The sequence below is a fragment of the Rhinatrema bivittatum genome, chromosome 13 (genome assembly GCF_901001135.1).
Source record: "Rhinatrema bivittatum chromosome 13, aRhiBiv1.1, whole genome shotgun sequence".
Classification (NCBI taxonomy): domain Eukaryota; kingdom Metazoa; phylum Chordata; class Amphibia; order Gymnophiona; family Rhinatrematidae; genus Rhinatrema; species Rhinatrema bivittatum.
In genome coordinates this window covers 22,908,859-23,146,654 of record NC_042627.1, presented here as the reverse complement: position 1 = coordinate 23,146,654, position 237,796 = coordinate 22,908,859, and the positions used below count along the sequence as shown (strand labels likewise).

The following is a 237,796-nucleotide window of genomic DNA, read 5'->3' as shown; positions in this document are numbered from 1 at the left end:
TTTCTCTCTCCATCTTTATTACTTTTCCTCCATCACTGTCTATCTAGCTCTTGTCCAATTAGTGCTTTCCTTGAAGGGACACTGACCTATAAATTACCTCAACGTTTACATTCTAAACTCATGAATTAGGTGATAAATGTATCCGTCCCACCCTATTGATTTTTAGCACTTTTCAAAACAACTGTAAAGTGCTTATACAATGGTTGAATCTGTCCATTCATCCAGAGGCACTTTAACTTTCATTAAAGTGGACAGATCAAGTTCAACTTCTGCAAGGCCAACCATGGTCCTGGAACTTACGCTTTTGAGGTTCACCAGAATTTGATTGGTGAAAAGTTGAAAAGTGATGAATTTCAGCAAGTTTAATGAGTAAATATGGCTGATACTGTTGAATGTGCATAAAGAGGGTAACTTTATTCCCATGGGGAGTGGGGGGGGGGGGGGGGGAGGGGTGTCTCTCTTGGACTAATATGTGGGCTAAAAGTAGAGATTATAATAGTCCTAGCTGCAGAAAGTGAAAGTTTAATTTTCAGCACTGTTCATCTCACAGTACAAAAAAGCTTATGTGGCGATTCAGTCTGTTGGACTTTCTTCCATGTGGACTGATCAGGGTCAAATTTATAGAGAAGGCCAATCATAGGCCTGGAATTCACTCTATTGAACATGACCGCAGCCTGATAAGGGTGAGCATTTTCAATAGGGCCACATTAAAAAGTGATTTTTGCTTCCTTTACATTAGAAAATACCAAAAAATGATCATGAGTGGGAACCATAGAATAGTGAATTCTCTCTCTTCAGCATGATAAATACTGAACAGAAGCAAAATCTGGACATGATATAGACTTGTTCTAAGTTATCCCATTACTGCTAGTCCTGAAATTCTCCAAAATTGGTCTCTAACTCAGAGCACTAGAGTGATAGTCATCTGTGGGTCCATTCCTTGGTCTTCTGGCACATCATTTATATATACAGGAGCACACCATGTAGTAAGTAGCTGGTCAAGCATTTCCTAGTACTTTGCCTAACAAGCCTTGTGAAAGCAAATCCCTCTCCCTTGTCTCTTTTTCTAGAATAGCAAAAGGTAAAGATTTTAGTGTTTACGTAAATCTATTTAAATGTTCATTAGAACCACTACAGTTCTAAATTAGAACTCATAACCTAAGGTTCTAGAATGTTCACAAAGTCCCTGTGACACCACGTTATGACATTAAGAAAATGAAACTAGATGGGCATGTCTTAGCCATGCTGACAATTCTGATATACTGCTGGCATCCAGTACATGATAGGAGTTAGAGTAATAACAATATGATCTATATTGTAGTAGGATTGTATGTTCCACGAGCAACATGTTTTATATGATTATGTGTGCAAATAGATATGTGAATAAAATTGATAATTTTTTTGATGCTGTGCAATGTCTTTGTTTTTGAGTTCTGCGAAAGGAGCTACTGCTAGAATAACCCAACAAGAAAACCTCATCTGAGAGTCACTGTAGATTATAAAAGAATCACATTTTCAGTCCCAGTTGAAGCCTAACGAAACCAATTGAAATTCCAATTGGTTAAGGTGTAATTATTTCATAACACATATGGGAAGTTGTTGGGGGTTTGTTTTTTTTTGTTGCAATTTCCACGGCTATCAAATAATTTTCGTACCCGTAACACTTATCCACATTCTATACTGACTAAGACTACATCAGAAATTACAGAAAGTCAAGCTGTAGGGCATTGGTATTCAATATCTGGCTAGAGACTCTGAGGAAGCCTTAGGGAGCGTAATTTTGTAACAGCACGCATAGCGGTGAAGCATTTTCAAACTTATGTGTGTGAGTTTACTTTGAAAATCTTCAGGCAAATGGCTGCGTACACTTACAAATTACCTCACATAAAGCTACCGCTTGAGGCAAGTTAGGTGCATACTTTTAAAAAAATCAAATTGCATGCATGAAAGCTGCAACTATGCCTCAACTCCGCCCCTCTGGAATGCCTTTCCAAGTTACATATCTACTTTTCCACACACTATCTCTTGATTGAATTTCAAAGCACCACTTCCATGCATAAGACAAGGCTTTATGAGTGTAAGTGCCTTTGAAAATCAAGCTTTACAGGACTGAAATCTCTTTTCCCAATAGAAACACTTCAGCATAACTTGTGAGGTATCAGATGAAACCGAGCCAGTATATCCAAGTAAGAACAAAAGAACATGCCATACTGGGTCAGACCAAGGGTCCATCAAGCCCAGCATCCTGTTTCCAACAGTGGCCAATCCAGGCCATAAGAACCTGGCAAGTACCCAAAAACTAAGTCTATTCCATGTTACCATTGCTAATAGCAGTGGCTATTCTCTAAGTGAACTTAATAGCAGGTAATGGACTTCTCCTCCAAGAACTTATCCAATCCTTTTTTAAACCCAGCTATACTAACTGCACTAACCACATCCTCCGGCAACAAATTCCAGAGTCTAATTGTGCGTTGAGTAAAAAAGAACTTTCTCCGATTAGTTTTAAATGTGCCCCGTGCTAACGTGTCATGGCTACCATCAAACTTCAACAAGATTTATTTTCAATTTCAACTGGTCATGACAAGGATACTTTTCAAAAGCCATTTACCTGGGTAAGTCCCAGTTTATCAAAGTGAAAGGGCTGTCTGGAAATTTGTCTTAATGAGCTATAAGTACACGCGTGGTTCCACAATGTGTGTACTTTAACTGCATTAGGAGGAGGCATTCCCAAGGGCGTGTTTAGGCTGGGGGAGGGAAACAAAATCCATGGATTGCATTTTCAAATCTGAGTGCTGTGGTAGACTTACTAGGATCTTGCACAGAAGTAGGACACCCTGGATTACAAGACAGGAGTATTGTAGAGAACCTGGTGGACAGAAACTAAGATGGCTGCCAGTGGGACTACATTTCCCAGAGTCTCTGAACAGAAAGGAATAGCCAAATCAGGAGGCAATTTTACAGCTATAGGCTGCTAAGCTTTATATATGAGGCAGCATGGGAGGAAAGAGGAACAGGACAGAAGGGGAACAGGTCAGTCAAGGTATGACAAAGAAGAGCCAGAGTCTGACTTATGAACATTGCCAGCAGCTAAGCTCTTTTCTTTGAAAGCCACTAACAGACTCTTTATTCTATTACTGAAGCAGAACTCTTTTACACTGAGTATGGGACATTGAAATAAACTCAGTATAGACCCTGTGTGCAAGTATGGCGAGAAACAAAGGAAAGTTAGGTTTAAACTGGGCTGATAAAAACAATTTATGTTCTTCATACCTGGGACCTTTTGATTTCCAAATTTTCCAGTCACCCTGAGATTGTCATGGATTAATGGGAATGAGGTGCACAAACTCTCATGAATCTTTTATATAGTATATACATACAAACACACATGCTCCCTCTCGTACCATGCTCTCTCACACACACACATACACCCATATAAGCTCATACCCACAATCACATGCTCATACTCAAGCTCTCTCACACGCTCATACTCAGGCTCTCTCTCTCTCTCACAAACATACACACACACACACGCTCTCTCTCTCACCCAGATTCTCACACACATCTTCCCTCTCTTACTCATTCCCAGACTTCAACTCTTCTTTGGTTGTGGTCCACCATCAGCCCAGGCCATCTTCTTCACTTTGGTTGGCTGTGAGTTGAGATCCTCCAACAGCTCCAAGCCCTCTTCTTCACTTTGGTTTCACAGCGGGTTAGGAACAGCCAGGTAGTACCATGGCTTTCTCGACATCCTGGCTGCCACTGAGATCGGGTCTGCTTGGTGGTCTGCGGCCTCTTCATCATTCTCTCCATCAGTGGGACATGGCCCATGGCCTCCTTGCATCCTGGCCACTGGTGGGATGGGGTCTACCAGATGGCCCTGCGACCTCCTCTGAAGTTTGGCTTCCGAGCTGACACCTTCTCTAAGGCATGGCTTGCACAGTTGGTTGCACCAGCTCTGTACATGCATTATTTTCTTTCTCTGACCTAAACATGTCCCTGGAAAACCTCCTCCTAATGCAACTAGAATTGCATACATTATGGAACCCCAGGTATACTTTTGGCTGAGTTAAGTAAGGGTGGGCAATTTTCAGATGCCTTTTTACCTGAGTATATTGGTATTTACCAGGCAAATGGCATTGAAAAATTGCTCTCAAAATTGACAAGTTTGAGAAGAGGGGATATATAATGCAGAATTAATTTCTGATATTGTAGGGCCCAATATTCAGTGCCACTTAGCATAAATTGGGACTTATCCGGCTAAGAAGCGATTCAATCTCTGTCCGCCACTTAACCAGTTAACTATTTATCCAGCTAAACAGTTATCGTCTAAGTAGTGGGTGAGAATTATCCGGCCAACTTAGCTGGATAAGTTAGACCTGCTATTGATAGGTCTAAAATTAGCTGGATAAATTTATCTGGCTAACTCAAACATATCTAGGTATATATTGAACAGTGTGGATGCACTGCTGAATATCCTGGCTAACTTAATCGACTGTGTTTATCTGGCTATCTTTCCTAGCCAGATAAGTTCTAAATATAGACCTCTTAATTGTGATCATCTGCACATTATAAATATAATCAAAATAATAAGCACGGGAACCACAAGACTTTTTTATACAATGATAAACCGCACTTTGATCGCTGGTTGGAATTCAGCTCAGACAAAGAAAGTTATTGGCTGATGGCTGCACCGGGTGGTCTTTGTGAAATGAGTGGGTGGTCTCAGACCAGTTCCCAGGGCACATGTATGTGTGCCGATCAAAACTGTAGCAATTCATACCCTAGCTGGCAGTTTCAGGAACAAGAACAGATAACTTGCGACATTGCAAAGGACATGGAAGGAAATACAGGCAAGGCAGGGATATGTCTACAAACAACTGGCCCGCGATTAAAACCAGCCAGCGAAAATCTTCCAAACAGTGATAAAGCTTTCCAGGTCTGAAATGCCTTCCCATTCTATTCTTTGAGGGACCATCCGCAATTGATTCACAACCGTTTTGAATTAAAAAATAGAAAGCCATCCATGTAAGCTTCTCATCCATATGTCCTTCCCTATCCACTAACTCAGCACCAAAAGAGTTGCGGATGGAGTTAAATTTCCTGCTCCTCCAGAAAAGGGTGAAATCTTGGCTTTTCCCCATTTTAGATTTGAATGTAATAGGTTTTATTGTTTTAACAATTTTGATTATTTTTGTATTTGAAAATTATGTAATTTTTTTTTTAAAGATTTGTTTTACTGTCAGGCTTTTGATATGTTGTACACCATGAGCGGTCTATAATGAATAAATAAATTAATGAATAAACACCCCAAATGTGCCTTCATCTGCCATGGTTTTGACACATCAGCCAACACCTGAAGGTAGCCAAGTTCAGGATGGTCTCCCTATGGGAGATGAAAAAGTCCACCAACAAATTAAATTGTCTCTATGTCCACTGCAACCAGTTCCCTTAAACACATTGGAGAGTTGTGTTAGTGGTTGGGCCCCCTGGATCATCTCCATTATCGATGTGATATTGACCCCAATTTGCTTACCCGCATCCTTCAAAGAAGTGGTAATTAAACCATCCTCAAAAAACCTGGTTCAAAATCCAAAAATAATTGACCATTCTTCAGTTTCCCCCTTCCTGTCCAAATTAGTATAAAAGGTTGTTTACTTCCAAATTCTAGATTTCTTGGAGCCGACTTCTATGTCCTCCCAGCCACGTGGCAGGAGTTTCCCTTCCTTCCATGTAGGCAAGAGTTTCCCTCCTTTCAGGATGTTGTATTCTCTTATGGTAGATAATCAGCACATCCCCAGCTCCAAGCATTGCATTGCTCGTCTGCTGGGTGTGTATTCTCCCCAGGCTATGTAATCACAGTTTCTCTACTTTGAATGTGCTATGGCCTGCAACTGTCTAGATTGCATTGTTCAGTTTTCCATTTTTGTAAGGGGGGGGGGGGTGTCACAAAACTATCTCTTAAAGCCTCAGAGTCTCAACATACTCAGATTGTGAGGTCAAAGTAGAATAGGAGTGGTAAGGAGTTTGGCAGTTCCCTGTGGAAGGTGTCAATAGTTTAACAAAACTCCCGTGTGCTCATGGTTCTTCTAAGGAAAAGGTTGCTCTTCATGCTGACTTTTTCTAAGAACGAGCTCCTTGGGGTAATCTTCCTAAGAGGAGAGGACTGCTTCCTGTCCTGGGAAAGTGGCTGGGGAGCAAGGTCAGGGTGCCCAAGCCTTCAGGATTAGAGAGACTGTGTCTTGGAGGTTCAAACGGGACCTTTGAAATGATTGAAGAGGCAGCTAGTTCCCTAGTTCTTAGCGGTCTAGGGAGACTGGCTCAATTTAAAGTGTGGCGTTTCCTAGCTGGAGTCATAAGGAGGATTGCCAAGCTTGGGCAAAAGAGACTGTAGCGTTGCTGTCTGAGGAGGAACCTGCAGAGGGCTCACCTGGTGTCAGTCTAAAGAGGAGAACCCAGTTCTGCTTCACTGGATTCCAGGATCTGCATCCAGATTTGCAGGTACTACCAAAGGAAGTGCCCAGAATACCTGCTGCCAGGCTGGGCAGGTGCATTCTTTATTTAAAACATCTGTACTCTGTCGCCTTCAACACAAAAGTATAAGCTGATGTTTTATTTTATTTTCCTGTTTCACTTATTTTACTTATACTCGTTAAAAGAAAATAAATACGTTGTTAATATTCGTCTTATATCTTGACATATGTTCCTTAGCTTGTTCATGCACGTTATCATTGTAAGATTATGCACGTTACGCATTGTAAACCGCTTAGAACTCTTATTTGTATTAGGCGGTATACAAATGTTTTTAAATAAATTAAAAAATATCATTTCTGTATTGCTTGAGCACTAAACACAACATGTCCCTGCAATCAAATTCTACCAGTAAAGGATTTTAGTTTGAACAACTCGTAACAGTGCTGGTGTCTGCTTTTCCTACTGGACTGCTGCAACAGACCTCCTGAAAAATCCTTAACTTCTTTGAAAGAGGCAAGGGTTAACATATTTTCTGTGTTTCGTGTCCTCCCCCCTAACTACGTACCCAGGTCACATCGCTCTTTGAATTCCACCATGTGCTTTTTCTAGGAAAAGATAGAATATCAAATGGAAATGAATAAATGCCGGTTCGAAACTAGAGCCTGAATTCCCCATCTCACTCCTAAGGTTGGTCTGTCCCTCCAAAGCGGTGTCCCTTAGCATTGCTGAAACACAGAGAGAGCCCCTTTGTTCCTGTCACTTAACATGAGCTCAAAGGGGAATATCAAGCAAGTTGCATTTCTAACAGCCAGACTGGGCAACTGCTAGATGACGTCGTCTAGGGAGACTGTGAAATCTCGGTCTAGGGTGACCTAAGTTCAGTGGCCCTTTCCTGGGAGTAGGGGGAAGGATTAGATGAGCTTTTGAAGTCCTTTCTGGTCCTGGGCTTTTTTTTTTTTCTATATTTCATTTCTATTTACAGCTCACTTTATCCTTTTCCACTGGACCTTTTTCTCTCCTAAGGACAAACTTTGCTTGGTGGTTTGACACACTCCATCAGCGTGTGGCCTGGATCTCTGGTGTGTTTGATTTGTTTGTTTCTTGACTTTTTTTTTTCTTTTTTTCAACAGGGTCTTGGTTTGCTTTATTGAGTGCCTGTGGACATGCTCCATTTGCTTCATGTTAAATGGCTTCTATGGTTTCAAAGCCAAAAAACCTTTGAACATGATCCCTGAATAGGCAGTTACAAGATAATGTGTTTCAGATTCTGAAATAACTCATTTCCACATGCACCCTAAAAAATCTTAGAAAAATATTCGAGCCAAAGCATTAAAGCAACATTGCAGTACAATTAATTTTATTCTAAAAAGCATCGCGATTCTCTCTGGTTCTCTTTCTTCCAATACATCTTATTCTGGGGCAACCTCCCTTTTGTCTCAAATTACACTATTTTCACATTTACACAGGTTAAGAATTAAAGGTATGTACTGTTATTATGGGCACACTCTTTTTTGCTTATTTCAGTCTCTGCTGAGGTCACTCTTCAGCTGTTCTTGTAGCTATCATACTTTGATATACCAGGCACAGATTTCTGATTATTATGGGGGTAATGTTCAGACATTGGCTGGATTGCAAAGTTATCTGGCCAACTTTGGAGGGAAATACAATGTGCAGCTGCACTGTTGAATATAGCCGGCTATCTTTAACTCTATGGCACGACCAGAGTTAACCAGATAACACATTCCGTCTTTGTGTACCTTCCTCACTCCAAATCTCATCAAATCTTCACTGATGTGTACTGTGCTGTTTGTTCATCTGACTGTGCATGTGAAACTGCCCCCACAAATCCTAAACCACCATCAAAACCTCACCTCGAGTTTCTTCAACCCTCCTACAGTGGTATAAATATGTTACGCCCATCGTCACAGATGGCTGCGACCACTAATGTCCACCTCTTTTTCTGCTGCATCATCAACCCTTGGTTGAATGGCAGCCTCTGCCAACCACCGCCAACCTGCCTAGCGTTCCTGGGACGGCGTGGGCGCTGCCGACAGCCATCTTGGATCAGGAATCACTTAGTGCGCGCGCACATGGGCCACTCTGTACACATCATGGCGGGAACCTCGGGGGTGTCCCCACTGAATGACATCAACCACCTCCGGTAAAGCTAGCTCCCTTCACTGCTACGCGTTAGCAAGGACTTCCATCCTGCTGAAGTCCGCTCCTTGGACTTCCGGTTCCAGTTCTACATTAGCGTGAGACTCTCTGGGTACTCACTCCTCGGGGGCCCTATCCGACTCTGGTTATCCGCTCCTCAGAGGACCCTCTGCCTTGGTCTACTGTCGTTTCTGCTTCCTGGAGCCCCTTCTGGAACTGCCTCCTGTGAGTAACTATTTCTACGGACTTCTACTGTCTAAGCCTCGTTTTGGGATTCACTGTAGTGTACCCTGTGCCTTGGGCCACTACCGCTTCTTCCCTGAAGGAACTTCTCCGATATACCCTGCCTCAGGTTATTGCTGCACCTCGGACAAGCCTTCTCGTTCCATCTCTGAGACTCATCCCTAGCGTACCCCGCTTGTGGGCCACTACCGGATCTGCACGTCCGAGTGTTCTCCACTTCTGCAAGACTTCCTGGCATATCCCGCTCCGCAGGCCGCTACCGGATCGTCATCTGAGACATCATCATCATTGGGAATACCCCCTGCTCTGAACCTTACTTTCTGCTATCAATAAAGACTCTATTCCACAGCTGTGTCTGAAGTTGCTGAGGCCACGCCTACCGGCGGTGAGGCTCACAGGGCTCCTCCCTGTGGGAGGAGACACTTCTCACCTCAGCCCAGGGGTTCACACTAGTACCAAACATAACAAAATATTGACTAATATGTGAGCCTTAAAAAGAGTCTCTCTCTCTCTCTCATTAATTACGCATCCCTTTTCCCTACCTGTCAGAACTTTTTTTTTTAATTCTCCTATTTCATTCCTCTGACTTAATATCACAATGATATTAAGTCAAGGGAACAGAAAAAAGAACAGAAAAGCAGAATTTTCTGCTTTTCTATAATTTTTTGGGCTCCTCAAGAATTAACGCCTGCTCCAGGCAGGTTTTAATTTTTGCGAGTTAAAATGTGCGCATCAGATGCACTTTTTTTTTTTTTTTTGCATTGGGGAAAATAGGTAATAGCCTCATCAACATGAATTTACATGTGATGAGCTCTATTACCTACGCGCTCCATTGGACGCGCTTCTTGGACTCGCTAAACCCGTTTTGCATCGGGGGTTATGGACACTCATCCAAAACACGTGTTCAATTGTGTGCTGAGCCTCGCGCTGTGGTCAGCGCGTGGTATTGCATCGGCCTGCAAATGCGTTCAGCACACATTTCAGCTCAGATCTGTGTGCTTTTTAAGCTCCCAGTTCACAAACTTACAGCGTCAGGAGTTAAAAAAAATGTTTAACCTGTGCTTTAAGTGACTGTGTGCCAAGTTTCAGCAGCCAGGCCTAACCCACACGTTATTGCATCGGCCCCTTAGCTAGGGGAGGTGTTTCTTTCGCTAAGTGCTAGACTCTCTGAAGCGGAGCCAAAGAATTGCATGCTTAGAAATTGCCCGATTGCAACCTAAGTGGTGGCAGTCCAGAGTGCCACAGCGAGTGCCAAATCTTTGCGGATGGAGTGTGTGAAACAGAGCCCGCGCGATGGCAGCAACTATTACAGGACAAATAAACAACAGCCTCCAAGCATTCCCAGATCGATGGCATAGCCGCACAGATTCCTCCCAAGCGTCTTGGTCCTTGCTGCACTAGCAAGAGAAGTGGAAGGCAGCATTAAAAAGTAAATATTAAAGAACTGGAAGGGGTGGTGCCATAAGGTCCCTGTTCACCTGCTTCAATCACTTTAGTTATGTTGTCTAAGGTTCCCCAGGACTTTGCCACAAATGAATGGTTCATTGTTACCCCTGCTGTAATCTTGTAACTTTAGGCCTGGGGACAGCTTAGAAATCCTGCACAATTTTCTGCATTGCTGAAGAGATAAAGGTCAACAAAAATGTTATAGCTGCTGGTTTTATTTTTTTTTATTGGACTAACTTAATACAAAAAAAAAAAAGGCAGCAGTGCCTGAGGGATAAAGCAATGGTTCTCAACTGGTCCTCAGACACTATCTGGTCAGTCGAGGTTTCAGGAGAACAACGATGAATATGCAGGGAGAGATTAGGTTTTCTTCTGCCCCTAGGCACTGTTGGTGCTGCTGCACCCTCGGGAAAGTTGGATACTAGGGAGTAGAAGATCTGAGGCACAGCCTTACAGTTTCCTGTGGCAGGACTTAGAAAATTCTGACGCACATTGGCAAAAACTTCCATCTTTTACATTTATATTATTAAATATTTTTCCAACCTCGCTTATTTTTTTTATTTAAATCTTTTTCTATACGTCGTTAAGGTGGGTACCGTCACAACGGTTTACAGTAAGGCACAAAAAAGTAATGCTATTAAACTATCAGTTTATACAGGTGCCATAAGGTTCGGTAACATAGTTTTTAATCAATGTTAGTTGTTAAATGAATGTGAACACTATCATGTCCAGGTCAATTGTATAGCAGTTTTGAGTCTAGGACTCATTCTATAATTGTAACTTATCCTTTAGTGATGAATTCTATTAAAAACTACACCCTTAGTGATTACTGTTTGTGTGGGTGTTTATTGTTTGTACCTTGCACTTCCCTGGTTTGAATCTTGCATTTCCCTGGTTTCTATTCTCCCTTCTCTTTTTTAAAACTTGTTTAAATAGCCAAGTTTTTAGATTTTTTCTAAATGTTTTGTTTTCTCTTTGTAGCCTTAATTCCAAGGGCATGGAGTTCCATAGTATGGGTCCTGCCAAGGATAGTGCCATTTCTCTTGCCTGGGTTAGTCTCGCTGTTTTGACTGATGGAATAGTTAGAAGTGCTTTGCATCTGTAGAATTTATTTTGTTTTTATTGTGCGAGGAAAAGAAATCTCAAGTATTAGCTCAGGGAAGAGATTTCGGAGATGGGAAGGTGAGAGAACAGCCTGATGAAGACGAGGGACTGGTGAGAGGAGAGAGAAAAAGAGAGAAGAGGGGATGGGAGAATTGGAATCTGGAATATGGAAGAGAGAAAGAGGTAAGAGGTGGAGAGAGGATCTGGGATTAGGGTTTTGGCAGGGGTAGGGGGATTCCAGAATCTGGGAGAAGGGAGAGGTGGGTAGGAAGGATCTGGGGGATAGAAGCTGAGATCATGGAAGGGAGGGATCTAAATTCCAGGGAGGGACTGGAGGAAGAGAGGTGTCCTTTCTGTGCATCCCCTCTCTAACCTCCCCCCAGTTTGGTGCATGTACACATACATCTGGCACCAATCCCTTCTTTCTCACATACACTCTTCCCCCTTCCCTCTCTCACACACACATAAGAACATAAGAAAATGCCATACTGGGTCAGACCAGGGGTCCATCAAGCCCAGCATCCTGTTTCCAACAGTGGCCAATCCAGGCCATAAGAACCTGGCAAGTACCCAAAAACTAAGTCTATTCCATGTAACCATTGCTAATGGCAGTGGCTATTCTCTAAGTGAACTTAATAGCAGGTAATGGACTTCTCCTCCAAGAACTTTCCAATCCTTTTTTAAACCCAGCTACACTAACTGCACTAACCACATCCTCTGCTGAAAAAGACCCATGCAGCCCAGCCCATCTTCCCTCATCTCTGTCCCTCTCCTCACTCCCCAATAATCTCCCACTAAGCCCCTCCTACCTCCCCAGAATGATCCCCTGTAGCCTGTACCTGTCTGCTCCAAGTTCACCCCATCCCCTCCTATTCCCTGCGGCTGGATGAGGAAGCAGAGCTTTGTTCTCTGCTGAGTAAAATGCAGCACAGCAGGAAAGCTACCCCCCCAGATTTTGCCACCCTGGGCACAGTCTTATAAGTGAATTTTAAAAGCCTGACGTGCGCCAAACTGGGAGATGTGTGAATCTAACGGGCCAGCGTGGGCTGAGCAGATTTTAAAAGCCTCCTAAGTACGTACGATCTCCCAGTGTGTGCACGAATGAAAAAAAGTCCAAAAAAGGGGCACGAATGGCTATGGTCTGAAGGGGCGTAGGCATTCCTGGATTGATTAATGAAACCAGTGGGGTAGATTTTAAAAGGTTGCGTGCGGGCGTACATGTGCACGCGCACATGTACGCCCGATTTTATATCATGCATGCGCAGGTGCACGCATGTTATAAAATCAGGGGTCGGTGCACATAAGGGGGGTGCACAATTGTGCGCCTTGTGTGCGCCGAGCCATGCTGCCTTCCCCTGTTCCCTCTCAGGCCGCTCCGCAGAGCGGCCTCGGAAGAAACTTCCCTACCCCCCCTACCCCCCACCCCACCTTCCCATCTCCCCCGCTCTTTCCCCCCCTACCTTTTCCTTGTTTTTGTTTTTATCTCGAACTGCCCGCGTGCAATCCCTGGCACAGCGGTAAAATATGGCTGCTGTGCTGGGAGCCTGACCCCCGCCCTTTCCCCGCCCCTTTTTGCAAGTCCTGGGACTTACACACGTCCCAGGGCCTTTCTAAAATAGGCCCGGCGACGCGCGTAACCTTTTTAAAATCCGGCCCAGTGTGTTAACAACTTATGCGCACAAGCACCACGTAACTTTGCTTCTGCTATGGATGGGCAGAAGTCCTAAAACAAAAAACATAGGCCTGTCAGCAGGGTTTTAAGGGTCAGGGTTAAGAGGGAAAAGAAAGGATATTTAAATCCCTTACCTGGGTGAACTGGGAACGAAGTGGTTTAACTGGTAATTGCAACAGCACGCGTTTCTATTAAAGTCCCCCCCACTCACACGGTAGAAGCCACATTTTCACGCACATGAACGCGCTTACAGCCTATTTTATACCAAATGCGCATATACGCGTATGTTATAAAATGCTGCGTCCTTTGCCGCGAGCCAGCATAAGCGCATACACGTGCACCCGCGCACCGGTGTCTAAGTTACCGTCCCTGTGTATCTATTGACAAATCCAGGCCTGGGCTGGAGAAAGTGAATTTGGAACGGCAGGTGAATGTGCACGAGACATATCGCATACAATATTTTAGGTGCTCTCGTTACCTGCAAGGACGGTAATTTTCAAACTGGCACGCGGGCAGACATTGGTGCACGTAAGTCGGCCTGCGCCCAGGGACGTGGCCATTTTATAGCATAAGCATGCATATGTGTGCATGTTATAAAATATCCTGGCCGCACACACATTTGTGCCAAATCTTAAGTGGGCGCACCTGTATGCACAAATGCTACTTGCACCGCGTAAATCGGGGGATTTTAAAAGGGATGTGCACTGACACTATTCCCAGTTTTACCAGTTCATCCAGTTAAGAGGTAGATCCTCCAAACCCCCCTAGTTTAATAGCCTTCACTCCCCAGTTATCTCCGAACCTTAAAACCTGCAGATCTGTGTATATTTTTTTTAACTTACACATCATCCATAGCAGAAGTAAAGTTACGCGGTAGGGAGCTTTGGCGCGCACCAAACTGGATAAGTATTTATGCGCACGTCTCAAGTTCACGCCCCGACACACCCATGCCTCACCCAGACCACACCCTCGCCCTGCCCCTTTTTGAACATTTTCGAGACGTGCGCACTGCGGGGGACACACATGTATTCGGGCGGCTTTTTAAAATACGTTCAGCCGTACACGAGCCCTACTTATTCGCACATCCCCTAATTAACGTGTGTGCTGGGCTTTTAAAATTCACCTTTAAAAATACAAAAGTAATCTCTAAGCCAGGTAGCATGTAAAACAATCAAACTGAACAATAAAATTTAAAAACAAACTAAAAATCAGACAAATAAAAACCATGGACGCAGCACATGTAAATACATCTTATGCATAGTCAAGTTGGTACCTGAGGACCAGGTTGAGAACCACTTAGCTACAACACTTCTGGATTCCTCTCCCTTAACTGCCAGCAGAATTATGCCTTGTTCAGGTTCATCCCTATAGCTTTTCTCATTGAAATGTCAATGAATGGATGATGCTTGCTACCTATCTCTTTTAATAAAATGTGCCTCCTTTGTTTATCAAAGTATTAAAGTATCTTAAGCTTAATGCAGTTAACATGCATTAAACCTCCTCTAATCTTCATTGACTAATACATTAGTTCACAGTAATGTTAATGCAGAATTAATGTGGATTAACATGATGAAAATATTAATGAGCTATGTCGCATGGAAATATTTGCAAAGCAGTTCACTAATATTAAAATGGGATTAAGTCAAAGATAAATTGCAGGAAAGTAACAACCCAGGAAGTATTTTTTCAAAATCAGCCTACGAGTTATCCCTGCAATATATGCTTCATTCCCTAAAGCAGGCCAAGCTGACTCTTGTGAGGCACATCATGTGACAGAATTAAGCCAAACAACTTGCAACATAAATTTCACATTTTTCCTAATTAAGCACACCCTAGACCCGGGGTGAGCAAACAAACCTATGGTTCCCCATCCATCCATGCAATTGGTCTGTGGTCCCCCCCAACACAAGTTTAATGGCATCTCTCAGATATATATATAAACACACACACATACAATAAATAGTATGCATGTATATTTTACATGCGAAATTAAGTAGGACTTGCTTGCGTTCAACCCAATTTATGCACAGAAGTTGGTATATTTTAAAACACCCAGTTCACCCAGACCTTCCACCCAGCCAATAGTACACAATAAACAAGTCTGATATCAATTATGCAAGATAATTAGCAGGAGTTAAATTATGCAAGTAAGCTGCCAATTGTACAAACATGTCTTATAATAACAACTTAAGCATGTAACTGTTGACTCCACCTTGGAACAGCCCTAGACTGCACCTTTTTTCCATGAGTATATGTGTGCATGAAACTGAAAGTACGTGTACTTTCGATGTTTATAAAATAGCAATTATGAGAATACAAGCTACTTACATGCACATATGCTAATTTTATGTATGTAAGGGCTTTGAAAATTCACACCATAGTAAAGAAGCTCAATGTTTGTTAAACTGAAATCTGCCATTGTGACTACAAAGGTTCAGATATTTCTAATGCTATTACTACACACAAAAGAAAAAGAAATAGATATTAAAATATATCAATAAATAAATATTTAAAAATGTGTGATAAGATATTACAAAAAAATGCTCAAAACATAAGAAATAAAAAATAAACCACTAGGACTAAAATTGAAATGAATACATATTTAAAAATAATGCAAATATAAAAATGGCAATACAAAATAAATCAAGAAACCCCCAGCACCACTCCCAACTCCACAATATCCAGTATAGATGTTATTGAAATTATTTTCTTGTAAATTCTTATTTATTGCAATAAGCTTTTACGCTACAATGTCTTAAACTAATTTTTGAAAAGAAAGATTTTTTTTCAGCACAAAATTTTTAAAGGAGAAAGTGGAACCTTTCATAAATGTTCTGGTGACATTACTTCCTTGTAATGTATCAAGTGTTTTAATCATGAACAATCCACCTCCATCCTTAATATTTTTTAAATTTTATATGAAATGTGCGCTGTGATTATTAAAAAAAAAACCTCCTGTTTTTTAAGGAATTTTTTAAAGTGTTTCAATTGTTCTCAGAGCGTAAGACAGGCAGTTTACATCCATATAACAGCCGAAACCAACTTATCTTGAAGGTGTCATTGTCCACCCGTTATTATCCACCCGACTAGGCCTGTGTTTCTGACCTGAACGGGGTCTTTCCTCAGGGGATGTATATGTTTTACTATATAGTCAGAAATTACATATCTTTCAAGCTGTTTCTTCCAATTGCACCATATGGACTGCTTTACGCCGATCCATCAAGCAGATTCCTCTTTCATTCACCCTCGCTTGAATTCCAGCGTTCTTTTAACCTGCTGCCAGCGTCTTTCAAATGTGGTGTCTCCGCCGTATGTTCTTACCCAACACTCTTTGTAAAGAACATCTTTTCTAAATTTGTTTGAGCAATAATGCTTCTGCTATTCCTCCGTCTCAAAAGAGCAAGAACTTATGCTCACCAAACACTCGCTGATTTCTCTGACACACCTGTGGGAATTAAATGCCTCTCCCCACATTCAAAACAAACTAATCATTCGTTACCTAGGTATCTCTACCGACGTGCATTAGATCAATGAATTCCAGTCCAACTCTTCGTTTAGACCTAGTGGTGCCTGTGTCTTCAATGTAAAAATCCAAAAGGATTCCCGACAATTTAATATATTCAGACGATTGCCTCCCCGTGGTGCCTCCTTCACATGATCTATAATTTTCCACTGTAAATCACTGAATGCATGATGTACCTGTAAACAATGAGATACTATGGGAGCCTTAATGGACTGTGTATATCCGAGATTTATGCTCATTTAACCTCGTTTTCCTACTCTGGGTTGTTCTGCCTATAGACCAGTGAACACGGGCAGATAATGGCATATACCACATATTGTGAATCACAGTTTGTTTTAAACTTTCGGAACTTTGTAATTTGTCACAGGATTCACCCAGTTGTCACCCTCAAAATAAATTTATTTTATTTGCTTTTATTTATTTGCTTTTATATACCGACATTCATTGGAGTACATCACATCGGTTCACATTACACATATCAACAAATAATTTAAAACAAAAATAAAATTATAAAATTTACGAGAATATATAAGAAGTGAGATATATATTCTTATATATTTTGTTTTAAATTATTTGTTGATATGTGTCACTTTTTATGTATTGCCTTTTTATATTTGTATTATTTTAAAATTTGTATTCATTTCAATTTTTGTCCCTGTGGTTTATTTTTTATTTTTGAAGATTTTGTCGAAACATGGCCATGTCGGATGTATTGGATCCATCACTGTTCTAATTTTACATTTCATTTTTATTGTAATTATACTTTTATTTCTATTAAATGTGTAATATTTTATCACATTTTAAATATTTCTTTATTATCTATTTATTTCTTTTCTTGTGTGCCACTCTTATTTTCCTATTATTTGTGTGGTTCATCTACCTCTCTATTTGTCTTTATTACTACAGCCAAAACCAGCTAAAAGAGAAACCTCATTGTTTAAAGGACAAAAGATATTTTAAATAATAATAACAATAATTGTATTTTTTCACTTATCAACAGTAAATGAGTTTAAACCATATTACCATTTCATAAAATGAAAATATTACAGATAAGCACAATTTAAAATAACAAAAACAAAAAACAAAGCCATACCCAAAACTTTTATTACTGGATTAATATATTTTAGAAAATGTCACTGTATCATTACATATTGTTGAAATAACTTCAAGTATTAAAGTTAAAAATTACAGTAAAAATGAAATAAAAAAAAAAAAAAAAGAAGACTTCATTCTTTTTGGTTGTTTTTAAAATTATTTTTTTAGGTAATAAATTAAATCCTTCAACATACCAGTTCAGCACATTCAGAGCCTGTGTCAGGGGCTCATGTGGTTGTACCACCAGGCCCTGATGAATCGCAGCAGTATGTCACTGATAAAAGTGCCAAAATTATTGAGAAAATCAGACATTCAGGAGATTGTGTCACTGCTTCTCGTGCAGTTTGCAATATCCTTTTTCCATGCACACTACAAGAAAGTACAGTACATTTTCAAAGCCCAGCAGTGCTATGCCTAAGCGAGGTTCAGGGGACAAAGTTTCTGCCCACAGAAACTGGCACTAGTTTTCAACGAGTATTAAAGTTCTCCAGCTCCATCCAGTTGGATGGCTAAACAGCGCACTAGCTGGAGGATTTTTCATTTCACTATAGTGAAATGATTCACCAGGGGGAAAAAAAGGGGCGGAGCGATAGTGAGCAGGTGGCTGCATCGCAGCATGCATTTTCGTCCACCGCGGTTTTAGGCACGCTGCACACTATTGCCCCCATAGCGCCAATGAAATAACTATAGCTATTTCCCCCGCGATAATGTAGGCGATAATGTGCGATACATTATCGCCCGCAGTGCTACGGGCCCCTAAATTTCCTTAGCCCCTGCCCAAACCCCTCCCCTTTCCCTAATTTGCATTTTCAACTCACGATGCGGTGGTTATCGCTTGCGTTAGGCACCAAATACTTGATGCAGAAATGTATGGAAGAATTAGATATTAGAGACGCTGCACAGCTAACAAATATCAAAAATGACCATCATACTAGGCTTCCTCGTAAGGGCTTTCGCCTATTCAACTCGGCCTTATAAATAATCATAGGTCATATTGTTGGGCCTTATAAATAATCATAGGTCATATTGTTGGGTCATCAGCACTGCGATTATCGTTATGGCTTAAGACTGACAATTTTCATTCACATATCGAAGTGTTTAAGATAAGTTGAAATTTCACATGATGGATTTGCACAAAGCATAATATGATTTTGGGCTGAACACAGCCTATGACTTTGCGAGTTTTAATTGCATAAAAAAATATTTAAAAAATTAGTTTCAACAATATGACCTATGATTATTTATAAGGCCGAGTTGAATAGGCAAAAGCCCTTACGAGGAAGCCTAGTATGATGGTCATTTTTGATATTTGTTAGCTGTGCAGCGTCTATAATATCTGTTTAAGGTGAAGAGCACTGGGTTATTTTTACTACCGGTTTATTCCCAATACTTTTCGTCCATAATTTTAAGTCCTACTCTATTGAATCTGTGGAAGAATTAGATGCCAGACGCAGAAAAAGTATTGATAGTTTTTACAGCTATGTATGCCACCATGCAGCCCCCAATCCTCCATCAATATCTTTCAGCAAAATGATCCTTGTTGAAAGCTGTGGAGGTTTTGGGGCTGTGTGGTAGTGCCCATAGCAAAAAGAACTATCAACTTCTACCCACTTTTTTTTTTTTAGAGTTTTAGTTAACGTTAAGGTGTGGGTTAACACTCCAATTCTTCAGAATCAATAAAATCTGATGTCTAACATATTAACAATTAGCTAAGAGTGCCCAATGGCAAGGTCATGCCCCTAAACAGCCCACTTTTTTGCACACTTACATTTAGTAAACTAACTCAGAGATGTTTCATTTTATCTTTGAAAAAGTATTAGACATCACTGTCTTCCCTTTGCAATTTTAGGCCTAGATTTATCAAAATGCACTAAAATCACATGTGATAGGAAAAGGGGTGTGTTTTATGGTAATAGGATGTTTATTGCAAAGTGCGCTATCTTAGCACTTTGCAAAGGTATTACTGCATACTGTGATAACATTTTTGCACTAAGTACCACAATTGTTGTAATTCCTGAGAGAGAGAGAGAGAGAGAGAGAGAGACTGAGACTAGCTATAAAGCCCTCATACTAGGTAGGTATTTATACCTCTATAGGAGGCCCACCTAGCTACTCGAGGTGAGGTTTATGTATTAGTGTAGGGGTTTGGGGCCACTTTGACATGCAGAATGCGACATACGAACAGAACAGTGCTCTCTTGTGAAGCTTTCATGACCTTCAGAGTGAGGAAACTCACCCAACGATGAGATTTGTGCAATGTTCTCTCAACCTAGCTTGACGAGGAGGTGGGCCTCCTATAGAGGTATAAACACCTATCTAGTATGAGGGCCTTATAGCTAGTCTCTCTCTGTCTCTCTCTCTTCACCCTAGCAGCTTAAAATTCTGAAAACTTTATTTGCGAAAAGATCACAAGTGTGTTAAAGCCATATCGCACAGCTTAACACAAATGAAAAAGGTATAGTTAAAATCCACATTAAAGCTGTGCGATATGGCTTCACAAAGCCAGCCCACTTGGCCAGAAATCCTGCCCCAAACTCCCCCTTTTCCTAATTTGCATCGCATTATGGTGTTTTTGCATGCATTAAAGGTGTTTTCGCATGCATTAAAGATGCTTTTCGCATGCAAAAACGCCATATAGCACTTTGATAAATGACCCACTTAGGCACCTTACTGCTACACAAACTTTGAAAATTTAAACTGACCATTCCCTGCAAAAGAAAGAGGAATTTGCATTTCTGTAAGACATTTCATTCAAACAAGTTCTCAACGTGCTTACAAAATCATTGAACTTCAAGGGCGCCATCTTCAGAGCAGATCTGTATGCACAATGGCTTTCACAGTGCATGGTGGCCTCCAAGAGGGAGCAGCAGAAATTCTATTAAATTTGTCCACAGCTGTGTGAGGATATATTATTTGCAGGGTTAGGAACAGCACCCAAAAAGTCCCAGAAGCTCTGCTGATTGCCGGAACGATTGCACCACCCCTTTGCCATTTGGAGGATGCAATTGGAAGAAACCTGTATGACTCAAAAAACAATGCAAACAGACTTCATGATTTCTGGTGCATGTTTCTAATGCATTATGTAACAGACTGATGATGTACATGGATGATGTACATGGAATAACGAATGCTTCACCATGTAAACAGTATAACTTGCCACAGGGAGCTCAGTCGACTAACTGACACTGACTTCCACTGTGCCTTTCCCACAGTTTTGTATTCAGTTCCATAATATGCTAGATTCCAATAGAGATTTTGTTTGCCAGTAAATGCATTCAAGTCCAGTATACTGTATTATTGGAAAGTCATAATACTATATTACTGTGGCTAAAAAAAAATATCTTTCTACATTCATGTAAAAATAACTGAAAAGACAGTAAACCTTAGAAAACCATGGCAGTGATTATCAACATTCTTACTCACTGATTTATGGTCATATTTCACTAGAAGATTCACCTATTTGGTATAATATTGCAAGAAAATAAGTTTATCCTACTTCTGAATATATTTTAGAGCTCTATGCTCACTTTCTACATACTGCTAGCAATTAAGAATAAATGCTGGGTGTTGCCTATTGCAGTGTTCCTGTGCTTGGGTTTGCAGATGATGAAAGGAAGCTGTTTATGACGGTTCGTACTGTAAAGCACTACACTTGCCAGAGAAATAGGAATGGTGGGATAACTGTAACGCTCGTCATGTCATGCACAGGACCCTTCTTCTGAAAATGAAAACCTTCCCATTGATTTTATTCCAATTTTAAATAACATACTACTGGAAAGCTGATGTCTAATAAAACCATCCATGTGCACATAGTATATGACGCTGGGAACTCACTGCTGCAGAACCAGAACGTTAAAACCTTAAAGATCCACCAAAGCCTCTCCACAGTTAGTACCTACACGAGCAAAGTCCTGCAAGTCTTGACCATTCATGGACTCTTTATTAGTTTCACGTCCATTGAGTAATAGGGCACTGAGCCTTTAAGTAGGCCCAAACGTTGCATTCTGTTCCTGCAGGTGAGCTTGTAAACAAGAAAAACTCGTATCTTCTGCTGTGGCACCAAGGCGTCCATAAACTGCGGTCAACTAAGAGGTGGGGGGTGAGCGACACGGCAGTGGGAAAAGCGTGGCCTAGGCATGCTTGGGGAAAAGTAGCAAGGAGTTCTGGTGATTTCAACCAATGCTTTGGTGCACATATTCCTCATTTGTCAATGCCAGGTATTAAGTAGCATTGATGTGAGTAGCATTACAGGCCAAACCTGGACTTCGCCTGTAGGTAATGCCCATTGATGTTCAGCCAGTGCAATACTGTAATTGTATCATTTGCCTGTTGGTCTTGCTATAGCCTGTAATGACTCCCTAGTGGTACAACTAATTGCAGCAGAGAAAAGGAGGTCTCCTTCTGACTGATCAGTAGAGCTTCTCCGCTGCTGTTTCTAGTCCTGGCTAGAATATTTTTCTCCACAAGGCCAGGCATGGTTTGTATTCTTATTGTTAAGAGTCACATCAATGAACACAAGAAATTTAGCAAGTGGAGGCAGCCTGCCCATGTTCAGGCCACTCTGAAGACAGTTAGGACCCAACATACACCAGAGAAACACTGTGCAAAGAGCTAAGACTTGTAAAAATGATAACTTTTCACTGGGAAATAAAATCCAGAAGTTCTTCTGACACAGGTGAATCCTGTGCTAGTTTTATGTTGCACTGTGTTAGTAGGGCACCATCCAAGGGTCCTACTGAGAAAAATCAGGACATTCTGCGTAAAGCCATGCAGGGAGAATCAACATCCTCTGAGCTGCTGTTATCTGTTTTATAATTCTCACAGCTGTCGTACTCATCGTTCTCAGTCAAGTTAACAACCATTTCATTGTCTTTGGTTTGATGCGATACATTAAAATCAGGAACACTCCGATCAAGACGCAAAGCAAGCCTGCAAAGATAAATAAGCATTTTAAATGACTGCAAACTGATGAAATCATTACCTTATACAGGCTGAGATGTGAAAGTCAATTAAGAACTCTTTTAAAAAAGAAAAAAAAAACAGCACCTGCCACCATGCGCCTTACGCTTTTGAAAATTCATAAAGGCACACAGTAATATCCATCCCCGTATCTATTAAAAAGCCTATTCTTATTTCTTTTATTTTTCAGTTTTATACAGCAGATTTACATAGAGTGGATACTAGGAAAGCTTAAGCATGTAAAAAGGTAAGTTTGAATTGATGAGAATAAGTGAAAAAGTATCTTGAACACTAGGAGGTCAATATTCAAAGGCTCTGTCCAGCTAACATTTGGAGTTAGTCGGACAAACGTCCAAGCTTTGAATATCTTCCCCCACCGAGTAGATAAGGCAGTATGGAGGACGTGCCAGGTGCGGGGCTAAACTTTAACCAGTGAGCCTACATATTGAGTGCTAACTAAAGTTAGACACGGAAGTCTGGCCAGAAAAATACTGTAGTTGTCCTGAAGTTTTCCAGATGAAGTTATGCATGTAACTTTAGCCAAATCTATTCAGTAACAGACTTAATCTGCTGAATATCCAGATTAAGTTGCTTGCATAATTTTATACAGATAATTTACCCATCGTGCCAGCTCTCTGAATATTGAACTCCAGGAAGAAAATTATTGCTGCTGTTACTGACATTCTTTAAGGAGCTTTCCTGCCATTTTGTTGAAAACATAGATCAGATCCATTTGGAAAGTGTCAAACAATATCAGACACAACAGTGTACGGCTGACTCCCTCTTTGTGAGATCATTTAGGACAACAGAGCACATATGGACCCTTAGTGATTCTAGGAGTGTGAAGGTAGGAGGCTCTGTTAGTCTTGCTATTTAAAATTGTCACCACAGAGAGGTTTGATTATGATGAGTGATATTCATGGATGCCCTATCTCAATAGAATAGCAGAAAAGGTACACAGAAAGGCAACAAAACAGGCTAAGGGGATGGAAGAGCTCCGTTATGAAGAAAGGTTAAACAGCTTGGAGAAAAGCCAATTGAGATAGAGGTTTATAAAATCATAGATGGGTTGATACAGGTACATAGGAAACAGTTAGTTACCCTTTCAAATACTAGGACTAGGGGGCATTCTTTGAAACTAACAGTGGTTGATGTAAAACTAATTGGAGAAAGTATTTCACTCAACACCCAATCAAACTGTGGAATCTGTTGCCGGAGGATGTGGTCAATGCAATAAGCATAGCTGGGTTTAAAAAGGATTTGGACAAGTTCCTGGAAGAAAAGTCCATAAACTGTTTCTAAGCAGTTATGGACTGAGAACCCACCACTTGTCACTAGGAGTGGGCAACAAAGAAATTGAATCTACTTTTTGGGATTAGCCACTGTTGGAGACTGGATGTTGGGCATGATGGAGCTTCTTATGTTTTTGATAACTGGCAGTCTAGCAGCAAAACCCTTTATCGTTATACGTCTCTTGAATATTATATTTGTATATGTGCTATATAATGAATGTACATATGTGTTGGGTTGAAAGGGTACCAGAAATACAGACTGGAGGTGTAATTCGGCTGGACTACAAGGTCTTCTTCAGGGTTCCTTTAACATTGGACAGACCCGGGGCCTAACTCCTCTTCCACTAGGAACTCTCGGGGGAATTCCAGCCATGCTCATCATGGGTTGCCATTTGTTATTCTATATTTTATTTATTTAGGGTCTTGAAGCCTGCCTTTCCAAGAACTCAAGGTGGTGGACATTAAAAAAATAAAATGATGCCATCGGATTGAGGAGTTTCAGTTCAGGATCTACAATTCTGGCTTGCAGTCTAATCTTAACACAGAACTTGCTTTAGCGACGACAACATTGCTGTAAAAGCCATTTTCAATGTATTTTATTTTAGGCAGGAAGGTTATATTTATATTTTATGCACCCTGGAGTATGTCTAGAAGATCTCTACAATAAAGAATATTAGCTGTAGGATCATTTCGTTTCTCAGTCACAGCTTGTTTAATGCCACAGGAACATTTTTGTTTATTCGCAGGTTATGCATCCAAGAAGAATGCGTGGGTGTGCTAGGTCGGGGGAAAAAAAATCTTACTGCTCACTCAGCGGCAGAGCACTAGGGCTAGGGATGCTGCACGACCGCATTCACAGCCCCTGGGGGGGGGGAGGTAATCTCGGCCTCTTTTCAAGAGGGGCAGCTGTGGTCAGATTTAGGGACGCACACGACAGCGAGCTGCAGTCTGAAGCCTCTCGTCACTGCAAACGGTTGGGCTCGATGAGCAGAGGGGCATAAATATGAGGGGAAACCCTGGGTGTTTGCAATGAAGGCTCAGGGCTCAATGCTTCCTTTAGAAGCCTGAAAAGGAGCAGGAGGAAACTGCTGGACCAAGACAAAAAAAGATTAATGATAAAAAAAAGAAACCTCTGATCCAAGGATTTACATATTTTTATATCTCCCTTCATCCAGGGATGTTGCGCAAGAGATTAATACCAGCAGGATACACCCAATCAGCAAAAGCCAGTTTTCTCTTCATTTCATGACTGGTGTATGGAGCTTGGAAGATTGATTGACATGGAGCTCTTATTTGCCAAAGCTTGGAGCAATCTGAAATCAGCGCATAGATCATGGACCCCCATATTAAGATTTTTGGAAACTTATAAGACAGTGTAGTTTAAATACATTTGCAAGCACTCTCTGGGTAATGGATCTTGTTAATTTTACTCATGGAGGGGATGGGCAGGGAGGATATCCTTCTTTTGATATGGTACCAGAGACTTGTTTATTGTACACTGTGGGGTACATGGTATACTTGATACTCTATAAAGCATGTGACAGTCCTAACCCTAATAGTACTTGATCGGTAATTATGATTATTTATATTATTGATAATAATTGGTATTGCAGAGTTATGTTTATGGATAATGCTGGAAATTAATGCTTCATGCTTTGTGTTGAAAAATCAATAAAACAAAAATAGCCAATATTGAAAATAGTTGTTTAGCCAGATAATTCCTATGTATCTAGCAAAGTGGTGCCACGGAATATCTGGCTAGGGTCAGCGGAGCCACTTAGCCGGATGTCACTTATTCACCTAAGTATTTAGCCAGTATGTCATGGGGCAGGGAATGGGCATAACGGGGAGGAGCTGAGTTAGCCTGATAAGGTATCCATCTAACTCCAATAATTCAGAGTTACCTAGATAACTTGCCTGGCTAACTCTGGTTGGGCCACTCTGCTGAATCTACCCAGCTATCTTAAAGCTACCAGATACGTTTATCCAGCTAACTTGCCGAGCCGCATAGCGGCTGAATATGAACCTGTTAGTTTCACAAAAAATAAAGAAACCTACTTGTGCAAATCTCCCTTCAGAATTTAACTTTCAAATCTAAACATTTCTGGACTCCAGGATAAGGGCAGCCACTGCTGCAAGGAGATTCAAAGCCGCAGAAGCCACCCGCCCTGTACTACTTGTTCCTAGGCTCAGCCAGAATGATCCTCCAAAAACAGTGCGCAGGGTGAGCGATCCAAACTTGAAATGCTGCACATCGTAGCGTGTCTCACGGTGCCAAAGGATAGGAGTGAGAAGGCCATGAATGCAGCAGTAATCAGGATCATGTAGGCACCGTACTCCACAGTCTTGCATGCAGAAGAGGACGTTTGGAGATTAGCCAGGGTGCAGAACGCGAGCCTGAAAGGCAAAGAAAGTCCAAAGTGAGTCTGAGGGAAGAAGGGAAAGGAAGCATCAAATAAATGATTCCAGACTGGTGCAGGCCAAAGGCTTAGCTTCTATTGGGCCCTAGCATCAAACCTTTAACAATATATTTCATTTTGTAAACATGAAATCTTTGGGTTGTAGATGTGTGCTGTCCTATGGTAACCAGTCCTCCCTTCTCACTTCCTTCATGTCAGTTAAACTGAATAAGAAACTGTTTTGCCAGCTGATGAACATCATCAGTGGGAATAATCCATTTTTTTTCCCTAAGACTTCAAGAGTAAAACAGAGACAGGACCCTTGCTCTGACCCAGCATGGCACATGTTATGCTCTTAATGTTCTTAATTTACAAATATGTGCAAGTGTGTTGGGGGTCAATCATTTCTTCCTCTCAGGTGTTTTAAAGGAGGTTTAAGTAGACATTTGGGACCATGGCAATCGCTATGGTTTATTACTACTAATTAACTGGGGTTTTTTCTTGTATCTTTTTGGTTTACCTTTCCAAGCTTTCACAGCAAAGAGAAAGAGAAACCAAACCAGTGCCCATCTGAATATTCAAGTGTATAATTAATTGTCAGAGGACTGGGCTAGCGCTTCCATTAGGCAAACTAGGTGGTTGCCAAAATCTGGGGAGGGGGGGGGGGCCAGGAATATCCCGCCAGCATGAGACCTAGAGAGGCTTTGTTCTAGAGCCAACACCGCTGCAGAAGAGAGCGCTGTGCGGGAGCCATTGGTCAGCCCCTGTCACATGGCCATCGGCACCATCTTGTGCTCCTACCATGTGACAGGGGCTGACCAATGGCACCGGTAGCCCCTGTGACATAGTAAGGGCAAAGGCTATCAGCGCCATTTTGATCGAGGCAGGCCAGACAGCCCGATGGCACAGAGGGAGAAATCACTTGTCGGTACCCCGCTGGACCACCAGGGATGTCAGTAAGTCTTGGGGAGGGATCGGGATGGTGGGGGGGGGGTGTTGTATTTAATGTATTAAAGTGAATTTTAAATGCTTGGGGTGGGGTTTTTTTTAGCTTCGTTTCCCGCGTCGTTTTTTGGGCCGATTTCTTTTTTCCCTATTTAGTTTTTGTTCGTTTTTCCAAAAAACTAACTGAGGAAAAACAAACTTTACCCTGAAGCGTACGACTCAAAAAATGACCCGGTAGAAAAAAAATGAAGCTCATCTTTACTTACGTGCAATAAGACTCAGTTTATGCATGTGATGCTCTTCAAAAACAGCCAAACATACACATAAAAAGTATGCGTGGAACACAATTTTGTTTATTCTAAAGCAGGCATTCTGAGGGGGCGGGGGAACGTAATTTGGGTTTGGGTTCTGGATTTATGCACACTCTTTTCAATTTCAAAAAGTATGCATATAAATTCAAAACATGTATGCTGTGCTGGGTTCAACACACACCCATGAATTGTCGAATTGATTTATTTGCATAAATCCGTTTTGAAAATTCAAGCTAAGGTCTGCGGTAAAAATGACCTGCAGACTTTAGCCTGTTTGAAAATCCCCTTATATATACTATGTGTCAGGGTCTGCCATCAGCGGACACTAATGCAAAGAGTAATGCTTACGATGCCCAGCGCTTGGTTGGATCATGATCATTTTAGTTTTGCAGGCATCTACATTTCAGTTTTATATTTAAATCTGATCTGTAAATTTCATTTAGCTTTATAATTGACCAAAATGGCTGCAGTTGAATGGTTCATTATTTATTTTCATATTACATCATCATCTCAGCTCAAGATAAACACAGTGAGTGATGTCTCTTACCACATCAGGGCTGACGTATAATATGCACAGACTCGGTACTGACTTTGTAAAGTGCAAGGACTCTTGCCAGTGAATTTTTCTGCCACATACAAAATTGGATTTGGAAGACCATTCTCCAGACTTTCATAATAATCATGATCTACGAGTTTTGTTAATTCCCAATGAAATTGCTCATTGTAATCGATTGTCTCGTTCTTCTGAACCACAGGGTTTCCTAAAAGGAAAACATGTTTTTCATTAAAAAGGACATTGCTAACCCTGATAGATCTACAGATCACGTTAGACCTTTCAACACGCCGTGGCATTCAAATGGAAAGCCCTCATTCTAAGCCTTGTCAATACTTTCTCCCAGTATTTGCCCTCTTAGATTCAAGCTGCAACACTCTCATACAGAAAACAAATCAGAAAACAAGTTGCAGGTAATACAGAACCTTTTTGGCGATGGCTTATCTGTTCACAAAGTAACATTATCACATAACAAATGAATGTTAATGAGATACTCCAGGTCAAAAAGTATTTTGCTTTTTTTCTACTTTGAGGTTGGAATGTGCCATTAATTGAAGTGGCGATTGCTTGGTTAGATCATCTCCCCTCAGATTTCCAGCACTGAAGAGAGAACGTAAAGATGCAGTCAGCAGAATAGTTGTGTCTGTTAGTGACAGCACCAAGGGTGCATGTGCCGGCTCGATGCTACACACTTATTTGGCTTGTTTGAAATGAAGGAATTGTGGACTTGGGGGCCAGATGTACTAAAGGATTCCCCCTCCCCCCCCATTTTGAGTCTGGAGAAGAAAGCTTTACACTTAGTGTAGCAACTGATGCAAGTGGCTGAGAAAAAGTATATAACGCCGCCATTTTAGCCAATAACCCCTTTTGCAGCCCATCCTTTCCCCGTCATCATTCTTGAAGCTGACAGCCGTAGGACCCGTAATTATGGGCAGGATTTAAACCTTTTCCGTAGATCTTTCTACAGAGCACACGCATACTTTTGTCTTCCTACTCAGCAGCAAATATCCAACAGTTTGCAGACACAGGAGGTGAAGAATCCCAATGGTGTAGCTCTTAAAGAGCTGGGTGCCCAAACCGTATGGGATACATACAGTATTCTACCTTTACAAATGCCAGTTTTGAAGGCTTTACCTTTCAATGTGATATTGATCCCTTTTAGCCCAACCCACAATCCAATGTCCACATTCACGATGGCATTGCTGAAGGCTTTGTAAGTGGTGTTGGCTGAGATATAGCCGACCTCCCAATCGCTGGTGAAGTTTACAGCTGACAATATTAAAAGAAAAGAAATATATTACAAACAGGAAGGTGAAGCCCTAACAAAGTGCCATTAACCCTAAAGCAGGAAAAGTAGATCAACTAATGCATCTATAGTCAAAGGAAAATGTTTTTTTTAATTTCTGATATATTCACTGCCTTCAATGCATATATGTTTGCTCAGTAGGTCAATTTATAGTTACCTATATGAAAAGCAGGAATATAACTACTAAAATGCAACAGCTATCTCATGGATATATGAATATAAAACTTAAAAGGACAAAATTAATGGGATTTATTGTCAACATTTTGCAAGACAGATTGTAATACTATTACAGGATCACTAAAACAAGCAATTGCAGTGCACCCAAAAGGCCAGATGTAGTAAAGGTGCCCGCCCATTGTGTCTATGGGGAAAAGGCCCTTGTATGTTATGTAATCTTTCTTCTTGCCAGACTGGAATCTTAACGTCTTGTGAACATCTTCTCTTCTGGAAGGTAGAGGATACTATGGGATAGCAGATCAACACCAGTTTTAGGAACTTTAGCAAAGAGAGCACTCTGACAAGAAAAGGGATCCTTCTAAATTAGGAAACAAGAAATAAACGTGGTCTAAAATAATCTTAAAAAAATATATGATAAACTGAAACTAAGAAAGCATTTTCTAGTTTTACTTTCTTTCTTTCTTGTTTCTGGCAGATGGCATAACAGCGAGGAATTGGAAGGAGACATTGCTCTTTGGGGAAAGAGATGGTGGTGGTGATTTTAAGATAAAGAACAATCTGAATAGCTGACCATTGTTTATCAACTTATATTGAATGCAATTCCACAGTTGCATAAATAAATATTCTGACCCTTCTAAACCTCTCAGGTTGTGAATGTTGTTCTGTCTACTTCAACAACCAACGGCTCCTCTAAGCATCTGTCTGAGCATTTGCAAATGAAGATATTGTAATTCATGCTTACAAAGCAGGGGAAGGCTATAAATGTTCCAGTTAGCAATTTAAACTGTCAGAAACACTTACAAAACAGAAACATATAATTTAACCAGGGTGCCTAAACGTTTGCATACAACTGTATGTAGAAATACAGCCTGCTTCTGTATATGACAATACATGATACAGTGTGATGGTGGATAACTGAGGGACAGCAAACAGAAATCGGCAGATAGGTGAAGTGAAATGACTTTACATTAATTATCCAGACTGGATTACTCAAATGTCCTGCATTTGTCAGGGCAATGCCACATATTCGGATAAATAAATTGCAACTTTTTGCTCTGTCCTGCATCAAAAGCTGATCCCGGTCCAATGGATTTCAGTGAGAATTTCCACGTCCCTCACTCTCAATACACACTTGCCAAAAGTTTGAGATATGGCTGCCACAAATGTCCACATGGCCCCTGAAAAATGGTAGCTATTGGGAAGCTTTATTCTCTATACAAATTATGACAGGGCCAAAATACAATGGGCATTTCAGGAAAACCAGTTAAGATGATCGAACTTAGGAAATGATACACACTCACCAAGATCACTGCACCAATGAAGAGGCTTGTGAAAACCCTCAAAAGCCAAAATGGCCTCTGTAGGAAGAAAATGATACCATGTCAATTCATTGTTCAGTTTTTTTTTAGTTGTTCTTTTTTTATACAACAAAGTTGAACATAACAGAAAGGCACACTGGAGTATTCCTAAACCTGTTCATGGAAGAGAGTCAGTCCTAATAGGATTTAGAGTCAGAATAGGGACTAGGACAGTTCACATAAAATAAAAATCAGCATACACTCCATTTTAGCTGGCTTTTTCACAGATACAAGTACACATGCTGTCATACACAGCACATACTTTTAGCCACACCGTTTGAAAAGAAGTTTTTATTTGGATGAACACACATCTATCCAGGTGAAAACTTTTGGAAATTGTCTCTGAATGATGATTTACAGACAGTCAAAGAAATATGAGGAAGTTTAGCCAGAGGGAGACAAGCATGAGGACCAATATCTGGGAGCAACCTGGACCCTTAAACAAATACTGTGGGATTCTCCTTCCACTTCTAACTCACCCCACTTCTTTTTCTCCCATTTCCTTCCCATCTCCTGCTCGCTCTGTCTCGCTCCTCACTTCTTTTCCTTTATGAATGGTTTATTATGTGCTATGCTGTATTTTACTTTTAATACTCTGATTGTTGAATGTTTGGTGAGCTTTCAATAAAAGAGCATTAAGCAAAAACACAAATTTCTGAAACCCTGAAGTTTAAAAAAAAAAAAAAAATGCCAAGAGTTCTCACTTTGATTGATTCAAAATAGCAACCTAGTAAATGACAGCAGATAAAGACCAAACTGGCCCATCCAGTCTACCCAGCAAGGTGTTTAGGGTCACAACTGCCGCTCTGTGCAGGTTACCCCAGTGCTTCATTTCCACCCTCTTGCCACTCTCTGTGTTTTAACCCATGTCCCTTTGAATTTTGTCACCATTTTTGTCTTCACTGCCTCCTTTGGGAGAGCATTCCAGACATCCACCATCCTTTCAATGAAAAATTATTTCCCATTATTGCTCCTGAGTCTAAGATCTCACAGCTAAATTTGAGCCAGACATGAGGAAAAAAAAAAACCTGAGAAAATATCTGAGGTGGAAACTTTTGTGGGTGTTTTCTATCCTTGTCTCAAAAGCTCTTGAACTGATTTTTTTTTTTCAGAAATTTAAGGGATGATTGCAAAATGTTCTTTGATACAATGTGCAAAAAAATATACATGTTAGGGAAATGTGTGAGACTCATGAAAGTTCTGTTATGATCAAACAGCTCCATATCCAGGAGGATCAGCTGCGACGGTCTGGGTTCTGACCCATTCCATGCAGGAAGATGTAGTTCGGGGTTTGAGCGCTTGCAACAGGGTAAAACTTGGATTGGACCAGCTGGTCCTCCCTGGACATTGAGCCATACAGTCATCCTCATTAATATCAATAGTCTAATTACAGTATCGCTGCCATACTACATTAATGATAAGGATTTCCACTGGGCTTCATGGGACAAAAAAACCAAACAAACCGGAAACCTTTTCACTTCATTTCGTTTCGGCATTTCATCACAGGCTAGGTTATTTTAGCCCGTGCAATAACAAGTTTAGCAAGTGCCAAAACTCAGCAACAACAACAACAACAACAACAACAACTGATTCAGATGGGAAACGGCACAAAATGAGACAAATGCTGTTGAAAAGCACATCCTTTCCCGGCCATGCCATACAGGAAAGAAGCACACCCACCGCCTTGCCTCGAATCCCAGGCAGGATGATGATGAAGGTGCAGGCAAGAGCCAGAAATATGATGATGACTTCAATGCTTTGCGTGTCAAAAATGAAGGGTGTCCTTTTCTGAGGGAAAAAGGGGAAAACGCCATCTTGCACAGTCATTTTGCAATGTGGAAGTGAGAAGTAACCTAAAAAAAAAAACAAAACATAACAAAACAAAAAAAATAAAAATCACACACACACTTCAGAAACAGAAACCATGACATCAACCTTCTTACATCGTTAAGATGTTGTCCTTTTCAAGGGTGTAACAGTATCCCTTACGCTTCAGAAAAGAACTCACTGTCTAATTTAGATCGCATGAAATTTGGAGGGCATATTGACAGTATAATTTGTTAATTACTCCCTTACGGCATAGTTAGTATGAGGCAAGGACTACATGGCCAAAAGTTACTGCTGGTTAATATGCCTACAAATGTATACTGGAACAAGATTCAAGTGGGCACTGATTTGATTTGATTTTTTACTGAGGTACCTATGTGCTAGCCCAAATCTTTCAAAAGAGAGGCCCTTTCTGTCATTATAGAGGGAGAAAAGGAGATTTATTCTTATTGGGGGTCGATTCATCACTGCTATTTTCAGCCCGCACTTGGCAAACAGCACCAGGTATTCTGGTTTTCTTGATCAGCAAGTGTTGCAAAAGGATTCAATTAGAGGATGTTAGGGGCTGGAGCAGTGACAAAGTTAGTTTTTTTGCCACCCCTAGACATTGTTGGTGCTGCCCCCTCCCCCCCACCCCCCCCCCCCCCCCCGAAGGTCAGGAAATAGGGAGTCAAAGCTCTAAGGTACAACCCCACAGTTTCCTGTGGCAGAAGAATCAGAACGTTCTGAAGCATAATGCAAATACTTCCATTTTTTGTGTTACAGTATAAAAATATCTTTTTAACCTTGCTTGCATCCTGGAATTTATTTTGTTTTTATTGCATGAGGAAAAGGGATCTCAAGTAGCACAAGAAAGACATCTCGGAACTGGAAAACATAGAAACATGGAAATGATGGCAGAAAAGAACCAAATGGTCCATCCAGCCTGCCCAACAAGCTTATGGTAGCACCAGTGGCGCCGTACAAGTCTCCCCCATAATGGTAGCATCTGCCGCCCCGTACAAGTCACCTCCATATTTAGTTTCCCACACTGTCAAAGTCAGGGCCCCTGTTGGTTGCTGTGTGAGTCCAATTCCCCATTACCTTTTGCCATTGAAGCAGAGAGCAATGCTGGAGATGCATCACAAGTCTAAGGCTTATTGGTTAAGGGTAGTAACAGCCACATCAGCAAGTTAACCCCATGCTTATTTGTTTTCCCAGACCATAAAATTCCTTGTTGGTTGTTGTCCGAAACAAAATTCTCCTTTTCCTCTTTTCCCCCTGCTTTTAAAGCAGAGAGCAATGTTGGAGTTGCATGAACAGTGTGAAGGATTATTGATTAAGGGTAGTAACCGCCCCACCAGCAAGTTACCCCCATGCACTCTTTTTCTCATTTGCATCCTCTAGCCTTTAGGGATCCACAGTGTTTATCCCATACCCCTTTGAATTCTTTGACTGTTTTTGTCTTCACCACCTCCTCCAGAAGGGCATCCATCCCCATCTCCTTCTCATTGAAGAAATATTTCCTGACGTTGGTTCTGAGTCAGAGGGTGAGAGGACAAGGGATGAGGAAAGGAGAGAGAGAGAGGCCTAGCGATTGGAGAGAGGAGAGTGAGAAGAAGAGAGGATGGGGGATGGGGAGAACTAGGAATCTGGGATACAGGGAGAAAGAGGATCAGAGGATGGAGGATCTGGGATTAAGGGATTCCAGAATCTGGGAGCAAAGAGAGGGGTATCTGGGAAGGAAGGGAGGTTCAAGGAGGGAGAGAGGACTTTAATTCCAGGGAGGGAGCAGAAGGAGGGAGGTGTCCCTGCTGTACTCCAGTTCTGTCTCCCCTTGCATCCCCTAACTTCTCATCCAATCAGGTACATACACACATATACCCAGAACTAATCCCTTCTTTCACACACACACACACACACACACCTCCCCTTCCCCTATTCCCCTCTCTCTCTCTCTCACACACACACACACACACACCTCCCCTTCCCCCCATTCCCCTCTCTCTCTCACACACACACACACCTCCCATTCCCCTCTCTCTCTCTCACACACACCTCCCATTCCCCATTCCCCTCTCTCTCTCTCTCACACACACACACACACACACACACAACTCCCCTTCCCCCATTCCCCTCTCTCTCTCTCTCACACACACACACAACTCCCCTTCCCCCATTCCCCTCTCTCTCTCTCTCACACACACAACTCCCCTTCCCCCTTCCCCTCTCTCTCTCACACACACACAACTCCCCTTCCCCATTCCCCTCTCTCTCTCTCTCACACACACACCTCCCCTTCCCCCATTCCCTCGCTCTCTCTCTCACACACACACACCTCCCCTTCCCCCATTCCCCTCTCTCTCTCACACACACACACACACACACACAACTCCCCTTCCCCCTTCTTTCTCTCTCTCACACACACACACACACACACCCCCTAGCCAATCCCCTCTCATCTCCCAGACCTTCTTCTCACTGCCCAGTAAACTCCCACTCAGCCTCTCCTAACCTCCCCAGATTAATCCCCCCTTTGCTATCTGCTCCCGGCCCCTCCTGACCCCTGCAGCTGGATAAGGAAGTAGAGAGCTGTTCTTTGCTGAGTGAGACTCAACACAGTAGGAAGGCAGCAATTCTTCAGCCAACCTGCTGCCCCCAGATTATTTTTTATCCTAGGCACACACCTAGTTTGCCTATTGAGAAATCCAGGCCTGGGCTGGGTAATTTGGAACACCAGGTGAAAAGAAAAGCGGGGCACTCAGGAGGCAACAGTGACACAATAGATGCTCCACTAATGCCCTCCACTCTCCGGCCCACCAGGGAGAGGTAAGTTATTCACACACTAACTTGGCATTTATTCACCTCTCAGAGGTCTCCACCCCAAATATATTTGTTCCAGCTCAGAGCAGGAGGAGCCTTTTGGGCCTCCCTTTTTTTGCCTCTTTTCCCATGCCAAATCTGTCTCATGCATATTTATGTGGCTATTCTGAAAACCCAATTGATTAGGTGTGCCTCCTGGACTGCATTATGAAATATATAGGAGCAGCAAAGTCATTCTTTATGGGTTTTTTAAAATCTAAATTCATACATAATTCAGTAATTTAATTCTGAAAAATTGAGGTCTACCCTTTTCTAGAGAACCTTTTCTGAAAAGAAGATGAATTTCACACTAAAATATGTTGATTGCTCTGCAATTAGCCTTCTATGCTCCACAGCCTCTTTCTGTTGGCCGGACACCCCCATTTGCAGTTATGAATAAATTCATGGGGTGCCTTGACAATTTTGGGTTAGCAGATGACTTTATGTAAAGTTGATATACCTTTGCCTTGTGCATCCGAAAATTATAAATATGCACTAGTTCAATAAATCAACCACAATTTTAATTCCAGAAATGGACTTAAACCCATCAAGCAATCTTATGATTTAATTCTAGACAAAGGCAATTTATAATCCCCTATGCACTACATGTACTTAGTTTTAGCTCTTAATTCCACCTTGAACAAAGAATTGTGGTAGCCATGTTAGTCCACTTGGAGATCTAGAGCTAAATGTTAAACAAGTTGCAGGCAATACCTTTTTATTAGAACAACTTAATATATCTGTGATGAACTTTTGAGAATTATCTTCTCTTCATCAGATTAGTAAAGAAGCAGCTCAGTCACAGTGGGTTTAAATAGTACAGAGTCTTCTAGGTTTTAGGCTGCCTGAATATCCTAGTATAGCTCAAATAAAGGGAAAGGAAGAGGCAGAGAGAGAAGGGTTGACAGAAGAGGTGAGACAGTAACATTTTACAGGCAAAAGGGCCTATATCCTTCCAAGAGAGGGCTATCACCCAAACATTATCTCCAAGAAAATTGCATGCTCCCTAAAAACATCCAGGGAAAAGCTACTGCAATACAGGAACCGTGGAACAGGTACTACTTGTAGTGGGGATGTGCATTTATTTGGGAAATGACATGAAAATAATGCAAGACCTGTTTCACCGTGTGTCATTTCAAAATTAAACCCCAACAAATTTGTCAGATTTTTCTTTTTGAAATGCAGCCTCTACTCAGTCTCCCACACACCAACAGCCCTCCACCTTCCAGCTGCTGCTGAAATAAAAAAAAGATTAAAATTGCCATCTCAGGGCCTTCCCCTATCCCTCGATTCATCCATGGCTCCACCTGTGAGTCACAAGAGGTCAAAATGGAACCCAGTTGCTCCTACCCCGTTGGGTCACATTTTCAAAATGGCACCAATCAGCCCCAATACCAGTGCTATTCTGTTGTACAGCCATATGTTATACAACAAAATGGGGTTAAGCTCAGGTCCCTGTGGATGAATTACTGAAAAAAAAAAATTCTCTGCTCCCCCAGTTGTAGTCTTCTGTCAACCACCTAACCTAAACCAAAGGTTTATAAGGAATAAGCACCAATAGAAGAAGATAGTACAAAATCCTGCAACCAGAATTGAAAAAATCCTTGATCCAGAGAGAAAGCTGCAACATAAGGAATAATCCGCTCTTGAAATAGCTATGTAAACCTCAAAGCCACTTGCTGAAATTACAGAAAAATGAACCAACCTCACTCAATCAATAATGACTCATGGTTATAATCATAGACCCTACTATATCTGTCTCATAATTCAGATCTATTCTGTTTTTTACATTTTTTTTTATTTGAGGATGTGAGGGGACCCCTGAACTGGGGCCACGTCTGGAGGTTTGGTACTTGGAGAGGATTTGGGTAGGGGAGCTCTGTGATGTCTCTGTGGGAAGATCAAGAAGAGGGAAATGGTATTGAGCTGCAGGAGCAATGAACTGCCACTAGATGGCACAAGAAACAGTGTTGATCTATGTTCTAGGTCATTAATTGGAATGTTTCCAGATACAATTGTTAAGGGGTTCTAGTGTGGGTTTCCCTTTAAGAGAGCTAGAAAAATCATCCTCTAGAAGAGTGGTTTAGGAGAGTATATAATCCGTGTCAAGGCTGGCAGGAGTGATAAGTCGGTTGGAGACAAAGGAACCTCTAGCATGGCATAGAATGCTAAAGGGAGCCAGCCTTCGGGCCAGTGGGCCCAGGAATCCTTCCATAGTGGAACAGACCATGCAGAAGTTCTTTCTCTTAAGGGAAGAAGCCCAAGGCTTGAAGTGGATGGTGTTTCTCCATTAGAGAAAATGGCCAGCGAAGGGAGAGTGGAGAAGAAGGGAGTTTTCCAAAAGGAGGAATGCGCCCAAAGAGGACCAGAGGAGACTGGGGACATCCTAAGCACTGCAGGTGAGATGAAGGCTGTACCGAATCGAGCGTAAAATTCCAAAATTGTTCACAGTGATTGAGGTGAGTTCAGGTATTAACACCACGCCAACGGGGTGTAACCCTTTCAGTCATAGGAGGAATGCGCCCAAAGAGGACCAGAGGAGACTGGGGACATCCTAAGCACTGCAGGTGAGATGAAGGCTGTACCGAATCAAGCGTAAAATTCCAAAATTGTTCACAGTGATTGAGGTGAGTTCAGGTATTAACACCACGCCAACGGGGTGTAACCCTTTCAGTCATAGGAGGAATGCGCCCAAAGAGGACCAGAGGAGACTGGGGACATCCTAAGCACTGCTGGTGAGATGAAGGTTGTACCGAATCGAGCGTAAAATTCCAAAATTGTTCACAGTGATTGAGGTGAGTTCCGGTATTAACACCACGCCAAGAAGGTGTGACCCTTTCAGTCATAGGAGGAATGCGCCCAAAGAGGACGAGACTGGGGACATCCTAAGCACTGCTGGTGAGATGAAGGTTGTACCGAATCGAGCATAAAATTCCAAAATTGTTCACAGTGATTGAGGTGATTTACAGTATTAACACCACGCCAAGAAGGTGTGACCCTTTCGATCATAGTTTATCACTTGTTTCTGTAGCCCAACTCGGGACACATAAAGTGATGAGAGTTGGAATACTAAGTGTCAGGCTCTCAGGACTTCAGGGTTCAGTAACATGAGTCATGCAGAGATGGTTGAAGTGGCCCTGGGCTAGAAGCAGTGGGGTAGGTTTCTCGGTCTTGCCTTAACAAAATATTGATCATACACCCGGCTACAGGGCAACCTCCTTGGCCTGCCTTTGCTATGTCTGTGTTTTCCTTTGTCTCTCCATTCATCCGTAGGGAGGCAAGTGTATGTAATTCATGCTTATAAATGAATAGACAGATGGACAGACAAGCACAGTGACTGTAAGAGACACAGTGGATGATAAATCTGCCTTCAGACGGGGGACAATGGATGGCAGGCAGCTATAGTGCATGCTAGAGAAAAGGCGCCATGAAACAGCACAAGTCTGCAGCCCTCTGTATTAAAGAACCTGCAAAGTGGTTTCAAATTGCTTCAAAATATTCACTGGTAGAGTTTGGATTTGATTTGAAACTATGGAGATATCAGTTTAAAATGAATTGTGCAATAAAGCATTAGCAGAATGCTTTTTTTTTAAATGAGGTCACCACATAACAATATGAAACATTTAGAATAATTTATATATGTAACTCACAGTATCCATTCATCTTGCCTTCTTTTGGGCAGTTCTAGATGGCATGAACTACTGAAATTCGGCACATAGGGAATAGAAAAAATCTAAAATGTAGGAAAAGTGGCCTGGCTTGGGTCCAGCAGTTACCTCCCCCCCCCCGTGATCCCTGCTCTAAAGTGACATCTTTCGAATTGGCTGCAAACTGTTTTTCATGGAGAGAAAAAAGGTGCTATAAAAAGTTTGCTGAATTATTTTCATAGCAAAATGATGGCGCGACACAGGATAAGAAGCAGGCAGACTCTCTCGCATGCTCTCCTTCTTGAAGGAAAACACCACTATTAGAAGTCAAGGTAATAGATTGCCCTAGAAGGCAAATGAGTTTTAGCCTCACTCAGAATTCAGATTTGCTTATCTTTATTTATTATTACAGCTTTTTGGCTGTATTTTTCCAGAAAGCTCAAAACGACTTACTTTTTATTGTAACAGGATAACAAAAAAAAAACCAAAATACATAAAACTATGTATAAACTGACCACTAAACTCCAAACATAAAATGATAAATAGTACAAACCAATGTAACTCAAATAGAAACAGTAAAAACACTGTCAGTGTTTAACCTAATAATAAATAAGCTATTAGCATTTCAGCGGTACACATATACGACCCAAATTAACGGACTCGACTATGAATATACTCTTTCAGGGAATGATTACCTAATTGCCAGTTCTTCAAATTGTCTAAAACATTGAAACTCTTTCAGACATATCTGCACAGCAGTAAATGCCTGAGGAAGACTCTGCTGCTGCTGCTGGAAGGAGAGCAGTACTGTCACAGAAAGACACCCCCACACACACACACACACACCTCGTTGTGTCAGATATGGGATTTTGTGACATCGTGATGATGAAAAATCGGCCTGGCTAAACACAGCATTGTGAGTGCTCGTCCCACACAGAAACCTTCGATCAGCAAATAAAGCTCTCCTAACCATTCCCTCAGTAAAAACTGCGAGACTAACTCAAGTGAGAGAAAGGGCCTTATCTTTAGCAGGCCCCACCCTCTGGAACACAATGCCCCTAGAGATCAGGTTGCAAAGAGATCTCCAAACCTTTAAGAAAAGTTTAAAGACATGGCTTTTTAAACAAGCATTTTACAAAGAGACTGGAGAATGAGAATGAAAATATACAGGAATAGGCAGAAGGCAACACCAGCACACAGCACTATTCTAAGAATGCGCATCTCAATAATCTATGAACTCTACCTCACAAACGTAATTGTAAACACTATATTTATGATTTTTTACCCGTGAACAATACCTTACAGGTATACCTGGCCATGACTTACTTCACTAAACAAGTGATTGTCTAACAATTTATTGTAACTGAACCTTTTGTGGCACCTGTTAGAATGTACTATAGTATGCACCCACTTACATTAATTTATGTGCCTACATGTAAACCGTTGCGATGGTATATTACTTAGCGACAGTATAGAAAAGATTTTAAATAAATAAATAAACAAACAATCATTGAGGCTGCTGGCCCACATTGGACGTTTCCAGAAGCTTAGAATGCCCTAGGAACCAAAGCCTATATAGAACTGGAGGCAAGTTATTTTCAAATGGAAAGGTGCAACACATTTTGAGCATAGAGTATCTTGTTACCTGATACTTGCCTGCATGTTGACTACTGCGGGAAGGATTTGATTGATACAAAACCAGATTTATGGTTTTGAAGTATATTCTGCATGTGTTGTGCCCTAACTAGTAATGGCTGTATTTGGTAGGCTGAAATGCTGTACCATATCAAACAACATCAGTCAAATCAACTACGAAAACAGAACTTGAGAGCATAATTTTATGTACATTTATTCTTGTACTTTACCAATTTCCACACTGTGGAGAACAGACTGTCTCTGTTAACTGCATACTCTGCTTTTATGACGCAATAAAATTTGAATTGAAAACAAAAAAAAAACAGTGCCGTCAAGAACTACACTATATATTCTGTTTTTATAAAGGGCATAACCTATGGGCTGGGCCTGATTCATCAAAGCTTTTTCCCATTCTGTGCCTAGGGGGAAAATTCCTCATGAAACCAGTCAATCTAAGAAGGCAAGATGGAGCATGCTGAGTGTAACGCTCTCACTACGCGCCATCTGTGCTTTGACTCACTTTTCCCAGCCACCCCCCCTCCCTCTGATCACAAGCAGAGAAGGAAAGCATTGGCAAAATGCAAGAGTCATGTGTACCTCTCTGAAGATCCAGCTCTGACAGCAACAATGGGTCCAATGCAGCACTTCCTAGTGCGCACGTCAGAGACGCTCCAAGGAGCTCTTTGCCATCGGAGGAGACCCTCAAGCTAATTTAATTGTCACCAGCAAAAGCAGGAAAAGAGGTGACGGCTCCTGCTGGTGATCTTTCAGAACCAATTTTACTGGGTGGGAGATCCACCGAGGGGCTGGAGCGCATAGCTGCCGGTGAAAAAACAATTGTCTCCTGGCTTCTCCTGGGGACAAGAATCATTTTATTTCTTCGCTAGATACTGCTACACCAGCTTCTGTTGAGTCTTCTCCAAAAATTTACTGCAAAAACTTGTTTGGCAAGCCGTAATGGAGATAAAAATAAAACATCATCATCCCATTCTAATTGTCATGCAAAATACTATCATTGGATCTGGAAAACAAAGTTACATCACAGGATTCTTCTTTTACTAATTTTGAAAAGCAAGTGGAGAAATTATCTCCATCCTGTGCCCTTGGAGAGCTAGTGCGAACCTTGCACGACTTGAAAGGGTGCTGTGGCTAAGGGCTGTAAGATTTCATTTGAAATTCTCTTGCGGAGTTGCCGAGCTCGTATGCCATACATTATACTTTTTTTTCTGGTTTAAATTCGGATGGTGTTTCAGTGGCCTGCAGAAAAATTATCTTCTCCCCCTGCCCCCCGTTTTTGTTCTATTTATTTGTCATGGCTGGACAGAATCTGTCACTGGGGATTTAAACCTTAAAAGGTGAATTTTAAAAGACCGAGGCGCGCATTCATTAGGGGATGCGCGAATATATCAGGCTCACACGCATCGAGCAGATTTTAAGAGTCGTTCGGAGACGCGCACATCTCCCGAGGCGCACTCATCTCGGACGTTTTCAAATAGAGGTGAAATGTCGGCATGGTGGGGGCAGGGCGTAGGCATTTTGGGGTGTGAAGCTGAGATGTGCTCATAAAAACTTGCGCGCACCGAGGCTTCCCTGTCATGGAAGTTATAAAATAAAGAAACATAGGCAGATCCGCAGCAGCATAGTTGTCGGACCCACCTCCATGCCTACAGTACAAGTAGATATAATTGGCTACCCCTTACCCCCATAGGAATGTCCACAATTGCACCATGAAGATGTAAGACAGTGCCAATGGTAATACCAAACTTTTAGCTATGTTGAGATCTGTCACTTAACCGCCCACTTAACCAATCCCTAGCCACCCGAACTACACATATAGCATTTTAAATCCTTAAGTAAGGCAATTGTAGTCCCCCATTTCTGATACTATACTGTAACCTTGAAAATTTCATATGGGGTTTCTTCCCATTCTAAATAAAACGGAATATTAATTGAATCCAGGTAGGACATCTTTCTTCAGAAGCCATAAAGACATTGTCTGTAGAAGATATAGCCATTTAGGTAGTATAACCATTTTCACCAGTTGAATCTGGCCCATTTTGTTTTAAATATCTACCCCCAAGGCAACCTCCAGTCACTAAAACAAAGGCCCCTTACTCAAAAATTACCTAAAATTATTCTGAGACCCTGTTCCGCAAGGGAGCACAATCCTAGAGGCTTTTATCCAAGACTTGGACAGCTTCTTTCCTCTCTCCTGGAAACTTCCTATCAAAACAAAATGACAAAAGAGAGAAACAGCTCACTAGCCACTGGGTGTGAGCTAGAGGTAAATCTCTCACCCAACACCTAGGCTCCCTGCCAAAGCTTTGGGCCTGTAAATCAAAAGACACAGGAGGAGGAGGAGGCAAAAGATCCTACTATCTCAAAATCCAACTCAAAAATCCACAGAACCCCACTGGCTATTTGGCAAAGCTTATCAAGACCATGATTGATATAAGATCCAGCAAATCATTTATTTTATTGTTGTTCTTTTTTTTATTTCCTATTTGTAATAGAATTTTTTATTTGATATCAATTTGATTTTTACTTTAATTGTATATTTATTATTTAATCCTTTGTTTAATTTTGTACTGTCTGATTGAACCCTATTTCATATTTTTATTATTGTCATCTTATTGTATTTCTATTAATTATGTAAACCATTGTGATGCTACCCCAAATGACAGTATATAAAAATTTATAAATAAATAAATAGTGGCCATTCTCTGATATAGAAACAGAACTGGAACATTACAGCAACCTTCCATTGGGGGGGGGGGGGGGGGGGCTGGGGGCAGATGGTACATTTCTCTGTCCTATATTGAATTGCATAACCCTGCTACAGGGTCATAGTTTTTAGCAAAGTTCCCACTGGGGTCTTACAAAGATAATACAGCAGCACTGAGATGGAACAAGAAGAATATGGAAGATGCCTTGAAATAAATAAATAGTGGTCATTCTCTGATATAGAAATAGAACTGTAACATTACAGCAACCTTCCATGGGGGGGGGGGGGGGGGGCGCTGTAATGTTCCGATAATTGAAAGACTAGGGAGCACTCCTTGAAGTTAGCATGTGGCACATTTAAAAATAATTGGAGAAAGTTCTTTTTCACTCAACGCACAATTAAACTCTGGAATTTGTTGCCAGAGGATGTGGTTAATGCAGTTGGTGTAGCTGGGTTTAAAAAAGGTTTGGATAAGTTCTTGGAGGAGAAGTCCATTAACTGCTATTAAGTTCACTTAGAGAATAGCCACTGCCATTAGCAATGGTTACATGGAATAGACTTAGTTTTTGGGTACTTGCCAGGTTCTCATGGCCTGGATTGACCACTGTTGGAAACAGGATGCTGGGCTTGATGGACTCTTGGTCTGACCCAGTATGGCATGTTCTTATGAAAGAATTTAGGGGGTCATTTTCTAAAGGGATCGCACGCGAAAAGTCGCTTTTCGCGTGCAATAGCTAAATCAGGGCTGAGTCGGGGCAGAGTCGCTAACGGCAAAAAGGTAGGACACCTTATCGCTGCCAGTAGCACGCCCAATAGCGCCACCTTTCATGGTGGTGTTATTGGGTGCGAAAGCCGGCAGCGATGGCACCGCGGAGGTGCGATCGCTGCCGGCTTTCGCAGGTCCGGCCCCCCCTACCCCGCCCCCCTGAATTCACAGAGCCGCGATAGTTTAGAAAATCCGGCCCTTAAAGAGCTAATTTCCCAGTTGCTAAGAACATTTCACACTTTGAATTATTTAAATAATGTTTAATGGAATGCTTGCAGATATACAAAGGAAATCCTCCACTTATTTTAAAGATTTATTTTTTTAAGTCTAATATGTCTACACAAAAGAGGGAAAGAACAAAGCTGCAGATGTATCGTAAACCTAACTTTGGAACTTGAAATCATCTGTTGATTTGTCTTTGCCATGTTATCAATTCATTTGTGGTGGAGTTGGATATAGATTGAAGCATGGAAATGTTTTTTTCTGAAGTTAAATTAATATTTTTTGGACTTTAAAGGTCTGACTCTGATGTTTCTCAGCTGCAACAGAAAAAATATCTAGCTGTGAAATAAGATGCATTGAATGGGGGTGACAAGATTTTTTTCCTAAATTATCCATGCATTTGTAAATACTGTTATGGATTCTAGTTACAAATTTTAGGAACCTGAGCAGTTATCCAGTTTTAGGCCTGGATTTTCTAAGTTCGCAGAACTTAGAAAATCCGGTGGTAATGGGGGGCGGGCCTGCGAAAGCCGGCAGCGATTGAACCACCACTGTGCTACCACTGCCGGCTTTCGCAAACCAATAGCACCACTGTGAAAGGTGGTGCTATTGGCCGCGTTACTGACAGCGATAAGGCTCCTTACCTTTTCGCCGTCAGCGGTGTCTTCACAGCGTCCGCCCCGACTCCTCCCCTTCCGGTGCGGGTGCCTCCCAGAACCTGCCCCGATCTAGGTATCGCACGCGAAAAGGGACTTTTTACGTGCGAAAAGTCCCTTTTCGCGTGCGATACCTTTGGAAAATGATCCCCTTATTGTCCTAAAGTTTTATTATGTTTTATGATTGTCTTTTTATTTTATGATTTTATATAATTTTATTATGTTGTTAATCACTCTGGCCAGTATTTCTGATTGTGCGGTATATGAAAATAAACAGCAAATACCTTATTTGAGATTTAATATAATAAAGACATTTGTTACTGAATTAAGATTAGCATCTTCATTTTTAGCTGTTTGTGGTCTTTGTGACATATTCCTATTGACCTTGCCTTGAAGCAATGTGAATTAGGGGCCTGATTTACTAAGTTTCCCCCTCCATAGATACAGAGTTGGGGAAAAAATAAAATCAGGCACTATATCTGTTATTATATTGTTAATTTGTTTATATTGCCTCAATATCCAGGAATACATTGCTGTGAAAAACATTAGTTTATAATTAAAAAATTTTTTTTAAAAATTCACTCCGAGTAGAGCAAAGTATTTTTGCAGACAAGGCCCTTTATTTACACACAACTACCAGTGACCCAAAACCAAAGATTTGTACATTAATATTCATTTCTTCATTACCTCCCAGCTGACTCATATAAACGTGTCTGCATTTCCGAGCAGCTGTTCACTACCACTGTTACTGGTTCCAGCAGTTCATCTGACCCATTCTTCCTCAGTAATCACACCTTGAGTCCAGTGGAGTGTGCTGAAAGGACCCTCCTTTCACTCTCTATAATAGCTAAGGCCAAGGGTAGGAGCACCAAGGGAACTGAACCATCCTACACTAGGCAGAAACACTCAGTCTTCGCGGCAAAAAAAACCCAAACAAACAGAAAAAACACTAGGCAGGAAATGCCTACTTTACTAAAATTACTTTTGAAGCTCATTCCTACAATACTCTACCCACCAACAGATTTCTAATTCATATTAGGTCATTTCTTATTTTATGATACAAAAAAATATAAATACTAATTAATCAATGGACCCACAATTTCAGTCCTAATACCCTTTCTTCACAGCAAAAAAAGCCACGTGGACATCTGAGTTATGTGGCTTGAGGCAGCAAGATATCAACACCATTCTACTCTTTTTTTTCTGTTTTTTTTTCTTATTAAAGGTTTCTACCAAACTTATGCAGGATCTCACACATACAAGATTCCCAAGACAGAAGAAAATGTACTGACATCCTAACAAACATTTCCCATCTATAATGATCTGTCCTAGAGGACACATGTAGTAAAATATGTTACATTTATTGCAATAAATTATGCTTATAAGTTTATTGCTCTGGCCATCAGAGTTAAAGCAGTAGTGCCAAGCACTGTACTTGCTGGAAATATATTTTTGCTGTGAACAGGTAAGTAAGGGGAAGCATGTGCAATAAAAATGTTTCTGTTCAAATAAACTTGAATAAAGCTTACATTTTCTGGACAATGCCAGCCAGTTTGGTATACCCTTCCTCATGCTTTTGCCACCAAGTGAATGAGATAGTGCTATGAAACACATCGGAGGTGGTATGATGCATCCTTCACGATGGCATGACACATGCATGGGAGCGCTGCATTGATTTTATTGACAGAAGTGGTTATATTGGGTCTAGTGGCAAGAAGGGGATACTGGATTGGACACCTGATTCCTTCTTGTAATGAAGCATACCGAACAGGGTGTGTTGTCATGACATACACCCAGTCAGAGCCTAAAATTGGGGATTGAGGGAGCAAGTCAATAGCTGAATGATTGTAAATGTGGTTAGTTATTTAAACTCGTTATCAATTGCAATAATTTGAAAATGTGTCACTTTGCATAAACTTCACTGCACCAAAATGTGCAGTGCAATGATCAACAAATGTGCTTTCCATAGTGGCTGCCTCAGACTTAGGGAAATTCCGCTGCAGCCGATGCACAATTTAGGAATGCTGAAAAACAGTGAATTAAAACCGTTCTTTGGAACATTTCTGTCTGGAACATTCCTGGACCTGTCTGTTTCCTGCAAGCACAGACTTTGACCCCCTCAACAAAAATAATACTGCCATAAACTTTTCCCAACATCTTCTGCTATATGGAATTTTGTTTCTTATCTAGTTGGAACTAGTGAAAACAGTGTCATAACTAATTGCAGGATTTAGGGATGCAACTCAAAGGCTGGGTGTGTTGCAGGCTCATTTGTATGTTAACACCCCAGATATTTTTAAGCTCGTCTTCCTACACTGAAGCTCAGCTATTCAAAATTTTGGGAACAAATAGAAATCTGCATCTGCCAAGTAGATGTACCTATTTTTAATATGATTCTGATACATTATAGTAGCTGTGATCTATGGGTTGGGCTTTCACTAGCTACATAAGTATAGGTCGCTGTAGTACTCTGGGATACTCATGAATAACAGAAGTGTTTCACACCCAAGTTAATGATACCAGTTAAGTTTTGTTTTTCACTGTAATATAACAATTGTATTAAGAAGTCATGAAATCAGGAGAATATATATATATTTTTTTCTTTTCCACCCAGTTTTCTCCCCTCAGCAGTCTCTGCTGCCCCCTTCCCTACCGATGACATGCCTGGGTATCTCAGAAGACTTTCCTCCCGGGTGCACCTTCAGTACCATTAGTTAGCCAGCAGGGGACGTTGTCTTCCCTCCCTCCCCAGGCCTAGGTGTGCCGTACCTGTGGTACACCCAGGCCTGATGGGCCACAGTGAATGGGTGGTGCAAACCCAGATATCCCGCGATGCCACACAGAACACCATGGCCAGAGCTGACAAGTCAGCCTGGGCATTCTCACTAAGAACACACGAAAAGTTAAAATTCTATTTCCCAAAGAAATTTGTGAGTGTGCACAAAATTCGCAAATCTTTTGAGTATAGATTTTTAATGGGATGATGAACACTGTGCAAACTGCAAAACAATGCTGAAATCCATCAGATCCATAGCGCTCCTCAAGCACCGCACACTATTTTACAAACATGCCACAGGGACTTTTACCCTTTTCATCAAAAATGTGTTCATTAAGGGGGCAATCGTCAATAACCCACATTGTTTCCCTTGAAAATGAGCAGGTGCGATGTACGCATGTTAAAATTGTTCATGCACTTTGAGCCTATTTATTTATATATTTCTATCCCACCGAAACAACAGTCATGCGTTTGGTAGATTACACAGTTAAAAACATAAAATACATTAAACTGAAAGATAAACATGAAGAAATGACATTGTTTAATTTGTTTCAGGAAACAGCATATGCTATTTAAAAATAATGCATGCTATTTCCCCAAAATGAGACTCCTCCCCCCCAACCCTTACATGCTAATAAAAATCTCTGGGCGTCTAGTGGGACCCCTCTCCCAAACTCCCGCCCACATTGCAACCTGCTAAAATATAAAACCTTCTGCAACTATTTTGTAATCCTCCCAAAACATATAAACAGGTTTTCTTCCGCAGTCTCCGACTGGGACAATTACTGATCTACTGTTCTGATCACCCAGGACATTTGCAGGCCACAAATCTAACTATAAGTTCGGAGTCTATTCTCTCTGAACCAAAGACTGAAGAAGAGCAAGGATTTGGGATTTTCTGCTACGCTTTAAGACCAAAAAATGCAGACATTTTCAAATTTGCTTTAACTTTAATTTTATAAGTTTCAAGCACATTAATTCAAGAAAAATTGAATTAGAGCCAGACAGAAACAACTCAGCCCATAATACGCAATATAAGAAACCAAAATATACACAAAAATTAAGGCTAACTGCCCTATGTATAGACCACTATAGGGGACAGAAAAAAAAGGAAAAGGATGCATTTTAATAATCAAAAATCTTTTTTGCAATGTTGCCAGATTGTGTATCTTTGCTCTTGATGGAAGCAAAGAGTTTGGACAGTGATTGGGCACTAATTATCTTTAAGCATATCCGAGACATGCAGACATCTCTATTCAATACTTCACTTCTGCAAAAAAAAAAAAAAAAGAAGTTTTCTAATCAAAGGGTGCCAGAACCTCATCCTTGTGCCCTGAGTATGCCAATTTGAATACTAAGTAAGCCAAGCAGACAAAGCTGCTGAGACCCAACATCACCAAGAAGCCAGTCATCCTGAGGTCCAGTACTGATCCAGAGACTGCATTTCTGTCCTATAGCCTGAGAGCAGCCTACAGATGCTGAAATCCATGCATCTGAACCATGAAATTCCTGTTTCCCATCTTCAACAACAGAGAAAAAAGCTGCACAGTGCTCCTGCAGTCACTGTTTGTTTACCAGAGAGGTGAGACAAACAGAGCAAAACTCCTAATTATGTTGAGAAGGTCAGAAACAACTAGGAAGATTTGTGAATTGACACATTTGTGCAGACTTTTAATTGATTGATCTGTTGTGTTAATTTAGATGCCATGAAATAACAAATAACTGTTGAAATATTATTCACTTGATAAAAATGTAAAATGGATCAATTGCGTTTAACTGATAAAACCCCTTAAAAAAATTACTGAATCCAGGCAAAAATAAAAAAGGATCTTTATTCAGAGCACAATCCAGTAAATAATTTACAATCTAATAAAAACTCTTAGAGGTTTAAGAACACACATACATAAGAATGCCATACTGGGTCAGACCAAGAGTCCATCAAGCCCAGCATCCTGTGTCCAACAGTGGCCAATCCAAGTCACAAGTACCCAAACATTAAACAGATCTCAAGCTTGTATTCCTTATTGATTAATAGCAGTTTGTGGACTTCTCCTCCAGGAACTTATCCAAACCTTTTTTTAAAGCTAGTTACACTAACTGCTGTAAGCACATCCCTACTATACCAAATTAAAACTGTGTTCAGGGTGACTGGATAATATCAAATAAAAGTAATCAGAATTACAACTGCTTAATACATCCCAAACTGAATTTCTTGTCTTCCCTAACAGCATTGCTCTCTGCTTCTAAAGCAGGGGGGAATGTGGAAAAGAGGATTTACATTCAGACAACAACCAACAAGGACTGAACTTCACAATCTGGGTAAACAAATAAATGCGGAGGTAGCTTGCTTATTATTTATTTATTAAAGGCTTTTATATACCGATTTTCTTGATACAGATCAAATCAACTCAGTTTACATCGAACTAGGCAGTAACTATAACCAACCAATCAACAAGAGACAATTTGAAGGAGTATAAAGTTACATTATAACAAGGATGCCTTAACTGGGAGTAGGAAACAAGAAAGGGGGAATGAAGATAAAGTACAATATACAAGAGAGTATGAGAGGGAGGTTTTTATTATGGTGAGGGAGGTTTTTATTATGGTGGTTACTACCCTAAACCAATTAAGCCTGAAACATCAATTTGAATGCATATCCGGCATTGCTCTCTGCTTCAACGGCAGGGGGAAATGTGGAAAAAAGGATTTACATTCAGACAACATCCAACAAGTCATTGATCTGTGCAGTCTGGGTAAACATGCATCAGGGTAACTTGCTTGATGCGGTGATTACTACCCTTAACCATTAAGCCTTATGCTTACCTTTGATGCAACTCCAACATTACTCTCTGCATCAACCGCAGGTGGTGGCAGGAAATTTGAATCAAACAGTTACAAACAAGGGCCCTGAACTTGGTGGCTGATGAAACAGATAAGTATGGGAAAACAAGTGTGGGAGCTTGCTGGGCAGACTAGATGGGCAGATTGGTCTTTTTCTGCCGTCATTTCTATGCTTCTATGTTATCCAATCTGCCAAGCAAGCTTCTTATGGTAGTAAATGTTGCTCCGTGCAGTTACCTCCATGTTTCTATTAAAGGTAGCAATTGGCGCTCCATGCTTGTTACCCCAAGCTTATGATAAGGGCAGTAATATTTACAATCAAAACCAAGCAACTGTCAAACCTATATTAAAATTACTGCTAGCAACAATTTTCCTGGGTGAGCAGCCTTCCTGATAATTCAGACAATGCTGCTGCTTGATGTGCTTTGCTTTTGGATTTGGCTGTAGAAGCAGTACTGTGCTTTTTCCCTAATGTCTGTGTAATCACTACACCCGGACCGTAAAAGTCAGGGCCCAGCGTTGACTGAATCCAATTCCCCTTTTTTCCTTTTAATGTACACATAACTTGATCCCCTAGCCCTGTTTTGTGCTGATCTCCCATCACCCTGCCGTTTGCTTGCTTCATTCACTGTCACGTATCTCCTCACCATCCTGCTCCCAAACCAAACTACATCCTGTTTCTGAGCCTCTTCCACACTTGCACCTTCACTGTAGAATATGCCAGTCCTTCAGTTTTTACTCTTTAAGCTCGCTTTTCAGTAACAAATTCCTCGTGTCCTTGGTCCATATCCCTGTAAGTAGGTGCCCTTTAATATGCTGCATCCTTGTTGATTTCTTTCTCCTTTTTTTTTTTTTTTTTGGAAGGCGCCTGTGATGATCAGTAGATGTTTGCTTAGTCCCTGTGCAGAAAGATGAAATGCAAAGCAGGACCTGGTTTAGAAGCAGTCACGCTTGAATGAAGATGGCTGCTCATTGAAGAACTACATTTCCCAGCTTCCCCAGCAATAGCTCTTAGAACAAAAGAGAGTTAGGTCAGAATGACTCAGCACAATCACAGCTATAGGTTGCCAGGTGTTATGAAAAGGCAGCAATGGCACAGTAGAGGGGAGGAAGAGGAGAAAGTTAGACCAGTCTACCATAGAAGATGATGCAGAGCCTGAAGAACTTCCCAATTATATGCTAAGCCAAGTTTATGTTCTTAGCTGCTGAGAAGGGAAACTTTGCCTGTACTTAAGTGAGACTGTGTGGAGATTTTGAGCAAAGCTGTGAGAGGATGTGAACTTATGAAGGAAGTGTTTGATTATGGATTAGGGAAAAGTTTAGAGCCCAACCACTGTTGAAAGTAGGTTCTGTGATAGCAAGTCTGTGAAAAAAAAAAAGCCCCAAAAACTAAACCTTTGTACAGAGAGGGTGGTTTAATTTGCATAAGTGGCTCAGGTTATCTAGAAGGAATTGCAGACATTGCTAGAAGATGTTATAGGAATGAGCGGGAAGATCTCAGCACTGCTAAGTTACTGGTTTATGTTGAAACAATTATCAATTAAGTTTAAGGATTGGGGAGAATGGAAACAGTTTAACCAAGGAAATTTTATGTTTAACCCAGAATGAAATACCAGTTAAACGTTATATAAACTTGCTGGATGAAGTAATGCAGTTGTGAAAACAGCATCTTTAAACCCAGTGCCTGATTACTGATTAAGGTGCTTGACTGTTTTACTGGGAGAAACCCTGCATTACTGGGTTTTGAAAAAGATGAAAACTAACTACATGCCTAATTTTTTTAAAACAAGAGCTCTGCAGCCCAGTAATTAAGATATTGTGGGGAAGCTGAATGCTCCTAAATGGTTTAAATAAGCAGTGCTTTTCAAAATACTGAAAGCTGTATGTTTTGAAGGCATAAACTTGCAGTTTTAACAGTTTGGTTTAGGGGGTACCTCTCAAGTTGTGGACCTGGATGTTTGAAGACATACTGTATACTTGCAGGGACACTCATTGGGTTTAAACAGTGGTGGGGTATTTCTACACTTAAGGGCCTAGATTGCTGGCTCTTGTGATTCAGCTTATATCTGAGGAATTATAAGTGTTATAACTGCTGGAATTTATATAAAGAATTATGTAGTAAGATATCTGGGGATTTTTTTTTTTTTTGGCTATGTTGCGTTATACTTTCAGAAACTACAATACCGCCATTGCTAGAGATGGACTTTGGACATAGGGTATAGATGTTTAATGGTGTATGGCTGAAGTTTATTATTAAAGGCCAGTCGCAGCAGGCAAACACATTCCCAGAGGCCACACAGGAGGGGGATTGCCTCAGGCACTCCATTAGCTCGTACATTCCCTCACATCAAAGTGGTCGAATTTATGGGGGATGGCTAGAGGATAAGTTGGCTAGAAAGGCTCTGATCTGAGAGAGGGCTCCCATCCCTTCGACGTTGCAGGACCCCTCAGAGTCCAATCTGCAGCCCGGACACCAAGGACTTGCTCTTCAGGCCTGCGCCAAACACACATTCAGGCCAGGCATCATGAAGTGCCCTGAGCTGGATGCCAACTAAACAACAAAATTATCATAAGAATACTTGCTGTTGGCTAAAGAAAAATGTATTGACAAATTATGAACATGGGATCAGGAGCAATAGGTCTTCTCATATCTACTTCATCAGTTTGTCTAACCATGTGAGCAGTTCTTTATATGTAGGAGAAAAAGTGGATAGGCCACAAGAATGGGACTGCAGATTACAGACTGCATGAACCAATATTTTCTGCTATCCCACAGGAAATAGTAAACAACAAGACAATCATGACTACTCAATGTCAGCCACTTTTAAAGCTAGGTGAATGCTGACATGTAATAAATATGAAGAAAGGTCTCTTGGGCTTTTGCATTGAGGGCATGGGCTACAGTTCAGCATGGATTAATGGTGAGGTGAAAGAGGTAGTTAGAGCTGAAAGGACATCATTAAAAAAAAAAAAAAGAAAAACAGACCCAAATTAAATAGGCAAGAACATAGGCACTGGCAAGTTAGATGCAAGACAAGCCAAGAAACAATTTGAGAAGAGGATTGCCAGAGACAAAAATGAATAGCAAAAATCCTGTGAGAGTCAAGCTGCTAGCTGACCAATTAGATAAAATGGGTGCTCAGGGAGGCCAAAGAAATAGCAGAAAATCTGAATTATTTGCCCCAGTCTCTAATAAGAAGGATGTTGGGAACCTACCTACACTAGAAACAATCTCTAATAGTGATGATTTTGAGCAACTAAAATAAATTTCTGTGATAAACAGAGGAGGTAATAGATCAAAATGAGAAACTAAAGAGTAACAAATCACCAGGATGAATGGCATCTACCCCAGAGTCCTAAAATAACTCAAACATGAAACTGCAAACCTGTTGCTAGTAATCTGTAACCTATCATTTAAAATAGTCACAATTCCTGAGGACAGGAGTGTGGCCAATGCATTTCCGACTTTTTTTTATAAAGGGCTCCAAGGGTGATTTGGGAAACTATAGACTGAGTTTGTTAGTGCCAGGCAAAACAGTAGAAACTATTCTTAAAAACAAGGGCACTCACTGGCCATGTAGCTAGACATAGCTTAAGGGGGACGAGTCAACATGGTTTTAGCAAAGGTAAGTCTTCAATAACCAATCTTTTAGATTTTTCTGAAGGCGTAAATAAACATGAGGACAAAGGTGAGCCAGTAGATGTAGTGTATTAGGATTTTCAGAAGGCATTTGACAAAGTCCCCCATGCGAGACTTCTCAGGAAATTACAAAGTCATGAGATAGGAGGCAGTGGACTGGTAACTGGTCAAAAGACAGGAAACAGGGGGTAGGACTACATGGTCAGTTTTTCAAATGGAGAAAGGTCATTTCTATGCTGTTTAACATATTATTAATAAATAATCTGAAAAAGGGAATAAGTAAGGGAGGTGATAAAATTTGCATGACAAAATTATTCAAGAATGTTAAAACAGTAGCGGACCTCAAGGAACTGAAGATAGACTGGGTGACTGAATGGCAGATGAAATTAATGTGAAAGAATGCAAAGTGATGCAAACAGGGAAAAATAATCTCAACTAGATATACAGGTCACAATACTGTATTGGGAGTCACCACCCAGGAAGGATTCTGGAGTCCTTCTGGACAGTACATCGAAATCCTTGCGCTCCGTGCACAGCGGCAGTCAAAAAAGCCAATAGAATGTTAGGAATGATCTAAAAAGGAATGGAGGATAAATTGGAAAATATCCTATTGCCTTTGTTTGGATCTGTGGTCAGTGAAGGATTTAGGTTTTTCTGCCCTAGGTGCTGTTGGTGATGTCACTCGCCTCTATGCCTCCCAGCCAAACAATAGGAGGTAGAAGATCTGAGAATCAGTCTTACAGTTTCCTGCGGCAGAAATTAGAAAATTCTGACGCACGTTGCCAAATACTTCCACCTTTTTATACTATAACATAAAAATGTTTCCAACATTGCAGGAATCTATAGAATTTTGTTCTTATGTGAAAAAAAAAGGGATGTAGGGTATTAGCGCAGGTAGGAAGTCTTGGAGATGAGAAGAGGGTGAAAGGACAATGATCCGGATTGGAGAGAGGAGTGAGAAGGACTGGGGTTGCGGAGAACTGGAAATCTGGGATGGAGGGAGAAAGAGAATGGAGGATCTGGGATTAGGGCTTGGGAGGCGGGGGGAAGGTTATCCAGAATCTGGGAGACGGGAGAGGTAGGTTGGAAGAGAAGTTCCAAAATCATGGGAGGGAAGACTTGAATTCTGGGGAGGGAGTGGAGGAAGGGGGGTGTCCCTACTTTGCTCCAGTCCTGTTCCCCCTTGCATCCACTCTCATACCCAATCTGGTACATGTACACATTCACCCAATCCCTTTTCTCTCCCACCCAAACCAATGTTGTGCAGCCTCTCTCCTCACTCCCCAGTAAGCTCCCACTCGACCCCTCCTATCCTCCCCAAAATGATACCCCTTGTCTGCTCCAGGCTTACCCCATCCCCTCCTGTTCACTACAGCTGGATAAGGAAGCAGAGATTTGTTCCCTACTGAGTGAAATTCAGCACAGCTAGAAAGCAGCAATTTTTCATCTAATCTGCTGCCCCTAGAATTTTTCCGCCCTTGGCAAATCTCTAGAGTGCCTGTTGACAAATCCAGGTCTGTCCATGGTGCAACTGCACCTTGAGTATTGTGTGCGATCCTTGTCGCCTTGTCTCAAGAAAAGACTTAGCAGACCTAGAAAAGGTGCAGAGGAGGGCAACAAAAAAAATGATAAAGGGGATGGAATGGTTCCCCTTTGAGAGGCTCCACAGCTTGGAAAAGAGAAGGCCTAAAGGGGACATAAGAGAAGTTTAGAAAATCATGAATGGGGTGGAACAGTTAATAAATAAAATGGGTGGATATTTACACTTTCAAATAATACTAAAACACGGGAACACTCTATAAAATTAATAATCAGATTTTAAACAAATTGTAGAAGGTTTTGTGTTTGGGTTGTTTTTTTTTCAGTGGGTGAACAATCAAGTTGTAGAAACTGTTGCTAGAGGAAATGGTCATGATAACTAGCATAGCAGGATTTAAAAGAGGTTTTGAATAAGTTCCTTGAGGAAAAGTCCATAAACACAATCACTTTGTCTATGCTATCTCATTTTAAATGACCCACTTTATTTCACAAATCATACATGATTACCGTCAAATCAACACCATTGAAATGGTGCCCCGATATAATTGACTTCCACTTTCGAATGTCTAGATCGGTGTTTCCCAAACCTCTCCTGGAAGCACACCTAACCAGTCAGGTTTTCAGGATATCTATAATGAATATGCATGAAATAGATCTCCATACACTGGCGTCCCAGGTATGCAAAACTGTCTCAAACGTATCCATTGTATGCTTCCAGGAGAGGGTTGGGAAACACTGGTCTAGTCGCGTGTTTATTAATATTTTCAAATTAATTTTTCTTCTGACAAAACTTGTCTGGATAGTCGCAGATGTGATTCAAGCTATTCAAATGCTAACGCCCAAAGCAGATCAAAGGCCTTTCATCAAGAGTTATCCACTATAACGTCTTCATTATTACACAACAGAAACTCAAAGTTCATGTAAACATTTGGATGCATGAAGTCAGCCATTTGGGTGCAGGTGATAGAGCATCGTAGTTGTATGAGAACTAGAAAGATCAATGCACCTATAGTTCAATATTATTTGGATCATCAACATAGTTATACACAGTTAAAATGGACTATTGTTGAACAAGTACTAAGTCTAGCGAGAGGAGGTGATATAGAAACATGATTGAACTATAGAGAATAGTACTGAACATTTACAGTACGATTTCTTACCTTTTTGGGGCTAAATGAAGAATTTGAATTGGTATATACTACATAGTAACATAGTAATGATGGCAGAAAAGGACCAGATGGCACATCCAGTCTGCCCTGCAAGCTTCTTATGGTAGTATTTGCCGTTCCACGCAGGAAACCCCCCAAGCCTTATGATAAGGGATATATTTACCCATAAATTGCTGCTAGCAACATTTTTACTGGATGAGGAGCCTTCTTGATAATTCAGACAATGCTGCTTGATGTTCTTTCCTTTGAGGCATGGCCCTAGAAGCCTTCCTGTGCTTTTTCTCTTATGTCTGCATGTCAGGATCTCTGACTGTAAAATTCAACTGCAACCGCTTTCATTGGGGGCAGGGGGAGGGGAGGAATGGATACAGACAACAACCAAAATGGACCCTGACTTTTATGTTCTGCTGTACCAATAAATTAGTTTTATCTTCTCCACTGAGAGTGTACAATATAAATGATGAGCATATTACATGCTAAATACTGGTCTGGAATGAATGTTTTGTAGGTCACATCATTGATTTAAATGAGCTTTGAGTTTCCGGTGCTGTTCTGTAATAATGAAGACCTATTATGGCAGATAATCCCTGATGAAGTGCCTTTCGAAATGTGGTCTGCGTTAGGTATTGGCATTTGAATAGCTTGCATCACATCTGCGACTATCCAGATAAGTTTTATTTGCATTAGAAAAATTAACATTTTTAAGGTGGAGCCCAATGATTATATTGGGGCACTGTTTGAATGACAATTTGACAATATCCATGTAGGAAGATGTCTTCCTACATTATTACAACTATGGGGTGAATTAATTTTCAAAGACTTGCACACATAAAATTAGTATATCTGTGCATAAGTAGCATCTACTCATGTACGTATTTAATAAACCTAACGTGTGTATTTTTGCTTTTGCGCGCGAACATATGTGCGTAAGAAGGGGATGGTCTAGGAGCATTCCAGGGCAGGGCCAACATTTATGCAGGTAAGTTGCTATTTTAAGACACTTATGCACACAGATTTGCCATCTTACTGGCAGAAATTTGCAACTGCTAATTATCTTGTTTCTTGCTGGGTGTATTGGGGGGGGCGGGTGTTCAGGCTGAAGAACGAGAAGGGTTTTGATGACCTGGAGAAGGACTGGGCGAACTGGTGGAGTAACAAAAAAAACTGGTAATTTCACTTATACCTGCATGTTTTCAAATATATTTTTGGGTGGAAAATAGACATGAATACATTTTAAAAATAAGTAGGAAAAGTATACTTGTTCAATGCACATAAGCATACATAGAAGCATATGTTTCAGGGTAAAGATACGCTTATTTTATCATATGCATGTATGGCTTTGCTTTCCCCATTTAGGTTATTTTTGTGCTTCCTTCCCAGATGGTTTTATGCTTGTGTTTTGCGATTCACATATAAACTGAACAGTAAATAAGGCATGGGCTGCTTATTTTTACAGTATAACTTAGAACGGTTAACATTTTACAGTAAGATTTGGAACATTTAACAATTTACAGAGTAATTTAGAACATATATAACATTTAACAGGGGACTAAATATTACACGTGTGCAAAGGAAAATTGTTGGCTTGCAACATCCTCTGAGATTGGTGGATCAGCAGGCTACAACTGATGTGAATAAATAAATATGATATCACATTATAAAATACTATAGTACATAAGAACATAAGAACATAAGAAAATGCCATACTGGGTCAGACCAAGGGTCCATCAAGCCCAGCATCCTGTTTCCAACAGTGGCCAATCCAGGCCATAAGAACCTGGCAAGTACCCAAAAACTAAGTCCATTCCATGTAACCATTGCTAATGGCAGTGGCTATTCTCTAAGTGAACTTAATAGCAGGTAATGGACTTCTCCTCCAAGAACTTATCCAATCCTTTTTTAAACACAGCTATACTAACTGCACTAACCACATTCGCTGGCAACAAATTCCAGAGTTTAATTGTGCGTTGAGTAAAAAAGAACTTTCTCCGATTAGTTTTAAATGTGCCCCATGCTAACTTCATGGAGTGCCCCCTAGTCTTTCTACTATCCGAAAGAGTAAATAACCGATTCACATCTACCCGTTCTAGACCTCTCATGATTTTAAACACCTCTATCATATCCCCCCTCAGTCGTCTCTTCTCCAAGCTGAAAAGTCCTAACCTCTTTAGTCTTTCCTCATAGGGGAGTTGTTCCATTCCCCTTATCATTTTTGTAGCCCTTCTCTGTACCTTCTCCATCGCAATTATATCTTTTTTGAGATGCGGCGACCAGAATTGTACACAGTATTCAAGGTGCGGTCTCACCATGGAGCGATACAGAGGCATTATGACATTTTCCGTTTTATTCATCATTCCTTTTCTAATAATTCCCAACATTCTGTTTGCTTTTTTGACTGCCGCAGCACACTGCACCGACGATTTCAGTGTGTTATCCACTATGACACCTAGATCTCTTTCTTGGGTTGTAGCACCTAATATGGAACCCAACATTGTGTAATTATAGCACGGGTTATTTTTCCCTATATGCATCACCTTGCACTTATCCACATTAAATTTCATCTGCCATTTGGATGCCCAATTTTCCAGTCTCACAAGGTCTTCCTGCAATTTATCACAATCTGCTTGTGATTTAACTACTCTGAACAATTTTGTGTCATCTGCAAATTTGATTATCTCACTCGTCGTATTTCTTTCCAAATCATTTATAAATATATTGAACAGTAAGGGTCCCAATACAGATCCCTGAGGCACTCCACTGTCCACTCCCTTCCACTGAGAAAATTGTCCATTTAATCCTACTCTCTGTTTCCTGTCTTTTAGCCAGTTTGCAATCCACGAAAGGACATCGCCACCTATCCCATGACTTTTTACTTTTCCTAGAAGCCTCTCATGAGGCTTCTAGGAAACAATTTGCGACCATATACACACGTAGATGCCGCTGCGTGCAGTTGTTTGAAAGTTATTCTCATGGCTTGTGAGCTGGTGGATCATTTCAGATAACAGACAAACTGCTTGTTTGAATTTAATATGAGAAATTCACCTTGCAAAGGAAAAGTCCATAAAACATTATTAGCCAGATAGACTAAGAAAGCTATTGCTATCCCTGGCCATAACAAGAAATCTACTATTTGAGATCTGCCTGGTACTTGTGACCCAAACTGGCATGGGCTCCATGGAACTTGGTGTGAACCCAGCTTTGCACCTCTTATTCCACACTTTGGAAGGATGTTTAGGGATAAGAAAAGGTGCAGGGGACAGCTAATTGAATTAAAGGGATAGTCGTCATGATCAGACTTAGACTCCTTCACAAACAAGATGAGGGAACATGGCTACTCTGCTCAAACAACTTACAGGAAATATTTAGCATTTCCAGCATAACAGAAGAGGCCACTCTATTTAATTAAAGAAATTACATTTTCAAATCTACAGAGGCAGACAATTTTATCCTAGCAGTGATAATACTTGGAATGTGCCTCCAGAGAAGTTGACATGGCTAACGTGAAGCTACAGGCATGTTTGAGAGCAGATTTGATCAGCTCCTAGGATGGGGTATGAGGATCTACTTAGATTTTTGGTGCCTGTCTATTCAGATGCCATTTTAAGATCATGAAGGCTTCCACAGCAAAACAAAATTAGCTGTGACTGGTTATTGTTTTGTTTTTTTTTTTTGCCTTCTTCTGGATAACCATTTAGTGAGCTGTCAAATACATTTAAGCCTTGGTAAATCGGATCCTTTTCCTTTTCTTCTATTTTGTGTCTGTTAAATCAGGCCCTAAATCTTCAGGATTTCCCTTCAATCCACAACCTGCTGTTACTTGGATACTTCTAAAATACTTCTCAGTTTAGTTTTTCCTCAGTTGCTAATTTGTTTGAAAAATTTCCTTTCACAAAAACCAGTTAAAACAAAACATAATGAAACAAAAATATTTTCTATGTTGTCAGTATCTAATTTCATCTGATGTAGTACTGTGTAATACTGAACCATAGTTATTTGGTTATTCTAATTGATCTTGACTGAAGACTGCATTAATCACATGCAGCTGCCCTTAAAGCATATAGACAACTGGCTACCCTCCCCTCCCCCAGAGTCACTGCTGATGCAGGGGCAGTCCCATTCCAATGACACGTGCAAGGTTCTCCAATGACACCACAGCAGCTGGAGCTTAACGTCCACTGATAACGGCAGCACAGATCTGGCACCCACCCCCCCCCCTCCCATGGCCCGCCCCTGTTAATGACCCTGCACCTGGGTAGAATGGCCACTCCATAGGCAATTGCCTATTGATATCATTGAGGTGCTTATAGGCCCTATCATAGGCATAACTTGTAATGAAGAGCAGTGAAGAGACAATGAAACACTTTTTTTTTTTTTTTGACATGTCACAAGAAGTCAGAACTTCTTGATCATAAGAACTTTGATTACTAATAAGTATGAGATAGCGTTCTAATTTTAATATTCTATACCTCTATTTTGATCATTTTATTATCTTTTAGTTCTTTTATACTATTTTACAGTAACTGATCAAAATCACAGAACATATAGAAAGACATGGTTTAATGGAACAAAGTCAGCATGGCTTTACCCAAGGCAAGTCTTGCCTCACAAATCTGCTTCACTTTTTTGAAGGAGTTAATAAACATGTGGATAAAGGTGAACCGGTAGATATAGTATACTTGGATTTTCAGAAGGCGTTTGACAAAGTTCCTCATGAGAGGCTTCTAGGAAGAGTAAAAAGTCATGGGATAGGCGGTGATGTCCTTTCGTGGATTGCAAACTAGCTAAAAGACAGGAAACATAGAGTAGGATTAAATGGACAATTTTCTCAGTGGAAGGGAGTGGACAGTGGAGTGCCTCAGGGATCTGTATTGGGCCCCTTACTTTTCAATATATTTATAAATGATCTGGAAAGAAATACAACGAGTGAGATAATCAAATTTGCAGATGACACAAAATTGTTCAGAGTAGTTAAATCACAAGCAGATTGTGAAATTGCAGGAAGACCTTGTGAGACTGGAAAATTGGGAATCCAAACGGCAGATGAAATTTAATGTGGATAAGTGCAAGGTGATGCATATAGGAAAAAATAACCCATGCTATAATTACACAATGTTGGGTTCCATTTTAGGTGCTACAACCCAAGAAAGAGATCTAGGTGTCATAGTGGATAATACATTGAAATCATCGGTTCAGTGTGCTGCGGCAGTCAAAAAAGCAAACAGAATGTTGGGAATTATTAGAAAGGGAATGGTGAATAAAACGGAAAATGTCATAATGCCTCTGTATCGCTCCATGGTGAGACCGCACCTTGAATACTGTGTACAATTCTGGTCGCCACATCTCAAAAAAGATATAATTGCGATGGAGAAAGTACAGAGAAGGGCGACCAAAATAAGGGGAATGGAACAGCTCCCCTATGAGGAAAGACTAAAGAGGTTAGGACTTTTCAGCTTGGAGAAGAGACGGCTGAGGGGGGATATGATAGAGATGTTTAAAATTATGAGAGGTCTAGAACGGGTAGATGTGAATCGGATAGTAGAAAGACTAGGGGGCACTCCTTGAAGTTAGCATGGGGCACATTTAAAACTAATCGGAGAAAGTTCTTTTTTACTCAAAGCACAATTAAACTCTGGAATTTGTTGCCAGAGGATCTGCTTAGTACAGTTAGTATAGCGGTGTTTAAAAAAAGGATTGGATAAGTTCTTGGAGGAGAAGTCCATTACCTGCTATTAAGTTCACTCAGAGAATAGCCACTGCCATTAGCAATGGTAACCTGGGATAGACTTAGTTTTTGGGTACTTGCCAGGTTCTTATGGCCTGGATTGGCCACTGATTTCTGAATGTTGCATTTTCTAATGTCAGATTTATGTCCATTTATTCTTTTCCTTGGGGACTGACCTGAGTTGTCCTATGCAGACAGAAGAGGGCAGGTGATGGCATATATTACACTTCATGTATCCCACAAAGTGGACTATGTCCGCAAAAGCTCATTCCTCAATAAACTGGTTAGCCTATAAGGTACCACCTGCCTCTTCTGAGTTTTGCTACATCAGACTAACACGGCTATCTCTCTGAAGGTTTTTCTGTGTGTTAATAAATCCTCCTCTGATCACATGTACATCGATAGCTTGACATCAGAAAATGACCCATAATTAGTCAACAGAAAGGACTGGTAAATAAGCTCTGCTCTTTAATCTTGCTTTACCCCTCTCATACATTCCTAGAAAACAGACTTAAAAGAAACAGGAAACCCTAGCAGGTACAGTCAAGTAGCTACATACTGAACGATGCAAACATATCTACTTCAGTCAACTTTAACCATAGGCAGTCAATTTTAGCATAAATTTCTTTTTACAACTTTTCTCTGCTCACGGCTATGGGATCATCCATTTGACAAGCCTGAATTTGTTTAGGGGGAGGCCTATAACATTGCCAGAGCTCATCATGTTCTGTACTGCACACAGTTGCAAAGGATTAGTTCAGCTGCCGCATACTACACAAAAAAAAAATCCTTATTTTAAGATTTGTGCTTTGCAAAACCAAAAACAAAAATGCCATTTCCAAAGGGCAATTTTTAGAGTTCTTTTCTTGGATCTCTAATGTTAGGGCTCGCAGGTGCTTTACAACTCTTGAATTGAAAAATGATTATTGTCCTGCGGAATAACCATATTCCAGAAGAGTTATATGTTATAGAGAGTCCCCAAACGTGGGGCGTCTTCTTTCTTTGATCGGGCACTCCTTGGGCTTCCTTCCAGCCCATTCAGACTCTGCCCAAGCCTGCTGATATTTAGGCTGGGTGAATTGGGAAGGGCCTTCCTTCACATCTACCCAGGGTTTTCATCCACATTTTAATCCCCATACCTGGGAACTTCTTGAGTTGTGATTGTTCATGCTGCTATTGATTAGCAGGGGCTCACTCCCCCTTGGGGCCTGTGAACACTACTTCCAAGGCATTCCCAGTCTCTGCTGTAACAATGAAGCAGCAACTGGATCTGGGCCTCAAACCCGTCTCCCTGGACCAGTCCAAATGTGTGTCTTTTCAGTCCAGTAGCCTGGTGAACTCTGTTACTTGAGCTAACTATTGTAGGCCTTAGTTTCAGAAAAAAAAAAAAAGTTTAGTCATAACCACAGAATGAATAAAAATTGTCACAGAACACTTGTTTCTGTGGTAATTGTGTTTTGCAAGGGATAAGGTTTCAGGTCCAGTTCTACAAACTGAAGACAAGACTTATGCTAACTTTTGTGAACTAAAATTGAACAGTACAAAATATTGATGCAAACAAAAACAAAAAAGCCAAGCTCAACATATTTATTGAAATTGCTGAGAAATGTAGAGCAGGCATACAGCATAATGGTGCTGGCCACAGGTTGACCCATGGCCATTTTGCAAAACTGGAGATGGATACTGCCCCAGAACTTAGGACCTGTGGACCCATGATGGGGTAAGGGCTGCAGTATGGGGGGAAGTGGGTATTTTCATATCCTTGGATTTTTCAGAGGGTGGGGTCAGCGTGCTGGGGGCAGCCTGGGGAGGAATTTGAGTGTGTTGTGTCCGAGCTGGGGAGGGGTAATTAGAAACCAATGAACGGATCAGGGCTTAACTTCTCATTAAAATGCACTGGCTTGAAGGAATATTTCCGAATCATGAAGCATAAAATATTTTACTAGAGAGGAGTGCCTTTTTTTTTTTGGGCAGCTAGATGCGCAACGAAGCTTCTCGGTCGAATACAAGTAGCCACCAGCAGGTGGCAGCAGCGCTACAGCTGAGCGGAAGGAGAGAGCACCGTGACGCCTCACAGCTAAAAGTGGCACTTGTTGAACCTAATTTTCTGGATTTGTGTCACTGACGTTTGAAGATCACGCTGGATTCTTTATTTTGTTAGCTTTCTTTCTTTCCCTTTTTTAACTTGCCGCATGCAGTGCCTCAGTACCCAACTCTACTGCGCACAGTGCGACTCGTTTCCTTGATCAGTCCTCGCCTCCTGCAGAAACCCGAGTTTCTCGCAAACCTCGACCTGCCTGCAGCTCCTCTTCGGCGCAGACGTAGCCGCTCTTTACCGTTCTCTAGTTTATAACAGATAGCAAGAGGGTGGGACTTACACTTTTTTTTTTTTTTTACTGAAAACCTAAAACACTCTAGAAAAACATTTTTTTTTTAAATTCACTAGCTCGCCTAATGCAAATTATAAGATTGTGTGATAGATTTCATTTTTATTTGCTTTAATAATCTCCCAGTTCCCATTGTCTCCCCTTTCTTTGGCTGCTCTTACAGCTGATTAGTAAAAAAAAATCACTCTCAGTTTTGTTGCTAAATCCATATTTTTCACAGCTAGCCAGAAAGTTATTTGCAAATAGCATGACTTCCTATTGATTCCGAATTAAAAAGAAAACGAAAGAGAGATGGTATGGGGGAGGGGTATGGCATTACTCATCCATGCACCAAACTCAAATGTATGTTCATTGGGATTTTGGTGTAATAAAACCAAACACCTTGTGTGGTTTTCATTTCCAGAAGAAGCGAGGAGGTCAGCACAGGGAGCTATTTGCTTCACTGCTTCTGAATGTTTGCCTGATCCACGGATGCTGGTCGAGGAGAAACACAAGTAAGTACCACTGGCACTGAACTCCCTTAACACCTTCAGTCTACTGAGCTGAAATAAAGGTTTCACACACTTTATAAGTCAATCATATTAAGGGCACAATATTGTGCTAATTTGGGAGCACATTCCAGCTTTTTAATGCCACCTCTGGCTACCCCTTCCCCATGCGCTCAGGTCTGCCTATTCAAGTGAAAAAAAATCTCTAATGCAGTCCTGAGTCTAACTCCTAGCCCCATTCCTCCAAGCTGTCCAGCCCTGTGTTTATTTCAAAATGAATTGCATAATTATAGAAAAACCTTTAGTTTAAGTGAGGTTTGATTTACAGCACAATGTAATCTGTCAGCCTACTTGTATTGTTTGCTGCAAGGCAGGGGCACAGCTGCTCAGTTTTTTGGCCTTCCTGCCTGTCTGCTCCACAATTCACCCATCAGACAATAACAAGAAACATGTCCGCATACAGCGGAGAGGAGAGCCAGGTGTCTGTCTACACCAAGAAGGCAAATTGGAACATGTTAAGTGAAAGGATTGGCATTCTGTATAAGTAAAAGGCAAGGTATGATTCTGGCCAGAGTACAATAAAAAAAAAAAAAGGCCCTCCCTAGCAACCACTGAAACTAACAGGACGAAAATTACATCACTGTGTTCTCTTTTATCTGCCGATCGGGAATGGAACTCGGTTTAAGATTTTAGCACTGATCCTGATACCCAAAGTACTCCCAGCCTGGCAAGGTTGGTAGAGAGGTTATGTTCCTCCGGGGGCAACGTGCTCTTCTGGACAGATGTAACCTGCCTTACTTTCGGGTGCATGAATATGGGCGAGGGCCTCTTCCTTTGCAGGCCTGAAGTTATGAAATGAGCTTCCTATTCAGTTGCATGAAGAATATGACTGGTGTAAGGACAGAAAGGAACCAGAGATCGATCTATTGATGCCACGAATAAACGAATTTGGTTCTGGAAGTTGCAAAATATAAAAACGTATGTATAAATAAAGATTTAAATGAATCTGATGTGCTTTTTCTTTTCAAGGGCAAAACCAGAAACTCAAGACTTGAAACAGCAGCAAATCACATGTAGGTAGAGCCCAAGCCTGCTCTCCTTTCCTACTGCTTCAAGAACCTAACAACTTTTATTTTCCTCCGGATGTTGCCAGGATATAAACTAGTCCAAGACACTTTAACTGCAGCTCCAGCCCCTTGTTCCAGGGGATGTAGTTGTAAATCTCAAATCACTAGTGATCTTGTGAGCAGAGGAAGGGAGTGCACTACAACCCACACCAGCACCCAAGGTTATCCAAGTAACAGACGGCAGCTCCAGATTGCTGCTGGGGTTCCAGTCCTTCCCCCGCAAAGGCAGTGCTCTCTCAGGGTTTGACCGAAATGGCACGACAGTGGTTGCCATTAATTGTGGCGTGACGCCTTGTATCTACAAGAGAGAGTGATGACCCTACCTGGTATCTTCTCAGCTCCCAGGTAGGGCATCGGCTTCTCTCTCCCCCCCCCCCCCCCCCATGTTATACAGCCACTCAGACTACAAGGTCTCATTGTAAAGAAGAAATCTATGTTAATGGATTCCTTAGTAACTGTAAACTGGTGTGATAACACTAGTTGAACATCGGTATAGAAAAATGATACATAAATAAATAAAATGTTTCTGGCTATCACCTGGGTGCTTCTGCTATGGCTCCATGCTTTCTTCTGCATGGGGGCTGTTTCAGAAATGCACAGTCCCCGGTTTCTCATCATTAAATTTTAGCAACTCGTTGTAAATACAAGGTGTCATGACCCTTTTAATGGGAGCTGAGGTTTATATAAAAATGCAATTTTTCAATCTTAGCAAGAAGGGAGAGCTCACCACTGCAACAGCTGATCTGGGTCGTCCTATTCTTCTTTCCTCCCAACCACTGCAAATGTAATTTTTTTTTTTTAAGCAAAACAGGAGTATCTGCTTCTTTAACATTTGTGGCTGAAATTGAAAAGAAAAGTAGGGTCCGAGTTCCTGACAGGTAGAAATAAAAGGCCAGCAAACAAGATATTCCCAAACTTTCCAAGAGAAGGGCCACCGAGGGTGGAGTGGGGCTGATTTGATTTCAAATGCTGGGAAAGGGAGGGGGAAGCCTCCTGAGGATGGGGGCAGATGCATTGCCAGTAAGAATATTTCTAGATTTCTTGGAAGTTAGCAACCCTGCCTTCTCCTTCATCTTCCTCCAAGGTAGGCGTGTGTGAGGTGCACTCCCTCCTCCCCAATCACTTCCATCCCCTCCCTCCCTCCCACTGGCAGGGTCTGGGCTCACCACCAATGGTACTCGTCACTAGCACGGGTGCAAATCAGCTCTCCCCCCCCCCCCCCCCCCCTTGCTGGCAAGGTCAGGGAAACCTCGCCAGCCTTTCAGCCATTCCCCCCCCCCCCTAAAAAAAAATCCTCAAATCCAACTGCACAAAGGAACATAAGACATTCCAGACTGGGTCAGACCAAGGGTCCATCAAGCCCAGCTTCCTGTGTCCAATCCAGTTACAAGTGCCTGGCAAGAACCCAAACATTAAATATATCCCACGCTACTATTCCTTATTGATTGATAGCAGTTTATGGACTTCTCTAGGAATGTATCCAACCTTACACTAACTGCAGTAACCACATTCTCTGGCAATGAATCCAGAGCTTAATTGTGCATTGAGGGAAAAAGAATTTTCTCTGATTTGTTTTAAATAAAGCTGCTTGCTAACTTCATGGAGTGCCCCCTTTGTCTTTCTATTGTCTGAGAGAGTAAATAACTAATTTACATTAACCTGTTCAAGTCCTTTTGTGATTTTGTAGACCTCTATCATATCTCCCTCAGCCATTTCTTCTCCAAGCTAAACCGCCCTAACCTCTTTAGCTTTTCATCATAGGGGAGCCGTTTCATGCCCTTTATCATATTGGTCGCCCACCTCTGTACTTTCTGTAGTGCAACTCTATCTTTTTTGAGATGTGGCAACTGGAATTGCAGAGTATTCAATGTGCGGTTTCACCGTGGAAGCATTATGATATCCACCATTTTATTCATCATTCCCTTCCTAATAATTCCTTATGTTCTTACATTCTGTTTACTTTTTTGACTGCTGCAGCACACTGAGCTGACAATTTCAATATATTATCCACTATGACGCCTAGATCTCTTTTCTGGGTGGTAGCTCCTAATATGGAACCTACATCATGTAACTATAGTAAGGGTTATTTTTTCCTATATGCATCACCTTGCACTTGTCCACATTAAATTTCATCTGCCATTTGGATGCCCAATCTTCCAGTCTCACAAGGTCCGCTTGAGATTTAACTGTGCTGCATAATTTTGTGTCATCTGCCAATTTGATCACCTCACTCATCATATCCCTTTCCAGATCATTCATAAATGTAGTAAAAAGCACAGGTCCGAGTACAGATCGCTGAGACACTCCACTATTTACCTTTTTTCACTGAGAAAACTGACCATGTAATCCTACTCTCTGTTTCCTGTCTTTTAACCAGTTCGCAGTCCACAAAAGGACATCACCTCCTATCCCCTGAATTTTTAGTTTTCTTAGAAGCCTCTCATGAGGGACTTTGGATTTACAGAAGTTTTACACCACATCTATTGGCTCACCTTTCTCCACATGTTTATTCTCCCGTTCAAAACAAACAAAAAAAAAAGTATAAGATTTGTGAGGCAAGACTTCCCTTGGGTAAATCCATGCTAGCTGTGTCCTATTAAGAGCATGGCAGACTAGAAAAACAAGTTCTGTGGGCCAGGTCAGGTCCACAGACAGTGGTTTGGGGACACCTGCACTAGAAGAAGGAGCTGGGGATGTTGTCAAATTCCTTAGACTTATATACTGGCAACATCTGATGAGAAACTGTAAGTTATCTAGGATGTAAGATGCACCTAGTATGCTAGTAATATTAAATTACGCTCTGGAAGCAGCAAAAAAAACCAGCAGTGCAGAGATCTGATGAAGGGGCATAGATGTGTAACTTCCTTTTTCAAGAAAGCACCTCACAAGTGTATTAATTTTTGTCCAGTAAAACTGCATCATCTACAAATTGATTGTTGACATTTTTTATTTGTAGGTGCCCATGTCAATTAACAGGGCAGCCAGACTCTATTCTCTTGTAACTTCATGCTGGGAGGCCAGTGCTCCTACTAGTTACATCTTACAATAAAGTATTTTATCAATGCTTAGAAATGTACAAGGGTTAATCTTATAGCTTCTATGCAGTCTTTTGAAAGATTACATTTATTTGCAGAAGATTGCTTAATCTACTGAGAGTGTATCCTTTACTACCATAGCCTCAGCTTATAATGTGTGTGTGTGTGTGTGGGTATTAATTCTTAATTCATAGGATCTCTAATAAATATATTACATGAGATATCCTTTAGTTTTTGAAAGTATTTAGTCTATTAGAAAATAAAAACAGTAACTGTGGCACTTCTATTCAACAAATAGAGAGATAATTAATTACTATATTTTCTGAGCCTTTAATATGGTGGGGTGGCAAATCCTAGCTATTCTATTAATACATCATTTGGGAGATGCGGAGGGACCTTTGTGGTCTCAAAAATTCCTGCACAACATCCCCTATTACAAATCTATGGAGAGATGAACCCTTCATTTCTAAAGTTATGTTTTATCTAGGTCTCTGTCCTTCCTCCTTATTAATAGAGATTATCATGCTCATAAACTTTAAAAACAAATGTTTGTAGCGGTAGCTATGGATCCAGGCCTGAGGCCAAATGTAGTTGGTACAATTCCGGATCTTCCTTTAATTCCGGAAGGAGTGTTTAATGTTTTAGGCTTTCTGCTCATTCCTCCTACTTACCACTCCCGTTCTGCATCATCTAGACCTGCTGCTATCATGATCATGGCCTTGTGGTGTTTATTCATTCATTCAGATTTCTTAATCGCCACTCCCCGAGGGCCCAAGGCAGAAATTATAGAACATCCAACACCGAATAAAATCACATTCATTAGTGCCATTCTGCTGCTGTACATTTACATCACCGTTAGAAACCCTTGTCGGTTTAGATGGTTTTTGCCAATTGTACTTAGTCCATCGTGGACTAAGTACAATTGGCAAAAACCATCTAAACAGACCATATAAACCCCAAAAATACTTTTAAGAAATGAAATAAAATGGGCCAATAGATAGGTCTGCCCTCATGATAAAAATGTCTTCCTTCTCTGTTCCTTCCAAACACCCCCGAGGAGCAGAAGAAACAGTGACTCTTTCAAAGAAGCAGGAGCACAAATGTTCCCTCCCCCCCCCCAACAAATTGGTATTGATGATATGTAAGTGGACCTGCCTTTTTTTACTTAGAAGGAATTTTTTTTTTAATTCTTTAAAGTGAGATCTGAATAAGATGTTGATACATAGGAAAAGAGAGTCCACCCCCCCCGATTCGTCTGAAGAAGGTTTATGGCCATTGAAGCTCCCCTAGAAAAGAGAGTGAGGGGAGAGGAGGAGGAGGAGAGTGAGTGCTTTCTCCATTACAAGAAGGCACCAGATGGAGACCCCCACAACGAAAGAAATGCATTACACAGGGCAAAACCCGGGCCCCCGATGGGCTGAACCGCGCGGGGTGCCGGCCGCTTTGAGACTTGTTTGGCGCTGTCCTTTCCATCAGGTCGATACAGTAAAGTGCGCTCCGTCGGAGCGCACTGTCAGCCTGCTCTGGACGCGTGTTTTCAGGAAACAAGTACAAGGCTTGACGAGTAAATCCTAATCCTTTCCGTGACAGCCGGACAGTAACGCACTGGGGCAGATGAACAAAACTCGACCCTTTTCACCCCTCCCCCCGGCACCGTCCATCTGCCCGGATGAAATCGTATCACGTTTGGCAAGTAGAGAGGCTAAAAAAGGGGGTTAAGGTACAGCAGGGTGTGCACCCACCGATCCGGGGACTTTCCTTCCCCCGGACACCAGAGCAGAAGCAACGAAGGCTACAAAGAGAAAAAGGAGAAGGCGAGATCGGTCGGCTTACCTCTTAACGACAGCAATAAAATAATAAGAAAAAAAAAAGAAGTCCGAGGCGAAGCGAGCGCGGAAAGTTTCTCGTCAGGCTGGGGCGAGCTCTTCTGGAGCCCTGCTCGCCATCCCTGCGCTCTGGCTCTGCCGACGCTGGTCCATGCCCAGGCGCCTCCCGCTGGCTCTTTGCTTCCCCCCCCCCCCCACCACGTGGCCGCGGGCTTGGCTGCTGCTGCTGCCTGCTGCGATCTGCCCGCTGTCATTACGCATGCAAATGAGGCCCCCCCCCGGTCCCGCCCAGCCTCCCCCAGCCCCACCCCTACCTGTTCCCGGCGCCGCCTCCCCCGGGAGATCAGGAATGCGGAGCGCGCGCGCGGCTCCCAGAGCGAAAGGGCTGCAGGTCCAGGTCTGTCGGCTTCGCTTTTTTCCCCCTCCACTCAAAAGCTTTTACTGGGGGTGTCCGGAGGATTCCTGTTACGTAGGCTCCATTCTGCTCTGAAAGAGACTTGCTTGCTGCACCGTAAGTTTGAGTTATGCCTCTGATCGTGGTTCTTTATAGTGTGCAGTCTTTTTTTTTATTAATCAACTAGATCCGGAGGAAAATGCTGAGGGTATTTTTTTTGGTTATAAATTCCAGTCATTTGAAGTGAATGCTCAGGTGGAGGTTGGAATAATTTCATTTTTAAAAAAATAAGCTTATTATATTTCTATGGATTGAGGCCAGGGTCGACGATTTGTGAGAGGCTGAACATAATGCTACTTGCAGCGTTAGGCACAGGATTTTTTTTATTCACAACCACATTTTGTTAAAAAGGCTCAACTACAAGGAGTAAGTAACACGGTAATTGATGTCACACTATTTCGTCCCACCACCGAAATCTGTTTATTGAACAGGATTTGTTATACTTTACCATTTAAGTACATTTTTTGTTCTGGGAGTTGACTGCTGCTCTGATGAGTTTGGGAGCTACATGTAAAGAAGTCCAATAGTTTAACAGACTATTGAAAAACACACAGCCAAACAGTGGTCAGACATTAGGGCTATTCACCCCTGGTACAGAACAAGGGTCCTCAAGAGCTACAAACGGACCAGGTTTTCAGGATATCCACAATGAATGTGCATGAGATAGATTTATGCAAATCTCTCATGCATATTCATTGTGAATATTCAGAAAACCAGACTTGTCTGTGGCTTTTCTTGAGGCCTGGAATGGGCCACCCCTGGTGTGGAACCAGCAGGGATTCTAGCTGAAGATCAGGTGTACACTGGCTCAGTGTGCCAGCACAAGGCTACCTGATTAACCAGGTATGGGATCCACAGGCAGAAAATGACTCATTATACAGAGACTTTGTAGTACTAGCCATGGAGAAAACAAGCCTTTTCGCTTTCCTGGGGAAAAAAAAAATCACCCAAAATGTCATTCTTTCTTTTATGTTTTTCTTTTGGTGAGGGTTTGTTGAAGAAAAGGGTTTTTTTGTTTGTTTTTTTTAATTAAAAACTGCTATATTTATTCTTTTTTTGCTACGGGAAAAGGTAAAAGTGCTGTCTACTGCCACCAGTGTTTCTCTTCCAGGATGGAAAGTTCCATACAGGGAGAGAGAGGGGCAGAGTAGGAGAGTACAAGGAGGGAGGGGTCAGAGCTCAATTTGCATACCAGTGATGCAGGTGTGGGGCAACCTTCCTTTATTATAGTTAGACGTTGAATGAATAGTTATATATAAAAATGTTGCGAGAGATATGGAATAATGTTCTTTTAATACATCTTTCCATAGGGCAGAGGGCCTTTATCTTAGAGATTCCTGCTACAAAGGCATACATTTGTGGGCTGCCATTATTGAACCATCAGTTGCTCTGTCTTTTGTGTCTATGCCCTTGGTTAATGTCTGTGGTCATCAGATGATTCCATTTCTTGTCTAGTTTCCTAAAGGAAAAAACATTTCTACTGTTTAATTATTATGTTGTGAACCATTACAAGCTCTCTTTTGAAGAATGGTGATGTTTACATTTAAGGGAGATAAGCCACTTTGCTTCAGCCTTTCCTGCATAGGTTGCTGGAGAAGGTACTTAACCTGGAATAGTTCTGTATAGTAGGAGATTCAAAGGAACTGGAGCAAATCAGTGTGAATCTGGAACAACTGCTATAGCAAATTGGCAAACAAAATAATGGCAAATCACTGGGACCTGATGGTATTCACCCCAGGGTTCTAAAGGAACTCAAATTAAAAAAAAAACTGCACATGTCCTCTGTACCTGAGATCTGGAGGGTAGGCAATGTAATGCCAATTTTCAAAAAGTCCTTCAGGGCTGATCTAAGTAGCTACAGACCAGTGAACCTTACATTGGTGCTAGGTAAAATGGTGAAAGCTATTGTCAAGAGCAAAAATTATTGGTCACATGGATAGAAATAGCTTAATGGGGAACAGCCAGCATGAACATAACATAATATATGCCATATTGGGTGAGACCAAGGGTCCATCAAGCCCAGCATCCTGTTTTCAACAGCGGGCAGTCCAAGTCACAAGTACCTGGCAAGTGCCTAAATATTAATAAAGAAAATGTGTGCTTTACTAATTTGTTAGAATTCTTTGATGGTTTGAATAACCATGTGGATAAAGATGAGTCAGCAGATGTGAGTTTGAACTTTCAAAATTATATTAAAAAATCCCTCATAGACTCCTCAGAAAATTAAAAAGTCATGGGATAGGATGCAGTATCTTACTGTGGATTGGTAACCCATTTAAAAGATAGGAAACACACAGTAGGACTAAATGGTCATTTGGCCCAATAGAAAGAGGTAAACAGTGGAGTGCCTCAGGGATCTGTGCTTATTCGTTGACAATCTGGAAAAGGGAACAATGAGTGAAGTGATCAGATTTTCAGATGAGATAAAAAATATTCAAAATATTTTAAACACAAAACCCATGTAGATTGTGAAGAACTGCAAAAGGATCTTGCCAGACTTGGGAATTAGGCATCTATATGGCAAATGAAATTTAATGTGGACAAATGCAAAGGGATGCATATAGAGGAAAATAATCTTAACTATAGATACATAATGCTTGGTTTCATATTAGGCATTATCCCTCAGGAAAAGGATCTTGGAGTCATTGTGGACAATGTATTGAAATCCTCAGCTCAGCGTGTGGCAGCAGTAAAAAAAAATCAAACAGAATGTTAGGAATTATTTGGCATGAAATGGAGAATAAAACTGTGAATATCATAATGCCTCTGTATGGATCTATGGTGCGAACCCACCTTGAGTAATGTTGTACTGCTCTTGTCGAACCTTCTCAAGAAAGATATAATTAAAAAAGATAAGAGAAGGGCAACGAAAATGATAGAGGATGGCTAAACAGATTAGGGCTCTTCAGCTTGGAGAAGAGATGACAGAGGGGATGTGATTGAGGTTTATAAAATTGTGTGTGGCATGGAAAGGGTTGACAGAGCTTTCAAGTTCTCGCTAAAAACACAGGTAAAGAGTCCTGGACTTGTAATTAACCATGCTCCCAAAAATATATGCAATAGCAAAGAGATCAGCCTCTGAAAAACCTCACCCTCTCCTTGACAAGCAGAATCCAATCTAAACTTATGCAGTGGAAACCACAGCGCTGGTTTATTGTAATGCTTATAACCAGGGTCTCACAGATAGGGCCTCGCACAAGCTTCCAATTGTTCAAAACTCTGCTGCATGGCTGACGGAAAGATGCAAACTGTGCAACCATATCACACTGGTTCCGTACCAACTACATTGGTTTCCAGTCCTCTGCAGATCCAAATCCAAACTGCTGACACTGATCTTCAGATGGACCAAAATAATGGAGAGAGAGAGAGAGATAGAAACTATCTCTCTACATGCCCTTAAGACCATGAAGATGCTGTCAATAAGCCCTGATCACAATGCCGATGACAAAAGAAATTAAAAATGTAGAGACACACGTCCAGTCCTTTTCGGAAGTGACACCTGCCCTAGACAACTCCCTCTTGGAAAAACTCCACCAAATAAATGACTACTCCCATTTCAGAAAACATGCGAAAACTTGGCTTTTCTACCTGGCATTTAAATCCAAACCCTCCTCCTGTGAAAGCATGCATTAAAAAGCTGAGCTAAACTTCCAGGGCACTACGTGGATGCCATGAACATGCTGCTAAAACGATATTTGGTTGAAATGCATTCGGATTTAGTGCAATGTTAAGCTTAGGGTATTAATATGTATTTATCTAAAGTAGGCAATATTAGTGATTTAAAGTTTAGTAAAAATGTTAGACATCTTTTCAGTGTCAAGATGCATATCCCTGAATTATATGTAGCTATTTCACTGTCATACACCGTCTTTCTTATCCAAAAAGACAGGTAATAAATCCAACTAACAAAACATAACAATAGTTCATTTATTTACCTTTTTCAAAGAGTACTAGAACAAGGGGATGGTCCTTGAAACTAAGTGGTAGCAGATTTGAAGTGTGGTTTTGTTTTGTTTTTTTCAGCCAAAGTACAATTAAGCTGTGAAATTTGCTGCCAGTGTATATCATCAAGGTTAATCGCATAGCTAGGTTTAAAAAAGATTTGGACAAGTTTAGTTAGGAAGGGGGATTGCCATCTCTTACATCTGGGAATGAGCAACAGAAAAAGGGATCGTTCTGGTGCTTCCAGGTGACCCAGACTGGTTACAGTTGGAGACAAGATGCTGGGCATCTTATGGTTTTAAGTTGCATTGTATTTTACGTAACATTGCATTGTATTGTCAGAACCAGGTGCAAATTTCTGTATCAGTGAAGAAAACTAAGCATCAGGAAATGTTCTTCCTGGTTGTATTTTTTTTGTTATTGTTGTTGTTTGCTAATATTTTGAAGACTTCACTGGGTGACGTTTTCACCCTGTTTTAGTATTAATAGAGTTCTGCAGGATGAGACATTCCTACTAACTTTATTCTGAAGATCTTTGTTGTTGCATCACATAGGACTGAAAACAGCCTGCAAGATATAAAAGCATTCAATTTCAAATCTACATGGTCAAACACATTAAATTAAATTACCTTTGTGTGCAAGCTAAGGGCTAAAAAAATGTGACAAAACAAATCAGACATTTTCTCTATATCTGAATCTCCTCTGTTTTCGTTTTCCTCCATGCTGCAGTAGCAAACCCGGTCCCACCCCTCTCTGTCCCACCCACGTGTAGCTCATCCATTGCTTTATAGGCAGGAGACACTTTCACATTAAAAATCAATCGGCCTTTTATCTAAAACAGGATTGCCCCTGGCCTTATCAAGAGTTTAATTATCCCATTGTAAATCACTACCAGATTAATAGTGAATATACCAATAAAATTAAAGGACTCTTATTTACACATTCCCACTCCCTTAGCAGCCTAAACTTAACTAAGATCTCAACAAAATTAAGATGAAGGCAGTAATACAGCAGCAAGAAGGAGGCCTTCAGTCTTCTGCATCGAATGTCACATGCATAATTTATTTTACCCACTGGTGAGAGGTTGAATGTGTATACCCAGTACAAAGAACTCCTGGCTCTTAGAGAACAAGACCAATCTCTGGAGGCTAGAGTGGCAGACCTGGAGGAGCTGAGGCAGACAGATAGGTTTATAGATGACACCTTCAAGTCCCAACTCCAGTCTGGCAGCCCTGGTGCTGCCTTGGAGGAGGAAGGTCTACTGTTCGGAGAGCAGCACCTTGATGTATCAAGAAGTGATCCTATAGCAAGCACCTGCTCTCCAGGTGATATATTGTCCTCTCGCACTGAGGATGTGTCTCCCAGGGCTATGCCACAGGAGGGAAGGGGTAGGTTGACTGTCATAGGTGGTGATTTGATTATTAGGAATGTAGCTAGCAGGGTGGCTGGTGAGTGCGAAGATTGCATGGGAACATGCCCGCCTACTGTTAAGGTGGTGGATCTCATACATTACCTAGATAAGATAGTGCTGGGGAGAAGCCAGCATGTGGTACATGTGGGCACCAATGATATAGAAAAATGTGGAAGGGAGGTTCTGGAAACCAAATTTAGGCTCTTAGGTAGAAAGCTGAAATCCAGAACCTCCAGGGTAACATTCTCTAAAATGCTCCCTGTTCCAAGTGCAGGTCCCCAGAGGCAGGCAGAGCTCTGGAATCTCAATGCGTGGATGAGACGATGGTACAAGAAAGAGAGATTTAATTTTGTAAATTGGGGAACCTTTTGGGGAAGGGGGAATCTTTTCCAAGGGGATGGGCTCAACCTTAACCAGGTGGAACCAGGCTGCTGTTATTAACCTTTAAAAAGGAGAGCAGTTTTTAAACTAGAACAAAGGGGAAAGCCGACAGTTGCTCAGCAGTGCATGGTTTGGAGGAATGTATCTTCGAAGGATACTAATGAAGCAGGAGCATTAGGGCATCCCGACAGAGAGGTTCCAATAAAAGCAAAAGTAGTCTGTGTGCCTATAAGTAAAATATTTCCTGAGCTAAAAGATTCCAAACTATCCCTGTCAATTGAAAAGCAAGTTGTTAATACAAACAAAAAACACACTTTGAAATATCTGTATGCCAATGCTAGAAGTCTAAGAATTAAGATGGGAGAGTGTATAGCAGTGTACAGCAGTGATTGATGACATATGACTTAAATGACATCTCGGAGCCATGGTAGAAGGACGATAACTAATGAGATTGTGCCATACCAAGGTACATATTATATTGCAATTTTTTTGGGAGGGCAGTGCTTTGTCCAGGATGGCAATGAGTTCAATAGGATAAGGATCCTGCAAGAGACTAAATGCACAATATAATCTTTATGGTAGAAATCTATTGTGTGTTGGGGAAGAGTATAGTGATAAAGTGTATACTACCATCTACCTGGTCAAAATGATGATGAAATGCTAAGAGAAATTAGGGACGCTAACCAAATTGGTAGTGCAGTAATAATGGGCGATTTCAATTACCCCATGACTGGGTAAATGTAACATCAGGATATGCTAGAGAAATAAAGTTCCTGGATGGAATAATTGATAGCTTTATGGAGCAACTGGTTCAGGAACAGGCCTGGATTTGTCAATAGCACACTAATAAATATACTGTAAAGCTAATTTATTTTTAGAATGTAATATAAAAGATGGAAATGTTTGCCAGTTTGCTGCAGAATTTGTAAATGTTTGCCACAGAATCTATCCCTGAGCTGCCACAGGAAACTAGGGGACTGTGCCTTAGAACTTCTGCTAGCTGTTGTCCAACCTCAAGGGGCCAGGCGGTAACAGGGGCCAACAGCACTGATAGTGCCTAGGGGGCACCAAAATCCTACATACATAAGATATGCCAGACTGGGTCAGACCAAGGGTCCATCAAGCCCAGCATCCTGCTTCCAACAGTGGCCAATCCAGGCCATAAGAACCTGGCAAGTATCTCAAACACTAAATAGATCTCAAGCTACTATTGCTTATTAATTAATAGCAGTTTATGGATATTTCCTCTAGGAACTTATCCAAACCTTTTTTTAAACCCAGTTACACTAACTGCCATAACCACATCCTTAGCAATGAATTGCAGAGCTTAATTATGCGCTGAGTGAAAAACAATTTACTTCGATTTCCTTTAAATGAGCTACTTGCTAACTTCATGGAGTGCCCCCTGGTTTTTCTATTATCTGAGAGAGTAAATAACCAATTTACATAAACCTGTTCAACTCCTTTCATGATTTTTTAGACCTGGTATCATATTCCCCCTCAGTTGTCTCTTCTCCAAACTGAACAGCCATAATTTCTTTAGCTTTTTCCTCATAGGGCAGCCGTTCCATGCCTCTTATTATTTTGGTCTCTCCACTCTGCACTTTCCCCAGTGCAGTTATATCTTTTTTGATAAGTGGTGACCAGAATTGCACACAGTTTTCAAGATGCGGTCTCACCATGGAGCGATACAGAGGCATTATGACATCTACGATTTTATTTGCCATTTCCTTCCTAATAATTCCTAATATCCTGTTTGCTTTTTTGGACCGCCACAGCATACTGAGCAGACTGCTACAGCACACTGAGCTGATGAACCTAAATCCGTCTCTGTTCAGGAAATGACAAGAAAGGGAGCTATTTTAGATCTAATTTTTAGTGGAATGCAGGATTTGGGGAGAGATGTAATGGTGGTGGAGCCGCTTGGCAATAGTGATAATAATATGAACAAATTTGTATTAATGACTGGAAGGGGGACAATAAGTAAATCCATGGCTGATAAAATGAGACAAATAGAAAAACCTGAAAGGTGCAGCTACAAAGATTAAGAGTACATAAGGCATGGACATTGTTAAAAAAAACAAAAAACAAAACATCTTAAAAGCACAGACCAGATATATTCCACGCAATAAGAAAGGTGGAAGGAAGGCATGTTTTAAAGGTGAGGTGAAAGAGGCTATTTTAGCCAAAAGATCTTCCTTAAAAAATTGGAGGAAGGATCCATCTGAAGAAAATATGATAAACTGCATTGGCAAGTTAAATGTAAGACATTGATAAGTCCGGCTCAGAGAAAATTTGAAAAGAATTATATCATAGAGGCATAAACTCATAATAAAAACGTTTTAAAATATATCCGAAGCAGGAAGGCAGTGAGGGCGTCGGTTGTACAGTTAGATGATTGAGGGGTTAAAGGGGCACTTAGGGAAGATAAGGCCATCGTGGAAAAACTAAATGAATTCTTTGCTTCGGTGTTTACTGAGGAGGATTTTGGGGAGATACCCATTCCGGAGACGGTTTTCAAGGGTGACAATTCAGATGAACTGAATAAAATCACGGTGAACCTGGAAGATGTAGTAGGTCAGTTTGACAAGATGAAGAGTAGCAAATTACCAGATTGTATACATCCTAAGGTTCTGAAAGAACTAAAAAATGAAATTTCAGACCTATTACAAGTAATTTGTAGCCTATCATTAAAATCGTCCGTTGTACCTGAAGACTGGAAGGTAGCCAATATAACCCTGATATATAAAAGGGGCTCCAGAGGTAATCCAGGAAGCTATAGGCTAGTGATCCTGACTTCAGTGCCAGGAAAAAATCTTGGAAACTGTTATAAAGAATAAAATCATAGAATGTATAGATAGACAGCATGGATTTTCCCAAGGGAAGTCTTGCTTCAGAAATCTGCTACTTTTTTGAAGGGGTAAGTAAGCATGTGGATAAAGACGAACCAGTAGATGTGGTGCATTTGGATTTTCAGAAGCTGATTGACAGTTCCTCATGAGAGGCTTCTAAGATTACTAAAAAGTCATGGGATAGGAGGCGATGTCCTTTTGTGGATTGCAAATTGGTTAAAAGACAGAAAACAGAGAGTAGGATTAAATGATCTGTTTTCACAATGGAAAAAGTTAAGCAGTGGCGTGCCTCAGGGATCTGTAGTTAGGCTGGTGCTTTTTAATATATTTATAAATGGTCTGGAAACAGGTACGAGCGCACATACGCTGGAATTTTAAATCATATGCGCAGTTGCGTGTGTATGATTTTATGCACTCCTACCTTGCTTATGTGTGTGCCTAATTTTAAGTGGTTATTTGAGCATACGTATCTGCGTATCTTCCGGAGAACTTTGTCAGCGTTAACGTGTGCAGGTAAGCGGATTTCTAAACGTGCTCACATGACGGATGTTCCCAGTTTTACCAATCAGCGCACCAGTTTGCCCAGTCCGATTCAAGGTTACCCAGACTCCTCTTGTTCTTCAGCCTGCACTCCCCCCCAGTTGATCCAGACCCCTCACCCAGTCGTTTTAGGCTTAAATAGAGATTTATGCAGACTTGCACCTCAACGAGAGCAGAAGTAAACGTGCACGGCTGACAGTCTGCCGAGCGCGAGCAGGCCACCGCATTTAAAAGTTGGATTTAAGCGCATACGTTTAGGCCCTTCCCCGGAACGCCGCTGACGCACCCCCTACTCCACCCTCCCCTTTTTCTGTACCTGCACATATACGCACGTAATTTGAGCTTTTAAAAAACATTGTTCATGCATGTCCCATATATTCTCACGTTTATGGGCCTTTTAATGTGAACCATGCTTTTTACCCCGGGGATGGTAACTTTTAAACAGCCGTGCGGGCACACGTGTGCACGCGTATGCCGGCTCACGCAAATTGGGGCGGCCATTTTATAACTTACGCGTGTATATGCGCAGATGGTATAAAATAGGCTGTTCATGTCAGTGCTACCTCAACCACATAAAATGGGGGAGGGGGAGGGATTTAAGAGACTCGCACGCTGATGCTATTACCACTTTCCCCAGTTTGTCACAATTCATCCCAGTAAAGGACAGGATTTCTAACCCCCCTAGCTAAATAGCTTCTCTTTTACCCTGTTAGCTCCAACCCTTAAAACCCCGATGACTAGCCTAGATTTTTTTATTTTACAACTTACGCGCCATCCATAGCAGAAGTAACGTTACGCGGTAGGGGACTCCCGGTGCAGCTTGTGCACGTAGGTATTTATGAGAAGATTTCATTAAAAACTCCTGGAATGCCCATGTCCTGCCTTTTTTTTTTTTTTTTTTTAGGAAAAAAATGTTGTGCACATACCGGAAGGTACGCGCGTACTCACATGCCTTTTAAAATCTGCACGGCGCACGCGGGAGTGACGTCCTTGTGTATCTCCCAACTTTTGGCGTGCGTAGGGCTTTTAAAATTCACCTCTAAGTGTGGAATTTGAGGTGGATTTTGTTAGCATATAGTTCCTTTGTGGGGATGTGTAGTATTCCAGTTTGCTCTGTTTCCCCAATAGGAGTTGTATTGGTGTTTTACGACCTAGTGTAATATTTGCAGTGCTGCCTTTTTTCTAGATAAGGTTGTTGCTGTTTGAGTCCTGGGAATTTGTGCTGTTATGGTATGGTAAATTTGCTATATGGGTTCTGAGTGTGGGTTTTTTTTGTTTTTTACAGGGTTTTGTGTTACTTCACAACGTATCTGGAAGTGGAATGAGTGTGTTGCTGTTCCCAAGGTGACACCACAATTTGAATATTTTATTTTGTCTGGTGAGTTGTAAAAGGAAATGTCCTAGCTCCGCTGTGTGACTTTCTGTGGATTTGGAGTGTGCGTTACAGAACTGAAGGTGCAGGATTTAAACTGAGTCCATTCCGTGCAGACTCCGGACTTCACTCCTGTCTCTATCAGATAATTATAATGGTAGTTTCACTGAGTGGTTAAAACTGGCTGGGGGCTTTTTCTTGTATCTTTTTTCATAGCTAACTTAAAGTGTGTGTATATGGGGGGAGGGGGAGCCTCCTTCTATACCTAGCTTATCATTATTCCCTCCCCTCCCCCTAATAATTCTGTCTAGAGAAACCACTAATGGCCTGGGTGTGTGGAGAGAAGTGCAAGGCACACTGGATAGAGATTAGAGTGGTTGCAATCTGACTGAATACAAAAATGAGCTTAATGCAACCAATGACCTTTTTTTTTTTTATTTTATTCCTGCAAAATTCCTAAACTTATATCTGCAAAATGTGCTTATAACAGTATTCAAACCTCCACAATGCGCTACCAGTTAGCATATTTTTATTCTGACCTACAGCATCTCCTTGCAGGTAGTTCAGAAGTTTGTTCCCTTGCGATCCTGCCAATGAATGTGGGACCTGACTTGTAGTATGGTTTATAACTAAATCCCAGTATCATCCTCTGTAAATGTTAATGTATTCTAGTTTGGTCTTGCACTATCCCACACATCTGATTCTCTTTTTAAGTAAAAACTGGTCAACACGCTTTTTGTTCCTGGCTTAGGTTATCTCTTGCAGTTCCAGTGCTCCTGCCTCATTTGTCTGTGCTCAGTGATCCCGATTTATAGGATGTGCTGTAACTAAATCCCGTGCAGTACAAACAGAAGCAGCGGAGCACTAACACTCTGTAAGTGGATGCTCAAAACTTTTTTTTTTTAAACAAAACCTAGCCATTTTCTGTGACAGCAGTTGCCTGGGCTTTTCAGCGTGGCTTGCCCTTTCATCCTGTGAGCTCCCTCGGCTGTTCTGCCTTCGTTGAAGGGAAGTTCTGCTTTTGCTGCAGATCCGCTGCGTGGCCTTGAAATATTGGCAGTTTTTTTTTACTGAAAATTCGTTGCACTGGGTATATCATTATAAATCTGGGGATCTATCCCTATTTGTGGGGGTCAGACCATTCGTCTGATATCCTTTTCCAGTAAAAAAAAAAAAAAAAAAATAGTTTTAGCATTTAGCTGCATGGTAATTTCGCTCTGATTCTGTGTGGGGATTTTGCTTCCTTTTTTTTTTTTTCGTTAGGCTAAATACCAGAACCAACCCCACCTCCCTCCACCCAACCCATTAATGTTGGCTCTTCTCAATCCTGCTATACAGCCCATGTAATGGAATTCCTGCCTCTGTCAATGCCCCTTTCCCTTGATACAGATTATTGCCTGTAACTAAGTCCCAGTCTGTACTCGCCCCCAATCGATCTGTGCTTCTTTTCTGTTTTGAAGTGACGGCAGACGGGTGCTCGTTTCCTGGAAGGCTATCGGCCATGGTTTGGAGTATGAAGCAGAGACTGGCATTTTTTGGGTCCTTGCTGGCAGGGATTTGGTGTGCAGTATGTAAGTCCAGCCTCTTCTCAGCTACAGTAACATTTCATAACTTCTCTTCTTTTTCAGGCAGTTAAGACTTTTCCCCACATCACTGCTTTCATGAATATCAGAAGACATGTCCTGTAGTTAAAAGAACTTCATATCGGTCGTCCGTATGCAAGTTGAAACGCGCACATGCAATCACCCTCTTTGGGAGACCTGTTAAAAGCCCATCTTTACCTGGTTGTAGCCATCGGCTGTCTAGAAATGCATGACATTTTGGTTCGGCTTACGCTTGGCGACAAAGCGCAGCCCATTCTTGGAGAGTGTGAACCTTTAAAATTACCGAGCTGCTGTGGTGGAAGGCTGAAGCGCAGACTGCTTACCGTGCACCTTGCAAAAGTTTTATTGACTCCTAAAGAAACAGTCCAGCAGTACATAAAGGCAGAAAACAGTTCAGAAATACAAAAATCAACTTCTTAAAATGAGTTGGGTAGAATGGAAAAGGCTGGAACCCTCCACTTGCTCTCTCCATAAGGCTCTTAAGTATTCTAGAAGCCCATTCAGAAACAAATCTCAAACACCTTGTTGTTGGATGCATTCACGTTCATTCTCTTTTCCAAGAGGTGGCGTCTGAAACTTTTTTGGATTACACTCTTCACCAGGGATGTGCATTCATTTGTAAATGAATGATTTTTCAGAACCTAAAAGCCTGTTTTCAGTTTGTTTCCCAAAATATCTGATGAGGTTAGCATATTTTCATTTCATTTCCAACAAATCATTCAACGATTTAAAATTTTTCTTAAAAACAAGGCCTCCTCAGGCCCCCTTCCTGCTTCCTTCCTTGCTACTTCCTGGGAGCTGGGCCTACCAGGTTGGGCTGAGCCAAGCCTAGTTGGAGCCTCTCTGAGCCCCTCCAATTCCTCTTACAAATGAGCTGGAGCTATGGACCCCCCCCCCCCTCCACTAGCCCCCACTTACCCCTTTCCATGGAGGCCTTCAAACAAAAAAGGAGATGGAGTAATCCCCGACTTGATCCTGTTCCTCCAATGTCTCCAGGCAGCCCTGAGACTGGCGCCAAGGGCCATTGTCAAAATGGCATCAATCTTGGGGCCAGCCAGCCAGCGCCATTTTCTTGTAAGTCTATACAAATATGTGGCGGTACAAGAAATTGGCACGAATTAACACCATTTTGACATCACACTTGGCACTAGTCTCAGGGCCAGCCTGCTCCATTTTTAATGAGACACCAGTGGGGCCAGGGTCGGTGCTCGGTTTTTTGCTGCCCTGTGTGAACAATTACTGTGCTGCCCCCCCCCCCCCCCCCCCCACCAGTTAATTCATTCTCTGTCCCGGGACCACCCAAAAAAAGCCCAGCTCCCTTCAGTGATACAAACTTTAAAAACGGACACACATGGATGTAAGGCTATGAGGTGCCCCAGATGAACCTTGTAGCCTTATACAATGCACTCCCCCTCCCCCCACTGCCCCATTCCACGCACAGTTAAGAGTTATGCATTTTTATTTTACATGAAAAATATCAAAGTACAGTATTCTGAGGTAAAAATATCCCTTACATTATATTTACATGCATTGCTGTCATGCCAACCAGAAATCCCTGCAAAACAAAAAACACCTGGAACCCATAAGGTATTAGGCCTATTGTGATGGGTGTTGGGTGTGGGCTTGACCCTCTGAAAGCCCAAATACACTAATACACTTCCTATTAGGAGAATGTGCCTCACCTCAGTCACACATGCAGAGCATAAACAGACCCTCACCAAATACAGAATAAAGCAACCATAAAATAGAAATACAAACGCGCAGAAAAAAAACTGAACTGGAAACCGCAAGAAGCCAGACACTCAAAACAATAAAATCAAGAAATAAAATAAATACACAATCAGAATACTAAAAACATACTGATATTATTTCAAAAAGCTGATGAATAAAAGATCAAATAATTAAAAACTCATATACAAGTTTTTTTAAATGTCCCAAACACCAATAAGATATTTCAAAACAGACACATCAAATAACACCTGAAAAATAAAATTAAAAAGGATTTTAAAACTTCACACTGTCCATACCTGGGAACTTTTATTTCCAGTCACCCTAAGATTGTCGTGGATTAGTGGGAGTGGGATGCACAGACTTTCTCCTCTCTTTCTTACACACATACACACAAGCCCATAAACACATACGCTACCTCTCAGACAAACCCACAGGCGTCTCCAGCTCATCTTTGGTTGGAATCTACCAGCAGCCTCCGGCCCTCATCTTCATTTCAGCTGCTGGCATGTTGGGATCCACCGGCAGCCCCCATTTTCTCTCTCTCTCTCTCTCTCTTACACACACAACCCAGGCAGGCTCCCATTATATCTCTCTCTCTCTCTCTCACACTCACTCACTCACACACACACACACACGCTCACATTCACACACACACACACATGTAGACCACGGGACATGCCTCCTCCGCTGCTGCCAGCCTGTACCACCTTCTTCGTGGACAGCAGCTGTTCTGCAGCTCTTCTTTACGTGCTGGCCCCTGAGGTAATTCCACACTTGTGGTGCTAGTACTTCCTGTATTCTCATCTCATGCACTCATTCTGCTGCTCTTCCCATGCATCTTCCCCTGCTAGAAGTTTCCCACTTTTCGTGCTGTGGTGAAGTTTAGTGGGCTTTATTTACAGTGCTTAAAGATATTTCGACTGCTCTGCCTACTTAACCATGTTCATCACCATTGAGAATCCAAGTAATTCAAAGTGCCATTATGCTAATTCTCGCCAGAAAACAAGGCAATCATAACGGTGACGCGTAAAGTAGGAATTAGCTATGGATGCCTGAAGAAAGGGCTCAGAGGAGATTAAAAAAAACCAAACAAATGGAGTGTGGCTATGAAAAAAGAATGCAAATATCTTATTTTATTAAAAAAAAAAGTCTTGAAGCAAAATAACTTAAAATATATTAGGATAAAAAAAAGGAGATCTAAGAATAAGACCCCCAAAAGAATCAATAAAGCCCGGAAACAGGCAGGTTGGTAACTTGATTAATATTTTTCTCCTGCCTCTCTCATTTCCCCACTTAGTAATTTATTCACAGGCTTGTACAATTAAGCTAAGCTTTTCCTTAATAACCTGAATGCATTCTATGCTATCAGCTATTTCTCTCCATGGAGTTCATAAATCACACCGACGCATGCCATGTTACACCATCACTAAACTCGCCCAGTACAAGTCCGTTGGCCCTTGCCAACTTTTGTTCATGCATCCCTCTGACATGCAATTCTTTTGTGGTTTTCTTGACAGCTGCACAGGGAAATATCTCTTGGGAGGTGCAGCGCTACGATGGCTGGTATAACAATTTAGCCTATCACAGCAGAGGATCGGCAGGTGCGTTAAGTCATGTTCTGCACAATATGATAAAGAGAGAATTATTTCTGAAGCTCTGTCTCCTCAAAATGACTCTGGGCACGCGGAAGTGACCGGATGAGATTGCAAACTTATGCTCCTTCATTCAGGATCACCCAAGATATTCAGATTTCACTTTTTTTCAGTAAACAACGATGTCCTGTGCATCAAAACAACAAGCTGTGATTTTTTTCCAGGCTCTGACATCTTATGTGATCTTGAATGAAGGGGAGGAGGTCCTTCACTCGTGCCACTGCTCTGAGTACAATGCCTACGTTAAATGGAGATTGGACATAACACAGCTGATTTATGTTTTCCCACCAGGCACCCGGCTTTTGCGCCTACTGCCAGCCAACTATGCTGATGGTGTGTACCAAGTGGTGCAAGAGCCACATTTACCAAATCCACGCAGAATCAGTAATGTGGCCATGCAGGGGAAATCTGGCCTCCCTTCAGCTAGGAACCGAACCGTGCTGGGGGTTTTCTTTGGTAAGATCAGCACCTGTTACCTTTCCTTTCTGTTTTTATCTGTGCTACGACCTGAATGTTGAAAAGCTGAACCTTTATCCTTGGCTAATGCAGAAAGCTCGGTACAGTGTACTTGCTTGAGCTAATTTTGCATACAGTGCAATTTTATATAATATTTTCCCTCCTGATAAGTTGAGTGTCTTCTTGCTTTGGGCCATTGTGTTCCTGTTTAAGTTTGGGAGGGTGGATTATGCTGTAATTTTAAATTAGGGGACTGGATGGAAGTTACCAGTAGCTGCATTTTAGCTGTTTTACATTGATGCCATAGCCAAATAGTGAATAAAAACAAAAGTTATGACCTCAGCAGCTTTTCTCTCTTGGATTGATTCTATATTAGACCTAATTAGTCACTTCAAAATTATTCAGCTTTTAGGCACGCTACATGCACCCAACAAACAGTATATACTGCATACTTCCAAAGCACATAACATGCGTTTCTGTAGCAGGTCCTGTAGGCATCCCTTCAAGGAATGGTGCCTTTAGGACTGCAGGGAAGGAGGAAGGTACCACAGCTGAGGATGTGCTATAGTGCAGTAGTAGTGGGCTGCAAAGCTTGGTGTGCAGCATGCTACAACTTTCTGTACCCTACCTGCAGCTGTACTGTAGCACTACATTATAGTACCTTCAGTACCTGGCAGGCTCAGCAGTTAGCTTCCTCAGAATCCATCATCCCACACTATTAGCAGAGTGCGCTGGGTTGTATTCCAGTTTATTCTCTTCCTCCCTAATGGTACAGTTGGGGGAAAATGGAAGAACTAAAAGCATTACAGAGCACTGACCTCTCAAATGATAAGATGCAAGGGCATTCCTAGCTAAGGGTCTGCCACATGGATGCATCTAATAACTATCTTATAATTTAAACATTCATCTGCAGTGCTCTTCTGGAGCTAGAGTTATGCCTTTCATCCTATTTTGTTCACAGTGTTTTGAATGACAGAATTTCCTGGTACCTTTTTGGACAACATCAAAAAACAAAGGAGTAACTGGTACTAATTTTATCACCAGTATGAATTTCAGAACCTTGTAGACAGAAAAGGTTTTTTTTATATGTATATATGTAGGACCTCTCAACTTAATGAGTCTGTTAAACATACAGACTCATACTTGGGTGAATTGGTCCAATTACTTTATTGTTCAAAAAATCAGTTTTTAGTTTTTTATGTTTGTTTCTTTTTTTAGACCCAAAACAAATAATTGCCAATAAAATGCTCAAATTAATATCTCCATGTACTGAACAAATTCTTTCACTGTTCTTTCACGGTTCCATTTGGTTTAAATTCCTTAAATCAAATGGAACCGTGAGAGAATTGTTTTGGAGACCCTTTTTCTGGATGTGCCGTTGTCCCTGAAGCAGGACCAGGTGTGGTCCGAAACACGATCGTGTCGGGACATTTATAACAGATGGGACATTCATAACAGATGAGTACTTTACGTTACATCAGTTTCAAATATAAGGAGTCCACTATTTTTTGAGTAACAAAATTGTTGCAGAGTGTTTTGCGCTCATTATTTCCGGTTTCGTTCAGTACATGGAGATATTAATTTGAGCATTTTATTGGCAATTATTTGTTTTGGGTCTAAAAAAACATAAACTAAAAACTGATTTTTTGAACAATAAAGTAATTGGACCAATTCACCCAAGTATGAGTCTGTATGTTTAACAGACTCATTAAGTTGAGAGGTCCTACATATATACATATAAAAAACTTTTCTGTCTACAAGGTTCTGGAATTCATATTGGTGATAAAATGAGTACCAGTTACTCCTTTGTTTTTTGATGTGTTTCACAGTTTGGAGATTGCTGGAGTAAAGTCTAGGGCTTATTTTAGTGTGATTGATATCGTACCTTTTTGGACAAAACATTTTGGGTGCAATTTTCAGACAGCCCTTTAGCTAATATAAGGCGGTTATCTCTTGGCAAATAGTCAGCTGAACCTAGCCAGCTAGGTTTTCAGCTATAGTTTGTTAAAATGTAGCCTGTCAAAAATTGATCAGCTAGACTAAGTGGGGTAGATCTCTCTAACTAAACTTTGCCTCATTTGTCAGCACTAACCGGCTAAGGCCTGGATTTATCAAGATTTGGTAAGTACCGCATGTGATTGCAAAAGGGGTGTGGTTTATCACAATTACCTATGTGAAGAGCTAAGTGTCAGACCTGTTGTATTGAGAGAGAGACTGGCCATAATGTCATCCCCATAGATAGGTATTTGTATCCCTATGGTAGGCCCACCTAGTAACTCGAGGTGGGGTTTAAGTATGAGTGTAGGGGGTTAGGGGCCACTTTGACATTCTACGTGACACATACGAACAGAACAGTGGTCTCTTGTGAAGATGTGATGGCCCTCAGAGTGAGAAACTCACTTCAAGATGAGATTTGGGCAATGTTCTCTCAACCTAGCTTGATGGACTCTCTACCTGGGTAACATCAAGCTAGGTGGAGAGAACGTTTTTGCACTTTGAGCTAAGTGCCAGAGTTGTGGTATTTCCTACATACAACCACGGGGGGGGGGGGGGGGGGAAGAGACCATGTTTACTATCAGGCCCATTGGAGGGGGGGGGGGGGGAGAGAGAGAGATATCGAGCTAGGTTGAGAGAACATTGCACAAATCTAATCTTTGAGTGAGTTTCCTCACTCGAAGGTCATCAAATCTTCACAAGAAAGCACTGTTCTGTTTGTATGTCTCACTTTGAATGTCAAAGTGGCCCCTAACCCCTACACTAATTCCTAAACCTCACCTCGAGTTACTAGGTGGGCCTCCCATAGAGATATAAATACCTATCTAGTGTGAGGGTATTATGGCTAGTCTCTCTCTCTCTCTCTCTCTCTCTCTCTCTCTCCCTCCACATGCAAAAACACCATTGGACAGCTACCACAACACATGGCAAATTTTTGAGAGAGAGAGACTCTTTATAAGCCTCTCATATAAGTAAACTATTTATACCACTGTAGGAGGGGCAACCAGTAACTCGGAGTGAGGTTTTGATGGTGGCCAAGGTTTTACGAGCACAGAGGTACGAACAGCACAGTACACATCAATGAAGATTTGATGTCATTTGGAGTGAGGAAAGGTACACAAAGAAGAGATTTGTACAGTGTACTCTCGACCTAGCTTGATAGCAGCTAGGTAGCGAGTGCATCAAAACTTCACTGATGTGTACTGTGCTGTTCGTACCTCTGGCTGTGCATGTAAAACTGCCCCCCAAAACCTAGGCCACCACCAAAACCTCACACAGAGTTACTGGTTGCTCCTCCTACAGTGGTTTAAAAAGTTGACTAATATGTGCGCCTTCCCAGAGGCTCTTTGTCTCTCTCTCTCTCTCTAAAATGGGATTTGCAATTTTTAGTACAAATCCCATTTTGGGAATATCGCACCCCATAACGCCAGGAAAAAAAGGCATAGTTATTTCCAGTTCTAAAACCCGCGATATTGTGCTTTATGCTTTTTGCAACGCTAAGCACCCCTTATTTTAATTTACTCTGCCCAAACTCCTCCCATTGGGGAAACATTTTAAAGGCCCTAACGCGATTTGATAAATGACCTTAACTCTGCCCTGACCAGCCCAGAATTTATCCAGCTACATTTACCTGTTTGGTGAAATTCAGCAAGCTGTACCTAGCTGGCTAGGTCAGCCGGTTGTCAAGGGCTTTGATCTAGCCATCTAGACCTTTTTTGTGTGATAGAAACCTCAACATTTAAAGTGATTCCTCTCCATCAGAATCTGTTTTCAGGCCTGAAACAAAATCTGATAAAATGCTGGGTCTGATGTATTAAGCTCTGCTAAGCCAACGGTGGGTTTTTACTCCAGTATTTGTGCGGGTTTTTCAGGGCTAACTTTACTCATGTATGTAATATCGGTTTTAGCACCAAAAAAAAAACCTGCGCTAAAACCAGAGTAAAAACCCACCCTTGGCTTAGCGTGGGTGCATGCAAATGCCCTGTAAACAAAGCTATTAGCTGTGGGTCATGGGTTATGGGGTAACGATGCATACGGCCAGTATGGCTGGTTTGACAAAATGTAATGCAATGGAATCATTTTATCAGTCCCTTAAAGCGGTTCTGATATGTATATTATCTTTTATTATAAAATGTATGAGAAGGATGGTGATTTGTTGAGCATCACGTGAATTTGCACCCAGATCCCTTAATGTTTAGTAGTCTTGCAACTTTAACACATTAACCAATGGCAGATAAGCTGCCAGAGAGCAGTGTGCATTTGCGTCCATTAAGATCCAGATAAGCGTAAGCAAACAGTAAAAAATCATTTTAAAAAACCCTGTAATGCATCGTTTGCTAGTTCTACCACAAAAGTATTAAAGGATTTTGAGGCATTTGCCCAAATATAGCAGCACATGTCCTTTGACCTCATGTCTAGAGGTGTGCAATATTTTTTCAGTAAAAAAGAAAATGCTGAAAACAAATTTTAAACTGTGGTGGAAAAGTTAGTGAAAAATGTCTACTACAACACAATTTTTCAACGTAGAAAAGAGTTTGACAACGCAGGTTAAAAAAACACCAAAATGTAATTTAATTTACAAAGTTTATAGTCTGCTAATCCAGGCTGCCAAGTCCATCTGATGCAGTACCCTATTAAAACCTACCAAAGAAGTGTATAATAAAATTATGACGCACAGAATAAAAAAGCAAAATTGATACAATGAAAAAATAGACAAATACTTTAATACATCAGACCTAACATGGCATCTCAATTAACAAGTAAACATAAAACAGGTCAAAGCTATCATTCTAATCTAATACTGTATGTAGACCCCACTCCTATCATGGCCATCCATATGCCATGCAACCCAGCCTCACCATACACCGTTAAGCTTGACTCTTTCTCCAGCAAAACTTCCTAATACAGCAGACATCAAGCCTTACATTAGCAAAAGAAAGTCGCTATACAGTAATATATCCTTCTGGCTAACATTCCCTCTATATTCCTTCTTTAAAAGTAGCATAAGACTGTGGAACCGGCCAATTTCAGCCCTTTCTGCCTTTTTTTGTGTGTGTCGTTTTTCCCTTTACAAGGCCACCATGAATAGCTGGCAAACACGTAAACCTTAGGGAACATTCGCAAAACAAAAGTGTAACGTCCCAGGCACTTATCTTGGGCCTCAAAGCCTGTTTATGCATGCACCGTTGTATACTCTTGCTTATGTAAACAATTCTTGGGTGGCGGACGTTGCAACACTTTGTGGTCTTGATTCATACAAATTTAGAGCAGAAAAATATTTGTTTTTATTTGAAAATGACACAGCTCTGATCCTAAGGTTTAAAAAAAAAATGTAGGTCAAGGGAAGGGATGTGCTGTCATATTCAAATGACACCAGAATAGTGACATTCATTTTGTGCTGAAACACATTTAAAAAAAAAAAGTAGTATTTCTGTTTTAGTGTATTCTAAAATGATTTACTGCATGTTAAAATGACAAACAATATGAAAATCCCCTGAAATAAATAGAAAATGAAATGACATTTTTTTCCATGCCCCCTCTAGTCAGAGGCCGTGCATATATTTTTAGATTGGCCCCATTTGGAATAATGTTATTAGCAATGCATTATCAGTCTTATTACAAAATGCACTGCAATCATCATCCGTTTTTTTGGATATGCATGCGCTCTCTTAATATCATCAGCATCTGGAGTTGGGTGGAGGAAATGTAGCGAGCGAGCTTTCATCATGATGTCAATTCAGACTAAAAGCAAGAAGCCAAAAACACACTTGGCCAGTACGGGATGTGCTTTCAATGAAATTTCCTTTTCTGTTTCTTTACGTTCTTAAAAATAGAAAAATAAAGTGTTTTGCTTTGTTTTTAAAATTAAGCTCCCAGGAAAAACTAACCAACATGTAACAGGGTCAAAGATTTACCCGAGGGGCCAGCAGCAGGAGATCTCTGTCAGGTGCTCCGATACAAGATGGAGGCTGCCCAGTGCCTCTGCCATGGAAAGAGGCTGCCAGCAGGAGGAATCCAGTGGTAGGGGCAATCTGTAAACAGCAGTGGGAGGTCTATTAACTGCCTCCTGCGGCAGGAGAGAACTGGCGGAGCCAGAAAGTGGCAGGAGGCTGCTCTATGCCTCTGCTGTAGCTGTAAGTCTGGGGGCTGGCCAAGTAGAGCAGTTTTGCAGGTTCCTGGGCATTCAGAAGAACAGAGGAAGCATGAGCTTCACTCCTGCTGCAGTAAAGGCCAGCCAGCAGTGAAAGATGCAGCAGAAGCATTTTTGCTAGCTGCAACTGTTGTATAATCAGGACACGTGGCAGTAATGTCATCAACCGCTGTGATCCCAGAAGCTAATGCTGGGTTGTGGCACCGCTGGGGACTGCCAGCACAGAAAGGCTCTGGTGACCAAAAAAAGCAGTGAGGAGCCCCTGGGAAGCTCCCACTGTGTGTTACGAGTCTGCTCGTGGGCCTAGCCACGAGCAGCCTCTCACCTCTTACCACCTGCCTGTTCCCCCGACGCTGTTGCTCTGGCCTGTGGCCTAGAGGCCGCCGCTGAGTGTCCCGTGGCGGACGGGGCTGCCGCTGTTCAGCCTTCGCAGCCAGGAGGCTGCCATCAGTGTTGCTCCACGTTCTGGAGACCGCCCAGGCCATCTTCCTGCACGGCGGGCCTTACCGCCATGCTTCCATGCGACTCGGAGGCCACCGATGTTCTCCTTTCTTCCTTCGTGGCCTGGAGGCCGCCCTGAAGCTTTCCTGCTTCGCGGCAGGGAGCCGCTGATGTCTGGGCCTGCTCTTCCTCTTGCGACAGGGACGCCGCTCTCCAGGGTCCTGCCTCCTGCTTCCTTAAGCATGCGGCCGCACCTCCTGGCCCCTCCTAGTGATAGCAAAAGTACACAATAAGCAACCAAATGTCCGATCTTATACAACTTTATTGTGTAGAAACAATGTATGCAAATGAGCCCGACTCCAGCCGAGTTTCGCCCTCTTTCAATAGGGCTGCATCAGGGGTATTTGCATGTATAGATATTCTATCCTCATCAATGTTGTATATATAAACAAAGGGCATTGCAAGAATGCTCCAGTCTGTGTAGTGCAAGAATCAATTTCTTCAGAGATAACACTCCGGACCTCAGTAGTGCACAAATGCTGTGGTCACTTTTAGAGCGAATTCAAAGTACAATGAAAGAGGGCGAAACTCGGCTGGAGTCGGGCTCATTTGCATACATTGTTTCTACACAATAAAGTTGTATAAGATCGGACATTTGGTTGCTTATTGTGTACTTTTGCTCTCACGGCTTTATTAAGCAACCTTCCTTGCTGCTTTTTTAGTCCCTCCTAGTGATGTCATCAAGGTGTTTCCTCTTCAGCCCTACAAAAGGACTCTGCCTTCAGTTCTTTGTTGCCTTCGCAAGGAGTCAGTCATGGAGCTGGACTGCTCCTGGACTTTCCGTTCCAGCCTCCCAGGAGACTCCGATATCCACCTCCACTTCTTCAAGGCATTCTGTTCTTCATGGGAATTCCCTTGTCTTCCTCTGTGGTTCCTGACCCTTCATCTGCATCTTCATTCCAAGTCTTGGTCTTTCGCCAGATCCTATGTCCTTGTCTTCCGATGTCTTTGTTGTCCGACCTTCCTGATGTCTTCACCTTCAGATCTTCCTGAGGTTCGCCCTCTGAGGTCAGTCATTCAGTTGTTCTGCCTCTGTGCCTCCTCGATGCTCTTGGTTGAGTGACCTGGGGGTCCGTTGTCCAGATGTTCCAGATGTCTTGTTCTCCAGTTCTCTCAACACCTCCTCGATGCTCTTGGTTGAGTGACCTGGGGATCCGAAGTCCAGATGTTCCAGATGTCTTGTTCTCCAGTTCTCTCAACACCGCCCCGTGATGCTCTTGACTGAGTGTCCTGGGTGTTGATGTCCTGACGTTCCAGAAGTCTTCATGTCCAGATATCCTCGTCTTCAGATTCTCCTGTTGTCCTCATCTTCCGATCGTTTGCTTTCAAGTGTTCAGACCTTTTGGCTCCTTTTCAGGGAAGCCTTCTTCTTGGATGTCCTAGTTCTGGATTTACCTCCTAGTGGAGGCTCAACTTCAGGATGACCTTCTGTGCATCGTCCACGCCGGGTCTGAAGCCTTCGCTTCTTCTGGTTGGCCTGTCAGGTGCGTCAATCACACTGGGTCACCGAAGCTCAGTCCAAGTCGGTTGCTGCTACGAGTCATGGCCGGATTCCTATTCATGCTGAGTTTTAACTCTGCTGATGTCTTTCCACTCATCAAGTGTCTTCATCAATGTTCCTGATGTCCTTCTCTTCATCCTTGCCTTAGCCTTGTCAAGTACCTTCGTCTATTCATGTCTTCAAGTATTGTCGTCTGATCATGTCTTCAGTTTTCAAGTCTTGTCCAAGTCTTTGAGTCCCTGTCTTGTTCCAGTACCATCACCTGTCCTTGACCTCTGTCCATCCTGACGCCTTTGCCATTCCCGTACAGCAGATCCGAAAGGGCTATCGAGTGGCCGGAGGGCTACCCCAGAGACCAGCATTGTTGGGTCTCTTCTGATGCATCAGGTTCGGTGGAGGTCAGAGTCTCTGGTCTTCAGCCTGCCCGCCTGTGCTTGGACATGTATGTGGAATACATATGCCGGTTAAGCGTACAAAAAATGTTTCACCTTTGAAAAGATTGGCTGCAGATATAGTTTTTCTGCGGGAGACCCACCTAAATGGAGTATCAAAAGCTTAAGAGATTGGGTGGGGCAGCTTAGTTTGCTTCTGCAAATGTTGCGATTATAATTCATAAAATTTTTCCCTTGAATATTGAACAGAAAATTAAGGACATACAGGGCCGCTATATAATTTTAGTCCAGTGACAGACTATGCTTGTGTATGGGATTCTTGATAAACTGAGTCATGCGTTGGAAGATGGGGCATTAATTAAAACTAGTAAGGATTTTTAAAAATTCCCCATTCTGCATACCTGGGAACTTTTGATATCTAGTTGCTCCAAGATTGTCTTGGATTAGCAGGCAGAAAGGAAGGTGGATGGTTGTAGCACACACACGTGCACGTTCTGTCATGCACACACATACACACATGCTCTCCCTCACCATACACACAATGTATTCTCTCTCACCCACCCAAATACACACAAACATGCATTCACTCTCACTGACTCCCTCACACACACACAAATCTCACTCTGGCTCACACACACACATACAAACATTCACTCACTCTTACTGGCTCCCTGGCACACACACTTTCTTGCACTCACTGGATCCCTCATACACACACCCCAAGCAAGCTCCCATTCATTCTCACACACACAAAGCAGGCACCCATTTATTCTTACACGTATGCAGAGACCCCTAGGCAGGCACCCATTCATTCTCTCTCACATACAAATACACAGCAGCCTTAGAGCCTCTCTTGTTTCAGTGCTGATGTCACCGCCGCTGTGTGCCAGGGACAAGCTGACCAATAGTCAAAGCTGCTCTGCAGGCCACGCGGAAATGAAAAATCACGGTTGTAGCACTTCCTCCATGTTGATCTTATGTATCGCGAGATCAGTACAAGGAAAATGTTGCTCTCATGAGTTTTTAATATTGAAAGGCCTGCAGAGACAATAGACAGACTCAGTTTGCACGGCGGTGCAGATGGTCAGCTTCTGCGCCGCAAGGTGAACTGACTGAAGAGATGGCCCTCTTCTCTATGCCTCTGGTGGGATAGGATCCACTGGCAGCCTTTTCCAGTCTTCTCTGCCTCGCGGAACTCTTCTCTTCGCTGCCGGTGGGGTGAGATCCACCAGCGGCCTCTTCCTGTCTTCGCCGCTGCACGGGCCCTTTCTCTTCGCCACAGGTAGGATGGGATCCACTGGCAGCCAAACGGGCCTCTTCCTTTCTTCACCATTGGCTGGGCTATGCTTCTCCTCTTTCTGGCCCACAGTCCCCTCTGAGGGGGATGTCGCCTCTGGCCGTCCACATCGAGGTCGAAGTCATCAACAAAGACCTGCAACATCAGGCCATTGTTGATGACATCGAAGGTGCCAGTGGGCTGGTTCTAATGAGGAAAATTGAGGAGGGCCATAAAAATTCTGTCGTTGGGCCTGGTTTGGCCCGCAGGCCATAGATTGCCCACCCCTACTCTACAAGATATATGCAACTCTGTACAGAAACACATAAGAGACCGTCTCTACTCAGGGGAGCTTATAATCTAGTCAAGACAATCAAAACAATTAAGAGTGGGATGGGGGAATGGTTTAAATCTTTCAAGCTGGGTGATTAGGTGAACTTTAATTAGGGACAGAGAAATTCTCTGGAAAAATAAAATAAAAACTGAAAACAAAGGTCCCTTTGTGTCCTGAAGTATGAATTGGAGCTTTAATTCACTGCCCATATTTTTGAAGACACACCACACCCAGTGCCTGAGGCATGCAAAGAAGGTTGAGCACACAGTCTCCTGTGTTAAACATGCCTTATCAGAGTACATAATTGCAGGGTTATTAAACTATTTATGGCAATGATTAAGTTTTGATTTGATGAATTTTCCAAGGGATGGACAATAATAAAGGGTTACTTTAAAAAATGCAGAGGGTTATTTTAGAAGCAAATATAATATATGATAGGGTGTCAATAGATACTCTTCTTCTCCACTATTCCAGACACATCTCATTGTCCTTTGGCAATCACACTATTCCATTTACACATTGTGCGCGTAATTTAGAAGTAATGATCAACTCTAGTCTATCAATGACTACCAATATCTCCGTATTAGTTAAGAAAATCATTCTTTAAATTACAATTACTCAAAAAGTTAAAACCTCTTCTTTTTCCATCTGACTTCCATTCAGTTGTACAAGCACTAATCCTATCAGGCTTGGATTACTGCAATGCCTTATATTTGAGTCTTCCAGCATGCTCTATCCGTCCCCTCCAACTTATTCAAAATTCTACAGTACGTATAATTGCTAACACCCCACGAAGAGAACATATCACTCCATTCCTTCAGTCTCTCCATTGGCTCCCTTTCCAATACCGTATGCAATACAAGGTTCTCTCCATAATTCACAATTTAATATACAACCCATCCTCTATCTATGTTCTATACTAAGATTATACCGTCCACCTCATCAGTTAAGATCGTTAGATAAATGTGTACTCGAGGTCCCCACCATAAAAACAGACAGATTAGACCTGATCCACAGACATGCCTTTTCAGTGGCTGGTCTGACTTTCTGGAATTCTCTCCCAGATCATATCCATGTTATTGCAGATTCCAAAGATTTCAAAAAAGCACTCAAAACTCATCTATGCACCTTTGCATACAGCTAACTAACCAGCTCTTACTTATTATTTATTACTTTAACTTACTGCTCTGTTTGTTCTCATGTATTGCTAAGTTGTCCTATGTGATGTTTTAATTATTATTTTGTCTACTATGCTTTTTAAATTATTATGTATGTTTTAATTTGTTTGTAAACTGCTTAGATCCACCACAAATTGTAAAGGCCGTATATAAGAATTTTTAAATAAATAAATGTTTAAATTCACACTATTTATTGTTTCCCCCTTGTACAAGACTTTTAATAATTTTTCCCAATTATTCTAGTACATTTTTATTTATTGCATTCAGTCATGCAATATTCTCCTTTAAACAGCGGTAACTTAGTGGGCTAATGATCAAGAATTGTTCCAGTTCTTTGCCTATAGCAAAAATCTTTTGAAAATAGGTTTCCATTGTGACTTTGGAACTTTTGTCCTCTCATTTCTGTGTACAAGTCAAGGAAATTTATCAATTTTGTGACCAAATATTAAAATGAACAATAGTAAGTAGTAGTTAACTTTTCGAGAAAAGTAATTGATGATCTGTATCTGATTAGTTTTCAAAAGTCATACCAACCCCTCCACATCATTATAATAGGAGTACAGAATGAAAGCCCTTGCTTTACTTAAGAGATAAGGAATATGGTATTACAAATCACAGTGCTCACGGGGCAGCCCTGTGAGCGGTTTCACTTACTCCGAACTCCTCCAGCAGTTTCAAGTGACTAGACTCCGCCAACTTGTGGCAGACGCCATCACTGCTATGATACTCCTTCCTAGGCTCGCATGCGTGTGCAACATGGTTCCATTTAAAGGGCCCATGGCAAGAAAAGCCTGTGGCACCATCGGATGACGTCTCTGCTTCTCGCCCTATAAATGGGCTCTTCAGACCTTCCATCCTTGCCTCAGCAAGATGGTCATTTGGTTCCAGTCTGCAGCCTTGCTGCAGGCTCCAGTCTTTGGCCTTGCTCCAGTCTTCAGCTTCAACCTTGCTCTGCTTTAGTCTTCAGCCTTCAGCTTGTCTTCAGCCAGAGCCTTGCCTCCGTCAAGTCTTCACCTTCCGCCATAGCTTCTTGGACTCTGCGACAGCCTGGTCCTTGCTAAAACTCACTCATCCACCACTGGTGCAGACCTTAGGGCCCAACCTACAAGGTTGCGCCAATTGTGCCACAGCAAGAAGGGCTCAAGCTCATGTCATTTGCAACAGGTTGCTGAGGCCATGAGCTTGTGAATGCTTCCCTGCAATGGGCCATTGCTGCTTTTGCCTCCCAGATGCAGGAGCAAAAGACCAAATTAAATAGCTTCCTGAACAGGTTCATGAAACTAGGCCAGCAGCAATTTGATCAAGAAAATGGGTTATTACTGATTTGGTCCCAGTGCCTAGATATAATTCAAGCCCAACCTTGGCTTCGGTCTCAGTTCCAGCTCTGGCGAACCCTGTACTGGCACCTATCTGGCCTGTGGAATCCATGATTCAACTCCCACCACCTCCGAGGTACAGCAGTGATCTAAGAGGTGCAGAGGGTTCCTCAACGTTTCTAAGATGCAATTTGAGTTACAGCCAGCTCGTTTTTCTTTTCTATCCGTGTCAAGATTACATATATCTTTTCCCTGTTGGACAGTCCTGCTCTCACCTGGGCCTCTCCCTTGTGGGAACAAGATGACTTACTTCTCTGGAACTTGGACAACTTCATACAACAGTTTTGCCTGATTTTTATCAACCTGGGTGCCTTTCATCTGCTGCTGCAGAAATTCTTTGTATTCATCAAGGCACACACTCAGAGACGGTAAGTACACTGTAGAATTTCTTACTTTAGCTTCTGAACTCGGTTGGGGTGAAGATAGTCAAACTGCCATTTTCTGGCAAGGGTTATCCAGGAGAATAAAAGATGAACTAGCAGTTCGGGACCTTCCCTTGACCCTAGAAGCACTTATTGCCTTGGCTATTCGAATAGATCTGAAATAGGAAGACCTCCTATCGGGCTACTGCCATAGCTCCAAAGCCTCTGAGCCACCCGGACTCCACTCTAGAACTTCCAAGTGTGACTGCCTTTGTAGAACCCATGTAATTGGGCAATACTAGACTCTTGATTGAGGAAAGACAAAGGCGAAGACAGCACAACCTTTGCCTATACTGCGCAGTCCAGGGACATTTTGTTAGTCTGTGTCTTGAAAGACCAGGAAACTCCCAAAAAACATGCCTAGTGGGGAGGGAAATTCTTAACCATCCTGCTTCTACTCCACAGTTGATGGTACCAGTGTACTGAATTTATACTGAAGCCTTAATCAGTACCGGAGCCAGGGGCAAATTTATTCAAGATTCATTTGTACGCCCTTCTACTAATTTGACTACTCCTCATGCTATTTCTTCCATTTTCAGAGAACCCTTACCCATCTATGTGACTGCCACCACCGTGCCCATTACCATGCAGATAAGTTTTCACCAAGAAAATCTTCAATTCTGTGTTCTACCTAAGGCATTTAGCCCCCTGGAACTTGGATTACCATGGCTCAGACTCCATCAACCCTCTATTGATTGGAACACCTTACACTGGCGTCCATCCTGCTGGGAGTATTGTACCAACTCGTCTCCAGATGCTCCACTCCAGACCACCTTGCCTGAAGGACAGGATCTGCCATTCCTGTGTACACCCTGTTCCCACTTAAGTTATAAGGAGCCTTAACCAACTGTTCCAAATCTTCAAAGTCCTTTGTCATGGATGTAGAAGCCACTGTCAAGACTGCAGGGGCTGTCCTCATTCAACAAGATGATCTTGGAACTTACAAACCATATCAATATTCCTTCGAAGAATCCCTGTCTAAAGAACAGTATCAACCAATTGTTTCCCCAGCTCAGTCCCGAGACCAAAGAATTCCTAGATGTCTTGCTGAGCCTCCTCATGATAAAGATGCTCCTTCAGCATCTCCCCAGAAGCAGAAGAAAATAGGTTTGGGGAGGGGGCTTAGAGGAGGGGGTACTGTTACATTTACCGCTCACAGGATGGCTTCACGAGTGGTTTCACTTACCCCAAACACCACCAGCAGTCTCAAGCAGCTAGATGCCACCGACGTATGACAGACACTGTTGCTCCTAAGCGTGTGCGTGCACCATGGCTCCATTTAAAGGGCCTGTGACAGGAAAAGCCCATTGCACCCTCAGATGACATCTCTGCTTCTTGCCCTATAAAAGGGCTCTTCAGACCTTCCAGCCTTGCCTCAGCAAGAAGGTCATTTGGTTCCAGTCTGTAGCCTTGCTTCAGTCTTTGGCCTTGCTCCGCTCTAGTCTTCAGCCTTGCTTTGCTCCAGTTTTCAGTCTTCAGCTTGTCTTCAGCTACAGCCTTGCCTCTGCCAAGTCTTCAACTTCCACCATAGCATCTTGGACTTTGCCACAGCCTGACTCATACTGACTCGCTCGCCCACTGTTGGCGCAGACCTTAGGGCCCAGCCTACAAGGTTGCACCAATTGTGCCATGGCAAGAAGGGCTCACACTCATGTTGTGTGCAGCAGTTGTATAAAAGTATGCAGAGGAATCTACTTCTGTGAGATAGTAGCTGGCTCCATTAGCTGGCACCTTCTATCAAGAGAACGCATGATGATTCACCTCACAGTGCTCGTCCCTAGGGAGTGATGAGACTGTGGGTAGGGCTGTGACAAACTGCTTTCGCCAAAAACAAAATGTCATGTTCTGTTGATTTATGTGAGTTTTCTTATTAGCACTAGTGGCAGAACATCCTGTAAGAATTTCATTTAGCAGAGATAATGGCACAACTCTTCATGAAACTCAATGCAGTAATTTGGATGTAACAGGATCACATGCATTAAAGCTGTATGTTATGGCATTGGCCAATGATATGAAACTGAAATTATTTGCATTTTATTTGATACATTGGTGTGTTTTGATGCTAATTGCAATGTTGGATGTGTTCTCTCAGCAAATACACATCCCTACTATGTAACTTATGTTGTATATTCTTTTTGGAAGAGTATAGTACCCCTCCTCTGTTTCTTGTGTAGGTAGAATGATAAAGCTACAGTAGAAGTTCCAGCCTCTAGATAGGATACTCAAGGCTCTGCAGAGAGTAACATGCTTTCACTAAATGGGATGCATATCATGCCAAGTTCTTAGTACTTTTCACCCTTAACCTAAGAATCGTGCAAGTCATGCCATCAGGTAAGGTTGTCATACACGAAAATCTGCTGTTGCTACATTTGGGATGATGCCAGTTACTTGTAAGAGATCCTAAAATGTAAATATAGTTTCAAGTCATTATGATTCATGAACTTGCCCAAATACTTACTCACATCCAGACGCAGTGTAATACAAAGAGCACAGGGCTACAGTATGCTGTACATACTAAGGGTTTTTCCCAATGACATGGGATGGGAGGAACCTTTTAGAAGCGCTGCTCCAGCATGTGCACGCCATGAATCATGGGTGCTACTTCTCGGTTACTTTGCATAAGCTAAAGGAGTCAGAAGTAGGGGAAATGGTTTGCTACATATTATTTAGGAAGTGATCTTCAAACTGTCCACATTGAGACAAAGACCATGTGTACATTTTACTCATGGGCTCTGCACCAGTTCTTAAAAGTGCCTATGTACTTCCATCCCGAAACAGGCTGTGGGTACAATTCCACTTGCCCCTGCTTTTTCTGTGGTTAGAATTTTGCTGGAAAAGTGTGTGCAAAGATTTGAAAAGTGCAATCTACACACACATTGTTCCTCCTTTGATCTAAACGCACCCCTGGAAATGCCTTCTAGGACAGTATACGCTTTCAGAGAGTTGATTTTAACATGGGTAAAATGCTTTGAAACTTGTCCTCATTTTAAAATTACAATGTGGAATTCTGATACAAGTGCATCCATTGATCATGAGAGTAAAATACAGCAATTATTTTCAAGAATAAAAAAAAAGATTATAATTTAAATTATTATACATATACAGGCCTACCTGAATCTATGCCAATCTCAGAGTTGACTCTGACATGGAAAAGTCTGATCTTTTCTGCTCTCATTCCTGTCTTGGATATCCTTTCAGGTTACCACGTATTCTCAGAGATCATAGATGAGCACAAAATGGGTTGCCCTGCTGAATTTTTAAATATCAAGATTCCTGAAGGTGACCCAGTGTTTGATCCCCAACATAGTGGACGCATAGTTATTCCATTCCAGCGGAGCCTATGGTGCAAGCAAACGGGAAGAAGTCCCAATAACCCCAGGCACCAGGTAAATGAGAATCCTAACTAGACCAGCTTCTTTGTTATGCTTGCCATAGAAAGTTCAGTTCTTTATCAGGGTGCTGATAACAGTGCTGGACAAACAGAATGGCTACTATAAATATTAAGAAGGCAGATCACTGTGGGTCAGCCTTTGTTCCCGTGGTAAAGGCTGAGTGCTGCTAGTGGGGGAACTCAGCTTTGATACCCAGTTCATGCTTTTCTTTCTTGGACGGACTGAGGTTGCATGCTGAGGTTGGGCATGCAACCAAAATAACCTTCACAGCTTCTGACAAGACAGGGGAGCCAATGACTTCCCTTGGTTGCTTGGTCAAAGAGTAGAACTGGAAGTCGTTTGGAGGGAGATACCTCCTTTTTTTCTTCTATTGTAGAACATTGTTGTACTAGAATAATGTCTAGGAAAATATATGGGAGGAAACTGGTGTAAGCTTCCGCACTCCCCTTCCCCTCCCCCACTCCATATTTATGTGCTGCCAATAATGCACACTAATATAGGTTGCTGTGAGCTATTGAAAAATAAATGCACCAAAAAAAAACAAACTCGAAAGGAAACATAATAATTAAAAAACAAACAAAAAAAATCCATGCATAACCCTAATGTCCACAGGTAAACTCAGTGACAGCCTGGATCGATGGAAGCTCCATATACGGTTCCTCGCATTCCTGGAGCGATGCCCTGAGGAGTTTCTCCGGAGGGATGTTGGCATCTGGATCTGACCCGCTCTTTCCTAAAGAATCAGGTGACAATATTCTAATATGGAAAGCACTGGACCCTTCGTCTGGGCAGCGTGGAGCCCAAGGGATTTATGGTGAGTGTTAACCATCAATATCCAGGCTGTGATCACTATTTATATTCTTCAAAGCCCAGTGTGCTTTGGTTTTACTTTGAATGGGTTTAATTAGCTATAGATATATACCGTAATTGGAGAAAAATAGAAGCCTGTGTGCTTTAGTTGTTGATATTTTGTGCACGTTGGGATTTGTATAGCTCTATGATTAAAAAAAAAAAAAAAAAAAAAAGAAACTGTGTGTTTGTCATAAACTACCATACAGATTTCAATGAACTGTAAAGTCAGTGCATTGGTAAAGTATGCCAGCAGGGTAAACCATTATATAAGAAACTAAGAATTAATTTTTGTGGACCCTTAATTTTGTTTACTGGTAACTTGTTTGCCCATGCGGTGCCACTGACTGAAAGTCAATGAAATCTAGATGGTTTAAAACATATTAGTGCATTTTGATGTCACTGTTGCAAAAGCCCCGTACGTGCATTTTGTGTATTTGAATCAAATACGGTCTGCTGACAAATCTCCAGAGGTGTTGCTTACTTCGACTAGTCACAGGTGTAATAAGTACCTCCATTAAAAAGGTATCACCTACAACTTGTCTGATCATTATTTCTCTATTAACAATAGTTTTTTGCACAGTTTTCAAGGTCAGAAATCTATGAAGGTAATTTATCAGAGTTCTGCTTTGTTTATGGCAATATCTTGTTAAATCTAAGGATGAGTGAACCTACTCTGGCCTAGTTCAGATCCAGGTTGAGATTTTCAGAATTTTGCCCATGACTCTTACTGCTCAATTAGTCTTGATGGGATTTAAATGTGGCTGCAGATTTACTCACTTCTTTTTACTTATGTGACTGCTCACAGATTGAATATATCTGAAGACGGTGAAAACCTTTGAATACTTGACACAAATAGTCATCTCTTAATATCTGAATGAGGCAAATATGGTACCTCAGGTCTAGCTGTGCAGGCTCAGCTGTCTCCATGTAAAACTGTGAATGACAAACTTCTCTGAGGAATTTCCTGGTTTGTTTCAGTGCAATTTCAGCTCACTTTATCCAAACCCTCACCCCATTCAGAAAGGGTTTGAGTTTATCCAGACTAGTGTGCCCGTCCTTAGATGAATCCCCCTTGTCTTGTATCTTTTCCTTTTTAGGAAAGGTGACATCCAAACCAAATCTCCTTGATTTGCCTGCGAGTCTTCCTGCTTCCTCTCCTCCCATGTCCAGTTCTTCCATGCCTTCTCGTTAAATATTGCTGTTATTACTAAACATTTCTATAGTGCTAGTAGGTGTATGTAGCACTGTACAGATACATATAAGAAACAGTCTCTCTCCATGCAGCTTACATTTTAGTCAAGACACACAGACGTAACGGACAAGAAACATTTGGATTAAAGTCAACCAGGGAATTACTAGAAAGAACCGGAACAAGATGGGTGTAAGCAAAGCATGCCACTCTGGCTGTAAGCTCTTTGGGGAGAGGACAGGTCTTCAGCAGTCAGGCTTTGACCTAAAGCAAACAGCTTACAGCAGCTGAGAATCTCTATGTAGGGTTTAACTGCTCTTGTAGATTACCGTTGGGTTCTGGAGCTTCTTCTGCAAAACACTGGCAGTGCTGGAGGTCCCTATTCTCTGTCCCTCTGCTTTTCCCAGATTATACCTGCTGTGAGAGATAAACATCATTCTGTTGCTTTCTGTGGCTCTGTTGCTTTGTCTTTGTTTAAGGTGGTCTGGCAGGGAGCCCTGTACCTGCTTCCTTAAGATGGGCTATAGCCTTCTTTACCTCTCTGCCATTTGCAGTGGATTATGGTTAACATAACATTACTGTTTGTTTTTCCTTCCACCACACTATTAAAATCCGACCTTTCCTCTGTCCCTGTCCTAAAAACCATTACCCATATCCTTATCCTTTCACTTTCATCCACCTGCCTACCAGAAATTTGTCCTCTAATATCTTGGCCATTTCTCTCTCTCTATCATTCACAAGGTAATCGATAATGCATATTTGTGCAAGACAAAGAAATATTTGAGTTTTGTGGGGGAAGTTTAAAGAGATGACAGCATAGCTCCAGCTTTTGGATGTTCTCAAAATGCAATAGCTAATACAGAGATAATGAACACAAACAAGCAGAACGTATTGCAGAACACTCTACATTACACTGCATAAACTTTCACACTGATGGGAGAAATTAATGGAGCAAAAATTCTCAAAGTAGTTACAGTTCTGCTCTCCACACTCCCTGAGCTTTCCGTAGTAACATATGAGATGATGGCAGAAAAAGACCATCCAGTCTACCCAGTTATTCCGATCTACACTGCCCAGGATATTTCCCAGCTGCCAGCCACAGTGCAGGTCCGTCTGTAGGATATCACTCCTTTTATCCAACTCTCTTTTCTGTTATCTTCCTCCGTTGTACTTCACCCTGCTTGGTGAGCAGTGAAACCCACTTTTTTAAGTTCACACCCAGCTCCCCTTCCCTCCCATCTCCCGTCGCAGGATTCTCACAATAAACCGAACATCTGCCATCCTAGGTCCCTGTGGCCTTTCTGAACGGTGCCGCAGCAGAGCGTGTAGCCTGCCCTGCAGACCCAGCTCCAAGAGCAGCTGGAGTTCTGGTAGGGCTTCAGTTTTAGTCAGAGCACCGGGTTATGACGCCTCCTGGTAAGAGATCTGAAGGGGGGGGGGGGGAAGGGCACGCAGGGGACAGAATACACGTGCATGCACGAGAAGCTGAAAAGATGTTAGCTAAAGCTGTTGGCAATTTTTGATTTACTAATTTACACTTAATGTCCCCTTGCTGCAGAGATGGGAAATGCCCGTGCAAATGAGAGCCCCTTCCTGCAGGCCGAGAGCATTGTCTGGTTCCGCTACCACAATTACCTGGCAGCAAAGTTTGCAAAGGATCATCCCCACTGGTCCGATGAAGAATTGTTTCAGCACAGCCGGAAATGGGTCATTGCCACCTACCAGGTAATCGGGGCCGGCTCCAGAGCAAATGGCACCCTGGGCAAACAAAGTGTGTGTCCCCCGTCCCCCCCCCCGGCCTCTCTTTGGCTGTGGCAGGATGGGATCCGCCAGGGCCTCTCTTTGGCTGCCGTGGGATGGGTGATGCTGGCGGTGCCCAGGGTGCCCCCACCCAGTTCACGGCATCCTGGGTGACTGCCTAGCTTGCCCACCCCAAAATCCAGTCCTGGGGTACTGATGAAACGAGCCATCACTACTTTTCCAGACAGTGATATGTGAAATTGTTCATACTAGGGGGAATGATTTACTACCCTCTTTTTCCTGTAGACACAGAATGGGAGAGAAGTGTTATTAAATCAGACCCTAGATGTGAAAAGCGCAAAACCTGGAGTGATCATCCCACAAAATACAAATCAAATAAATAAAAATATAGCCACCTTTTATATAAATGTTTTGCCCATACTCATATAAGTATAATATAATTATTGATTTGATATTATATATATATATATATATATATAGATATCTATATATATATATATATTTATTTATTTTTTTTAGAGTTGTCACAATTTTAAATTTTCCCACTTCTCCTTGATTGTTATTCTAATGGACATTTGCTTCTTTTTTTGTGTGAAACTTTAGTCAGATTTAACCTGCCACTGCCAGCACAGAAGGTTTATTGTGAAAAAATGAAGGTTATTTCCTCATAATGAAATTATTCCTGAAACTAGAAAAATAATTTTTGTATGTCTTTAGTGCCAAGTAACAGCAAAATGGGTCATTGTTACTTCTCAGGTAACACAACAATCAATAGACGTTTAGAGCCCAGTATCCAGCTGCTATCTGAATGAGCAATTTAGCTGGACAAACTTATCCGGCTAACCTAGCCAAAACCTTTAGTGACACTGCTGCATCGCTGTATATAATCCAGCTAACTAATAACTATTAAGATAGCTGAGTATCCAGCTAAGTTTATCCAGTTAACTGTAGGACAGCCGAATAGCTGTCCTAGTCTTCTCCAGCTAACTAAACTGGATAAGGCTAAAAACCAGCACATCTGGCTACGTTAGCCGGCTAAGAAGCTTCTTCCCAGAATGCCCCCATCCCACCGTTCCAGTTAAGTGTTTAGCCAGATAAACAGCTGACTAGGTTGTGGCTAGTTAGCACAGCTGAATTTTCCGATAGCGCCACTTAGCCAGTTAAGTCTGAACTTAACTGGCTAAGTGGCGCTGAATATCGACCTCCTTAAAGTTTTTATTTTATTTTTTGATTTTGAACTTTTCTTTTGATCTGAGAGTTCATTTTTTTCTCCTTCCAGATCAGTTAAAACTAGTGATGGCTTCCTGGCACCATTACCCTTCATTCACAGTTACCCAATGGGTCCCCCTCCCCTCCCCCCCCCCCCCCCCCCCCCCTACAGTAGACCTGCCCACTGTTCCTGGTAATGACAGACCCGAGGCCAGGAGCCCTGCAGCAGAGTGCCTTCTGGAACCCTATATCATGCACTTCAGATCCTACCACCGGGTGTTGCCCTTCACAAAGACCATAGCTCCACCCCACCCACCCCCACCCTAGGGGATGTGAATGCTGCCTCCCTGAGTGTGGAAGAACCAGCTCTGGGATCAAAGAAGGCACCTTTTGCATGAACCACCGGGCTGGCCCTGTTTGCAACTTTAAAATCAAGTGCATAATAGAGTCCATATAAAAGATGCATATTAGCTTTGTACTGTGCTGGCTTTCTACCTATAAATTCTTTAACCGAGCAGTTATCAAAGCCATTCACCTGTGTTAATAGGCCTGGCTTTTAGCGTGTTTACTTTGTTTTGCTAATTTTCAAAGAGCAGCTGCCCGAGTAATTTCTCTTTCCACTTTGCAGCTCTGTGGGTTGTTGCAAAATTACCTTTTCCATGTATGCAACCTGTTGGAGGCCATGCTGAAGGCGCAGCATGGCGAACAGTTAAGAGTGACTTACCCCTTGCCTACTCTTGCATACGCTGTCATCTTAATTTGCAGTTAATTACTTGTTGTGTTTCTCTTATTCCTGTAGAATATCGTACTGTATGAGTGGCTGCCTGGCTTGCTTAATAAAGCGGTCCCAGAGTACAAAGGTAAGTTGGGGCGTGAGCGAGGTGCTGGGAGCCGCACAGAGCCTCCTTTTGGTCTGGGGATCAGGAGATGGAATTAAATCTGTCCCTGCATTTCCAGGGTATCAGCAGCACGTGGATCCCTGTCTTTCCCATGAGTTCCAGGCAGCCGTGCACTTCAGCGCCACCATGGTGCCTCCCGGAGTCTACATGAGGTAGTGAGAACATATTTCACCAGGTTAATTCTGTTTGGAGATTTCAGCGTGAAAGAACATGGCCAGGGACAGAATCCTATCGGTCATATTAGTGCCATCATTATTTTAACATCATTTCGCCATTGGTAGGCTTGTATTTCTGATGCTAGTTCTGCTATGGCATCATGGGACTTATTATTATTGCTCTGTTTCGGACCACCCTCTTGGTTTGTTATGGTGGTCACCTTTCATTTACTGTGGGGGCCAAGCTGGGAGTGACCGTTTTTTTTGCTGTGCTTAGCCCTGCGTACACCTGAAACTCGCTGGCACTGCAGGCCGGTGTGTGCTACTGGTAGAATGAACAAAGCTTCAAGACGGAAACAAATGCTGATTTTTTTTCCTGCTGAAACAAAATCAGTGGAGAACAGATGAGACAAAGTTAATTGCTCTTTTAGCTTTCTAGTTCAAAGTGTGATTGTTGCCATTTGCTGTTTGGATCACAGCTCTACTAGCTCTTTAATTATTAGGTTATGTTGCTTTTAGGCGTGTGGGTTGCTTTTAAAAAAAAATGTTAATCTACAAATCTGATTTTATTGCCCCCTGATTTCTTTCCTGTGTTTTACATATCTCAGAGACAAGAGATGCCATTTTCGGAATGTGATCAACATGGACGAAAGCCTCTCTCCTGCAATCCGTGTCTGTAACAGCTACTGGAACCGCCAGGTATTACAACGCCCCGCGGTCTAGCACTGCCTTACTCTGCCAGTACTGTAAACACAGCTTCGCACAACCAAGGCTAGGCGTGAAAAGCTCTCTTGGAAGGCACCATATTCCCCATTTGTGCCACTTAATCTTAGAAGCTGTTATTTGACAGAGAGCAAGATGGTTTTTCTGTTTATCTTGCCAAAGATAGAAAGACTGTAGAAATGCTGTAGAAGCAGAAACACTGTCTCTTGCCAAAGCCTCCTAAGTTAATGGCGTGCAGGGTATAGCCCTACCACTCTCTCTCTCTCTCTTTCAGAATGAACCCTGCTAAAGCAGTCGTCTCCAATAGAAAGGCTGCTGACTTCAGTGACAGCCACAGTGCAGGTTGCCACAGCATCCCAGAGTTTATCACAAGACACTACATAATGCGAAAACTTCCCAATAGCCAGGGCACTAGGTGGCATTTGGATTGACATTTTAGGTTTAGCTTGATATTTAGTTGATTTTTTTCAATTGATGCAGCAGTGATTGCCGCCAGGAGGTGTGCCGAGTGCTCCGTACTAGTAATTGTGTTTAGTTGTGTTTTCAGTACAGTTCTGTGCAAAAAATTGCCATAGAAGTAATGTCTTCTTTCCCTCGGGTATCTACGTTTTTAGCAGACCCGTAAATGATGCATTAGGATATTTGAAGGAGCACCATGCTGACTCAGGGTTGACTGAGTGGAAATGCTTCCCTAGCGAATATTTAGCACTAAGGTTAAAAGCAGAGTGGAAATATTTTTTTTTTTGTTGACCAGTTATTTCAACTGACCATGAAGAGGGCTGAATTCTGTCTGGTTCAAGTTTGACATTGAATGGTTCACACATCCCTAGATCCCCTGATCCATGCTAAACACCATACTGTAGAAAAAGTAAAATAAATAAACAGTTAATTTGTCTTCCACATTATCAAGTACCATCTTTAGTACCAAGGTTGGCGACTATGATGTGGCAGTTTTTGCTCTTTTCTCAGCTTTCCTTGTTGGTTCACCCATTGCTTCCAGATCTTCATCGTGACCAGTTTTTTTTTTATGTCGGCCTAGTCTTTTCTCTGCTTTCCTCTCCAGTACTGAATTAGCCAATCTGCCATTAGCTAACCTGAGTAAATGACTAGCAAATCTCATCTTCCTTTTCAACAAGCCTTCTACCTGGGTTCTTCCACCTTTCATTTAAAATCTAATCCTTGCACCTGATCTTCAGAATACTTCTGTATCACATTTCAGATGCCTTTGGTTTTCTTTGTGATCTCGTTTCTGTAATTCTGTTTCACTTTTTGTGTCCCGCTCCAGAGAAGATGCGTGCACTCAGTAGCCATTTCTTTAGCATTACAGCTAGGTTCCTCCTAAGAAACACCTTACAGTTCCAAAACTTATTCTTTGCTTTCCCAAGTCTTCTTTTCTGTGATCCAACTACGTAGATATTTATATTCTTTAATTTATTTATTTATAAACTTTTATTTACCGACATTCGTGAAGCACATCATGCCGGTTTACAAAGAACTCAATTGGAAGATACAGTATAACGATATAACAAATATGACATTGAAAACAATAAGATGTTGCTAAACGAGAAGCAGCAAACATTTGTTCCGGTTTCATCTCTTCAGCAAATATTTTGATCGCGTTGAGCCGATTATCGTTTTAGTTGCCTTGGTGTGAAAGCTCGTACATCTGAGGTGTGCCTAGGATGGGGGAGGTGGTGGGAAGGCTTGGGACGGGCAGCCTGCGTAAGCTGGAAGATGGTGAGGAAGGCCACAAGAGTGCACCTCACGGCTGCAGGAGGACTTGGGCAATGAGTTGCTTCTGGTGCAGCGGGCCTGGGAGAGGAGTTACTTCCAGTATGGAAGCCTGGGAAAGGAGTTAGTTCACTGTAGGGGGCCCTGGGGGGAGAAGCTAATTTAAGTGTGGTGGTTGGAGGAGTTGCTGTTTCACTGTGGGTTCAGGGGCTTGGAGAGGAGCTGATTCTGCTGTGATGGGGCCCAAGCATGGTAGGAGCTACTGTAGTGGACCAGGTCCAGGAAGAGCTACCACCCTTGGGTCCTAGTCTAGGAGAAGATCCTGCTGCTGCTGGGTGTCAGCCCAGGGGGAAAAAGAGGTGAAGGGTGAGAGAAATGGGAAGGGGCCAGGGAGAGGAGGTGGAGGGAGAAGAAAGCATGAGAAAATTAAAACTGGGAAAAACAAAGAAAAAAGATTGGGTAGGGTAGAGCTTATCCCCTGTATCCTAAAAAATTTGACTGGCACCTAAGGTTTTTTTTTTAAACTTTTTCTACCCCTGGCCTGTGGTCTGCCTGGGTGTGGCCCATGTCTTTGCCTTCTGCGCCTGTCTGTCACTGGGTCTGGGCAGGGAATGTCTGTCTTTCTGTGTGTCTGCCTGGGTGTAGAGTGCCTCTCTGCATCTGTGTGTGTCTCCGTGTGCATCTGCGTGTGTGTGTGTGTGTGTGTGTGTGTGTGTGTGTGAGCGCGCCTATGTGTGTCCTCGTTTTTAGCAACCTGAAGAGAAACAATAGTGGGGCCCAGAGCCACTGGTTGGCAACTGGTTCAAGAGCTGATTGGTTTGCAAGAGACTTTGTTACCAGGCTAAGACTCCAGGATAGCCTTCCTGGATATATATCTGTTATCTTCCGAAAGCTAGACAAGAGGGCAATTTTTCATAAACATTTCCACAGGTAAAATGGTGCTTTACACATGGAAGTAGCATATTAAAAAAATTGCTTGCCTGATATGTTGGGTAAACTTGCACGTGAATAGCTTGTATGCAGACTGGGTGGGATATTGGGAGGGGTGGTGCGGATTTGCACTTACATGCATGCATCTATTTTTTCAAAAGCATATATGTAAATTTTCTATGCACATCGTAGCAGATAGAAATATGCCCAGGTAAATTTGGGGGAATAATTTTCAAAGTGGACTTAATGCATGTAAGTCGTCTTTGAAAACTGCTATAACTTATGTACATATTTGCTGCTTCATTTAGATGGGCTGTTATAAAACTATCCCACAATGTATTAAGTTTATCCAATAACAAATTTATTACCTTTCTGTTGCTCTTGTTGACCTTTTATTTCCATGCATAAGCATTTTGGAACTGTTTCCTTCTTATTGAATTACCTTATGAGAATGAAATGTTAATTATATCAGTAGGGCCCTACAAATCTGAGCATGATTTTGCAAGAGTTGAGAGAGAACGGAGTTTTTCTATGGAATTTTGCCTCTGATAAACGTGCTTCCGCTAGGTAACAAAGACTGGGCAAACATTCCCGTAAGCTACCCTAGGGCCGGGGAAAGTGACTGTCCCAGGGTGGATTTGCTGTATGGATTTTGTTGTTGCTAGGTGGGTAGAGGAGGGAGGAACTGGAAGCCTGCCAAAATAATTCAGTCATTCATGATGCAACCTTCCTGAGAAAAGTTAACTACATGCAATTACCGAGAATGCCCTGACTCATTGTTCTTCCTCTCCCAACCCATCATCTGGCCACGCCACTCACAACAGTACCAGCGATGTAGCCCACGAGGGTCGGGTAGCCTTCGATTGTGTCACAGTGTAGAGTACGGGGCAGTTATCACCATGCACGTCGCATGGCAGCGAGACCATATAAACCGCCAATCATTTCTAGGTTTGGTAACAGAAAAATAAAGGTTTGTTTGATAGACCTGGGCCATTTTGGGGTGCAATTTTCAAAGACAGTCATGGGTGCCCTTGGAAGGACAATGACCCTCTCTCTTTGACTTTTCAGCATTGCATTTGGCCTTGGCTTATCAAGTCCTCCAGAAAAGCTTATCAAGTCCTCCAGAAAAGCCGATACAGTACAATGCGCTCCAGTGGAGCGCACTATTAGCCCGGGGTTGGAAGCGCGTTTTTGATGCGCTAGCTTTACCCCTTATGGCGCATCGAAAACGCGCGGCCAACCCCCCCCAAAACTAATAGCACCCGCAACATGCAAATGCATGTTGATGGCCCTATTAGTTATTCCCACGCGAGTGTAAAATAAAATAAAATAAAAATGTAAAGTAAAATGTGCAGCGAAGCCGCACATTTTACTTTCAAAAATTAACGCCTGCCCAAAGGCTGCGTTAATTTCTGCTGGCGCCGGGGAAGTGTACAGAAAAGCAGAAAAAACTGCTTTTCTGTACACCCTCCGACTTAATATCGGACACTCAATTATGCCGGCGTCCACTTTCCGAACCTGAGGCTGTCAGCGGGTTTGAGAACTGACACCGGCAAATTGAACGTCGGCTGTCAAACCCACTGACAGCTGCCGCTCCTCTTTTTACCACGGGCCCTCATTTGCATACTAAATCGCGCGCACAAGAGAATGGCCTGTGCGCGCGTCAGGAGAGCGGACGCTCGCCTCCGAGCGCCGGCTCTCCCGCGGGTTTTACTGTATCTGCCTGTAACTTGGAATCCTCATGCTTCTTTCTCAGCCTACCCCTTTCACTGCCCATCCCAGCTTTCACAGAGCTCTATAGGAAGACTCCGATTTCACACACTTGTGCCCTCGAGATCTTGGCTCTTTCTGACCATAATGCTGATCCCCTCTACCTTCCGTCCCCGGTTCCTCTGCATTCTCAGCACTGCCTCTGTTTAGTCTTGCTGCTGTCTCACCATCCTCAATCCCATCTTTGTCTTTTTCTTTTGAAAATCTCCCCAGTGTTAGAACATAACGCCATCACTACGAGTCTTCAAAAGTCACTGCAAGTCCATTTTTTCCCTTTTCAAATATATGTTCATCAGAGCCATTGTTTTATTGTGCTTTTAGCACAGTAAGTGGTCTTGACAGCCAAAGCAAACAGAATTTGCTCATCCGTAGAATTCTAGTGCACCAAGAGAGGTGGAAATCCTTACGCGAGTGAATTCTGGTTGTTTTAACAGCTTTTATTTGTGGTGTGAATTTCTTCCTCCTTGAGATTTTCTCTCTTGATTTTGTTCTTTTTCCCTCTTCTTCCTTCTCGGGTTACATCGTGTACATATTTTTTTTATATATATATAAATTTGTATAGCTGTTTCTTTTCTTTTATATGTAACATCATTCTGAGAAATCTTTTAATTAGAAGAATTCCACTTTTGTCACTTTGTTAAAGAACTTATGTTTTTTAGTAAGGTGACAAAAGTGGTGACTCAGGAAGGTGCAGTAGACGGTGTCCATCTGGACTTTAATATTTATTTATTTTATTTATTTATATACCGTCTGTCTAACAAACAATCAAGACTGTGTACAGATTGGTCGAACAATAATAAGGCCTTTGACGCTATTCCGCACGGACTGGGTGGTGTGGGGAGTGGCAGAGAAAATCGTGAACTGGATGAAGAACTGGTTGAGCAACAGCGACAGAGTGGAGGTCAATGTCCGCCAGTCTGGCAAAGGTGAAGTGATCACTGGGGACATCCCAGGGCTCCCATGCTCTGGGTCCTTTCAGTGTCTTTATCTGGGACGTCGCAGAGGGGCTGGAAAGAAAAATAGGCTTCTTTACGGATTATGCAAATCTGTAACAAAACAGAGATGCCAGATGGGGTGGAAAAAAAACAAAAGGACTGATCAAAAGTTTGGAAAAAGAGTTTCAGTGCTAAAAAGTGTAAAACCCTGCATCTGGGGCATAAAATTCCAGGAGCTGCTTTTAGGACAAGAACTGGAAATTGTTAAACAAGGAGTAGATCTAGCAATAATCAACAGGTGATCAATAAGTAACAGGGAATGCCATTGGGATGCTAGGTGGCATAAGTAGTGGTATCGACAGCAGGGGAATGAGCTAATGCCCGTGTACAGGTTATAGGGAGGTCCCAGCTCAGTACTGTGTTCTGGAGGGAAACCAAACCCTCATAAGGAGGAGGCTCACAGGAACCTTTGGCTTGCCAAACTGGGTCAGAACAAAGGTCCATCAAGCCCAGTATCCTGTTTTCCAACAGTAGCAAATCCAGGTCACAAGTACCTGTTAGGAGCCCAAGAGATAAGTAGATTCCCAGCTGCTTATCCCAGGGATACATTTATGGACTTTAACGATGGGAACTTTTTAGAGTGTAGATACATTAACAGCTGTATTTATTTTTCTGCTTTTTGGTATTTCAAAGTGGATTACATTCAGGTACTGGAGGTGTTTCCCTATCCCTAGTGGGTTTATAATCTTAGTTTGTCCCGAAGGCAATGGAGAGTTAGGTGACTTGCCCAAGGTCACAAGCAGCAGCAGTGGGATTTGAACCCTAGCTTCTCTGATTTGTAGCTTGCTGCTCTAACCACTAGGCTACTCCGACATACCTTTTCTTCCCTGTTAGTCACAACCCACCATATGACTCCCTTTCCTCCCCTCCCCGCAGTGGCATCTAGTGCCCTCTCTTTCATACACACAGAATCTCTCACACATGCACGCTTCCTTTCTCTCATACACACAGAATCTCTCACACATGCACGCTTCCTTTCTCTCATACACACAGAATCTCTCACACATGCACGCTTCCTTTCTCTCATACACACATCTCACGTGCTCCCTCTCTCTCACAAATGCACACAAGCTCCCTCTCTCTCATGTACACATGCTCACACAAATGCTCCTTCTCTCTTATACACACAGGTGCACAGACATGCACACTCCTTCCTTCTCATACACACAGGCTCTCACCCACATGCACACTCCCTCTTCCTCATTCGCACAGGCTTTCACACACATGCATACATGCTCTCACACACATGCTCCCTCTCACCCAGGCCTCTCATTGTCGTGGAGTCTGAGGAGGAAGGAGGGGTCCCATGGCTTTCTCCTCACTCAAGCTACCAGCAGGTTGGGATGAGTCAGAGGCACCATGCCCTAGTCTCTTCATTTCAGCCGCTTTCAGGTTTGGGTAAGTCGACAGCCCCGATGGTTCTTGGCTTCATTTTTGCCACCAGCGGCTTGAGGTGTGCCAGCAGTCTCAGTCATTTCTGCCACTTTTGAGTTGGAGTAAATTGGTGCCCCCAATGGACCTCTTCTTCATTTCACCCGCCGGCGGGTTGGGGTGCACTGATGGCCCCTGTCGGACTTCTTCTTTGGCTTTCATCACATACTCTGACAATGAATTCTAGAGGTTGATTATATATTTAAAATAATATTTTATTCTATTTCTTATAAACGTATTACTTAGTAACTTCATTGCATGTCCCCTAGTCTTTCTACTTTTTGAAAGAGCAATTTGCAATTAGCTGTTCTACTCCACTCATTTTATAGACCTCTATCCCATCTCCCCTCAGCCGTCTTTTCTCCAAGCTGAAGAGCCCTAACCTCTTTAGCCTTTCCTTATAGGGGAATTGGTCCATCCCTGTTATCATTTTAGTTTCCCTGCTCTGTACCTTTTCTAATTCTGCTATATCTTTTTTGAGATGTGGTGACCAGAATTTCACACAGTATTCAAGATTTGGTGCATCATGGAGTGATACAGAGGCATTATGATATTTTGTGTTTTATTCTTCATTCCTTTCTTAATAATTCCTAGCATTTTATTTGCTTTCTTAGCTGCTGCCGCACACTGAGCAGAGTATTTTAGCAAATATTTCAAGATGATGCCTAGATCCTTTTTCCTGGGTAGTGATTCCCAATGTGAAACCTTGCATTGTGTAGCTATAATTTAGATTGCTGGTCTCTAAATGCATCACTTTGCACTTGCCACATTAAATGTCATCCGCCCTTTGCATGCCCAGCTCCCGGTCTTGCAAAGTCCTCTTGCAATTTCACACAATCCTCTTGTTATTTAACAACTTGGAATAACTTTGTATCGTCTGCAAATTTGATCAGCTCGCTCGTTGCTCCCATTTCCAGGTCATTTATAAATATGTTAAAATTAAAAAAAAACAGTGGTCCCAGAACAAATCCTTGAGTACTCCACTATTCACCTTTCTCCACTGAGAAAACTGACCATTAAATTCTACTCTCTGTTTTCTAGCTTTTAATCAATTCCCAACACAAAACGGGACATTGCCTCAGAGAAGGGTTATAAAACAAACCCTACAAAGACACTTAATACATTCAATCTGATTTTTCTATTTAAACTCACTTTTCTAGCAATGATTCAAAGTGGCTAACATAAAAATGCATTAAAAATGCAGGCCTTACTTAGCATAAATTAAATATGTAATAAAATACTAATTCAAAATGTATGTGCTGGGGAAAAAGAAAGGCAAGGTGGGATATGATAGACACTTTCAAATATTTGTAAGAGTTCTGTAAAGTTTACATTTTGGCTAGAATAACCTACTAGAAGAAATGATGGAAACGAGTAGTACGTTGATAGAATTCAAGCATGATTGGGATAGACAGAGGACAGTAATAGGATTAGAGATTGCAATATTGGAAACAACTTACCCTTCACTCCCTCAAAAGTATTTATTTTATGTATTTAAAAATGTTTATATACCGCTTTTACAACTTATGTTGGTCAAAATGGTTTACAGGTTAAAATAACATACATAAGTAAGGAACATAAAAACAAGTTTTTGGGTACTTGCCAGGTTCTTATGGCCTGGATTGGCCACTGTAGGAAACAGGATGCTGGGCTTGATGGACCCTTGGTCAGACCCAGTATGGCATGTTCTTATGTACAAATGTAGCAGTAACATAAACATAACATCATCATGTCATGATATCCGAGAGTGTTCAATTCGGATGATGGTTGGTTATTTATTTATTTATTTATTTATTTAAAGCTTTTTTATACCGAGGTTCAGGTAACACAGTTACTAATCACTTCGGTTTACATTTCAACCATCAAACAAATGACATGAGATATGTCTTACAGTGAACAAGGAAGAAAATAACTTGGAACAAAATAACATGGTAGAACAAGGAGTGACAAGGTGAGGGAAATGATCCAGTGTGGCCTAAGCCAACTAGAATGAGGAAGGTTGACTGCGAGAGGGGTAGAAGGAAGGTGCAATTATAGCTATATAAAATAAGTTAACGGGTACTTAAGGGGTGTTAGTACTGTAGGGGTGGTTAGTACTGTAAGTGCTACAGGAGGGAGAAATGATAAGCTGAAAGCAATGTGAGGATAAAAGAAATATGACTTAACCACATCACAAGACATGGGGTAGCCAGGTTGGAGCTAGTAGGCTACGACTCAGGTTAATGGAAGTAGGTTGGTTATGGCTGTGCACCATCCAGCAAAAAGCTATGGGGTAGTAAGCAGCTGGATATTCAGGCAACAGCCTCACTCATTTTATTAGCTATTAAGCTTGGTGATGAGACTTGGCAAGTGGGGAGAATGGGCAAGCGTAGCATGTTGACTAAAGTATGGGAATTTGTATGATCATCCACCCAGGATGCTATATTACCAATGAGGAAGACACAAAGAGAAGGTGTGATATCCTACAAGTGCTTAAGCTTCTGCAGTTGGGATATATAAACAGGTAAACACGATCCTAGTGGTGTACAGCCAAGAACATAAAATATATTCAGCATAACAAATACAACAGATATCCTTAGTAATCTATTCAAAATTCAGCATGACTTATTGTCCTTCAGTATCAATAGGACCATGTTATCCTTCTTCTCACAGCTCTACACTGGCTCCCTATCTGCTTCTGCCTCGAGTTCTAATTTTTGTCTTTTTGCGGATGACACTAAGATCTGCAACAGAGTGGACACGCCGGAAGGAGTGGAGAGAATGAGACGGGATCTAAGGAAACTGGAAGAGTGGTCGAAGATATGGCAGCTGAGATTCAATGCCAAGAAGTGCAAAGTCATGCATATGGGGAGTGGAAATCCGAATGAACTGTATTCGATGGGGGGGGAAAGGCTGATGTGCACGGAGCAGGAGAGGGTCCTTGGGGTGATAGTGTCTAATGATATGAAGTCTGCGAAACAATGCGACAAGGCGATAGCAAAAGCCAGAAGAATGCTGGGCTGCATAGAGAGAGGAATATCGAGTAAGAAAAGGGAAGTGATTATTCCCTTGTACAGGTCCTTGGTGAGGCCTCACCTGGAGTACTGTGTTCAGTTCTGGAGACCGTATCTACAAAAAGACAAAGACAAGATGGAAGCAGTACAGAGAAGGGCGACCAGGAAGGTGGAGGATCTTCATCGGATGACGTACGAGGAGAGATTGAAGAATCTAAATATGTACACCCTGGAGGAAAGGAGGAGCAGAGGTGATATGATACAGACTTTCAGATACTTGAAAGGTTTTAATGATCCAAAGGCAACGACAAACCTTTACCATAAGAAAAAAATCAGCAGAACCAGGGGTCACGATTTGAAGCTCCAGGGAGGAAGATTCAGAACCAATGTCAGGAAGTATTTCTTCACGGAGAGGGTGGTGGATGCCTGGAATGCCCTTCCGGAGGAAGTGGTGAAGACCAGAACTGTGAAGGACTTCAAAGGGGCGTGGGATAAACACTGTGGATCCATAAAGTCAAGAGGCCGCCAATGAAGAGTGGGTGACTCGCCAGAATGATGGCTACTGCCTGGACACAATACCCTTATTCAATAAACATACACATGGTTACTGTGACTCCAACATCACTCTAAGCTTCAACAGCAAGAGGAAATGTGGAAAAAAGGATTTGCACTCACAAAGCCGGGAGTAGCTGGCTTGTTACGGCGGTTACTACCCCAAACCAAATGTGCCTGATACTTCACTTTCGATGCACATCCAGCATAGCTCTCTGCTCCAACGGCAGGGGAGAAGAAAAACTGATACTTCACGCATACCCAGCATAGCTTCAACGGCAGGGGAGAAGAAAAAAGGATTCACACTCACAAAGCGGGGAGTAGCTGGCTTGTTACGGCGGTTACTACCCCAAACCAAATGTGCCTGATACTTCACTTTAGATGCATATCCAGCATAGCTCTCTGCTTCAACGGCAGGGGAGAAGAAAAACAACCAATAAGGGCTGTATAACATAGTCTGGGTTAAAACAAATAAGCATGGGTGTAGCTTGCTTATTGCGGCGGTTACTACCCCTACTACCCCCTAACTAATCAAGCTAGATATTTCACTTGGATGCAGCTCCATCACTGCTCTCTACATTAATGGTGGGGGAGGAAGGGAAATAGAACCAAGAGCTAAAAGAAACAGATAAGTATGAGCGAAAAAATGTGTGAAGCTTGCTGGGCAGACTGGATGGGCCGTTTGGTCTTCTTCTGCCGTCATTTCTATGTTTCTATACTACTTCTCACCAATAACTACATTCACTTTGCAGCTCCATGCTATCTCTCCTCTCTTATCTCCATCTCCACCCTCCATTTGTCAGGCAAGCTGCTCCTATCTGTTCCATTCTCCTCCTTTGCTAACCCCAGGCGTGTAACCAGAACTGAATGTTTATGGGGGCCCAAGGTTAATATGGATAGGCACTGTGGCCAGCCCCTCCCAACACTGCCCCTTTCTCTTATCTCCTCCCGTGTGAGTCTTCACAGCACTGACTACAAAACCCTTTAAACTTCTGCCAGAGTCTGCATCTGTCTCTTCACTATCGCCCTGGCCTGTCTCTGTTTCTCACTCTCCCTCTGGTGCCCATACAATCAGATGTGCCCAGTGCATGAGTGTACTGTGATTGGGCACACATTTTGGGTGCAGGAGAATAAGTGTTCAATGCAATAAGGAGATTAGTGCATCCAAAATGTGTCCTAACAAACGCATACCCAATAGTGCCCAACGCATGTAAATTCTATGGAAATGAAGACATTACCTATTACCACCTGATGCATAAAGTGTGCCCACAGGCTGGGGCACCCAACATGCACTTTTTTCTATACTGGAAAATTAACTTCTGCTCCGAGGGTGGAGTAAGGTTTACTCACAGTCAAGGGCTCATGAGAAATGTAGAACAAATTCTTCTTCTGTGTTGTGAAAAATGTATCCTCCTCCATGGTAAACTATTTTCCGCTTCTCCGGTTTCCCTGGTCAAGTCGAAGTAAGTGTTTGACAGTATATATATATTTTTTTTTCTCCACCTGATTTCTATGTAACCAATTTAATAAGCGAAGGGAATGTACAGCCAGAGGAAAAGATCAGGATTTCAATTGGTATCCTCAAAATGCATTTTCAACAATTAACCTGAAATTGTAACGAATGCGCAATCTTGATGCCTGTGCACCCGATGCAATAAACTTTTGTGCCCTTTAATTGCATATTTCTCCCTAAAACGCCTTTTTTGTACGCCGGTCCCATTTTGCGTTGAGTTGAATATTGCATCGGGCATACGGGGGATGTGGTTGCGCACATGTTAGGAAAGCAGGCGCTCATATTAGACACCCGTTTTTGATGCGCGCTTTATTGCATCAGCCTCTTTGTGTTTACGGCAACCCCCTTACACAAGTGTTAATCTCTCTAGCTGCTGAAAAGCAATTATGCAAATAGATTTCCACTCAGCCCAGGCATTCCTGGACCTGAGGAGAGGGGACAATTGCCTGCCAAAAGTAAACAAAAACTTTGATGGTCTCAGACTTTTACATATTTAGGCCAAGGGCACTGGTATTTCCCCATTCAAGGTAGCCTCCTTAAAGACACAGGGAATCAACTGGCAGTGAGTCCAATGCCTCCAGATCTGTACCTTTAAGGGACTGATTCAGATGGGTCATGACTAGGGATGTGAATCGTTATCTGACGATTGAAAATATCGTCCGATATTTTCAATATTGTCAGATATCTGGGGGGGGGGGTCCCCGATAGCAATAGGAAACCCCACAATTAATTTAGTGGGTTTTCTTATCATTATTGGGGGGGAAGGAAGAAAGGACACAACCTAAAAGCACAACCTGACCCTTTAAAATGAGTTTGTTAGTATCCCCCCCCCCCCCCCCCCAATTTTTAAATACCTGGTGGTCCAGCGGGGGTCCCGGGAGCATTCTCCCGTGCTCGGGCAGTCGACTGCCAGTAAACAAAATGGCGCCGATGGCCCTTTGCCCTTAGCATATGACAGGGTATCCGTGCCATTGGTCGGCCCCTGTCACATGGTAGGTGCACTGGATGGCCCGTGCCATTTTTAGATGGTGCTGGCCGTCCATTTCTCCTACCATGTGACAGGGACCGGCCAATGGCGGATACCCTGTCACATGCTAAGGGCAAAGGGCCATCGGCGCCATTTTGTTTACTGGCAGCCGACGGCCCGAGCACGGGAGAATGCTCCCGGGACCCCCGCTGGACCACCAGGTATTTAAAAAAAATTTTGGGGGGTCTGGAGGGTGGGGGGATACTAACAAACTCATTTTAAAGAGTCGATGTATTTTTTGGTTATCGGCTTGGGCGCAGCTGATTAAAAAAAAAAAAACCCGATCGGACTGCAAGATAAAAATTTCATGATGTGAATCGGAACCAGAATCTGAACCGATACCGGTTCCGATTCACATCTCTGGTCATGATCCTGCTGCTAGGAGTTGGGGACTGAGTCAAAAGTGAGGAGACAAAGGCCTCCGAGGCCCACCCATGGCTACGCCTCTGCTCCACACTTTCTAACTTGTGACACCATGAACCTGGAATAGCTTTCCAGAGTTGGTGTGTCTGGGTCCATCCTTGGCTGTGTTCAAGTCCTGCTTAAAGATCCACCTCTTTGAGATTGCTTTTGGTTCCATAAAATCACCTGATTCTTCCTAATCAAGGTTCTCTCATGTTAAATAATTTTTACTGTTATAGTAATTACCACAAAATAATTTGTCTTTTCTATGTGTCGCAATTGGATTGTAAGTTCCATAGAGGAGAGACTGTGTGCGCAATGCTGCATAGGCCTAGTAGCAGAATTAGGGATGTTAAGCAGTAGCATTAGCAGCAGGATAGACTGGAGAATTAACTGGGCAGACTGGATAGGCCAAATGATAGTTGTAACTAAATAATGACAATTTTGTAATAAGCTACATTTTAAAATTTCTTTCAAAATAGTTGTCTAAAAATAAGTGCTATTAGTCATAAAGGCATGACTAGCGATTGATGCAAAAATATAATTTAAGTCCATTAATCAGAAAAATGTATTTCTGAAACACCTTGAAAGGTCCCCCAGCCTTTCCATAGAAGAAGTATGCTTTCTCTATACAGGTTTTATGGTTAATTTCACTGTACTTGAACACCTATGTTCCTGTATATAACAGTAAGAAAATATGTAGAAAATGTACTTTCAGTAAACCATAATGTATCAGTGGGAACACTGAGAGGAGAGGATCACCTTGCTGGTGGCTGAAAGGAATCAGTAAGTTTTTACTTGGGACATTGTCTTTTTTAAAAGTATTGGGGCAAAGTTAACTATTTGGGAATATTATTTAGTGTGTTTGTGTGTTTGTGCCTTTAATAGTCAGGCTGTGAATAAACAAGTTAGACTGTTTGTATTTTTAAATAGTCAGTCAATAAGGTAGCAGTAGGTAGTGTGTTTATTTTTAAAAGTCTGCAGAACTGAGTGTTCTCCAGACTTTTAAAGAACTGAGTGTTTGTATTTAATACTAACTGAGTGCTTGTATTGAAAAAAAAACAAAACACACAAAAACAACAAACAACCCAAAAAGTAGCCAGAAGCTAGAAATAAGCTAGGAGCAGAGTATACCTAAGTAAAAAAGTTGAATAATTCAGCTCAGTTACTCACCTTGGAAAGGTGTTGAGGTAGTGTGATTGGGTTTGAATAGGGACTAACATTTGTTAATCAAGGGAGCAGTGAGTCACTCAGGCTGACTAACTGAAGTTAGACTGTATTTCCCAACCCTAGCTCATCCCTTAATTTATAGGCAGGTGCCACTTTCACAAAAAAAAAAAAATCAACAAAAACTTTATTGAGAATTCGATCAGACCCCGGTAGGCCACTACCAGACATATAGTGAATTCACTAATACATTTAAAGGATGTTAGACACATTCCTACTCCCATAGCAACCTAAAACTTAACTAGGAACTGATCAAAATTGAGATGAAGGCAGCAGTCCAGCAGCAAGAGGGGGGCTTCCCAGTCTTTTGCATTGAGTGTCACATGTATGATTTTTTACCCACCGGTGAGAAGTTGTACATGTGCATGCGATGCAAAGAGCTCCTGGCTCTCAGAGAACGAGTCCGATCTCTGGAGGCAAGAGTGGCAGACCTGGAGGAGCTGAGGCAGACAGAGAGGTATATAGATGAGACCTTCAGGGACATAGTAGTCAAGTCCCAACTTCAGACTGGCAGCCCTGGTGCTGCCTTGGAGGAAGAAGGTCTCATGATGGGAGAGCACCAACCAGGTGCAGCAGGAAAAGATCCTGTAGCAAGGACCTGCTCTCCAGGTGATGCATTGTCCTTTTGCACTGAGGATATCTCCCCAAGGCCTACTGCCCAGGAGGGAAGGGTTAGGTCGGCCGTCATAGTTGGTGATTCGATTATTAGGAATGTAGATAGCTGGGTGGCTGGTGGGCATGAGGATCGCCTGGTAACATGCCTACCTGGTGCGAAGATGGCGGACCTCACGCGTCACCTAGATAGGATTTTAGACAGTGCTGGGGAGGAGCCGGCTGCCATGGTACATGTGGGCACCAACGACATGGGAAAATGTGGGAGGGAGGTTCTGGAAGCTAAATTTAGGCTCTTAGGTAGAAAGCTTAAATCCAGAACCTCCAGGGTAGCATTCTCTGAAATGCTCCCTGTTCCACGCGCAGATCACCAGAGGCAGGCAGAGCTCTGGAGTCTCAATGCATGGATGAGACGATGGTGTAAGGAAGAGGGATTCAGTTTTGTTAGGAACTGGCGAACCTTTTGGGGAAGGGGGAGTCTCTTCCGAAGGGATGGGCTCCACCTTAACCAGGGTGGAACCAGACTGCTGGCGCTAACCTTTAAAAAGGAGATAGAGCAGCTTTTAAACTAGAACAAAGGGGAAAGCCGACAGTCACTCAGCAGCGCATGGTTCGGAGAGAGGTATCTTTAAAGGATACTAATGATGCATTAGAATTAGGGCATCCCGACAGTGAGGTTCCAATATTAGAAAAGCAGTCCAAGTGCCTATAACTAAAAACTCACCTGAGCTAAAAAATTCAAACTTATCCCTATCAATTAAAAAGCAGAATGAAAATACAAACAAAAAAACAACTTTGAAATGTTTGTATGCAAATGCCAGAAGTCTAAGAAGTAAGATGGGAGAATTAGAATGTATAGCAGTAAATGATGACATAGACTTAATTGGCATCTCAGAGACATGGTGGAAAGAGGATAACCAATGGGACAGTGCTACACCGGAGTACAAATTATATTGCAATGACAGAGAGGAGCACTCGGGAGGAGGTGTGGCGCTTTATGTCCGGGATGGCATAGAGTCAACAGGATAAACATCCTGCATGAGACTAAATACAAAATTGAATCTTTATGGGTAGAAATCCCTTGTGTGTCAGGGAAGACTATATTGATAGGGGTATACTACCGTCCACCTGGTCAAGATGGTGAGATGGACAGTGAAATGCTAAGAGAAATTAGGGAAGCTAACCAAATTGGTAGTGCGGTAATAATGGGAGACTTCAATTACCCCAATATAGACTGGGTAAATGTATCATCGGGACATGCTAGAGAAATAATGTTCCTGGATGGAATAAATGATAGCTTTATGGAGCAATTGGTTCATGAACCGACGAGAGAGGGAGCAATTTTAGATCTAATTCTCAGTGGAGCACAGGACTTGGTGAGAGAGGTAACGGTGGTGGGGCCGCTTGGCAATAGTGATCATAATATGATCAAATTTGATTTAATGACTGGAAGAGGAACAGTGTGCAAATCCACAGCTCTTGTGCTAAACTTTCAAAAGGGAAACTTTTTGATAAAATGAGAAAAATTGTTAGAAAAAAACTGAAAGGAGCAGCTACAAAAGTAAAAAATGTTCAAGAGGCGTGGTCATTGTTAAAAAAAAATACCATACTAGAAGCACAGTCCAGATGTATTCCACACATTAAGAAAGGTGGAAAGAAGGCAAAACGATTACCGGCATGGTTAAAAGGGGAGGTGAAAGAAGCTATTTTAGCCAAAAGATCTTTATTCAAAAATTGGAAGAAGGATCCAACAGAAGAAAATAGGATAATGCATAAACATTGGCAAGTTAAATGTAAAACATTGATAAGACAGGCTAAGAGAGAATTTGAAAAGAAGTTGGCTGTAGAGGCAAAAACTCACAGTAAAAACTTTTTAAAATATATCCGAAGCAGAAAGCCTGTGAGGGAGTCAGTTGGACCGTTAGATGATCGAGGGGTTAAAGGGGCACTTAGAGAAGATAAGGCCATCGCGGAAAGATTAAATGATTTCTTTGCTTCGGTGTTTACTGAAAAGGATGTTGGGGAGGTACCCGTAATGGAGAAGGTTTTCATGGGTAAAGATTCAGATGGACTGAATCAAATCACGGTGAACCTAGAAGATGTGGTAGGCCTGATTGACAAACTGAAGAGTAATAAATCACCCGGACCGGATGGTATACACCCCAGAGTTCTGAAGGAACTAAAAAATGAAATTTCAGACCTATTAGTAAAAATGTGTAACTTATCATTTAAAATCATCCATTGTACCTGAAGACTGGAGGATAGCAAATGTAACCCCAATATTTAAAAAGGGCTCCAGGGGTGATCCGGGAAACTACAGACCGGTTAGCCTGACTTCAGTGCCAGGAAAAATAGTGGAAAGTGTTCTAAACATCAAAATCATAGAACATATAGAAAGACATGGTTTAATGGAACAAAGTCAGCATGGCTTTACCTAGGGCAAGTCTTGCCTCACAAATCTGCTTCACTTTTTTGAAGGAGTTAATAAACATGTGGCTAAAGGTGAACCGGTAGATATAGTATACTTGGATTTTCAGAAGGCGTTTGACAAAGTTCCTCATGAGAGGCTTCTAGGAAAAGTAAAAAGTCATGGGATAGGTGGCGATGTCCTTTCGTGGATTGCAAACTGGCTAAAAGACAGGAAACAGAGTAGGATTAAATGGACAATTTTCTCAGTGGAAGGGAGTGGACAGTGGAGTGCCTCAGGGATCTGTATTGGGACCCTTACTTTTCAATATATTTATAAATGATCTGGAAAGAAATACGACGAGTGAGATAATCAAATTTGCAGATGACACAAAATTGTTCAGAGTAGTTAAATCACAAGCAGATTGTGATAAATTGCAGGAAGACCTTGTGAGACTGGAAAATTGGGCATCCAAATGGCAGATGAAATTTAATGTGGATAAGTGCAAGGTGATGCATATAGGGAAAAATAACCCATGCTATAATTACACAATGTTGGGTTCAATATTAGGTGCTACAACCCAAGAAAGAGATCTAGGTGTCATAGTGGATAACACATTGAAATCGTCTGTTCAGTGTGCTGCGGCAGTCAAAAAAGCAAACAGAATGTTGGGAATTATTAGAAAGGGAATGGTGAATAAAACAGAAAATGTCATAATGCCTCTATATCGCTCCATGGTGAGACTGCACCTTGAATACTGTGTACAATTCTGGTCGCCGCATCTCAAAAAAGATATAATTGCGATGGAGAAGGTACAGAGAAGGGCTACCAAAATGATAAGGGGAATGGAACAACTTCCCTACGAGGAAAGACTAAAGAGGTTAGGACTTTTCAGCTTGGAGAAGAGACGACTGAGGTGGGATATGATAGAGCTGTTTAAAATCATGAGAGGTCTAGAACGGGTAGATGTGAATCGGTTATTTACTCTTTTTGGATAGTAGAAAGACTAGGGGGCACTCCATGAAGTTAGCATGGGGTACATTTAAAACTAATCAGAGAAAGTTCTTTTTTACTCAACGCACAATTAAACTCTGGAATTTGTTACCAGAGGATGTGGTCAGTGCAGTTAGTATAGCTGTGTTTAAAAAAGGATTGGATAAATTCTTGGAGGAGAAGTCCATTACCTGCTATTAAGTTCACTTAGAGAATAGCCACTGACATTAGCAATGGTAACATGGAATAGACTTAGTCTTTGGGTACTTGCCAGGTTCCTATGGCCTGGATTGGCCACTGTTGGAAACAGGATGCTGGGCTTGATGGACCCTTGGTCTGACCCAGTATGGCATTTTCTTATGTTCTTATGTTCTCTATAGAGTCAAATAATTTGATATGACCCAACAAATGCTAGGTCAGGGGTTACCAAATGTGGTCACAAAATTTAATGTATTGGGTCACAGGAAGAGGGTTGCTCCCCTCTTTCCGTATCTCCACTCTGACCTGCACCCGGCAATAAGCGGGTGAGCATTCACAGGCACAGCCGCTTCTTCATGACTGGGCTTCCTGCTAGATTGAAATCCATGCAGAGGGCCAGGGCTGTGAGCATGCACTGACTCACAGGCCCTGCACTGGCTGTTGCTGCCACTGCATTACTGCCTTGGGTGAGTCATGGGGAGAGGAGGGAGCATGGAGATCTGCAATTTTATTGTAGTCATTATCTGGAGTCATGAGAATCTTCAAATATGCAAATGGCATCAAACTGGATGAAGTTTGAGAAGTCTTGTGCTAGATGAATGTGCGAAATATGTCAGTTCCTTTATTATACTATGAAAGTCAACTATTTGGGCTTAATAATAACATAGCAAATGACAGCAGACAAATCGGCCCATCTCGTTTTTCCAGTTGAAATTTGTCTACTTTGAGTAGATATACATATGATTTTCAATATGTCTCCAACACCAATTCCCTCCTCCCCCATGTCACTATGTTTTATGGGCTGTTATCACCTTTTCCTGAATTATGACAAACAGAGAACTGCTGAGAATTTACAAGAATGTTGTTCTCAATGGACCCATGGTCTTTCAACCTGATTGTAATGGCAGTACACTTTTAAACATTTGTAGGGCTCCACTGAGATCCTTAGAAAGGAATGTGGCCTAGTAGCTAGGCCAGGCAATGTAGAGTAGAGGAATGTCAACAATAAATCATGCAATCCCCAATATTGGAACTAAAGTGCTATGGCAGATTCTAATGTAACGACCTTAATGCCACAAGTGCTCACAATATGTGAAAGATGCTTATTTTTGAAGTTGACCAGTCATAATAGGCTGGTCAGTCATAACAGGCTTGTTTACAAAGCCCTATTATGACTGGACAACTTCAAAAATAAGCGTCTTTCACATATTGTGAGCACTTGTGGCATTCAGGTCTTTAGAGTAGAGGAATGTACTAACACCTGCACCGGAGGCTGCTGCAGTGGTTTATTTCTGTTTGCATATAAGCAAGTGACACCCCCTCCCCCCACAGCTCATCAGTCTCTATATGAATTTTTTCATTTGGATTGTTTTATTTTTACAATCTTAAATTCTGCTATTTTCCAATCAAATTGATCAAAGCGGATTACAACTTCATTAAATTGCAAATTCAAGATGTCATCTTAAAGTCTGGTTTTTTTTTTTAAATAAATTGAGGGTATTACTTAGCCTGCAATACATTCTGACTTTTGAGCAGTCATACGGGCCCTTACATTGAGTGCAACAGATTACTGTAATGCACACTATGCTGGCCCTACCAAAAAAATTGCCTCCGTGCCTGTCAGATGTTGCAAGGTTAATCACTGGGAGGCCTTGAAAGCAGCACCTCACCCCACTGCTAGTTGAGCTTCACTGACTACCCTTGATGCACAGTTCCAATGACAAGGGGATCACGCTTGTTTACAAGGCTGTGGGAGGTGAGGGGTCTGTTACAGGATGCCCGAGTGAGAGATATACAGACCACACACACACTGTAATATACAAGATATGTATATAAGTAATACAATGAAGCTTTTATTTACAGCACATATACTTCATTTCCCATGATTATAATACATACCAAATCAGCATCCTGCCACTCAGGTCGGGGAACCCCGGTGCCACCGAAAAACAGGAGCACACAGCTTCAACGGGAAAGATCCTGTGCCACTCGTCAGTGCACAGGTGAGGCTCCGGCCTCCCACTGGAGAACCCCAAACTTTTTTATAGGGCTTTGTAAACAAGTGTGCTTGCAGACAAGCTACTGCTTGAGCCTGGGAACCTTCCTGTCCAGGGTAGGGCTGCTGGCCAGGCATCCCTCCTCTTGTTGAGTCAGGTCCCAGGCACATACAAGCTACTCTCCCCCACAACCACCTGCTTTAAGCCCTGCTGATACTGTTCTTCACTTGATAAACAAGTTTTTCAAAGTTCAACACCGTGTTTGTCCTGAGAGCATTTTTTTATCCCATCGTATTACAGGGTCCCAGTATTTGTTTGTGCACCGAGGTCCGTAGATACGAAGTTGCTAGCAGTTCCTTCGCCTACTGATGTTCATTTGGTCTCAGCCCGGCAGAGAGCATTCTCTGTAATCGAGCAAATACTGTGGAATGAGGCTCCCTTTGCTCTTCATGAGAACACGGATTACCATGCACTTAGGAAGCAGCTTAAAGCATTTTATTGTGCCCAGGCCTTTGGAGGTTGAGAGACAGATCCGTTTTGAGTTGTATTGATTTCAGCTTTATCACTTTTAGTTTATGGTTTATGTATGTCAGAAATTTTGTTTTTTGTGTGTTAAATTGTAATCTGCCTTGCACAACTTGTTCGGGTAGGGTGGAATGGAAATGATTTTAAATAAATAAATACAACACAGATAAAATACCACGTAGGTTTTTTTTAAAATGTACTCTCTCCCTTAAGTCTGTGGAAATAACATTGGAGAGAGTAGAAGCTCTTTCCTTCAGTTCGCTTACATTTGCATAGTAGCGGCCCAAATCTTGGCTGAGGAGTGTTTTACGGTTAAGAGATTTATTTCAACTCGCATTCAATGGTTGATGATTTAACTTGCTTTTTAAGTAGTTTACCCATTGTATAACTACTCTTTACCCACCCTTCCTACCAGAGAGAGAAAAAGAGTGGATTTTGTTCAAGTCTTGCAGATATCCCTCAGACCAAGGGATTCTGTTGCCAATCCAGCAATTGGTGGAAGGAGGCGTAGATACCCAATGGTACAATTCTTGGGAGGTGAGAGAATGAACTCAGCCACCACACTGGTGCTGCTCACTACCAGCAAACAATGAAGGAGGTGCCTACAAGGTGCATGAGAGGAGAAGGAAAAAGGTTTCAAGATCAAGCAGGTATTCTGGTGGGGAAACCAAACTGGAATAGGAGCACTCTGGTTTTCCAGTTTACCCAGGGCAGCTTCACATTTCATCTAAGGAGAAATTAAGGGACCACAGATTTACTATTTACAATCCCTTTATGGATATATAGGGTGTTCTAGTATGACATGTGTGACAGGGGGGTCTACTCCTGAAAGGGTGGCTCAGTGAGCCACAGGGTATAAAGGTGACTGAGTCATTGGGTGGAGTCTGGTGTGGAGAGGAGTGAGAGGTGTCTCATAGGGAGTTTGGGGAGAGGCAGCCAAGGGGCTGTGCTCTGCCTCAGGTTCTAAGGTTTCTCTGGAGAAGGTGGGTAAAAGGCCACCTGGGAAGATTTCAACCCCCCTTGTCTATGGTGAAAAGATTGGACTGGGATAGTCCAAAGCAAGTGATTGTTTTGGATAAAGGAAAAGGGGTTTCCTGTCTTTTTATTTATATGGGCCATGAGGAAGAAAGAGGTCTTGGTGGGAGCCTGAGGGGAAGATAGGTGTATCTGCAGGGCCAGTGCAAGGTTATTAGGTGCCCTAGGTGAATCTTATGCCTTGTGCCCACCGCCCCCGGACTCGGCCCCGACTCCTACCTCATTCGTGCCCACCATGTGTGTGTGTGCTTCTCTGGGCGGCGAGCAGGATGGACACTGCTCACGGCCTGCCGAATCTCTTCTCTTTGCCATGACCAGGTACTCACGGCTGCTCTTCAGCGCCCCCTAATGGTCGGCTCCCAAGGCGACCGACTAGTTCACATAATAGGACGCGCCGGCCCTATGTATCTGACAGTACTCAAGCAGCATGAGAAAACTCTGAGTGATAACTTTTCAAGTTGTGTCTACTGCGAGTTTTTTTTTCTGAACTGGGATGCTGAACTTTTCAGTCTTTGATGAACTTTTGTGGACTTAAGTAAACTATAACTTTCTTTGGAACACAGCACTTTGTGTGGACTGGTTTTGATTTTGCTGATCCCCTGAATATTTCTTACCACAGCATGAATCCATGCTTGTCCTGCATTATGAAATAAGTGGTTTAAGAACATAAGAACAGGCCATACTGGGTCAGACCAAGGGTCCATCAAGCCCAGCATCCTGTTTCCAACAGTGGCCAATCCAGACCATAAGAACCTGGCAAGTACCCAAACACTAAGTCTATTCCATGTTACTGTTGCTAGTAATAGCAGTGGCTATTTCTAAGTCAACTTAATTAATAGCAGGTATTGGACTTCTCCTCCAAGAACTTATCCAATCCTTTTTTAAACCCAGCTACACTAACTGCACTAACCACATCCTCTGGCAACAAATTCCAGAGTTTAATTGTGCGTTGAGTGAAAAAGAACTTTCTCCGATTAGTTTTAAATGTGCCCCATGCTAACTTCATGGAGTGCCCCCTAGTCTTTATATTATCCAAAAGAGTAAATAACCGATTGTTAGAATCTGCTATGCTGATGGGAGGAGCAAGCAGATGGGAGTTAGCAATCTGTTAGGTTTTGCTCCTCCAGAAGGGAGGAGTTAGCAATCTGTTGTACTCAGCTCCTGATACGGAAGGAGTTGGCAGTCTGTTATGAGTCACCGTGTGGGGTAGCAATCAGTTAGAGACTGGCTCCCGTGGAAGGAGAAGTTTAGCAGTCTGATATGCTCCGTAGGTGGTACTAGCAATATAGTTATGATATAGACTGCTGAGTTGGCAATCTGTACCAGCGGAGTGCTAGAGAGGGTACTCAGCTGGAAAGGAATGTAAATATGTGAATCCTTGGGCGATGGCAGATGACAGCGCCCCCAGGAGGATATCCTGAGAGGGACCACTGGCTAGGCTTGGGTATGGAGACAGACACAGATAGTTCTTTTATTAGACAGGTTAGTAGTACCACCGGAGGTGGCAGTAGTGAGCTGATATGCCCGGCAGGGCTGTAGTCCCTCAGATACTGGAACTGCGATCCCAGGGTTGCTGAGCTGTAGAAAGATTATAGATAGTGAGTAGACAGGGTATGCAGTATACATAGCCAATAATAGATGACAATCTCACATAGGTTCTTAAGGAGGCTCAGTAGCTGGAAAGAGTTAGGCTCTTGAGAAGCGAGGGAAAGCTCTGAGAGAGCGGAGGTAACTCACGAATGTCTGTATCTGCGATAGCTTCCAGACAGTAGAGAATCTTCAGAGTATTCAGGAACATGGGCCCTCGAGGAGCGAGTACCGGTTCCTATCTGCAATCTGAAATAGTAACTCACGAATGTCTGTATCTGCGATAGCTTCCAGGCAGTAGAGAATCTTCAGAGTGTTTAGGAACATGGGCCCTCGAGGGGCGCGTACCGGTTCCTATCTGCAGTCTGACATAAAGAAAAGAGAGTGAGGCCCCCGAGGAGCGGGTACCCCTGGTAAGTCCGAGGAGGCAGAGTAGCTAGGAACGAATCTCCGTTCGTCCGTAAGCGTAAGTGAAGACCTTTTATGTTGGAAGCAGATGACGTCAATACAGTGGGACGCCCCTGAGGTTCGCGCCCTTGCTGGTACATCAATCGGAGCGTGCGCACACCCTACGTCATCAGGAACATGGTGGATCCGCAGCGTCAAGCCGGTCCGGGTACACCGGAGAGAGGCGGCAGGGAGATGCCGCAGCTGCAAGCCGTCCATCAGGCCCGGAGGGAGTCGCCACAGAGGTAGAGAGGGTGGAGTGAGGGCGAAGAGCAGCCACGAACGCAACACCGATTCACATTTACCCATTCTAGACCTCTCATGATTTTAGGGCTCAACAATCTCCAAAGGTCTGAAGTTGTCCCCTTGCTGGGGAGAGGTTACAGATCTTGTATTAAGTGCCATCCTCTTCATGTTTGACCCATTTCTTCAGTATGGTTTCTATGTTGGAACACCACCATAGTGCACAGCTTTTTTTTACTGGGTTCAGAAGAAGAGACCACACTTAACACCCAGAACCTTGGAGGTATATCCCCCTCTTCTCCATACCCCCACGGAGAACCTGCATTTGGGGCTTAAAGAGCAAGTCCAGGACAGCCCTTTCACCTTTGGGAGAGCCAAGCATCAGGGTTACATATTTTACGTAGTTTTCTCTATAACTTATATCTATCTAATATGCATAGTAATATTCAGTAAGGTACACATTACAATAGAAATTCAATAGAGCAATCCATTGTTTCCTTGATTGGTTATGCATCATCATCTATTCACTTCAAGTCCTTGAGGGCTACAAACAGGTCATATTTTCAGGATATCCTTAATAAATGTACATGAGCGAGATTTACATGCACCTGCCTCAGTTGTATGCACATCTATCTCATGTAATTTCATTAGGAATATCCTGAAAATATGTGCCCTCGAGGACAGGACGTGAATGCCACTGATCTATCAACTAGTAGTAAAACTTCTAACACTGATGTGTCATCTTGCTTAAAAAATGCAAATGTAAGACTAGAGCAATCCATGTGAATATAGGAGCCAGGATGTGCATCATTCAGCTTGCTGATTCACTGATTCATTGTATTTATTTTGTTTTTACTTTCAATAGTTAATTATAATAGGGTCAGTTTGATATTTAAGAGACTTATGGTATTAAAATCTGTGGTGATAAATGCTGCGATTAGGAAGGGGATTGCCTTCCTGTATCGATGTTGCCATCACACTGAGGGTCTGAGAGATTCTTATCTTGGGCAATGTCCTAGGTTTGGATAAATGGGGTTTCCAGTAAATGGCCATGAAGGGTATTAAATAGTTGCCTAGCCAACTGAGAGTGTAGCTGAAGCTATGCAAGGGTGGCTTTTAAGAACACTGGAAGCTGCTTCATCTTTCTTTCTCAGCAAACAAGGGAAGGAGGATGAACCACGTCAACAGCAGTGTAAATCTTAGCCAGCTGGCATGCATTTCCCAGTGCTCACCTGAATAGCCTTCCTTGCCAAAGTTCTTTATTTCACGACTGAATATACGGTGCAGAGCACTTTTGTGATCAACAATGGAGAAAGGCAAGTTAGAAAAGGTCAGCTGGGAAGATATCTATATTTAATGGGCTTCTTTTATCAGGGGCAGTCAGATGTGAGAATGGTCCACCTGCCGTCGAAGTATGACAATTAAGAGGCTTCTCCTATATCTATAAAAAGAAGCAATATACAGTAGGAAGGTCAGGCTTTTTTAAAACAGCTGGAAATAGTTGGATTCCCTTTTATTTCTTTTTCTTTCCCTCTCTTAGCTTCCCTAGAGAGCTTATGAATGCTTAGTAAGTCAATTGAGACCTACGTATGCCTGGCTGTCGATTAAAGACGTTGATTCTGTAAGGTGCATAATAGTTTGGATTGCCTGTACCATCTCCTGGAAAGCTGGGTTGCTCTGCAGCATGTTCTTGGTGCACAGCATTGTACAAGATAATTTCAGAGCACCAAAAAGATGAAGATTGTTGTGAGAATCTGGGCAATCAATGGGCAGCATTGATGGCCTCTTTTTCTTGGTCTGCCTCATGATTGTCACCTTTTGCCCAAGCAAGATCTTACTGTGCTTTTCAAGCTTAGCACTTCAGACACATAAAAGTGTCCACCTTATGAATAGAAGGCTTTGCTATCAATTTTAGGGAGTAGCCTCCATAACTAGGGATGTGCAGAGCAAAAGTTTATGTTCATAAGTCCATAAGTCGAAAGGGGGGGGTCAATTTCGGTCAATATGGACATATGGAGAATTCCATAAGTTGAGTCTATGTCCATACGTGCAAATAAAAATTTAAACCCCTCACCCTCCTTAATCCCCCCCCCCCCCCAAGACTTACCAAAACTCCCTGGAGGTCCAGCGGGGAGTCAGGACGCCATTTCTGAACTCCTTTGCGAGGAGCACGTGACGTCGGCGTCACGTTGGAGTGACGCGGCGTCACGTGATTCCCCGCGCGTTCGCTCCGGGACCCTCGTTGCACCCAAAAGGAACTTTTGGCCAGCTTGGGGGGGTCAGCTTGGGGGGGCCTCCTGCTGGACTACCAGGGAGTTTTGGTAAGTCTTGGGGGGGGGGGATTAAGGAGGGTGAGGGGTTTAAATTTTTATTTAGGATCAACAATCGCGATTTCCAACCAGTGGCGTAGCCAGAATTGATTTTTTGGGTGGGCACAAGGTTAACATGGGTGGGCTGTAGGCATGCAGGTCTACTAGTTGTTTTTTTACTGATAAATAATGCCAAATTATGCAGCATAGCATTCACATCTGCGCCTAAGTATGAGGTTTACTTAATGATACAAACATAATTCACGGTGATTTGTGGTACTTTAGCCTTCTTATTATTACGATTTTATACACGGCTCCTACCTGTCCATAAATTTTGAGAGAGCGGTTGTGTTGCTTATATTTAAATTGCTAACATCTCAAAATATAGATATATATTTTTACCTTTGTTGTCTGATCTTTGTATTTTTCTAATCAGTTGGTCCTGGTCTCTTTTTCCCTTATAGCTCATTTCCTAATTCCTTTTCAGTGTCTTTCTTCTATTACTGTCTTCTTCCCTTCCACACACACACACACACACACACACACACACACATACACGCTTTCTCTCACAGACTCCCTCTCACACACTCAAGCTGTCACTCTCATATGCTCTCCCCCCCCCCCCACCCCCCCACAAGCTCACATTCAAGTTCTCACTTTCTCACCCCACCCCAGGCTTATATTCTTATGCACACACAGACGCACATCCAGGCACCCATTCTCACCCACACACATAAACCCAGACTCCCATTCTCACCCACAAACCCATGCTCCCAGTCTCACCCACACATATTCAAGCTCCCATTCTCATCCATACATATACACATTTAAGGTACTATTCTCACCCACACATTCAAGCACCCATTCTTATCCACATATTCAAGCTTCCATTCTCACCCACCCACACAAACCCAGGCTCTCATTCTCACCCATATATACACACATTCAAGCTCCCATTCTCACCCACCCACAAACCCAGGCTCCCATTCTCAACCACACATACACACATTCGAGCTCCCATTCACCCACATATTCAAGCTTCCATTCTCACCCACATACACACCCAGGCTCCAGTTTTCACCCACACACACTCCCATTCTCATCCACACATACACATTCAAGCACGTGCACAGCTTCCGCTTTCTCCCCCAGAGCAGGAAGATCAGCTGCCTCTCCTGCTGCCACCGGCCTCCTGCTATCTTCGGACCAAACGGCCCGCCGAACTTCCTGTTTGGGGGAGCGGAAGCGCTGCGCACAGCTTCCGCTTTCTCCCCCAGAGCAGGAAGATCAGCTGCCTCTCCTGCTGCCACCGGCCTCCTGCTATCTTTGGGTGTCGGGCCGTACTGCCCGCCGAACTTCCTGTCGGGGGGGGGGAGCGGAAGCGCAGCGCACAACGTCCGCTTCCTCCCTCCTCCCCCCCCCCCAGCAGGAAGATCGGCCCGACGCCCGAAGATAGCAGGAGGCCGGTGGCAGCAGGAGAGGCAGCTGATCTTCCTGCTTTGGGGGAGAAAGCGGAAGCTGTGCGCAGCGCTTCCGCTCCCCCAAACAGGAAGTTCGGCGGGCCGTTTGGTCTGAAGATAGCAGGAGAATGGGTGGCAGCAGGAGAGGCAGCTGATCTTCCTGCATTGGGGGGAGGAAGCGGAAGCTGCGCGCGGCGCTTCCACCCCCCCCCCCCCCCCCCGAACAGGAAGACCGGTTGGCCATACGGCCGCAGCAGCGCTGCCCCATGTGTGCCGTGATGGCGCGCGAGGCGTGGGTTCTCTTGTTCGCTGTCGCGGGGATGGGATCCCGCGACAGCCTTGCAGTTCCGGTGCTAGTTGGGTGGGCCTGGGTCTAAGTTGGGTGGGCACCTGCCCACCCAGGCCCACCCGTGGCTACGCCACTGTTTCCAACGTATTCAACATAGCTATGTTGAATAAGTTGGAAATCCGATCGTTTTCGCCTCATCACTTTTTTAAGTTAAAAAACAAAAATAAGTTGCGTTTTACATTTAAGTTCAAAACGAATGCACACCCCTATCCATAACTACTTCCAATCTGTAGAAGTATCATAATGACAAAACTATTATTAATACCATATCAATGGATATCTATAGCTATGGACATACATCATATGTGCGGCATACATGCATTCCTATAGGGGAAGGTACTAGGGAAGAGCTAAAAATACTTTATGTAATTCACACAGACCGTGAAAAAAATCAAAGTAGAGTATCTTGTGGTATGAGCATTTTCTGTGCACTGTAATTCCAACAATTTTTGTGATTGGAAAAAAGTGAAAGCATGTGTGGTTTATCAGTATTGAAGATTCCAATTCTATTTTTAATAGACTAGCTATTCTCTGTGGTTGTTTTCTTAGATACTATACAATTTAGTGAAGATGAGGGATGGAGAAAATAGTAACATCATGATGTAAATGTATGAGATAGGATGTGTTTGATGATAGATTAGATGGTCATTTATGCTGATTTTATTGTTATTGATTTAATGCTGATTTATTTTATATTGTATTTTTATATTTTCTTTTATTTATTTAGAGCTTTTTTTATACCGGCATTCATGATACAATCATATCATGCCGGTTTACAGATAACAAGGGGTGCAGTAACTTTGAACAAATAACCAGTGCATAAGAAACAATAAAGTTACAATATAACAGGGTTGCTAGAACTGGTGGAGCAAGGACACAATAATTAATGAAATTATACAGAGGTAAATATTTACAATGAGCAGTATTTACATTATGCTTCTGTTAATGGATATTAGCCTCTGGAAAGGCTTGTTTAAATAGCCAAGTCTTAAGCCTTTTTCTGAATGTTAATAAGCATGGCTCTGGTCTGAGGTCAGTTGGTAATGTGTTCCAGAGAGAGGGGCCCGCAGTAGAAAAGGCCCAGTTTCTGAGTTGTAGATGGTGTGTGGATTTGGTAGGGGGGATGAGCAGGGACCCTCTGTAGGCTTCTCTGATGGGTCTGGATGATGTGTGTAGTCTGAGGGGGATTTGGAGGTTGAGAGGGGCTTGGGAATGTATGGTTTTATGGATGATGGTAATGGACTTGTGAAGAATTCTGAAGTATATAGGTAGCCAGTGTAGATTTTTTAAAATAGGAGTGATGTGGTCTCTTCTTCTGGAGTTTGTCAGGATTCTACCTGCCACATTCTGGAGCATCTGAAGTGGTTTTATGGATGAGGCCGGGAGACCTAGCAAGATAGAGTTGCAATAATCTATCTTGGAGAATATGACGGCTTGTAGGACTGTTCTGAAGTCATGAAAGTGTAGGAGAGGTTTCATTCTTTTTATTACCTGTAGCTTGTAGAAGCAATTCTTGGTGGTATTGTTGATAAATGTTTTTAGATTCAGGTGATTGTCTATTATTACTCATAGGTCTCTTGCTTGTGAGACAATGGTATTGGATGGGGCAATTTGCAGGGAGTTGCTGTATTCAGGAGTGATGAGGAGGAGTTCTGTTTTGGCTAAGTTTAGTATTAGGTTTAGGTTGGCGAGGAGACTGTTTATCTCTCGGAGGCAGTTATCCCAGTGTTGCAGTGTTTTGGTGATAGATTCTTTGGGTATCAGAATTTGCACGTCGTCGGCTTAAAGGAAATGTTTTAGTTGTAGTTTGGTTAGCAATTGGCATAGGGGAAGCAGGTAGATGTTGAATAAAGTAGGGGATAGGGAGGAAACTTGAGGAACTCCTAGTGAGGAATTGTAGCGGGGGGATTCTTTGTTATTGATTCTCACTTTGTAACCTCTGTTACGAAGGAATGCTTTGAAACATGTGTATGCTGAGCCTGTTATTCCAATGTCTGATAGGCGATTGAGGAGGATAGTATGGTTTACAGTGTCGAATGCTGCCGACAGGTCTAGGAGAATTAATAAGAAAGATTGTCCTTTGTCCAAACCCATGGTGAGGTGGTCTGTTAGCGATAAGAGTAGGGTTTCAGTGCTTAAAGCCTTGCGGAACCCATATTGGGAGGGGTATAGTATTTCATGATCTTCAAGGTAGTCTGAGAGTTGTGAACTGACCAGTTTTTCCAAAATCTTTGCTACGAAAGGCAGGTTGGAAATTGGGCGGAAGTTGTTAGGATTCTTGGGATCTAAGTCTGATTTCTTCAGTAGTGGTTTAAGAGAGGCCATTTTTAGGGCGTCAGGGAAGATTCCCTGTGTTAAGGAACAGTTTATGATGTCTGCTAGTGGTTTGGAGATGGTTTCAGGTATTAGCAGAAGGAGTTTTGACTGTATAAGGTTGAGGGGATGGGAGGAAGGCTTCATTTTCTTTAATAGGGACTTGATCTCTGAAGCGTTAGTAGGTTCGAATGTATCCAGCGAGGTTCTTTTGTTGAGGAGGTGGTAGGAGGTAGTCGGCGATGTGGGGCTAGGAGGTAGGAGGGTTAGGAGATTGCAGATTTTGCTTTGGAAGAATAGGGCTAGTTCATCGGCTTTGGCTTGTGCTTGTTCGTTAGGGATAGGTGGTGTGTTATGTTGAGTTAACTCGGAAACGAAAGAGAAGAGTGCTTTTGCATCAAAAGTAAGGTCGTGAATCTTGTGAGCATAGAAATCCCTTTTTGCCTTTATGATTGAGTTCCTGTAAAGATGGAGGGCAGATTTGTAGGCAGAAAGTGTGTTGGGACAAGGAGTTTTGCGCCATTTGTTTTCCTTTTTTCTGAGGAATTGTTTGAGTTTCCGTAGGTCATTAGTGAACCATGGTTGTCTCTTTGGGGAATTTGGTTTGAGTTTTTTTGTTGATAGTGGACATAATTTATTTGCTATTTCCTCTGTGATATTGTTCCAGGATGATAAGGCTGAGTTGGGATCTGAGAGGTTTAAGTGTGGGAGTTCTTTAGCCAGGTGGATGCTGAGGTCAGCGGAAGAACAGGATCTTCTGAAGGTAAATGAAGATTGAGGGGGGTGAGGGTTACAGGATTCAGATAACCTAAACCTCCCTCTCTGCCTATAAACTTGCCCTCCACCGCTACAAAAGTACCCTGTTAAAAACAAAGAGAGACTTCTACGCTCTTAAGATCCATCACATGATTTTTGACGCTAAAGCCCTGTTCGCCTACGTCTCCAAAACTCAAATCCAAGCAACTGATATACCGCTTAACAAAGCCCAAGAAAAAGCAGAGGAGCTGGCCCTCTTCTTCAGCAACAAAATCACTAACCTTCTAATAAAGCTGAAGCCCAATACCTCTTCTCCTCACAATACGTATCTACACCCCAACATAAACATCTCTCTCAACTCGTTCGAACCTATCACAACTTCAGAGATCCTATGAGTACTGAAAAAATGAAACCCTCGTCTCACCCTTTTGACCATATCCCATCCAAACTACTTCTTCTCATTCCAGACACCATCTCGAAAGCCATGGCAGACATCATCAACTGCTCCTTATCCAAAGGAATCTATCCAGACGACCTTAAAATGACTTCCATTAAACCGCTCTTGAAAAAACCAAACCTAGATCCAGAAGACCCCACCAACATTCACCCAATCTCCAACCTCCCTTTCATTGCCAAGGTCATGGAAAAACTAGTTAACACTAGATTATCAGACTACCTTGAGGATCACAAAATACTCTTCCCCTCTCAATACGGCTTCAGGAAATCATTAAGCACAGAATCACTTCTTATTTCTTTGACAGATTACCTCATTATGGGCCTTGACAAAGGCCAGGCCTATTTATTGATTCTCTTGGACCTCTCAGCCGCCTTTGACACGGTCAACCATGCAATACTCCTTAACCAACTATCAAACATCGGCATAGCTGGCACCACATTGGCCTGGTTCAATACATTCTTGAAAAACAGAGGCTACAAGGTCAAAATACACAACAAAGAATCTAAGCGCCACCCTTCACCACTAGGAGTCCCGCAAGGCTCATCCCTCTCACCTACTCTCTTTAACATCTAAGAACATAAGAAAATGCCATACTGGGTCAGACCAAGGGTCCATCAAGCCCAGCATCCTGTTTCCAACAGTGGCCAATCCAGGCCATAAGAACCTGGCAAGTACCCAAAAACTAAGTCTATTCCATGTTACCATTGCTAATGGCAGTGGCTAGCTATTATCTAAGTGAACTTAATAGCAGGTAATGGACTTCTCCTCCAAGAACTTATCCAATCCTTTTTTAAACACAGCTATACTAACTGCACAAACCACATTCTCTGGCAACAAATTCCAGAGTTTAATTGTGCGTTGAGTAAAAAAGAACTTTCTCCGATTAGTTTTAAATGTGCCCCATGCTAACTTCATGGAGTGCCCCCTAGTCTTTCTACTATCCGAAAGAGTAAATAACCGATTCACATCTACCCATTCTAGACCTCTCATGATTTTAAACACCTCTATCATATCCCCCCTCAGTCGTCTCTTCTCCAAGCTGAAAAGTCCTAACCTCTTTAGTCTTTCCTCATAGGGGAGTTGTTCCATTCCCCTTATCATTTTGGTAGCCCTTCTCTGTACCTTCTCCATCGCAATTATATCTCCCTCTCTGCCAATTACTAACCAACCTGAACCTAAAATACTATCTTTATGCTGACGATGTCCAGATTGTGATCCCCATCAAAGAATCCATCAAAAAATCCCTAGATCTATGGGAAACTTGCCTTCGAGAAATTAACTCCCTCCTCTCCAGCTTAAACTTAATCCTAAGTTCCTCAAAAACTGAACTCCTCATATCCACGGAGAACAGCTACATCCCCACAAACCTTTCAGCAAACCTACAAACAGCCCAAGTGAGAGATCTGGGAGCGATCATTGATAATCGGCTAAACCTAAAAGTGTTTATAAACCAAACCACCAAGGACTGCTTTTATAAACTGCACGTCCTAAAAAGAATAAAACCACTGTTCCACAACCATGACTACAGGACAATCTTACAAGCAATAATCTTCTCCAAGTTAGACTATTGCAACGCTTTATTATTAGGTCTCCCATCATCGCATACCAAACCTCTTCAGATGGTGCAAAACAGGCAGCCAGAATATTGACAAATACACGGAGAAGAGATCACATCTCCCCGATCCTCAAAGACCTACACTGGCTGCCAATTCATTATAGAATATTATACAAGTCCATCACCACAATATACAAAGCTATCCAACAAATCTCTCCGCTCAACCTTCAAATCCCTTTCAAAAAACACACATCCTCCAGACCTATAAGAGAGTACTATAAGGAATCTCTTCAGGTACCTCGTTCCAAAACCTCCCTTCATATAACCTTCAGAGACAGGGCTTTCTCCACAGCAGGACCTCCTCTCTGGAACTCCATCCCACCGGAGCTACGGCAGGAACCTTGCCTCCCAACTTTCAGGAGAAGACTCAAAACATGGCTATTCAAAAAAGCCTTCCCAGACTCGGATTAAACCATAACTCATCTCCAACCATCTTCCAATAACTACCCATTTGCAGAAAACCTATACTTCCTATCACTACCCTCACATAATAAATCCTACAATTAGTTCAAACGGACAATTCCTAGCAATTACCATAATCTCCTGTTAATGTACCTCGTCAAAGCTTTGTAAATGTCAAAGTTGGATTAATATATTGTTAATTTTCATATCACTTCTCTGTTCCAAGTTGTACTTATCCCTGTTTTATTGTAACTGTAACTGTTTTTTTGGTTCAGCACATGTTATTTACTTCGTTCTCTATACCTTTCATCACTCCCCTGTTTATTGTAAACTGGCATGATATGACACTCTCACGAATGCCGGTATAGAAAAAACCTAAAATAAATAAATAAATAAATATTGAGAAAGTACCGGATATTAGTGAGTGATCCGACCAGGGGACCGGTGTGCATGCAGGAGGGGACGGGTACTTCATGCCAGAGTTTATGAAAATGAGGTCCAGGGTGTGGCTTGCTTTGTGGGTGGGCTCCTTGATAATCTGTTGGAAGCCCATGGCTGTAAGTGTGGAGAGTAAGGATTCACAGTTGGTTGTGAGTGTAGTGTTGTCAACATGTAGGTTGAAATCTCCTAGTATCAAGGCGGGGGAGTCTAGGTTTATGTATTTTGCGATTAATTCTACTATGGGGGAGGCATCTGAGTCGAGGAGTCCTGGTGGGGCGTAGACTAAAAGGATTTGGAGTTGGTCTGTTTTGAACAGGCATGTTTCTAATTTTGAATCTGATCTTACTGGAAGTTGGGAGACTCTCAGTTCTTTTTTGGTAGCTAGGAGGAGGCCCCCGCCCCTTTTCTTTGCTCGTGGGAGGGAAAAGAAGTCATACATCTGTGTGGGGAGTTGATTTATTAGGGCTATGTCTGTTGGTTTCAGCCAAGTTTCTGTTACGGCGCAGATATCCGGTTTGGCGTCTAGGAGATAGTCATTGAGGATAAGCGGTTTTTTTTTGGTGATGGATTGTGTGTTGAATAGTGTCAGGGAGAATAGAGTGAGACCTAGGAGTTGGGTAAGAGGTGAAATCAAGATCGGAATGAGATATTTAGAAGAGCGTGGATGGTATTGCATTGTTGCTCTTCCTGTGTTGTAGAAGTTGTGGTGAAGAATAGGGATTGGGAGTCCCGGAAGCATTATGATCTAGTTGTGTGGTGGAGGATGGGTTGCGTGCTAGATGATTGCTGGAAGAGGCTGGATGAATGCCGGAAGAATGCTGGTGGAGGCAGGTGACTGTGTTGGCTGCGAGACGCGTGTAGCAATGTTGAGGCGAGGGTGTCTATCAAGGGTGGCCTTTGTCCTGATTCCTTAGGCTCACAAAGGGGCGCACTAAGGGGCAGGCCCCTTAGGTCGCGCTCATTTGGGCGCGCGACGCTGTCGGGATTGAAACTGCTTTTAAAGGGGCAGTAGGCGCCCTTCGATTGGCCCTGTGGCTGCTTTGGGGGCACTGCTCCTCCCCGCGAGGCTTCTGGGCCTGGAGCGGGTTTCTTTTTACTATTCGAATTTTATTTTATGCCTTTTCCCGTTCACTTCCTGTCTCCCCCTGCACGGCTCACCTGATTGAAGATCGGGTGGAAGGTGAGCAGGCTCTTGCCCCAAAAGGGCCGCGCGAGCCTCGGCAGGAGAGTGGAGAGAGAGAGAGAGAGAGAGAGAGCTGGACGTCTGGAGCGGGTGGGCGCTGAAATTCTCTGTTTGCAATTTATATTACTGATGTATGAATTGTATTTGTATTTTATTTCATACACCACCTTGGGTAACCCTTAGGATCCAAGAAGGCAGTTAATAAGAATTTTCAAACAAATAAATAAAAGGTAAAGGCAAGATTAGAAAACAGCCTAGACGAGGAAGCCAACTCCAGTCTTCATGGGCCACAAATAGGCCTGGTTTTCAGGATATCCACAATGAATATGCATGATATAGATTTGCATGCTGTGGAGATAGCATATGCAAATCTATTTTATGCATATTCATTGTAGGATATCCTGTTTGTGGCTCTTGAGGACTGGTGTTGGCCAACCTTGGCCTAGACCATTTAAAGAAGACAAACTGCCCCATCCCTAACCAATTTGTCTAAACTGTGACTCATATTAGCATATCACTTCATGGAGTGTCCTCTAATCTTTTTATATTTTGAAAGAGTAAACAAATGATTCGCATTTACCCATTCCACTCTACTCATGATTTTATAGACCTCTATCGTACCTCCCGCAGCTGTTTCTTTTCCAAGCTGAGTTTTGGCCTTTCCTGATAAGGGAACCATTCCATTCCCTCTATCATTTTGGTTGCCCTTCGCTAAACCTTTTCCAGTTCCGCTATATCTTTTTTGAGATGAAGTGACCAGCATTGCACATGGTACTCTAGCTGCAGTTGCACCATTCCTTTCCTAATAATTCCTAACATTCTGTTTGCTTTTTGACTGCTACCGCACACTGAGCCAAGGATTTCAATGTATTGTCCACGATGACTCCTGGATCCTTTTCCTGGGTAGTGATGCCTAGTTTGGAACTTAATCCAAACTGTAGTTACACAATGTTATGTTTCCCTATGTGCAGCAGTTTGCACTTCTCCACATTAAATTTCATCTACTATTTGGATGCCCAGTCTCCCAATTTCATAAGATCCTTCTGCAATTTATCACTATCCGCTTGAGATGTAAAAACTTGGAATAGTTTTGTGATGTCATTCCCCTTTCCAGATCATTTATAAATATATTAAAAGGCATTGGCCCCAGTACAGATCCCTGAGGTACTCCATTGTTTACTTTTATCCACTGAGAAAACTAACCATTTAGTCCTAGCCTCTGTTTCCTATCTTTTAACATTGCATGGACCTCTTAGCGGACAGGTCCAACGCTCAAGTTCCCAGATATTTCAGCCACAGGCGGGATCCTCAGGCCCAGGGGATCGATACCCTGGTACAGCCGTGGCCTCAGGGGATTCTGCTATACGCCTTTCCTCCGTGGCCCCTGCTGGGTGCCATAGTACACTGGATTCAGCGACACAAAGGCCTAGTTCTTCTAGTGGTCCCGGACTGGCCAAGAAGACCCTGGTACGCAGACATGAGAAGACTACTGGCAGGGAATCCTCTTCGCCTGCCTCCACACAGGGACCTGCTGCGGCAGGGTCCCATCCTCCACGAGGATACAGCTCAATTCTCTCTTACAGTCTGGCTATTGAGAGAGCTAGATTGAAGAAAAGAGGATACTCTGAGCCGGTTATAGATACACTCCTCCGAGCACGCAAGTTCTCCACATCGCTCACATATATCAGGATCTGGAGAGTTTTTGAAGACTGGTGCGACTCTCACAGCACCAACTCACATGCCACTAAGATTCCTCTCATTTTGGACTTCCTACAAGATGGACTTCAGAAGGGTCTGTCCCTCAGCTCCATCAAGGTTCAGGTAGCAGCGCTGTCTTGCTACGGTCCCAGGAGTGATGGCAACACCATTGCCAAACACCCAGACGTCTCACATTTCCTGAAAGGAGTCAAACACATTCGCCCGCCACTGAAGTGGCCAGTGCCCTTGTGGAACCTCAACCTAGTGTTGGAATTTCTAGCGGGATCCGCCTTCAGGCCCCTTCAAGGCCTGTCTCTTCGTTTGTTAACCATGAAGATGGTGTTCTTGCTGGCTGTGTGTTCAGCACGCCGCATCTCAGAGCTACAAGCACTGTCCTGCCGTGATCCGTTTCTCAGAATCACTCCAGAAGCTATCCATCTTCGTACAGTTCCATCCTTTTTACCCAAAGTGGTCTCACACTTTCACCTCAACCAAACCATATCTTTGCCTACCACGGAAGGTTTGAAGAAGTCGGAGGAAGGTCGAATGCTACGCCATCTCGACATCGGCAGACTGCTGTCCAGATACCTGGAAAGGTCAGAAGCAGTACGAAAAATGGACCACCTGTTTATCCTGCACAGCGGGAAGAAGCAAGGGGAAGCGGCCTCACAGCCAACCATCGCCCGCTGGATTAAAGAAGTTATCAAGGCAGCCTACATAGAGGCGGAAAAACCACCGCCTCTTCAGGTCAAGGCTCATTCTACCAGAGCACAATTGGCCTCTTGGGCAGAAACTAAGCTGCTGTCGCCTGCGGAGATATATATAAAGCGGTGATGTGGTCCTCCCTCCATACCTTCTCCAGACTCTACCGTCTGGACGTCCAGGCTCGGGAGGACACAGCATTTGCGAGGGCAATCTTAAACGGTCCTCGGGCAGCCTCCCGCCCAGTCTGGGAGTAGCTTTTGTACATCCCATTTGTTTTGAGTCCATCTGCTACATGCTAGGAAATGTTGAGATTACTTACCTGATAATCTCCTTTTCCTTAGTGTATGCAAATGGACTCAGCATCCTGCCCGGCTGCCGGTATACATGGGGATTCGCCGACTCACGGTAAGCCATGTTTTCTTATATAGGGCACCCACCCGGCCGGGTGTCTACGCCTTCCAGCTGAGTACACTGGCGGTCTCCAGCTACCATCAATTGGTCAGGGTAATCCTGTTGATTAATCGATCGGTCAGTCACACATATATCCATAAAAGCTTTTGCAAGGAAGATTACTGATTTGCTGCACTTCCTGTGGGGGTATATGTGCCCGTGCTGACATCAGATCCGTCTCCAACTGCTAGCACGAGCACACTATACCCATTTGTTTTGAGTCCATCTGCATACACTAAGGAAAAGGAGATTATCAGGTAAGTAATCTCAACATTTATTTATTTATTTATCGAGTTTTATATACCGTCGTTTGGTTTTGCCATCACAACGGTTTACCAAGGATCGATTTCTACAATCATACATTTAACATGGCTTTTTAGTCATTTTATTATGTTATACATTATATATTATATTATATTACATATTATATTATATATTATATTACATATATATTATATTATATATTTTTATATATTATTATATATTATACATTATAGTATATATTATACATTATCACCAGACTACTTCTCTGGGCTTATGTATAAGTGAAACTAATATTAATAGCATATCAATGGATATCTATAGCTATGGACTTACATCATGTGTGTGGCATCATGCATTCTTATGAGGAAGGTACTAGGGAAGAGCTAGAAATACCTTATATAATTCTCACAGACCGTGAAAAAATCAGAGTAGTGTATCCTTGTGGTATGAGCATTTTCTGTGCTAATTCCAATGATTGATGATTACTATTAAATACAATTACTCATTGCATACCAGCAGGATTGCAGTTTAAAGTGTTTATGTAAAATCTTGAAGATATAAAATAAGTGTTTACTATTAAATGGAGCCTACCTTTAGGAAAAAGCAAAATATCAAATGCTTATTTATGAATACATAAATATTCATTTTCCTTCCAAAACATGTGATAATAGTCCAAGTTCATGGGAGTTCTCTTTTAAAATTCACCAATTTGAACATCTCTACAATACCTACTTTATAATTTTGCCAGTAGATAGTTATTTGAAAAATGATTGAATAAACATACATTTTTCTGTAATTTTAGAATCCAAATCTACAGAAAGGAATGGATATTGATGAGCTGCTGTTGGGGATGGCTTCCCAAATAGCAGAAAGAGAGGATCACATTGTCGTGGAAGATTTAAGAGGTAAATAACTATTTTCGCAGTTTGAGACACAGTTAGTGTATGTATATACCGGTATATTTTTTTTCCTTTAGTCTAATCTCCTATCTAACCCCCCCCCCCCCCAGCCCTAACTAATTCCCCCCTACCTTTATTTTACAAGTTACGCCTGCCCAAGGCAGGCGTAACTTGCGCGGGCCGGCTGCCAGCGCACCATGTTCCGGTCGAGAGGCCGCGGCCACGCCCCTGGAATGCCCCTGGGCCAGAACCACGCCCACGGTCACGCCCCCATTGATGCACCAGCCACGACACACCCCCCCAGACATACCCCCCCCCCCCCCAGGAAAGCCCCAGGACTTACGCGTGTCCTGGGGCCGGCACACAGGGGGTGGAAGGGACAGCTTTTCGGGGGTTATGCGCGTATCCCTTTGAAAATCTGCCCCAATGAGTATAGACTTGAAAATGTGTGTTATTTTTTAATTTTTCTTAAACCACGCCCAGAGGAGCATCTCTTCTAAATGTGGCTAAATACACACGTTGAGTTCCACTCTGTGCATACAGAATTATTAGAAAGGGAATGGTGAATAAAACGGAAAATGTCATAATGCCTCTTTATCACTCCATGGTGAGACCGCACCTTGGATACTGTGTACAATTCTGGTCGCCGCATCTCAAAAAAGATATAATTGCGATGGAGAAGATACAGAGAAGGGCTACCAAAATGATAAGGGGAATGGAACAGCTCCCCTATGAGGAAAGACTATAGAGGTTAGGACTTTTCAGCTTGGAGAAGAGACGACTGAGGGGGGATATGATAGAGGTGTTTAAAATCATAAGAGGTCTAGAACGGGTAGATGAGAATCGGTTATTTACTCTTGCATAAAGGAAGACTAGGGGGCACTCCATGAAGTTAGCATGTGGCACATTTAAAACTAATCGGAGAAAGTTCTTTTTCACTCAACGCACAATTAAACTCTGGAATTTGTTGCCAGAGGATGTGGTTAGTGCAGTTAGTGTAGCTGTGTTTAAAAAAGGATTGGATAAGTTCTTGGAGGAGAAGTCCATTAACGGCTAGTAATTAAGTTGATTTAGAGAATAGCCACTGCTATTACTAGAAATAGTAACATGGAATAGACTTAGTTTTTTTGGGGTATTTGCCAGGTTCTTATGGCCTGGATTGGCCACTGTTGGAAACAGGATGCTGGGCTTGATGGACCCTTGGTCTGACCCAGTATAGGCATGTTCTTATGTTCTTACTGAGGGCCAGTAGTTTTAGGACAGACAGTTCAGGTGAGTAAATGCTGTTTACCCACACAAATGACTTTGCGTGTATTTAGCCGCATTTAGAAGAGATGCTCCTCTGGGCCTGTTAGCTTACCCTTAAACATAAGCCCACCAGGACAGGTTTGGGAATCCCTGCCTCAGAGTCTGGCAGCTTTTCCTGGCCTGGGGCTAGTGGTGTTATTTCAGCATCATTACACAAGCAGTACCTGCTGCCTGCCCAAACTGGGGCTCTGACACTATGGGCCTTCGTTCATAGCTACTCCATGGTGTTATCCATTTTGCATTTGTTTCCTTTTAGCATTCAAAGGAAAGAAAGAAAGTTTAATGCCATTACATTTTTTTGTGTTCTATAGAAGTTATTGACCACCAGGGAATAGTTCATTTGTTTCTTTGCATTAATTGTTTTATGGTTACAAATTCATAAATATATTTCTCTCAAAATAAAAATGTGCTGTGTGTGTATTTTAATGATCTTTTTATATATAAAATATGAGGCGTTACACATGTGGTGTTCTCATCAGATTACTGGTATGGACCCATGAAGTATTCTCGCACAGACTACGTGGCTGGCAGTATCCAGCGAGGGCGCGACCTTGGGCTTTGCTGCTATAACAATGCACGACAGTTCTTTGGGCTCCCTCCGGTCAAAGACTGGCAGGACATTAATCCGCAATTATACCATGAAAACAAGCAGGTCAGACCAACGTTTGCTGCAATATATTTTCATAATTCTCTCTTCAAAGTCCATGATGATAAGCTTTTGGTTTGTGGTATAGGAGCGAGGAGATAGTGGTGGCACTTGACTGGTGGAAGACAGTAGATAAATTCCTGTAGGTAGGTATGGCAAGGAACCAGAAAATCTCATGAGATTCCTCCATTTTACAACAGAGCAACTAATCAGAACAGGTTCAGAAGTAATGGATACCCTACATCTAAACAAGAGCAATATCTCAAAAGTAAATCTAAGTTACACTTGTAACTTTATCCCCTGACATCCCTCTCCCTCATGTAATCGGGGAGCAGTGTTGCGTGGCCAAATGAAACCATGACTTTTACCTGTCTGCATTATCGGTTCTTGTCCAACCAATTATATTGTGGGCAAGATAACATGGTCTTGTTTGCTGCTCATTTGCTACCCTGTGTACTGCCTGTGTTCAAAGTTTTTATTTACTTTGGTTGTCGCTTCAGTTTTTTACCCTTGTTCGATGTAAACCGATCCGATATGGTTATTACTATGAAGGTCGGTATAAAAAAGTGTTAAATAAATAAAATAAAATAGACTGCAAAAGCAACAGGGCAAGGACAATGTAACTGTATGAATTATTTTGTGAGATCCCGTGTACAGGAATTGTGCTTTATAAATGATATGCTTATTATATAGCAACACCACTGATATCACAAAATGGTATGATAACTCTAGCAGTGCCCAATTACGTCCCTCCTCATTCCCTCCCTCCCTCCCCAATTGAATTGTGCTTTAATCAAAATGCAGCATTGTGGGAGTAAAGATAGGGACTTAACTAGAGCCACATAGGAAGGGAGGAGTGAGGGAGACTTTTGGAGCTAGCAGTACAATTAAAGAAGTATTTGTGAATTAAATTTATTTCCCTGCGTTTCTTACAGCTCATTGATGATTTAGCAGCACTCTATGGCAATGACGTATCAAAACTAGAATTCATCCCTGGAGCCATGTACGAGAGCAATGGAGACCCAGGCGAACTCTTTAGTGCAATCATCTTGGACCAGTTTGACCGTCTTCGAAATGCAGACAGGTTCTGGTTTGAAAATCTTAAGAGTGGGTAAGAGTTTTTGCACAGTCACGTTCCAGATAGTATTCCAAATGAGTCCAAGAGGTGCAGGGCATAGATTCACAGAGTCCTTATTTTTCAGATGATTAACCGTGTATTCAGAAGATGCTCATTAAAAGGTGAATTTTAAAAGGCGTGCAATTGCCAAAATTAGGAGCTACACGTACACACGTCGATGTGCGAATATTTCCCATCAGACAAAAAAAAAAGGGGTGTGATGTGGGCCTTCTGGGGGGTGAGGCCAAGAGGTGCACATAAGTAGGTTTGTGTCTGGGCACGCCACCAGGTCGAAGACCCTCTAACTTTACTTCTGCTAATGAGGTCGTATAAGTCTAAATTAAACTGTTTCCAGGCATCTCTGTGCTGTTTGAGGGCTCTGGGTCAACTGGGGCGGGGGATGCAGGCTAATGAACCAGAGGGATTAAGAGGACAAAGGTGCACACTGGGAAACCTGGTGAGCAAACTGGTGAAACTGGTCACGGCGTGGGCTTGCACCTGTTATAAAAGTCCCTCACTTACATGGCTCATACCCAACTTTACGTGGCTGTCTGCGCTCTCTTGCAAAATTGGGCGCACACATCCGTGCACCGGGACTATTTTATAACGTGTGCACGCATCTTATAAAACGCCCGCGCATCTGGGCATGTGCCAACGCACGCCCGTTTGAAAGTTACCGGCCCTGATTTCAAACAAGAGAGAAGTCCTCCAACAAGGCCCATATTTCGCAGAGAGCTGTGTCGGAAGGGACAGCAGTCAATACAATGAAATTCACTTGGTTGAAACTATCAGTCCATAGACACCTCTTGGACTTATTTGACTGCGTTTTGAGGAGTGTGTATGTACCACTTTTTCTCCTCTGTAACTGGATACACTTTATCCAGATAAATTGAAGATGTTCTGGGGTGGCGTCAACTTAGCCAGATAACTTACCTGGCTAACTCCGATATTTTGAGTTAGCTGAGTAAGTTATTCAGCTTAGTCTGGATGCGCCTCGGAGCAGGTTTAAAGTTGTCCGGGAATGGCTACCCAGGTGACTTTTTACCTTAACCAGATTTACTGAAATATTCTCGTTTAAGTGGCAGAAAAAAGAAAGGAAAAAAAATGCTTGCAGGCCTGATAATCCTTCCCCCACCTGCTTAAAAAAACATAAAACTAACGTGGGCCACAGTGCCCAAACCTCCCTCCCCCTAAGCCCCATCAGAGATTACCTGAAAGAGTCAGGCCTAACTGCCCTCGGAGCCTCTCCCCTCACCCAATTCTGAAAATAAATGTGGTCTCTGGTCCTTCTCTTAATCCCCATCTGGCACCCCTCAGTACTGCCAGGACACCCAGGTCTTTTATCTCCATATTTTATTACCAAGCTTTTATTATAATCTAAAATGCCAAAATTAGCAACACTGCTAGCAAGGTGTTGGTTCTAACATCCAGCCACCATAGCCCCTCTGGTTCTGCTGGATGGTAACTGGCCCCCTACCAACCTTCCTACATTGACTTGATTTGGTTTCTGGGGCTTGTAGCCTGCTGGTTCCTATCCAGCTGCCCTCTGGCCTGTAGTATAGCTAGCTCATGCTTATTTATCCATTCCTCACTTCCTTATCACTTCTCCCTTGGCTTCTGCTCTTGAGGATGTGAAGTGTGGCTTGCTTACAATAATTCAGTCAACTAACTTTGTTGCTATCATTGTCCTCTGTATTTGATCCGAAAATGTTTGGAGCTGTAGTCTAATTTTTCTCTGGCTAAAGCCAGCAGCTGTACATTGTATCAATATGTCAGCAGTGCTGGGTGCCTTGCTTAACATAGGCCATAGTCATCTTCGTCTTGCTTTTCATTCTGTAGGTTGTTCATCAAGGAAGAAATTGAACAAATCCAAAACACAACATATCATGATGTCCTTGTTGCTGTTATGAATATTGATCCTGGGGATATCCAGCAGGATGTCTTCACCTGGGTTGATGGTGAGTGCTCTTTTTTGCTGGGACTGACCTGGCCATATGGGTGGAAGCAGCACTCCCATGGCTTAAACAGTCATATAGAGACAACTCTAATTGGGAATTAAATTTTCAGATTTTTTTAAATGTGGACAAGGCTGGGGAGGGGAAACGGTCTTTTGAATGTGGTTCCTACTGGCTAAGAAGGCTTCCAAACTGGAGATGGAAGAACCTGTCAAATTAAAATAGTTGTTCTTGGAAATATCTTCACGCTTCACCAAAGAAAAAATAAACAACGCTAGGAAAGCATTAGGAGCTTGCTGCCAACTTGACCTCCATCGGTAGAACTTGTCTTGATCAAGCACAGAATATCACGTTTCTTCCAAGGTGATCCATAATAAGGAGAGAATCTCTCTTGTTCAGTCAAAATATCTTTTTTTGTTTGTTAAATTAATTATTACAAATGGTAAAGAGGTCAGGAAGTAGTACAAGGGTGCAGATGCAATGGGATAATGACATCTTTTAGTCTGAAGTACCTTTATATGAAGAATTTTAAAAGCCCTTAATAAAAAGGTCTGGGGCAAAATATGAAAAGTTGGGGTAAGTGGTCCCCAGCCTTTGGATGCAAAAGGTTGGATGGAAAATAAAATATATTTATTTCTCTGGTAGAAAAGAAAACACTGATTCACTTGGAAGCAATAACAGCAAGCAAGGGCTGAGAAGTCTATGATAAGGATGTGTTAATTCGATACAGGATAGAACATGGTATTGGGGAATTCCCCAAGGCTGGGACTGAAGTTGTTACAGTAATAGCAAGAATCAAATTATACAAAGGACAGAGAAGACGAGAAAAACTGGTGTATTGTATCTTCTACATGAGTTGCTTCCAAAGGCGGTGCCCAATATTATAACCCACTTTAGCCGGATAACTTTAAACTTAACTGGCCAGCTTTTGAATATAGCCAAATTAGGTGTAAAGTTATCCAGCCTTGTGTAGCCGGATAATTTGCTACTTAACCGAATATCTTAAAAAGATATCCAGCTAAGTAGCTCTGTAAAAATAAGAAAAAAGGGCCAGTGGCCTAAGTATCTCCCTTCCACAACCTATGTTAATAGATGGTCCTGTCGGGCCATGAACCCCCACTACTATTCCTGCTGAAACAGTGTAAACTGCTGTGAAGGTTGATTTTCCCCCCTTCCCCCCCCCCCTCCCCACCACACACACAGACCACCCCCCCTTCCCCATTTTGGAATCATAATTTGCTAAACCCCCCCCCAGATCCTTCCCACCTGCACTCTCAATTGGCTGGCCACACCTCACCCCCACCTCCCAGACCCCCAATCTCACACCCCTAATACCAAAATCATACCCCTGCACCCCTGCAAGAAATGAGGTCTAAACTCACCTGCTTCTGTCAAAAGCAGGCTGGAAGAGTAAGTTACCAAGTCTTGAAGTGTAAACTGCAGGTATGAGGATCACTGGGAACAAGTGAATTTAAAACTTGCTGCCAGTAGGGGTGTGATATTAGCATCAGAGGGATTGGATGGGGGTGCAGCTGGCCAGTTGGAGCCGCAGCTTGGTGGGAGGGATTTGGGGGGAAGCCAGATTGCAAGTTGTGATTCCAAATGGGGGGGGGGCCTGATTTAGAAGGAGTTGGGGGTGGGGTGGGGGGTGCACAGCCCAACAGGGCCATCTATTAAAATAGTTTGGGGAAGGGAGAAACAGCGCTACTCAGCTGGATATCTTTTGAAGGTCACACAAGGTCAAATCTGAAACAGGTCTGAAGTTATCCACCTAACTTCACCGGATACATTTGAAAATCAGCTACGTTAGCTGGATAACTAAAGTCCTCCCCGAAAAGCCCCTGAACATCAATTTTTTTTTTATCCGACTAGAATTTAGCATCCCTCCCACTCCTCAACACCAAAATCACACCCTTAGGAGAGAGGTCTAAACTCACCCATTCCCAGCGATCCAGCGCTGCTTCTGTCAAAAGTGGCTCAATATTCAAATCCTTGCCATTTAGACTGATAACTTGTGAGTTACCTGATTAAATGGCTTTGAATATTGACCTCAGTATGTTTTGAGTGCTTTTTGCAGTGTAAGGGTTGATTGGGCCCTTTGAAATTTAGTGTCTGTATGGATGACCTTCCAGCTGATGAAAGGTCATTCCTGCTTTAGCAGAAAATAATAATAGGCGATAGTCCAACCATCAAAGGTAGATAGTCAACAAGAGGAGGAAGGACATCAAGATTCAACAATGTTCGCAAGGTTCAAAAGCAAAGTTTTATTATATATAGGCAAGCAAAAGACTTCAGTCGTCACCTTCAAGCCAAATAATTGTATCAATAGATTCACAGTCCCCCGACACGGGCCGTGTTTCAAGAAGACTGCGTCGGGAGGGAGCCCACAAGTAATTAGAAACTCTTCTGAACAAAGAGTGGTGTCGTGTCAAAGGAACTAAATCCCCAAATGAAAGAAGAGAAAAATTCAAAGGGGTTTCTGAATAATGCTTTAAGGTAATCGATTGATTCTGCAGGGTGAAAAAGTCACAAGGAGTTGAACACAGAAGTACGTCAGAGTATGCTGATAAGCTGACCTGTTAAGATCCCAGGAGATGCTTGCTGATTGCGTGGGGGAAAAACTTTTAAGGATCTTATTGGGATTTGGAGTGGGCAGAAAAACGCTGACAGAGCTTACGGACATTATTGAATCTCTGTGTCCTTCCTCCTCTCATTCCTGCTTTAGACCAGTGTCCTCATAGTATGACAGGTGTTGACTAGATGCAAACCAGCAATTCCTAGACAGAGGTTTAGTATGACCATATCAAATCAGAGCCATCCCAATCCACATTATATTTCTTCTCTTTTTAACTTACAGGAGATCCCTGTCCTCAACCTCAACAACTAACAGCGGAGCTTCTAACCAACTGCACACCACTTTTTGTGACCAACTACTTTGAAGGCAGTGAGGTTGGGTTTGGAATTCTAATGGTAGCACTTTGCTCTTTGCCCCTAGGTGTGGTGATATTTCAGTAATTTAATTACTTTTTAAAATTGTATGTGAATGTTTCTGTGTGAAGCTTTGATTATTATTATTAGAATGTCATTACAACATAAAGGGGATAGGGGTAGATTTTCAAAGGGTTTGCGTAACCCCCGAAAACCTACCCCTGCGCGCGCGCCGAGCCTATTTTGCATAAGCTCGGCGGCGCACGCAAGCCCCGGGACATGCGTATGTCCCGGGGCTTTCAAAAATGGGCGGTCCAATGGCGGGGTCAGGGGCATGACAGCGGTCTGGAGGCGGGTCCGAATCCTTCGGCACAGCAGCCTGTGCTGGGGGATGGCGAGCCGGCACGCGCAAGTTACGCCTCCCTCAGGCAGGCGTAACTTTTGAAACAAAGGTAGGGGGGACGATTTAGTTAGGGCTGGGGGGTGGGTTAGATAAGGGAGGGGAAGGTGGGGGGGGGGCCGGAAAAAAAAGTTCCCTCCGAGGGAAGGGGAAAAGCCATTGGGGCTCCCCTCGGGCTCGGCGCGCGCAAGGTGCAATTGTGTGCACCCCCTTGCGCGCGCCGACCCCGGATTTTATAACGTGCATGGCAGCGCGCGCATGTTATAAAATCGGGTGTACATTTGTGCGCGCCGGGTAGCGCGTACGAATTAAAATCGGCCCCATAATGTTCAGTCACTGTCCAGATTACAAAGATAGCTGGATAAACTTATCCAGCTAACTTTGGAGGGATATTCTGTGGTATATCCAGCTAAGTCTTAAACATCAAAGTCAGCCGGATAACTTACCTGGCTAACCTCACTCTGCCAGAAATGTTCCCCCCCCCCCCCCCCCCCCCCCCCCCCAGAATACCTCTACATTAGCTGGCTAAATTTTAGCTGGCTAATGAGATATCTGGATAAACTTTAGCTGATAAGTGCCGAAAATATTAAAAAGTAAGCATTTAGCTGGATAACTCACAAGTTAACTGGCTTAATATGGATTCGAAATTGTCTGTGTGATAAAGGAGGCAAAGCAAGTTATACAGAAGCATATTGCTATGCTGGTCCTAAGTTAGGGAATGATTTTCCCAAGGAAATTAGAATGTTAGACCATTATTTAAATTCTAAGGAAGGGGTCAAAACCATGTTTCAAATGGCCATAGAATAGGGATAGGTAATACTTTCTCCAACTCTTCTTTTTATCTGGATATGCCGTTCCGTTTTATTTTATTATTGTCAGCCCTTTCGTGTTGTCTTATGATATGGGATAGGGCTTTTTATAATGTCAGTCAAAGCTGTGCCAGTTGCTTTTATTCTTTTTTTCGTCATGTTGGTTATATCTGTAGTTGTAATGTGGCAATTATGGGGGTAGTTTTGTAACAGCCCGAATAAATTTGATGGCAAACGTGCACATAAGTTATACCTTATGCACCTAAGAACATAAGAACACAAGAAAATATCCAATCAAAATGAGCCACCCTTTGCTACCATGTGCGCTCAAACAGGCAGATTTTAAAAGGAACGCACTTACACCCATAAACGCACACATCTGTGTGCGAGCGGGGAGATGCTGCAATTTTAAATTGTGCTCACAAGTCATTATAGTACCCCCCTTCTGCGCGTATTTCAGCTAGGGCTCTAGCAGCTTTTACGTGCTTATGCAGGTGAATTTTAAAACATACTCGCTCAAGGGATAAAAGTTTTTGCAAGTAGTCAACCTGTTTGCCCGGTTCATATTGAGGTCTTCAAGACCCATCTAGTTCTTCATCCTGCAAGCCCCCCCCCCCCAACTTGACCCCGAACCCTCATGCTGTGGTAAACGCCCTAAAACTCGAGATCTCCAGACTTGCTCCTCAGAAGAAAAGTTACGTGGATAACAAGCCGATCTGCACCATGGTTACCTTTTCTAAAATGTGGCTTTAAGCGCATAAATCTTGGCCACGCCCCCTTTTCCCACTCCTTTCTGATCACATAACCCCCTTCCTTAAAGACCTCTATTGGCTCCCGATCCCCTCACGCATCCTCTAAAAACCCTTACATTATACACAAATCCAACTGGCTCGACGAGTCTCTCCTTTTCATCCCCTCCAACCGCCCCACCAGAGCAACCCTTAAAGGTGCCCTCCACATCCCATCCCTCAAGAATGCACACCTCACCTCCACGAGGGATCGAGCCCTCTCCATTGCAGGCCCACGAATCTCCGCCTCGAGCCTTGCACCATCAAATTCAAGAAAAAGCTAAAGACCTGGCTCTTCAAACAGGCATACACCCCAGACTAGGTCCCCTGCGCTCTAAATCCATTGCTACATCATTATGCTTCTAAGTTATTAATTGTTACGTTATTAAGTTAACGTTTTATTTTCTCTACAGTTAGAACTCCCGCTCCTCTTTTCTTTTAATTTTTACTCTAGTTTTGTTCACTGCAGTCCCCTTCCCCGTCCCTGTTCTATGTATTTTCTACCTTCAGTTTGATGTAAACAGATATGATGTAACCACTAATATCGGTATAAAAAAAGCCTTTAAATAAATAAAGAAATGAACCAGATTCCATACAATTTTTAAGGAAAATAGGGAGATACAAGATGAAAAAAGGAGCATTGTATATTAAATACAATAAACCACTAAAGAAAATTTGGAAAAAAGAGGCCGCGCCTGATTCTACTAAGTTCCGACAAATAAAAATTAGGCGGAATTAGCTGGGGGATGAGTACCCAAGTAATTTGGTAGATGAACAGGGTCATAAGAACATAAGAAAATGCCATACTGGGTCAGACCAAGGGTCCATCAAGCCCAGCATCCTGTTTCCAACAGTGGCCAATCCAAGCCATAAGAACCTGGCAAGTACCCAAAAACTAAGTCTATTCCATGTAACCATTGCTAATGGCAGTGGCTATTCTCTAAGTGAACTTAATAGCAGGTAATGGACTTCTCCTCCAAGAACTTATCCAATCCTTTTTTAAACACAGCTATACTAACTGCACTAACCACATTCTCTGGCAACAAATTCCAGAGTTTAATTGTGCGTTGAGTAAAAAAGAACTTTCTCCGATTAGTTTTAAAAGTGCCCCATGCTAACTTCATGGAGTGCCCCCTAGTCTTTCTACTATCCGAAAGAGTAAATAACCAATTCACATCTACCCGTTCTAGACCTCTCATGTCGTCCCCCCTCAGTCGTCTCTTCTCCAAGCTGAAAAGTCCTAACCTCTTTAGTCTTTCCTCATAGGGGAGTTGTTCCATTCCCCTTATCATTTTGGTAGCCCTTCTCTGTACCTTCTCCATTGCAATTATATCTTTTTTGAGATGCGGGTCAAAATATATACATTTATATCCAAGGTCTGTTAACAACACATTGACAAAGGAATCGCAAAATAAATTTTGCACCAAATTCCAGGACCTCTGAAAGCATTAAAAAAACATTTTTAATGACATTCCTGAGTGGAATTTGTGATATCTGAATATATGCAGACTCGCTGGCTAAAAAAAGGACAATCTATAATGGAAAAAAGATCAAGACCAGATCTCTGTTTTAAGAAAAAACAAAAGAAACGAAGAGTCCCACGTGTAGAAATAACCATATCCATTGAAGATTCCAGGAATTGGGTCAAGTTCAAACCAGTTCCTGAGCATGATCAGTCAAATTCAGATCTGAGGACTTTATCATGTAAGCTTTAGCGATGGTGGGTGTAGCTTCAATCGGTATTTTTAAAACCTCAGATGTATATTTTTTTTAAACAAATCAGCAGCAGAGACCAAATTAGATTGGGGAAAATTCAAGATCCTAAGTTTATCTTTTTAAAAAGATAATCTGGCTAAATGCAAACCTTTGAATATCTCCTCACTTATCTGACTAAGGTTTCAAATTGGGTAATATAAGGCATTCCAGAGCAGTGGATAAGTTATCCGTCTAACTCTGGCCAGGCCGTAGAGTACTCAAAGTTTATCCAAAAAAGATATAGTTGCGATGGAGAAGGTACAGAGAAGGGCAACCAAAATGATAAAGGGGATGGAACAGCTCCCCTATGAGGAAAGGCTGAAGAGGTTAGGGCTGTTCAGCTTGGAGAAGAGACGGCTGAGGAGGGGATATGATAGAGGTCTTTAAGATCATGAGAGGTCTTGAACGAGTAGATGTGACTCGGTTATTTACACTTTCGAATAATAGAAGGACTAGGGGGCATTCCATGAAGTTAGCAAGTAACACATTTAAGACTAATTGGAGAAAATTCTTTTTCACTCAATGCACAATAAAGCTCTGGAATTTGTTGCCAGAGGAGGTGGTTAGTGCAGTTAGTGTAGCTGGGTTCAAAAAAGGATTGGATAAGTTCTTGGAGGAGAAGTCCATTAATGGCTATTAATCAATTATACTTAGGGAATAGCCACTGCTATTAATTGCATCAGTAGCATGGGTTCTTCTTAGTGTTTGGGTAATTGCCAGGTTCTTGTGGCCTGGTTTTGGCCTCTGTTGGAAACAGGATGCTGGACTTGATGGACCCTTGGTCTGACCCAGCATGGCAATTTCTTATGTTCTTATCCGGCTCACTTTAAGGTAGTCGGATATATTTAATGGTGCGCTTGTGCCGCTGAATATCCCGCCAACGTTAGCCAGATAACTTTGCAATATTCCGCCACTGACTGACTTGCAATGTTTAAAAAAATATACATCTGAGGTTTTAAAAATACCGATTGAAGCTACACCTACCATCGCTAAAGCTTACATGATAAAGTCCTCAGATCTGAATTTGACTGATCATGCTCAGGAACTGGTTTGAACTTGACCCAATTCCTGGAATCTTCAATAGATATGGTTATTTCTACACGTGGGACTCTCTTCGTTTCTTGTTTTTTCTTAAGACAGAGATCTGGTCTTGATCTTTTTTCCGTTATAGATTGTGCTTTTTTTGGCCAGCGAGTCTGCATATATCCAGATATCACACGTTCCACTCAGGAATTCATATATGAATTCAGCGGTGTATCCTGTGGGCAGTTTAGTGAAGGAACATTTCCAGAAGAAAAGCTTGTGGGAAAGCCTTTGAAAATTTGCCTACCCTATGGTGTTAAAGGCTGTTTTGTTTTGTCACAATGTGGAATACTGTTTAATTACTATGGTTACGTTGTTCCTGTTACTTTGTCCAAGTGACTCAAATTTATGTATTATTCAATGCATTTAAAACTGCAACTTGCTGAAAGCACTTCTTTTGGATGGAAGTGAGAGAGAAATCTAAATAAATAAAAGTATAAAGTGCAAGACAAAGGCTCTAGAGAGATATTGGGGACTATCGCTCACAGAGGTGGGGGGTGTATCTGGAGATGAGAGGGGGAGATTCTATTCTGGAAAGAAGTGTTGAGCCAGTGAAGAGACTAGAGACGCAGGAAAAGGAGGAGGAGGTTTGGAAAAGCATTCTGGCTGTATCATACTGTACAGATTGAAGAGGAGGAGGGTGCAGTAATCTGGGCATGAGATAATGAGAGTATTTTTGTAAGGTAAGGATAAAGATTTTGGGTGATAAGAATACAGAAAGTTAGATTTTGACAAAAGCATACAAGGAGATTTAGCAGTTTTTAGCAAGGAACCGAATGCTGCTGAAGAAAGAGTGAAGAACCCATGGTAACAGAGAGGATTTGGGGTCCAGAAGCACAATGGTACTGGGGCAAATTTACAGGCCGATGCAATACTGTGTACTGGTCGCAGCGCACTGCTCAATGGGCATCCATAACCCCAGATGCAAAACGGGGGTTAGCGCGTCCAAAACGCACATGTAGGTAATAGTGCTTATCACATGTAAATGCATGTTGATGAGGCTATTATCTATTCCCCCAATGCCCCCCCCCCCAAAAAATGTGTGCCAAAATACTCGCCAAAATTAACACCTGCCCCGAGCAGGCGTTAATTTTGGAGGAGCTCAAAAAGTATACAAAAAAGCAGAAAATACTGCTTTTCTGAACTTCCTCCGACTTAATATCGTGGCGATATTAAGTCAGAGGAACTAAAAAATTACAAATGTCCCCCCTCCCAAAAAAAATTACAAATGTCCCCCCCAAAAAAATAAATTAAAAAGAAAATGGGTGCTGGCAGTCAGGTTAGGAAAAGGGATGCTCAATTAATGAGCATCCATTTTCCTAAGCTGTGGCTTTGTAGGTCCGTTTTCCTAACCGGCTGACAGCCGGAACTCTCTTGGACGCCTGCTGCTGAGGAGGTGCTAAGGTCGCGCAATTTCCCCTGGCGCTTCCTTTTTTCCCACGGCACCCGACGCCCGGGAGAGGTGGATCGGCGTGCTTTAAGAGAGCGGGCACTCAATCATGAGTGCCTCTTAACACGCGCCAATATTGCATCAGCCTGAAAGAGAATAGCATAAATGGAGAAGCATTTGAGGAGTCACAGACATGTTGAGGCCGATTTTTCCGCCACAGAGCACCTAGTTAAATTAGCTGGATATAGCTATCCGGCTGACTTAATGGGAATATTCAGCTGCGCAGCTGTGCCACTGAATATCCCCAGCTATCCTACAGTTATGTCCAGCTGGCTAATGTTAGGGCAGCCCTATGGGCCGACCAGAGTTAGCCGCATAGGTTGAGCAGCTAACTCTGCACTGCCCAGAAATGCCTCTGACACGTGCACCTAAATTCTAGTCGCACATGCCATGCGCCTAGAATTTAGGTGCATACGGCGCTGAATATCACTGGCTAACCATTTAGATGGATAACTTTTGAATATCAACCTCGTTGGGTTTCAGATGAGGACGTGACATCTAAGGGGGCAGCAGCCAGGAGGAAAATGATCAGGATTTAAAAAGAGAACAGTCAGGCAGGGGTGTGTCGGGGAGAAGGCAAAAGAACAATGTGTCATGGGTACAGACGCCATCTGTGGGAACAAACTGTAATGTTTATTCTTTAGTTCCATTTTAAATCTAAATAAGTCTAAAGAAAACATTTCCCAGTGTATGTAAAGTTTCCATAATTAATAGTCAGAGGTGAATTTTAAGACCCACAGGTGTGCACACATGGTCGCGTATTTGCTGGCTCGTGCACATGGACACTGTGATTATATAACATACATGCATATATGCGCATGTGTTATAAAATCGGCTATACGCGAGTACATGTGCATATGACTTTATATTGATGCACGCAAATGCTGCCTCAGTCGCATAAGTGGGGGGATTTTAGTAGATAGGCGTGCTGACACAATTACCCGTTTCCCCAGTTTATTCCCAGTTCACCCCGGTAAAAGAGAGGACTTCTTAAACCCCCTAGCTAACTTGCCTCCCTCTTTACCTTATTAGGCCTGCCCCTTAAAACCCCGCTGCCTGGCCTCGTTTTTGTTATTTTATTACTTACATGCCATCCATAGCAGAAGTAAAGCCCCAGCGCGCCTGTGCGTGCAAATACTTACGTGCAGCCTTCATGCTACAGATTCGGCCCGCCCCTTTTTATAATTTTTCGATTTGTGCACGTACCAGGAGACAAGCGCGTACTCGCGTGGTTTTTAAAATCCACGCACCAGGCCGAGTCTGGCACACGTAGCGCTTTTAAAATCCACCAGTTAGTCAGCCTATCCTAATTTCCTTTATATAGGGCACATGGGGCCTCATTGATGACATTTTTCCTAACCTGGCAACTCCCAGTAGAGCATTGGCGGGGGGGAGATTATAAACCTTGTACATGGCTGATATGGAGCTGTGTACAAAGGAGGCTTATTCACCCCTAAAAAACCCCTCCTTTTCTGAAACCTGATATACGGTGCCGTATCAGTAAATGCACCATGGTTTGTTCAGCTCTTTCAAGAACTGAAACACATACCAACTTAAATAGAGAATTTTCCTATTACAGCAAGAAAAGTACCGATACTGTATGAACTCTGTTGCCGAGTTCAATCTCTTCATTCAAATTAATGAATAGGAATTAGCATTATTCAGTTATCATGGGCTAAACTGTCACCATAGAGGAGGGTTTGCAAACTCCAGCTCTTGAGTATCATATCCAGGTCCAGCTGTCAGAATTTCATCAATGAATATTCACGAGATATGTTTCCGTACATTTCATTGAAGAACCTGGCTCATTTGCTTAGTTTGGCTGCCCTGAAAACCCGATCTATTTATGGCATTTGAGATCTGGAGTTCACCGTTGCTGCCCCAGATAGAGCTGCTTAGCTTTTGCATTGCCGACGCAGTGCGATGGTGCTAGTCATGCTGTGTGCCTCATCTAGTGGGCTTTGCTGCGTGTTATGGCACATCCCTCACCTCTGTTCTGCTGTCTGTGTTTCCCCAGTGAGTTTACTCATTGCCTGGATGGTTGCTCGTTCACGGAGGAGAGACCTTAAGAAAATACAGGGAAGACAAAACAATACCATTGTAAAGACAGGGGAGTATGGTGACGCAGTGGAAGGTAAAGAGGCAGCATTTATTATTATACACATTAAACAGCTAAATAAAATGGGTGGAGAGCCCATCTCAGCTACAGCTGTTTGCCTTGGAATGAAGGAGACTGGAGGAAGTCATCATCCTAATTTTTTTTTCTTCCCTGCAAAAAGTGTATTTTAATTCACTTTTTTTCTGTCACATCACCTCCTTACCCAGATGACTGATTCTGGTTCCCTCACTGTTCAATCAATAGCATATATTGTAGCAATTTTCAATAGGTTTTACCCGTGTTAAGTGCATTTAACGTAGGTAAATGGGCTTTTGAAAATTGCTGCAATAATTTTACATTTACATTTTCCTTTTGAAAATGACCCTGGAAGTGATTGATTGAATTCAGATTCTTTGATTTATAAATTTATACTTCGCCACTCCTTACTGTTATACTGTTCAGTTCTCAGTATTTTCTTTTCTCAACTTCATTTACCAGAACATAACATCTGCATGTCACAGAGGTAGGGAGCTTCACTTCATTCAGTTCCTACATGACTTCCTCCTAAGAATTAGGATAGTAAATAAGAAAGACAGGAGGTGGTCCCAGCACTCGATTTCTTCTTCTTGCATAGTTTAAGAAACCCTTTTAGTTGCTATTATGGAAGCCAGTTTTCACGATACTCTTTTTTTTTTTTTTTTCTTCTAGCTCTGGAATGGCAGGGTCCACAGGAGTCGCACTATCATGTTCTACTGCAACTCAACAATCAGAAGCTGATCAAAGTGCTAGACAGCAGGTATTCTGTGCTCCGAAGTATCAACCTACAGCACCACCACAAGGTTGATGTGATCCAGTCCAACAACAAGGGGTGCAAAGCCTTGCTTCTGAAGGTTCCTAAGGAGTATGATTTGGTATATAAATGATCATATACTGTATTTCCAAGAATGTCATGTTGAGTTAGTTGTAAAATACTTAAATATTTCAGTATTCTTAGGAGCTAGATTTTTTTTTAAAGATAGGCTGTGGGATCAGGGACAAGGTGCATTCATGGATCAGTAACTGGTTAAAGTGAAGGAGGCAGTGAATAGGAGTGAATGGCCAGCTTTTAAACTGGAGGGGTGTACACAGCGGAGTGCCCTAGGGGTTGGTACTAGGCCCAGTATTATTCAATTTGTTTATAAACAATCTAGAAGATGGCGTAACGAGTATGGTTGCAAAATTGGCAGATGTTATCAAACTATGAAGGGTAGTTAAAGCATAAGCTGATTGTGTAAAACTGTGGGAGGCTCTAGAAAAATTGGGTACTTGGACATCCAAATGGAAAAGAGAATTTAATATAGGCAAGTGCAACGTGATGCACATTGAGAGAAAATTCCAAACTACTGGTACTTGCTAGAGAGGGATCTTGGAATTACTATGGACCAGACCCTGAAATTATCAGTGCAGTGTGCAGCAGAGGCCAAAAAAAGCAAACTATATGTTAGGAATAATTTGGAAAGGTGTTGATGACAAATCCAAAGGTATTATCATGCCTCTTTATACGGCTCTGGTGTGACCCCACCTGGAGTACTTGGTAGGGTTTTGATCACTCCATCTCAAAAAGGATGTTGTGGAGCTTGAGAAAGTGGAGAGAAGGGCAACCAGGATTGGGGCATCTCTCATATGAAGAAAGATTAGAACACATAGGGGTCAATTTTCAAAACCGCACACGCACGTCCATGTGTGCACAGTTCCCGGGGCGTGCACATGGACACGCTGATTTTATAACATGCGTGTGCCGGCGTGCACATGTTATAAAATCCGATGTCCATGCACACATGCATGCTGGATTTTAACATCCACGCGCGCATGTGCAGGCAGACCGCAACTCGCGCATGCACGGGGGATATTCAGTTACGCGCTGCGACGTGATCAGCCTTTTTTCTAGTTACCTCCAGTTAAGGAGCGGACTGGGAGGGAACTTCCCTACCCCCCTGCATAACCTTCCTTCCCCACCCCTCCCTAGCTACCCGAAAACTTTTTATATTACTACTTACCGTTCCGGAGGAGCAAAAGTATTTTCCGTGCACCGGCAGCCAGCCGGCCTCCATCCCACCCCGCTCTGCCCACCATTCCCGCCCCTTTTTCAGGACCCAGCACTTCTGCACATAATGGGGATTACATGTGTGGCTGGGCCTTGTGCACCGCACGAAAACAAATGGAAAAGAACAAACCACAAGTAATTAAAAATACTAGAACTAGGGTGCATCCAATAAAACTGCATGCTAGAAGTTTTAAGATGAATACAAGAAAGTATTTCTCTCGTCAGCAGGAGTTAAACTGCGGAATCAGTTGCTGCCAGATGTAGTTATAGCAAGCAGCATAGCAAGGTTCAGGAGGAGTCTGGATGCATTCCTGGAAGACAAGGACATAAATGGATATTAGAGATTGACCTCACACTTTTGTAGATCTACACGGAGCACTTAGATGAAATCTGGTTTTCGTCAGACTTGGGCCATTGTCTGAGACAAGATGTTGGGATGGATGAACCATTGGTTAGGGAATATGCAGAGCCAAAAAATTAATTTATTTTTTCATGTTTCATTTGTCGTCATTATTTTTAATGTTTTATGTTTTCATATGTTTTAATTGTTACGATTTTTCATTCAGATTTGTTTTCGGCAAATGGCACGCACAGTTTACAAACCACGAGCAATATTTGCCAAAAATGAATCTGAATGAAAATTTGCAGATGTTGTTTGATGAACGTGTTCGGCTTGATAAGAAATAAAAAGTGGCTCATTTGTCCTGTTTTTCATTTTTGTTTCAAACAAATACATATCCCCTGCCATTGGTCGGACCCAGCTAGACCATTTTATGTTCTTAAAGGAACAAGACATTGCTCTCATAAGTAATGGATATAGAAATGATAACAAATAGGAGGCTTATTTCTAGTAAATATACAAAAAGTGGGTATATTAGGTAGGAATAAGCAATTGGGTGCATTGAGTCTAATTACATCTTTATTAAGAAATAAGTTAAACATCAGTGGTGTGATAGATATTAGGAATCAGCTGAACAGTAATGGCCGAATCTTGTGGAATTCACTGTCAGGAACACTTCAGTTGACTAGGATGAGTCTCTTTGGTGGAGTCTCAGGAAGAGTTAGGTTAAACAGCCAAAATTTGCTTTACTTCTGCTGCTTTACCTGCAGAAATGCCTTTTAAAATTATCCTCCAAAGGGACTACTTGTATTATCACTCAGAGTGAATTCCGAGAGACTGAATTGTTAATATAGGTTTATTTAGGATCTAAATGCCACACATGCTGGCTTCGCAGTCAGAGAGACCCTTCCCTGTGGCCTGTAAGTAAAAAAAAAGTTAGACTAGACTTGGCTGCCACCTAGTGACCGAGCCTAGCATTTATGTTCTAGGCTGACTTCATCATATACAAAAATAAAAGTTAACAAATAATTATCTATTGGACTAACTTAATGTATTTCTTGGTTAACTTCTGAGAGCTAAAAATCTTTCCCTCAGGTCAGAATCTGAATGAGGAAAAGATAACATCACCTGAAAATATAAAGCCGTAAGTGAACCATGAAAGGTCTTCCAGCAGAAGGAGGTGGGGGAAGGGATTAGAAAGTGAAAGGCCTTTCATGATTCACTTATGGCAACCAGGCTGTTTTATATTTTCAGGTAATGTCATCTTTTGCTCATTCGAATCCTGACCTGAAGAAGAGAGTTTTACCTCCCGAAAGCTAGTCAAGAAATGTATTAAGTTACTCCAATCAAGAGGAATCACTTGATCTCTATATATTTTTTTTGTTTGTCAACTTTATTTCTGCACATTCAGATGGACTAACATGGCCACTGCACTCCATACGTCATATATAGGAATGAAAACTGAATGTTATCCAGTCGAGTTTCTTGTGCTTGCAGGAGATGCCATGGCAACCAGACTGAAAACAAAGTCATGAGCAGAGTGTTGTCTAGGTCTAGGAGATGATCCAGTCAGGAAGGAAAGTCCGGCTTCAGGGAAGGGCAGAACCAAAGCTATAGCGATTACACATGGGAAAGAGAAAAACATGCTGCACGAAACGGGGCTACAGACCCGGGGATATTTCAGGCCAGCCAGATGGTTTGTCTGTTTTACTAAATCAAGAATGGGCAGAACTCCCTATTCCATAATCACCTCCCCAGCTTTGTTTATGCTTTTTGCAACAAATTGGGTAACTCCTTTCTCTCACCTGTGCTGTATCCATTTCCCAAATGAAGACCATCCTTATTTGAATAAAAAAGAGTGCTAGTTCATTTTTACAGCAAGTGGTTAATCTAAGTCTATTGACTGTTTATCAATAGACTGGATTGCTGTTGAGGCAGCAGTCAAAAATAGTTTTGTTGATGAGATGACGTCTTTTTAGGGTGATTACATAGTAACATAGTAAATGATGGGGGGGGGGGGAGACTGAACCACAAATTTAATATCAAAGAGAGTCAATTTGGCAACCCAAGTATAAACTTTAGCAAGAAAAAGGGGCCAAAAAATTGTTACTTTTTAACACAAGCCTAAATGACTGTCAGCAAGCCTGTCATCGTGGTTTTGACAAGAAACCCAACCGGTCTTCTCAATCATTCACCATCATTATTTTTCTTTATTAATTTTCAAAAAACATTTTTGTTATATTTTTTCAATTTTCTTAAAAAATAATCAACTCTCATCCATGAGAGTTCTCTGTAGAAGATGACTACAGAGACCTTGAGTCCATTTTGAAATCGGCAAAGACTCTTGCAACAATATTTTCATATGCCCCTGAAGAAGCAATTTATTGCGAAACACCGGCCGTGTTGGGCTGTGTTTACCATCTTGTTAAAGAGACTGCCATTTATATATATATATCTCTCATGGATGAGAGTTGATTATTTTTTAAGAAGATTGAAAAAATATAGAACAAAAACTTTTTTTGAAAATTAATAAAGAAAAATGATGGTGAATGATTGAGAAGACCGGTTGGGTTTCTTGTCAAAACCACGATGACAGGCTTGCTGACACCGTCATTTAGGCTTGTGTTAAAAAGTAAAAAATTTTTGGCCCCTTTTTCTTGCTAAAGGGGGAAAAAAAGACCCAATGGTCTAGCCAGTCTGCCCGGCAAGCTTTGTGCAGGTTACCCTCTCCCCATGATGTTAGGGGCAGTAACTATTGCTCCATGCAAGTTACCCCCCCCCCCCCAAGCTATTAAGGGTAGGAACTGCCGCTCCGTGCAGGTTATCCCATGCCTTCTGATAAGAGGAGAGACACACATGCACATGGAAGATTAATATCTGGTATGCTTGAAGGGTTTCTGCACAAATTTGAATTTGATCATGCATCTTTATCTCACTAGGTTTTATTTTTCGATGGCGAAGAAGAAAGAAACAGCTTCATTCAAAAGCTCCACAAAATTGAACTTGCGTTGAATATGTCTGAGATGACGGAGAAAGCACTGCTGAAGCAAGCAGTTACAAAAAAGCAGAGAAGCCAGATCCTGGAGACCTTCTTCAGGCATTCATTTGCACAGGTACAGCAGCCCTCAGGTGCCGCACATTCAATTTTATAATGAAAACGTTTGGGGGAACTAGTTTATGATTTTCAGTTTGCAAATCTCAATGCCACCACTAGAGCTAAAAAAAAACAACAGATCTTGGGAAAAAAAATAGATTAAGTGATTGTGTATGTTATTTTGTACATCACCTAGGGCCTCGGCATAGGTGATCAATACATTTTAATAAAATGCAAATACAAAATACAAATTTAGTCTCAGCCAAAAGATCAGGCTTATAACTCTGAACTTACACTTGATCTTAGCCAAGAGGCAGCTGCCAAGAAACTGAGGCAGTCCTGGTTTGTCTCACTGTGGTTTTCGACTGCTAGATCCAGTTTCTCTTAAATCGTAAGACAGGGTGTGGTGGTGAGAAAATAGTTAAGCATCCAGTTCCCTCTTCTGCCTGCACATTTCTCTCTAAGCAAGGCTTGACTCAGGATTCAGAAGATAGCACAGGCTATCTTATAGTGACTTTGTTGTATGTAACTACATTGTAGTGAACATACTGTAAATTGTCCCCTCAACGCACAATTAAACTCTGGAATTTGTTGCCAGAGGATGTGGTTAGTGCAGTTAGTGTAGCTGTGTTTAAAAAAAGGATTGGATACGTTCTTGGAGGAGAAGTCCATTACCTGCTATTAAGTTCACTTAGAGAATAGCCACTGCCATTAGCAATGGTTACATGGAATAGATTTAGTTTTTGGGTACTTGCCAGGTTCTTGTGGCCTGGATTGGCCACTGTTGGAAACAGGATGCTGGGCTTGATGGACCCTTGGTCTGACCCAGTATGGCATTTTCTTATGTTCTTAATATTCATTTGAAAATCATATTAAAACTGCATCAGCAAGCCACCAGCTTTTTCAGTTAGTGAAAATGTAAGCAGCATCCCTACAGAAGTTGCCGTATTTCTTCAGAAGAAAAGCCATGTGATTTACTTGTTTTATTTAATCCAGCTCCGAGTTTGCTTGGGTTACATACTTGCATTATTTTGTAGGCCATATGACTTTCCCATGATGGCCTACGTCATTATCCTCTGGCTAGTAACGCAGCCCAAACTCTGAAATAGTTGTACAAAGAGCAACATTTTTTTTTTTATGGAAAAAAAACAGGCATGCATTCGGGAAAGCCCTTATGTTTGTTTTTGGATCATAACGGGAGAGACTGAATTTGGAGCAGCACAAAGGAGAGACAAGAGGGCAACCAGAGGAGGAAGATCTGGCTGAGTTTTTTTTGTTTGCTGTTGTCGCCGTGCCGCACTGGCCATTCTTCCTCCTATAGCTTGACCCTTGCTTCTCCTTCATGCCTACTGTTTTTCCATAAGACCCCATTACAAACATGTTTGAAAGTTACAGCTTTATTGTTTTCTGTAGCTGAGACGGAATTTTATAGCCATGAGGAATCATTTCATGAGTTAGCTGAGTTTATTGAGCTTTTGCTGCTGTGCTTTTATGATAGGTTTTCCCTGTTACCATGCAAGTGATGGCAACGTTGTACTACTCTGAGCTGGGGCACTGGTTCTATAATGTTAGGCACAGGGATAGAGAGCACTAGAGTTAATGTTTATTTTTAATAAAGTAATTAATAGAAAAACAATTGACATTTTTGGATTGGATGACTACAGCTGCTTAGTGAAACAAAGAAAAAAAAAAAAACCCCTGCAAAGCAGCATGACATTGTACATGAGTTGGTAGCCCAGTCCTGATTTCATTTCTTTTTTTGGATTTTTAGTCTGCCTTTCCAAATAAGGCTCAAAGTGGCTTCCAGCATTCTTGGTATTCATGTACAATATGTCCATTCTCAGAAGAGCTTACAATCTAAATGGATACCAGGGAACAGGAGATAAGGTCACTTGCCCAAGACCAGGCAGTGGGAGAAGTGGGATTTGAACCCTAGGTTCGCTGGTTCTTAACCCAGTGCTGTAACCACTAAGCCTCTCTTTCTCCCAGTCCAGTCTGAGCTTTTTTTGTCTTCTAGACTGCATTGGGATAGGTGTTTTAAGGGTTTGTTCAAAAAAAGCAGACTAGACGATAATGATTTTACGATAAAATTACAAACTTCTCGAGCATGAAGATCTCGTCAAAGTGCATCAATCACTAATAGTGCCCAGAACACAACAGGAATGCTTCTTGGATTGAAGCCAGATGATATTGTAGATGATGAAACATGAATCCAAACAGATGATCAGAAAGGGAAATATTACATCCTATATAAGGTATGTAAAATAGTAAAAAAAAAAAAAAAAAAAAAAAAAGGTTTATGGAATACCCCTAGTCAACCAGTCATTTTTTTTTTTGTAATTCTGGGACTAACGTATAAATTTAGTCATTTCTTCCCTGACAAATCTTTTATCCCTTGTCAGGCTTATCATCGAATCTGTGATCCCTGAGTTTCTCCCTGATAGTTGTAGCAGAAATTAGGGATGTGAATCGTGTCCTCGATCGTCTTAACGATCGATTTCGGCTGGGAGGGGGGAGGGAATCGTATTGTTGCCGTTTGGGGGGGTAAAATATCGTGAAAAATCGTGAAAAATCTAAAAATCGCAAAACCGGCACATTAAAACCCCCTAAAACCCACCCCCGACCCTTTAAATTAAATCCCCCACCCTCCCGAACCCCCCCCAAATGAGTTAAATAACCTGCGGGTCCAGCGGCGGTCCGGAACGGCAGCGGTCCGGAACGGGCTCCTGCTCCTGAATCTTGTTGTCTTCAGCCGGCGCCATTTTCCAAAATGGCGCCGAAAAATGGCGGCAGCCATAGACGAACACGATTGGACGGCAGGAGGTCCTTCCGGACCCCCGCTGGACTTTTGACAAGTCTCGTGGGGGTCAGGAGGCCCCCCACAAGCTGGCCAAAAGTTCCTGGAGGTCCAGCGGGGGTCAGGGAGCGATTTCCCGCCGCGAATCGTTTTCGTACATTTCGTACGTTCAGCGAGGGTTCCGGCGCCTCGCTGAACGACCTCCTGCAGTCGATCTCCTGCCGGCGCCATTTTCCGTACGAAAACGATTCGCGGCGGGAAATCGCTCCCTGACCCCCGCTGGACCTCCAGGAACTTTTGGCCAGCTTGTGGGGGGCCTCCTGACCCCCACAAGACTTGCCAAAAGTCCAGCGGGGGTCCGGAAGGACCTCCTGCCGTCCAATCGTGTTCGTCTATGGCCGCCGCCATTTTTCGGCGCCATTTTGGAAAATGGCGCCGGCTGAAGACAACAAGATTCAGGAGCAGGAGCCCGTTCCGGACCGCTGCCGTTCCGGACCGCCGCTGGACCCGCAGGTTATTTAACTCATTTGGGGGGGGTTCGGGAGGGTGGGGGATTTAATTTAAAGGGTCGGGGGTGGGTTTTAGGGGGTTTTAGTGTGCCGGCTCACGATTCTAACGATTTATAACGATAAATCGTTAGAATCTCTATTGTATTGTGTTCCATAACGGTTTAAGACGATATTAAAATTATCGGACGATAATTTTAATCGTCCTAAAACGATTCACATCCCTAGCAGAAATGGTGGGATCGGGCAGCAATCAAGCCCATATAGAAATTGTACCCTTTTACATGTAGGATCTAGATGAGGTAGGATGGGTTGTCCATTTCTATAAAACTGACCACTAGTATGCACATTTATTTACAGTGTTCCTCTAATTGGCTGCGCTATTGAAATCAATGAATGTGCCCGAAATCAAGTTTGGTTAAAGTCTATCAGCAAATGAATGGAAAGCAATCTTTCCTTTCCCATTCTCCTAGAATTAGTTAAGTAAGGAATCTGGGCCCCGTGCACGGACCATTTGCTCATGCAGTGCCCGTCTCTGTGTCCGCAGGTACTTGATATTGAAAGGTCAGACGCTGGAGAGTTTACCTGTGAAACCCCTTGGAAAGTGAGAGAAGCTCTGAAATGTGAGTTGAGCAGAGCTGAGTTTGCCGAATCCCTTGGGTTGAAACCCCAGTCTATGTTTGTGGAGTCCATGTTCTCTCTCGCTGATGAAGACTGCAATGGATATTTGTCCTTCAGGGAGTTCCTGGCAATCCTGGTGATCTTCATGAAAGGTGAGAGCCAGCTCCATTAGGACAAGGCAGTGTTTGAGAAAAGATGTAACCAGCGTGCAAATCATGAAAGGGGCTTTTGCTTCATTCTGAGTTATTTCCATTGTCTAGCACTTTTTGCATACGTTCCCCAGCCATCTATCCCCACTAATCTCTGGTATTCATGACTATTGTAATTTAAAGAGGCAACACAATTCTTGGGATTAGAGTTGCCACCAAATCAGGTGCCTTATACAGCTCTGCTGGCAATTTTTACCAGAGAAGAATATCCATGACTTATGTATAAACATTTTTTCAGATTATACATAAGCCATGTATAATCTAAACATTAGACAATAGCGCAGAAACATGACCAACTGATCTCTCTCTCTCTCTCTCTTTCTTTGCTTTCTTCTTTGACAGGTTCGCCTGAAGAAAAATCTAAGCTGATGTTTACAATGTATGACATTGATGGAAATGGATTCCTTTCCAAGGAGGAGTTTTTCACAATGCTAAAGTATTTTGCTATTTTACCTCTTTAGATTAAAACATGGACTCCTGTATATGTACGATATTTATATACTTAGCCCTATTTACCTGCCCCCTCTCCCCACTGGGAACACCCCTTCCCTCCGTGGCTGAACGTATGCATGCCGTTAAACAGCCCACCTACACTCCCCAGCAGATGAACAAATCCGTGCCGAGTCGGCGTGCGCATTTCTCCCTGTGGATACAAGGATGCATTCTGTTACAGAGCATGCACATTGCTACATGCAAAGAGGCCAGACAATGATCAGAATACCATGTTATACATGTGAACAAATTTTTACCTGCCTGAAACATGCAGAAAATGGCTGTCTGTACAATCCAGGAGAAAAATATATATATACATTTTTTGCATTTCGTATTCAAGAACAGTTTTGGTGGGATACAGCGCAAATAATGGTTTTTGAACGGCGACTGCGTGACCAGTACATAATTGTATTGAGTGTTTGTGCCGGTCTTGCAGGATTATACTCCATGCGATGGGCATTTCAGTTTCTGCAGTTCATTGATTTTGTAGTTGTACATAGCACACAGGAGATTTGACCACAAGAGACATCAGGAGAAAGTCTTAAATGGTATATTCTTTCTGCAAAGTCAACCGTCCATTATGTCCCCTTGTCTATATACCTACTGTGCTATCTAAATTTAAAGAGTTGTTTTAAGGAACAGCATGCAAACTCCAAGAAGCATGCAAAAATACCACAACCTCTGAACAGTTTTTCATAGCGCATTGAACATCATACAGGCCTTCTGTCCACTAGTGGGGCCTTTCTGGCACCTACTTGCAATATGCGTGCCATCTTTTAAAACAAGACTTGAATTTACAAGCAGCTTTTATGTGTCCAAGGCCCACTTTCATGGAATGTATTGCCTGGGGTAACCAAGGAAGAATTGTCTCTGTTGAAGTTTTGAAAATTGTTAAAAGCATACTTACCTCAACAAGCTTTTAGCAACTGATAGGCCCTTAGAAGGGCTAGTTTTGATGGTGTTATGCAATATGGAATCCCTGATGTCGATATTTAAGGGGGGCGATGTTCTTTGTTTTTATATCTTTATATGATTTTTTAAATCATTTTTCATGATTTTAGGGTTTTATGTGTTTAATACTGTTTTTATGACTATCATTTTTTTATTTGGCTTATGGAGGTTATTGTTGTAAACCGCTTGGGATTTATGATAGGCGGCCTAGAAATATTGTTTGTAAGTAAATAAATAAATAAATAAGAGAATGCTTCCCCTACAGTTTGTCCCTATAGAAAATAAATAGCTCTGCTGGAGTTGGCCATCATGTTGATCGTTATGTGGGTAATGGGATAAGGAGATCAAAATAAAGAACACTAAAAGAATTTATTTTTTTTTTCCTTTATTCCTGCCCTCTTAGCTTTGTTTAGTTGAATTAATGCAACTTTCTGGTAGTCTCTATTTCAGGGACTTCTATTTTAAGCTTTTGGGTTTTGCCCCTTATTTCAGGTCCTTTATTGAGATCTCGAACAACTGCCTCTCAAGAGACCAGGTTGAACAGGTCATTGAGTCTATGTACCGAGAGGCAGGGTTTCAAGACAAGGAAGAGCTGACCTGGGAGGACTTTCACTACATGCTGAGGGACCACAACATGGAGTTGAGTTTCACGCATCTCTGCTTCAAAGGTCAGTGGGGAAAATACATCTAGAGACATCCGAGAGTGTGCTTGAAATATTTCTCCTAGGTACGAGGATCCCTTGTAGAATAGAGGAGCTTTGTGTGCTGGAGAAGTCTGAACTGGAAACTCTCATTAGTCAACTCACACTGTTTGGAGCACGACTCATTTCTCTGTGGGGAGAAATGCACTAGACAGGTTTGAACTGGTCTTTTCGAGGGTAAGTTTCAAAGGCATTTCTGTGGGTAAAGCAGCATTTTACCTGAGGAAATGGCTTGAAATAAAATTGCTTGCCCAGTGTGCCAGTAAACTTACTTGCATATACCTTGTTTTGCACATAAGCTTATCCGGACAGCGCAGAGCTGCTCCTGTAACTATCTTGGATCTTCAAAAGTATGCATGTAAAATTGCAAGGAAATTGCAAGGAAATAGCAGGTATAACTTGTGAGGGTTCTCAAAGGGCAATTCCAGGAATAAGTTCCCTTTCAAAATTGGTATAATTTATGCACATATTTGCTGCACAAATTAGGTGCGATATTACAAAATGACCCTATGAATGTTTACAAAAGCTACGCTTCACATGTTTCTTTTACAAATCTGTAACATTTTAACTCTAATCCAAGTTCTCTTGACATCCTTGACATTATTAAAAGAAGAACTTTTTGCATCTCACTGAACTCAATTTCAGGTCTGAATGAATTCACTTTATATAGTATTCATGACGTAAAATGGGGAAAATACTATATGGAGGCAAAGTGAAATGAGTGTTCAGGACTGGTGACACCCGGGTTGCAAGCTATTCATTAGCACAGGGTGGCAGCTTCTGGTGGTGATTTTGGGACGGCTGGAATTCTCTCTCTCTCTCATGCAGATCAGTATCAGAAGGCACAGCAGGCTGCTACTTGCTTCTCTCAGTTAATAGGGGAGGTGAAAGATAGCAGCTGTGTGCTGAAGTTACTGCCTTCGGCACCCAAAGGAGAGGGGGTAGGCTGGCTGAGAGGAAGGAGAAAGGTGGAGAGAATGAAAGGAGAGAAATGGAGAGAGCAGCAAAGAGGAGGCAAGAGTAAATGCTGGTGGGAGATGAGGGGTGAATGCTCACTCCAGTCATGGTATGAATTGCCCCATTGTACTTTTTCCTATTACTAAACCTTTTTGTATTTTGCGCCTGGAGGATGGTGCTGAAGTGTCCTCACTTCAGCGCCTTCCTCTGATATGGCTGGTGCCATTTTTTAAAGCACTGAGTCCTGAGCGTGAGGGAGTCGGCGTTGATCCTGCCCTTTTCAATGAGGATATGGGAAGAAGATAAGTGGGAGGCCAGGGTGGGAGTTATCTTTAAATGGGGAGAGAGGATGGGAGGTTGGAAGGGACCCTGCCCTCATCCTGCTCCGGCATTGAACAGGCCCTGGCCAGACCGGATTAATTTTTGGCCCAGGAGGTGGGGTCATAAGGGTCTAGAAAACCCGAACCAGAGTCTCTGGAGGCCTGTTTACCCCCCCCCCCCCCCCCAAAATGCCACAAATACCCAAAACATTTTGGGTATTTTCATAGAAGGCTGTTTTCAGTTCGTTCCATTTGGAACGGACTGAAAATGGTCTAATGCATTGCATTTTTGGCATTTTCTTGAAATGAAAGCACATCCTTAAGATTTACCACTGTAAAAAGTAGCTGCCTTAGCCAGAAAAAGAGAATGAAAAACAACAGAGACAGGGCAGGGAGATTGAAGAGACAGGAGATAGTGTTACCAGAAATGGAAAGGGTTTTGTAGTTACTGCCTTGGAGACCCACAAGCCGTGCTTTAAGGTGAGTCTCTGCTTCAGGAGATGGTCTTGCACAATACCAAATACATTCTTATAAGCTTCAGCTCGAAACACGACGCGTGTTGGTATTGATGGGAACTGTGAAATATTTATGAAAAGCAAGAAGAAGCATAAACACAAAAATAAGTGCTTTCTCTATTTTGTTTACATAAGAAATTAAAAAAAAAAAAATACCCTGAATTTGGGACCAATGATTAATCATAAAGCAATGAAGGCTTATAGGGGTGGGTAGTGCTTAGTATGAAGGTCCTTTCTAACTCTTAGCGGTCCTAATTTTTAAATGTTTTCTTGTCAAGTTAAGTTGTTACCATTCCTCTGATGTTGGATTGCATTTGATTTGATGGTTTGGTTATCCACTGATATATGTTTTGCCAGGGCAAGGCGCTGGCCATAGTGCCCACCTATGTTAACCTTTCCAACTCCTCCCCTCCCCCCACAAAAAAAAAAATCAGTTCTGACTACGCCCATGGATCAGAGTGAAAGATGGAGAAACAAAGTGGAAAAATGGTACATTACTTTGATCAACCAGAGGGAGTGTCCTGCTTAAATCTCAGAGTATTGAATCCAACATTTCAACAGGATGAGTCAAAGCACTGGGAGTTAGGAGGGAGGCATCTTATTTATTTATTTATTTATTTGTGTTTTTCTATACCGGCATTCACGGCAGTTCGTATCATGTCGGTTTACATAAAACAAGGGGTGAGCAATACATTATAACGTACATAGCTTCCCTTAACGAGTGAACAGAACTCAGACTGAATTATTAAAGTATCTATTTCTCGTTCTCTCTCCCATCTCCCTTTCCCCAAGATCCTCTCCGTCTCCCTCTCCTCCCTTCTCTTTCACTTCTTCTGTCCTCTAGGTCCTGAGTCTTGTTGTTTCCAGGTGGTTTCAGATCCTTGTCACTCCTTCATCCATGCGTATGTGCAGCCTGGGCATCACATGTGTGTGTACACAAAGCCATAGCCTCACACATGCTTAGGGTACATTTTCAAAAGCTTAAACTTTTACATGGGTAAAAATAGAACTAACCTACGTCAAGCAGCCATATTTGGCTAAATGGTTTTTTAGCCAACAGAAAGCATGAATGTACTTTCCTAACTTTTGACTGTACAGAAAAGAGGCATTCTGGGTGAGACATGTTTGGAAGCTATGCATATATATTTCATTATAGAAAATGTATGTGGATAGAAGGCACACCATTAACACACATACTTTATGACCATGTTTAAAACTGTGCACAGCAAGTTGATATTTAATCATTTTTAAACCACTGTTTACAAATTAAAAATCTGATTAAAGCGGTGAACTTACAATTATACCTGCTCATTTCTATGCTTCTTTTAGTTCTGCAGTGTGCCAAATCCCTAGAGCAGTATTTTGCGTAGTAATGGGTCATTGCTAGGATTTATATTTGATGTACCTTAAAATCTATTGCCAAATCCAATGCATCATATTAAAGGGAGGCTTATGGAACATCTATCTGGTTCAGTGTAATGCCAGAGCCTTGGTGAAGAAAAACTGCAGTCCCAACATGTAATTAAAAAAGAAATTAAATGATTTAATTATTAAAATATCTAAAGGCTTTTGAAAACTTCAGATGATTAGTGAGCATGTTAAACTGCCTGCCTCAGGGAAGCTCCTTTATATCTCCGTGAACGCAGCAGGCTCCGACAGATAGACAGGCACGTTCTTGGTGCCGAAACGCTGCAGCACTGGGATACGGAGAATTTGATGAGTTGCGGTTGAGTGGATTTTCGGTGGAAGGGTTTGCGCCGATTTGGTTTTTTTCAAGCCTCTTTTGGATGGATTTTTGGATGGACTAGAGGTTGACATAACAGAAGGTCTTCTCTGACGAAAGCGTTTAAGATACAAATATGGTTTCCTTCCAGTGCCCGATATGATTAATTGATAAATTTGAGACAAGCAAAGTGGAGAGGCTGCCAAGCACCAGAACTGTGATATACCAATGATGTAACATTTTCTCTGAGCCGCTTAGAGAAACCATTCGGCGAAAGGAACTTTTTGTTCGCATTAGGAATATTCTGACTTGGGCTTTGTGTATTGTCCATGATATCGCTCCTGATAAACTGTTCTTTGGGATTACTCACTAGTGGAGGCCTTTGATTAGATTTTATGGTCCTTGTATTTTTCTGTTTTTTGTCTTTGTGTTTTTTAATGTTGTGTTTGTTTTGGTCTTTTTGACCGTTTGGGACCTTGTCTTTAGGTTTGGTGTCGGGTCCTGGTATTTGTATGTGTTTTTATGAATATTTTATGGTTTTCAATGTATTTCTGCTTCCATTTGTATATGATCTATGTTTTGTAGAGTACATTAAAGGACAAAGAGGTATTGTTCTTAAAGCAAGAATTGTGATTTTTTTTTTTTTTATCAAAGCATTTTTTCAAATAAAAGGTTGATACACTTTGTACTGTTCTAGGTAAGTTTGTAGGGCTTTGTTGTATCCTGCCAACAATACCAGTAAAGAACAGCAGCTTTGGTGTACATGTGGTGTTTAGCTAACAGTGGCAGGGCTGATAAGCAAAAGAGCCCCAGAGAGGAACAACCAGAAGGGCAAACCCTAAGGGCCTCAAAAGAGTCTTCTCAAACTCTGGGAAGTCATGAGGCCTATCCTTGGCTATGACTGTCCTAATGAGCCCCTGTGCCCAAACCGAGATCAGAAAAGGTTGTCAAATTCAGCCCATTACTAGCAGTGTCTCCCTTGAACTAGAAGGCAAGAGGAAGGAATTGGTTGGAGAAAGGAGGTATCTGCCATATACCAAGCAGTTACTGGAGAGCTCCAGGGAGGAAGAGTCCTTAATTCAGTGAGCTGACTGGAACTATGCTGAATTTTCAGACCAGAGATTGAGTTTACATTTTGTCTGCACCAACACCAGGAAAGACTTTACTGTAGAACAATTTGAGTGTCAGTGTGCTGATTTTTTGGACTGATTGGGTTAGAGTGCAGAAGAGTCCCAGAGCAAAGAAAAAAAAACCCTAAGAGCCCCCCTGTGCAGGAACCGTGGGAGGCCATGGGGCCTGAGCTGGGCCATGATGGTCCCTGGGTGCCCCCGTGTGCCCAAGAACTGGCCGGGATGTGGGGGCCACACTATCATCCAGTGTTGCATTCTAAGGTCCAGGATTGTTTCCCGTCATGTTCTCTGCCTCTTTCCTTTTTTGAATTCTAATTAAAAAAAAAAAAAATCTTTTCATCACAGGTGTTGAGGTTCCTGAAGCATTTAACCAGATGTGCCGAAGAGTCTCCTTTCTGACTGCACCTGAGGATAGCTGGTAAGAACTCATAGGTTGGCACGCATTGGTTGAAAATACAGTTAAGGTCAGTCCAACAGACTCGCTGGGATTTCAAATATAAACGGGGCTTAGGTCGTTGAAGCAAGCATGCTTACAATATTTCCAGCCATGGACCAACGTTAACCAAAAAGGAAAAGCAATAAGTATGGTAAAACACACACATATTTAAACAACAGATAGAAATTCATTTTGACTTTTTTGGTCTCTGAACTTCCATTTTATTATTAGACTTGCCATTAACTAAGGTTCATGATTACCATTGTTTATTGTATTTGCTTTGATCTTGTTGGTATTTTTTTATATATATATTATATCTTTGTTATTTCAATTTCCTTGTAAAGCCTGTTGCTGAATTATTGTTTATTGTAAACCGAGGTGATGTTGTTAAAGTGCCGCGGTATATAAAAAAAAAATCACGAAATAAATAAATAAATAATAAATAAAATAATTTGGAACCAGTGGTATTTGATTTATAAACTAAATTTAGCCAGTTAGTTCTAAATTCAATCTTGTTGCAGGAATGCCGCTGTCCCATCCCCCTTTTTAATTGACTAAATTTGTGTGACTTGAAATTTTAACTGCACACATTTAGATGGTTGGGGGCTGTTCATTTTTAACTGGGTAGATTTACCTGGGTAAAACCTGATTTTAGCTGAGTAAATATTTAGCATATCAACCCCTAATACATCAATATTAGTCTGAAGACAGAAACATCTAGGATGTGCCTACTAATTTTTTTGTCTTTTGTTTGTTTATTTTTCAGAATTTTTTAAATTCAGTTTTCATTTCTGGGGTGTTTATTTTTTTGTTTTTGGGAAATAGTGCGCCCTATTAGCAAATATGGAGCATGGTTAGTGTGCGTTATTTGCTAATAGGGCGCACTATTTCCCAAAAACAAGAAATTCACAAAATTTTAGGGTTCCTAAACATTTTGTGGTTTGTTTGAAATAAACATGAAAATGGGTTCATTTGTTACGTTTTACACTTTCATTTCAAATGAATGGACATCCCTTACAGCCAGCACTCTAGGAAGGACTGCCTCAATTAACAGGAAAAGCAAACAAAGCTTCCTGTGTTCAATTATCAAGCGTTGTAGTAGAGCGAGGCTTTTATTCAGGAAGGGAATGTTAAAGGAAGTCAGATATAAATAAATGTAATATTCTAGCGATGGTACAACAACAGATACATTACCTCTGTAAGATGGCCGCCATTACTGTGGAAATGCGTGATTCCTCCTCAAAGTTCCGAGAGACGTGGACGCCATACTTGCAATGGGAAGCCGGCCACACTGGAAGATAGTCTTTTTCCATAAAACTGTAACACTCCTGCCACCAGAGGCCTGGCTCCTATCTCATATGCTAATTATTAGACGCTATTAACAGGCAACAGATCTTAACATAGTGGATAAGTCTTATATGCTAACTCTGTAGGTTTCTCTATTGACTCTGTATAGATTATGGATGATCTCATGGACAGTCGGGGGGGGGGGGGGGAGAAGGTACAGTGTTAGAGGAGCTACAAGTTATGTTCCTACAAGACTGTACAGACTTCATGTTTATGTATTACTACTGTTAAGGTTTCTATATTATTGCTGTTATCTCCTCTTTGGTAAAATCAATGAAAAATAAATTGAAAAGAAAAATGTAATATACTTTTTTTTTTATTCTCTTCACAGTACAATGACTCACAGTAAATCTGACAAGAACATGTATTTAGCAGAATCCGAGACACAACATCTAAGAAAGAGGTCCCATAAGAACAAGTATGTGTCCTATATGCTCTTACTTTTAAAGAAACGGCAGCTAGATGAGGTACACCTAGGATTTAGAAGAGGAAAAGGAACACGAGATTTTATTTACTTATTACAAACGATGCCTGACAGAATGATCTTAAAAAGAAAGATCCGTTTCCCTCCTTTGTTGAAGATGCCAAAGGTTTTGATAAGGTGAATCATAGTAAATTGGTAGAAATAATGTACAGAGCTGAGTTATCAAAATATGAAATTAGGCTAATCATTAATTTATACCGAAGTAAAATGGCTACAGTCAGAAAAACAGCAGGTAACACACAGAACCTGGAAATAGGAAGGGTAATTTTGTAGCATTGCACGTAACTTATGCAGCAAATAAGCGCATAACATAAGAAATGTAACTGGTTCAGACTAAAGGTCTATCAAGCCCAACATCCTGTATCTAATAGTAGCCATCCAGGCCTCGAGTACCCAATAGGATCCCAAAGAATAGATTCAATCATTTTTCCTCATAACCAGAGATATATAAACTTGGGAAAGCCACTTAACTAATAATGGTTTATAGACTTTTCTTACAGGAACTTGTCTAAACCCTTTATAAACCCAGCTGCACTAATTGCTTTTGCCACATCCACCGGCAACAAATTCCTCAGTTTGTGTACTGAATGAAAAAAATATTTTCCCCAATTAATTTTAAATGTGCTGTCTATTAGCTTAATGGAGTATTCTTAGTGCTAATTCTATTTGATAAGGTAAATAACCGATCCCTGGTCATTCATTCCTTGCCACTAAAGATTTTATAGACCTCTATCATATCCCCCCCCTCAGCCATCTCTGCTCCAGGCTGAAGAGCCCTAACCTAGTTAGCCTTTCCTCATAGGGGAGCCGTTTCATCCTTTTCATAATTTTGTCATCCTTCTCTGTATCTTTTCTAATTTCGCTATATCTTCTTTAAGATGGGGCAACCAGAGCTAAATACAATACTTAAGATGAGGTCGCACTATGGATTGATAGTCATTATGATATCCTCTGTTTTATTTTCCACTCCTTTGCTACTACCTATTTGCTTTTTTGACCACTGCTGTGTGCTGGGTGAAGGGTTTCAAAGAATTGTACACATTGACTTCAAAATCTTTTTCCTGGGTACTCGAGCGGTGATTCCCACAGGTCTGGAGACAAACTAGACTGACTCCAGCCTTCTTAAAACAGTACTCTTTTATATTATGTTATAACCTCACACAAGCACAACCACAGACTGTCTTCTCCTCAGACAGTGTACACGCTTTACTTACAGTGTGTTGTTTCATCTCAGCTCAGTGTTTGGACAGTACTGCATACAGGAGCTGCCCTCCTCCTGGAGACCTGGCCTGGTCTCATTATCTCCATCTGGATTCCAGCTCTTATTTCCCAGTCTTTGGTCATGCCCTCTGAGCCCCACCTGCCCTGCAGGATCAAGCCCATAGAGCACACGCTCCTTAGAGGATTTAAGGTAGAGCAGGTGTCTAGCCTTCATTTGAAAATAGGGGAACAATAGGGGTGCTGCCTCACATATCCCTCCCCTCAGCTTAGATCCTTTGGGCCCAGCATCTCTATTCTCTCCTGGCTCCCATCCAGGAGAGTCAAAGACCTCCCAGTCCCCTTCTCCTAGGGTTACCCTCAACCACATCATGACCACCAACCTGTATGCTGTTCACACAGGGGTAGATTTTTAAAGAAGCACACGTGTGGGGTACATTTGTGCGCACTACCCGGCGTGCACAAATGTACACCCAGTTTTATAACATGCACGCGCTGCCGCATGCATGTTATAAAATCCGGGGTCGGCTCGTGCAAGGGGGTGCACATTTGTGTACGCTGAGCCCAAGGGGAGCCCCGATGGCTTTTTCCCATTCCCTCCAAGGCCGCTCCGAAATCGGAGTGGCTTCAGAGGGAATTTTTCTTCTGCTCCCCCCACCTTCCCCTATCTAACCCACCCCCCAGCCCTACGTAAATCCCCCCCCCACCTTGTTTTACTTATTTACGACTGCCTCTGGCAGGTGTATCTTGCGCGCACCAATCAGATGACGGCGCGCCATACCCCGGCACAGCCGCTGTGCCGGAGGCCTCGGTCCCGCCCCCGGACCGGCATCATGCCCACGACCCCGCCCCCTTCCCGCCCCTTTTTCAAAGCCCTGGGACATGGCTCGGCACGCGCAGGAGCAGGTTTTCGGGGTTACACGCGTAACCCTTTGAAAATCTACCCCACAATGCACATCCTCAGTCCTTTAAGTCCTTTGCTGTCTCCAGGTTCAAATTCCATCCTGATGGAGCTTCATGGACCAACTAAGGAACCACCAATGCTGTTTATTTTGTATTCTCAGTTGATGGAGTCTCCACAGCGCCACCCTGTGGGCTCTCTGTGGGCTTTTTTTTCCAGGTTCTCCGCAGCACCTCCCTCCAGGCTCTCCACGGTTTCCTCCTCTGTATACTCTGACCACTCGCCCACACTGGTCGCTGTCTCTTTTGCAGCCTCACTCGCTGGGGTCTCCGCAGCACCACACTCTGGGCTCTCCATGGCATTTCTCACTTGCCTTTCCATGCCCACTCTCTGCTTCTGAAGGAACTGTCTCTTGACTCCTGGTAGTGTTGGACACCCTACAGAGCCTTCCTCTGGACCACCTGTAGTGCTGACATCCAAATTCTTGCTACTGCCTCCTCCTGGGCAGTCTCTTTTGCCCTCCTCAGGGCTCACTGTGACCCCTGTCAGGGTTCTTCACAGCTGCCTTCTCTGAGCTTCTCACAGGAGCTATTTCTGGACTCCCAGTAGTGTTTGGGCACCTACACTGTCTTCACCAGGACCACCTATAGCGCTAAGTATGTTCCTGTCTAAACAGGGATCAACAAGAGCTTGGCTTGCTTCCAGGTTCTTTTTCCCCTGAACTATGGCAAGCTGATGCTATATGAGGTTCTCTGTAGTGTTCTCTGCCATTCCAGGACTCTGTGCAACGACGCTTGCCAACCTTCTTCAGTCATGTTCTCAGACACCTGCATTCTGGTGCTGCACACTTTCTCTGCAGAATGACTTGCTTGCTGGATAAGTTTATCCAGCTATCTTGCTCAGCCATATAGCGGATGTATATTAGCCTCATATTAAAAAGCACCGGTTCCAGTATAGATTCCTAGGGCAATCCATTAGTTACATTTCTTCATTGAGAGAAATCACCATTGAGTCCTACACTCTGTTTCCTATCTTTTAGCCATTTATCAATAGAACATTTCCTCCAATCCCATAACTTTTTTAATTTCCTGATTAGTCTATCATGATGGACTTAATCGAATGCCTTCTGAAAATCCAGATACTCTAAAGCAATCGACTTAACATGCTTGTTAGCACCTTCAAAAAAATCTAACAGATTTGTAAGGCAAGATTTCACTTTCTAAATCCATGCTGGAACTACCCCATTAGTCTGTGTCTATCCAGATGGTGAGTAATTTTGTTCTTCAGAGTAGCTTCTACCATTTTGCCTGGCAGCAATGTCAGGATCACCGTATTGTAGTTTCCCGGATCACCCCTGGAGCCAATTTCTAAAAAATGGGCATATCTTTGGTCACCCATCCAGTCCTCGGTACTGCAACTGATCTGAAAAAAAGGTTAGAGGTTATTAGTAATAAGTAACCTCACTTTCATTTTTTAATACTTTCAGAGCTCTGCGGTGTATACCATCTAGTCTTGGTGATTTGTTATTTCTATTTTGTCAGTTCTCTCTATTATGTTTTTCTGGTTCACTTTGATTTGCTTCAGCTCCTCTGAATCATCTCCTTCAGATAATTTTGGTTATTCAATCTATCATTTTTTCAGGTTTAGATTACTGTAATAGCCTTTTTTTGGGTCTGTCGGATTCTACCTTAAGACTGTTGCAACAGATTCAGAATACTGCTGCCCGTTTATTAACAGGAACACCTATGAGACATCACATCACCCCCATCTTGTATGGGTTACATTGGTTGCCCATCAAGTTTAGGGTGAAATACAAAATCTTGTCATTAATTCACACGCTAATACATAATCCGGATTCAACTTGGCTCTGTACCTCACTACGGTTATATAAGCCTACTAGAAATCTCAGATCTACCTCTAAATATCTACTTGATGTGCCTACAGTCAGACTGGCCAGACTAAATATAACCAGGGAGAGAGCATTTTCAGTGGTGGGACCCATTCTTTGGAACTCGATTCCAAATACCTTGAGATCAATCACGGATCATAAGGAATTTAAGAAGGTTTTAAAAACCTACTTATTCAAAATAGCTTATGCAGGAATCGAGGAAATGAATACCTCTTTTCAAAGTTCTTCATAATATTAGTACCGGTTTATGATATATATTTGGAGCCTAATAGCCTGTTTGTCGCTAACCACATGATAATTATGGCCTCTGGTTTCTTAACTTTCTTATTTCTGACTTTTCTTGTTTTGTTATAAATTTTTAGTTAAGCTATGTAAAGAATTAGGGATTATAATTACATGATGTATTTTTTTTCAACCTTTTACTATATTTTATTTAATAATTTCTGTTTATTTTTTATTAATTTTTATTATTTTATTTTTGTCTTGTTATAATTTGAAATTGTGAACCGTTTTGGTCGGACGCTCTCCGTGAAAATCGGTATATAAAATGTTTTAAATAAATAAATAAATTTTTTCCAGTGTATATATTTCCCAACACTCTCCTCAGCAAATAAGTCATTTTTCTGCTCTGGTTTTGTCTTTCCTGAGCGTTCCTTACACCTCTTGGATATTTTGTGGTCCAACCAACCCTCTCACAGCCTGCTGGAAATATATTTGAAAAAGTTTTTCTTATGGATGTGCATTCATTTAAAACTAATGCCAGAAATGCAACGAATGAGGCCATTTTTTTTATTCCAGAAATGTTTGGGTAATTTCATTATCATTGCCATTTAAAAAAAAAAAAAAAAGGGTCTCCCTCTTACCCTATAAAATGCAAGCAGGGTGCCCAGGCTTGCCTGGCTGAGCTGAGCTATATAAACACAGCTTAGCCCAGCGAGTCTTTGCAGCACTATATAAATGCTTTAATAGTAAAAATAGTAATACATAATTCCAAGCAGGGGCTGACCTAAGAATATGCTTATATGATATTTGTTTTATTTTCCCCAAGATTGAATCAAAAGTACAATTTAATATGAACACAATTTTTTTTTCAAAATCAGTATATATATAGTAGGGATGTGAATCGTTTTCCATATCGTCTTAACGATAGAAATCGTGTGGCAGGGCAAGAAAATTGTCTTAGGCACGATTTTTTAGTTAAAAAATCGTTAAAAATCGTTTTTTCCGATTAGTGCGCACTAACTCGAGTTAGTGCGCACTAACTGGGAGTTAGTGCGCACTAACTGAAAATGATACAATTTGACACTTTTCAGGTCAGTTAAGGTCAGTTTAGGAATGAATATGTATTCCTATTGGCTGCCCTCTTATTTATTCATGTTACCAAGTTTCCTACTGACAGTATATGGGGGATGGGAAATGGAAACAGTTGGTAGCTTGACAAAACAAGTAATGTGATCAGTCAATGTGACTAGAACTTGTGCCCTAACCCTGATACCAGGGGTATTGTGATCTTCCTGCACACAGTGCCCTATCCCTAATACCAGGGGTGTTGTGATCTTCCTGCACACAGTGCCCTATTCCTGATACTGGGGGTGTTGTGATCTTCCTGCACACAGTGCCCTATTCCTGATACCGGGGTGTTGTGATCTTCTTGCACACATCCCGGTATCAGGGATAGGGCACTGCATGCAGGAAGATCACAACACTCCTGGTATTAATAGGGATAGGGCACTGCATGCAGGAAGATCACAACACTCCTGGTATTAATAGGGATAGGGCACTGCATGCAGGAAGATCACAACACCCCTGGTATCAGGGATAGGGCACTGTGTGCAGGAAGATCACAATACCCCGGAGGAGTGAGGGTCAGGCAGCTCCCCCCTGTCTGTGAAGCCAGCCTCTCACTAGTAATGCAGGGAGGGAGCTGTCTCAGACTTCACCATCCTCCCCCCCCCCTTACCCACACCACCATTCACTAGCTGGGACATGGGGGAAGTCAGGAGTGAGGGTCAGGCAGCTCCCCCCTGTCTGTGAAGCCAGCCTCTCACTAGTAATGCAGGGAGGGAGCTGTCTCAGACTTCACCATCCACCCCCCCCCCTCACCCACACACCATTCACTAGCTGGGACATGGGGGAAGTCAGGAGTGAGGGACAGGCAGCTCCCCCCTGTCTGTGAAGCCAGCCTCTCACTAGTAATGCAGGGAGGGAGCTGTCTCAGACTTCACCATCCTCCCCCCCCCACCTCACCCACACACCATTCACTAGCTGGGACATGGGGGAAGTCAGGAGTGAGGGTCAGGCAGCTCCCCCCTGTCTGTGAAGCCAGCCTCTCACTAGTAATGCAGGGAGGGAGCTGTCTCAGACTTCACCATCCTCCCCCCCCCCCCTCACCCACACACCTTTCACTAGCTGGGACATGGGGGAAGTCAGGAGTGAGGGTCAGGCAGCTCCCCCCTGTCTGTGAAGCCAGCCTCTCACTAGTAATGCAGGGAGGGAGCTGTCTCAGACTGGTATCAGGGTTAGGGCACTGTGTGCAGGAAGATCACAACACTCCTGGTATTAATAGGGATAGGGCACTGTAAGAGATGACTGTAGTAGATTGAATAAAGATCTGATGTTTCTGCTCTCCTCACACCAAACAAAAACAACACACAAGCAGAGAAGCCCTTCTTACAAGCTGAGCTAGTGAGTTAAGTAGGAGGAAAAGTAAACATACTGGTGCCAGTGTGGCTACTTAAAAAATACACTTACCAACAATCAATTACATATATTTGAACTGTGTGTACAGTTCCAGCCAGGACCACCTTTCTAAAATGCACAGTGATTGGCAAATTCAACATGCACTAGCATTTCAGGTGCCTGCTAACAAAAATAATAAACAAACAAGTTCTAGTCACGTGAGTGCTGATCATTACATTACTTTTTTTGTCAAGCTTCCAACTGTTTCCATTTCACATCCCCCCAACCATATTGGTAACATCAATAGATAAGAGCACAGCCAGCCAATAGGAATACATACATACATATTCATTCCTAAGTGACCTTTACTGACCTGGGAAGTGTGAACACTTTGTTTCATTTTCTGTTGGTGTTCGTTAGTTTCCAGTTCCATTTCCCATCCCCCCCAACCATCACCTCAGTGGTAACCTTGGTAACATCAATAGATAAGAGGGCAGCCAGCCAATAGGAACACATATTCATTCCTAACTGACCTTCAGTGACCTGGAAAGTGTTTATTTGTATCATTTTCAGTTAGTGCGCACTAAATCGAGTTAGTGCGCACTAACGGGGAGTTAGTGCGCACTAACACGATTTAACGATTTTTAACGATAAATCGTTAGAATTTCTATTGTATCGTGTTCTATAACGATTTAAGACGATATAAACATTATCGGACGATAATTTTAATCGTTGAAAAACGATTCACATCCCTAATATATAGAAACATAGAAATGACGGCAGAAGAAGACCAAACGGCCCATCCAGTCTGCCCAGCAAGCTTCACACACTTTTTTTCTCTCATACTTATCTGTTTCTCTTAGCTCTTGGTTCTATTTCCCTTCCACCCCCACCATTAATGTAGAAAGCAGTGATGGAGCTGCATCCAAGTGAAATATCTAGCTTGATAAGTTAGGGGTAGTAGGGGTAGTAACCGCCGCAATAAGCAAGCTACACCCATGCTTATTTGTTTTACTCAGACTATGTTATACAGCCCTTATTGGTTGTTTTTCTTCTCCCCTGCCGTTGAAGCAGGGAGCTATGCTGGATATGCTTGAAGTATCAGTTTATTCTTCTCCCATGCTGTTGAAGCAGAGAGCCATGCTGGATATGCATCGAAAGTGAAGTATCAGGCACATTTGGTTTGGGGTAGTAACCGCCGTAACAAGCCAGCTACTCCCCGCTTTATGAGTGCGAACCCTTTTTTCTAATAAAGCAATACATAACCTAAATTGAAAAATCCAATTTGAAATTATATATCAGAGACCACCCAAGGAAATAAACCCAGAAAATAATATAAATAAATACATCAGACACTATAATGGGCCCATAGACAACAAAACATAAAAACACAGACATAAAAAAAAAACATGAAAAAATAAAAATACATTAACAGCTTATCTCAAAAATAAACAAGCACCAGAAACTCTGGATAAAGTCACAATTTTACTGTCAGCTGACAATGGCACAAAAATTTATTTTACATCTTTATAATAGATTCTAGTTTCTTGTTGATGATAGTGCCAGATAAGGAGAATTGTAATAACCATCCACAGTTTCCTTATTGTCTCTTGCAAGAGATGGTTATTAATGTCATCAATATAATCCAAAGTGCAGTACTGAAAGTAATCTTCCTTATCGCTGCAGAGAAGTGCAAAACCAATCCAATGGGAAAAGAGGGATGTAAATACTTTAACATGATGGATTGAATAGGAGTCCACGGAAAACAACCCACTTGTGAATATAATCACAATTGCTTGCTCTGAAATGCAGATGCCCAACATGTTTCACCAGAGGTGGCTTCTTCAAGGGTAGTGTTAATCACTTCGGAGCCCCAGTAGTGTCTTCACAACGCGAGATGCCAAACGCAGATCATTCACACACACACACCTACAAATCTATGACCATCATTCATAAAATCTTAAATGATGATCTTCATGGACTAAAAGGCTTAAACATTACCCCCCAAAACCCACAAAGAAACCTACGCTCCAACAACACAGGATTCCTAAACATCCCCACCTTAAGAGACGCTCATCTTTCAACTACGCGAGAGAGCATTTTCCATTGCTTCCCTCAAACTTGGAACACCCTACCCATAGAACTGAGGACCCACCACATCCAAAAAACATTTAAAAAAGGCCTAAAAACATTTTTATTCCGCAAACTCTATTCTAACTATCTGACACCTGATCATCCCAGCACTCAACAGAACTCGCAAGCATAATCCTCCTCCTTCATGCTCTCCTGATGTACCCTCCTTTTCTACCCCTCCCAGCTCACTCCCTTGATCCGTTAAGTTCTTTGAAAATGTTCTCCGCAATATTCTGTTATTCAACGACTAAGAAAATATGTTGATTGTTCACAAAACCCTACTGTTCCCAACTACTATGTTAACTCCATTTGATTGTAAGATAATTGCATATGTTGGATGATAATTGCAGATTTGTAAACCGTTATGATGGCTCTACCGAATAACGGTATATAAAACCCTACAAATAAATAAATAAATACACACACATGCCGCAGACTTGAAAACACGATGTGTGTTCCAGCAAATGACTTAGAAAAACAACTCCCCTTTATGATACCTCTTGAAGCCCACTGCGTGGCAAGAGGCAGTGGATTACATTTTAAAGCACAATTAGAATTATATTGATGCTGGCTCCCTGATCATCTTACTGTAATAATGAATACGAGTATTTACAGTATAAATATTATCAAGGAGACATCAACATGGCACTGACATCCCCGCACCTTGGTTACATCTTCCAGGCAGATGGCGCCTTTTTTTTAAGGTAATGGGGGACCCGGGCGGGAGCGAGTGGGCATGGCTCCTGCCCCTTTACAATGAGGATCTTGGAAGTGGGTAAGTGAGGTCCAGGATGGGAGCGCCCCAGTCCCAGTACCTTTAAATGGGTGGAGGTACCTGGTTCTGGGCAGGCCCCAGTGTCGAGCTGGCTCAGCATTTTGGCCATGAGTGGGGGCCTGGGGGGGCACAGCGAGCTCCACTAGAGGTCCTTTTAAATTTTTTTGTTTTGTTTTTGTTTCAGTTTAATGGGTTGGGGTTGTTTTTTTTTTTTGTTTTGTTTTTTTTTCAGTTTGGCAAATAAACCGGGGGCTGCACATTCCTAATTGCTAAGGCCTTTTCCTCATGTGCTTTTTATTTTTTTCAGACATAGGACTATTTTACAGCATTGCAGTGCCTGCAAACTGTGCAAGTTAATATTTGTATTTTTTTTTTCCTCCAGAGCAATGTCATCAGAATCGCATTTATATACAGAAGCTAAAAAAGAAAAATATGAAAAGAGCAAAATTTACCAAAACATCCAGCAGTTCAAGCGCTTCATTGAAAACTACCGGCGTCACATCGTGTGTGTGGTGATCTTTTACGGCATTGCGATGGGAATGTTCGTGGAGCGAGCGTACTGTAAGAGTTCAACATCTTTCTCCCACTACCCTGTCCCAGAACAGCCAGAAAAAGCCCGCCTGTAACCGGAAAGCTCTGCTGGTACACGGAGCAGCGTGAGGGATATTCATACAAACATTCCTTCTCTTCCATCATATCCTAGCAGATAGTTTCATTTTTCCCGACTTGCTATCAGATGGCTCTGATTAATAAACTGCAATAGTACAAGTCCCACGGTTTGTGACGACAGCAGTAAGGGGTTTCTTCCCGTGCCCGGAACCACGCAGATAGTACCAGCAATGGTAACCTCCATGTGTTAGCTCCCACTCCCACCCACCCTCCCATTTGGAATCTAAATGAGCCTGAAGCCCCTGAATTAAATCTCCAGCCCTGCCCCCCTAGCAAATCTAAAAGGCATAAACTGTGAATCCCTGCCCTGGTCTGATATTCCAAAGGAACCTCGGGTTGTAAAAGGGGTAGGAGTGAGCCCCAGTTGCTCATGTCTCACTGTTGATGGTAGGCGTGACCCAGGGATCACTTCTGCTCCTTGACCACCCAGGGCCCTTGAAGGATAAAGGGGGAAACAAGGGGCATGGGGACAGTTGGTATAGGGGGAGGAGATCAATATTTCCTCCAAGGTGTCATTAGGTGTGTACACTTTTTTTTTGTGTGTGTGTGCGTGAGCAACAATTTTTTTTAAACCAACAATTTGTGAGTGCCAGTTCTAGCGCTGCATTTCTGTATATAGCAGAAAGAAAATAAGCATGTGAGCATCCGTGTAAAACCAGTGAGCGGTGTTCCAAAATGTACGCGTGATTGCTCACGCGCTCAGCTTAGAAGGAGCTATGGTGAATACTACTTAAAAATTTTAGATTGGGGCGCTGTTTGCGTCCGGGATGTGAGGTTTAAGCAAACGAAAGATGGCGCAAGGGGGATGTTTTGGTGCTAGGGTTGGGGGAGGGGGGGTTAATTTGGAGCATCAGACCCCTTTAAAAGAATTTATGGGGGGGGAGGAGAACTGAGCATCAGCACGTGCATTAACACGTGATGCTCAGCCTGAGATGGTTAACCACAGCTCCTGAGCTCTCTTACTGCTTTTAACGCATGTTGTTTATATTTTAATGCACCTTAAAAGCTGCTCTAGTATTAGCACAGTTTAGTAAATAGACCACATAGTTTGAATGGAGAGCTTACTAATATGGAGTGATCTAACTAAACTCTGTTAACATAAGTCATGGTGTGATGGAACTCGGTGATGTCATTCTTTACTTTCAGAGAATGAACTTAAGACCAACACAGCACGATACAAACTCTTAAGTATATGTAGCGTTATTGTTTCTCTAGCAATGCATCTTCTTAAACATAAGATCCCAGTGGCATTATTGTGCACTCTCATGTGTCTCCCATTGGTGCTCTGCTATGCCTGTATTTTTACATTCATTATCAAAACTGAGCCCTTACATGAAGAACAGCAAGACAAGTCATGGACCCAAGTATGAATGCTAAGGTTACATTTCTACATGCATTCATTTTTAATTGCACTTGAATGTTTAGCTTTCTCTGTCCTTTCCCCGCTCCCTTTCTTTGCATGGACTGATATTGCTTGGATCTGATGTAAAAATATGAACTTACCTCAAGGTCCTGGGGGGAAGAGCTTCTCACAGCGCCGGCTGCTGAGATCACCTGTCTCTGCTTTTCTTGCAGACTATGCCTATGAGTCGCAGCACACTGGCATCGCACAGGTCACGCTGATTGGCATCATTATCTCACGGGGCACGGCTGCCAGCATCTCCTTCATGTACTCCTACATCTTGCTGACCATGTGCCGCAATCTCATCACGTTTCTGCGAGAAACCTTCCTGAACTGCTACATCCCCTTTGATGCTGCTGTGGACTTTCATCGGTTGATTGCCAATGCTGCCATCATCTTAACAGGTAGTTCACTGATGTCTGTCTGTCTGTCCGTCCGCAAATGGCTTCTCATGGTGATGTGCACATTCCACACCTCTACACTGAAACACGGTGGCAGAAAAAGAGCATTCGGTCTATCAAGTCTGCCTATCTGGTCAATTCCTCCCACTGCCTCGGAGATTCCCCATGCTTGTCCCCTGCTTTCATGACTTCAGATATTGTCCTGATCTCCACCACCAAAACTGGGAGGCTGTTCCCTCTCTGTAAAAAAAAAAAAAAAAAAAAAAAAAACTTCCGTAGATTACTCCTCAATCTAAGGGCATATTCTCTTTTTACCCTCGTTCCATGACCCAGAGTCTCCTTTCCACTGAAAGAGTCCGACTGCCTCTGCATTGATGCCTCTGAGATAGACATTTAAATATCATATCTCCCCTCTAGGGTATATGGGCTAGATTTTAAAAGCCTTACGCGCGCAGGGCACTCGCACACCGGCGCGCCTATTTTGCATAGGCTGCCGGCACGCGGAAAGCCCCAGGACGCGCATAAGTCCCAGGGCTTCGTAAAAGGGGCGGGAGGAGGCGTGTCCGGGGGGGTCAGGGGGCGGTCTGGGGCGGGTCCGGGGGCATGGCGACGGTTCAGGGGTCAGGGCCGGGAGGGCGGTCCCAAGTCCCCCGGCACTGCGGCCTGTGCCGGGGGGGGGGATTTAGGTAGGGCTGGGGGGTGGGGGGACACGGAAGGCTGCGCGGCTCGGCGTGTGCAGGCTGCCGATTTTTGCACAGCCTTGGGCGCGCCGACCTCGGATTATATAAGATACGCGCAGCTACGCACGTATCTTAGAAAATCCGGCGTACTTATTTAAGATCTACCTCTGTGTTTAGGTTTTTAAATAAAATGGTAGTCTCAATTTAGCTCCAAGTGAACAAGTGTATACATCACAAAAAATTAGAACTGGGCTGAAAAATGACAGAGATTATAATTGTAAGAACAGCCTGCTGTCATTTGCCCATGGCTAGCGTACATTGGACAGTACTGGAGAATGTCTTTTTTTTTTGCCTGATTTCCTCTGAATTATCATTAGTGATTGCAGTCCTATGAATCATGCCTATGGGGAAAGGTCCAGATAGTGATTACTGCTTGGGATTTGTTGTCCCATTGCCACCAAAGCTTTCTGCCATAACAGAGATGCCAAATTGGATGAATGAAGGAGATTCCAAGGAAGACTTAGCTGACACATTTAAAGTAAATTCCTGTTTTTTGTTTTTTTTGCAAGGCAGTATTTGCAAAAAGGAATGGAGCTAGAAGAGCAATGTAAGGTTAAACATACACTAGATGCAGTGATATAAGATCTCTCATTCTGTGGAGTTAATGCTCTTGCAGTGCAATCATGAAGCAGAGCAATGAATGTGGATGACAGGGATCCGAGAGGGTGAGAAGAGAAGCAGTCATACTGAAAATATGAGACCGGCTGCCTGAGCTCTTTAAAAGCAAAGAACTGCCAGAGTCCAAAAAGAAATTTACTTTTGTTTTCTCTTGCAGTTTTTCATACCATCGGCCATGCAATTAATATCTACATGTTTTCAATCAGTCCACTCAGTATCCTCTCCTGCCTGTTCCCCAATGTATTCACTGATGATGGGTAAGTGCTTTCTTTACTAAACTGTTTTTCAAAAGTATTTTCAAATGAGTCTGAATATGAACTGCATGACTACTGAGTGTTACTGGCAAGTCTAGTTACAAATGTAGTCTGACTAGTTTAAGTCTCAGGTATTTATAGAATAGTCAAAATTTGAACAGAAATGTAGTCTATGGGCCTGATTTTCAAAAGCATTTACATGCTTAAAACTGGGTTTTGCCCATGTAAATGCACTTCACACATACAAGTGGGCTTTTGAAAATTGCTACAGTATATGCCATTAAATTGTCAATAGGTTTTACCTGTCTTAAGTGCACTTAACGAGGGTAAATGGCTTTTGAAAATTGCTACGATAGTATGTTCCATTTACATCCGTAACTTTGAAAATTTGCCTGAAAGTATTTTAGTTTCACAGATACTACACCATGGCTTGCATACTTGCTTAATGCTTCATTCTGTGAATAAAAACCAGGAAGTTGATATTCAGCACTTCTTAGTTAAGATAAGTAGTTACGTATCCGGCTAAATGGTGGCCACTGAATATTCGGTGATGATCAGTGGTCGCCACTTAACCAGTTAGGTATTTATCCAGCTAAGTAGACAGCCATATATTCTGTGGGCGAATCAGAGAGGAGCTTCTTATCCGGTTAACTTACATGGATAAGTAGCGATATTCAAACTTATCCAGTTAAGTAAACTGGCTAAGTTAGACCTACTCTATAGCAGTTCTAAAGTTAGCTGGCTAAGATTTATCCAGCTAAATGGCACTTTCTCTGGGTATGCTGCTGAATATCCAATGTAAATTATCCAGATAAGTCTTTTCTGGCTAACTTACATGGATATGTTTCAGTATCTCCTCCCAGATGTTCAAGGTAGTTGAGCGAAAAGGATGCACCAAGCTAGAAGTTTTTAGTAACCTACATAAGCATATTAATGTTAAAATCAAACTTCCTAATTTGTTCTTAACAATCAGGTTTAATTTACACACCTAGTTTATTATTTTACATTGTTACCGTACTATGATGGCACACGAGTAATTTGTAATCTATACCACCCATATTTCTCTTTACCGTGCCCTTCTGTAAACCGTTGTGATGGTTATTTAACTTAACGACGGTATAGAAAAATTTTTAAATAAATAAAATTCGTATCCTCCTTGAACTCTCAGAGCAAAGTTGGAATTTTTCTGAAATTTTATTAGAAACTTGCAGGAGAAAGTAAGTGGCTTTTCAGAGGCTGGGGACTTCAATAATATTCTGCTAGTTTAGAAAACATGGCTATCAAATCTTATATGGGCCAAATTTAAGAGTATGGCACCCATAGGCAGAGGACCGGGGGGGGGGGGGGGGGGGGGGGAGGGTTTTGCCTCCGAAATCAAAGAGCAGCAGGAGGAGTCCCAGTCTGTGGGTGCCTTCAGAATTTGGTGCCCTAGGGGGGCAGGCCTATGTGGCCTATGCCTGAGTCCAGCCCTGCCTATGCTAATACTCTGCCATAGTTACTATTTTCCCTTTAGTTTCTAGGCTGGTAATTGATTATTTTCTAATGAGGGAAGTTACTGCAAGTTACTGCTCAGCAAAATAATTGCTGTAATAAAACAGAAAAAGGAAGCTGTAAAGGTGCCCTGGTTCCAGCTTTAGACAAGTCTTCACCAAGTAGTGAGTCATCAGTCAAAATAGCAGGATTATATTTACAATTCTGTAGACGTTTTAGAAGAAGAAGCCAAAATAAGTATAAATCTCCTGATGACAGATTTTGTGGTCAACTGCTGAGAAGGACAAACCCAGTTTATTTTCTTCTAGATCAGAGTTGCCGCAGAAGTACCACTGGTGGTTCTTTAAGACGATCCCTGGTAAGAAAGATGGAAATGTCATTCCTTCCCTTTTGAGAGGATCATTTTTCCTGTAGGACATCATAATATAGGAAACAATGATTTTGTTTTCCTCCTCTTTGACCAGAGACCTGCACAATGTGGCGTTTATGAAAAGTATTTCTTCCTGTACTATGACGTCCAGAGAAATAAACATTATAGTTGTTACTAAACCATTCCGGTCTGGATGGCACCATAAACATGAAACTTGGTGTTGCGTACCAATGGTTCTCAACCTGGTTTTCCAATACTCCTTAGGCACTCTGGTTTTCTGGATCTCCAAAATGACTGTCTATGAGAGATTTATATATACTGCCTCCGTTGTATGTAAATCTATCTCGTGCATGTTTATTGTGGAGATCTTGAAAACCAGAGTAACTAGGGGGTACTTAAGGTCCAAACTAAGAACCACTATTGTGCACCACTAATGGCCCACTGCTTAAGAGTGCTGGCATCAAGGGTTGAGACTTTAAAACATGCCTTGTAAAACAAAAAATGGATCCACTGTTTTGTACTGTTTCAAAAGTCTTACAGCAGTCATAAGACCCCTGTATCGATAATGTTTGTCATTTTTAAGTTACAATTGAGATTGCTTCAACTTGCTCCCTTGCAGTTCCCCATAACACCCATGTACTGAACGGCGTCACCGATTACCATTCTATGGAGCCGATGTAATAAGACCCGCGGCAAAACAGGCGCTAGTTATGAGCACGGGTTTTGATCACCGCGCACGGCTGAAGATGCTGCTTCTGCGGGATGTGAAAAAACAAATTATGCAAATGATTTGCGCACAGAAATCCATACGCATACAGAAAAATGCATGAACCTAAGCGCAGTAAGGGCCTATGTAATAAGTGGCTGCATCCGCGCTGAAAACTTGTGCCAATAATCTTCACCTAAAAGCGAGCAAGCAAACGGGTCTCCCTATTTAGTGAAAGTATAACCCTGGAAAGTATTTTTAATATTTCAAATAATTGTGCTGCAGAAAACCTGGCAAATATTTTCATGGAAGTTAATTCACACTGGCATAGCAGCGAGATAGGCGCTCAGTTGGGCACCAATGTGGATGCTTGGGTGCCAACATAGGCACTCAGCTGGGAGCGAATATGGATGCTCTGATGCCCAGAAAGGTGCCTAGCAAATGTTGGGTGCCAACATAGGCACTCAGCTGGGAGCGAATATGGACACTCTGATGATGCCCAGAAAAGGTGCCTAGCAAAAGGCACTTACTTGTTTTTTATTTATTTTTTATTTGTACAGTTTTTATATACTGGTGTTTAGTCCAAGGACCATCACATCGGTTTACAATCATACAATTTAAAATTCATGGTACATAGGTCAATACAATAAAATAAGATTTACATAAAAGTAACAAATTTTTCCTGGAAAAGTGCACACGTAGTCAGTCTATACAATCGGGCACCCAGAAAGGCTAATTACCAATCTTGCTGCTCAGGCACTGAGCTAGGTGCTCTTCTGGCCGTGTATCTGGCTGCTCGGGTGCTGAGTTGGCGCTCAACTGGTCGCAAAGTTGGCTGCTCAGATGTCGAGAAAAGCGCCTACAGAGCCACCTGCCTTAGCCGGCCGTTCCAACAACGAGAAAAGCGCCTAGCGATGCTGGCTGCTCGGTCGTTCAGAAAAGCGCTTCGCTAAGCTGGCCACTTGGGTGCTGAGATTGGCATTCATCTAGATGGTTTTCAGGATGCTCAGATGCCGAATTAGGCCCTCCCTCCCCCCCCCCCCCCCCCCCCGAGTCAGCGCTGACACTTAACTTGTGCCCTGACCGTGGTGGTAAAAACATCTGCACTAACATTAGTGCGGCTCCCTGCATCCTTTGCATGCTGTTAGCATGCATTGGCATTTGTACGTGCTTTTTTTCCCGCACACAAAACCCTTATTACATCCCCATATAAGGGCTTTGTGCAGGAAAATACTCGTACAGACCCGTAGCAGCTTATTACATCGGGCCCTATATAAGGTAATCTCACCATAGAAATAACAAAAATCTGTTTATGTTAATTTCTATTTCCAAGTAACTGGTTTTCTTACAACTTGTGGCATGTTTCTTCCCCCACAGGATTCATATAAAGACTTTGAATCATTAACATTTTTTTTTTTCATATAGACTTTTTGGGATTTTTCACCTCTCAGTATATGGTTCTAGCCGCCAGTTTTTTCTCATATTGTGATGATTTATTTAATTGTGAAAAAATTAATAAACAGATTTTTGCTCTGTTAATTTCTATGGTGTTTCCATCTCTCTATATCTAGTGTGTGTGTGTGTGTGTGTGTGTGTATATATATATGTGTGTGTATATATATATATACATACACACACACACACACACACACACACACACACATTTTGGGGTAGATTTTCAAAGGGGTACCCGCGTAAGATACGCGCGTACCCCCCCCCCCCCCCCCTGCACGCGCCGAGCGTAAGTCCCGGAGCTTGCATGGAGGGGCGTTTCGGGGGGTGTGCTGGGAGTGACGCGGCGTTTCGGGGGCATGTCGGGAGTGACGCGGCATTTTGGGGGCATGGTTCCAGCCCGGGGGCGTGACAGTGGCCCCTGGACCAGCCCCCGGACCGGAACATGGAGCGCGGCAGCAGGCCCGGCGCGCGCAAAGTTACGCCTGCTTCGAGCAGGCGTAACTTTCGTGATAGAGGTAGGGGGAGGCTTAGCTAGGGCCGGCGGGGGTGGGTTAGGTAGGGGAAGGGAGGGGAAAGGTGGGAGGAAGGCGAAGGAAAGTTCCCTCTGAGGCCGCTCCGATTTCGGAGCGGCCTCGGAGCAGGCTGCCCGGCTCGGCGCGCGCAGGCTGCCGATTTTGGGCAGCCTTGCGCGCGATGAGCCCGGATTTTAATGGCTACGCGCGTATCTATTGAAATCCCGCGTACTGTTGTTCGCGCCTAGTGCACGAACAAAAGTACGCTTGTGCGCAGATTTATAAAATTTGCCCCATAATGAGGCCGAAGGAAATATAGTAGTTGATGTTAGCTAAGTTTGTTCAAATTGACTATTAAAAGCCAAATTTCAAGAGACTGTTCTTGTTTGTGAAGAGCCATTGCAGATTCATTTACTTTGCAACGCTGTCCTTTTATAGGAATGACGGGGATACTTCTGCTGATGGTTCTTGCTATTATGTACGTCTTTGCTACCCGGCACTTCCGGCGCATCAGTTTCCGTGGATTCTGGCTGACGCATCACTTCTATGTTCTGATGTACATTTTGGTAAAGTAACTTCTGTTTCTGTGCACTCACCTGTTGGTGTAGATATTAGAACTAAACTAGAAAAATGCTTGTGCAGCGGTACATGCACGCCATACATAAAACCCTTTGCAATCACTGTAACCCGGCAATATTCCCAGGGCTTCTGCTAACCTCATTGGATTCCACTTTCACAAGTCAGCAAACCCTATTCTTGAACCATATATTTTTTTTTTTTTTACTTACACATGTGCAAACATATTTGACAAAGATGAAACAAGTTACAATACTGTACTATTATATTTTTATTCATAAATAATGTCAAGCTCCCATGAAGTGGTGTCAGCCTCTGCAGACACTTCAGAATGAGACTGTATGGCTGATCACAGGAGAGAGAGATGGAGGGACCATATTACTCTGGTGTTGTCTGCCTATTTCCTGGTGCTGTTGGTACGCTGCTGGGTGAGCTTTAATTCATTTCCCTTGGGCTCATTGAATGTTGCGGATACGCAGTTCCTCTCGGATCTTTGGTCGTCACAGTGTGGTTTGTTTGATATTCCATCTCTTCATCAAGCTTGCCTCTCAGAAACTAGAGATCGGGCCTTCCCCATAGCCGTTCCTACCTTCTGGAATTCATTTCCAGAAAATGTGTGCTTGGTTTCCTGTACTAAGACTTTTAAGGCAATATTGAAAACTTTTTCTGTTTCAACAGGCCATCTCTGACTTTTTGTAATTACCTGTGTATGTTGACATTTTTTAAATAAATTTTTATATAGTTAGGGGTAGATTTTCAAAGGGATACGTGCGTAACCCCCGAAAACCTACCCCTGTATGCGCCGAGCCTATTTTGCATAGGCTCGGCAGCGCGCGCAAGCCCCAGGATGCGTGCGTATGTCCCGGGGCTTCGAATAATGGGTGGTCCGGGGACGGGGCCACTGTCTGGGGGCGTGTCAGGGGCATGGCTGCAGCCCAGAGGCGTGGCCTGTGTTGGGGCCTGGCGCGCTGGCAGCGAGTCGGCGCACGCAAGTTACATCTGCCAGGCATAACTCTACGAAACAAGGTAGGGGGGATTTAGGTAGGGCTTGGGGGTAGGTTAGATAGGGGAAGGGAGGGAAAGGTGGGGAGGACCAAAAAAAAAAGTTCCCTCCAAGGCCACTCCGATTTCGGAGTGGCCTTGGAGGGAACAGGGAAAGCCATCAGGCCTCCCCTCGGGCTCGGCACGTGCAAGGTGCACAAGTGTGCACCCCCTTGCGCGCGCCAACCCCAGATTTTATAACATGCGCGCGGCAGTGCGCGCATGTTATAAAATCGGGTGTACATTTGTGCTCGCTGGGTATCGCGCACAAATGTACCCCGCGTGCGCAAAATATAAAATCGGCCCCTTAATTTTTTTAAAAGATTTTTTACTATGCTTGTTTTTAATTTAATTTTTAATTTTTTTTTGCATTTTTTAATGAATGGTTTTTACTATATGTCGCTTTGAACCGTGGCAACTAGTGGCTAATAAATAGTGAAATAAATAAATAAGATAAATGATAGAGCAGCACAGAGCAGTTGTAGAGCTTTGGTATGATTTCAGGTATACTTGGGGTGGAGAGAGCAAATCACCTAACACGGGTAGCAGGATGGCCTGGCTACATTCTCAGCTTAGAGCAGAATGGATAAGGAGTGGCATCTTGCAGGTAGTCATACTTGTATGGATGAAAGCTGAAAGATTTCCTTAGCACAGAGGGAGTTGGTGAGGGCAAGGAAGGATGATGACCAGTGCTAGCGTAGTATAGGCAGGGTAACTGGGCAGACTGGGTGGGCCAAATTGTCCTTATCTGCTGACATCTTCTACATTACTGTTGTATTATGTAGATTTGATTATTGTGACTTCCAAAGTATGCAAGTTATTACAGTCACCTACTGATATCTGTGATATTCTGCTCTGCTACAGATCACCACCCACATACTGTAAAAAAAAACAAAAAACCAAAGGGAGTAAGATTTGAATGCAAAAAGAAGTGGTTTATTTATAGATAACTTCCAGACCTCTCATCCTAAAGAGGCTTTTGCGGTTGTGAAATAATCATTAAGGTTTCTCAAACATGGTCTGATGTGCATCAGATCTGCTTTTGATATTTTCTTCACATATGTTTCCTTTTTATTCTTTACCCTTTCTCTGCAAATGTACATAATCCTTTTTTATACAATAGTATTGCATAGTCTTTCAATAATAGCATTTCACACAATATTTATCTTTATTAATATTTGCTAAGCACTTAACACAATCCCCTTAGCGATGTACACGGCAAAACATACATATTTCATTACTTAGAGCGAACTTAAGCTACCTTACAAATAAGTACATGCAAAGACAGATCACACTAAATTCTAGCCACAATGGTATAACAATGCGTTGTTTTATGCTTCTTTCATGCAGAGTCATGGAAGGTCAAGTGTTTAACAGGATCCTTGACTAGCTGGGTTACTTGATATTTTCTTAGTATTACCAGATTAGACAGAAGGAAAGACAAACTGAAGAGTAGTAAATCACTGGACCGGATGGTATACACCCCAGAGTTCTGAAGGAACTAAAAAATGAAATTTCAGACCTATTAGGTTACAAATTTTTACTATCATTAAAATCATCCACTGTACCTGAAGACTGGAGGATAGCAAATATAACCCCAATATTTAAAAAGGGCTCCAGGGGCGATCTGGGAAACTACAGACTGGTTAGCCTGACTTCAGTGCCAGGAAAAATAGTGGAAAGTATTCTAAACATCAAAATCACAGAACATATAGAAAGACATGGTTTAATGGAACAAAGTCAGCATGGCTTTACCCAAGGCAAGTCTTGCCTCACAAATCTGCTTCACTTTTTTGAAGGAGTTAATAAACATGTGGATAAAGGTGAACCGGTAGATGTAGTATACTTGGATTTTCAGAAGGCGTTTGACAAAGTTCCTCATGAGAGGCTTCTAGGAAAAGTAAAAAGTCATGGGATAGGTGGCGATGTCCTTTCGTGGATTGCAAACTGGCTAAAAGACAGGAAACAGAGTAGGATTAAATGGACAATTTTCTCAGTGGAAGGGAGTGGGCAGTGGAGTGCCTCAGGGATCTGTATTGGTACCCTTACTTTTCAATATATTTATAAATGATCTGGAAAGAAATACGACGAGTGAGATGATCAAATTTGCAGATGACACAAAATTGTTCAGAGTAGTTAAATTACAAGCAGATTGTGATAAATTGCAGGAAGACCTTGTGAGACTGGAAAATTGGGCATCCAAATGGCAGATGAAATTTAATGTGGATAAGTGCAAGGTGATGCATATAGGGAAAAATAACCCATGCTATAGTTACAAAATGTTGGGTTCCATATTAGGTGCTACAACCCAAGAAAGAGATCTAGGCGTCATAGTGGATAACACATTGAAATCATCGGTTCAGTGTGCTGTGGCAGTCAAAAAAGCAAACAGAATGTTGGGAATTATTAGAAAGGGAATGGTGAATAAAACGGAAAATGTCATAATGCCTCTGTATCACTCCATGGTGAGACCGCACCTTGAATACTGTGTACAATTCTGGTCGCCACATCTCAAAAAAGATATAATTGCGATGGAGAAAGTACAGAGAAGGGCTACCAAAATGATAAGGGGAATGGAACAGCTCCCCTATGAGGAAAGACTAAAGAGGTTAGGACTTTTCAGCTTGGACAGGAAACGGCTGAGGGGGGATATGATAGAGGTGTTTAAAATCATGAGAGGTCTAGAACGGGTAGATGTGAATCGGTTATTTACTCTTTCGGATAATAGAAAGACTAGGGGGCACTCCATGAAGTTAGCATGTGGCACATTTAAAACTAATCGGAGGAAGTTCTTTTTTACTCAACACACAATTAAACTCTGGAATTTGTTGCCAGAGGATGTGGTTAGTGCAGTTAGTATAGCTGTGTTTAAAAAAGGATTGGATAAGTTCTTGGAGGAGAAGTCCATTACCTGCTATTAAGTTCACTTAGAGAATAGCCACTGCCATTAGCAATGGTAACATGGAATAGACTTAGTTTTTGGGCACTTGCCAGGTTCTTATGGCCTGGATTGGCCACTGTTGGAAACAGGATGCTGGGCTTGATGGACCCTTGGCCTGACCCAGTATGGCAGGTTCTTATATTCAAGGTTGATATCATTGTCCACTTAGAAACAAATGATCTGACTGGCAGTCAAGTGAGTGGAGTGCAAGAGGACTTCATGAAATTAGGGCAGTATCTTAGGCAGCTGTCAAAGATGTTTTCTGAGGTGCTAGCCTACATATGTAGCTCCAGGATTTTCACTGCATGGCTGATAGGGATCTGAATATCCCTAGAAAATTGATCACCTTACTCAGAAAACTGTTCAGATTTTTCAGTTCAGCAAACAGCGAGCACTATTTACCAGCACAACCAGCCCCCTCCCCCCCCCCCAGTCTGTACCTACCCCATCAGGATTTCCAAGTGAGAAAGGGGGGCAGGAGCAGGCCCCAGTCACTCCTGGCCCATGGCTGCGATTTAAAAATTGCGCGGGTCTCAGGGCCACCTGGGTCCAAGCTGTTTTACAGCCATAAAGCATGTCAACTACTACCTCCATTTAAACTGCTGAGGGAGGTAAAATGTTTAGGAGGTCTTTTATATTCTCTTCTAAAAATGGAACAGTAGGTAGCAGCAGTCGCAAGGAAAGATTTTTTCAATCTTCAATTAGTGAACCAACATCATCCATTTTTTGGGTTACAGAATTGAGAATGGTTATGTATGTGGGTCTTCCTAAGAACACCATGCTTAAGCTGCAAATAGTGCAAACTCCTGAGGTAAGGATTACAACAGGGCAATAAGTGATGGAAAAGAACAACTCAGTGTAAGGCTCTGAGTGAGTCTGGGTGTGGATTTCAAATTGATGACACTAACTTTTAAAGCTTTGAGAAGTTTGACAATTTCCTTGGGATAGACCAAGCAGGCAGTTAAGATCTAGCTAGGAAGCCCTTCTATTTTGTCCTCAAAGGAACTAAGACTAGTATAGTAACAAACAGATCATTCATGGATGTATTTTCTACAAATATGAAATTCCTTGCCGATTGAGATCAGAGAAAAATTAGGGGTGAATTTTCAAAGAGTTACGCATGTAAAAATTAGCATATAATGCTTAAGTAGAATCTACTCACGTACATGCTGTTTTAGAAACATCAAACAAGTGCATGTATTTTTGCTTTCACATGCACACATACGCGTGTAAAAAGGGGGCAGGCTAGAGACTTTCCAGGATGAAGCCAACATTTACGTGCATGAGTTGCATTGTAAAAGACACTTACACATGTAGATTTGCCAACTCACTCATGTAATTTTACACCTGTTGATTACCTTGCATGTATAATATTGATCCGGTGGGGTGCTTGGGTGAATTGTGGGAAGTTCAGGCTGATGAACCAGGAGGCTCTTGATGAACGGGAGAAGGAGTGGTCTGAACTGGTGGAGTAATTGGTAAAACTGGTCATTTCAATTACATGTGCATGTTTTAAAATATGCCAACTTACACACACAAATTCTGATTTATGTAAGTCCTACTTTATTTTCATGCACAAAATATACATGTGAATATTTTTAAAATAGGTAGGAATAGGAACAGCATGTGTGTTCAGTGCATTGAAATACTCGGTTATATTGTATTCATGAGTAAGCATACATATGTGCATATTTTATAATGCATGTGTATCTGCTACGCGTGGCTTAGTCTGTGCACCACCATATATGCATATGTATGCCGCTGCACGCAGTTGCTTGAAAGTTATCTATTGTGCTTTTCATCAATAATTGAAAACAAGGCTTTTTGCAAAGATTTCCATATAGTATTTGAAAAGAGAAGGTTGCGTATTCTGTGATTTCTCATGAGGGTGGTTGGTTGATTGGTATATAATACTGGAAACCTTTTGTCTGAAGAGAAGGCTTAGGAGGAGGAAGGGTAAGATATCGTATGACAGATGTGATGTTAACAATGGGGTTGTTAATGATCTGAAACTGATATCAATAACCCTTGACAGAAGGGAAGAAGTCAGAATGCTAAGATTCAGTCAGAGTGCATACACTGGTCCAGTGGGGGTAGCACAACATTGTGAATTGGCTAAACTGTGGTGGTAATAGAATCTAGTGAGATATGGGAGATGAGGGTGCACGGTTTTAATTTGTATAGTGGGTTCTCTTGGGGATTTTAATTATTGAAGGCATAAGTGGAGAGAGGATATAAGATATGAGGGTTTGGGGGTTTATGAATTATATTTTTTTCATGGTACATGTAAGGATTTTAATTAAGACTCATGGGGACAAGGGAGGGCTAGTGAGGATGGTATATTGTAGTTTATTGGGAATACTGTGTACTTTGATCTAGTACTGTAAGCTGCTCTGAACTGATTGGAAATCAGAAAAAGTTGGCTATAAATCTAATATTAAATTTTAAAAATTTGTGTAGGTGGACCTTACTGCCTCTGCCATCATATTCCATGTAGTCTTGAAATCTCATGTATAAAACACTTTCCACATTTATTTTAACCTGGCAGTTGCCTCCTGCTCCTCTGAGCCTTCAGCTCAGTCGAAACCACGTCTGGGATCCTGGTGCCAAGAGCCTTCATTCATACCCCTTTATGCCCCCAACATACCTAGTCTAGACTTTGCAGCAACGGTCCTTCAGCTTAGGGGACATACACTAGGGTTCCTTCTGGAATCTTGAAATCGTAGGCCCTGAATCTGGTCACTAGGTGTCACCCTTGAGCAATGACCACTGTTCCCTCATTTCGCTTGGGCAATGTAGCGCACAACTTTATGTGCACTGCTCTTTGAAATGCCATTTTATTTTGTTTTCTTATGTGTGCTAAGTTTTCGTTTGTGCTCTTATTTCATGACCTGTGTACATGTGCGCACACACATACACAAACTGGGAACAATGGCAATAACAATGACCATGACTGGTTCCCCAGCATCTCTAGCCTACCCAGGGAGCAGAAGACCTGACTCAGTGATTGAACTGGGGACCTTCCATATGGCGGAATGCAGCACAGTCACTAAACCATTAGGCCAGCTCATTTTTGTTTAATTTTTATGTTGGCCCAATAAAAGGTAAATCAGCCTGCAAAGAATCCCTTATACTACTCTTCAACTCTTAGGATTAGCCCGTATCACTCCTTTCTATAACAGTCATTTTCATTGACCAGTGATTTAACATTGACTGTGCTTTATTTTCCAGATTATTCTACATGGAAGTTGTGCTTTGATTCAAGAACCCCGGTTTTATGTCTACTTTCTTGTCCCAGCTGTCATCTATGTGTCAGATCATCTGATTAGCTTGAACAGGAAGAAGAAGGAGATCAGCGTGATCAAGGCTGAGCTGCTTCCTTCAGGTAATATCTTGCTCCAGAAATACACTCATGGCTGTCATGACCTTAACTTCCCTATAGCCTATTGCAGTTTAGAGAACAGGATTATCAGGTCTGTATAAATGTGCATGTCATTTAAAAGAAAAAAAAATATCAATACTGCTATCCCTGATGATTGGAAGCCATAATAAAACCAAACCTAAAAAGGTCTAGAAGTTTTCAAATAAGACCTGGAAACACCTCCCCTTCCTTGCTGTCCTTTACCCTATGAATGGATGGAGGAAGGAGGTTGAAAAGTGAATGAGAGTGTGTGCCCTTAAGCAGATTTATTTAAATTTGATATTCCACTTTACCAAAATTAGCACAAAACAAATTACAAGTAAAGCTATAAAATATGCAAGCAAACATCATCATAAATAAACCACATTCAATACATAAAGCAGAATGCATAAAATCTAATCAAATAATACAAAATGAATAAAGCTTATGTGCCCAGAAAACCATAAATAAATAATATTAAACACATTTTAGAGGGTCACGTGATGTGGTGGACTCGGTGAGACGCGTCTTTCCGAGCTCCGGTGGTTCTCCCCCGCACCATCGCTGAACATCCTGTATTTTTCTATCGTTTTCTGGTCCAGCGCCCGTACTCAGCTACCTCTACTTGAGGTTTATCCACAGAGGGGTTAACCGCTCATCTGCATGGCTACCAGAGCGGTGCGCAAGGAAAAAGACAAGGCGAAGGCCCCCGATGTCAAGATGGCCGCCGTGGTAGAATCTGAGTCCCAACCAGACGGCGAATCGCTTGAAGATAAAATTTCACAGGCGGTGGTGAACACTTTAGATGTGAGGCTTCATCAGCTGTCGGAACAGATAGCGGATGTGCGGGCTTCCCTAACGGAGTTCGACGGGCGTACCGAACGGATCGAAGGCAGAGTGGGCCTGGTTGAGGATGATGTGGGCGCCTTGGAGAAGAAGGTGGACGAACTTAGTAAACAGGCCCGGGCCCATGAAGAAAAAATTGACGAACTTGAAAACCGTTCGCGACGGAACAACTTAAGATTCGTGGGTTTTCCGGAAGACTTACCTGAGGCTGATCTGCCCCGCCTGTTGGAAGCCTGGTTGCTTGGCGTGGTTCCCTCGCTTGCGTCGCCATCCGGTGGACTATTTGAACGAGCACACAGGGTGGGCCGGAGGCCTGAAGGGGAGGCAAATCGCCGTCCACGGGTGGTTATTGCCCGGTTTCTTCATTTTGGTCATCGGTCTTTAGTGTTACAGCACTACAGGAAAGCCCGTGATCTGCGATATGAAACGCATTGCATATTGATATTTCAAGACTTCTCCCCACGTGTTTCATCGCAGAGGAAAGCCTTCAATGAAGTCTGTACGGAGCTTGTCAACAAACAAATTCGTTTTGCGCTGATGTTCCCAGCTCGCCTTAGGGTCTCTCACCAAGGGCAAGTGAAATTCTTTGACGCGGCAGGGGAGGCACGATCTTATGTACGAGGCCTTTCGGGCCCGAATCCAGCGGAGGCCACATGAAGAGAGAGGCCATAAGTCCTTTCCTCACTAGCATGGCAATATGTGCACGCAGGGCACAGGGAGATTTGTGGCGCTGTTGTTAGCGGTGTTATTGTCTTTCTTTTTTTTTTTTTTTCCTCACTGTTCTGTGGCTAAACGCATTATGTTGTGTGCTATTTACCATGTAAACTTGTAGCTGAGTCTTTGATTGTGTATGTGGGCTCTGGCCAGGGACCCTGATTTTTGTTTTGTTTTTTATCCATGTCATGGGTAATGTTTAGTAACAGATTTTGGGCAGAAAAAATGTTTCTCAGCGGGGGGGATCCACCGAACACATCAGTTTATCCACGTGTTCCCTAACCCATTTGGGTTTGACTTTCTTTTCGCTAGGGGGGGGGGGGGGATGAAAGACAGGTATATGATGCTTCCACACAATAGCGGAGGCTTTTTTACCTGTAGGTTCCTTGGGGGGAGGGGGGGGGAGACACCAGTAGAGATTCTCGGGCTTGAGGGGTTATTTACCTGGTCTACCTTTTTGGAGGTTGGGGAAACAGCCATAGCAAGATATTTGGCTCCATGTAGGAAGAGGTGGCAATATCGTGTGCTGGGTACTTTGTTTAGGCAAATATTATGGCTCTTAATATACTAACATGGAATGTTGCGGGTCTGGGTACTCCCATTAAGCGGGAAAAGGTGTTGGCTCGTCTATCGAAATTGGGCTCTAAAATTATTTTCCTACAAGAGACGCACATGCTTCCTACTGAGGCGCTCAAGCTTAAGAAGAAATGGGTGTCGCAGGTATATTATGCAACAGGCACATCCAAAAGTAGGGGAGTAGCAATACTGATTCATCAATCTATTTCTTTTGTATTGCTTGAGAAAGTGGCTGACCCCCAGGGCCGTTATCTGTTAGTAAAGGGAAGTCTTATGGGGATGCCTATTCTTCTAGCATCTATTTATGCGCCTAATGCGTATGATCATACTTTTTTTTACCACTATTCTATCACATCTAAGTAAAATGGGGGACTGCCCTATTATTTTAGGGGGGGACCTGAATTTTGTAATGGACCCCGAACTCGACAGGTTCCCGAACAGGGCTGGCCAGCAAGCGAGTGACCGGAAAGGCCCGGGATTTTTATGTAAACATCTTTCGTTGGTAGACCTTTGGCAGGTCCTAAATCCGGGTATGCAGGATTATACTCATATTGCCAGAGCTCATGCAGCCAAGTCACGCATAGATTATTTGCTTATATCTGAGACTTTGTTTTCTAAGTTCACTAAATCCACCATTGAGGCTCTGGTAATATCGGATCACTGCCCTGTGACTGGCATTCTTTCTATGGGAGGAGGGGCTCCAAAAGGTCAATGGCGACTACCCGTGTCGCTAGATAATGACCCAGCATTTCCTTTATTTCTTAGGAGCAAATGGGAGGATTATTTGGCAACTAATGGTCAGCATATAGACCAACCGATTTTATTGTGGGAGGCCGTAAAAAGTGTCCTAAGAGGCGATATTATCAGTTATGTAAGCTACAAAAGGAAAAAAATGGATGGAGACATTCTCGCCTTGGAAAAAAGAATGAGGGCCCTTAAACGACAGTTATACGCGACGAGAGGCCCCCGGGTGGAAATGGAGTTCAGGGAGACCCAGACTGCTCTCAACGACTTGTTGCATGCTAGGGCGGCTAATACGCTTAGACATAGACAGTATAATTTCTTCCATTATGGAAACAAAGCGGGGAAATTATTGGCGAGACTAGTGAAAGCACAGGAATCATCTAAATTTATAGCCAATCTTAGTACACCTTTGGGAGAGGTTAAATCGGTTTCTAAGGATATAGCAGACATATTTTCTGAGTATTATCGGCAGCTGTATTCAGCGGACTCAGTGAATGAGGGGGATATTAGTGCTTTTTTAGAGGAGCTTTCGCTGCCGTGTCTGACAGAACCTCAACTTCAGCGATTGCAGCGTGGGATAGAAGTTGAAGAAGTTCTCGAAGCCATCAGAGAACTTCCAAACCATAAAGCGCCCGGCCCCGATGGGATGACTTCTCTTTTTTACAAGTCGTTGAGTGTTGAGCTTGGCCAGATTCTACCCCTGGTTTATGAAGCTATGGCAGATCAGCAACAGATGCCCCCCACTATGCGCTCTGCCACTATAGTAGTTTTGCCAAAGGCGGGGAGAAACCCTCTACTACCCTCCTCTTATAGACCGATCTCGTTGTTAAATTTGGACATTAAGCTTTACTCCAAAATCATGGCTAATCGCCTAAAGGCTTTAATGCCTCTATTGATCTCTCCAGACCAGGTTGGTTTTGTCACAGGGAGGCGTTCCACAGTGAATATCCATAAAGTATTGGCTGCACTGGAAGTTAGTCCTAAGTCTTCTGTTCTCGACCCATTGCTAGTCACATGCGACGCCGAGAAAGCGTTCGATAGAGTGGCCTGGCCTTTTTTAAAATTAGTCCTTGCCAAAATGGGATTCGTTGGATGAATTTCTGAGTATATCAATGTTCTCTATTCCAACCCCACGGCGCGGATTTTGGTTAATGGGGAACTCTCGGAAGAGTTCGAGCTACAACGGGGGACGCGGCAGGGGTGCCCGCTTTCCCCTCTTTTATTTATTCTCACAGTGGAACCCCTAATTCACCAGTTGAAGGCCACCCCGTTGGTTACTGGCATCCCGGTGGGTGACCAGACATATCTCACGTTGTTGTTTGCTGATGACATTTTATTATTACTATCTCAGGCTAGGACGGCGCTCCCTGTGGCTTTAGATATTTTTTCCAAGTATCAACAGTTGTCTGGGTTTAAATTGAATCTCGATAAAACGGAAGCGTTGGATCTCTCAGGATCACTGAAGAATAGCTGGCCAGATTTTCCTGTCAAGTGGGCCTCCTCCACTATTAAATATTTGGGGATCACTATTCATCCAGACCCTCAAAAGTGGTATCTCCTTAATATCCCCCCTACTATCCACAACATGACTGCTAAATTGAAAGGCTGGAATTCGCTTCCGCTGTCCTTACAGGGACGCATTGCAGTACTTAAAATGGTAGTGGCACCTCAATTATTGTATAAATTTTTAATGTTGCCTTTCCTTCTTCGAGGGCGTGACCGTTGGCTTTTACAAACAGAAATCCGGCGGTTCCTATGGAGGGGCAAAAAACCACGCCTGGCGTATTCCACTCTTATGGCCCCGAAAAGTGCTGGGGGATATGGGCTCCCTAATTTTTCTTTTTATGCTATAGCGGCCAATATGAGATTTTTGGGGGACTGGATCTGTAGTACATCTGAATATACAGATTTTGCATTGGTTAAAGCAATGTGCTCCCCTGTGGACCCGGTTGCTTTGCTGCATGCCTCAACCCCAAGTTTCCAGCAATTACCGGTACGCTTTACCCTGGTAAAAACCGTTAGGGCGGTATGGACACTTCTTCGTCATAGAATGGCCTTGTCCCCAGTGATTTCCCCCCAATTGCCTTTGTGGGGAGCCTCAGTGGAATCCATGATTGTACTACCACGATATCATAGTTTTAAGATATCCTCCAATTGGCCGCTGGGTGCTCTTTTAGCCCCGGACACAGGTCAGATTTACTCGTTTGCTCAATGTCAGGATATGTTGGGTTTTGGCACTCGTCATTTTCTTTTATATGGCTATCTAAGGGCAGTTGTGGCTAAGCTGTTAGAGGGGATGGAAGGGAGAATAGACAATGTTAATTATTCTGCATTGGTTACATGTTTTCAAACGCACAAAAGCTCATTATCTTGTATGTATTCTTTTGTTAACATGATCCAACCATATGCTATTTATGACTCGCTGCTTTCCGCCTGGTCTGCTGACTGCCAAGAAGATCTGGGGGTCCAGATGCTTAAAAACTCATATGTGTCTATCAATCTGATTACCAATAATGTGGAACTCCGGGAAATGCAGCAGAGGATTTTTCATCGGATTGTGTTTTCGCCAGCCAGGGCGTTTCAGATGGGATTGATACCATCGGCGGCATGCATTCGGTGTAAGGACTCTTCAGCCACCCTTATTCATTACCTCTGGGACTGCCCACATAGTCAACATTTCTGGGATGAAATCAAGAGATTTCTTTCAGGGGTGTTCAGAACTGAAGTCCTGTGGTCATGCTCTTTTTGCATCCTTAATAACGATGTGGGTGACCACAGTCTCAACATAGACAACTCTGCATTTGTCGCAAAGGCTTGCCTGATTGCTAAAAAGTGCCTTTTGTTGAAATGGTTGGAGGCTGCAGCACCATCGTGGGATCTATGGTCCTCAAAAATGACTGAGCTATACCAGCTGGAATACGGCTCAATGTACAAACGTTTTACTCCTAAGAAAAAACGATTATTCAAGGACATATGGCTCAGTTATTACGGGACTCTATCCCCAACTGTTCAACGGTTGGCGCCACTGACACTCCCGTGATAGGATGGAGCGGGGATATAATGGATGTTAACTGTGGAGAGCCCCCATAGACACCAGACACCATACATGTTTTTTCCATCAGGACCTCTGTTAGGGAATATTATTTCTGTCTCTTTTTTTGTTGTAATGGTGGTGTCCCCAGAGAATGATGTTCCTCTGATCAGCGATCAGTTTAGCTTGTGAAATTGCGTTTTGAATCTCTACTGGGGGGGTGGGAGGGAGGGGGGAGGGAGGTTGGGGGAGGGTCGAGGGGTCTGTGGGAAAAACAATACTTCATGGAGACGTGTTAGCTAAGTTATCTCTTGTTCAAATGTTGTGTTGTCAATGTTTTTTAGAGTTCTCCAATAAAAATATATTGGAAAAAAAAAACCACATTTTAGAAAATTAGTAAATAATCTCCTGAAAGGTGATGAACTGCTGAAATAAAAGCATCTTAAAAAGGTTAGATAGCCCACTTCCATAGCCGCCAGTTCTGTGGATGATTGAGCACCCTGAATATTGTCTCCTGCACTCTTGTGGATCGGGATCAGAAAGCTCTGTGCTGCAGGGCTTTTGGGGAGTGCAGGAAGGAAGTGTTTCGTCTCCCTGCTATTACTTCTATTCCCCCTGCAGCCTATTGGCTGACTGTGGAAGGTCTGATCAAGGAGCTTCAGCAGGGTCCAGAGAGCAGCAGCAGAGTAGGTGCAGTAGAGATAGGAAGGGCTGCTGATAAGAGGGTCTACTGAAACCTTACTTCAAGCTTTATCGGGTATGAGTTTTCAGCAACTAATTAATTTCCCAACACACAGACACAATCGGACCTTAGTTTTGATTTTTTCTCAATTCAAACCTCTCTAATACTTCCAATTCCATTCTTTCTCACTGACACTACCATGATCAGATCATTATCTGATCTCCTTCAAGTGTCCCTTACCAATTTCACTTACCCACATCTTACCATCTGCCTCAGCAACCTCTAGGAGGGGTCATATTAATCCTGACACCTTCAAAATCGTACTTCCCAGGAAAATGCAACCCTTGGACCACACAAACATTGATACAGCCTCCGAAATATGAATGGAGGACATAAATACCATCTTAAATGTGGTTGCTCCACTTTAAAAAATCAAACAAAAAAGAACTTATTATGCAGCATGGTACTGTCCAGAGTTAAAAACCATGAAGCAAACACTTAGCATGAATGTTGATGGAGAAAAAGCCCATTGCCCCAAAGAAAGCTGGAATACAACATCTATCTCAGAAATTGCCACAATAAAATAAATATTGCAAAAAAAGGAATTGTATTTTAAAAAATACAATCTAACTATGCTCACATTTTCAATATTGTCAAAATTAACATCAATAAACACCCTATCAACATTCAACCAATAACCATTAATTACTGCAACCAAATTGGTTTCTTTTTTCATTTTTTCTCACCTTCCAATGCCTACATTTTCTTCCTCCCCTCTCCATGGTGCCAAATGGAGTCCTTTTCATTTGTAAATGTAGATACAATTAAATGATTCATAACCAATATGAAAACCTCCATCTGTTGATGACATATCCATGCACGTTTTACTCTTAGTCAGTCTTTTTCTCTCACTGGCATAATACCTGTTTCTTCAAAACAAGCCACAGTCATTCCCATACAAAAAAAGCCTCAGTACCTCACAGCAATTTCTTCAATTTACAACCAATTTCCTCCTTGCCATTTCTCTCAAAAGTGCTTGAGTCCTTAGTGTTATGTCAACTCATTGATTACATAGAAGAATACAACATTTTAGATCCACGTCAACATGGTTTCCGAAAGGGCTTCCGCATGGAAACACTTTTACTATCCACCTTTGATACGGTACTACATGGCTGTGATGCCACTTCTGACTCCATGTTGGTGCTTCTGGACATTTCATCTGCCTTCGACACAATAGTTTACTCCATTCTCATTACGCAGTTACATTCACTCAGACTTTCTGGAACAGTTTGAATTGGTTCAAATCATACTTAGCAGATCACACACAATGAATACACATAGTGGCTCATATTAAAGCTGGTTCAGTATTTCATTTGGAGTACCTCAGGGATCAGCCCTGTCATCTTTACTGTTCAACATATACTTAGCTCTTCTGTGTAAAATGTATTTATTTATTAGTTTTTATATACCGGTGTTCAATTTGTAATATCACATCGGTTTACATTGTAACTGTGTTCAAGGAGAAGGGTCTTCTTGTTTTACATTATAACTTCAGTAGATCTTATTTAACATTGTAGCATTGACATACCTTGGAGTTCATTACAATGTTTATGCAGATGACATACAATTTTACATATCACACACTGTTTCCTGGACACATACTTTTAATTTAACAACTCTGGGCCAGATTTTTGTATCTACGCACAATTTTATAACATGCGCGCATGTTATAAAATCCGGGGTCGGCGTGCACCCCCTTGCACGCGCTGAGCCCCGATGGCTTTCCCTGTTCCCTCCGAGGCCGCTCCGAAATCGGAGCGGCCTCGGAGGGAACTTTCCTTCCACTCCCCTCCACCTTCCCCTATCTAACCCGCCCCTCAGCGCTACCTAAATCCCCCCCCCTACCTGCGCGCAACCTACGCCTAGAGGCAGGCTGGCCGAGTGCTAGCGCGCAATCCCCCAGCATGGCCTCTGTGCCGGAGGCCTTGGTCCTGCCCTGCCCTGCCCCCCGGACCTCCCCGCCCCTTTTTTCAAGCCCCGGGACATACGCGTATCCTAGAGTTTGCGCGCAGCGCCGGGCCTATGCAAAATAGGCTCGGCGCATGCAGGAGGGGTTTAAAAGGTTTACGTACGTATATTACGCGCGTAACCCTTTTAAAATCCGCCCCTCTGTGTGTAAGCTCTGTTAAGTGTTGGCTCCCTCACCATCGTTAGTAACAGAATTTCAGTTTTTTTGACATTCAATTACAGTCTTCAATCACAACCTTATCACCCCAGCCAAGGAGTGTGTGTGTGTGTGGGGGGGGGGGGGGTGGTCATGCAGTCATTGGAGAAAATAAGGTTTTTTTTACTGGAAGGATGGGGAATTGGGAGGAGGTTATGATGGGCTGAAGACCTTTTTTTTTTTTTTTTTTTTTTTAATTGCTTTCCTTTGGCAGCGACGATATTGAGAGTTGCTGATTTTCGGGCTTGAATTGAAGAGGCATGGAGGAGAAAACCACAAAAATTAAAAAAAAAAAATAAATAAATTCCTGCAAGCGAGAGCAATCATTTCTGAGACTCCCAAGCTGCAGGCTGGGAGCACCACATGCAGCTGGGGGTCCTTGGAGCTGGTGCGATGCTGACTTACTCTGCAGGCATTGGACTGGCTCTGGCCTGGGTTGTGAGTGCTGGGAGAAGTCCTGCAGGGAATGGGGAGACAGGAGCAGTTCTAGGAAAGGGATGTGACTGAGCTCAAAATGCAGCTCCCAAGGCAGTAAGCAAAGGGTATGCTAATGCTTCAGAAAGCACGCTAACCTGAAAATGAGAGGGGAAAAAAAAATGCTTAGGGCACTTAAAAGCGATTTCTGAATATAAACTGTGATTTCAGCGCAAATCATATTTGCCCAATCCCGGGCTCAGCCCCACCATTAACCCTGCGTACTGTCCCAGTCCTGAGCAGTGGAGGGCATGCACCCTGCGGACTGATCCGATCCCAGGGAGGCCGAGCATCCTTCGGACTGTCTGAATTGAAGACGCAGCCCTGTGTTGCATCCTATCCCTAAAGCCGGCTCAGCCCCCACATGCACCCTACAACCTGTCCTGATTCCCACCGTTCGAATTCCCCCCTCCATTTACAGTAAAACTGGAACACGGGCCAACGTATTGAATAGTTGCTTAGAGAGATATAACTGTTTTTTGGGCCATTCACATCCGAATTTTTCCACAGTTCTCTTCTCTTATGTACATGAAGACCCTGTGAGGGGAGGGTAGGTTGCAGCTTCCTTGGGAATCCTTTTAGTATCGATGTGTTTGCTCAGCATCAGAGCTGTGCATCTCTCTCCCTCCTAGGACCTGGGCCTGTGAGTGCTCTCAGCTCTGGGCAGTGCCATGTTTTCTCTGGAGAGGTGCTTTGGCATTGCAGAATACATTTAAAAAAAAACCCCTCTCTTTCTCTCCTTCCTCCAAGGTGTCACTCATCTCAGGTTTCAGCGGCCAAATGATTTTGAGTACAAGTCTGGCCAGTGGGTAAAAATTGCTTGTCTTGCTCTGGGGACCAGTGAGTACCACCCCTTCACCTTAACTTCTGCCCCTAATGAGGATTCGCTGAGCTTGCACATCAGGGCTGTTGGCCCGTGGACCACCAGACTGCGAGAGCTGTACTCGCCCGAGAATGTACACGGTGGATATCCCAAGGTGACTAAATGGTCATATTTTTTTTTTCTTGCATGCCAATACCAAGCCTGTTGAGATGCCACAAGAAGACTGACAAACCCAAATTATTCTCATGTGCAGATATATCTGGATGGACCTTTTGGTGAGGGTCATCAAGAGTGGAACAAGTTTGAAGTTTCTGTGCTGGTGGGAGGAGGCATAGGGGTAACACCCTTTGCCTCTATTCTCAAAGACCTCGTCTTCAAATCATCTGTCAACTCCAAGATAATGTGTAAAAAGGTACTAGGAAGACATAACTCTGTCAAGAAAGTGCTCTCCCTCTTTCTAACCATACACAGTATCATTTGCTTTTTTTTCCCTTTCTCTGTATCCACTTATTGCTCTTGGCATTCATCCATCCTTCTGTCTGTACTATCTCTCTCTCTCTATCTGTTCCACCATCTGTCTCTTCCTGTCTCCCGCTTTTCTTACAGTAGAAATGTGTTTTTTACTTCATGAATTGTTCTGGTTTTGTAAATACCAAATGTAATTTAGGATTTCATATTGACAAAAAAAATCTGGAAATGTATTACCTAATCTTCTGAAACTGATGTTTTTAAAATTGTCATATTACATGTGGCTGAGTGCAGCACTAGTCTTAGTAACTCTGTTGTTGGCCCAGTACTGTGATAACACTCAGTGTCATAACTTGTTTTTGATGGCGCAGGCATTAAAATGCCTCATCATCATAATGAGAGGAGTGGCACATAATTGTCTGGGGTATTAAGTTCCTATGACCCAAAAACCCATCTCTGCCTAGCTGGCACTCTGTAACAGGGCCTCGTGGTGTTCACTTTCAGGGAAGAGGTGATGGCAATCGTTAGAGGGAAACAATTATTTTTTTATGCTCAGCAGTGCATTTCACTAATTGTATGATGGGTTCTCTTGGGAAATTTAACTGTTTGCATACACTCCTGAAGTCCTAATGACAGAGAGTCCACAGACCTCAATATGCATTGGAGGTTTTGCTTGAGGATACGTAATTCAAAAGTCAGCTCATATGCTCCTTCCTCAGGAGGAAAAAAACTGGAATCAGAATCTGAACTCCTCCATGAGGACCTATGAGTAGATTCATATCTAATGAGCTGTCTTTAAGAAGCCCAGTTCTGAATTTAATTCTCATTGCAAGCAGAAATATCACAGTCAAACAGAATTAATTGACAGTGGAGTCAGGATAGATCAGGAAGATTTTCAGCTGAACTGAACTAGCTAGGTTTTCAGCTCAAAATGCACCTAACACTAGCTGGTCAAACTTTGCTAGGGATGGGCATCTGTTTTACCTGAATGGGTGAAATGGGATGAATGAGGTCACTTTTGGTTCATTCCAAATGGAGCGAACCAAAAATGGCTTCCTATGAAAATTCCTGAAATGTTTTTTTTCTTTTTTCTTTTGCGGGTGCAGAATTGAAAATGAAGGCATTCTGGAGACCCTCCACCCCCTCCTCCCATCCCAGCCCCTTTTATTTTTCGGTATATTAAGTTTTTGTTGAATCACAGCAATACAGCAAACCAAGGACATAAAGAAACACCCAGAAACAGTCAGGGATAAGTCACCATACATATACATTTGGTGCCTACATTTTAAGAAGTATAGCATCGATTTCCTCCCCCCCCCCCCCCTCCCCCCGCCAATGCTGACAAAGCAAACAATGAGAAGCCGCAAGGGACAGGTATATGCAAAGCATAATCAGCAAAATGCAGATTCGGGTTTTTTGAACGTACTTAAAAAGGTTTCCAAATAGCATTGCATTTCTCGATCCTGTTGTAGTTAATTGCAGTCAACTCATTAAGATAATAAACTCTCCCAACTCTGTTACAGAAAAGCCTATTGAGGGCAGAGAGGCTTTCATCCAGCACTCAGCAATTTCCACCCTAGCGCAATAAGGATTTAGAACAGATCCGAGCCTAAGCCTACCTGGCAGAACCCAGCCATAAGCAGCCAGGGTCTGGCTGGTCCCCTCCAGCTTCCCTTTAAAAAATGGCAAGGTGGAGACCTCGCTGGAGGTCCGGTAGTTCAAAAGGGCAGGAGCAATGCCCAGGTCACTCCTGTCCTGTCCAGTGCTCTTTAACAATGGCAGCTCTGGCGAAATGATGTCCCTTTGGCACCTGTCTCAGTTATTAAAGAGCAGTAGTGACTGGGGATCGCTCCTGTCCTTTCAAACCACCGGACCGCCAAGGAACAGAAAAGTGGGGGCAGCGGAAGTCCCCAGCCCCACTGTGGGTTTTTTTTTTAAGCAGGGAGGGGGGGGTTCAGAGGAATCTGGTTGGGTCCAGGCCTAGAACTGTTTTTGAGGAGGAAGGAGGTTCAGAGGGAACCGGGAAGCCTCAGCTGGGCCCAGGACTTCCATTGAGGTGGGAGGGGGGGGGGGAGTCAGAGGGCATCCAGGGGGCCCATTTTGTTTAGTTCTTTATTTCATGGGGTTTTGGCCATTTAATATTTGGGGGGGGGGGTTTGGTTCAAAAAATGAACACAACTGAAGCACACATTAAACAAATTGAGAAAACAAACCTTAAAACAAAAAAAATGAACCGAAACAAAATTTTTTCAGGCAACACGTCTCTAAAATTTGCTAACTAGAGTTAGGACTGCTATTTTTGTGGCTGGGATTGCCCTTCTTAATTTAACTGGTTAATGCTTAAAATCAGCACTAACTTGCTAAGCCATAAGCCTGGGACTGCTCCTGGAGCTACTAAATTTGGCCGCCTTGTGAAATTAGGTTGTTAAATTTAACTAGTACAGTGGGGTTGGTTGGAGGGATTTTTTAAATCAGAGGTTTAATTGGCTAAGTCCCAAAATTATCTGATGAACCCTTTTAAAAATCCACCTCATAGTGTTCTGTGATACTGGTATATTATTATGGTAAATTATGATTGATTGGGCATTGCTATTGATTTTGCTTGCATGGCCTTATGGATTTTTTAGCTAACCATTTTTTTTATATATGCTTGATGATATAACCTCAGAATAGTCAAATGTTGTTTAAAAGTACAAAAAAAGCAGAATATAAATCAAATATTTAAATAAATAAGTAGACTTTTAGGTATATAGTCTTTGCTTCAATATATAAACTGCTATAGAAATGATATATTAGTCAATTATCAATGAACATGGTGGTTGTAGGACAGAGTAAATGGGAAAGGAGTCCACTTAGCACATAAATAAATTGAACTGTGGTATAAGATGTAAAGATATGCATTCATTTTCTAAGAAAATGACAAATGCAATGAAAAAAATTTATTAGAAAAATGAAACCCCGCCAAAATGTCTTGGTGTTTTTTCTATTCGTTTTGGAAACTAAAAAACAAAACGTTTCACTGGCATTTAGAACTGGGCCTCAGTCCCGGACCTCCCCCATCCCATCCCACCCCACCCCCAGGTGTCTTTTACTCCATTCACGGGGTTCTAGCTGCCGGTTGGGAAACACTGCTGGAGAGAGAGCACTTTAGTTTAGCCCCAGACGAAAAGTTAGAACACGAGCAGAAAATGCAAGACAAGAAGGGCGACGAGGGTGAAGTTCTAAGGAAGAGAAAAGAGAGAGCTCCGTAATTCCATTCTATCCTCCACCTCAGATAGAAATGGGGAAGGGAAAAACCTGAAATAGTGAGCCCTGCTTTGTTACACGAGGAGTTGATCTCTCAGAAGGACCTGTTCTTAAGGTTAGAGGAACTGATCGGCAGGCCTTGAGCAACAGCAAAAACTGATAAATGACATGCAACGGTGACTGCAACAGAAGCTTCTGGGCCCAAATATTCTCTGGCTGAGAAAACGTGGAGTTGGGGAGGCTTGATGCTCAGCTGGGACAAGACGGACCTGGGGATACGATGGTGGCCAGAGCTGGGTCCAGAAGGTGGAGATTCACAAGTCCACCATCTTTACAGGGACAACGCACGTACGAGAGAACAAAACAAAGCCACTAAATGCCAAAGAGGGGCAGGACGCAGGGCAGAAACGATTTATTAAAATATTCCCCCCATAATTCAAAGGCACCACCTCTGCCTTACAAGTGCATTGCACATATCCATTGGCAGGCAGCAGTGCAAAGCAGATACTAAAAATAAAAACGGATAATTTTTTAAAATGCATACAATTTGGCTGCCACTTTCATGGGCAGTGAAGTTTCCTTTTCCTCCCTACCTGTTCTGTTCCCATGCTTAAGAAATGTCAGTGGCTAAATAGCCCATATCTTTCCCTTAATTGTGAGTTACCATGGGAAGGACTCCATGATCAATATGCAGTATGGCAGTGGCCATTCTAGTGTGACTATTGGAAACATGCAAGATGCAATATTTTAATGACTCCAAAATGCTGCATCATGGTGTTTGCTTTCAGTATATTTACTGATTACAGTGAAAATTACTATTGTGATGCTTTTTAAACTAGTCAGGGAACACAACAGAAGTCAGTCTGGGCCTTTGGCTTGAAAAGAACTGTTTTGCATTATCAGATTTATTTTATCTGGGTGACTCGGACGCAGCGGCAGTTTGAGTGGCTGGCAGATATCATCCGAGAGGTGGAGGAGAACGACAAGAATGAGCTGGTGTCCGTTCATATCTATATCACCCAGCTGGCCGAGAAGTTTGACCTCCGCACAACAATGCTGGTAAGCTGCTGGTGGCAAGAGTTTGGCCAGATGCTGGGTTTTGCTTTGCTCTTTCCCCATTGCCTTCCCTGTGCTGTATCCATATGTTTTCATAGGGTGTATTTATTGGCCACAGCTGGAGGAAAAGTGGAAGAGATGGCTGCTCTGCAGAAGAAACCTTCAGAGGTGCTCAGAAGCCATTGGGGTGCACGTAACTCGCATGCCATGTGGAATGGAAAACATCCCATTTGATTTTGATTGATTTACGTTGCCTACCACAGCTCTGCTAGAGTATAAAAATCATTACTTATAACAATTTCCCAACCTTCTCCTAGAGGCATACCTAACCAGTTGGGTCTTCAGGATGGCCAGAATGAATATGCATGAGAGAGATTTGCATACCTCTGGGTCTCCAACGCATGCAAATCTATGTCAGGCATATTCATTATGGATATTCTGAAAACCCAACCGATTCGGTAGGTGTGCCTCCAGGACTTATAATATACATCCAGTCCTCACCACCTGCGTTACAGCCCTAAAATACTTCCTGCATTTTCCAGGGCCATACCTTGCACTGCGTTTCCAGTGGACTTCACTTTAGACTTACTGTAACCAAGGCTTCTAATTTTTGATCAGCAAGCGGAGGATATATTCAGTGAAAAACTATGCAGCTGTCTGCAGGGGAAAATATACTCCTGTGCTAATGCTTAAATGGTGCAAACCGATTGCATATGGCTGGAAAAAGCTTAAATCTTAAATCCTGTTTTCACATCATCAGTTTTTTTTCAAACATGCATGGTTTTCCTCTCTTTAGTTCTCTCATAGGAGTTACAAGCATCCAGCACCTCATTAAGGATGAGCCTGCTTGCCCCGTGCCTGAACTGGAATGTGGTTTCTGTAGGAGAAATATTTTGCTTTTGGTGCAGTTTTGGAGGGTGCAGCATTATGTTTAAATGTATCTACTAAGGATTAAGTTATGCTGTTGTAGTATTGGTAGTCCTACTTTTTCCACTGGAAATCAGAACTACAGGTAGCAAAGTGCATTAGGAGTGGGTATCAAAAGTCAAGCCTGCTGGTAAGGTATGAGTGAGCCATGGAGATGGTCGGTTTAGACCCAGGGGGTGGGAAACGACAGCTGCTTTTACTGTACAGTTATATTAGGGTGAGCTAATAAGGAGACAGATGTGAAACCAGTCTGAAACCCAAGATGGGGAGCTGCCCTTTTAGCTTAGTGATGAAGTTCTTGGTTTGGAGCCTTGAGGGTAATAGATTGAAAACCCGCAATCCATGGAGGGGAAAAAAAAACAAAACCCTGCAGCATTGAGGAGTTGCTGCGGCAAACATGAAACTTGCCCCAAGTTGCCTTCTAAATAAAGAAATGAAAACAAGAGTCGTGCGTTGTCTGATAACCATTCAGTTTGGTCCTGCAGCATCGTTTGTGTCGTAGGATCCTTCCTTGCCTGTAACTTCTCCTTTTTACTTCGTTTCAGTACATCTGTGAGCGGCACTTCCAGAAGGTGCTGAACAAGAGCCTCTTCACGGGACTGCGCTCCATCACGCATTTCGGGAGGCCTCCCTTCGTCCCGTTCTTCAGCTCGCTGCAGGAGGTCCATCCGGAGGTCAGTTTGCTTTTTATGTTGTTCTCTTCCGTCCTGCCCCAGGACTGTCTACCCTCCTCTCCATGAAAAACTGTTCTTAATGTTTACTGTTTTGAATGTTGTGATGTGGTGGTGATGATGATGATGTCACTGTGCATGACACTGGCACCATCGAATAAAATGCATGGTGTCATGATCTCTCTTTAGTAATACAAGATGTTAGAAGTTACTTTACAAATCTGCCACCCTTCTTAATCACATGCAGGGGTGGGGAAACTGTGGCCCAGTGCAACCAGGGGACTTCCAAAGATTGTGTGTTGGGGGAGGGAAGTCCTTGTGGAGTTCTGAAGAGCGGTGGCATCGCCCATGGAACACCACAGCGATGTCTCTTTGAAGGGGCCATGGCACTCTGGCATGCCAGTCACAGGAGCCTAAGGCCAGCTTTCTCTTTAAGATGGTCTCACCTTGAACTTTTTTTTTTGTTTGTTTGTTTTTAGGGGGCAGTTTCCAGATTCTACAGTTTGGGGACAGAGTGCATGGATTCTTTTTTTATCCATGGTCTTTGCACCAAGTTTAAAGAGAAAGTGTACGCATGCTTTTGCGTTGTAACTTGCTGCAGGCCCTGGTGTTTGGTGCAGGTAGATTGTCTTCAGGCAATGACGCTTGTAGACTGGGAAACAGAATCTACACACGTTATTTTCTGAGCCTGCCCCCACTCCGGAACACCTCCCCTAAATGAGGCTAAAAGTCCGCGTGTTGTGGAACAGCAGAGAGACTTTGAACTGTCGAGAGGAGGACACGTTTTCAGAGAGCCACGGAAATTGTGTTGTCAGCTAAAAGGGAACCTAAGCCATCGGCACGGTGCTCATATTTGTAGGGTGGATGTGTTCACCGGCATATGGAGCCGGTCTGCCAATCCCCTGCTCTTTAGCGCTTGATGCGTTAGCCAAACATTCCCTTTACATAAAATGGCAAGAAGCGGAACCATTACACCCAACTCTTTGGAAGTGAGTGAGCTTTCGGTTTTTATCAGTGTTAAGGGTTTGAAAGGGCGGGCGCAGCAATATTCCAGCTGTGAAATTCATTCCAGGCAAGAAAATAATTCAGTCGTCTTCTTCACTTTGTCTCTGATCTCTACACGTGCGCACTTTTAGCCTGTGTTCAGGACCAAGAGAGGCTAATTAGCTCATCTAGATGCCTGCATGGGTTGCAGTGTTTATCTCTGTGGGGGTCACCCCGCCCCTTATAACTTTGGAATGACTGGGCTTGGTGTGGAATTTGAGTGTTTGGGGGGGGGGGGGCATTAGAAAGTTTCAGTTTAGAAACGGAGTGTTTTCGGAGGGCGCGGGCCAGGAGCAAAATCGAGAATTTTGCCATAGGAAATACATTGGGACCGGAACCAAGGGGAGATTAGTTTTCTCTGTTTTTAAGTAAATTTAAGCTTAAAGGCATTGGCCATGCCTTTCAAGGTTTTGAAAAGAACGTCACGGTGTATGAGCCTTGGAATCACTTACGAGCGGGGGCTGTGATGCTGAACACCACATTGGTTATGAACATCGGACCTTGCTTTCTGTAATTCTGTACTATGGTACTTGTAATGGATTCCAGTGATCATGAGGACCTGATTTTTCATGCCACTGCAGGCGTGAAGCCCCAGATGTGGAAAGGCAGCGATTGCGCTGCAAGAATAAAACTCTCTATATGTAAAAGATAAGTCAATCAGAGATTTATATTTGGAAAAGCTCAGGACTGGGCCGCAAGCTGTCTCAGGCAACTTCCTTCTGTTGCCAAATAATCATCCCCAAGCCCTGCTTTTGTGGAGCTGCAGTGGTGTCACCATGTGCAGTTCTACTGATATTTCTATGGCGTTTGCAAATAAAGGCGCATCCTGTTTGTAGCCCCTCCCAAGAATCCCAGTCATTGTAGCAATAACCTTTTAGCCAGGAGCTAACCGCAGGTCTCTGCAGAACCTGGCAAACGTCAACCTGAGTCTGGCTGCTGCGTGTCAATGAGTGATACCTGCAGGCTTGGATTTGTCAATAGGCTCGCTAGACCTGTCCCTAAGGTGGAAAAAAATCTGGGGGCAGCAAGCTGGCTGTAGATTTGCTGCCTTCCAGCTATACTGCATCTCGCTCAGCAAAGAATAGCCTGCAGGGAGCATGGGAGGGGGTGAGCCTGTGGCAGACAGAGTAAACTCTGGTCATCTTCGGTAGCTTGAGGGTCTCATTGGGGGTGAGGGGAAGGGGTGGGACAGGTGTCCATGTGTGAGAGAGAGGAGAACAAGGGAAAGGATGGCAGTATTTGTGTGTGTGTGAGAGAGAGAGGATTGGGGCTGTGTATATGAACCAGATTGGGTGGGAAACAGAGGAGATCAAGACTGGAGCATGGTAAGGACACCTCCCCACTCCTCCTGACCCGCTCCAATTCAGATCCTCCCCTCCCTTGATTTTGGATTCTGTTTCCCAAATCCTGGAAACTCCATTCTCCCAGATTCGGGAGTCCTCCCTTCCCCCCCCCCCCCCCAACCCCCTAATCCCAGATTCTTTCTCCTCATATCCCCCTCCTACTTCTTTCACCCTCCTCTTTCCACGTCCAAGGTTCCTAATCCTACCCCTTTTTTATCTTCCCTCTTCCTCATCCCCAGTCCTCTTCTTACTCTCCTCCTCCTTTCCCCATTTCAGAGATTTCCTCCCTGTGATGATACTTGAGATTCCTTTCTTCATGCAATAAAAACAAAATACATTTTACAGACATAAGCATGATTGGAAAACTATTTTTTATAATAGAATATAAAAGATGGAAATAGTGGCCATTGTGTTTCAGAAGTTTTAATTCCTACTGCAGCAAACAATGGGGCTGTACCTTAGCTATACTTCCTGTTGGGGGTAGGGAGGGCATCTGGGGTAGTAGGGCAGTGACAGCACCAACAATCTCTAGGGGGTAGCAAAAACCCTAATCTGTCACTGGATACCTAGGTCCCCCCTCCCCACCCCCAGGTTGGCAAAATGTTGCAGAAGAGGCAAGTTTCATCATTTTCTGTTTGGTTGGAGATTGCTCCATTAAAAGCTATGCAGGTATCTTTTAATTTCTACATTTTGCAGAATATTTGTCAACATACTTGTAAAATGAAAATATTTACTGTTTGCATGTCCTTAATTGTAAGTCATTCCCTTAAGCCCAAACACCAGCTCTCCTTCAACAATGGGCAGTGTGAGAGAGAAGATGCAGATTTACTCGGAGGAAATGCTCCGTAAGCATATCTGCCCTGCAAGGCAAGCACCGTGATTTCACGCTGCTTGGTGCAGAACCTAAGAGCACACTTACATCCAAGCCAGCAGCAGAAGGGACAATCTGTACCCAGCAATCAATATTCTATAGGTTGTTCCCTTCCACAAATGAAGAATACAATATCTATCAGGAATAGCTGGGAACAGTCTATGGATACAGATTTCTGCAGTAGCTGTTTTATGAAAGCCGGAGACATTATTGTTAGTTACTTGTAGTTGAATCAGCCTTTCAATTCCCCCCCCCCCCCCCCCCCTTTCAAAACCAGTTCTGTTCTAGTAACTCAGGCTGGGTTAAACCTAATTCCCACATTTCTGCTATCTGCCCCCCCCCCCCCCCCCCCCGAAAGTGGTGTCTGTAGGACTGGCATGGATTTGGTTGGAAGCCGTTAAAACTATGGGAGTGTAAGAAGAACTGGTTTTTGCACATTTTCAGTGGTGACAAATTCTAGCCAAAAAATTCTGCAGCTGTTTTTTTAGTCACTCTTGCCAGTTTTAACAGAGTATACAGAAATTGACATTCCAGTTCATAAAGCTTCAGCTACTATACATGCACCAACATGTCTGCCACATGCATCGTGATGGGAATCACAGAATTAGTGGGGGGTGTGATGGGAATTGCAGAATTAGTAGGGTGTGTGTGCATGAGTAATTGAACTGTTTAAATGCATCAGCCAGGTTTTTAGGTTCAGTCGGTCAATAAACAAAGCACTGCCCAGAATGCCTTTTGTGCAAATACATCCCAAATGAGCCACTTCCATGGGTGGTAGGCACTCTCTGTGACCCAATAATGTGTTCTAGATTTTCCAGGAAGGTTCCATTTCTAAATTGGTTGTTAGTCGCACAAACTTTACTTTCTACTGTATTGTCCTTAGGGTCTGCATGCACATTTTCATGTAATACAACACCATGATTTATTTTGCTTGTAGACACATACAATTTGCAGATGTGTCTTCTACAGTGTTAGATGTTGCACTTGGGGGTAGACCCCCTTGTCCTGGGGCAGAGATGGAACATTTCCTGAAAGGGAACAGGAGCTAACTGCCCCCAGGGGGCGGAGCACAGAGAAATCAGAGGCTAGGAAGAGCTTCACCACTGGAATTCCGTGGTCCCCCCGGGAGGAGCCCATAAGGACCTAGTCCGCTTGGACTTTGATGGGCCTCGCAGAGTCTCCTAGGAGAGTGAAAGTCCGGCATGCCCACAGCGACAGGGGGAGCATGATCAGGTTCAAGGATGGCAACTGGTTGGAGCAGGGAGAACCAGAATAGAATTGGCGATGGCAAGGAACAGAGCCAGAATCTGGAGACGAGGTCAGGCAGGCGAAAGGTCAATGTCTAGAGGTCAGTCCGACAGTGGTCAGGCAAAGCAGGAGTCAGGCACCGGAGGTCAGACGAAGTCGAAGGCAGGCTGAGGTCTTGCGGCAGGCAGGAACAGACTGTGGTTTTTGAGGCAGGCAGGCAGGTCAGGAACAGGCTGTGGTCAGTACCACTAAGACGTCCGAGGGTACTACCTGGGTAGACAGACAGACGAAAACAGGAACAAGCAGGAACAGGAACTAGGATGCAGGGATGAGTCAGGAACAGAACTGGAACAGAAGGATCCTGGAGCGAGACTAGGACAAGTATAAGCGCAGAGGCAATCTCAGAGCAAACTGAACCGATTGCCAAGGCAAGGAAGTGAAGACAGGAACTTCCTTATAACATGAGTTCAATCAGGGCGCACCACGGAGCTAGGTCCCGCCCTTGGCCCTATATGAGTTTGGGCAGTCCACGTATTGGCGTGGCCAAGATGGCAGAGGACACCGAACCTCAGCGTGAGGCCCGGCGCGCAGTGACAGGCCCGCCGACCACCGCCGCGGTATGCCGGGGCCTGGCAGGACTGGCAACTACCGTGAGGGAGTTCATCCCGGGGCCTGCTGTGGGACAGGTCCGCGTGCGGGACGGCCGCGGGCAGAGCACGTAACATTAGACTAAAGTAGCAGTACCCTGCACATTACTTGTTCAAGTTTGACCAGATCTGAGTGACATTATTTTATTTGTTAAATTAATAATTTATAATTTTCTTAATTTGTACCATGGCACCTTAAGCTGGACACAACAAAAGAAATAATATAAATCAAAAACAATATACAATATACAATACAAAAGTAACATTAATAAATTCAATACAATAGAAGTAAACCAATTAAAAATATAAAACTGTGAATTCTATTTTAACTGAGCCCATCTCCAGATGGGAATTAGACATCCCTACTATCTATTGATCTAGTGCCTTTAGATAAATGCCGTCATTGATTCTTTCATTCCTATGGGGTCCATATTCAGCACTATCTGGCTGAACAAGTTACCTGCATAAACTTATCTGGCTGACTTGGCCAAGATATTCCGTGGTGCAGCCACACCATTGAATATATTTGACTATCTGATAGTCAGGACCCCCAGTCTCCTGCAATTTTGTGGCCACAGTAAGGGCCTGGTCCTGGCCAAATTGCCACAGGAACTCGGGGTCCAAAGAAAAGTGCATTGTGGCAGTGGGTCAGCACATTGTTCCCCCCCCCCCTCCATCCTCTTACTCACCCTCCTCTTGGAGCCAGCAGTGGAGGAGGGGCCAAGGTGCTGCAACCAAGGCTGCCATCCTCCTATTTCCATGTAAGGAGAGTGAGAGAGAGGATCATGGGGGGACACAGCAAAGGCGAGAATGAGAGGATCAATGGGGCAAGGAGCAATTGAGTGAATGAGGGTCTGTGGAGGGCAATTAGCAAAGGAGAGTAAGGGCGAGAATATTGAGAGGCAGGAAGCAAGGGCAGATGAATAAGGGGATTGTGGGGGCAGCATAGGGAGCAAAGGAGGGGGAGTAACAGGATCAAGTGGGGGGGGGAGTGATCAAGGGAGGGACGTGAGTGAGGTGATGGGAGGTGGAGTATGAATAAGGGGATCACTGTGGGTGCAAGCGGAGTGAGGAGATTGGAAAGAGCGTAGGATGTGAATGAGAGGATTGGAGGGGATATTGGGATGTGGGGTAGCAAAGGGGAATTGGAGGGATAAGGGAAAGAGGGGATGAAGGTGTGATTGTGGAGAGTGTGGCTTCCTTCCTTCTCCAGCCCCATCCCAATCTTGCCTTCCTCCACCACTCTTTCTACCCTCTCTTCTTCATCCCTTCCAGCCCCATCCCCCAATAGACCCTTTCTGCCCACCTCCTCCTCTTCCCCATTCTGATCCCTCTTTGCAACCTTTCCCTCTCTCATTCCCTTTCCTTATCCTCCATCCTCTGCTCCCTCTTCTTCTGTGCCTCTATCCTCCTCTCTCTCTTATTCCTCTACCCCCTTTCCCTCTTCCAAGATATCCTCGCTTTCCATTGCCAGATCCCTTCCCCTCCTTCCTCCCCAGCCCCAATCACTAAAATCTCTTTTCCTCTAAAGAACCAAATAAATTTACTGGGCACAGAAATGTAAGAAAACAACTGTATTTTTATAAAGCAAAAAAAAAAAAGATTTAAATTGCAAATATATGCAAAATTTTGCAAATTTGCCACCAAAGTTTGCCAACACTGCAGAATCTTGAAAAACCCACTGCAGGAAACTGGGGACTCTGCTAAGTTTATCCAGCTAACTTTATACCAGCTGAATAACAGATCTAATATATCCGGCTAAGGGCCAGATCCATTAAGGCTTTTCTCCCATTTTGTGTCCATGGGAAAAACCCTTAGTGAATCAGGTACAAAGTTAGCTGGCCAAGTAGCTCCACCGTGAAATGCCCTGGTCTCACCCCTTACTGATCCAGATGACTTTTTAGCCAGATTAAAAAGTTATTCAGATAAGTGGAGGCCGCTGAATGTGGCCGAATATTGAAATGGCACCGCTTAGCTGGATGAGTCCAACCTTATCCAGTTAAGTGGCAATGAATGTCGGCATCTATGTCTTTTAGACTGAATAAAAATAAATTAACAAATAACGTTGGTAAACCCACTTGAAATATGGCCATTTCTCTGGGTTTCCCAATTTCCCTTTATATTCCTGTGTCCATTAACTAAATAACAACTTTAACGATACCGTCTACTTGTTTTTTTCATCTAGGTGCAGAAAATTGGAGTGTTCAGCTGCGGGCCGCCAGGGATGACCAAGAATGTAGAGAAGGCATGTCAGCAGCTCAACAAGCAAGATCAGGCACACTTTGCTCATCACTATGAAAACTTCTGAACTGTCTTCAGTTATGTTTTCTAAGACCTAGAGAAAAGACATGACTGCATAAAGGCAGTTTTAGAATATATAGTAAGTAATAAAGCATATCCTGGCAAGAGACTAGAGGCCCAAGTGCCTTCCACTACTGTACAGTACAGTCAGTCTCTATAAGTATAGCCTTTTGCTTTGCCAGTAAACACCGCACATCTGATTGGCTCTGAAATACCATTTGATTTAACCTGGGTACCTTGCCCAGAGAAGTTTACACAAAATACAGGAATAATATTAACTGCGAAAAAGATCATTTGGTACCAAGATAGAGAAGAAAGCAACTAACGTCTGAGACATACGGAAGGGTGGACCGATATCTGTTCAGGTTAAAAACTATGCAACTATGTAAGTATGTAATACAACTTCACAAATATTTTCTTGTGCCAACCAGCGTAAGTCTGAATGAATTATGGCTGAAGCTGAAGGACTTTTGAGAAACAAATGAATATAGACATTTTGTGAAAAGACACTTTTTAGGTAGATTCACAAATGCTAACAGTCAAAATTTTGTATAGTGGATGTTAGCTTTTCACAAGTGTTTGATCAGCCCACCTTTCACTTGCCTAACAAATGACCATAATCTGTATAATGCAATGTAGAAACTACTGCATAAGCTTTGTAAATAATAAAAACCAGTGTATTTTAATCAACGGATTTCCTCATCAGATGTTGCCAATTTGGAATATGACATCAGCGGGGCAGGAACAACTAGAGATTGTTCTGGCCCATTTGGACTCTAGGCATAGTGGGTAAACTGGGTAAGCTTATGTCCAATCGAAATTCTGTGGTATGACTTGAAGATTGCTGTCCTCGTCAGAGCTTGGACAGTTTTTTAAAGAAGAATACTAGATCTGAGGTGGTAGAGAGCTATCCCAACAGACTCAGGGCCATAATTGCTGCCCAAGACTGTTTTGGATACATACATGCTTTGTCCCCCAGTAAAACAGGTATGGAGAATGGTATATTGATGAGTGGGGGGGGGGGGGGAAAAAAACTCTTCATTTAAATTCAAATCTGAGGTACTGACAACAGAATGTGAAAAATGGTCAAGGGGCTGTAGACTTTCTGTAGCCACTGTATGCAGGGCTCC

General features: G+C 42.6%; 2 protein-coding genes across 8 annotated transcripts; one reads left to right on the top strand and one right to left on the bottom strand.

The window, feature by feature from the left end:
• Positions 1–22,557: 22,557 nt before the first annotated feature.
• Positions 22,558–72,038, bottom strand: LOC115075355 (dual oxidase maturation factor 1-like). The gene is given in 8 exon segments (XM_029575665.1): positions 22,558–22,640; positions 26,140–26,203; positions 26,206–26,359; positions 28,165–28,378; positions 29,305–29,439; positions 30,951–31,011; positions 32,692–32,864; positions 71,888–72,038. Coding segments are annotated over 7 exon segments (858 nt in total). The 5' UTR covers positions 32,839–32,864; positions 71,888–72,038.
• A 218-nt stretch (positions 72,039–72,256) lies between these two features.
• Positions 72,257–237,360, top strand: LOC115075130 (dual oxidase 1-like). Of its 7 annotated transcripts, none has more exons than XM_029575342.1 (36): positions 72,257–72,391; positions 82,746–82,838; positions 83,584–83,706; positions 84,293–84,403; positions 87,685–87,768; positions 88,111–88,275; positions 104,599–104,786; positions 105,405–105,606; positions 108,392–108,558; positions 110,603–110,663; positions 110,761–110,854; positions 111,466–111,556; positions 151,400–151,502; positions 153,284–153,456; positions 154,386–154,561; positions 156,407–156,525; positions 159,380–159,517; positions 167,753–167,869; positions 168,542–168,744; positions 173,196–173,369; positions 177,201–177,426; positions 177,826–177,919; positions 179,419–179,594; positions 184,618–184,690; positions 186,387–186,473; positions 196,537–196,715; positions 198,399–198,629; positions 200,142–200,241; positions 202,038–202,087; positions 205,211–205,338; positions 212,562–212,715; positions 222,772–222,998; positions 223,098–223,256; positions 227,462–227,617; positions 229,087–229,215; positions 236,551–237,360. In XM_029575342.1, the coding sequence occupies exons 4-36, from the start codon at positions 84,334–84,336 to the stop codon at positions 236,671–236,673; spliced, it is 4,617 nt and encodes a 1,538-aa protein (XP_029431202.1). In that variant the 5' UTR covers positions 72,257–72,391; positions 82,746–82,838; positions 83,584–83,706; positions 84,293–84,333; the 3' UTR covers positions 236,674–237,360. The 7 variants fall into 7 exon arrangements, with proteins under 7 accessions (XP_029431202.1, XP_029431198.1, XP_029431197.1 ...); XM_029575338.1 differs by lacking the exon at positions 236,551–237,360 and adding an exon at positions 229,692–231,108 and having other exon boundaries at positions 82,746–82,804; XM_029575337.1 differs by lacking the exon at positions 236,551–237,360 and adding an exon at positions 229,692–231,108.
• The last annotated feature ends 436 nt before the right edge of the window (positions 237,361–237,796 follow it).

What these genes read in the sequence shown, in the direction of transcription:
- LOC115075130 (XM_029575340.1), top strand. Translation starts at nt 84,334, where the DNA reads ATGGTTTGGAGTATGAAGCAGAGACTGGCATTTTTTGGGTCCTTGCTG. An exon ending in ACTGCACCTGAGGATAGCTG is followed by an intron (nt 184,691 to 186,386) that starts GTAAGAACTCAT and finishes TTCTCTTCACAG; the next exon opens with TACAATGACTCACAGTAAAT. An exon ending in TGCAGGAGGTCCATCCGGAG is followed by an intron (nt 229,216 to 229,691) that starts GTCAGTTTGCTT and finishes GTTTGTTTTTAG; the next exon opens with GGGGCAGTTTCCAGATTCTA.